Source organism: Lontra canadensis, unplaced genomic scaffold, assembly GCF_010015895.1.
Source record: "Lontra canadensis isolate GAN:19392208 unplaced genomic scaffold, GSC_riverotter_1.0 scaffold41, whole genome shotgun sequence".
Classification (NCBI taxonomy): Eukaryota; Metazoa; Chordata; class Mammalia; order Carnivora; family Mustelidae; genus Lontra; species Lontra canadensis.
Window position 1 is genome coordinate 14,489,421 of NW_022631035.1, and position 232,813 is coordinate 14,722,233.

Genomic DNA, 232,813 nt, shown 5'->3' on the forward strand with positions numbered 1-232,813 from the left:
TCCCATTGTTCTCAGGTTCCAACACATGGGGACATGAAACCTAGCCCGGCTGGAGTTGGCGCCATGGGGCCATCCTTCCAGGGGTCCCACTCTGGCTGGCTCCCCCAGGCCTCCCCTTCCACAGAACACAGCCCTGAGGCGCCTTGGTGGGCACAAGCCCCACTGCCCACTGGGGGAATCCAGCCGGGTCCCTCGGGGCCCTGCTGTAAGCATAGGCTGGTTCCTTCTTCGTTCTAGCTTGACTTCCGGCCCCTTCGATGCAGGTGCTGCCAGGCTGGGGGTGCTCTGACCTGAGGGTTTGGGTGTTTTTTCCAGCAGAATCAGAGGTGAGAGAAAAACAAAACAAAATGTCAAAAGCTACCGCTGTGTGGGTGTCGCCGGTAGGTAGTGTTGGAGTCTCAGGCGGGGGTCTGAGTCTTCTGCGAAGGCGCTACAAAAGGCCATCATGGAACTCGGGGTTTGGGATTCCCAGATTCCGTCTGTGAGGGTTCTGCCCTTTAGACGACCCTCGGGGCTGGATTCAGGGCCCGCGTCTGTGAAATTCCCAGGTGTGTCTGGCTCCCCACAGCACTCCTGGTTCCGGCACCCTCAGAATCTGCTGGGTACTCTGTCGCAAACAAAAACAAAGCAATGGCAAATCTTCTACTTGGGATACGTCAGCGGCCCCTCCAACTCAAGAGCCTTTACCTGGAAACCTAAATGACTCCGCAGAGCACAAAAATTAACCTGCGTTACATCCCAAGTTCAGAGCATAGTTTGTTAAAGCACATTTAGATGAATCCTAGTGTATTTCTTAAATTAAAAAGAAAATAATAAAGATCTCTTTCTCTCTTACCGAACCCCACTTTTTTTCGGGGCGGGAGGGCGGAGGAGGGTGGTGATGCCGGACGCCTCTGGAGGACCCGCTTAGGGCTCAGGCTCTGTAAGTCATGAGTCTGTGTAGAATATTTGTGTGTACTTGTGATCAGCATGGGCATACCGCCTTGTCTATTTTTTTCATTTAAGTTTTTTCATGCATGTGGTGCTGTGCACTGTTAGATCTTGTACTTTTTATGATTTTTTTTTTTTTTGGTACTTTAGATTCATTCTCTAAGGAGGACACAGAGACACAAGCTGGCCTCCCTGACCAAGTCTGGGGGCGGGGGGTGATATTTGCATTCTTCCCTTGGCATTTACCCCGCGTCTGCTCACTCCACCTAGCATGTGCTGGTTGAGATCCTGGCTCTGGGACTGTGCCCTCTGTCCGTTGCCCCTTCTTCCCAGGGTTTGCTCTCTCCTCTCTATCTTAGCTGTTTCCTTCATGACATTTTTCACAATGTGAAATTTCCTGGTATATTTTGCCATTACGTATGTATGTGTTTGTTCTTGTCTCTCTTCCCCTTAGCCTGTAAGCTCCAGCAGAGAAAGAACGGTGCCTTTTGTTCATCTGGGCATGCCCATCTGCCAGGTATGCTATCCAGCACGTAGAAAGAGCGACGACTACTTCTAGAACGAGCTAATGCGTGAAGAAGAGAATGAGTGAACAAATGAATAGATAAAAGGCAAGAATCCAGCCTCAAAGGGTTTACAGTCCCAGAAGGGGCATAAAATGTCCACAAATAAGCACTGAATCAGGTAAAAGGAGTCAGAGGTGATTTCCAATTAAAGGCACCAATCAGGAAAGCACCCCAGAGTTCCCACAGCTGCTGGACACACCTGGGTACTCACTACTACTTTTTCTTTCTATCTTTCTTTCTTTTTTAAGATTTTATTTATTTGAGAGAGTGAGAGAGAGAGAGCGGGGAGAGGGGCAGAGGGAGAAGCAGACTCCCTGCTGAGCAGGGAGCCCTACACGGGTCTCGATCCCAGGACCCTGGGATCATGACCTGAGCCAAAGGCAGTTGCCCAACCGACTGAGCCACCCAGGCGCCCTTTCACTACTTCTTTTTCCAGGGGACTATCTTCCTGGGGAATAATCCCCGAAGTGGACATTCATAGGGCCAGCTAGGGAGGCTATGAGGCACTCGCAGATGGTTCAGAGGTTCTCAGGGTAACCAACCCTCTTATCAGCCCACAGGAGTGCCTTCCCCTATCCTATGCCCCACCCCCCAACCCCTCCAAGGCCCTTCCTCCATGCTTGAGCCCTGTGGCAAACCCAAGGGTCCAATGAGATAAAGGAAGTGAAAACATGATGCACACTGAAACGTGCAATTCACATGTGAAGGATGATGTGATTTGGTTCATTAAATCAGGTTACATCGGGTTGTTTTTTTCTGCAGCTTTTCTTGGTGTCAGTGGACCTCATTCTGGGGTGCAGCTCTTTCCGTTCAATTCCCCCCAGCTTCACTGAACATCTTCTGACCAGGGACTTGACCCTCCTCTGTTAGCTTTGTGCTGAGGAAAGTTCTGTCCATGCACGGCAGCGCCCCTGTCTTTCCAGGACGAGGGTTCTAAAGAGTCCCATGTGGTGGGAAGATGGGAGCCTTGGACAGCTGTCACTTAGGAGCCAAGAGACTGTGGGCAAACTTCTGTATTTCTTTGAGTCTGAGTGTCCTCATCTGAAATAGGTGTCCCACTCCTATCAGCCAGGACAGAGCCTGGCACATGGTGGGCACTCAGAAATGTTGTTCTCCTTCCCCGACTCCCCTGATAAAGCCTTTGGGAACCCCCACATAATATTCTCTAGAGATCTTAACCCAATGCGGAATGATTGATGCGGTGTTGGGATTCATGCTGGAAGCAAAGAGGAAGCAGAGTTATGTCCCAGGGACAACCCCAGTGTCTGGCCTCAAGAAAAGCAGCACCGAGTTCGTAGTGGGAAATGTGGACCTCAAGTGACCAAGGTGGCGGGAGTGGAAAGAATTGCCACCAGTCCCTCTGAGGCTGTCCCTGAGGCTGCAGTAAGTATGACTCCAAGAAAAGACTCCAGACCCCATGGATTGAACCTCAGAGGGGTTCCTAAAGCCTGAAAGAGGTCACTTTCAGATCAAGAGCCGATCTGTAAGCTTCCACAATAGGTACAGAAAACCCCAGATTTCAAATCTGAAAATATGAAGGGCTTCCAAACACACTGAATTTCATGGATTCCAAGATGATGGGCAATTCATCTTGAGCCTTTTGAGGCTGACCCCAGAGATACTAATCACAGCCTCTTCCCACTGGCCACCACGCAGAGGCCATGGTTCTACATCTCTGAACCTGGAGAAGCCAGGGGTCTGGCCCCGTGGTGCCCCAAGAAAGGGTGGGTGACTCCCCAGCACTGGAGGGAAAATCTCTAGTCTACCTCCACACCCTTCCATTCTAGCTGCCACTGTGGTAACCCCAATGGGGCATCCTCAGGGTCCTCCAGAGTCCTGTGAGCCAGTCTAGTTCTGGGGTCAATGGAAGTGGGTTTGGTGAGAAGAGAAGGTCCAGTCCCCTGATCTGGCTGGTTCCATCTGTTCTTGGCAGTACCCTACCTGAGGAGAACCTTAGCCACACCTCCCTTGTACCCATCTTGTGTGGTTCTTGAGCAGTCCCCAACTTGGGCTCCTGTACCCTCACTCCTAGGGGAGGCCTGAGGCCTCACCATGGTCCACAGTTCACATACAAGTTCCCCCACAATGAGCTAGAAACTGGTCATGAAGGGTTCCACATCCATCCCCTACAAGGTAGAGGGAGCGGGGAGGCAGAAGGCTGTGTGGAGCTCGGAGAACTTCCTCCATTTTGCTCCTGGCCCCTCCTCTGTAGTAGAGCTGCAAGGAAGAGCGGAGAGCCTTCCCCATGCCCCCCTCTTCCTCAGGCCTACATCTTTAAGGACAGCCCCCTCTAGCCCTCCCTCAGCCCTGCCTAGGGAAGAGCTCTGTGCGTCCCAGTGCCTTCCCCAGCAGACAGTGAATCAGGGCACAGCTGGGCAATGATTCTGGAATGATGGGAGAAAAGGAAGCTGTATCCTAAAAGTGGGAGGTGGCAAGAGGCCAACACTTGCATCCTGGACCACGAGGGTGTGGCTTTTCAACATTGGTTGCCAACACCATAGCCAACGACCTCTAGAAGGGTTTACTGGTTCATTTGTTTATTTTCCCACAGGGCAAGAGCTAAATGTTCTTAGACTCAAGAGGTGGAAGGTGTACAGGGAGGGGAATTCCCACTCTTAGTCCTGGGGGTGATCTGATGCTGGTGGCCTGCAGAGGCCACAATGTCCCCACGCCCTGGCCTGGAGGCTGAAAGGTGACTGTCCTACCCAGCCTTCCCAACCGCCACCTTGTACGGCTACCTGGTCTCCAACATACACCCCATGTCTGGCCCAGTCTTGCGTGGGAAATGAGGGACCACAGCCTGCCTCGTGGGGGTGGACAAAGTGAAGCAAAGGGACCCTCGTGATGAGGGGCAGGATCTCCATTTTTGTTTTTGTTTTTTTAAGATTTTATTTATTCATTTGATAGAGAGAGGGAACACAAGCAGGGGGAGTGGGAGAGGGAGAAGCAGGCTTCCCTCTGAGCAGGAGCCCGAAGCGGGGTTCGATTCCAGGACCCTGGGCTCATGACCTGAGCCGAAGGCAGATGCTTAACCGACTGAGCTACCCAGACGCCCCAGGATCTCTGTTTTGAGAGACATTTAGAAGATACAATAACTGAGTGGCCCACCCAGTCTGTTCGGGAGAAAGGGTTTAGGATGATCAACAGGGGAAGAGGAAGGTTTGGGAGGTCAACTTTGGCTGAAGTAGCTGGCGAGAGCAAGCCTCTCTAAGCCTCAGTCAGCTCCTCTGTAAAATGGGGAGGCAATAATTCTGCCTTCATGAGATGGTCATGAGGGTCAAACGTGTCACAACGTGAGGAGTTCTTATACGAATATTAAAGGAAAAGAAAGACTGGGAGGTAACTGAGGTGACCGGAGAGAGCATCTTTGGGGGTGCTGTACCCGAAGTTCCAGTGTGGGGACGAGACCCAAACTCTCAAGGGCTCTTCCGAACTAGATATCCTCTGGCGGTGGCTGGGTTGGGTGGGGGGCGGCGGGGGGGGGGGAAGCCCCAGTAGCCTGGGTCTGTCCCTGGCACTTCTCTTCTTGGTTTGCATCTCTATAGCAGGTTTGAGGAGTTGGGAGGGGGGGTAACGACTCAGCCCCAGCCACCTAGAGGTGCCCCTACCTCAGGAAAACAGGGTGGGGGCAGGGGCAGACAGTGTGGGGCTGGGGCCCTCTGGAGGTCCACGTTCAGCACCATCTGCCTCAGTCCAGACCCAGTGGTCCGATGGCGGGAAAGGGTGGGGGGATGGTGACAGCAGCAGAGATGGAACCTGGGGCTGAATTGTACCCAGAAACCCCAGGATCCTGGGCTGTTCTGGGCTCCCTTTCCCCAAATACACGCTCTCCCTGGTGGGCAGAGGGCAGCTGTACAGGGAGGAGGAACAGGAACAGAGGGGGAGGTGCAGCCCTCACAGCACACCCGGCCTACATGGCCCCCCATTTGGGGACTGGTTGGGTCCTCCTCCCCTGGGCAGACCACCCCATGATGGTGCCCTACCACATCACACCTGCCACCTGCCCCTGGAAATGAGGACAGATTGGGTGGTCTCCCCAGCCGAGACCCTGTGTGTACACTCCTCAGGGCCGGTGATGGTGGAGAGGGGAAAATGTCAGGGACGGCCTGGGGGACATGACCCCAAGAAGAGTGGGAACAGGACAAGAGGGAGGAGGCTCTAAATTATCCATCAGCACAGACGGGCCACTGGCCCAATGCATAAATGTATAGAGAAAATAGGTGGGGGCAGAAGGGGAGAGAGAAGGGACCAGGGTATAAAAAGAGCCCGCAAGGGACCGATTCCAGGATCCCAGCACCCAGCTCCCCCAAGCGCTCAGGGTCCTGTGGACAGCTCACCTGGCTGCAATGGCTGCTGGTAAGTCCCCTTGGCCTTGTCATGTACTGAGGGGCAAGGCAGGGGTGGGGGGCTGCCAATGGTTGGGGGCGCTAACCCTGGGCTCTGGGGCTGCTGGAGGGGAGCAGAGACGGCTCTGCCCAGACGTTTGGCCAAGTGTTAAATGTTCTCAGCCCCTGGGGGGAGGGGAAGGGCTGGCAGGAAACGGGCATCTCGTCGTCTGGGCCCCAGCCTTGCCCTCTGTGTCCCTCTGTGTGCAGGTCCTCGGAACTCCGTGCTCCTGGTCTTTACCCTGCTCTGCTTGCCCTGGCCTCAGGAGGTGGGCGCCTTCCCCGCCATGCCCTTGTCCAGCCTGTTTGCTAACGCCGTGCTCCGGGCCCAGCACCTGCACCAGCTGGCTGCGGACACCTACAAAGACTTTGTAAGCTTCCCAGGAATGGGTGCTGGGGGTGGGGCGGGAAGGGGTGACTTTCCCCAACCCCTGGGAGGCAAGGGGAGGAAACTGAGGAGTGAAGAGGTTGTTCCCTGAGCACACACGGAGGGGGCCTCCGAGTCAGGCAGTGAGGAGCATCCTTCCTCCAGGAGCGGGCGTACATCCCCGAGGGCCAGAGGTACTCCATCCAGAACGCGCAGGCCGCCTTCTGCTTCTCGGAGACCATCCCGGCGCCCACCGGCAAGGACGAGGCCCAGCAGAGATCCGTGAGTGGCCCAGGGCGGGCCGGCCGAGGGTCACGGGCCTCCCTTCTTCCAAGAAGGGGGCCCCTGCTCTCCGCAGGAGTCGGGGCCCTGGGGCGGAGGGGGCACTGGGTGGCAGGGCGGCCGGGGGAGGCCCCCCCTTGGGGCCGAGGCCAGCCGGCCCACCGCCCCCTCTGCCCGCCGCAGGACGTGGAGCTGCTCCGCTTCTCGCTGCTGCTCATCCAGTCGTGGCTGGGGCCCGTGCAGTTCCTCAGCAGGGTCTTCACCAACAGCCTAGTGTTCGGCACCTCGGACCGAGTCTACGAGAAGCTGAAGGACCTGGAGGAAGGCATCCAAGCGCTGATGCGGGTGCGGAGGGCGCCGCGGGTCCCCTGCCCTGGGCCAGCTGGCCCCGCTGGCTCCGACGAGGGGCGGGGGGGTCTTGCAGGGGCTGGGAGACGGTGCCCCTTCCTGTAGAGCAAGCAGTCCGACCTTGACCCCCGAGAACGCTTACTCGGTTCCTTCTGGGAATCCTCCATTGCCTTCTCTGAGCCCTGGAGGGGAGGGCCGCTCGCGGGGGGGTAGGGGGTGTGGGGGGGGGGAGTCAGGGAAGGAGCATCAGGCGACCCCTGGGCCTCTCTGTCCCTCCTCCCCTTCGGCAGGAGCTGGAAGACGGCAGCCCCCGGGCCGGGCAGATCCTGAAGCAAACCTACGACAAGTTTGACACAAACCTGCGCAGCGACGACGCGCTGCTCAAGAACTATGGGCTGCTCTCCTGCTTCAAGAAGGACCTGCACAAGGCCGAGACCTATCTGCGGGTCATGAAGTGTCGCCGCTTCGTGGAAAGCAGCTGTGCCTTCTAGTTGCTGGGTTTCCCTTTCACCCCGTCCCCACAGCCTCCCCTGACCCTGGAAAGGGCCTCTCCGGTGTCCACTGTGCTTTCCTAATAAAATGAAATTGCATCACAGCGTCTGAGTGGGCGTCATGCTATCACGGGGCGGGGGGCGGGGGGGGGGCGCAAGTGACTGGTTGGGAAGACAACCTTTGGCATCCTGTGGGGTCTGCTGGGGAGGATAACTGACCCCAATCTCCCTGGGCTAAAAAGAAACTAACACGTTCACTTCTGTCCATGGCACATCAAGTCCCCTGCCCAGGCCCCAGGCCCCAGGCCCTAGCTCACTGGGCAACCATAGGTCAGGAGCACCCTCATAAATTCCCTGGAGGCGTTCTTCCCTCCCCCATGGGCACCACAACACCAAATCTAGCCCCCAAGAGCAGGAAGAAATGGAAAGCAAGGCAAGCTATTAAGTACAGAAGCAAAATGCCCCAACATGGGAGAAAACAACGAGAGAAATCAGAATTACTTTTGTGCAGAAAGTCTAAGATGAAGACACGGTTAGACCCTCCCACTCTTGGGAAGCGGAAACAATGCAAAACAGCTTTAAAATATTCGGGATCTGAATGGTGGCAAGGGAAGTAGAGGAAAGACACTAAATCAGGGTTGCAAATTAAGTACCAGCAGAGGCCAGGTAGATAATTATGAAAGTAAGGAGGGCTGGGCGTGAAGGGATAAGTCCTAACTGACACTCCACTTCCGCATCAGGGGTACAGCCCAGATCACAGGGACTGGAGCAACCTGAAGAATTTAAGCCCCAGTGAAGTTGGGGGCCTAGCCAGACTTCGCCCCCTTTAGGACCACGGGGCAAGGTTGTTAAAGCTTCTGAATTTTTTAAGACACACAGGACATACAGACTTTCACGTGAAATCTGATTTTTAAAACATTAGTGACTAATTCACATTAAAAACATTTTTTAAAATATTTTATTTATTTATTTTAGAGAGAGCGTGTGTGAATGGGGGGAGGAGTGGAGGGAGAGTCAGGGAGGGGGAAAAGATCTCAAGCAGATTGGGCACTGAGCCAGAAGCCTGACTCTGGGCTCGATCTCACAACCCTGAGATCATGACCTGAGCCGAAACCAAGAGTTGGACACTTAACTGAATGAGCCACCCAGGCGCACCCATATTGAAAACATTTTTAAGGGCAAAAATGAACCCAAACCCATTTGCTCTTCAAGCTGTCAGTAAGTAATTTGTTCTAAGGGCAGTGGATTGGGATAACTTGTGAGAGAATGAATCAGAAATATTTGGACTTGAATTTAGGCTTATGAGTAGATTCCTTAACCTCTCTAGGACCCAGTTTTCTCACCTATAAAATGAATGATAACAAATTGCCTTGCAAGGCTGTGTTAGGATTAGGTAAAATGGTGTTTCTGCGGTGTTGACACATTACAGCCCTCAAGAAATTGCCGCTCTTTTACACTGAATTTTGGAGTGTTCCATATTTTCTGATGGAATGTTTAAATACTTGTTATCAAACCAAATTCTATTTTGCTAATCGCTTCTCAACTGGTTATTTCCACATGAACTTACAAAGAATGAAGTCTTTGGTCACCCAAACACCTTCGCTAAGTAGTGACTTACAAATCAATACTTAGATGCTCAGAGGAACTCTAGTATCCAAACATGATTTTACAAAATCAATAATTCTTTTATAATACAATAGTCAGTGTCCTAATTAATCTTTATGAAAAGTTCAAATTTGTATAAGCTATGATGGATTTTCTTTAGAACAAGACCCACCTGTATTCGTTTTGGGTATTTTACATTTAGTAAGTTCTTGGGGAATGGTTGAAAGCTGGAATTATCAGAACCCCAAGCTCCACTTCTTAACTCAGAAACCATTCTTCTGCCATAGATCATTATTTTATTGTCTGGCTTAAAATCATGGACTTTGGGGGTTGGAAGGGGTTCATAGGTCACCCTAATTCATTCTAATTTAGGAACTCTTATTCCATAGCATCACTTAGAGATAGTACTCACTGTGTAGCACTAGTGTGAAGGGAGTCACTATCTCACAAGACAACTCACTCTATTAAACCGCTCTGTTTTCAGAGAAATATTTCTTACATTAAGCTGAAAAGCAATATTCGTGTATTATCCCTCATTTGATCTCATAACTATTTGGAAATCTCATATTCTTCAGAAGTTGAGGTAATGAGCATAAATATAATGACCTCTTAGCTTGCATAAGTGTTTGAGAAGGAAATGTGAACCGTCTTTAAAAAGTACAGTGTTTGTTGAATGAATGTGTCAGGAGAAGGGTGCCTATGGAAAGGGGTAAGCTACTAGTGAGAGGGTTCTAAAGTGGGGTTGTCATGACAGCAGTAGACTGCAGGGGGAGCCACAGTCCTGGCAGCGTTGGCTCAGCTGCTTCTGGGCTTCGAAGAATCCAATCCACCAACGCTTGTTGAGAGACACTAACTGATTTTGCAAAATTTTAGAATTTTAAAAAGACCTGAAATGCCATCTCCCCTAAACGTCCTGATTTGACAAATGTTATTCTGCCTTTCAGATTTCAATTAAGCAGTGGATGCCGCCCTCCATCACAAATTAGAAACACCTGAAATGTTTTCTAAACAACTCTTGCAGCAGCCTCCATTCCCTGCAATTCTGATTTAATTGGTCTGGAAGGGATGCAGAAAGGGGTGGTTTTAAAAACTGAGTCTAGGGGCACCTGGGTGGCTTAGTGGGTTAAAGCCTCTGCCTTCCACTCAGTTCATGGTCCCGGGGTCCTGGGATTGAGCCCCATATCTGGCTCTCTGCTCGGCAGGGAGCCTGCTTCCTCCTCTCTCTGCCTGCCTCTCTGCCTACTTATGATCTCTGTCAAATAAATAAATAAAATCTTTTGGGAAATAAAATAAAATAAAATAAAAACTGAGTCTAATGTGCAAGCAAAGTTGAGAACCACTGAGTTAGGGACAGCAAAGATCACATATCCAGGTCCACCCATGATGAAGACCTAGGTCAGTCGTGTTTCTCTCTGTTTCTAATTCTAAACAGTCCTCTAAACTTTTTTTAACAAGCCAGTAACAAAAAGACAACTACTATATGATTTCTCTCAGGAGGTACTTAGCATAGTTAAGTTTATAAAGACAAGAAAGTAGAATGGTTGTTTACCAGGGCTGGGGGAAGAGGGAATTTGTTGTTATTTAATGGGTGGAATATCAGTTTTGCAAAACGAGGACTTCTGGAGACTGGTTGCAGTGTCAATGTACTTGACACTACTGAACTGTACACTTAAAATGGTTAAGATGGGGGGCACCTGTCTTGCTCAGTTGGTGGGGCACCTGTCTTGCTCAGTTGGTAGAGCACCTGACTCTTGATCTTGGGGTTGTGAGTTTGAGCCCCATATTGGGTGTAGAGATTATTTAAAAATAAAATGCTTTTAAAAAATGGTTAAGGTGGGGCGCCTGGGTGGCTCAGAGGGTTAAGCCTCTGCCTTCGGCTCAGGTCATGATCCCAGTCTCCTGGGATCGAGCCCCGCATCAGGCTCTCTGCTCAGCAGGGAGCCTGCTTCCCCCTCTCTCTGCCTGCCTCTCTGTCTACTTGTGATCTCTCTCTGTCAAATAAATAAATAAAATCTTTAAAAAAAATGGTTAAGGTGGTAAATTTTATGTTATGTATATTTTACCACAACTTTAAAAATTTTTTTAAACTTCAAATGAAAAATCTTCCCAAAAGTAAGATCAGTGAGATTTCGCGAAGAAACAGTTCAACAGCCAGAGCTCAAGTAATCTGGAACTCCCCCACCCCCACGGAATAATGTTTTTCTGACTCCATGTACTCTTTTAAATTTACTCTAACCTGAATTTCTTCTGTGAAAATCAATAAAAAGAAACCTAGTTTAGAACGGAGTTGGGAGGCCAGCAGGGGGAGCTCTCGTGTCCTACCACTTGGCATTTGCAGATCCAGCAGTGAGAGATGGACCTTGCAGATACCACTTTACTATCAGGCAACCAGAGGGAAGACTTTCCTCCTCCCCCAGCAACAACCCAGCCAATGAGAGACACTCACAATTCAGCCAATGAGAAGCCACCATACTTCCAACTCTCACTTTACTCCAATGGACTTTCTGTTTACAACAGTCTTCCCAACGTCCGGTTTCCTCTATAAAAAGGCAGTCCTCTATCCTGCAGTCTTCTGTATGGGTTTGTTGTGGTGTGCTTGGATTGAATTGTTACTCTTTGTTATTCCCCTATAAACCCATTTCTGCTGATAAAAATAACAGGCATTTTATTTTTAAGGTTAACATTAATGCTTGTGAGTGGGATCCAGAGAAGCTGTAACAATTTTGAAGCTAGGGAGTAAAGTGGTGCTGGTACCCGCAGAGCCAATCGGGCTCACTGCGCCCTCTGGGACCTTGGAGTCTGAGGAGGGTTAAGTTTTCCCCCTGGATTTTGAGCTCTACTTTCTTTGTGTTTGAGTTCTCCAGGCTTTATTCAGGATCTGTTTTAAGATCTCATTTTTTCTGAGAGTGTTCGCTTGGCCTTCGGTCTCTTTTCCAGAACTGAACCGTTCCTTTAGGATTAGGCTGCTCTTCGGTCTGACTCCTGTTTGGAACCAGACTGCTCCTGGTGGAACGGTGCCTGTTGGAAGTCTGTTGGCCTTTGGTGTGACAGAGATCAGACTCACTACAGCAGAGTCTGGGGGCCGTTATCATTTGTCCATCTTGGCCTCTCTACCACCCTCTTTATGGGCAACATCTTCGGTAATACTGGCAGAATCCACAGTGCACCTTCCATCAGGATTCCAATGGATTTCTCAAAATTTCTTCTCAGGATGGATCAGTACTGAATAAAGAAGCCCTTCAAGGCATCAAGGCTATAGTAGAAGATTACAAGGCTTGGAGCCTCATTATCCCCTGCACTAGTCCCTGTAATACCACTGTTTTACCTGTGAAAAAGCCCAGTGGCTGAGGATGGAGGTTTGTCCCCGACCTCTGAGCAATAAATAACATTGTTACCACTTGGCACCTGTTGTTCCTAAGCCCCATATGCTACTGACATCCATTCCCTCTGAAGGCAGATTTTTCATTGTAATTTATCTATGCAGTGCATTTTTACCATTCCATTGATAAAGATAGCCCATGCCTTTTTGCTTTCACTTGGGAAGAATGGAAATGCTCCTGGACAGTAAGCCCCAGGGTTACACACAGTCGTTTATACTTTTCACAAACCTTAAAAACTGATTTGGGTGATAGAAAGTTTTCTGCAGGCCCTGTTTTGTTACAATTTGTATATGATTTACTTCTCTGCTCCCTTTCTCAAACCTCTTCACAGGAGACAGCATCCACCTGTTAAGACTTTTGGCCTTAAAGGGACATAAGGTCTCAAAAAAAAAAAAAAAAAAGGCCACTTGCTCAAACTCAGGTTCGACACTTAGGACATCTAATCTTGAAACAAGGACTACATTTAGACCCAGACAAAACCCTTCACAACTGCTTGACACTGACAGATTACCTTTTGACACCCGCCCTCCCCCCCCCATGGAAATATACAGGAATCACCTCTAACCAATGCTGGTTTTTCATGCTTTAGTGATATTTCTTTCTTTCCTGCTTTCTTTTTAAAGATTGATTGATTGATTGATTGATTTGACAGACAGAGATCACAAGTAGGCAGAGAAGCAGGCAGAAAGAGAGGAGGAAGCAGGCTCCCCACGGAGCAGGGAGCCCAACGCAGGGCCCAATCCCAGGACGCTGGGATTGTGACCCGAGGTGAAGGCAGACACTTTAACCCACTGAGCCACCCAGGCGCCTCATCTTTCTTTTCTTTTCTTTTTCTTTTTTTTTTTTTTTTTAAAGATTTATTTATTTTAGAGAGAGAGTACAGGTGAGGGCAAGTGTACTGGGGGGTGCAGGGGCAGAGAGAGAGAAAGTACCATGCAGACTCCACGTTGAGTGTGGAGCCCGATGTAGGGCTCAGTCCCATGATGTCAAGATCATGACCTGAGCTGAAATCATGAGTCGGATGCTTAACCAACTGCACCACCCAGGCGCCCCTTACTGATGGTTCTTATTTAAAGGATGGTAATTTTGTGCTGGGTTTGCTATAGCAGCTCCTTTTGAAGTCATTGAGACTGGAGCTTTACCTTTATAATTCAGCCTTACTCCAGCTTGTAACTTAGTTTGTTAGCATTTATACTGATAGTTGGTATGCTTTGGGGGTAGCTCATGACTTTGGAATGTTATGGGAACAGGAAGGTGTCTCTACCTCCGATGGGAATAAAATTTAAAATGGTTTCTATGTCCCCAAATTTTTAAATACTATACTTTGCTGGCTGCTCTGGCTATTACTAAGGGTCCTGGGCATTCAAGACTCAGCTTCCTGGATGCCACAGTAAACCACTTCACTTACATTTCTGCCAACAGCAGTGCTAAACTTCTGTCATGTTCCAAAGTGATGTTCTCCCAGATGATAACTTGGAAAAGTTGACCAGAGATACCCAACAGTTGGCCCCAGAGAGGGAAATCAATATTGGAAATCTAGTCATTGTTGCCTCATTAAAAAGGGGGACCTCTGGTTTGGACCAAATAACAATCCAGCCCTACCAGAAGTTCTAAATTTCCTACTCCTTAGCGCCGTATGTGCATTAAACATTGGTCTACTAGACGTAAAAGCATTCATGCAATATTGGTGGGGAAATATTAACAAGGTCACAAAAAGAACCTACCTCCCTTGTCCCATCTGTCTAAAGTATAATTCAGGGAAACCTGTGTGTACAAATGGATTTCCTGCAGCTTCCCTGTCTCGTGGGTATGTTTAAGTCATGGTTTGTATGTTTCTCACTAGTGCCATACTTTCTCTTTTAAACAAGCCAATGTTCTGTGGCTAAAATTCCATTAGAAAAAAATTATCGGGCGCCTGGGTGGCTCAGTGGGTTAAGCCTCTGCCTTCGGTTCAGGTCATGATCTCAGAGTCCTGGGATCGAGTCCTGCATCAGGCTCTCTGCTCCGCAGGGAGCCTGTTTCCCCCCCTTCTCTCTCTCTGCCTGCCTCTCTGCCTACTTGTGATCTCTGTCAAATAAATAAATAAAATCTTAAAAAAAAAAATTATCCCTGCCCGGGGAACCCAGAGAACCCATTTTGCCAGTCAGGTGCTCCAACAAGTCGGTGCTATTGGCTGGTTTCAGAACGCTTTTCATTGTTCATACCATCCTCGATCCTCCAGTCCTTGGTTGAATAGACTAATGGCACTATTAAGACTCAATTGGCAAAATTTGAAGAAATCCTTCAAATACACTGACCAAAACCACTGCCATTACACCTAAATCTCAGATCTACCCTCTCCAGAACTCAGACTCTGACCCTTTGAGGTTGTCAGGGGATGTCTGATGCACTCCGCCCCTGCCTCCTCTGACCCCCAGTAGACAAAAGAAGATACACTTAGTATTGCAGAGGCCTAACTGCTTGGTTAACATAAACATGCTTTGGTACAGCTGTCTTTTCATGGTACACTCCTGGGAGATGGTGACTTAAGCCTCATGCCCTGCAACCTAGAGATTTCATCTTCTGGAAAAGATCCCTCCAAAAAGACTTTCTTCAACATCACTGGAAAGGACTTTATCAAGAACTTCTAATCAACTCTTATGCCACCAAACTCCAGAGAATAGATTCTTGAATTCACGTGACCCTCCTAAAGAAAGCCCAAACCCTGACTGAACCCGCATGCCCTCTGGTGACCTGAAAGTAAGAGTGCCCAGAATTGAAGCAGATGACATCTAATGAGACCCCTTTTCCAAGATATCAGGGTGGGCCTGTATACATTTTTCTCACCATTGTTTCTTTTTCATGGAAGGATAATTCCCTTGTCTGCATTTTCTAAGCCTGTGCAAAAGGGGGAAACCTTTTTTGATTATGGGCTTTTAGAAACAGCCTCATGATGATCCCAGAACAAATGAATCTTACACTTGCTTTTTCTGAAGGATTAGAAGGTTCAGAATTCACAAAAGGCTTCTTTTATCTGAATTGTTAACTGAATTTAGACTCTTATCCAAATTCATGGTCTCTGCACTTCAGGGTCTCTGCAACCTTAGAGACTATTATCAGTAACACATTTGGTTCAAATAGTTCTTTTGAGATATCAGTACCGTTCTTTTTTTTTTTTTTTTAAAGATTTATTTATTTATTTATTTATTTGACAGAGATCACAAGTAGGCAGAGAGGCAGGTAGAGAGAGAGGAGGAAGCAGGCTCCCTTCTGAGCAGACAGCCCGATGCAGGGCTCGATCCGGGATCATGACCTGAGCTGAAGGCAGAGGCTTTAACCCACTGAGCCACCCAGGTGCCCCAACAGTACTGTTCTTAAACAGCTTTCAAAGTTTGCTCTTTTGCAAATAGTGCACTGTTGCTTCATGTTTATACCTGCACTGTATCTTCCCAACTGCACGGGGCTGATTCTCTCCATGTGCTCTTGTAGGAGCCACAATTCCCCTTTCATGATTGCTTTAAGTGGAGACTTTGCCTTCACCAGGAGAACCTTTCTCCCCTGAGTCTGAATGAATGCAAATAATTTCTCAGCTACTTTCAGACCTAGAGTCCTTGTTTAGAACCATTGTATGATGTGGAATTGTTAAATTCCTTTTTCTGTTTTGTATCATTATTTTTAGTTTTTGTATTTTGTTGCCTATCAGACTTTTAAAAACGATGTACACAATAAGGTGAGGCTGGCTGGCCCTTGGAGATGATCTCCAGTGCTTACAGAGGGGAAATACATGAGAGTTAGCCCTCCTAACATTCCTTGTTACCCAAAAGTGGCTTGAGTGGTTTCCAGCTGCTAGGCACTTTCCTACCAACTTAGAACATGACACCTAGGAAAGGTCCTTCGTGGTACCGAGGGACAAAATCACGAAATGTGGAGAACCTGACTCTTGACCAGTGATGCTTTCAAAGAAAGATCTTGATCATAAATGTGAAAACTAATCAAAGGAAATCTTGTTTAGAAAGGAATTGGGAGACCAGCAGGGGGAGCTCTCATACCCTACCGCTTGGCAATTGCAGACCCAACAGGAGACAGACCACGCACCTGGATATTGCTTTGCCAATCACTTAGGAGGAAGAAAGGCTTTCCTCCTCCCCCAGCAACAGCCCAGCCAATGAGAGACACTCACAACTCAGCCAATGAGAAGCCACCATACTTCCAAGTCCCACACCTCTGTTCTACAGGTTTGCCTAGGGTTTTGCTACAGCTTGTTTGTCCTGGATTGCAAATCTCTGCTATTCTCTAATAAACTCATTTTTGCTGGTAACATAACTGCCAGTTTTGTTTTTAAGGTTAACACATCAGCATTGCTGAAACATATATATTGTTTTGATCCTTTATACAGATTTGAGATCAGAACTGACCCTTTTCCCTTTCTTCACAACTCCTCAGAATGACTGGACCTGGTCTTCTGGGTCAAATAAACATGCCACTTAGCATCGCAGCTTTAATTCGGGAGGCCCCAGCAAACATGAAAAATACTTAAAGTGATAAAAGTATTATGGTCATCAACTCCTCCTGATCTGCGTATGACTACTGATTTTAGCGTCTCAGAACACCTCAGCTCAATGCAGACTGGTACAACTGGTCTTCCTACTAGTAGTCCTACATCATAGGGAACAAAAAAGGGGGAAAAGTAGAGAAAGAAAGAGGGAAAGGAATAGAAAAGGAAGAAAGAACTCACTGGAAAAGAGAAAGGAGGTGTCCATTGTGTATGTGGCTTTTGGTGGCCCTCCATGGCTGCTGCCATGGTTTTCTGACTTCTGCTTTCAGTTCAAGATGATTATGGGTACGATCACTACCAGCATTATTAGTGTAATGAGAATCGATATTGTGTACACATGTACAACATCATGCTAGTGTGTTTTATAAGTACTATGTCATTTCTTTCTAACTCTAATCCTAAAATGATAGGTAACTAGTAGTAGTATCCCTATAGTAAGAAGGCCCTTTCGAAGAATTAACTTGTTTTCTTTCAGGCCTATGCAGAAAGATACCAGGGGCACCTGATTGGCTCAGTTAAGTGTCTGCCTTTGGCTCTGGTCATGATCCCAGGGTCCTGGAATCGAGCCCTACATCGGGCTCCCTGCTCAGTGGGAAGCCTGGTTCTGGCTCTCCCATTCCCCCTGCTTGTGTTCCTTCTCTCGCTATTCTGTCAAATAAAAAAATCTTTAAAAAAGAAAGACACCAGAAAGTCACCTTCACTTTTTTTTTTTTAAGATTTTATTTATTTGAGAGAGAGACTGAGAAAGAGCACGAGAGAGAAGGTCAGAGGGAGAAACAGACTCCCTATGGAGCTGGGAGCCCAAAGAGGGGACTCTATCCTGGGATCATGACCTGAGCGGAAGGCAGGCACCCAAACAACTGAGCCATCCAGGCACCAACACCTTGACTTTCTTAAGAGGATACATTTTTGGAGTATTAAAGGTAGCTCTCTTTGCCTAAAGATAATCGGAGTAACTATAGTTAAGTGTGAGATGGTTGTTCAGGAAAGGCGTATGCAAACCTTTTTGGGGTGGGGTCCCCTGAAGGCAAGGCAGCCACCCTCAGAAGAATGGGCAGAGACCAGCTTTATTATTCTGGAAAAGAGATGTAATGAGATCTTTTGTACTTTTAAGAATTGGCTAGGAGGGGCTGCCTGCCCCCTGGTGGTGTGGATTCCTGGGGAAGGAAAGGAAGGGGACAGATGTTCCAAGTCTACACAGGGAAGGACCTACTGAAATCTGAAGAACCTTGCTAGACGGCTAATCTAAAGTGGTGAGGTCTGTAACCCTGGAAATTCACGCAAGGAATCACCCCAGCTAGACCAAGCCCCAGGAAGAGAATCGTCCTCCCTGAAAGATCCATGGCAGTGGTTGAGGTTTTATGGCCTTTGTGGGACTGTCAACAGTGACACCAAGTGGCAATGAGAGGCAAAGGCAGGAGCCTCTAGACTCTTCCTGGTGCCTCTCCTGTACCTCAGGGTATGGGGGCCTTGATGTGGGGTTTGCTCTATGGGGTAACTACAGACCTGATACAGCTGATCCCAAGACACTGAAATGGCTGGAGATTTCTGGATTAGGCTGCTCTATACTCTTGTAACTCCACTTCCTTATTTCCCTGAGTGCTGAATTCAGAAAAGTAATTTTCTCACATCATGAGAGGAATGGCTGCCGTATTTACTGGGAAAATTGAGGCTGAGGTCATTTGATGGCGGGGGTGGGGGGTGGCTGCTGTTTTGAAAGTCAAACAAGGTATTCCCAGTTTCCTCCCAGGAAGCCTCCCTTGATCCCAAGTTAGGCATTTTCATAAGGACCTGTGTTTTCCTGGTTATGGGAGTTAAGGTGCAATTGTGATTTCCTGTTGACTTGCTCTGGCTTCCCTCATTGACTAGAACCTTGTAGAAGGCAGGGACACTGCTTTGTTCACCATTATATCCCCACTGCCTTGTGTGTGTTGAAATAAAAGGGTTATCGTTATACTTAACCTGTAACCCAGATTCAGGTAAGGACTGGAAAGAATGATTTTTTTTTTTTTCACTGTGATGCCTGATGCTGTATTCTTTCTTGTAGTGTCTACAATTTGGAAGGCTGAAGACCTCTCTCTGGAGGTCTCAACTTCAGTTTTAAGGGTAGGTCAAATAGGCTGTTGCCCTGAGCTAAAGCACCACCTGCCCTGGGCTAGTTGTTTGTGCTACCGTCTTAACATTCTTTTCTTAGAAACTGTACTCAGAATGCAACCATGTGGCTTAATAAGAGTTTTCCAAAATGACACGGAAGAGAAATACTTTCAGATATCATAAAATCACTTTTATTTTTTACTGTATACAACATTTCAGATACCCATACATGACTGATTTGGAAGAAAAGACTTGGTTTTATGATTCTGCATGTCTTCTGTACCAGTGAACATATATTTTCCAAAGAACAGAGAAGGAAGCTGAATCATAAGATCATATGGTAAACATTGTCACGGGAGGAGTTGTTCTGAAGCTTAAATAGTTTGCAGACATATGAAAATATATACTGCTTTATGGAAAGGGAGAATAAATACTGGAACTCTACTGTAAGAGCCTGTATAGATTAAAAAATTAAAATGTCAAATGTGAACTCACAGATGATTACTTTATAGTGGATCATTAAAAGGAATTCAGAGATGTTTGGAGCCCATGAACTATGAGGCCAGTTTAATGGAAGAACTCTAATTTCCACTTCAGGGACAGAATATGGGGTTAGATAAGCTGCTTGTCTGACCCAATGTGGAATTTATGACTTTTACACTCCTCCAAGGCGTACAATAGATGGTTAGCGAGTTGAAGCCTAACCACCCATGACCCATAATGGTGTTATCAAATTTAGCTCTGGAAGCCAGCACTCCAAAATCCTTATATAAAATACAAGGGAGCAGGGGAATGTATAGGCAGGAATAAGCTTCTGATTCCTATCTCTTTGGTATTCACTCCCTTTGAAGTCCTGTCTGTGGACTAAGAAACTGGTTCCCATGTAGTCATAAGGAAACCATGAGAAATGAGTTGGATTTCTGAGATATTTCTGACTATCTCTTTAGTCTGATGTTTGGGAGCAAAGGACAAGACCTTTTTTTTTTTTGAGTCTAAGAGCGAGTGGACTGATTAAGCACACAGTAAAGAGCAAGAGGCCCTCCCTCTCCTTAGCTGGACACTGAGCGTGAAATTCCTAGTGACTAGAGTGACCTCAGAGGAGCTGAGCTTGTGGGTGGGTGAGATACAAGGAACATGGGGGTCCAAAACACCTGTTTTGTGGGACTGCAGAACACAAAGAGTAATGTCTCCTTTCTCCTCCCTCTTTCCTCCCTTAGGAAACCCCAGCAGTGGAGGTTGCCGTCAACCAAATAGCTGTTTCCATTTAACAATTATGTGCATTGCACTTTTCTCCTCGCTGAACAGCAAACTGGCTTTCCTCTTCGTTCTTCTCTTTCTGCCTATAGGGCAATTTCTGCCTCTCTATTTTGCACGGCTTGTAGTTCAGATACAGTGCTATGGTGACCACACCCACTCCAAGGGCGACAATAATGATGATGAAGATGGTGGAGCTGATTCCTTCATCCAGTCCTGCCCAAGTACAGAAGACAGAGTTCAGGAGGGTTACAGGGCAAAGAGAACCCCTGCCTTCCCCAGCCTACCACACCCACTTATCAGTCTCACCCTCCCTCCGCCCACTGGAATTTTTCTTTCTTCCAGGTTTGAATAAGAATCCCAAACCCCTGGGGGATTTCCATCCTGGGCCTGGCAGCAGGAGATCCACAGTCACCTTGAACAAGGACAGTAATGTCTTTGCTGACAGAGCCCAGTTGGTTAGTGGCTGTGCAGCAGTAGGTTCCCGTGTGGTTCTGGGTTGCCTTCTGTGGAACGTCAAGTTTGAAGATTACTCCATTCCAGGTACACACCAACGTTGGAGTTGGGTTTCCCTTTGGGATGCACATAAGCATCTGCTCTGTTCCTTTCACCCATGTCTGGTTGCCAGGACAATCAGATTCCTCTAACCGAGGCTTGTCTGGAAAAGACAGTCCCCCAGAGAACTGAGTTCCGTGTGCCACATTCCTTCCCCACCGAGATGCTCAGCTCCCCCTTTCCCCTAATCCAAATACTGTGTCCATTTGACCGGACAGCTTTCCTTCCCAAGGGAAGAACCACTGTTCCCTGTTTGGGGCCAGTCTTATCTTCCCTTCCCTAGGGGCAAGGAGTCTGAGATGCATGCAGCAAAGGCATTCTAATTGGTTCAGACTAAATGATCTGGGCTGTCCTATCAATGGTGGATTTCCTGCTTCCCATCTTTGCTTCTCAGTGAGTGAGGAGATGTGTAGGGGTGACCCCAGAGATGAGGGATTTTCTACTTTTCAAAATACAGATTCTTAGGTAGAAATTTCCCTCCTCAGCATAAACTCCCAACTACCACTTCCTGTGTCCTCAGCTATCAGCCATCAACTAATACCACCTGATCACCCTGTATTCTCTTTTCCATTCCCAGTTCCCCCTCATGTTTCTCCCAGCTCCCTTTCTTGGGGCTAAGTTAAGCTTGGGGAGCTTGAATTTCATTTCCTCCTTCAATTTTTTTTTAATGGGTAAAATGTAGCAACTCTAATAATGAAGTTGCTGGCCAAGACCTCTGGAAATGAGATACTAATAAAAATTCTCGTTTTAACCAGAAGAATCAGGCTTCTACTCACACAAGACATGGAGCTGCATTGCAGTGGTTTTGATCAACCGTTGACCCTGAACCTCCAAAGAGGCCTCACAGGAGAAATTTCGGCCATTATCTTCCTCCCTGGTGGTAAGTAAAAGCCAGGCAGTCTCCCCAGGGGCAGGGGCGTCTGGGGCTCCCTTCAGCCGAAGAGTAGGGCTGGGTGATGTTAATACATGTCCCGAACAGGTCACATTAATGTCTCTCCCTGCCAATGGGTATAATTCTTCCATCTCCAGGATTGGTGGAGGAAAGCCTATAAAAAGGAAAAGAGAATCAAACGTATTTCTCAAAACTCACAGCCATTCCCGTACTGTTGCTGCTAAAGGAGTGGTATCTACGCAGACAAGATGGGAGACTTTAGACAGTGTTGAATGGTGCTGAATGGCAAGAGCAATGAGATTTGGGAATTTGAAAGCCCTTCTTAAAACAGACGCAGTGTGCATACATTTGGCTATGCCTCTGTGGCAAGGATGGTAAGATGGCTTTTCATCTTACAGATTTTTCCTCTTTACCTCAAAAAGCTGTTCTAGAAACAAGCTGAAGGACCCGCAATCACTCTGTAAGTAGGTTGGCCTAAGGAAACAGGGTGAAGGCTGAATAGAATTACTGTCTCAATGCGTGCATCAGAGAAAACTCACTTGAGAGTGTACCTAGGAAAGGTTAGTGGGGATATTTGCTGTTGAATCACCAAGACTTTACTGTGGAAGATTTCAGTGGCAGAGAACCCCTGTGAGGAATGGAAGAGGCAGGTCACTTACTATAGACGTGCACTGGCTCTCTTGTTTTCTGTTCCATTGGACCCAGAGATACAAGGCAAGACAGCTCCTGATCACCAGTCTCCATGGCCCGAACAGTGGCATTGGCCCATGCTGTGTCTCCTTTCCAGGAGACAAAGGGGCTCAGCTCCTGGTCTCCCAGGAACATGTGGAACATGACCTCTCTGGCTGGGAACACCCTAGACAACTCACAGCTTACAGTCTCTGCCATCCCAATCTCCAAAAGTGGGGAGACCCAGATTTGGGGGCTCTGAGAGAATTCTGTCAAGAAATGAAAAAAAAAGGAAAGAAAGGAGAAAAGCCATGATAAATCATGTGCTATGTGGGGCCCCACAAAGTAGGAAGGGGGTGGGGCTAAAAGCACTCTGTCCCCAGGGTAAGTTTAAGACCCACGTAGAGGTAGAGCGCAATTACCTTCACAACCCCGTCTCAAACTTTGTGGGAACTTAGTCCCAAAGGCCAAGGTAAGACAAGGAAAATGAGCCTCAGGATCCTTCCACACCTGGGCTCTGACTCACCAAAGATCCGAAGTACCTTGATGGCTGAACTACTGTGAAAGAGTCCTCCACCATGTGAACTCAAGTCCAGTTCTGCACGGCATGAGAAATTACACCTGTCATCTTCCCTTTGGGCTTTGACATTGATGGTGACCTCAGCACTTTGGGAGGCCACAGCCAAGCTCATAAAGTTCTTTCTATGCAGTTCCTGGTTACCCTGGAGAAGGGTAAGGCTAAGGTTCTCCAGGGGCACCACCCTGGGCACATGGCACTTCACTGTCAAGGCTTCACCCATGGCTACCCATGAAGGCTGCAGCTCCAGGATCACCTGCTCTGGTGGCTCTGTAAGACAAAAAGGTGGGCTGGATGAGAGAAGGCTACTCACCTTTCCAGAAAGAAGTGATACAGGACAGGCTGCCTGTGACACAAGGTGACGATTACCCTTAAACCATCTGATCAACAGTGTCAGCTTTCTGCCAACTCCGCCCTACATGAAACAAGTCAGTCTTCTGACTCTTTTTCTGCCCATCAAATGTGGCTAAAGTCATAGCCCAGAAATGACTGTTGAGGGGGAAGTCCTTTGTGTTGACTGTAGCTGCCCTGCTGGGGAACTTTTATCTCTTAACAGAGGTGCTTCAGAGGCATGAGCAGCTTTTGAGGAGCTCCTTAGCATCACATAAAAACTATACCCTGGTTTACTGTGCTTTTACCCCACCGAGGTCACGCTTACTCACATGGCCCTATCTTTGCCAGTGCTATCTGCTCACCTGTAAGACCTTCCCCAGCCATCCCCAACACTTCCAATCCTTATTATTCTGCAGGAGAGATGCTCAAGAGCCTCCTTTTCCATGGAGACTTCGACTACCCCAGCCCACAAAGACCCTCCTTTCTCCAATCCCTATTTATTCTAAATAGTTGTGTCAAATAATTTAGCATTAATTGCATGCTTTTTCGGATCACGTATAAGCTAGCATTATTAGCTTATGCCTCCTGTGCTTGAACATATGCTCAAGCACAATGTCTGGATGCCCTCTACAGTCTGCTCCAAATTTAAAATCCTACACCAAAAGTAAATAGAAGTAATTGGCCCTAGAATTCCTACAGTATGACAGAAATCTCTATTAAGGTCCCTAATTCTCTCCCCTAAAAGAAATCTCTAATTTTTCCCTAAGTAAGACCTAGTCCTGTTCCCCCACTCTTCCCTTCCTCCTCAGCCCTACTCACGATACACAGTGATGCCAAGGCTTGTGTCCTTTTGGATTCCTGCACAAGAGAAGAAGCACTGCAGAACAGAATTTTCTGTGACGTCCTCCAGAAGAAACTCCTTCCACTGAGGCCCTTTGTCCACCTGGGTTTTCTTTAAGAAAGTCTCAATTCCACTGGGCCCGGGGTATGGACAGGTAGTGCTGCAGTTGACCATCAGGGACTGTCCAAGCTTTACCAGGGCCTGATCTGGCCAAACAGAAACCTCAAATATCTCTTCAGTCGCCCCTGAAATGATCAACCACATATCCCAAAGACTTTGGTGAGGACCACATGAGCCAAATAAAATACAAAGCCAATTCTATTTGATGGTTAGAAATAGGACACATACCCTGAAGAAAAAGTTACAAACTAGACAAGAAAAAGACCCTTAATGAACAAGTTAGAACCCTGATTCTACCATCATTCATTCCCTCCACTCATCATCTTTCTAGAGATCTTGATTTCTCCATTAGTGTCACCTTGGAAACTATGGAGTTCTTAAAATTCATGCCCAGGAAAGCATTCTCTTTCTGAGCTTCCAAATGTCTTGGAAGCTCCAGGATTGGCTGCTGAGGGCTCTCAAGGGGTTAAGAGGTGCTGGAGAAAAGAGCTTTGTTACTTATACCTCAAAGCGGCGTCTCTTTGAAATTATGGTCTAAAGACTGCCTTCGCCAGAATCACCTGGGGTGCTTGTAACCCTGCAGATTCTAGCTCTGCCTCTGACTGAATGATTAAGAACTTGTGAAAGTGGGACCTGGAAATAACGCAAGTGAACAGAACAAGCATTCCTGATGACCCATATGCACGCCAGATCAGGAGAACCACTAGCCTAAATACGACTCCTGGGGTCACTCATTTCCCATGGAACTTTTCCGCTCTTCTCAAAATGAGACTATTCCTCTTTGCTTTGGTACTAAGGCAACAGATATTTTTAGACGCTTAAGAGTTTAGTCTGCTAGGGAAATCTCAGGTGCAATGAGAGAGACATCAGGTAAATTTTAGATGCCTGACACAGGTGAAAGGGAGTCTCCTGAAAGTTTCCCCACAGGTCCCCTTTAGCTACTCCACGTCCACCATCTGCTTCATCTCCCAAATACCAGTCCCTTCCACAAATACACAACTCATGTAGCAATGTTACCCACTAAAGCTCCAGTTCCTTTCTTGCCATCCAGAGAACTCCCAATTTCTCACAATTGAGCTATGGGCCCTTTCCTATCAAGACCCTATTGTAGCTTTTCATTACACAAAAGGTGGCAACAATGAAGTAAAAATATTCTCAAGAGCAGGAAAACAGGACAGTCCTGGGGCAACAGGGAACCAAGGAGAAAAGGCATATTTAAAGGAGAGTTCTCTCTGGTGGTCTACTATCCTGTCCCTCAATTAGGGTTCCCCAATTATAAGCCAAAGAACCAACTATAGATTCTGTGTCCTAATGACCCCAAAATATGAACCTCTCCCTAGGGTTTGGACAAGTGAATACTCAATTTTCGCCCCACTCAGTACTTCTGAGCCTCTTTCTTATTGGTCAGCCACCTGCAGTCTGGCACACACTGACGAAAGAAAATGTCCCAAATAGCCTCACCTGGGAAAGGGATCATGGCCAGCAGGGCCCAGACACGAAATAGTAGCATTTCCATCCTTGTGAGAAGGGCCAAAAGCTGGAGAGAAAGGAGAAAACAATGCTGGAGAAAGTGACCAAAGGAAAGAAAAAGGATACAGAAAATTGTTTCTTTGATATTGTTAAAGGTCAGCCCCTTTCCTAAAACCTTGCATAGTCTGGAGAAATTGTAGCAAGAGTAACATTGGTGTGGTGTGAGTGTACTAAAAGGATGTAGGAAAATAATAGAGGACATTAGATTTAGTGAGACTCCTGTATAAGTTTGTATTGCATTTATCTGTATCTGCCTACAAATTCAAATTCATGTATTTGCCTGCATCTATTTGAGTCAACAGAAGGCTGTTAGCGTGAAAATAAAAAAATGAACTTTGGAGAGATGAGATCAGCCAATGTATATCTAGCACTGTCCAGTGGAAAGTAACCCTGAATCTAGAAAACAGGGTCTCGAGAATCCCATTCTCTGATGTAAGGGAGAAATGTTCCAACACAGCTCTCTCCTCACGACCTCTATGAAATATCCCTCAAGATAAACCGCCTCTTTCTGATCTGCCTCCACGTTCACCAAGCAACCATTGGATTATGACTCTGGCTAAGTGTAAAGTGTCCACTTCTCTTTTCTCTACCAATCCATACCAAGTTTTTCTTCTTTCAAAACCCCATTCAAGCTAATTTTTTCTAAGAAACATTCCTAACCCTGTCCCACTTCACAGTCCCTTACTTACTACACATTGTACCTCACTTTATGCCAAACATGATTTCTGAAGCTATGTATATTAAAATAAAATTCACTTTAGTGAACTATTTTTAATGATGAAATTATTACAATGCTGGAAATTCCCTGAGGACAAGAGACTATAATTTATTTATCTCGCATCTCCAGCACCTAGCACAGTGACCAGCGTGTTACAGGTATTCCATTAAATGAACAATTACCCTCTAATTCTGTATTGGAGTTTTCATGCATTGGGTTTTACACAGGTGTACCTTTACTTGTATGCTGGTCTGAAAGAGGCTGTTTTCTTGGGGAGGGGTCTTTTTTATACATTGATAAGATAACAGGCATATCAAAATTTATAATCCCAAGTGATTGTTACTCTTCAAATACTTTGGGAAACAATACATTTATTCCAATAATGACACCATTATTAAAAACTTTTTAAGAAGTGATTTAGAACTGGCTTCTAAGCTACAAAAGATATATCAGTCTTTTTCTTAAACTATTTTATTACTCTTTGAGCAAAAATGATATGATTCAGACACCTTATTCACCAGATTTAGCTCTGAGTCTCTTTCCAAGGAGGATCTTCTATTACTGAAGATACTTGAACATTACCCCAGACTGAAGTTCTAAGAGTTTTAAGTAATGACAGCTCTTTTTGAAAAAGTATAAAAGCCCTGAGTGGAATTGCTTATATTCATACATTACTTCAGCAGACAATTACTGAGCATCTACAGTATTCCAGGCTTTTAGGAAGGTGCTGAAGTTACCAAGATTTATCCAATAACAACAGGAATTCCTGGAATTTATTAAGAAAAACAAATACAAATGAAAATAACATAATGTCAAATGTTACTATAAAAATTCGGGGGGGGGGAGTAAAATGAGAATTAAATGACTTAATTTAAGCCAAGTGTTTAGCCCCATTCCTACTAAGATTTCAGTAAGGTAGTGATGATGCGGATTGTGTCACTGTTGCTGATGCTGCCAGTAATAAACAAATTGACCAAGAAGCACTGAGGAGGAACCATTACTACTCCCTGAAGGAGTTGAGGTTTCTCAGAGACACCTACTTTGAACTGGGTTTTCTGTTATGACTGGAAGTTTACTAAGGAATGAAGTGGTAAAGTGAAGAGGTCAGGACAGACTTACCTGAGAAAGTCAAGTTCGATATAGGTAGAGGGTAAGAACTGGGGGATAAAGTTAGAGAAGTAGGTTTACAGTTGTGTAGGCAGGTAGGAATTTACGGAACTTTTAAAGCATGGGAGTGAGATGATGAGCTTTATTTTTCAAGATGACAACACTGGCAGGGTGTGGAAAAAGGAAAGATGAAGAGAAGATTGATGGCCGGGAGATCTGCTGGACTACAGGAGTAATCCAAGTAATCCAAACCAGTAATCCATAAAGTGAGGTACAATCCAGGAGATGTGAGAGGGCCTGAAGGCAGTGGTGGCTGCAAAATTTCTATACATAAGGTGGTTAGGGGGTCTCAGTCTGGTTGGAAATAGACGCTAGAGGTTTGTGTTTACATAGTACACATACTGGTTTTACTTAAAGTGTATCTTACAGATGAATAAAAATATCATTCTCAATATTTTTTTCACATATTCAGAAAATATCAATTATTCACATCTAGTATTTTGAAAGTGGCAGGAAAGGGCAGAAGAAAGTGGCATTTCCACTGTTTGAAGGACATGTATAACATTCACTCAACTTTATAATTTAGGGGCACCTGGGTGGCTCAGTGGCTTAAAGCCTCTGCCTTTGGCTCGGGTCATGATCTCAGGGTCCTGGGATCGAGACCCACATCCGGCTCGCTGCTTGGTGGGGAGCCTGCTTCCTCCTGTCTCTCTGCCTGCCTCTCTGCCTAGTTGTGATCTCTGTCAAATAAATAAAATCTTTAAAAAAACTATATAATTAAAAAGAAATACCAGTCACATTAACTTGACACTGTACAATTCCTATCAACTCTTTAATTTCTTGAGGTAAAATGTTCTCTTCCTAACACCCACTCCAAGGTAGGCAACTCACTACTGATCTATATCTCACTTCAATGACTCTTTCTCAATCACATGTTGTCTAATACCATTTAATATTTAGTAACCATAGACTATGTTCCAGGCATGACACTGAGTGGTTTACTTTAGTTATCTCATAGCAGTCCTATGATTATTGCCAATTTTATAGATGAAGAGATGGAAGCTAAGAGAGGTAAAGTAAGTTACACCAAGTCACGCAACTAATTAAGAAGTAAAACCAAGAGGCACCTGGGTGGCTCAGTGGGTTGGGCCTCTGCCTTCGGCTCAGGTCATGGTCTCAGGGTCCTGGGATCAAGCCCCACATCGGGCTCTCTGATCAGTGGGGAGCCTACTCCCCCCCCCCCACCGCCTGCCTCTCTGTTTACCTGTGACCTCTCTCTCTGTGTCAAGTAAGTAAATGAAAAATTTAAAAAAAAAAAAAGAAGTAAAACCAGGATTCAAACTGAGGCATCCTGACTACAGGGCAATGCTAACTATTTCACTGTTTTTCCTCTGTTCAGTGAATCTAGATTATCTATGCTTTGATGGGGTCACAGTGCCCCCAAACAATTCTGCATAGAGGTTAATCCAAGAGCTCCTTCTATTTTAGTCATCTCTCCTTCCCTTGCTGATGTTACCTTTCTCTGCAAGCCCAGTCTTGTTGTGAATGAATCTGGGTTATATTCTGCTCCTAGAGCCTTAGATAAAAAAGACTAATCCTTCTTTGATGATTACGAGCCAGGCTAGCTGGTTTTGCCCTGTGGTTGCTACTAGCATAGCCATATAGATATAAGAGAATGGCGGGGGAGGGAGGAGCGCAATTCTTTTGTTTTATTACTCCTACACGGACCATAACTTTGTTTTGTGTTGTTTCAAGTGTTCTTGAGGTATCCCCACAGCTCTACAATTTCATCCTTGTTTTCACATGGCATGTTATGATCAGGTACTGAAACATGCCCTTTTATATTCACTCACTTAAGAACAAAGAAAGCATTCCTAAGGGGTAGTGATATTTAAATATTTTTAAAATTCCTTTGGCTTACTTGCTCTGTAGAGGATAGCCCCAAATTCAGGGATTAACGTGTCTGAAATCCTAGACCTATAATCCAGCCACTAAAGGGTTGCAGGGAGAGCGCAGCAGTTGAGGGGAGGGCCACAAACCCTGATCTACCGCTGGGATTGCTCTGTAGCCGACCTGGACTTCCAGTCCAAGTGTGGGGCTCTTCCAGCATTTCTTGCAGTATCTGGTACAGACTTGAGCCCCACCCTCCCCTGTGCTGTCTTTTCTCTCGAATTCCTCAGAGTTGGCTTCCTGCTCTGGGGATACCCCCTCCCGCCCGTTCACGATACCTTCGCGAGGGGGGGCGAGCACCACCACCCTGACTGCCTCCCACCTTCAGTGCCCAGGCTGCACCCCCACCCCCCATCTGCCGCTCTCACTCCCTTCTCAGGTCTGCCAGTCTACCTCCCCCGCCCGGATGTTCGCCACCAACCCCCCCCCAGCCTGGGAGGACAGGGCACCTCCAGCTCCGACGCACGGAGGAACGAAGCGGCTACAGCAGTTGCAAATACTTGGGGGGGGGGGGCGCTGAGCCCAGCGCTGGACACCGCGCGAGGCCCGCTGCTGCTCTGACCGAGCCTCGTGTCACGTGTGCACACAGTGTGGCTCTCCCACGCTTGGCCCGACAGGCTCGGAAGGCCTTTAAAGGAAGACGATATTTAAAACATGAAAGACATGCGGAATGAAAAACCCTGAGCCAGTGCTCCTCCGGGGTTTCTGGCCCGCTAACCGTGTGAGGAAGCGAAGCCCGCCACGCGAGGTCGACCTCGGCCCACTTGACGGAAAAGCCGGGAGGAGACACAGGCACGAACCGAAGCACACAAAACTAGACGTAAATCCTCACTGAGGGCCGCTCCTCGCCGCTCGGGTCAGTCCTCAAGGGGGGCTCGACCGCCTTGCCTGCTCTGCTGCGTCGGCTGCACCGCCCTCAGAAACCCGCCACGCGCTCAGACCGTTTGGGAGGCACGGCCAGGAGGGGGCGCGCGATAGAGCGCCTGGAGGGAGGATTTCCTGATCTGCCCAGAAACTCGTGACGTCTACGGAGCAGCTTAGCAAGGGTTGGCCGAGACAAGTGGGGCGGGCCAGGAAGCTAAAACCACAGGAGGGGGTTGCGGGGAAGATACGGGTAGAGAAGCCTGTATTTTGCTTGGTAGAGAGCGCATTTTTTGACCCAAAATAATAGCTACTCAGTGAAACAAAATGAAAACGAAAGAGGAGGGATTGTTGCAGCATGTAACGGCACTATAAGGAAAACAAAGGGTTGTGCACCCCTGTGCTTGTTCGTCATGTGGTACGGCCTGAACACGTGATGCGCCGCGCGCGGGAAAGCGCTGCGAGCAGCCGCGTTCCCGCCTCCGGCCGCTCAGCTTCTTTGGCGTCGCATCTTGGCGCCTCACTGGCTCGAAAATCTAGCGGGCGTTACTGCCGGCTCTTCGTGGGTGACCTGGGAAATGGGTTCTTTTTAACCAATATCCAAGATCTTTTTGTGCCCCGCCCCTCCCGTTTCTCCACATAACAAATAACACTCTTGAGTGAATGAGCATTCCCCCTCACCCCCCACTCCCCGCCGAGGAGCTATCAATAAGCCATCAAAATGGGGGTGAGTAGATCCTGTGTTGCATCTCTCCCCCGAGACCCTTTTCCTCCACTTACGTGCCAGACGTCTTCCGAGGCTCATTTCTCAAGAACACTGGCCTGCGTCTGAATTCGGCCATTCTCAGGGGCATCCTGCGGTGTCGCTCTCCGGTGTCGCTCTCCGTCAGGCTTGTCCGACTGTGAGCCATGGACTGAGTTCCTTTGAGGGAGGCACTACTACTAACTCCATTTTATGGAGGAAGGCTGATTTCTTTGAGATTATGAGCGGCTTCTTGTCCCAGAAGGGCAGCTGCCTTTCGTGTACCCTAGTTGTACCAATGCCTTGCCTCCTTCCATACTGAAAGTTGAGGGAGAATGTCACGAGGAATCCAAGCTTTGGGGGCAGACAAACCTGTCTATGAATTCCTCTTCCGTGTCTTACTGGCTTTGGGACTATGGGAAAATTTATATAACCTCTAGTTCCTCTTCTGTCAAAAGGAATGACATTTGGTTTATGGATATGAAAGTGCCTACCACGATTTTTGACACGAAGTAGGTGTTCAATAAATGGTAGTCTGTGTTCCTGTTGCAATCACAGAAAGACCTTTCCTGACTACCCCCCCCCCCAAAAAAAAAAACTGTCAGGGTTTATTCGAGGCTAGTTTGTAAGACCTATCATAGTCACCCCTTCAAGCTATCCTCATTTCTCTTTTATGGCTTTGAATGGGTTTTGCTCCTTAATGTTAAATATTTCTGCAGAGTGCTACCAAATCATCATTCTATTCATCCCTTGCTAGAAACCACAGTCTCTGCACTTAGCAGGATTTTTTTTCAGCTGCTTATTTTTATAAGGTCCTTTTGAATGTCGTATTCTATTTTGTTGTATGCTTATATTTTTATTGTCCTTTCGCTAAATCTTCAGGGGCATTATCAACCTTAACTTTCATTTCTTCAATTAAAATCTTAAATTTTAATATTTTAAGGCTGTAATGTAATCCCATCTAATAACATGTATGTATAAAAATAGGTCTTAAAAATTATGGTACTTTTATAAATTGGTCCATAGTGAATTGAATTTTGGCAAGTGGGCTTGCTGCATTTGACCCATTTCTTTGTGTGAATGGTACTTTCCTAGGGAAGTAGATAAATCATTCCTTCAAGTGGATAATTGCTTTGGCTGGGGGAATGGGTTATAGAAGCAATAGGTTTGAATCTTTCAAAAGCAGGGGCACAGCTAGAGGGATGTCCTCTTCTGAAGTGGCATTTCCCTTTTAACTACTTTACTTTGTTTCTGGGCTCCCCAAATCTGCTGCTTCACTGATCCTTTAAGATTTTTCTCCTTTACCTGTTTGTTTGTTTGTTTGTTTGTTTTAAATTCCTGGTGCTGTCAATGCCTGGCTCATAGGCACACTGTTTATAGAAGCTCCATGGTTGGTTAGGGTCAATGCAGTCTTCACCAGAATTAGAGGAACAGAAAATTAAGGGTTAAAATCAGGAATTAGTATTAAGTGAATCAACCTTGGCTAGCCCATCAGAGTCAAGGTGAGGATAAGATCTGGGCTAAGGAGTAAACAAAGAAAAATCCAAGAATCCAGGTGAAAGGTCACACATCAATAAAGTTTAAGAAAGCAAGAGCATAAAGCTTGAAAAAGATTTGGGTGCCAAAGTTAACTGTTACAGCTAAGCTGGTTTTAACCTTCTGCCCTGATGGGTGAGTCCTAATCAGGACTGACTTGGAACAGAGTTCTTGGTGGGGAAGTGGAGGTAACTTTTTATCAGAGCTATTTCCTGAGCAAGCATTGTTTCTGCACTGTCCTTGTCCTCCTAGAATTCATACTGGAGGGGTGTGTGACTAGAGACAGAGTCCTAAACAAAAGCCATAGCACAGTATGATGATGACTCTTACACAAATTTAGACTGAGGATTATGGAAAACAGAAAACAAATTGATGATGGCACTTGGAAGGTGGGGATAGATATTCATGGAAAATTCCAGAGGCAGTGGCATTTGAGTTGGCCTTGAAGAATAAACAGACACTTGCTTATAAGAGAACTGGGGAGGAACACTTACTCTTAATCAATATGAATTGAGTACTTAACTTGTGCCAGGACTATTATTCTAGGTAGTGGGGGCACAGCAACAAATAAAACTCCAGCCTTGGAGGATCTTACATTCTAGTGATGTCATAGGCAGAAGAATCACAGCATGTAATAGCTTGGTGTGTTCAGGGAAGGGCGAATTCAGTTGGGATGTTGGTGGAAAATAAAGCTAGAGGAGTAGAAGGAAGACAGATTAAGAGGCAATTATGCCATGCGGAAAAGTTTAGATACTCTTGTGCAGGCCCTTGCCTTTTCAGCATTTTAGAGCTATGGGAACCTTTCCACCAAAGAACCTTGCAAGGTCATCATATAAATAAAACAATAAAACCAGAATTCCTTGTTGAAGTAGGGGTGAGATGTGGGGTAGGGTGGGAGAGGATCTCTCCATGCTGCCCTCCCTTCTCACTCTCAGGTCATCACAACAGCTCTGAGAAACCAAAAGGACCACAGTGGGTTTAAAGCCCACTGCTGAGCATAATGGGGGGCACACAAATATATGAAAATGGAGAAATGTGATCATATTTGCTGCCTTGGGATAAAAATGCCAGGAAGGATGGGGTAGGGTGGCTTAGTGGAGAAAATAGTTGGGTGGATTATGGAAGGAAGAGATGTTGACGACCTGACCTATGGCAGGTAGGATAGATCCAAAAAAGATTAAGGAGGTAAAGCCAATAGAACTTGAAGACTAAGACTGAGGGGGAACAAGAGTTGGAGGAGTGAAAGATCATTTCAAGACCACAAATGGAGGTCCTTAAGGCTTTCTTTGTTCTATTCACCTCCTTTTTTTTTTTTTAAGATTTTATTTATTTGACAGAGATCACAAGTGGGCAGAGAGGCAGGCGGGCTGGGGGAGGGGAGGGGGAAGCAGGCTCCCCGCCGAGCAGAGAGCCTGACGTGGGGCTCAATCCCAGGACCCTGATATCACAACCCAAGCCGAAGGCAGAGACTTTAACCCACTGAGCCACCCAGGCGCCCCTATTTACCTCTTTGATTGCAGGTGTCCTGGGCACCTGGTTGGGTCACTCAATCTTTGGCTTTCATCTGCTTACAAGACCAGTTTGAAATGTCTCAGCAAGGCAAGGTTGGCCCTTCACCATGTCCTCATGCCCTAAGTCAGGATAGATATAGGGAGAGGAGACTGGGAGGGAGGACAATGAGATCTTGATTTTGGACAGATGGGTTTAAATGACCTATGGAGCATCCAGCAGTGAATTGGAAATACGGATCTAAACCTTAGAAGAGATGTGGTAATTGGAGTTAGAGATGTAGGCTCATCAGAAAGTAGACAGTAATTGATAGGATGGGAATAGATAAGTATGTCTGGGTAGGTCACATGTATACTGAAAAGAGCTAAGGATAGAACCCCAGAGGACAAGCACATTTTGGGACCCACTGGAGACCCTTGCCTTATCTCTCCTCTGCCTTAGTGGTCTGTTTTTCAGTTATACTGGTGGCTCTGAGTCCAAATTCAAGAGCCAGGAGGTCACCTCTGAGAGGGTTTGGAAAGTGTCCAAGAAGACTCAGACCACAGTGCCACCCAGGTCCCTGAATGTGCTATAACCCTGTACCTTGCATGGTAGAGAACAGCTATTAGCATCATGCCTTAAACCTTGGCTCCAGAGATTTCAGGGGTGTCACCTATGGACCTGAAGCTCACCTCTTGAATCCTGGTATCTACTCCCACTACTGGAAGACACTATTCTTAAGTGTTACTGCTAAACTGTGTTGACTGTGGAAATAGTGTATCAAGGACTGTGGAAATAGTGTATCGAGAACTGTGACTATGTTATGCACATAGAGGAGGAGCTTTTGTACACTTGATGATCCGGCAAAATCAATTCTGATGCTCTTCACCTTGTACTGTTTCATGCCTTGGAGCCTTATTCTGTTTTCTTTGCCTAACTCCTGCGTAGCCTTTTTTGCATAACATCCTCCAAGAAGTCTTCACTAATCCCTTTCCTTCCTTAAAGGCCCCTCCTCTGTTTCCCCACGGTACCTTATGGATATCTTTATCTTAGCAATTGTCCCATGGAGAAAGCATCTATTTCTGCATTTATCTTTACTAGAGGATGTCAGGGACTGGCACATAGAAGCTGCTCAGTAAGTGCTTCTCAAATGGTGAAGATAGCAGCTGCTCTTTGCTGTGCAGGACTTCTGCTGCTCTGACTGGGCGGGGCCCCAGGCTGGTCTCACCACCACACCCATGGGGAAGATGGATGCTTCGACTGAGTAGGGTTCCACCTAGGAGAGGCTCCTGGCACTGCCCCAGCAGTGTTGCCATTTTGGTGAACGTTCCCTACCATGACCTATCTACATCACTGCTTCTGAAATTCGAGGGCCATCATACTGAGGAGTGATCCTTTGCTGGCCTGCTCTAGGGGAAGTACTGGGCCATCTTGCTCCAAGGGCCTTTCTTCTAAGAACTCTTTGGGAGCTGTTTTGCCCACCAAACAGCTGCGGGGAGGAAGCATAGTGCCCACACTTGGAATTGTCCCTTTGGCTCAGGCTTATTAAATACTTTTAAAATACTTCAATAAATTAAATACTTTAGTTCCATTAAGTCTCTGAGTGTCTGTAGATGCCATAGGGTCAGAGGTTATAGGAAAGTCCCTCTTCTGAAACCAGAGAATGTTTCAGAATGAAATTCTGAAAAGTGGTCAGTGAGTAGAGTAAATATCAAGGGAAGAAGAGAGAAAGAGAAAAAGACATTCTAAGTCAAGGGAAAAAGGCACGGGAATGCTGCCTCTGTGACTGCAAGTTCTGTAGTTGGCTACATAATCGGGTCCTATTTCTGTGGCAGTGGGAATGGCCGCCCCTCCTACCTCTTTTGATTCTTGAGCATTAACTCAGTGTTCTCTTTTACAAGGTCTTGAATTGTCCCTAGTGATACATCAAATCCCATTTGCCTGTTGGGTGACCGCCAGTGGTATCTCCTTCAAAGCAAAATGCTCCAGAAAACCTTTTTTTTTTTCTTTTTAAGATTTTATTTATTTTATTGGGGTGGGGGGAGGAGGGACAGAGGTAGAAGGAGAGACTCTCAAGCAGACTCCCTGCTGAGTGCAGAGCCTGAAGCAGAGCTCTATCCCATGACCCTGAGATCATGACCTGAGCAGAAACCAAGAGTCAGAGGCTCAACCAACTGAGCCACCCGGTTGGTTGCCCCTCTAGGAAACTTTCCTAATTAATCTGTTTCTGCCAATTAACCTCCTTTTCTCTGGGTCCCTACAGAACTTGCTTTTCAGTTTGAAAGCTTTCTTTGCAAGTAATAACAGACCAGAGGTAATAACAGAAGTAATAGCAGTGAACGACAAGTCATATATGGTAGTTAAGTGCCTGGATTATGGATTCCAGAACCAGGTCAGGACCAGGTTTGAATCCTGGCACCATCACAGTGAGAGTAGGGGAAGTAACTGAATCGCTCTGCCTTGATTTCTAAAATAGAAGTAAAATTAGTATTTACCTCATATGCATTGTGAAGGATAAAAAAGGTAATATGCATGTAAACACTTAATAAGTGTTAGCTCTTCTTGGCTTATCTTTATCCTTTAGATAGCCCTATTTACCCCCTAACACCTTGAGGTTATTTTATCATAGTAACTAACTCAATGTTGATATTTTATTTATCATTCTCTCTCACTATACTTAAAGATCATTCACTTATTTAAACACATTTATTATGTTGTGACAATGATTGAGTGACACAATATATACCCTAAATAATTGAAAACAGGTACTCAAACACACGTACGCACACATTCACAGCAGCACTCCTTACAATAACTAAGAGAGGAGAACAACCTAAATGTCTATCAACAGATAAATGCATAAGCGAATTATGGCATATACACACAATGGAATATTATTCAGCCATAAAAAAGAAGTGAAGTAGTGGCACATGTTGCAACACACAAAGACCTTGAAAACATCATGCTGATTGAAAAAAGCCAGACACAGAAGTGACATGTTATGGGGCGCCTGGGTGGCTCAGTTGTTAGGCGTCTGGCTTTGGCTCAGGTTATGATCCCAGGGTCCTGGGATCGAGCCCTGAGTCGGGCTCCCTGCTCAACGGGAAGCTTGCGCCTCCCTCTCCCACTCCCCATGCTTGTGTTCCCTCTCTCTCTGTGTCTCTCTCTGTCAAATAAATAAACAAAATCTTTAAAAAGAAAAGTTACATGTTATATTATTACATTTATATGAAATAATCAGAAAAGATAAATCCAGAAAGATAATGCAGATTGGTGGGTACCAGGGGTTAGGAGAAGGGGTGAATGAGAAGCAATTGCTTAACAGGTATGGGATTTTCTTTTGGAGTGATGAAATGTTTTAGAACTAGGTAGAGATGGTGGTTGTACAATACTGTGAATGTACTAAATGCCAATGAATTGTTTGCTTTAAAATGCTAATTTCTCCACTATGTGAATCTCACTGCAATTTAAAAAAAAAAATAAAAAGAGAAAGAGTTCCTGCCTTAATAGAATTTGTATTTTAGCAAAGGAGCCAGACCAGACAGTAAACCAGTTCATATAAACAAGCAGTTTTATATTGTGATAATCACTTGGTGGGAAATAAAGTCAGGGGAGATAGTGGAAAAGCTAAGAAAGAGCTGGAAGTAGAGAGGCTCTCAGGTAGGAAGGGGCTTGGCAGTTTCAGAAATTGCCAGGAGAACCTCTGGACTGACTCTTAGAGAACTAGAGGCAGTGATTTTAAAATGAGCCCAAGGTGATAAGCAGAAGCCTCATCCTGCAGAAACTTACATATCATGAGAGGGAGTGTGGTATTCACTCTAAGAGCAATGGGAAGCTGGGGAGGGATTTAAGCAAGGGATAAAGAGGACCTGAATTACATTTAACTGTTTTATCTTCTTTTTAAATGCACTTATGAGCTTGTCTGTTTTCTAGAGGAAAGTATCTCTACCAGAGAGGTTGTATCAGAGTTACCTGGGGGGCTTCTTCTGTTACGTTTTTAAATTTTAAGTCTAGTATAATTAACATGCAGTGTTACATTAGTTTCAGGTGTACAATACTGGGGGGCTTATTCGTAAACTATAACACTGGAAGCCTTGTATTTTGTATGTGTGTGTTGTGCAGGGGAATAGCTGGCAGGGATATTTTGAGATAGCTCCCCAGGGGATTTGCCCCTCCTACTTCCTCTACAGCCCTAGAGTTGCTCTAGGATCTTGAACGGCTTGAAATGGATATTAATTTCATTATTATGAATTCTTTACCCACTTTTCAGGGGTGGGAAGGGGCCCTGGTTCAATGACTAATAATTCCAGTGGCCTGTTCTCAGACTGGCAGGTAACCCACTTTTAGGCAGAAAGAGGAAAGTGAGCTCCGTGAAGACCAAGAGGCAAGAAAGCAGCGGCAGGGCAGGGCTCATCACTTTTGGAAAGATACCAGGAAGTACAGTGGAGCAGAACTGATTTCTAAAAAGGGCTGGAGGACTATACTATACTATAAACAGGATCTGGGGTGCTATGGTGCAAGACTTGGTTAGGGATGAAAACAAAGCAGAGAAATTATATAGTGAAAATCAATCTTGGCTACTCAAAATTATCATCTGAGTAGCAACAACATAGCTTTGGAGCTCTAGAAGCAATTTTACTACTAGGTATTTAACTTAAGGATACAAAAATAGTGATTGGAAGGGGCACATGCACCCCAATGTTTATAGCAGCAATGTCCACAACTGCCAAAATATGGAAAGAGCCCAGATGTCCATCAAGGAATGAATGGATAAAGAAAATTTTAAAATATGTATGATATGTATCTCATATGGAATATTACTCAGCCATCAAAAAGAGTGAAATCTTGCCATTTGCAAGGATGTGGATGGAACCAGTCTAAAGTGTATTATGCTAAGTGAAGTAAGTCAGAGAAAGTCAAATGCCATATGATTTCACTCATGTGAAATTTAAGAAACAAAACAGATGAACACAGGGGGAGGGAAGGAAAAATAGGATGAAAATAGAGGCAAACCATAAAAGACTCTTAACTCTAGGGAACCAACTGAGGATTGCTGGAGGGGTGTGGGGGGATGGGGTAGTTGGGTGATGGGCATTAAGGAGGGCACTTGATAAAAGGAGCACTGGGTGTTATAAGCAACTGATGAATCACTAAACTCTACCCTGAACCTAGTAATACACTATGTGTTGACTAACTTTAAATAAATAAAAGAAATGCAGAAGCTTAAGCCCTGCTTAAGCCCAGACCTACTGAATCATAATCTGCGTTTTAAGAGCCCCAGATGTTTCTTATACTCTTTAAAGTTTAAGAAGCACTGGTCTGATGGCGAGAAAACGCCGGATGACCAGAATGTAGGCTCTGACACACCTGAAACACTTTATTTTGAATACCTTATGATACAGGACAGTGGTTTCTGAAAAGGTATTGAATTTTTTTCAATTAAGTACTATAAATCCTGGAGAAAGACCTTATTTAACTGCAGGGAGATTTCTCATAATGCAGAATTCCTCCCCCTGGAAACATTTCCTGTGGAGGAAAAAAAGTACTAGGCTTCCTTAAAGTGAGGCAGAGCCACTTCAAAAATGCGCGATAAGAACTCGGCTCTTGGCCAAGTCCGCCCTTCACACAGCTGGATTGGGTCTGGGGCAGCTAATGTCCCTTGGCAGCTCTGAGCTGCGAGGATGAGCTTTTAAACAAAGTCAAGTTGGCGGCTCTTCCCCCTCAGGGAGCTGAGTCTTTAATGCTGAAAAATGTAGAAAGGAGACTTAAGAAAACTATTTTCACAGAGCAAAGCGGGAGCCTCCGGGAGCTGGCTACAACGGGGAGAATTCAACAGCTACCCGTTCACTGCTGAAGCCCTACGTGACCTTCAACCTCTGACCCCGCGCCCTGCACAGTGTTTCCTGCGCAGCTTTCCGCCCCCGCCCCTCCGGCCGAGGGCTGGACCAAGGGGTGTAGGCGTGGCTCTAGGGCTGGCAGTTAGGGGAGGTGCCTGTTAGGGGCGGGTCTCGCGAGGGGCGGGATTTGAGGAGGCATCCCGGCATTGGACTGCTGGTTCTAGGCGGGGCCTAGCGCCGGGCTTGTTTGGGCGGGGCTGGGCGTTAGTTGCCGCCTCCGGGTAACTGGGCTCTGGCAGCCAAACCTCTGGAGGCCGCGGGCGGCCAGCGGGCCTGCAGTAGATCCCGGATCCGGAATTCCTCGGGCAGGACCGGAATCAGGATCGGCCCTGCCCCAAACCGAGTCTGCGAGGAACTCGAGAACTTGGATTGGGAAATCCCGGAACCCGGATCAACAAACCCCAGAACCCGGAATTTAGATCGGAAAGTCCCGGAGCACGGATCGCGGAGCGGACTCGACACGGAGTCCGGAGCCCGGATCGCGACAGCGCCGGACGGGACGGAGCGATGTCGGGCCGTGGCGCGGGCGGGTTCCCGCTGCCTCCGCTGAGTCCTGGTGGCGGCGCCGTTGCCGCGGCCCTGGGAGCGCCGCCTCCGCCAGCGGGACCCGGCATGCTGCCCGGACCGGCGCTTAGGGGGCCAGGGCCGGCCGGAGGCGTGGGGGGCCCCGGGGCCGCCGCCTTCCGCCCCATGGGCCCCGCGGGCCCCGCGGCGCAGTACCAGGTGAGCCGCGTGGATGGGCGGGCGGCCCCGCGAGCACGCCCGGGGCTGCGGGCGATGGGGGGCCTCGAGTGAGGGCCCCGGGGCGGCCGCCTTGACACAGGGCACAGGGGCCCAGCGTGCGGAGTGCGCGGGACTTGGTGGAGGGCAAGGCCGGGTGGCGGGGCAGTTGGGGGAGAGGGTAAGAGCGACCGTGGGATGGAGGGAGGCTCTGGAGGCTTTCTTAGAACAGGGATTCTGAGTAACTGAGAGATGGAGGAATCGGAGCCAGTGAGCTGTGAGCGAGTGGGCTGAGAAGTCTAGTGTAGATCTAGTGTAGATCTAGTGTAGTCTGGTGTAGCTTTTAGGGTAGGGGGATCAGGGAAGTGCTGAGAAAGTTTTGCAAAAGGGCCCTCACTGAGAAACAAGGGTTACCCTGCATTGGCCTTGGTCCCACTCCAAGTCTGCGCTGTTTTTTTTCTAGTTGGGAACTGGCAGAGCTCTAGCGTGTCTGAGATGGCTCCCAGCTGCCGAGGAGGAGGAAGAAGGGCCTGGCTTCCCACGGCTTGGGAGGTCGAGCCTAGAGCGAGGGGATCTCAGCCTGTGCCAGGCGGGGTCTTCTCCAGGTCAGGACCCTGGCGCGGGATGGCTCTGGGTTTGAGTAGGGGTGGTGGCCGCCAGGCCTGAGGCGGAAAGCCCAGCCCACTCTGGGCAAACTCTCTTTTTGGCTCTCCGCTGGTGTCCTAGTGTCCAGGGGTAGATCGGTCTGCAGGAGCGGAGAGGCTCCACTGAACCCTGCTGGTCTAGGGCTGGAGGAGCCTGGGAGAGTTGCTTCAAAGAGTTCTGACCCCTTTGGAGTTTGGCTTAAAGAGAGAACTTCTCAGGTTGCAGCTTCAAAGGCCATTGAGAGACAGAGACTCTATCCTTACGGCCTGACCCTGCTGGGGGAGCTCCTCAGTCGTTTCCCACCCCCCTCCAGTGCGATGTTTCTGGTTGCTCCAGAATGCTTGGGAATGGTCCCCATCCTTTTTCCCACTCTCTCTCCACCTTTATTTCATCTTTAGGTTCTAACAACGCCATAGCCCACCCAACCCATGTGCCTCAGCATGTGGCACTGGCTTCTTCGCTCATCTCCCAGGGAGGTTGGGGCTTGCTCTGCTCCCACCTCATATCTCCAGGTAGCGGCTGCACAGTGGATCCTCATAGAAGAGGGTGTGCATATCTGCCCCCCCACCCCCCGCCGGAGCTCTTGATTCCTCACTTTCTAAAGAGATGCCTAACTGGGGACAGTGATTGTCCCTTCTTGTTCCTCATTCTCCCTCCTCCCTGTAAAAACAAAAAGTGTCTGGGTATTGACGGAGATAGACCTGGTCCCAAGGACTCCATCGTTTCCATCCTGCTTTCCCATTTGGGGATTCATGGGTCCAAGGTGATGCTGAGGGGTCCTTGCATGAGTCATTCCAGCCCCTGGGCCAGCTGGCTAAGGACTGGCCTTGGATTCTCCCTGTGGGCCTTTGGCCTGAGAAGGATCTAAGGAAGAGATAGAAGCCTCTCTGGTGTCTTCTGCTCGAAACCCATGGGCCATGTGGCCTGGGAAGAGCCCGCGGAGAGAACAGGTTGCACAGTCCTATATAGGGAGTGCTCTTGGGCCAGTGGCAAGGTCCAGCCAACTGGCTAGGTGGCCCCAGGCTGCTAGGGTTGGGGACCAAGGGGAAGACACTGAGTCTCTGCTTCCACAGGCTTCCTATCCCACCAGCTTTCCTTTTCTTTTTAAGATTTTATTTATTTGAAAGAGAGCATAAGTGGGGGTGGTCAGGGGTGAGAAGCAGACTCCCCGCTGAGCAGGGAGCCTGACTTGGGGCTCAGTCCCAGGACCCTGGGATCATGACCTGAGCCAAAAGCAGTAGCTTAACCGACTGAGCCACTCAGGTGTTTTTGTCACCTCCTCCCCCTCCTCTCCCAGGGAGGTCCAGAGGGAGAGGGAGGACCCGGTTCACTCTGGCTCAGTTCGAGGAAGATGGTGCTTGGCCTCTTTGCAAGTCCAGCTGTGTGACTTCAGGAGATGGGGCGTGAGATCTGAGGAGCAAAGGGGTTTCTGTCGGGGCACATGAGCTAGAAGAGCCAGGGTTTCGGGGCCCAATTGGGCAACTAGGGGAGCCCCTGGAAAGAAGGGAAGTGATGACCCTCCTCCCTCCACATCGTGGTTCTAGCCATGTCCGTACTCAACAGAGGAGCTTAAGGAAAACAAGAAATGAAAAAAACAAAACCTGAAGAAGCACAGATTGTCGGGTTCACTCCAAAGTTCAAAATATGTTCTACTCACGGAGGGCTATGTTCTCTTCTCTCAGGCCCAGCCACCTGCCCCTGCTGTCTCGGGTGTGGAGGCAGAGGCCCACCTAGGGTGTGGGCTGGTGCCGGGCTGTGGGGAGGACGCTGTCGCACGCTTCCGAGGTTCAGGGCACTGAGCCAGGCCTGCCCAGTTCTGCTGCAGGCGGGGACTTAACAGAGCTTGGAGAGACCTGATATGTGTGTGTGTGTGTGTGTGTTTTGTTTTGTTGTCGTTTTGTTTTTCCTCTTGGGTTTTTTTATTTTGAAGAGGAGTTACTGGTGCTTCAAAGAGCAGGTGTGGAGCTTGGCAGGACCAAGCTGGGACTTTGTGAGCTGTAAGCAACCTTCCCCTGGGCCCCTTCTCTCTCTTGGGAGAAGCTGGGGGCCCTGGGCAAGCAGGAGGAGGGGGTAGCTCTGTGCCTGGGAAGTCGGGAGCCCATGTCTGGGAGGAGCCTATTCCAGGCCCTGTCTGTGCCTCCTTGACTTGGGACTTCCTGCCACAGGAGCACCTGCCCAGGAGGGATGGGTGGTGCCCGGGAGGTTTTGTGAACGCCCTAGTGAGTAGCTTCCTGCCCTAGTGAGTGGCTTCCCAGCGACCCCGGGGACCCAGGGGCAGGAGCTCGCTCTGCGCAGATCGCCCTGCTCCATTTGTTCCTCCCCTCCAGGCTCGGGGTGGGGAAAATACGGCCAGGATGTCTGGGGCCTGGGCTTACAGCTGTGGCCACACCGGGGTTTTTTTCTGTAATCTCCGGCCGTGGCTCATTAAGGCTGAGAAATAAAAAATGGGCTGTCTTTCACCTTTCAACAGCCCAGATGAATCTTTTCCTGACGAGGAGAAATTGTGGCAGGACTCCTGAGGCTCCAGAGTCCCCTGTGTTTAACTCCATTCTCCCAGATGCTTGTCCCACTGCCGCCTTTTTTCCCCTGCCCTACATCTCTGGTCAGGAGTCTGGCCCTCTGTGCTGAAAACAGGAGTTCAGGGCTAGATGAAAAAGTAGGGGAAGCATCTCCTCTCCATGATACTGGGCCAGGGGTTGGCGGGGAGGTCCTCTGATTTGGTACAAGTCCCCACCCAGCCTGGCTTGGTTGGGTAGTTGTGCTGGTTGCATAATCTGGGCCCTGGGGCCAGCCCTGAGAAGCTGCCAGGGACAGTGTGTGCAAGGCAGAGCCGCCAAACAGGCCTTGCAGGCAGCAGCTGTGGGAGGGGGGCAAGGGGCCCGGGGAACTCCCAGAAATGTTGGGGAACTGGACCTTGGTGGGAAATCCTTCTGCAGGCTTCTACAGAAGCTGTTTCTGTCACCTAGATTCCTGGTGACCCTATGCCTGATCTTGTATCCGAGGATAATCTCATCTCTGTTCTCCAGTTTAGGACCGTGTGGGCTGAATTCAGGCTCAGTTTTCCCCAGCAGCCAGGTGGTACCTGGACCCCAGACGGAGGCTCTCCCAGAGGCCACCCAGGAGCCACAGCTTTCCTCTCAGGGTCTTCTGGCTTCAGGGTGGGGAGCAGAGCAGTAGGGAGGTAGAGAGAAGGGTCCAGGTCTGGGTTGTAAGGAGGGGCCATATGGTGACCAGATGGTCTCCGGACTCTGCTGAGGCCACCCCCACCAGTCGGGACATGCTCCAAGCCATCCTGCTGGAATAGCTCACCTAGGGGGCCACTGCCTGATGGGCACGCCAGCCCCTTGGACCATCTTCCTCCCCTTGGTCACACTGCTGGGCTAGTGCTAGGAGATGGCTGTTGGGGTTTGCCTACTACTATCACACTGTACCTCTCCACCTGGCTGGGACCTGGCTTGGATGGGAGTGCTTGGTGGGGCCACATGAAGCGATCAGGAGTGCCTCCTACCCCTCTGGTCCCAGGGAGCAGGGCATCGCCTGTGGGGCGGGGGCTAGAAGGTGGGGCTGGGCCCTGAGACACTCCCACAGGCCCTTCCATCTCCTCTCAGGCGGGCTTTCGTCCCACCCCCTGGGTTCCGGCAGGCCCCATTTGCTGGCACAGATGCCAGGGCGGGGGATGGGGGCAGGGCAGGTGTGGTTTATATTTCTCCTCTCAGGCACCTGCTCCCCTTTGTTCCTGGCCCTCCACCCCAGGCTCTGTGGTGTGCTGCTTTGGGCCTGACCCGGCCCAGGAGAAGGATGGAGAGAATGGGTTACGGACCCCATGGGGCCCTACCACTGACCTATGCACCCCCATTGGCTTGCTTCCCCCAGCGGCCTGGTATGTCACCAGGGAGCCGGATGCCCATGGCTGGCTTGCAGGTGGGACCTCCCGCTGGATCCCCCTTCGGCACAGCCGCTGCACTTCGACCTGGGATGCCACCCACCATGATGGACCCGTTCCGCAAACGCCTGCTTGTGCCCCAGGCCCAGCCCCCAATGCCTGCCCAGCGCCGGGGGTAAGACCGTCCGATTTCTCCTCCCTCCACCCAGCTCAGCTACAGTGGTGACAGAGTCCTAAGAGCTCTGATCTGCCTGTTGGGCACGCCATCAGGCATGAAGTTGGGGAGGAAGACTCCTGGCTTTTCTTGAGGAGAGTCCTAGGGGCTGGAGGGATGGGTGTGGGGGAGGTGTGTTTGGATCACCGATGTCTTGAGTTTTTGTCCTCCCCAGGTTGAAGAGGAGGAAGATGGCAGATAAGGTTCTACCTCAGCGAGTGAGTATGTTGGGCAGGGGCCCAGGAAGCCTGCCCAGTAGCTGGTGGACTATGGGTGCAACCAGGCTCCCCCAATCCTGGGATGGAGGAGCAAGGAGCCGGAGATGCAGCAGAAACAAGTTGAATTCCTCCCTTCCTCCAGATTCGGGAGCTTGTCCCAGAGTCTCAGGCGTACATGGATCTCTTGGCTTTTGAGCGGAAGCTGGACCAGACCATTGCCCGAAAGCGGATGGAGATCCAAGAGGCCATCAAAAAGCCTCTGACGGTGTGTGTGCAGCCCTGGCCAGCCCTGGGCTTTCCCAGACTTCTCTGTATCTCCTTGGTCTTGTTTTCCGGGGGCCAAGTACGGGGCTGCGATTTCTCACGCTGCTGGCCGCAGCCCATTAGTGGAGCATGAACTCAGTTTAACATGATGGGACCAGGATGTTTTTAACAAAAGAGAAAAATAGAAATTATGATACTTCACAGTAGTGTAGTAATTACCATAGAAGTATCATTTAGTGACATTTTGTTTCAGATGTTTATATATGTGGATTGTGGGTCAGGATTTAAAATGTAAATGTTATCGATCATGGTCAGAAGTTTGCAGGGCAAGACTAGAGGGTAGATAGGGACAGTTCCTGTCTCCCCACCCCCGCCACCTTTTTAAAAATAATCTAGAACATTCCCCTGAGTGATGAAAGCTTCCAGAGACAAGGATACTTTGGGGCCATGATGGGTGTCTGAGTTGCATTGTGAGCTGGAGACTTCAGATTTGCCTGACAGCAAATCCTCTATGTCCCTGTCACACCACCGATCCCAGTGTTGGAATTGTTGGTCGCCCATCTGTCCCCCGCAGAACTGTGAGTTCCTTCCAGTCTGGGACCGGGATTTTTGGCTCCTGATTTCTGGTGCCTGACGGGGTGCCTGCCCATCTACACTCAGTATTGATGTTGAATGAATTCAGACAAGAAGGTTGAGTAGCATTGTTCCCAGCATGTTGTCTCACTTCTAGCTGGCTGTCTTTCTCTCTAGCAAAAACGAAAGCTGCGGATCTATATTTCCAATACGTTCAGTCCCAGCAAGGCAGAAGGTGACACTGCGGGGACCACAGGGCCCCCCGGGGGAACCCCCGCAGGGGACAAAGTGGCTTCCTGGGAACTCCGAGTGGAGGGAAAACTGCTGGATGATGTGAGTTGGGGAAAGGCGGTGTCTGGAGGGGAGGTGGCCTGTGTGGGGTAGAGACTGGGCCAGACACTGAGGCGCTTCAGGAGAAATCCTGCCTGAGGGAGAGGGCTCTGCTCGGGGTCACAGCTCCAGGCCTCTTTGAGGTTGGAGGGTGAAGATCTGTTTGGTTGTTACCAAAGTGGTTATCCTGCAGGTGGCAGTGAGGCATCTTGAGGAAGGGGGTGCCCCTTTCTAATTCAGACCCTGTTGGCTGCCAGCTGGGCTGCACCCAGAGTCCTTTCTGGGCACCCGGTCTCCTTGCTTCTTTGGGGGCCCCCGAATCTCCAGTACCCTGAGCCTGAGAGTTGAAATAGTCCTCTCGTCGAGGGCTTTACCTGGGTCAGGTCTGAGAGCCCCGCAGCACCCCCTGCTTACACCCATGACCGTTCCCCAGCCCAGCAAACAGAAGAGGAAGTTTTCTTCGTTCTTCAAGAGCCTCGTCATTGAGCTGGACAAGGAGCTGTATGGACCTGACAACCACCTGGTGGAGGTGAGAGGCCCTGGGGTGTGGGGAGCACAGGCTGACATGCTGTTGGGGGTCAGAGAAGCGGCCTTGGTCCCTTGGAGGGCCAAGCGTGTACACCCTGCCCACTCCCTTGGTGACGAGGTCTGCTCCCCTCCTCCCTGTCAGTGGCACCGGATGCCCACCACCCAGGAGACTGATGGCTTCCAGGTGAAACGACCCGGAGACCTCAACGTCAAGTGCACCCTCCTGCTCATGCTGGATCATCAGGTGACACGTGTCTGAGGCCACAGGGAGTGCTCTTGGGGAAGGGGGGCAAGTTCCTGTTGTACACCCTTCCTATCCTTCCACTTCGGTTTCTCCCACGAACACAGCCCCACCCCCTGACTCCCCTCTGTGCATCTCCAGCCTCCCCAGTACAAGTTGGACCCCCGACTGGCAAGGCTGCTGGGGGTGCACACACAGACCAGGGCGGCCATCATGCAGGCCCTATGGCTTTATATCAAACACAACCAGCTGCAGGACGGGCATGAGCGCGAGTACATCAACTGCAACCGGTACTTCCGCCAGGTGAGTGTGGACCTCCTCACGCCCTGCCCCACCCCCTGCTCCACAGCCCCTGCTGGGCAGGTTCCTGGCCACCTTCTCCACACTGACCCTGGGATGGTGCACTTCCCTCTGTGCCCTCAAAGGCATCACCGAGCCTTTGGTACTCTCTAGATCTTCAGTTGTGGCCGCCTTCGTTTCTCCGAGATTCCCATGAAGCTGGCTGGGTTGCTGCAGCATCCAGACCCCATTGTCATCAACCATGTCATTAGGTAAAAGAGCCTTCCCATCCTCCTCTTCCCATTTCAGAGCCCTTTACCTTTGGCTTGATCTAAAAGCCAAAGAGAAGTAGCATGTTTGGTTTCTTGCTTGCTGAGCGTGTGTAGGTTTGGCCCAGGTTGGTGGGATGAACATAGCTGTAAGCTTAGTCTTCCCCTCCTGTGTCCTGCCTGCAGTGTAGACCCTAACGACCAAAAGAAGACCGCATGTTATGACATCGACGTGGAGGTGGACGACCCACTGAAGGCCCAGATGAGCAATTTTCTGGCCTCTACCACCAATCAGCAGGAGATTGCTTCCCTTGATATTAAGGTGGGCCCTCAGCCCCTCCAGCCTCTGGGATCCAGGATGGGGGTGGGCCGGCTCTGTTGGGCATTTCTGCATGTGAGCACCTTGCAGTAGTATCTGAGTCCGGACTGATACACAGACTCTCTTCTCCAGATCCATGAGACCATTGAGTCCATCAACCAGCTGAAGACCCAGAGGGATTTCATGCTCAGCTTTAGCACTGACCCTCAGGACTTCATCCAGGAATGGCTCCGCTCCCAGCGCCGAGACCTCAAGGTGTGGTCCCCATCCTGAGGTTGATCCCAGGCTAGGGATGTTTACCCAAGTCACAACTTCCGCTTCTTGGGGCCAACTCGTGCAGGGGTGGGCACAGTGCTGCACGCAACTCTCCTCCTGGCTCTCTGCAGATCATCACTGATGTGATCGGGAATCCGGAGGAGGAGAGACGAGCTGCTTTCTACCATCAGCCATGGGCCCAGGAAGCAGTGGGGAGGCACATTTTTGCCAAGGTGAGGCTCTGCCCTGTGTGCCCTCTTGAGCTCCTGAGCAGCAGAGTCCTGAGCCACTCGTCTCTGCTCTCTCCCCCCAGGTGCAGCAGCGAAGGCAGGAACTGGAACAGGTGCTGGGAATCCGCTTGACCTAACTGCTCAGGGATCCCCTCCTCTGCTGGGAAGGGGACCACCCTCTGGGGTCACAGACACATAGGCTAAGGATGGGATGAGGGGTGCTTCTTGTCCCCCTCTGCTCCCCAGCTATAGTTTCATAAATGTAGTGCTAGGATTCCTTGTTGCTTGGTCCCCAAAGCCTTATACTTTTTACTTTGGCTTTAAATGGGTTCTCCAGAGGTGCCTCCTCTGCTCCCTGCAGGCAGGCCGGCCCCAGTCGGTCCGCTGGAGGCTATGCTTTGATTGACATTGTCATGGAGACCTTTCAGACCCAGGCTCGCTGGCTTTGCTTGTTTACAGACCCCCTTGGGGCCAGTGTCCGAGCTGGCTCTGGGGAGCTGGGTGAGGGAGAGGAGCACAGCTCACTCTTCCTGGCCTTTCTAAACCAAAGTTCTTTGCCATTCCTACCAGCCCAGCCTTGCTGCTGGTTTTTCCTTTTCTTTGGGTATTTGCACTATGTGGGAAGCAGGTTTTTCTATGCGGGAGCCACTTTTTTTGTACAGGGGTAAGTTGGGGTTTTCAGGGAGCCCTGTTTGGTGCCTCCTTCTGTTTTTCCTCAATCTATGCAAGCGGCTCTGGCCGCCATCATCTCCTCAGACGCCAGAGGCCTGCCAGCCCAGCTCTTGAGCCCAGGGTGGTAGAGCCACCTCGGAGGGGGCTCCAGTTCTCTGGCATGGCCTGAGGTACGGGTGTGCGTGCTTGGTGGAGGGCGGGGGGGGATGTGAGGGGGCAGGTGGGAAGGACTGTTGCTGCCCTTCAGAGCTTGGTAGAAGGGTGGACCCCAGGGCTTGGCAAGTGCCACTTCTGGCAGGTTTGGAAATTTCCAAATAAATCCTTGTTTATTGGTGGTACCCGGACCTGGTCATTCAACAGTGTGGCCACTCAGTAACAGACTAAAGTCCTTAAGGGCTTGTCCTGCAGAGCTTTATTTGAGGGATCCACAGAGAAAACAAGCACCTCACTTCCACAGCTTCTTGATAGACATATTTTTCTCACTGTCCTTCTGCATGACCTGGAGAGAGAAAGCATTCAGTTATAAATGGAATAATGAACACATGCTCTGGCCCCCCTGCTCAAAACCCCATCTGCAAGGGTAGAGAGACGGGAGGCCTCTACCTTGGCGACAGCCATCTCGAAGTCCTCCTGGGTGACGTGGACCCGCCGCTCCCGCAAGGCGTACATGCCGGCTTCGGTGCACACACCCTGAGCAAAGAAGGGAAGCCAGACACTGCTGCTGTATCCCAGAAGCCACAGCTTTCTGCCTTAGCCCCCCTTTCCTTGGGCCCTCTGGTTACCTTCACTTCAGCCCCTGATGCTCCAGGCATGAGCTCAGCGATTTTCCGCAGGTTGATCCCCCGGGTCAGGTTCATTTTCCGAGAATGAATCTTTAAGATGTCCAGCCGGGCCTAGAGAAGGGGGAGAGAGGGAAAGCCTGAGCCCTGCAGCCTACCCCCACAGCCAGAGCCACTTCCAGCTCTGCCCCTCACAGACCTCCTCATTGGGGGGTGGGAATTCAATTTTTCTGTCGATGCGCCCAGGGCGAAGCAGAGCGGAGTCCAGGATGTCAATCCTATTCGTGGCCATGATAACCTGAGTGGAGAAAGGGGGTGGTGGCGGCATTAGCTAAGCCTTTCCTCAGGCTGCACCTTGCCCAGGGCCTTCCCTTGGACGCCACCTTACCTTGATATTCTTGGTGGCCTCAAAGCCATCGAGCTGGTTGAGCAGCTCCAGCATCGTCCGCTGCACCTCACTGTCCCCTCCAGAACCCCCCTCTAGCCGTGAGGAGCCAATGGAGTCAATTTCGTCCATGAAGATGATAGACGGAGCATGTTCTCGCGCCATGACAAACAGCTCCCTCACCATCCTTGCCCCTGTGCAGAGGCCAAGCTGGCATTACGGAGGCAATGAGCTCCCTACCCTCACCTCCACCCCCTTACTTCTGCTTGGTTTTCATGTTTCTGCCCATAGTTACCTTCCCCAATGAATTTCTGTACCAATTCAGAGCCAGAAACGCGAATAAAGGTGCAGTCTGTATGATGAGCCACAGCCCGGGCCAACAGTGTCTTCCCAGTGCCTGGGGGTCCATACAGCAGCACCCCCTAGAGAGAAATAGCAGGACTCAGAGCAGAAGCCAGTCCCATTACACTAGGGAACATGTATCAAGTGTTCACTCTGGGCTATACCCTGTGCTTGATGCCACAGGTATAAAAAAATGAATGTCGAGGTCCTTCCTAGTGCTTTTCTCTGAGCTACTGCAGTACCCTGGCAGCACTCCTCCGAGCCCCTCTTCCCTGGGGAGGGCCAGCGCAAGTGGGGTCTCCTTACAGGGGAGTGACACCGCCCCTGGGGCAGGATGTGCCAGTAACAGCGTGACCCTTCCACACAACTCTCGCTTCTCACCTTGGGCTGCGCAATGCCCAGCGCTTCAAAGAGCTCAGGATGCTTGACAGGCAGCTCGATCACTTCTTTGATCTCCTTAATCTGCTTGTCCAGTCCACCGATCATCTCATAGGTTGAATCTGGCACCTTTTCCACCATCATCAGTGACACCAGTGGGTCCACCTTGTTGGGCAAGATCTTGTGCAGAGTGTAGCTGTCGTTTCTTAGAGCCACGCGGCAATTGGGTGTCACCTGGGCAAGGGGAGAGTTTCAGGAAGTGATGTGGCAAGAGCTGAGCCCAGCCTCCCACCTCACCTGCTGCACTCACGTCATTGATGTCGATGTTCTTGTCCACATCTACAACAAACTTGCCTTCTGGATGCACCTAAAGAAACGAGGGCTCATGACCTTTCCTGACAGTCACCGAACCATCCACCTTGCCCAGGAAGACCCATGAGCCTAAAATAACAAAACAGTGTCCTGGCAAGACTACACCCAGAAGCATGAGAATGCACAGGGCATTGGGCTGCTCCCTGGAGGCCATGGTGCCTTTACCTTAACCAACACTTTTTTCTTATCCATGGCCCGGACTACTTCCCCCACGTAGGAGCCCTGTTCCTGCAGCAGCTGGAGCTCTTCCCGCAGTAAGCGAACTGGATGGGAAACAGACATAATGGTCACCCAGCTTCTCTGATGTCCCCTCTCCTACGACTCAATTCAACAGGCATGAATGAAGCACTGTTCTGAAGTTTTAGAAGAACACAAAATAAGGTCAAAATTTAAGTCTCTAAAGGGATTACAATGTAGCTCGGGAGAGGCATGCATGTGAACAGCCAAGTAACAGTGCAAAGCATAGCCTCAGACTCCATGAAAAATAAGCACCGAACGTGAAGGCTCAGTTTAGGGAGATTCGAACAGTCAGACCTCGGACAGACTGTCCAAATGCAGCCTTCCCATCTTTCCCTCCTCACCTTTTGCATTAAGCTCATTCCTCTGTGCCTGCAGCCTCCGGAGATTTTGGCTCTTATCATTTACAATCAGCTATGGAGAACAAGAAACAGAGCAGAAAACACTAGGAGGTTAAGCTCTTGGCCAAGATCCTCACAGGCTGGTATGAGCTGAGTGACAAGAGCACAGGGCACCTGCACGTTCCAGATTGTCCAGTAGGATCCTAAGGACTCTGTCCTTACTTCCAAGAGTCTCTTTGGGGCCTAGGGCAGCCATCAAAAAAGGCTAGCTGTCCTAACACACTGCTCCAGGAATAATAAGCCTTAACAGAGAAAACTTAAGCTGCCTCACGTAGTCAATTTCTTGTGAGGCAATGACATGGTAGACGGGGAAGATCACTGAGTCCAAAGCCTAAGTTCTAATTCCACTGTTGCCAAATTAACAGGTAAGTAAAACTAAGGGAAGCCACTTAAAACGTCAAGATCTGTTACCAAACTGTAAGCAAATATAGCATTACCTGCCCTGCCTCTTTTCTGGACTACTGTGGAGGACAAATAACACCACATGTAAGAGCACTCAAAAAATGATAAACCTCATATGATAGCTGCAAATGTACCAGGAGTTTAGAAATTGCCCTTGTGACTTTCCTTCCTCCAATGTATGTATTTTCCTTATTGCTAGAGTCCCTGCTCCCTCTTTAGGCTGGAGCACTGCGCTGCCCAATTCCTTTTCACTAAGTCCCAAGAAATCAGCATTATACAGATTGGGCAGTTCTGTCTCCCTCCCACTCTCACCCTGCCCCAACCGAAGCGGGCTAAATCTCAAGAGAACCTTCGTGTTCCCTTACAAAACCAACTCTCACATTCAGACTACTTCTAGACGGAATTTGGCTAAGAGTACCTTTTAGGTTAAAACTTAAAGTTTTCACGATGTCTAATAAACTTCGAAGACTTTTTACCTTCAAAGGGGTGGGAGCTGAGAAAAACAAGAGACTTAACTTCATATACTTCCTATAGCTACCAGTTACTTCTTTTATTGCGCCCCCCAGTGGAACTAAATGGATTTATAGAAACACACTCCATCAATCCATCCCTCGTCTAGCTACCTGTGGACATCGAGTCCGTCCTCACCTGGAGTTCTTCAATCTTGGACAGGTAATACTGGCGGAGTCCACTGCCTGCCTTCCCCTCTTCCAGCTCCATCTGAAAACACAGTGTAATTATAAAACAGGCCAACAAATTTTCAAGGGAAAAACCCACTTGCAGCTTGGGCTTTAGAGGAATGATCTGGGTACGAATACCTCAGTCCATCTCTAACTAACTCCACTTCCCCGTGACTAAACTAAAAGCAGAATGAGAATGCCGCCTACCTCCTAAGACTTCCAGGAGAATCAAGAGACAACAATACACGGGAGCGCTTTGTAGCGATTCAAGCGCTATAAAAACCCGAGGTACCCTTGCTAGAGGTGGAGCCACCTGGAGGAACAGGGCCCTACGTCCTGCGACTCGCGGACGAGCCGGTTCCCGTCCCCATCGTTCCCCTCACTCCCTCCGCTTCCACAGGGTCTTCTTCTCCCGGCCCTGCTCTGACCCGCCGGGGGCGGCGCTGACACAGCAGATCCGGTCCCAGGCACGGCCCAGTCTGGATGGGCCCACCCACCCCCGACCCATCCAACCCACCCCCGACCCATCCAACCCACCCGACCCTGCTGCCCCGGCCGGCGGGCCACCTCAGATCACGCCTGCTTCGCATCGAGCCCCCATCCCCGCCCGGCCGCTGCAGCCGCCATACCTGCTCCGGTCCGTCAAGCGCCATCTTTCCTCTCTCACGGAGACCGCCGGCATCCGAGGCGCTTTGGCGCGCAGGCGCAAAAGCAGGGGCTTGGAGTCCGGCGACCCTAGAAGAGAAGAATTCCGGGTCAATGGGAGGGGTGTGCGTCGAGACAATTACAAAAACAGAGGCCATGATAGGAAGGTGGCTACGCGAGGTCAGTAGCTTGGAAAGGGGTGAAAAGACCACAGAACTACTAAATGTTGCTCTCTAGGAACTCGGTTTTAGTTCAGGTAACCTGCTCACCTTGTCCCACCTTCCAACTTCCAATACTTGAGAGTATAGTCAAGAATTTGCGGCCACACTCAAAATGGCGGAAACGTGGAGGCGGGGACGCAAGTGGAAGCGGACGTACGTGTGCTGTCCACATGTGCTTCTGCCAGAGTGGTGAAAAGGGCCCTGGTTCACGGTGTTTGCAGAGTTAGGTAGGGAACGGAGAGCGGAATTTAGTGGTCCAGAAGGTCCGGAACGAGACGTCCCAGTTTTTACTCTGTCCCCAGACCGAGTGACACTCCCCCCGTTTCACCATGGGCAAGAAGGGCAAGGTCGGGAAGAGCCGGCGGGACAAGTTCTATCACCTGGCGAAGGAGACCGGTGAGTTAGTGTCCTCGCCGTCTGCGAGCGAACGAGTGACCTTTTCGATTCTCTCCCCCCTTCCCAAATATTGAGTTCCTGTTCCCCAGAAGGGGTGGTGGGTTGTGAAGCTGCATAAATCACCCTGGGAAAGCGCCCCACCGAGTTTAACATTTTGTCGGGTGCCCCCAGGTTACCGCTCCCGTTCCGCTTTCAAGCTGATCCAGTTGAATCGCCGCTTTCAGTTCCTGCAGAAAGCTCGAGCCTTGCTGGACCTGTGTGCTGCGCCAGGGGGATGGTGGGTAACACCCGGCACCTGTGGCTCTTCATGGCTGCTTTCTGGGTTCCGGCGTTGGATGACTGAGGGTTGCTTTGGGGGAGGGAGGGTGGGATACAGTAATACCAGTCTCAAATTTCTCCCTAGAGGTAGGTCTCAGAAAAAAGGTCTGAAACTTGTACATTATATGCTCCAGCCACTGCACTTGGTAGCGGTTCTTAATACGGATGGTGAGAGAGCATATTGCCAACGGAGGGGGACAACAGTCCTGGATTACTTTAACTGGTATTACTTTCTTATAGGTTGCAGGTGGCTGCTAAGTTTATGCCTGTATCCAGCCTTATTGTAGGTGAGTAACAGGTGGGCCCTCCCTGACTGTGAAGGGGTTGGGAGAGTGAGGTACTAATTGCGTTCTACATTTCCTTTTTCCTTGCTTGAGGCAGCCTTTTGGAACTCTCTGACCTGATTTCTTCCAGGAGTGGACCTGGTTCCAATCAAGCCTCTTCCCAATGTGGTGACACTCCAGGAGGACATCACGACAGAACGCTGTAGGCAGGTAATAGGAATCTCTTTTCCCGTCTGCTTTATATGCAGACACTCATGTCTCTCCCTCTCACCAAATGCTCTGGAGGCAAGCTTTTTCAGTTTAACACGCCTTGAGCAGTGCCTGCATCGTCTGTATGACAAGGCCCATGACACCCTTAGGCTCCAGTGCAGGCTTTATTTAATCGGTAATAAGGTGTTTGGAATTGGAATAAGTGCAGAGATATTGTTGAAATTTTTTTCAATAGGAAAGGGCTCACTAATAGACTGTAAGCTCCGTGAAGACAGACGTGAGTTGTTGTTTTTCAATTGTTGCATCCAGTGCCTGGCACAGGATTTGGCCTGCGGTGGGCATTGAGCAAATGCCCACGTGGACAAATGGCTGAACGATAGCTGTTGCTGTGGTTGTTTTTTTTCCGTATAGGCCCTGAGAAAGGAACTGAAGACCTGGAAAGTTGATGTCGTGCTCAATGATGGGGCCCCCAACGTTGGGGCTAGCTGGGTCCATGATGCTTACTCACAAGGTGCTGAGAGTGGGGGGCATGGAGAGGAGGGTGGATGTGCGCTTGCCACTCGGGCTGCAGAGGTTCTCAAACTAATTGTCTCCCTCCCACAGCCCATTTGACACTGATGGCTCTGCGTTTGGCTTGTGATTTTCTGGCCCGTGGAGGCTGCTTCATCACAAAGGTTTTTCGTTCCCGTGACTATCAGCCTCTACTGTGGATCTTTCAGCAACTCTTCCGCCGTGTCCAGGCCACTAAGCCCCAAGCCTCTCGACATGAATCTGCAGAGATCTTTGTTGTTTGCCAAGGTGGGCATCACTTTTTCTTTCTCATGAGTTGGTTTCTTAGACACCAAAGCATACTTTCCTTTTTTTTTTTTTTTTAAGATTTTATTTATTTGACAGAGATCACAAGTAGGCAGAGAGGGGTAAGCAGGCTTCCCGCTGAGCAGAGAGCCCGACGCAGGGCTCGATCCCAGGACCCTGAGATCGTGACCTGAGTCGAAGGCAGATGCTTAACCCACTGAGCCACCCAGGTGCCCCAAAAGCATTCTTACTTATACACCCTATCATCTTAGGATTCCTGGCTCCTGACAAGGTTGACAGTAAATTCTTTGACCCCAAGTTTGCCTTCAAGGAGGTCGAAGTTCAGGCCAAGACTGTTACCGAGTTGGTGACTAAGAAGAAGCCAAAGGTGTGTTTGGGGAATGGGGCCACTCTCAGGTCTTGGAGTTCAGGGGAACTTGGGCCTGGTGCATCCTGCACACACCTTAAGAAAGGACTTCTCAACCTTCCTTCTTTCCCTCCCTAAGGCTGAGGGTTATGCTGAGGGCGATCTCACACTCTACCACCGTACTTCAGTCGCTGACTTCCTCCGGGCTGCCAACCCTGTTGACTTCCTCTCCAAAGCCAGCGAAGTGAGTCCTCAGATTGGAGGGGTGCAGGGAAGCTCCAGAAACATGTCCCTGAAATAATCCCGACTCCTTTCCTTTCACCCAAACAGATCTCACTGGATGATGAAGACTTGGCCCAGCATCCAGCTACCACCGAGGACATCCAGGCGTGTTGTCAGGATATCAAAGTGCTGGGGCGCAAGGAGCTCAGGTATGCCATGGGGTGAGCACAGGTGCCCGGAGCCCCCAAGGCAGGGAAGGGCCTTTGAAGACACAGCAGCATTTTTCTTCCTGAGGAGACGATGTGAGGAATTCACCCAGCGCTGGATATTGGGGAACAGGATGCGCTTGTGTTAGAGATTTGGGAGGGGGGCCTATAAAGGGGACGGGGCAAAGAGGGAAGCGTCAGGGTCAGTCATGGTATTTCTGGGGCAGGTCCCTCCTGAACTGGAGAACAAAGCTTCGGCGATACGTGGCTAAGAAGCTGAAGGAGCAAGCGAAGGCCCTGGACATCAGGTGCGCCGGGAATCCGCGCAGGGTGGGGGTCGGCTGGGGTCGGCGGCGTGTGTGAGGAAAGAACCAAACTGCCGGTGCTGTTCTGTCAGCCTCAGTTCCGGAGAGGAGGAGGAGGGTGAGGAGGAGTCCAAGGCTGGAACTGGGCAGCCGCTCTCTAAGGAGGACGAAGAGGAGGAACAATTAAACCAGACCCTGGCGGAGATGAAGGCGCAGGAGGTGGCAGAATTAAAGAGGTGAGAGGAGCGGGGAAGAGCTCGGGGAACGGGAACCCCCACCACAGAGTTCCTCAGGGTGTGAAGATGCGGGAAGAGGATGGAGGCACAGATGGGGAATCCTGAGAGCTAGGGCAGGTTGAATTCCTCAAATTGTCCGCTCAGGAAGAAAAAGAAGCTGCTGCGTGAGCAGAGAAAACAGCGGGAGCGTGTGGAGCTGAAGATGGATCTTCCCGGGGTTTCTATTGCGGATGAGGGGGAGACTGGCATGTTCTCCCTGCGCACCATCCGGGGTCACCAGGTGAGGCGGGCTGAGGGCAGATCGAGGAGACAGGACCGCCTGCTTGCTATGAGGATGGGGCGGGGGGTGTTGCATTGGATTTTTTTTTTTTTTATTTGACAGAGATCACAAGTAGGCAGAGCAGCAGGTGGGGGTGGGGTGGGCTGGGGAAGCAGGCTTCCCGCTGAGCAGGGAGCCCGATGCGGGGCTCGATCCCAGGACCCTGAGATCGTGACCTGAGCCGGAGGCAGAGCCTTAACCCACTGAGCCACCCAGGCGCCCCGGATTTTTTTTTGAAGTGTGCTGAGTGTTTACAGCTTGTAGTTCCTGTGTTCATCTGTGAAGGGTGACTCTTCCAGTGAGAGGAGACTGGGCAGAATAAACCTGAGTTTTGTGCCTGAAAGGCCAGGAAGAAACACACACCTGAAACAATGAGATGAGGAATATTTAGGAGTGTGCTGTGGATGTATTGTTGTGGAAGCTAGAACATTAGAACCAAGAGGCCCTCTCTGCAGGAAGCGTGGGTTCTAGCGGATGCAGCCACCAGGGTCCCGGGGATGCCGGGATGTGTGATGGAGGGTTTTCCTCAGAGGAGGGCTCAGTGGGACCAGGTTCCCCGAGACCAGGTTAGCCCCTTGCTGCTATAGGCTGCTGCTCCTGATTAAAGCAGCATCAACAAGCAAAATGAACTTCTGAGCCTCCGGCGGGAATGGGAAACCGGGTACTCTTTGTTAGGAGAACAGCAAAGAGAGCGTAGTGGTTCTGCAGTAGACCACTTGGGTCATTCTTTGCCTTAGTTTTCTCGTGTGTAGAGAATGATAGAACCTACTGACTATAGAGTTTTGGGGAGGAATTTTTAAAAAGAGGGTTTAGGTGTAATCCTTCGTAATGTGGTGAACTCTGAAGAACTACTAGGTAGCTGTTATGAGGAAGTAAATTTTGAGGCTGATAGTTTTTAAGTGAAATAATTGTTCGATGTGTATCGCCTGGATTCCTATATTCAGTGGAAACAACATTTATAGGTCCTTTATTCTCAGGTGATTTTTTTGTTGTTGTTTTCTCTCATCATGTGCTTCCTGAGAGTAATTTTTTAAAAAAAACCAATGTTTTAGACTATTTTAAGACTGGACAGTATACAGGCTTGAGGTGTTTATCTCTAAGCCTATTCTGCTACCACTGGAGAGAAGACAGCCAAGTGAGCTAGGTCAGTGACCTGGCTTTGAATGGACTTTTTGGGAAGATTTCTTCCTAAAGGGGCGCCTGAGTGGCTTAGTCAGTTAAGCCTCTGCCTTTGGCTTGAGTCATGATCCCAGATTCCTGCGATCAAGCCCTGTACTGGGCTCCCTGCTCCGCGGGGAGCCTGCCTCTCCCTCTTGCTCCCCTTGTGCTTGTGCTTGTGTGCGCTCACTTTGTAAAATCAATCTTTAAAAAAAAAAAACATTTTAGAGAGTGAGCACATGTGCACCCCACAGTGGGGGGAGGGCAGACTCTCAAGCAGACTCCCCTCTGGCAAGGAGCCCGATGTGGGGCCTGACCTCACAATCCCTAAGATCATGACCTGAGCGAACACCAAGAGTCGGACCCCGCCAGCTAAGCCAACGGTACCCCTAGAGTGGGATTTTTTTTTTTTTAATTTTTTTAAAAAATTATTTATTTATTTGCCAGAGAGAGAGATTACACACAAGCAGGCAGGGAGGCAGGCAGAGGCAAGGAAAGAAACAGGTTCCCCGCCAAGCAAGGAGCCCGATGTGGGACTTGATCCTAGGACTTTGGGATCATGACCTGAGCCGAAGGCAGAGCCACCCAGGCATCCCGGGATGTTTTATTTTTAAGTTTTTGTCAGCACAGCAGGGGGAGCAGAGGGAGAAGCAGACTTCCCACTGAGCAGGGAGCCTGATGGGGGGGCTTGATCCCAGGACCCTGGAATCATGACCTGAGCCGAAGGCAGACACTTAACCGAGCCACCCAGGCGCCCTGAATGGATGTTTCATGCACTTAGCCCATCACGTCCCTGTCTGTATTTGCCAGTGTATTTTCAAACGTTGCTAAGATAACAGATACAGGGGAAAAAGTGGTATATGCCTCCTGAGAACCCTTGACCTCTTTCGCTGTCAAATGCCAGCTGTTGGAGGCGGTCACACAAGGGGATATGAGTGCTGCAGACACATTTCTGTCCGATCTGCCAAGAGATGACATCTACGTGTCCGATGTTGAGGACGACGACGACGACGCATCTCTGGAGAGTGACCTGGATCCAGAGGAGTTGGCTGGAGTTGGAGGATCTCAGCATCTAAAGGACCAAAAGCGGTAAGTGGGGGGTCTGTGCAAGCAGAGGCCTTGACGCCTTCCGCGTGAGCCCTGAGGCAGAGCTGGGCACAGGGGTCGCCAGAGGGAGTTGGAGAGCAAGTCCCCCCGCCCCCACCCACCGTCCTTGGGTCTACAGTGTACGATTTGCTGAAGTAGAAGATGACAAAAAAGAAGAGGAAGAAGAAGAGAATCCACTGCTGATACCGCTGGAGGAAAAGACGGTAGCGCAGGAAGAACAAGCCAGTCTGTGGTTCTCTAAGGTAGGAAGAGGTTTGGGGGCCCAGACAGACAAGGAATTCGTAGGAGACCGGTGGCTGAGTCTTCCCCTCTCCCAGGATGGCTTCAGTGGGATCGAGGATGATGCTGACGAGGCGCTGGAGATCCGGCAGGCCCAGCTACTGTCTGAGAGCCGTCGGAAGGGGCGACAGCAGGGGCCACCACCACTTCCCAGTCTGAAGACCGAGAAGAAACCTCCCCAGGACCAGGAGGAAAACCCTAAGGGGCCAGAGGCTCTAGCGGCAGCCAAGACGGCCCCTGGGCCCGGCAAGGAAGGGGATGGCAGCTCGGACAGTGACAGCGACAGCAGCAGCGATGAAGAAAGGCGAGTGGCTGCAGCTGTTCTGACCCTCTCTCCGTGTTCAGGGTTTCCGTCCTTGGTTGTAGATACTTTTAAGAAAATAGTGATGATCTTGAATTAAGTGGTCTGTAGTATAGCCTGGGGGCCTTTCAGGAAGTTTCTCAAGTATGCAGTAGGAAGCGGGGTTGCCGTGAGGCAGGAGTGGGGCTGGGGACTGGCGGCACAGTGACATGGTCATCCCCCTTCTGCAGTTGGGAACCCAAGCGCAGGAAGAAGCGAAGCTGCGGGTCTAAGTCCGATGACGACGGGTTTGAAATTGTGCCTATCGAGGACCCAGGTTAGCTCAGTACCTTAGGAAATAGGAGGGGACGGCGGAAGTCTGGGTTGGAATGGAGCTTTGACTTTCCCCTTTCCTCCCTAGCGAAACATCAGGTACTAGACCCTGAAGGCCTGGCCCTAGGTGCTCTCATTGCCTCTTCCAAAAAGGCTAAGCGGGATCTCATAGATGACTCCTTCAGCCGGTAAGGGGGCCAGGAAATCCCGACAGGCGGCCCTGGAGGGGGCTGAGTCAGGGGCGTGATTTCAGGGCCGCTGTCCTCTCTATCTAGGTACGCATTTAATGAGGAGGAGGGGGAGCTTCCTGAGTGGTTTGTGCAAGAGGAAAAGCAGCACAGGTTCCGGCAGCTGCCTGTTGACAAGAAGGAGGTGGAACACTACCGCAGACGCTGGAGGGAGATCAACGCACGGCCCATCAAGAAAGTAGCCGAGGCTAAGGCCAGAAAGAAACGGAGGGTAAAGAGTGGGGCTGCCTGCTGCTCGAGTGCCGGGGCGGGAGTGGGGAGGAGTCTGCCTGACCGAGCACCCCGCCCCCCGCCCCGCCCCAGATGCTGAAGAAGCTGGAGCAAACCAAGAAGGCGGCAGAGGCTGTGGTGAACACCGTGGACATCTCAGAACGCGAGAAAGTGGCTCAGCTTCGGAGGTATAAAGGAGAGAGGGGTCACCCACAAAGGTACACGGGGCTAAAAAGGGTGGCTGGGAGCCTCTGACTGTTTCTTCCATTCACAGTCTCTACAAGAAGGCCGGGCTCGGCAAGGAGAAACGCCAAGTCACCTATGTGGTAGCCAAAAAAGGCGTGGGCCGCAAAGTGCGCCGGCCAGCTGGGGTCCGAGGCCACTTCAAGGTGGTGGACTCAAGGATGAAGAAGGACCAAAGAGCACAGCAAAGGAAAGAGCAGAAGAAAAAACACAGACGGAAGTGAGCAGAGCCACCAGGACCCCTGAGAAGACAGTGTGAGGACACGGAGGTGTGATTGCAGCCCCCCTGGTACCAGCTATAGGCTTCCTTGTGTCGGAGTCTGCTGGGAAGACAGGTGGGGTGCCTAGAACTCTCGCGGTGGTCCTGTGGGGTGAGGGAAGATGTTCCCCTGCCTGAAGGAAGGTCTTGGGCCATGTCCTGTTGATGCTGCTGTTGGCACCCCCCACCGGCCCCAAGCTCTCAGACTAGATGAACAGTCTCCTGAGGGGAAGGTCGGTGTTGGGAGTGGCAGTCACTCTTTCTGGGCAAGCTGGCCTCTCAGGCCTTCCCCATCCTCTTCTGTTATCTGAATAAAACCAGGGTAGTATATTTTCTTTTAGTTCCCAATTCCCATTAAGCGCTAACTCAAGACAGCTGGGTGTTTGCACCATGCACTGTTAAAAATCATAGTATATACTCACTGTGAAGTAGAAATGACAAACAATCCACAGGTCCCAGTAGTAAAACATTTACTAGAGCAAGCAGAAAGGAATGCACATCTTAAAGAAACCTTCACAAAGTCACAAAATTCGAAGTATGTATATTTCTTTTCCTTTTATAAACAAGATAGATAGAACAAAAAAATCATCAAAATCATTTCAGCAAAAGATTTTTCTACCATTGTGGCAAGTTAAAAAAAAAAATACAATGAAATAGAAGACACTTTAAAAGCTGTTGAGTTTTTGTTTGTTTGTTTTTTTCAATTTAGTAACACCAGACCTGGAGCAGTCTTGTTTCCAGGATCATCTTCCTCTTTGAGGGTAGAGGCTCTCTGGGTCTGGCAGGCTGCTGCTTCCTGTCTCAGGACTGGATACAAACCTGGCTGGGAAACCTGAGCACGGACTCCCACTTAGACATCTCCCTTCCCTGCAAAGTCTGGAAGCACGAAAATGCTTCCCCAAATCTCTAACAAACGCTTCAGTGGGTTGGGTTTGCAGAAAGCCAACTCCTAAAAAGCGGACTGCCTGGCCACACGGCTAAGAAAAGAAATCTTACTTGTAGATGTTTATAAGGTGACATTTTAGTAAAAAATATAACGCTACATATAATATAAACCTAGAGTGAGTTTTGTGCCCTAGAAGGCCTTTTCTTTCAGGGTATCCTCAATTGACCTTCACAACTCACCCAGAGCCCAACAGAAGGTTCCCAACTCTCGCTGCTTCCAAGGACCAAAGCAGCTTCCCAAGACATCTGAAAACTGATCCAGATGAAGGGGTCATGTCTCCAAGCTCCAGCTAGCTAATCCACTAAGGGCAGGGGGTCCTTATACCTTGGGCCCCAACCCAGCCCTGAGACACCTAGTTACCAAAAATCTTTCTAAAAATAAAATTAAAGACAACTGATTTCACACTGTGGCACATACCCTCTAACTGTCCCATCGACTTTTCTTGCGCTTGGGTGGCTCGGGGACAGCAAAACCATCAGCTGTCTTATCTGTCTTGCTGTCCACCTTGTCCATCTTGCTGTCCACCTTGGGGTCCACCTTACTCTCACGGTTACAAGCCTCTTTCCTGCTTTCACCATTCCGACCATCGTTTGCACCTCGGCTCTCTCCCGCACCTCGGCTCTCTCCGTGTCGACTGCCACCTCCTCCATGCCTGTTCTCCCCGTGACGGTGACCATCAGCATGACGGCTGCTGCTGCTGCTGCTGCTGCTGCTGCTTTCTGGGTAGCGGTATCCGTCTCCATGGCGACCACCATCTCCATGACGTGGACTGTCACCATGCCGATTGCCACTCTCTCCATGACCGTGACGGCTGCCACCCCGGTTCTCCGTGTATCTCTCTCTCTTCCCATTGCCTCCCCCAGGCCCTTCTCGGCTGTTACTCCCTGAAGCTGTACTGTTGACTCCCTGTGCTCCAGGAGAAGGGTAGGTCACTGGAGCACTGCTGAGGTTCCCAGTATTGCCAAAGCCTGGGATACCCTTGGTGGCACTGGGAATGGAGCTTTCTGGACTGTTATGGCCCTGTTGGGCTGAATTAGTTGGAACAGAATTCAAGCTCCCTGCACTAGTCCATCCACTTGCCCCAGCAGCAGAGCTTCCCGCCTTCTGGTTGCTTAAGCTGGCAGCAACAAAGTGACTCTTGTACTGTGACTAAAAGAGAGACAACAATAGCTAAGACAGTAGGTTCAAGAAACTTGGATACGTGAAGCTTGGAAATGAGAAGATACATAGAAATTCTATGCTCTCCTGGTACTGTAGGCCCCACAACCCTGTTCCTCTATTGATGAGAAAGAATAAATCTAGGGGACCTAGCTGAAATATCAGTCTGAACCCAGATAAAATGCATAAACTAAGGCTCAACCGGTTATCTAGCTAACTAGAGGTGTAAGTATAGAGGGGTTCAGCGTTCACAAGAGCTCCAGAATCAAACTTGTCTTAGCTAAAAAAAAAAAAAAGGCAATTACTCTCAACCTGATTACAAGAGCCTTGGAGGTGGGCAACACTGTTGGCAGGGAGGGAACACCAGCTCTGCTACAGTACAACAGTCCCAGGCTCTGGGATAGCTCACATCCCTGAGCCTCAGACTGCCCAGCCTCTACACCTGCAGCTCCAGGTAACCTGGCACACGAAGCGGACATTCGCAACTGAAAGCAGTGAGAAGGTCCTAAGTCTAGCAGTAAGCCTACAAGCTCAGCTCCCTCTCAGACCAGACCCCTCATCACTGTGCAAAGCTCTTTTAGCTAACTGCTTAATTTCAGACCTGGAAAGCTGCTTTCATTGCCGTCAGCCGATCTCCCATGGCTCCTGTGGAGGGCTTGTAGGCCTCGTAATTGCTCATCACGTTGTTGTTGTTGCCTCGGTCCTTAAAAAAAAAAAAAAAAATAATTAAAGAAAGAAAGAAAAAGGCACACCCATCAGGACAAAATGAGCAGGAGAGCCCACTGCCAGAACGGGCCTCATATACTGGAAACAGAAGTGGGGGCTGCGATGCGAACAGGATATTTGTATCGAATGGGAAAAGGTACAGTAATGATTTTTTAAAAATCCTAGGACGCCTGGTGGTTCTAGTTTGGGCATCTGCCTTTCGCTCAGATCACGATCTCATGACCTGCGTTGGGCTCCCTGCTCAGTGGGAAGCCTGCTTCTCCCTCTCCCTGCCACTCCCCCTGCTTGTACACACTCTTTCTCTGTCCAAGAAGGAAATCAAATTTTTAAAAAATACTTATCCTTTTTAACCCAGTAATTATGTTTTTAGGAATTAACCCTAACCCTGAAGTCAAATTATGGCCAAAGCCGATCATAAGGTTTTATTTACACACACAAGTGTGTTTACGTGATTCTGTGAAGCTTCACGCTCAGCATGAAGAGGCCACGAGGCACCAGAGAGCACATGCATATTGCCCGTAACGGGCCCAGGCTCTGAATCCACTCTTAAAAGCCCAAGTCTCCGTTTCAGCACTTACTGGAGTGTAACCTGGGGTGCCTCAGTTTCCTGACCAGCGGACCTGTGCTCCCCAGGGGATTGGCGGATGAGGCTAACACGCATGATTGCCTGCCAGCAGTAAGTCAACATTAGCTACCATAACCACCTGCGTCATGCGCATGCGCATCACCGTTACTGAGCCGGGGAGACACTGTATCAGAGACCCCAAACTGACAATAATGCTCCAGAAATACAGACTGGCAGTTTGAGTCTTTGGCTTACGAATCAAGGTGTTATGAAACAGGTGGTTAAAAAGCCAGTAAGGGGGCACTTTTGTTACCTGTTTTGTGAGAAAAGCTACCTCTCCTCTCTGATGCAATTTCCCACAGAATGTAGGAACTCTTAACTCCAGGAGTTAAGAGTTCCCAGCAGCAGACTCTAAGGCCAGTGCTAGTTGGCTTGTTAAGTTTCTGATTCACCAGGTCTAGGATGGGACACAAATATGCATTTACTGTTGCTCTAGGACCAAATCTGGGAACTGATGTGAAAAGATTTCCTGAGCATATCTAGTCACCAAGTACACACAGATGCTTCTTTAAGAGAAAGTCCCAACACTCCTCTCTAGGCCAGGTTCTGAACTCACTGAGGTAGAGGAGGGCCGTCGTAACACCCTCCAGGACTTGGAGCGGTGCAAAGGGCACAGCTACAGTTTGGCAGTCTGGCTCACCGTGTTCTCTGAGCCTAGGCCAGGCCGCTCCCTGTAGCCGAGACCGCCTCCACCAATGTTCAGCTTTTTGCCTTTTCCTCCTTTAAAGCGGGATTTCCGAAACCAGGCATTCTGCATTGAACACAATTCAAGGTTAGGTCACAGGAGGAAGTGGCGGCCAGGGAAGGAGGACATCATCAGAAACGAAGTGGGAAGGAAGAACGTAGTGGTTCATCTTTAGCCAATGCATTTATGGCAACTGCTCGCAGGAACCACAGATGAGCTGCTTTGGGGAGTGCAGTCTACCAAATTCGTCAGGGGCCGAGGCCCTTATCTGAGGCTTCCGATACTGCTGTGTCTCAGGGCCTTCAGGGAGGCAGTGAGGAGGTCAGCCTCCGATGCAGAGCACTCACTCGGGCCACTTCTAACTTCCTAGGGGAAAAGGAACTGACTTTCCATTTATTAATCTAGATGTACTACTGGACATACACGTTTGGAGCTTAAAAGAGGGTTTAGAAGTGAAAGAAAAAGACCATGTGAAGTGAGGTTCACCAGAACTGGCTCTAGGGCAGATGTCCAGGGCAATTAGCCACAAAACCCAAAGTTTTATGTACGCAAAGCCTGAAGTGTTCCTTGAACCTGACTGCTGCCAGCATATTATGAATCAGATTTATGTTCTTTTCAGAATGCAAACATCCATGGAAGACATAGCCCTTTATCTAACAGTCACATGTTACAATCTAAGAGAAATACTTAAGAGGTAGGGCTGGCTTCAGAAAGGCACTGACCAGGGAAGCTGATCACACAGTCTGAGAGCACCGGAAGCCTAAGGCACAAAAAGAGATGTAGGAAAAAGCCAAAGACCGGATATATCCTGTTGGAAAATGTAGTTTATGACGGGCTTTATGTACCTAGGAAATGGAAGGAAACATCATTTTACTCCTTCCTGCAATGCAGATCCTCTACTCCCAGAAGCCAGTGCATGGGCAGCATACCACACGGCAAGTGCAGGACGGGTTGACTATTCTGTGCGCTGACTTGGGACTCTAAAAAAGACGTAAGTCTCTACTATCAAAATGTGTATACTGAACCCATTTGTAATTTGGGGACTACATATATTAAGATGACTCAGGATTTACTTCAGTAGAATGCCTAGCTTAGTTTTAGATTGGTAATCAAAGTGGTTAAAGGTCTTAGACCTAAGTCTATGAGAAACAGTTAAATACATCATATTTTCTTAAGACATCACACATTTTTAACTCCTCAAGATGAAGACTGGGAGTAAGGACAGGAAGGGGAAAACACCCATCTTTGAGATTAAACTTATAAGTGTGGTATGGGGCAAGCAGGCAGAAATTTCAGAGAGACAGATTTTAGCACACAAAAAGGAAAAAGTTTTTTTCAAATCAATGTTGCTGAAAGAAGACAGACCAGATGAATTTTAATGTCCTACAATACGGATCTGTAGCCCCTAAGGACTCCCCTACACATGTCTGCAACTTTTCTGTCATATGTCTATGTTAGCTCCTCAGGCTTTTTTTCTGGTGTGTGTGTGTGTGTTTTAGTAGTTTTAGAACCTGGAACCATCTTTAGTATACTCTGCCACTCACCTGCATCGCCAGATCGAGGAGTTCCTTGGAAACATGCTGATTGGCTCCTTCCAAGTTCCGGACGAGGTCACCAGCAAAATTGCTGTCCTTGGGGGTCAGTAAGGTATAGGCCACACCTTTCTCACCCGCTCGTCCTGTGCGGCCAATCCTGTGAGTATGAGTATCAATGTCTCGTGCCACGTCATAGTTAATGACAGTCTTAATTGAAGGAATGTCCAGACCACGGGCTGAAATAAAAACACCCAAATTCTTTTATCCTTTAGCAGGAGTCAAAAAATCGAAGTAACCAAAAATGCTGGTCCTTTAAGAACCCACATTCCTTTTATTTAGGCAAAGTGCATGGTGTGGTGAGCTGGTAAGATCCAAGCATTTAAGTTGCCCTTCTAGAGCAAATGTCAATATCGTTGACTCTCTGACGCCAGGCTGTCTAGCTGACGGACACAGGCCTTCTGACATCAGTAACCCGCCATGGCCTCACTCTTGCACCAGGAATATGTAAAATGATGAAAGCCAGCATCAAATTGGCTTGAAGCTGAGAAATTATTTCCTTTTTGGAGAAAATACCAGTTTTTTAAAGGCAACTATTAAAACTGAGAATAAAGCCAGGGTGCCTAGGTGGCTCACTGGGTTAAAGCCTCTGCCTTCGGCTCAGGTCATGATCCCAGGGTCCTGGGATCGACCCCAACATCAGGCTCTCTGCTTGGCAGGCAGCCTGCCTCCCCACTCACTCTCTGCCTGCCTCTCTGCCTGTCAAATAAATAAAATCTTAAAAAAAAAAACAAACCCCAAACCGAGAATAAAGCCAAAAATCAACTTCAAAGAACTTTTCGGTCTTGAGTGAAGCATGCCCAGTTAATGTCAAGACGCACCACAAAGGCAGATGGTCTAGGGTCTAACCGGCTCCACAGTTTTTTCCCTGAGTATCTTCTAACTGCAGAGATTCTTTCTTCAAAGAGAAACATTAAGGGAACGTGGTACCCAGAGCTCCAGGTTTGGTCACTACCGTCTGAGCTGCTTGGGGGTGGCCAGCCAGACCAGGAGAGCACCTCTGCCAGCCTGCTCAGTGCTCTAGCTGTTGTTTTTTTAAGATTTTATTTACTTGTGAGAGAGAAGGAGTACAAGCAGAGGGAGAAGCAGCCTCCCCACTGAGCAAGGAGCCCAAAGCAGGACTCGGTCCGAGGACCTTGGGATCATGACCTGAACCAAAGGCAGGCGCTAAATGGACTGAGCCCCCGAGAAACCCCCCGTGTTCTAGCTCCTACGCGGCAAGACAGAGCACCCTTACAGCGCAGGGCCATGAGGTCACTGGGGAAAAGTTTTACTCTACCTGCAACATCTGTGGCCACCAGGACTGGGATGTCCTTTTTCTTAAAGTCTGAAATGACCTTGTTTCTTTCACTCTGATCCATGTCCCCATGAAGCAGCCCAAGATTATGACCCTCCTGCTTAAGGTTATTGGCTAGCTCCTCAGCATTGGCTTTTTTAGTAACAAACAGGAGAACACTTCCTGAAGAGGTAAATTCTACCAGACGCCGGGTAAGCCAGTTCCATTTACTAGGCCCAGAATGGAGAATTTCCACAATCTGTGTCACATCTTCATTTGCCTGAAAAGGAAGAAAGAGGACTGTGACATTTGTGCCAAAAGGCTCCCGAACAAGGACCAGACATCACTTTCCACCACCCCTCTTCTCCTCAGGCTTTCTTTCAGCAACTCAAGTGCAGCTCGAAACCTACCTCCCTTCTCAAGTCACTGTGCTCTACCCAACTATTCATGAGCCCCAATACTTTGTAATACAGTGTTACAAGAAACTCAGATTATTTATTCCTAATAAATTAAATTCCTTTTCTCTCCTTCCCACTCACTGCTCCTAATACAATTCATATACACATAGAAAACACTCAAAAATGAAAAGCAGATAATGTCGTAACACCAGCTAAATGCACAGAACTTTAATAATAAACATGGCAAAGCAACTTCAGGAACTCTCAAGGTACCCAAATTTTCCACACAGGGCATATGGAAAGGTAAATTCCACGAACTCATTTTCACGAGGCCTTTCAAGTCATCCTGCTCCTCCTACAATCACTTTAAATGTCTGTTCTAGCCTGTCTTCCAGGCAAAGCCCACTTTTTCTCCCTGCTAAAAGTTTTTAATTTTTATTACGTAAAATTTTAAACATTCCAAAAAAATGAAGTGAACATAATCACCTCCTATGTACCCATCACCCGACTTCAACAATTATCCGTATTTTTAAAATCTAGCTGTCTCATCTATGCTCCTAACCTTGTGTTTTTTAAAACAAATCTGAATTACACTGCCTCATCTATAAATACATAAGCACATAGTGTTGTGTTTTTCCTCACAATAGTGGAAAACTAATTCCATGTTTCCCAAATATGAGAAATAACCTATAATAATCTAGCCTTGCTAATTATTAGCGTTACCTCTCCAATGTCTCCCTGCACCACACGAATAGGGTCGATCAGGATGTCTCTGGCCAGTTTTTCAATCTTTTTCCGAAAAGTTGCACTGAATAAGAGAGCTAAAAGGTGAAGCAAATTCTGTTAAAGAAACAGTGACTTCGTTTTTGAAAACCCACTAAGCCTCCCACTGATACTCAGAATTAATTCAGTTTTATAAAATAAACCCACCTGAACTTTTAAAACTTAGTTTCAAAATTGATTCACTAAGGAAAAAACGATTTTCCTTTTTCCATTTTTATACATTCACAGTTAAGACAGGGACTGTCAACATGGTTCGAAAAGGCTCGGACTTCCAGTCAGCAGCCCTGCACTGTGCTTTAACTCTACACGCTGATAAACCCATGTAACTTGGGTCATTTAATTCTCAGGCTTGGATTATCATCTACAAAAACGAGTGAGTTATATCTGATGATCTCTAAGGTTCTGTGCCACTCCAACTTTTTATCTCCTCCTCTATGGTTCTCACCAGTACCCACATGATCATTTTTGCTGCCATACTGTGAATGTCTATAAAATACAGGGATGTTTATTCTGAATACAAATGTGACTTAATAAAACTGCTTCATACATACTCTGTCTGTCAGGACGGACGTGACTTGCTATGGATCGCACCTGGTACTCTGGAAAAAGTAAAACAGTAAAATTAACATTGTAACTCCATATGATGGTTTGGGATGTCTAGGAAAAAGTCATTTTAGTAAAAATATCCATATGAGGAGTTATAACTACTAAAGAAAATGTGAAACTCCTAGGCCCATCATTCAGGACGAAACCCAGAAATCCTTTCCCCTCCACCCAGCTAAGCTGGGCCCAGTAGTTTCCATCAATAAAGATGAGTTATTCAGAATTTCCACAAAGCTGGTTAAGTTGGGAGGACAGGAAAGCAAGGAGCCTAAAATGATGACATCTACTACCTAAGAACATAGACCCTGACCTCCACAATCAAAGTCATATGAATAAAAATATAAAGAAAATATTTTCCCTATACACAAAGGCACTTTCAAAATGTCTGTAACCCTGTCAAGCCTAACATACTTCCTGAGAGAATGCCTAAAAATAGTTAATGGTTTAGCTCTATCTCTATGGTCTAATCCTATACAGGAGTATTTTTAGCATCTCTCATACAAAAAGAAAATGCTAAGTCTAGAAAGACAAGAAAAAAACAAGTGAAGGCGTAGACAGAAGAAACTACCAAAGGCATACCAAATCCCATGTCAAACATGCGATCTGCTTCATCAAACACAAGGTAAGAGACTCTTTGAAGATTGGTAGCTTTCTTCTTCACATGATCAATTAGTCGTCCCTATGAGATCCAGAAAATGAATAGGAAGTATAATTAAAGGCATTTACAAGAACTTTCTAGAATTGTACTCCTGGCAAAAGTGCTAATACTCTAGCTGTCGAATGTAACAGACACTGGGTCGGACAGACTTGGGACTTTATGCACTACAGAGCTTAAAAGAACAGAAAATTAAGAAAACACAATTGTGGGAACATGGCCAGAACTATTCTGTGGGGCTTTCTAAAACAACCTAATTTAGGACCTTTCTGATAGCTTTTTATTTAGACTATAGTCTTTTAGGAACTATGACCAAACTCCAAATTGTACGGTCCAAAGATCATCTTCTTTTTGATTCCTGATGGTCTCAAGTAACCACAGATCCACTTTCTAGGAAAGCAGTAAAAAAGGCTGAAACAGGGACGCCTGGGTGGCTCAGTTGGTTGGACGACTGCCTTCAGCTCAGGTCATGATCCCGGAGTCCCGGGATCGAGTCCCACATCGGGCTCCCAGCTCCATGGGGAGTCTGCTTCTCCCTCTGACCTTCTCCTCGCTCATGCTCTCTCTCACTGTCTCGCTCTCAAATAAATAAATAAAATCTTTAAAAAAAAAAAAAAAAAAAAAAAAAAAAAAAAAAAAAAAAAAAAAAAAGGCTGAAACAGGGGAATCTATAGCTACTAACATATATGTCAGACAGTCTTAACAGACTGCTAATCTAGGCACCCAATCAAAATTAAACCAAAGCCACAAGCTGTGATTATCAGAGTATTCTCGACCCTGCTTTACCACATTTTAGGGGCCATTCCATCCAATAACCAACACCTTTCCATACCAAGAATGGCTGATAAGCCACTTGAACCCAAGACATACTTACTGGGGTACACACAACAATCTCTGCCCCCTCCTGAAGGGCCTTGGCCTGCTCCCACATGCTTCCTCCTCCATATACGGCGACTGATCGAAGATTATACGCTTTCCCAAACCGCTTACATTCTGCATGGATCTGCAAAGTTGTTGACATAATGACATGAACAAACCAGGACCCTGACCAATACCCAAAAGGGAGTTCTAAAAAAAAAACAAAAAAAAAAACAAAAAAAAAAACCCAGAGAATGTGATGTCATAGAAAATCAAAAGCTAGAAAATGCTTTAAAATCACATTTTTATTCATAAAGAAATGAACAGAGCACCAACAGGCTATCTGCAAACCTGTCTTGATTATTCTTTTTTTTCTTTTAAACTTTTCTTCCTGACCTTGTCATTGCCTTTCTACCCAAGCAAAATGAATTAACCCAGGAGGAAAACACTGGGATCTTAAAATACAAGCAATTCCCAAATATTTTTTCTCTTTCAACATTTTTAGGGAAAAATATGTGTTTGGTCATATGGAAAATACATAGGAACACAGTATTTTCCAAAAGTTTCCTGATAGTGCAACAATGTGAATGTTCTCCATACTATGGAAATGTTTACTTAAAAAATGATTAAAATGATCAATTTTATGCACATTTCACCACATTTTGAAGAAGCTTCCCAGTTAATTCTACCCTCTCGACTGACTAGTCCCTTCCTAGTTCACACACAGAAGGGGGCATTCTACACAAAGCACGCACCTGCTGGCAGAGCTCCCTAGTAGGACACACGATCACTGCAATTGGTCCATCTCCTGGTTCCAATTCCTTCTGGTCCATTATATGAATCAACATGGGCCAGATAAATGCTGCAGTTTTCCCACTGCCTGTTTTGGCAATACCAATCATGTCTCTACCACTTAATGCCACAGGCACACCCTAGAGAAAAAATAAAGTATATCCACTCTAAACTTTCACTTTGAAAGACATACTGAAGGAAATCCTAGGGAAACTAATGACATTCATTTCCAATGAAACAAAAATATCCTGATAGGTCATGCACATTAGCTATAAAATAACAAGGAATACCTGGCATTTCCATAAACTGCTTGATTTATAGCAAATAATATTATCATTCTCTACATGTGGGTCAGCCACGGTTTGCAAAATATGAACGACCATTTTGCTTGAGATACAGAAATAAAAAACTGCAATTTATAATGTAAGTGGGTAGCTAAAATCAGAAAAATTACCACTTGAGAAGGTACAGACTAGCTTACTCATCCATATACAGAAAATTCTCATATTCTGTGTAGGAATGAATAAATCCCATATATAAATGGAAAACAGAAGTTATTACTTCCAGTTATAAATGAGAATTTTCAGGTCACGGACAAAAGAATCTTAGTCACTAGCAGTGCTTGTCTACACCTAAATCTTTTTCGTTATGTTTATTTAAAAAACTGCTTTCTTCAGGTCATATTTTCAAGATATTTAGCAGATACAAAAGAATATTTCCCAGCCATTTTAGCAACATCTTAGAATGGTCAGTAATATACTTTTGTTAATTTTTTTTTTTATTCTTTAATTTTTAAATGTTTCAAAAATACTCTTGGATTTCATCTATGTTTTTTCCAAGCAAAATTTGGAGACTAAGCCACAGATGAAATATTTAGATACCTTCTATCTATGCCAATATAATTTTGGACTACATGCTGTTTTACTGCTCTGACTTGTTTGTAAAATCAGCATGGTCACTGAGTATCATCCTGCTTTGTTGTTCTTTCATTACACTTTACTTACCTGGCACTGTATTGGAGTGGGCTGTGTGTACTCAGATTTCCGAATCTGGTGCATAAGTTGTTCATCAAACCCAAAATGAGCAAAACTACTTCCCGGTCTAGGAGGCGCAGCACCAGAGACCTACAAATAAAGACAACTCCCAGGAGTGACTCCTACTTCAAAATGAGCAGCACTGGAAGTTCAACAGTGTTCACCTGCACTTTGTACTTCACTTCAGTATACACAAGAGAAAACAGAAGTCTGTGGTCAAAAGTGCATACTGTTTGAAAAGGTATAACCCAAGTAATAATAGATCTAAAGCCTTACATAAAAAATTCCATTATAAATATTCCTGAGATAACTGTCATATCATTTAAATGATTAAGTGCCTAGAAATCTCTTAAATCAGAATTTTCTTGTAAGAAATAAAAATATTGCTCAATGAATTGGAAAAAGTCATGAATACTTTTTTTTTGTCATTGTGCGTAACTATTAACCAGATGGTAGAAAAAAATAAAATATACTCTTGAAATAAAATGAAAGTGCAAATAACTCCAAACAAGACATGTCTATACCCACTGGTTACTATTTATTGTCTACATTCTCAATTCTGCCTAAAGAGCTAGTGTCCCACTTAATGATGGTCCAGCTACTGTCAAACACTGTTCAAACTATACCCAGGTGAAGAATGGGGTTTCTAACCTCCATTTTGACTCCAACAGTAGTAACTCTGCAATGCTTCTAATACTGATAATGTCTAATCAGGATTTCACTTAAAAGGTTTTGGTGGGGGGGCTGGGGGTGTAGGTTACCCGTGGAAAATAGGCAATGCATGCATATGCACACATCCTCTTTCGGAAAATAGGTTCAAACATCACACAGAAATTAGCAAGGCAGACAGAGGCCAGAAAGCTGTCTACCCTAGAGAAGATATTACTGTATTATCTGTGTGTTTCATTTAACTAACATCTAGCAATACCTGAAACAATGTGGTCAATGTGCAACCCAAACATTTTTGGCAATTAAAAACCATTATTCTGGGGTGCCTGGGTGGCTCAGGCATTAAGCGTCTGCCATAGGCTCCAGTCATGATCCTGGGGTCCAGGGATCAAGCCCTGCATTGGGTTCCCTGCTCAGTGGGAAGTCTGCTTCTCCCTCTCATTCTCCCCGTTTGTGTTACCTCTCTCGCCCTGTCTCTATCAAATAAATAAATAAATATAATCTTAAAAAAACAAAAAACTATTATTCTGAAATCAGTGCATACTTAAGGTGTTAATTTCTTCTAATTTTTTAAAAAAGTGTGCTACATATAATTTGAGATGTCTTAATTTTAAAATATTCTAAGACTTCATATATTGTTTATATCTATTAATCCTGTCTCTCCCTCCTGATGGGGACTCTTAGCCCCTTCATTACCAGCCTGCCTAACACAGTTCCTAGCACAAGGTACTCACTGCAGAAACACCTCCTGACTAATTTTAAGGTCACAATGACTTCTTATTCCAACGCAAGATACAAAATTGAACATATATATGGCATTCACATGTGTTGCATTAAAGAAAAAACAATCCTATCCTAAAAGAGCTGGAAGACTAAAACAATAAAAATCAAGACATAGGAGCCTAAAAGGATATAGTTATTACTCTATCAAAGACAGTCCAAGGACCATTAGAAAAGAAGGTTATTTTAGTTTGGATAAATGATACTACTAACCCTGGGCTAACTAATATTAATTTAAGAATATATGGCTTAGGAGAGCCTAGTGGCTCAGTTGGTTAAGCATCTGCCTTCGGCTCAGGTCACGATCCCAAGGTCCCCGGATCGAGCCCTGCATCAGGCTCCCTGCTTGGTGGGGAGTCTGCTTCTCCCTCGCCCTCTGCAGCTCCCCCTGTTTGTGTGCTCCCTCTCTTAAATAAATAGATAAAATCTTAAAAGAAAAAAAAAAAAGAATATTTGGCTTAATGATCGACTTACCCGAAGATTGAGCTTATGACGGAGATCTATTAGCTGCTGAGGGGTGAGGTTGGTTATCTCTTCATGCTCGTTGTAAAAATTTTTTTCAAATGGTGGATAGTCAATCTGCAGGTCCAATTATTCAAAGTTAGTCTAGAATTCAAGAGTCAATCCTGTAAGTTTGATTTTAATGCAAAATAACCTTTTACACATATTATGTAAGTAAAGCCTTAACCAGCAAGAGGACAAAGGAATTCACTTATTCATGACACACATCCCAAATGTACAGCCAGTATCTTTACCAATTTCCATTTTCAAAATAAACAACACCCTACTTCCTAAAGAGACTCCTAAAGGACACCGCAGATGTGAACCACCTTGATGCAGATTAAGGAATCTCTACATAGCCAAAGGCCTCAGAAGACAAGTATTTATTTTTTTTTAATCTAAATTCAATTAATTAACATATAGTGTATTATTAGTTTCAGAGGCAGAGTTCAGTGATTCATCATTCTTATATAACACCCAGTGCTCATTACATCACAGGCCCTCCTTAATGTCCATCATCCAGTTACCCCACCCCCACCCTGCCCAGCAACCCTCAGTTTGTTTCCTATGGTTTAGAGTCTCTCAAGGTTTGTCTCCCTTTCTGATTTTGTCTTAGTTTTATTTTAGAGGACAAGTGTTTTAAAGACATTCCACTTTATACATTTAAATATGCTTTGGAATAAGCTGTTCACCTAGCTCTAACATTTAAAAACATTTCTAATATTTCCTATGAGGAGACCTCTGCCTTTAGAGGGAGTTCTATTCTTTTTAAAAACATGAAAATCTTTACATAACTTTTAAAAAATGTATGGCTAAGCATTTCCGATTCCAAAGAGGAAAGAAGTCATTCCTGCTACTCTTTTTACAACTTACTGTACTGAGACTATAAAAATAAGCATATCACCACTTACTAAATTTGGTTAAATGATTCTCTTTAACCACCTAAGTGGTCTACAATAAAATTACATTAATTCTAGATATAGCCTAAAATTACCTTTCTATGGTATTATCAACAAAAAAGTAAGAACGTTTTAAAAAAGTTCTCCTTTAGCACTACAAACAGGTAGAACCTTTTATACTCCCCACCAGGCTGCACTAAACAACAACAGGATTTTCCTCAGTTCTCCTCTCTTTTTCAGAGTGGAAGCTCCCTGAGGGCAGAATTGTCTTCGTTCACAAACTGTACATACAAATGTGTTATTTTTTGTTATATATATGTATGAAATGAATAAAATAACAAATATATGAATAAATACATGAAACGAATGTGAAGAAAGCTACACAGAAGCAGAAAGGCTATCCTTTCTTTACTTCAGGTCTCTCCTGGCAGGCTGCCCGCACTACATGGGACAACTGTGCGCTACCCCAGCACGATGACGAGGTTTGACAGCTTCGTCAAGTATCTCAAACATCTTATTAGATGATTATTTCAAGTATTTGTGTTTTTTTTCTTATTAGATTTTCATCCTTTATCTTATCATGGATGCTTCCTCCCACATTAGTGTCACATTTTTAGTTTCATTTGCCACATGTAAATACCAAGGCATTATTTGGTAGCATCTGTGCAAAAGGAAACATTTAAAAGTTTGAGTATAACCCATACTCTAGTCTAGACCAGTAGTTCTACAAATGTTTTAGTCTCAGGTGCCCTTTACACTTATCAAAAACACAATGAGCTTTTGCTTATGTGGGTTTTATCTGCTGACAGTTACCATATTAAAATTAAAATTGAGAAAATTCTTTAAGATTTATTCATTTAAAAACAGTAACACACCACTATACTATAACATAAAAGCTTTACTTTAAAAAAAAGTTATTGGGGCGCCTAGGTGGTTTAGTGGGTTAAAGCCTCTGCCTTCTGCTCAGGTCATGATCCCAGGGTCCTGGGATCGAGCCCCAAGTTGGGCTCTCTGCTCAGCAGGGAGCCTGCTTCCTCCTCTCTCTCTCTGCCTGCTTCTCTGCCTACTTGTGATCTCTGTCTGTCAAATAAATACAGAAAATCTTTGAGGAAAAAAAAATAAAGTTATAACCTTGTTTTACATTTTTATATATCTCTTTATGTCTGACTTAAAAGAAATTGGTCCCGGGCGCCTGGGTGGCTCAGTGGGTTAAAGCCTCTGCCTTCGGCTCAGGTCATGATCTCAGGGTCCTGGGATCGAGTCCCGCATTGGGCTCTCTGCTCAGCGGGGAGCCTGCTTCCTCCTCTCTCTGCCTACTTGTGATCTCTCTCTCTCTGTCAAATAAATAAATAAAATCTTAAAAAAAAAAAATTGGTCCCTACTATATTCAAATTGTTGCAATATACTGCTTTGATTGAAGCCTAAGAAGAAAATCTGGCCTCACAAAGATATGTAATTAGAAAGGGAAGAGACATTTATTTTTAATAGTCTTTTCAAATTCTGGTGGATTTTTACTTCTTTGATAGTACACTGAGCCTTGACAAGTGGTCACTTCTTAAAATAGATTTTCATTGTATAATCTGACACCACATAAATTACATTCTCACATTATTATATTATAATCCATGGGTCTATCATACATTTTGAATGAAGCCTTTACTCATGCACAATCTCGTAAAATCATGCATTGTATACTTGAAAATACTGGTTCACTGAGGTAGTATGCAAATCATCCACATGGTAAAACATTTCACGATACAATAAAAAAAAATCATACTTGTTTATCACTATCAACTTCGTTACAACTTCGTTAACTTCATTAAGTATTGGAAAGCTCCGTGAATAGAAGTTTGTGAACAGAAGCTTCCCAAATTTTAATTTTCGCTTGAAAGCTTGAATTCCTATCACTGGCAATAAACATTTTCAACTGTTTCCCTTGAGAAGTCATTCATTTTCTCAAAAGAAAATGGTATTCCATGAAAAAAAAGCAGCTAGGTCAGCTTACAACTCAAAACACCTAAGTGCCTACCCTAGAGACAACTATCCTATTCTGGCATCCAACAGAAATGCTTTATTTGTACTTCTCGTTTTGTCACACAGAAGAAAAAGAACACAAGGGTCAAGATTTAATAAATCAGGGGAGCCAGGGGAGGCTCAGTGGGTTAAGCCTCTGCCTTTGGCTCAGGTCATGATCCCAGGGTCCTGGGACTGAGCCCCACATCGGGCTCTCTGCTCAGCGGGGAGCCTGCTTCCCTCTCTCTCTCTGCCTACTTGTGGTCTCTGTCAAATAAGTAAAATCTTAAAAAAAAAAAAAAAAAGATTTAATAAATCATAATTTTTACCGTTTTATCCAGGATTTTCTTTAGTGAAGCTGGCCTTTTTTTTTTTTTAAACTGTGAGGGTGTGGCAGGGAAGAGTATTACCACTACTAGACAAGCTGATAACACTGCCTTGATTCATTCGGGCTAAAGTTTCAGGAATGCGACCTACCTGTGCTTTTAACTATCGATGCAGATACTGATGTGCTGGAAGAGGCAAATTATGCTGGCATTACTATGAAAGTAATAATAATAATAGTAATTATTATTATTATAAAATTATATATATTTTCTATATTATGTAATTATAATAATAATTAATATAATAATAATTACTACTACTAATAATAATCTTTTCAGACTCCCTGAAAAGATCCTTGTAGGAGTCCTTGGACCACACTTTGAGAACCACCATTCTAGATCTAGATTAAGGTATGCAAGACCTCGTCTGATATTTAACCTGAATGAAACACTTTTTTTTTTTCAAGTGGGTATACGGATATCCTTATTCTCATTCTCTTTTTCCTGACTTAAGGAAACTATAATTCCTGGCTCCACTTTGAAGGAACAGCTGCTCATCTGCCCCAGATCTGAGAGAAACAATAAAGATTTACAGCAATTAAAAGCCAAATGCAGGCCCAAGGACCCATTCTGAAAGGTAAAATGATGGTCTGGAAAACAAGTACAATTGCTTGAAAAAAATTCTTAGCCTAAAATCAAACAGGAGCGAGCGATTCAGCTGTGTCTTGAACAACATAAGCTTCACTTCCTGACTTGACCATTTAGCAGAGATGGGAAGATCCCAAAGAACAAATACTTTCATGACATAAGGAGTATGAATCAGGATTACTGAGATATTGAGAAAATCTAGGTATTAAAGCTGAAGGCAACTATTGGCTTTTGAAATAAGAATCAAATTCAGCAAGAAACACCATACCTCTGAATGATCAATGGGAGGAAGAGGATCAATGATTTTTTTGGAAGGTGCAATGGGATTTCCATCACTGTCATATTCCAAATTATCTTCTTCTTCCTCCTGAACCACACCAGCAGTTGGGTTCTCTGCCATGTACCGAAAGTAAGCTTCCTGCAGGAAAGCACAAGAACATAATCACACCCAAATACAACTAAGAACATCTCCGCTCCTGTAATTAGTGCACACAGTGTACCAGATGACTGCACACAGTTTAAATACCTACCAAGTAAGGCAAGACTTATACTAGCAATTATTCCTTTAACAACAGCAGTATTCAGAGGGACAATCAAAAGAAATGAATGAGACAGTTAGTACTACACAATGATTTAACTTGTTTAACAAGACTTACAAAGCTGTCTATCCCGCAGCCTTCCTGGGGTGGGGTGTCTACCTACCCTGCCCAGAGCTGTGGAACACATGCTGTGGACTGACCAATCCAAGTTTGGAAGTTGACACTGATTTAGAAGGTTCACAAACCTGGAAAGGGCTACTGCTCACTCTGGTTCCCTTCTCACCATCCCACAACTGAACAATGGGGAAGAAAATTACTGAAGGACAGTCATTAAACTAATGTTCCATCTTGAAATATAAGAATCACAATCAGAACCCTTAGAAAGAGGTAAAGGTTAGATGTTGCTAGAGGCCATCAGAAGATCCCACACTACTTCTTGACTTAGAAGCATAAACATTTAATTTTGGAAAAAAAAAAAATCAAGCTGAATAAAGCTCATATTTGTTTTTGATGTCATGGCTGATGAACAGTTCCATCTTCAACATGGGGGAAAGCTATGTGAATTTTTCTATTACCAATTGGTCATACAGGTAGAAAAGGAGCAAGTCACATGACATTCCCTGCTCACTGTCAGGAATGGCCATTTCAGTGAAGGCAACCTCTAGCTTGTCCCCAATACAGACTTTGTGGGGTGAAAATAAAAGATAGAAATACTGCATAGGAACTCACTTGGTCATCTTCCTCTTCAATGTCATCTCGAATACCCCTGGAAAAACAAGCGGAGAAACAAACTTCCCTGCAAATGTTCCACATACCCAGCTCCATACTTATAGCAAGTTAGTGTTGAATTCCATACAGCACAGGAACTCTCAACACTAACAATAACAAAGCAGCAATAAGCACACTGTACACGATCCATTCAGCATGTATGTGTGCCTTCACCCTGAAAGCTGCACTTTGCACTCTTCTGAATGGGATGATATGGTACCCTAGAAACATCAATTACTAATGAGGATATAAAGAGTAAAAACCTTTGAAGATAGATACCCAAAGATCCTAGCCTTGAAAACCCCGTAAGACAAACACAGCGCAGTTGTGAAAGGCATTTTTAAAAGAAACTGCATTTTGTTAAAAAAAAAAAATTAAAAAAAGAAAAAGAAAAGGCCAAAACCCTCTATTTGGTATACACTAAAAAGACTGTCACAATTTTCTTACTGTCCCCCAGAGTTTCTAGCTCTGGAGTAACTGGATTCAGCCAAAATCCTTGCGGACAGAGAAGAACTACCTCAACTCTTTTTTAAGTTTGATACTAAAACTCCCAAGCAGTTCTTATGGAGGAGGGGGTGTCACCACTTGCAGCATCTCTCAGCTGCTACAGAGAGTATGGCTGTGTAGTTCCCACAACCATCTGTTTCTAACAGACTTTCCACCTAACCTAGAGCACTTGCTGTTCTCAAGGCAAGCAACGTCACCAGCGTAGGGCAGCTGGAAGAGGATGTAACACACAGTAAGCACCAAAGTGAGGGCTGAACCTCCATGTGGCACAGGAACCCTGGCGAGGGCCTGAGGCACTGACTGCAAGCAGAGGGTAAGTGCAACCATGCCCACCTGTGCCTGGTAAGAAGAAGCCTTAAGAGGAGTGTATTCAGCAAGGGGAAAGAGAAGAATTCGCTTTCCCAGAAAATAAGATATTTCAAGTTCTGATTTGTTGCTAAAGCATATCACTCCGTAAATAAACCAGTCTGCATTATTTATTGATAACATACTTTTTACGATATAATCACCTTACTCATAATTAATTCTGCAGGCATTAACTGACTTTGTATTAATTATGGGACAAAACTCAGAACAATAAGCCCAAACTTTAGTAATTACACTCTTTCAACTCCCACTGTAACTCACTCTTGCGTCTACTAAAAAATTACAATGAAACACTAAATATTATTCTACCAAAAACAATGTTTTTAATTACTGCAAATGCAAAGATTTTGTCATCTCTATTATAAGATACAGGGGTAATTTCAAGGCAAGACATTCGTGTATTTTAATTTTTCTCTACAAACTTTGGGGAAATAAGCTTTGTAATACTTTAGCATTTTTCATGTAACCTTTGTGAGGGAGAAGAAAACAACTTACTTTACGTTTTTTCTTTCCTTGTCCTTTTCTTCAAGCCTCTTCATGTCTCTAGCCGCCTGATCCTAGTGAAAAAAAAGGCCATATGGAATTGTTTCCACTAAACACATGAGAAGGGGAATTTTTTTTAAGTTATTTTATTTTTTATAATGTATTATTTGTTTCAGGGGTACAGTTCTGTGATTCATCCGTCTTACACAATTCACAGTGCTCACCATAGCACACATCCTCCCCAAAGTCCATCACCCAGCCACCCCACCCAGCCCCTCCACTCTAGTAACCCTCAGTTTGTTTCCTAAGAGTCTCTCTTATGGTTTGTCTCCCTCTCTGGTTTCCTCTTGTTTCATTTTTTCCTCTCCTCCCCTATGATTCTCTGCCTTGTTTCTCAAATTCCACCTATCAGTGAGAGTATATGATAACTGTCTTTTCTCTGATTGACTTATTTCGCTTACCCTCTAGTTTTATCCAGGTCATTGCAAATGGCAAGATTTCATTTTTTATGGCTGCATAATATTCCCTTGTATATCTACACCACATCTTCTTTATTCATTCATCTGTTGATGGACATCTAGGCTCTTTCCATACTTTGGCTATTATGGACATTGCTGCTATAAACATTGGGGTGCACGTGCCCCTTCGGATCACTACATTTGTATCTTTGGCTAAATATCCAGTAGTGCAATTGCTGGGTCGTAGAGTAACTCTATTTTCAACTTTCTGAGGAAACTCCATACTGTTTTCCAGAGTGCCGCACCAGCTTGCATTTCCACCAACAGTGTAGGAGGGTTCCAAAGGGGAATTTCTTTATAAAGGATTTTTAGATTTGAACAAGTGCCATCACACTTTTAGCTATGTATTTCGACAGTTACATCTTGATATAATCAAACTGTATTCTGACACTTACTTTTCCAAAGAGAAATACCTAAATGTTCTAAAAATGTGGCTATATATGGATTCCATAATTTTTAGCTACAATATTTACCAAATATGGAAGAATCAGGAAAAAATGCTTAACTAGTCACTTAAAAAATATTATGGCTATAAAAGGCCTTAAATTCTGGCAAACTAGCCTTTCTCAATGTGTAGCTTAAGACCATTAATATCAAACTATTAATGGGGCTAGTAAAATAATGGCAAATTTTTGGATCTGACTTTGGAAAGACTGTTCTCAACCCGGGGTGAATTTGTCCCTAGTGAACATCTGGCAATGTCTGGAGATGTTTCTGGTTGCTTCGGGACCGGGGGGGTGAGAGGGACCAGGGGGTTGTTACCAGTATCTAGTGTGTAAAGGCTACACATGCTGCTAAACATCCTACAGTGCACAGGACAGCCCCCAAAACAAACTATCCCCAGATGTTGACAGTCCGAGGTTGAAAAACACTTCTCTAAATCTACCAAATCAGAATTCTTGGGGGTGGAGTTAAATGCATGTATTTTCCATTTTCCAAAGGTAATTGTTATACACAGCAAATTAATAATCACTGATCTCTTTGTTTTACACATGTGAAACTCAAGGTCAGAAGAATTAAGTAATTTTTCCAAGGTAAAACACATCCTGCACTATCATTTCTTGTTATAAAGCAACATGAGTTTTTCTAATTTGATTTAAAAAAATGTCACTAACTGTAACCTGGCATGGTCAGGTGTTCTAACTAATTAAATGTTCCTGATAAAGAGGACTTACTCAAGACTACATATAAAGTGAAGATGGCATAAGCAATGTAACATAAGGAATGGGTCACAAACATTTATAGAACCTATTTTTTTAAATCTACATAAATCCTCTTTTGAAACACTGGTTTAAAATAAGTCTTCATCTTGACTTCAAACACTAGAGAAGTTTATATTTTCTAGTAAAGAATATACCTGAGATCAAGGATTAATGCAATATTGTGGCAACAACACTCTCTCCAAGATCAGACAATATCCAATCTGTCTGTCCAAAAATCAGCAAAACCCCTCTGGATATGATATCCAAAACCACCCTGAAGAATAATATTGTATCAAAAAGATTTATTCTCCTACAGTTTCAACCACTTGAAATGCGAAGCAGGAAAATCTGGGCTATTCTTGGATACTCCCACTCAAAAAGGGTTACACCAAGTTCCATTACAAAAAATTAAATCTGAATTTAAACCAGGGATTTAAACTAGGGATTGCAAGATAAAATGAAAAACAGCCCTTTGGGAAATGTCTGTATCCCAAGAGGGGTAAAAGTCCATATAAGACACCTCAAACACGACAAAACACTACCACCTTTACTTGCAGAGAGAACCATTTAACATACTGAACCAAATCACTACCATGTTGCAAAGCACATGAAAGTTCTGAATAGTTCTGGTGTTATCCCAAAAATACAGTGCTACAAAAACTTAGATATGGAATGACACAGCAGAAAGAATATGGGATTTGCACTTGAATTCTGGCTTTGCTACCTATAAAGTGCATACTCTTTAAGAAGCAGGTAATCTGAGTTAGTCTAAATCCAAGATGGGAAACAGCAACGGGTACCAATCTGGCAACGAAGGAAGTAAACCAGGATAAGAAAAGTTATTTTCTTTTGATACAGAGGTGCTTTGCTTGCACTTTAGTAAGCAGGAATAGTCTAAAGAAGCATGCTGCAGCTTTTCCTGTATCACACGGACACCTAAGCCCAGAAAAATATTTCTCCACCCTAAGAAAACTAAACACAAGTGTGAAGATAAATGGTTGTAAATGGTAGCTTCAATGTCGAGACGACAAAAGGAACTGACAGACCTAGGGTGAACAAGAAAAAGCAAGCCCTACCTATCTAAAGCAGTCAGCCATTAGCGCACAAAACTGCTTTTGTCTTGCAAGAATAAGAATGCAGGCTTAGTCTTGCCAGAGTGTCCACTTTTCAAGAGTCTGAACTTTTAGATAAAATCTTCTAATCTTCAAAATTTTGGCCCACATGTTTAAAAAGCATCTAGGCCAAAGAAAAACATCTACATTGTTTTCCTTCTTTCCCTCCTTTCTTAGAGATGAGATGTGGCTCAAGATTTTAGCTTACAAGTACCTGAGGAATCTGGAAGGACTCTTTTTCATAAACAATGAAGTGACAGTTTTTTTGAGCAAAAGGAATAACGTGACAAACAACATGCTTTAGTCTAATTACTCTGTTTCTGTACACCACACAAGTGGGAAAACAGAGAACCGAAGGTGGGAGAAAATTTACACCCAGACAAGAGTTAATCAAAGTGTAAAGCAGGCTGACTATAGTGGAAACAGAAAGGAAGAGGTGCAAAAGAGACTATAAAGATTGAGAGAACTTGGGGCGCCTGGGTGGCTCAGTGGGTTAAGCCGCTGCCTTCGGCTCAGGTCATGATCTCAGAGTCCTGGGATCGAGCCCCGCATCGGGCTCTCTGCTCAGCAGGGAGCCTGCTTCCTCCTCTCTCTCTGCCTGCCTCTCTGCCTGCTTGTGATCTCTCTCGGTCAAATAAATAAATAAAATCTTAAAAAAAAAAAAAAAAGATTGAGAGAACTTGCCATATAAGGGGAAAAGTACCAGGACATACTAGAAAGAGCTAGGTTCTCAGGACTATTAAGCCAGAAATACCCAGGTCCCAGCTCTGCCACACAGTTACCAATGTGATTTAAGGCAAGGGATTTGAATTATCACAGGGCTCAGTTTTCTTGTTATTTTTTTTTTAATTGTATTCCCATATATTTTTTTCTGCCAATTCCCCACTGTTATTCTGATGATTAAATGAAGTTAAGTTATGAACACGTTTGATCTTCTAGCATTAAGAATATAAAGGACAAAAAACCTGGTTGAGGAAGAAAAGATGCCAGGGGTACCCCACCCATGTAAAAATGGTCATGATTTAGAAAAGCAGAGCTGATACAATAGAGGCTGTGAGACTGAAGACTTGAATTAGTTACACAGAATTCAAGTGGACAAGGTCAGCAGGGAATGTAGAGAGTGAAAATAGCAAATCAATATATAGAACTATAGGAATCAATGTATTTGAGAAATTAGCAGGGGGTCATAAAAGTAACATAATAGTAAGATGAATATGTAATGAATTTTTTATTGGTACAATGATATGGTAGTTACGTTTTTTAAGCGTTATCTTACTAATGGATGACATGAGATGCCTGGGATTTACTTTAAAACAATTTAAAAGAGGGAAGAGGGGTTGGATAACACAAGATTGGCCAGAAGTTGTTAATTGATAAAGCAGGGTGAAGGATACAAGGGAGTTCATTTTATTATTCTACTTTTGTATGTATCTGAAATTTTTCATAATAAAAGGTTAAAAAAAAATACAAACGTCAAAAAGATAGGAAAAAAAGGACAAAATGCAAAATCACAAAAGCCTAGTGAGAAGAGTTTTAAGAGCAAAGTGGTTACAAGTTTCATTTCTACAGGGAGGTCAGGATGCTGATAATGTTGGTAATAAGAACAAATATTAAAAGTACAGAACACAGAATTCATAATTTTAGCAAGTTTTTAGAAGTTTAATTGCCTTTCTGAACTTTTTAGAAGTTTAACTGCCTTTAAGGCTAGACTGAAGGAGGTAATGTTCATTCCATCTAAGAATAGACAAAGAAATATTAAAACATACACATGCAAATCTTGAACTACCCTCGTCCAAGGGTCACTATTCAAACTTCAAGGCACCAATCATCTCTGAAAATACCACAAGGCATGTGGACATATGTTTAAGCAGCTACAGAGTCTGAGGGGCGCCTGGGTGGCTCAGTCGTCAAGTGTCTGTCTTCAGCTCAGGTCAAGATCCCAGGGTCCTGGGACTGAGCCCTGTGCTGGGCTCCCCGCTTGGCGGTGAGCCTGCTTCTCCCTCTACCTCCGCCTGCTGCTTCCCCTACTTGTGCTTTCCGATAAATAAATTTAAAAATTAAAAAAAAAGAAAAGAAAAAAGAAACTATAGAGTGTAAAAGCAAAATTCTCCCAAGAGAGGGCAAAAACCAAATTCTGAATGACTGAAACACTAGGTTAATTTGATCTGCTCTAACTCCTGCAGCTTAACAAACAGCCTAGAGACTTGCCTCCACTTCAGCCATGAACGCCTCCAAGGGATCGTCATCGCTGTCAGAATCTGCTGGCTTGGAATGGAACTGCTGGCGGGTAGGCGAGTTTTCAGCAGGAATGTAAGGTAAATCAACATTGCTAGAGTCTTCTTCCTCATCTTCAAAATATCTGGAAATTTAAAAATACATATATCTGAAAATTAAGAGGCATGACTGGTAAAGTGAATGTTTAATTTGGGGTCGGTGAATTCTTTAACAGAAATTATTATGCTGTATCTATGTTACTAATAAGAGATCTGAACTATACATGTTAGAGACCGCCAGGCTTTGACAAATAAACTATTGTTTAATACACGCAAAATTCTAATATTGAAGAAAAAAAAACCAAACAAGCAGTCACAGCAGATTCTCTCATTTCAACAATGTATATTCAAATCACATTTCCAGTTCTGTTAAAAGGGATGAGTTTTCAGTAAAAACTTCATATTTATTTCACTGCTGAATAGATAGAGCAAATACTAAAGAAAGTATGCTATGGAAAAAAACCACCTTTGTATATATGTATAAATATTAAAAACCTAGTTTTTTCTTTATGATCCTTTTTTTAAAAAATTTTATTTATTTGACAGACAGAAATCACAAGTAGGCAGAGAAACAGGCAGAGAGAGAGAGAAGGGGAAGTAAGCTCCCTGCTGAGCAGAGTGTCCAATGTGGGGCTTGATCCCAGGGCCCTGGGATCATGACCCAAGCTGAAGGCAGAGGCTTTAACCCACTGAGACACCCAGGCGCCCCTTTCTTTATAATCCTTAAAAAAATTTCAGCAATATATTCATAAGGCTAGGGACTTTTCTTCAGAAGTTGTGGAGGACTACTTTCTGAGGACTGACAGAAAACTTCAAGGATTAAGAATAAATACTCAATCCAGGGGTGCTTGGGTAGCTCAGTCTTTAAGCATCTGTATTCAGCTCGGGTTGTGTTCCCAGGGTCCTTGGATTGAGCCCCACATTGGGCTCCCTGCTCAGCGGGAAGCCTGCTTCTCCCTCTCCAACTCTCCCTGCTTGTGTTCCCTCTCTTGCTGTCTCTCTCTCTCTGTGTCAAATAAATGAATAAAATCTTTAAGAGAATAATTATAATAATAAATGCTCAATCCAAAATCATTCCCCACACTTCTTAAATATTCAGAAAAGACAACTTCATAGCTCTTTATAAACTAAAAATAAAAACACTATTTAGACCTTATCTCAAAATTAAATATTAACAACCAAATATTAACTAAAAAACAAACACAGCTTGAAATTTTAAAGCATTTCAGGTCTTCACGGGAATTATTTTAAAAGCTCTAACAACTGGGGTACTTGGGTGGCTCAGTGGGTTAAAGCCTCTGCCTTCGGCTCAGGTCATGATCCCAGGGTCCTAGGATGGAGCCCCGCATCGGGCTCTCCGCTCAGCGGGGAGCCTGCTTCTCCCTCTCCCTCTGCCTGCCTCTCTGCCTATTTGTGATGTCTGTCAAATAAATAAATAAAATCTTAAAAAAAAAAAAAAATAAAAGCTCTAACAACTATCATCTGCTACACATACATACATACTCATTTATATAAGTTTCATTTAGCAAAAGAAAAAGTATCCCTGAACTGCTAAACTGCTCTCTAGAATAATGATCCTTGACTTTGCTAAACCTTAAACATCTACTTCTGCATTTTAATCCCTGCAACATACAAGCCTTTAAAAATGCCACTGTGTGTCCCATCTTGAGCTCTTAATTAAAAACAAAAAACAAACAAACAAAAAACCCCACAAACAAACAAAAAAAACAACTCAACTTTTCACAACTGGGCTGGAAATAATAGCAGTCAGAGATTTCTTCACACACAGCAAAGAAATTATCATCTATAAGAATTAGAGCTCAGGGGCGCCTGGATGGCTCAGTAGGTTAAGCCTCTGCCTTCAGCTCAGGTCCTGGGATCGAGCACCCCATCGGGCCCTCTGCTCAGCGGGGAGCCTGCTTCCCCCTCTCTCTCTGCCTGCTGCTCTGCCTACTTGTGATCTCTCTCTCTGTCAAATAAATAAATAAAATCTTTAAAAAAAAAAAAGAAAAGAAAAGGAATTAGAGCTCAAACCCTCAAACCTTATCTTTGTATAACCACCACCCTATCAGATACTGAAGTTAAAAAAGGTAATTGGTAAGTTTGTTTCCTGAGAACTCTGGGAAATAACCCGAGTAGATTTTTTTTCCCCACTAGAAGATGTCACAACATAATCGTTTTAAGACCTGGCTATTGACAAACTGCGTCTCCTCCAGTTGAGAGAACTGCCTGTGTCACAAAACAACTTACATGGGGTCAGTAAAAGACTTCAGCAAAGGCCATCAAAACCTCGTACTATTTAAAATTCTTCAGTCGGGGGCGCCTGGGTGGCTCAGTGGGTTAAAGCCTCTGCCTTCTGCTCAGGTCATGATCCCAGAGTCCTGGGATCGAACCCCACATCGGGCTCTCTGCTCAGCAGGGAGCCTGCTTCCTCTCTCTCTCTGCCTGCCTCTCTGCCTTCTTGTGATCTCTGTCTGTCAAATAAATAAATAAAATCTTTAAAAATAAAATAAAATAAAATAAAACTCTTCAGTCATATTTAGGTTTCAATAGCCTCAAATCTTTTTTTGGAATAGGGAAAGAAGTAAGCACACAAGCATTATGTTCCTTACAAATGAATAAACTCAACAATTTAACTTATTAGGAATAATACAATTCAGTGAGATAAGCAATTAAAGAAGTCATATTATTATTCAGGAAACAAATGGTTTTTTTACCTCAATTTCTGTTGATAGAATGAATATCTCAAAGCCTACCCTTGGCTAAACTACCAGAATTACCACTTACGCATTTTCTTCATCAAAGTTGGCCCGTTTAGATCCAATTTTGTAGAAAGAAGGGAGCTGTGGTGGAGCTGACTTTCCAAATCCAGAAGAAGAGCTGGTTGCCCCAAAGGCACTGTGGGACTGCTGTGGGAGTTTGGGTTCCTCCTTCTTTCCAGCACTAATAGCAAAACCTCCAAAGCCAAATCCCCTTTTGGTTCCAGGGCCACCTTTATTCCAGTTCATGGTGTCAATGGCTGATCTATAAGGAAAAAAATACACTAATAATAAATTTAACTTTACAAATAGCCCACCGATTTTTTATGTCTCTTCCAACTTCTGCCTACAATTCATTTTAAACTTTTGCCTCTCAAAACTATTTAATTTGGGGGGGCACCTGGGTGGCTCAGGTGTTTTGAGTGTCCGTCTCTTAGTTTGATGATCTCAGGGTCCTGGGATTGAGTCCCACGTCGGGCTCTGTACTCAGTGCAGAGCCTGCTTGAAGACTGTCTCTCCCTCCTCCTCTGCCCTCCCCACACTTGCACGCACTCTCTCTCTAAAATAATAAATCCTAAAAAAACACTCATAAATGAAGAACTACTTAACTTTGTACTTCAGCTATGTGATATGCCAACCCCAAAAGAACAGTCAAATTTTCTTTTTTTTTTTTAAAGATTTTATTTATTTATTTGTCAGAGACAGAGGGAGAGAGAGTGAGCAAGCACAGGCAGACAGAGAGGCAGGCAGAGGCAGAGGGAGAAGCAGGCTCCCCGCCGAGCAAGGAGCCCGATGTGGGACTCGATCCCAGGATGCTGGGATCATGACCTGAGCCGAAGGCAGCCGCTTAACCAACTGAGCCACCCAGGCGTCCCAAGAACAGTCAAATTTTCTAAAAACACTAAAGAATTATTCATTTTTTAGGATCACAATCTAAACAGGAGTGTATTTAACATCATCCCCTTCAAAAGGATTTGACCGTGAATTTAACATCTTTAAGCTACCAAAAATACTCACAAGACAACAAATATTTTGAGGATCTGATATGTGCTAGGCTTCTGTCAGGCAACTAAAGATACGAAGATGAAAAGACTTAATCTCTTAATATTTATTCCCAAGAAGTTTATATTATAGTCTACCAGGAAAATAGATGACCAAACCCCCTCCCTCAAATAAAAACCTACAACTACAATATAATGTAGTGTTTGCTGTCACAAAGACTGAGGTGCTATCAGCAGAACTGTCCCAAAATGAAAGATTATCCTTTGGTAATGACACCAGAAGAATGAAAGAATCAAAATCTGAAAGATCAGTTATTTGTAGAAAGTATCTATGCACCTGCCTCTGAAGGGTACTCACAAACTGTGTGTTTATTGGAAAATGCCCACTAGAATACTAGCCAGGAAGAAAAAATGATTCACTGATATGTTGCCTAAAGTACTCAGACTATGGTTAAAAAGTGCAAAGAAATTTCCTGAGCATTGATCAAATCATTTTAAAAACAATGCTGTATTATCTTACTAGTCTTGGCCCAAAAAAACCCTTTTTAATGACACAAGCTACCTAAGTTTAATAGAAAAGCAGAAAGACCAAAGAGCAAAAACCAACAAAATTTAAAACTACTTGAAATTTCCTCTCCTAGATATTTAATTTTGGTATCTGTTATTTCTTCTAGACACTAGGTGTATACACAAATTTAAAAACAAAACTGAAACCATACTATATGTATTGTTTTAGTTACCAATTTGTTCACCTAATGATACACTATGAACATCTTTTTTTTTTTTAAAGATTGTATTTATTTATTTGACAGACAGAGATCACAAGTAGACAGAGGGGCAGGCAGAGAGAGAGAGGAGGAAGCAGGCTCCCTGTGGAGCAGAGAGCTGGATGTGGGACTCGATCCCAGAACCCTGAGATCATGACCTGAGCCGAAGGCAGAGGCTTAACCCACTGAGTCACCCAGGCGCCCTATGAACATCTTTAAATGTCAACAAATACATTTCTCCACCACTATTTTTATTTTTTAAAGGGTTTTTTTTTTCCCAAAGATTTTATTTTTTTATTTGACAGAGAAAGAGAGAGAGACAGACAGACTGGGAGGGGCAGAGGGAGAAGCAGACTCCCCGCCAAGCAGGGAGACTGATGCGGGGCTCGATTCCAGGACCCCGGGACCACGACCTGAGCCGAAAGCAGACGCCCAACCGAATGAGCCACCCAGGCGCCCCTAAAACGTTTTTTAAAAAATATTTTTGAGAGCCAGAAAGAGCACGAGTGGGGAGGTGGGCAGAGGGAGAGAGAATCTCAAGCAGACTCCATACTGAATGCGGAGCCCTACACAGGGCTTGCTCTCAGGACCCTGCGATCATGACCTGAGCCAAACTCCAAAGTCGGACACTCAACTGACTGAGATGCCCAGGCGCCCCCCTCCACTACAGTTTTATAATGTTGTGAAACATATCACATAAATGAATCTTTGCACATACCCGTAGTTACTTCTTTAGGATCAGTTTTCTTTTTATTTTTTTAAAAGATTTTATTTAAAAATATATAAAGATTCTATGTATATGAGAGCAAGTGAGAGACAAGAGTGTGTGAGGGCACAAGTAGGGCAGAGAGGCAGAGAGAGAGAGGGAGAAGGAGGCTCCTGGCTCAGCAGGGAGCCCAAGGTAGGGCTTGATAGAATCAATATGCAAAATGTAATTGCTTAACCGAAGGGACTATGCAGTCTAAGTTTTAAAATCTTAACTACTATTTCCATTTATGGAGAAGTGCCCTATACACACTAAATAAAAGGGCATAAAACAAGGTGGGTGGCATGATTCAATGTCATTCAATATAAAAGTATGGTTAGACACACAGAGCTGGAGGGCTGTTTATCAGAATGTTAATAGCAGTTCTTTCATTTTTACTTTCTTCCTTGTATTAAGGTTTACCATTAAAAAGAATATGTTTATAATGGATTCTGAAGCCAATGGGGAAAAGAGTTCCCAAAGCTGCTTTTTACACTACAACATTGTTGAAAAAACCGTGAACATGCTCTACTTTTCTGGTTCTGTGCCCCTCCCCATATATACCTTACAGGTTTTGTTTGAACTGTTATCATATAGCATTTAATTTAGTCTACTTAATACTAAAACTCATTTATGCTGAGTCAATCTCCGCCCTTAGTTACAGGTAGGGAATGTCTTTGGAGGTGGGGGAAGATGTCCTTAATCATTTTGGACCTTCCATAAAAGTTACACGTGGCTAAAGTAAGTACTTAGTAAGTACTAGTTTGCTTGAATTTAAGACCATCTCCTGCTTTCTTCAAGAATCCCTTAAAGAGAATCAACATGATTCTAATGAGGTAAGATCTAGTAAGAACATTTACAAGCAAGAAAACTCTAGCATCTGGTAGTATTGCTTAACCAATGTGTGAACCTGACTGTATAACAGCTGCTCCTAAACAACAAAAATGATGAATCTGAATTTTAACATTTTTCCTAGTGTATATGAAGTATCATGAGGGGCTAATAAATAAGCCATAGAAATCAGAAGGTAGACAAAGAACAATGGAAAAACACCCTTTAAGTTTAGGCAGATTTTAAGAATCACATGAACAATCTCCTAGCAGGAGAACTCAGTGGTTTGCTGAAAGCTTGCTGAGGACTGTCAGAGGTATTAGGAGCTGGGCATTTATATACTGAAAAATACAGTCCCATTCTGAAGGGGTTCAAGGTGTGGTTTAAAACAGCTAAAAAACCAACACAATTTGCTGTGGCAGAGGTATTGCACAGAATGTCTTCATTGGTGGCCCAGGAAAGGGGTATCCAACCCAGGATGAACTGGGAAGAAGACAGTTTTTCTGGAGATGACACAGTTCTCAGTTTTAAAATCTGAAGAGGCACTGGACCAGGACAGAAGTGTGAAAGGAGGGCATTTTTGACTGAAGATAAGTATCACCACAGAGAACTAGAAATAGCACCATGCAGCTAGAGTTCAGCAGGACATCTAGGAAAGTTCTAGAACACATGTTCAGAAAGACAGGCAGGGCCCAGATAAACAGGTTAGAACATGAGATGGAAGAGCCAAGGAAAGATGCCACAGTGGGTCTATAAGTGCAGAGAAGGGTCTGTGATGGAGCCGCAGATTTCATATAACGCACCTGCATCTGAGGTTTCTGGGGTAGATAAGCCAGCAGAGAGAGGGCATAGTGAGAAAAGGAACAAGACAAATGTTAGAGTAGGTAATCCTTAGGAATGGGCAGGGAAAGAGAAGCTCACACGGCCACCTGAGAAGGAGAGGAGGGAGGGAGAACAGTGGGGAATAGTGGCACAGAAGGTGCGAGAAGTTTTATAGGCAGAAAGAACTGTCCGATGTTAAAAACTAAAGAGATGCTGGAAGAGCAGAACTTAAACGGCTTCTGTTGGATATGCACCCAGGAAGTCATCAGGGCAAGAGTTTCAAAGGAATAGTAGGGGCAGGGTTGAGTAGTGACTGGTAAGTGGTAGACAGTAAGACTAGGTCATGAGCAGTAAAGATTACTTTCTAAGCTTTATACCAATGATAGGACCCAAAGAGTGAGATGCTGACTAGGATTTTGTTTGTTAAGAAAGAAGCCGGGCACCTGGGTGGTTCAGTCAGTCTGGTTAAGCATCTGCCTTTGGCTCAGTTCATGATCCCAGGGTCCTGGGATCAAGTCCCGCATTGGGCTCCCTCCTTAGCAGGGGAGTCTGCTTCTCCCTCTCCCTCTGCCATCCCCTCCCCCCCAAATTGTGCTCTCTGGCTCGCTCTCTGTCAAATAAATAAATAAAATCTTTAGGGGCGCCGGGCTGGCTCAGTGGGTTAAAGCCTCTGCCTTCAGCTTGGGTCATGATCCTAGGATCGAGCCCTGAATCAGGCTCTCTGCTCAGCAGGGGGCGGTTTCCTCCTCTCTGCCTGCCTGCTTGTGATCTGTCAAATAAGTAAATAAAATCTTTAAACAAACAAACAAATAAATAAATAAAATCTTTAAAAAAATAAAAAAGGAAAGAAAGAAGGAAACATAAGCATGTTTATATGCTAAAGAGGAAAAGCCAACAGAGATACAAAAACTGAAGATGTAGGATGAAAGGTAAATCCTAAGACAGAGGTCCTGAGGAGGAGACTGAAGAAAATTAGATAATGGATAGGAGAAAAGGATGGGCACAGACATAAATTAGACCTAATTAAAATCAGAGGCCTCAAATTACAAAAGCACCAAATCACATACTTGGTGTTAAAAATTCAGTTTCTGCTACAAATAGGCAGGTAGTGTGATTTTAGGCAGGTAAGAGTCAATGGCTTTCAGAGGGAACAAGATCCAAAATACACAATACCTTTTTCTTTACTCTACTGAGAAATGGGTCGACCAAAAGATCGAACACTTCAGAACCCTCGAGCCTTCACTAGTTGATCTAGAACACACTGCCCATTTTCCCTAATTTACTGCCTCTAGCCAGGCCAAACAACTGCACTTTCTATAATGCCACACTGACTAGAATGCTAGCTCCATGAGGGCAGGGCCTTTGTGTGTTCGGTCCAGCCCTGAATCCTTTGAGCCTAATGTGTGTGTAGGACTCAAACATTTTTTGTTGGATGAATAAATATCATGCATTCAGGCTTTTCAAAATTCACCCCAGTATTTGTGAAAGCCATCATCTTCCATTATTATAAACCTTGCCATCCAGCCTTCCTGATGAAATCTAAGCCTATCATCCTCAACGCACCATTAATTCTTTACTCTTGACAGTAATCCTTCCTATTGGACTATGTACGCTATACTATATATGTGCATGGCTACAGACCCTTGACCATCACAGAGGTTTGGGGGATTATAACTGATATAACAAGCAAAAGAGAGCCAACCTAATCTTTATGATTGTATGTTTAGAAGATTTTTATTCATTTATTTGTCAGTGAGAGAGAGAGTACACACAAGCAGGCAGAGTGGCAGGCAGAGGCAACAAGAGAAGCAGGCTCCTTGCTGAGCAAGGAGCCCGATGCGGGACTCGATCCCAGGACCCTGAGATCATGACCTGAGCCAAAGGCAGCAGCTTAACCAACTGAGCCACCCAGGCGTCCCTATGGTTGTATGTTTAAAAAAAAAATAAAATAAATAATAATAATAATAAGGATGACCCCCCCTCTTTAGGCTATTTAAGTTAATTTGCATTCTCTAAGCAATCATTGTTTGGAGAAGAGACATCCAGTAAACAGTTTATCAAAAAATAAATATAGTGAGCATATTAAAAAATTAGCTATATTACTGCTATTTGTGGGTCTTCTCAAAGCTCCCTTTATTTGGTCTTAGCACATGTGCGTGCTTCTAAGCCTTCTCTTAGATAATAATAATATGCCTGCTACACCCTTCCTACCAAGCTGGCAAACTCCTATCAAACAGCTCTGAAATTTCACCTCTGCCTCCACAAACACTTCTCATATTGACAAGAAAAGACGAAAACACCCACTAACTTCAGTGCCTACAGAATCACCGCATGGCTTCCACACCCAGGTGAAGTTCACAGACTTCCTGAAAAATACCAACCAACCAAAAAATCTCAAACGATCCATTTAAAAATAGGCAAAGTACCTGAACAGACATTTCTCCAAAGATATATAAATGGCCAATAAGCATATGAAAAGATGCTGGACATCACTAATCATTAGGGAAATGTAAACGAAAACTACACCTCCTTGCTCATTAGGATGACTACTAAAAAAACCCCAAAAACGAACAAAAAAACAACACAACAGAAAAAAACAAATGTTGCCAAGGACGTGGAGAACCTGGAACCCTGTAAAATGCTGGTGGGAATTTAAAATGGCTCGGCCACTATGGAAAACAGTATAGTATGGCGGGTCTTCAAAAAATTAATCACAGAACTACCATATGAGGGACACCTGGGTGGCTCAGTAGGTTAGGTGTCTGCCTTCAGCTCAGGTCATGATCTCAAGGTCCTGGGATTGAGTTCTGCACCCAGCTCCCAGCTCAACAGAGAGCCTGCTTCTCCCTCTGACTGCCATTCTCCCTACTTGTGTTCTCTGACCCAAAAAAAGAAGAAATGAAAAAGACCTACCATAGGACCCAGCAATTCCACATCTGGGTATATACCCGAAAGAACTGAAAGCAGGGAGAGCTGACCCATGATCTCAGCAGTGCTATTCACAACAGCCAAAAGATGGAAGCAACCTAAGTGTCCATGATGGATGAGTAAACTATTATACACACACACACACCAACAATATTATTCAGCCTTAAAAAGGAAGGAAATTCTGACACATGCTACAACATGAATGAAACTTGAGGGCTTCATGTTAAGGAATTAAGCCAGTCAAAAAGGACAAATAGCATACAATTCCACTTACATGAGGTAAAACAGTTAAACTCAGAGAAAGAAAGTAGAAGGCCTTGTCAAGGCCTGGGGGTGCAGAGGAATGGAGAGTTATTATTTAATGGGTACACAGGTTCAGTTTTACAAGATAAAGAATTCTGTGAACGCTACAGTGGTTATGGCAGCACAACAATGTGTACAAAATCAATGTCATTGAACTATACACTTAAAAGTTTTGTATGTATATTTTAAAAACAAAAAAATTATGAAAATTAAAGAATTAGAGCCATTGCACTGTTGTCCCACTGCTATTTCATCCACTTTATGAGGGAAGAATGATGTCTAGACCTCAGTCTCTGCTCTGAGATGCAAACATATTTGTAAAAATTCAACTACCTTTCTTCTTTAAAAGACTGCACTTTGGGGCGCCTGGGTGGCTCAGTGGATTAAAGCCTCTGCCTTCGGCTCAGGTCATGATCCCAGGTCCTGGGATCGAGCCCCGCATCGGGCTCTCTGCTCAGCAGAGAGTCTGTTTCCTCCTATCTCTCTCTGCCTGCTTCTCTGCCTACCTGTGATCTCTGTCTGTCAAATAAATAAATAAAATCTTTAAAACATTAAAAAATAAATAAATAAATAAATAAAAGACTGCATTTTAAAATTTCTAATTTGAAGAGAACTAGCTTTGTAACAGAAGCATGAACAAAATTTCGATACCATCTACTTTAAAGAGAACAACCTGTGGCACCTGGGTGGCTCAGCTGGTTAAATAACTGCCTTTGGCTCAGGTCATGATCCTGGAATCCCAAGATCGAGTCCTGCATCTGGCTCCTTGCTCGGCGGGGTGTCAGCTTCTCCCTTTGACCTCTCCCCTCTCATGTTCTTTGTCTCTCAAATAAATAAATAAATAAAATCTTAAAAAAAAAGAAAGAAAGAAAGAAAGAGAGAGAACAACCTAAGTTTGGTCTTAATAATAACGTTGTTTTGTACTGATCACTACTTTCTTAGGTGTCAACACTATGAGTGACACCTCTCCTTCCCACTTCCATTTCCACTATAGCAATAATTTCCTAACAAGTCCGCTCTCCAGCCACTATACCATTACCAGAGTGACCAATGATTCAAAATGTACTGAGTGCCTATTTTGCCAGGTACTGTTCTAGGTGCTTTGGATAGAGTAACACAATCAGACACAGCCCCAGCCCTCAGAGAGTTCAGCCTGGTCCAGGAGAAAGAAAAACCAAATCATAATTTCAGGTACTAAAAGTGCTACCAAAACAAAAGCAAAAACAGAAAAAGGCAAGCAAGAAGAGGTAAGCTATTACAGAGAGAAAGAATACAAGTAAGGCCTCTCTGAGGTGACTGGTATTTGATATTTGACATTTGACAAGTAACACTCCACCCCCTCAACTCTACTGTTTTAAGAATGCCCCCCCCCTTTAAAGATTTTATTTATCGGGGCACCTGGGTAGCTCAGTTGGTTAAGCATCTGCCTTTGGCTCAGGTCATGATCCCAGAGTCCCAGATGGAGCCCCACATCCGGCTACCTGCTCAGTGGGGAGTCGGCTTCTCCCTCTGCCCCTCACCTCATGTGAGCTCTCTCTCAAATAAATAAAATTTTTGAGAGAGCACACGCGAGTGCCAAAGCATGCATGCGCATGAGTGGGGAGGAGGAGGGAAACAGGGAGAGGCAGACTTCCTACTGGACTCAGAGATCATGACCTGAGCCAAAGGCAGATCCCTGACTGACTAAGCCACCCAGGCACCCCTAAGAATGTCTGTTTTATTGGGAAAGTCATGGTGATGTACTTCTAGAGGCTGCATCTAAAACCAGCAGATATTTCATCATCTATGAGAAGTGACTCTATGTGGTAAAGTACAAAATAATGAAGTAACAGCCAAACATAAGTAGCAAAAGAGAAAACAAATTTCCACCTCTTTTGGTTTGTTAATACTGTGGAAGTAGGGAAAGTCACACCCAAGGGTGGTGAGTGTTTGTATGCTCAGCAACAACCTTCTTCCAGGTCCTTCAGTTCCTGGCCCCAAATCTTCCTGCTGCACATTTCTCATTCTGTCATTCCCTTCAGTTCAATAGTTCTCCACTTGGTCAATCAAGCTGGAATGAGACTCTCCACTGTGCCAACACTACACACTTCACCATTGCTATCTCCCAGGGTTTCCCCACATGCATTGGTGTTTCAAGAAAACCATGCACTTTGGTAAACGCTCTTCCCATAACCTGAATTCCTTTCCCACCAATCTCACTACACTTATCTACCAAAGTCCTATCCTTGAAAGCCCAACTCCTAGAACTATGACATGAATGATCCCCCGGAGAAGTGGTAGCTCATTTCTCAAACTCCCTTTCTAGTCTTAAAACACCCAATACTTAATCATTACTATTTGTGTTCTAATTTCCTCTTTCCAACTCTAAGTTATAGGTTTCACAGGTAAAGCAGCAGACTTACTTGTTTTTTTAATCTCTTTTGTTTTCCACAGTATGTACTCATTGTTTATTCAATATGCAAGGGTCCCAAGGAGATTTATAACTTGGCCAAGAAGATAGCATAAAGTCCCACTCGGTATGGTTCTAGGTACTGAAATGCTATGATTTAGCAGAAAATCATAATAGCACAGTCAAGTATCACAGACTACGGAGCGAGGCTATGTTCAAACTCTACCTTTGCCACTAACCTGATGTGAACCCCAGGAAGTTACTTGATTTCTCTAGTGAGATGGTAAGAATGTCACCTACTTGACAGGGTGACTGTGAAAAACTGAAATTACAAAATTACACTTAGAACAAAGGTTGGCATACAGAAGTGCAAGGCACAAAGAAGTGCACAATACGTATCAGCCATCATAGTTACCATCATTATTTCTTCAGAAATCAATTTCTCCACCAGTAAATGGAGAATATCAAACTAGACTTATCTCTTTCAACTCTCGGATCCCACACATACGTGCTACATGACACTGAAGATGTCAGAGATCATGAAGAGCTGACAAGTAGGGATGGCTTTATAAGAGAACTAGAACCCCAGGCTAGGCACAGAAGATGCAAGCTGATTAGAGAAGTATGAAGGAAGAAAACATTTTAAGAAGAAAGCTATAAACAGCAAAGGCTAGGAAGAATAAGCAAAGACAGAATAAGCGTGGAACATAAGAAAGATTATTTGTCTAGAGTTTATGTTTTGGGGAATAGTAGAAAATAAGCTATGATCTTAATGCCTTTAAAAATAGTAGACTACACGGGGTGCCTGGGTGGCTCAGTGGGTTAAGCCTCTGCCTTTGGCTCAGGTCATGATCCCAGCGTCCTGGGATCGAGCCCTGCATGGGCTCTCTGCTCAGTGGGGAGCCTGCTTCCTCCTCTCTCTCTGCCTGCCTCTCTGCCTACTTGTGATCTCTGCCTGTCAAATAAATAAATAAAATCTTTAAAAAAAATAGTGGACTACAATACAACTGATGATAAAACCATGTTACTTTATCAGTTGTGTTTCTGGAATAGGAGAAAATCCTGGCGGTAGTTGATTAGCATCTATTCTATCTAATAATCTGCCTTGAGAACATCTCAGACACGACACACTGGGCAGCTCTTTAATGAGAATCTGTACACAACCGCAGAATTTCTTCATTTTCTTCTAAAGCCAAATACAAGTAAATTCTGGCTATCCTTATTTTGGAAGCATATCTTTCCTCTCTGTTAGCTTAAAGAAACTAAGATGGTTCTATGAATTTGACAAATCTAAAATAAAAACAAATGCACTCCTCCATGAATTACAAGAAATCATTACAACGTCAGTCAGATCTTCCCATTCCTCTGCTCAAAAGCCTCACGCAGAGATAAAGTGAAATCCTCCTAATAGCCTAAAAGTTCCTGGTTGTTCTGGTGTTCCTGCCACCAGGTCTTCCCTGACCTTATCTCCTACTCCTCCTCCTTTGCTCACAATGCTCCAAAGCACGCTGCTCTTCTATTCCTCTTAACAGGCCACTGTCCTCTTCAAGGTCTTTACACTTGCTGTTCCCTCTGCCTGGACCGTTCCTTTCCCCTGATACTTGGTGGGTTCACTCCCTCACCCCCTTCTAGGCTGCTTAAATATCAGCTGGTCTGTAAATACCACCCTGCCTGCCCTATTTCAAAATGCAATACCTTCCCATCCCTCTTTTTTTTTTTTTAAACCTAAGTCAGTAATCACCTCCTCACATACAGTATAATTTATTATCTCTCTTTCCCTAAAAAGAAAGTAAGTTTCAGGAGGGCAGGGGTTACAGACATAGAACGGTGCTGGGGAACAGGCACCCAGCAGACCTCGACAAAAATATTCCTCCAATGAACTGTAGATCAGACCATATAATGCCCCTTCTAGGTAAAAGAAAATACAACGTCCTTTTTTTTCCCCCATCGCTGAAATCTTAAAGTTAATTTTTGTATAAAATACCTATTGCTCACCTCCTATGTGCCATAACTGGGCTTGGCTCTGCAAAGTTAGAGCAGATTAAGACATAAACTCTGCCTTTTAGAAGCTCTAGGGTGCGCGTATGGAGAATACACACAGAAACATCATTTACAAAATACAATATACAGCCAAAGGAAATTGAATGACCACCTAAAGGAGTGAGGAACAAGGAGGGAATGCTTCACTAAGGTGATGTGGAAAGCTGTAATTCCCCAAAACTCTCAGCCAGCACAACAGCTCCTCCTTATCTTACTGGTGCGTATGCTTGCAATTCCATATAAATTATTTACCCGCATCAGATAGGCTCTTAAATAGGCCGCAAAAAAAAGTTTGTGCGACAATAGTGATGTACTCAAGGCTGCACAAAGATCACTGACTACGTTTATACCGTCTTTCGATCTGGCAACTTTTACCTATCGGGTCCCCTGATTTGGAGGCTTGCATCTGCCAAATGCTGCCGACTTCGGCCAGAACCCTCCTTGTGGATATCCCTACTCGGAGCCCGACACCCTGCAAATCCCTTTCATAGCAGGGCGGGCAGGCGCCGCCTCCGGAAAGCCGCCAACTGGGCCACAATGAGAGTTATGGGAGAAGCGGGAGTCGTGGGAGGGCGACGAGATTGGGTAGGACCCTTGGAGGCCTCTGCCTCGCACACCCACCCCTCCCGGCCCCCTGCGCCGCCCGTGCCCCGAGGCTCCGCAGGCTCTTTTGTTAAGCGAGGCCGAGGTTCCCTGGTCCTCGCTAGGCCCCGCAGTTGCCTCCATTGGCCCCAAGGGGTAGCGACCCCGAGCCCAGGCCCACGTCGCACAGACCTGCCGCTGTCGCTGCAGCGGCAGCTGATACTACCGCCGACGCGGAGAGAATCCCACGGCCAGAGTACGCGCGGTCCAGGCCGCGTCCGCCGCGTCCGCCGCGCTCCTTCCTCTCCGCCCCCTTCGCCGCCGCCGCCGCTTCTCGGCCCGTTGCTGACCGGGGGGGAGGGGAACGCAAAGCTGACATGCGCAGTGCAGAGAGCGCGGGCCGAAGGGCGGGGTCTGGGGCTACGGCTCCCGGAAGGTGCCGCAGGCTCCGGACCTTAAAGCTCCATAACGCCTCACAGACCACTCACTCAGCGGACACTGCTGTTGGGGCGTGCTCGTAGCCCAGGAGGTTGGCCTAGGGGGTGAAGAAAGCGTAGCAATGACAGCCGCCTAGAAATCCCAAGAAAGGGGCTTGGGCGGAAGCCACATATACATAAAATTGTGGGCTCCCTAATCTCTGGTCCTTTGCAAATACGACCTAGGCAACATTTCTCCGCAAGCCTCTGGCCACGCGGTCTCACAGAGCATGGCCACTTTTAGCTTCCGGAGCACCAGTTTAGAGTGATGATAACTTGACTGAACCCTAGTGGAGAGGGCTGGGATCGCTGCGGACAGTTCCGGCCTAGAGGCCAGGATTATGTAATTTTCCCAGCAGCCCCACCTTGCCTCCGCTGGGCGGGGGAGGAGGAGGTCTCGCGCGGTTCCCGAGGCCGCGGCCCGCCACCCCGCCCCCCTCCGCCGCGCGCAAGCGCGGACAGTCCGCACGCATTCTACGTAACGGATGGCGGAGACTACGTGAAGAGTGGCTCAGCGTGACTGAGCTACCTGGTCCGGCTGCGTCCTAGAGAGATCGGGGGCAGTAAAATCGCGGTGACCGCTTAGGTGGCAGCCGGTCCTAGAAGCGGCGGCTGCAGGAGCGCTGGGTCGGGTTCTAGCGCAGTTCAGGTACGAAACGGGCCATGACGCGTTAGTCGGTGGGGCCCAGCCAGGCCGAGCAGCGACTTTTAAGTTGCGTGGCCTAGCCAGGTCCCGTTTCCCACCTAGCCCCACTAAGTCAGGCCCGGGGTGACATGGATCCCGCCTTCTCACCTCTCCTGGCCTTCTTAAAAACAGAAAACAAACCTCGTCCACCCCAAGGCCCATTTTCTCTTGGTCTTCGGGGTTGGGGTGATTTTGACGTTTTTGAGAACTTGCCTGCAGAGCTACGGGCAAATGCCAGCTAGAAGGGCAAAGTTACAGGAAGCTACAGGGTGCAACAGGAAGAATGGAGTATAACCGTTAGGATGAATTGATTCTCCATGGTGGGAAAGACTAGAGCCCAGTGGCTTAACAGCAGCAACAACCTCTGGCTGGTTTTCTCTGAAGGTTTCTGACATAAGCCCGTTTGTATCCGAGGGGTGTAAGGAGACAGGGAAATGTCTACATGTTTTCCAAAAGTCTGGTAGTCTGGTAGTTGTCAGAAAGGCCTAATCTAAAATGACAAGGGGGACGCCTGGGTGGCTCAGTGTGTTAAGCGGCTGCCTTTGGCTCAGGTCAGGATCCCGGCATCCTGGGATCAAGTCCCACATTGGGCTCCTTGCTCAGCAGGGAGCTATCCCTCTGCCTCTGCCTGCCTGTGCGCTCGCTCTCTCTCTGACAAATAAATCTTTAAAAAAATAATAAAATGACAACAAGGGATGATTTCCCCCACTTATTCCTCTTCAGATTTTTAAGTACAGACCCAGTTACCCAGAGACCACCCAGTGAGCTAGGGAGATAACTAAACCAGACCTGTTAGTGCTTGTGTTCCCTGCCCCAGGACTCTCAGGACTGGGAGGCCTGGCAGGGAGTTGTGCCTTTGAAAAATGAGATGACAGGTGCAGCAGAGAGACTTCTCAGAAGGAAGGCCAAGATATAAGTGGCTTGGATAACTTTAACCCAAATAACCTTGAAGAAGCCGTGTTACAGTGCTGAGTTAGCTTAGAAATGTTTCTACGATGTGAACATTCTAACTGGAAGTTATGATTTGAAATGATGACTTTTTGGCAGTTATTCAATTGTCTGTGCCAATGTTAATCTTTATTTACTTCTATTTGAAAAAGCATAAGATTGAGATCTGGACAGGGAAGCAAGAGTTAAGTTTTTTAAATCTTAAAGGGTGTTCATAGGCACAGGGCTTGAAGGAAGTAAGGAGAAATAATATTTATTGAATGCTTTCTGTATGCCGGGCACATATCTCCTGTAATACCAGCCACAGCCTTATGAGGCAAATAGTGAATAGGTATGTGGGGAACAGGGAATTGTAAGTAATTAGTACAAGATCATATGGCTCGTAAATGGTACTGCTGATGTTTTAAACCAAATGTAAACTCAACCAAAGTATGTGCTCTTTTTCATATTTCTTCCACTTTTGACTATAATAAAAGATTATTAAAGGAACTAGAGATATTTGGAGACATATCACAAACCTCTTTAAGGTTACTGTTAACCTGGTGCTAACCTCCACGACCAGATATTGGAAAGGATATGCCGTTGGCCTGTCCTTTATGGCATTTCTCACATTATTTGTACCTTTCAAATTTTATTAATTTCATTCAATTTTAAGTATATTTCTTTCTTTCATTTTTAGATTTATTTACTTATTTGAGAGAGAGCGAGAGCATGAGCACGGGGCGGGGCAGGGGGAGAAGCAGACTCCCCACTGAGCAGGGAGCCCAGTCCCTGGGACCATGACCTGAGCAGAAGGCAGACACTTAACCAACTGAGCCACCCAGGTGCCCCTAATTTTAAGTATATTTCTTGATCAGCCATGGATTGCAAGGTATTGGGCAATAGCCTTTGATAGTGAACTGATTCCTTTAAGAGTCTACAGTATTGTAAATAGGAGATCAGAATGTTCACTATCCCAGAGCACCTTGAAAGAGTAGTGCTCACTCCCTTTACCACCCACTCACCTCACTCAACTCCCTGCATTCTGGCTTCCATCTTGACCACTTCCTTGCAGTTGCCAATAATGATTTTGTTACAAGTATTTGGAAGTTTCTGGTCCATATTTTGCTTGAACTTTCTGTAGCAATTGAAACTGAGTTCTTTTCCTTCTTAGAAATATGCTTCTCCTTTGACTTCTATAATACCACTTTGACGAGAGTCCCTTCTTTTTTTTTCTTTTTTTTTTTTGTGATGAGAACTTTTTAACATCTACTCTTTTTAAAAATTTTTTAAAAAATATTTTATTTATTTGACAGAGAGAGAGAGAGTACAAGCATACAGAGCAGCAGGCAGCGGGAGAGGGATAAGCATGCTCCCCACCAAGCAGAAACCCTGACACGGGGCTCCATCCCAGGACCCTGGGCTCATGACCTGAGCCAAAGGCAGACCCTTAACTGACTGAGCCACCCAGGTGCCCCTCTTTTTTTTTTTTTTTCTAACCATTCCTTCTTAGTTTCCCATTCCAGTTCTTCCCATTATGCCCAACTCTTAGCTGTTATGATTTGTTTCAAGAGTTTTGGTGTTTGTTTTTTAACCTAATTCTTAATACTCTCTGGGGATCTCATCTATTCTGGCATCATCTCTGTTTCCATCTTAGTTAGGCTTCTGTCCTGAACTCCAGACTTCTGTTTCAAACTGCTTCCTTTTCTCCCTCTGTAAATAGGTAATAATTCCTTTTTATAGGGAGTTTGTGAAAATCAAGAGGTAAATGTTAATCATCTAACATACTACCTGAAAACACTCCAAATTTTTCAACAGGTACTAAATTTAATTTATCCCCCCCCACAATTTTCCTCCTTTGTTCTTTATCTCAAAGATGACTTTGTTTAGTTACGAATCAAGCCAAAACTTAGAATCACCCAGATCTTCCTTTTTCACATTCCTATATCCAGTCACTTTATGCTGACCAGTATAATTCTTAGTATCTGTCAACTTGTTTTGCTGTTCATCCCCAATAGCATTGCCAGTTCAGTCTTGTTTTATCTCTTATCTAACTATCTCAGCCACTTTTATTTTTCCTGCCTCAGGTACATTCCACCTGAAGCCCAGTTCACCTTACATAAGAGCTACCAGGGTTACTTTGCAAATCTGAAAGTGCCATTCTCCTACCTAAATTCTAAGTTGATTCTAAGCACCCAAACTTCTTCGTGTGGTATTTAAGTAAGGATCACATGATCTGGCTCTTGCTTGCCTTCCTAGCCTAATTTCCCTGATTTGGGTCTATAAACCCAGTGCTCCATTTTACCAGACTTCTAAGATACCAGGGCTCTGTGCAATAGCTATCCCATAGGCTGTAGCACTTCTTCTTGAGCACAGGAACCATGCTTTTATTTTTTATTTTTAAAGATTTCATTTGGGGCGCCTGGGTGGCTCAGTGGGTTAAGCCTCTGCCTTCGGCTCAGGTCATGATATCATGTGTCCTGGATCTAGCCGCACATCGGGCTCTCTGCTCAGTGGGGAGCCTGTTTCCCCTCTCTCTCTGCCTCCCTGTCTGCCTACTTGTGATCTTTCTATCTGTCAAATAAATAAATAAAAATCTTAAAAAAGGAAAAAAAAAGATTTTATTTATGTGGGTGAGAGAGAGCGAGAGAGTGTGCACGTGCGCATAAGCAGGGGGAGTGCCAGGCAGAGGGGGAGGCAAGCTCCCCGCTGAGCAAGGAGCCAGATGTGGTACTCAATCCGAGGACTCTGGGATCATGACCTGAGCCAAAGGCAGATGCTTAACCAACTGAGTCACCCAGGTGTTCCTTATTTTTTTTAAAGAACTTTTTACAAAAACACATCATAGAAAAATTAAAAAGTAAAGGCAAAATGCCCATTATCTTACCATACAAAATAATTACTTATATGTAGATACACATCCTTCTAAACCTTTTCGTTTTTGTGTATTTGCTTCTAAAACAAGAGGGGTTCTTAATCCATTTGTAACAATTTTTAATGGACAAAAAATAAATTTGTTTTTTGTATGTACCCACAGTTTAACCCCACAGTTTCAAATTTTTTACTATCACAAGTAATACTTTCAGTAACACACCTTGAAGCTAAAGTATCATGCAAATTTACAATATTTTCCTTCTCTTGGCATAGTATTTGATGTGATGATGTGTTCAGTGAGGGTACATTTGATTAGATATAGTAGGATCATCTTATGGAAAGCAGCGAGAGCCAGAAGAGTTTATAATACTCTGTAGGAATTGGTTAGCCTTTCATGGTTATTGAATTCTTACGTAACAAAAGTTGTGTTTTAGAAAGGCAGTGTGTTTTTTTTGGGAAGAGAATTAGGGAATAGGGAGAGAATTGAGATGGGGTGACCATTTAGGATAACACTGATTCTTCAGCAGGTGTTGATAACTTGGATTGTCATGGTGGCTTTGGGAACCAAACAAGGAAACACAAGGATTTAATGTCTGATTAGATATGAAGGAGAAAAGGAAATGAGAAAGTAGATATCTTGCTCTTTTCCACAAGTAAGACTGGAAAAATGGGATTGATGTTAACGTAGAGAGAAATTTAGGTATCTGTTAATTTTGAGATGTTTGTAGTGCAGTGGTTAGCAGACTGTAGCCTGAAAGACAGACTGTCTTTGTATAGCGTATGAACTAAGAATGGTTTTTCCATTTTTAAAGAGTTGTTTTAAAAAAGAATGTGTAATGGAGAACAGTATGTTGTACACAAAGCCTAAAATATTTATTATTTGACCCCATTCAGAAAAGTGTGTAGAGCACAGAAATGGACATGTCCGTTACACAATTGGTGCTATAAGGCTGGTGTTCAGATGAGAGGGGAGGATTAGAAATACAGCCTAAATGGATTTGATGGTTTAACTCTAAGTACTCTTCAAACTCTAGATCACATGTACTCCCTTTTTTTTGGTAAAGTCTTAACTTGTTTGATATGATGATTTCATTGTCATCTATGTTTTCATATCATTTGGCACATTTTTGTCACAGATCTGATTTCATTATATTTGTTGGTTCGGAAACTTGTTTAGATCATGGAATACCTAGTGTTCTTTTCAGAAAGCTGTGAAATGCTGATGTATTTAATTCCATCATGTACACTAGGAACAATTTTGTTAGAAAAAAATTACTACTTTAAGTGATGTGAAATCACAGCACTGGCCTACAGTTGAGAAGCAGGTTGAGAAGTGGTTCACAGTAGGGATTCTGGGGGAATAACTGGGATCAAATCATAGCTCTGTGCCACTTGGTATCTGTATTACTTAGCATCTCTGTGCTTCATTTTACTTATCTGTGAATCGGAGATGTTAACGCTACTTTTCTCGGAGGGTTGTTATGAGGATTAAGTTAGTGGCTTCTTGTAAAGCCTTTAGGACAGGGCCTAGAACTTTTGTATCTTAAATGTTTGCTTTGATGATGATGATGTTCATATATCACACACAAAGTTGACCTAAGGATGAAAGGTTTTTTCTATTCACGAATGATTGCTAATAGATAAATAGTTGCATTTTGTTCTTATTTCATTATACTACTTCCCACTTTCTAAATGCTTAGGATTAATACATAGTGTTAATGGAAATCAACCTAAAGGAACATGTGGGTGGCTCAGTCGGTTAAGCATCTGCCTTCGGCTCCAGTCATGATCCCAGGATCCTGGGATCAAGTCCCACATCGGGCTCCTTGCTCCATGGGGAGCCTGCTTTTCTCTCTGCCTGTTTCTCCCCCTGCTTGTGCTCACGCTCACTCTCTCTCTCTGACAAATAAATAAAATCTTAAAAAAAAAAAATCCACAAAAAATAACAACAATAATTAAAAAAAAAGAAACCAAAGAAATTAAATGACTTGTCCAAGATTTCACAGATAACTAGTGACAGAGTCCAGACTAGAACCCAGTCCTCTTGCCCCTCACCTCATTGCTCTTTATATAATGCTATCTGAAATGAATTATATTAAATTTTTAAAAGCAGAAGGGTCACAGATTTATTTTTTAGCTATTTAGAAAATTTGATTGGTATGTATAGAAGAATGGCTGTCCATTTAGGGTTTTGGTTTATTTTTTTAACTCATTTTTAGGTGCAATGAAAGCCTTCCTTGCTTTGTGTGTTGTCCTTTTGGTGTTCGGGAGTGTCTCTGAAGCCAAGTTTGATGATTTTGAGGATGAAGAAGACATGGTAGAATATGATGATAATGACTTTGCTGAATTTGAGGATGTCACAGAAGATTCTGTTACTGAAAATCCTCAGCGGGTGATAACAACGGAAGATGATGAAGACGAGACCACTGTGGAGTTAGAAGGGCAGGATGAAAACCAAGAAGGAGATTTTGAAGATACAGATACCCAGGTGAGGTTCTTTTTCTTGATTTTGGGAAAGTGGAAGGATGGGAAGATTTGTAACTGGCACTTTCTCCAAACATTAAAAGTAACACCCAGATCTAAGGAGATTTTTACTGTCTGCTATCTTCATTTTTGTTCAGTAGGTGGAGTTCTTCTAGATATTTTGTGGTATGTTCCATCTTTTACATTGATAGAAGAATGAATTGTATTTTTCTTCTCTATGGAGACCCTGGTTGGAAGGGGTGGAGAATAGATCCTGTGTGTGGGTGGGAATTGTGTCAGTTCAAATACATGGAGAGTTACCATTTGTTACAAACATGGAATATTTCTGTGTTCTGTGCTGCTACTTACATGTTCTGTTTTCCTCTACAAATGTTGCCTACAAAAATGAGATGCAATTGCTGGGCACATTTGTAGGGGAAAACAGATTGTTCCTCCTTTTTGTAGGAGGGAGATACAGAGAGTGAGCCATATGATGATGAAGAATTCGAAGGTTATGAAGACAAACCAGATACTTCTTCTAGCAAAAATAAAGACCCAATAACAATTGTTGATGTAGGTATACCGGATTCTGAATTCCAGACTAACCAACAAGATATCTGGCTGTTATTAATCCCAGAAATATAATTAGTGACATGTAGCTGGTGTTGATGTAATAGTGAGAATTTGACATCAATTCTAAAGATAAAACTCCACACCTAGAGAAGCAACCCTTATGTTTTTTTTTCTAGTCTTCTAGTTATATTTATCAAGGAATGATGAAGAGACTAGAAACTGGGTTTATTTGGTTGGTAGGACTCAGAATCAAGTTAATAGAAAGGGCTTTCCAGCTTTTCATTCCATTTGATTGTCCTAACATTTCCTTAAAGAATCTTTCCAAAAGCTGACCAAAATGGGCGTATTTTTCAATGTATAACCATATTCAGTGACAGTTACCTAAATTATCCACTTCCCTTATTCCCCTTTATCCCATGAGTTAGACTCCATCCTTCAACCTTACCCAACATTAAGTGGAATGATTGTTCATCTTTAGGTGCCTGCACACCTCCAGAACAGTTGGGAGAGTTATTATCTAGAAATTTTGATGGTGACTGGTCTGCTCGCCTATATCATGAATTATATCATTGGGAAGAATAAAAACAGCCGTCTTGCTCAAGCCTGGTTTAATACTCATAGAGAGCTTTTGGAGAGCAACTTTACCTTAGTAGGTAAGTTAGGCTAATATAAGTCCAGCTGCATGCCTGATCACCACCTGGTAGGAACTGTTTATTCTCCTCAGTATAAGCATCTAACTGCTTTCATGCACTGCTGAAGAGGATGCTTTTTTTTTCCTCTCAGGAAGGATTCCGTTTTTATTAGGTCTCATGTACTGAATTAACTGCATCTATGAAGTAATTTCTAATTTTTCATTAATCAGTAATTGCCAGTTACAGTTATTGATTAACCTCTTCTGATTGGAATGAGATAATCAGTGCTATTAAAACAAGTTGATAGAAGTCTGCCTGGAAAAAAGGAATTTTGACATTTCAGGTAGCTTGATAAATGCTTTCATTTCATCATTTAGAAATTAGAAATCCTTGGGGCGCCTGGGTGGCTCATTGGGTTAAGCATCTGCCTTCGGCTCAGGTCATGATCTCAAGGTCCTGGGATCAAGCCCCACATCGGGCTCTCTGCTCACCGGGGAGCCTGCTTCCCCTCTCTCTCTGCCTACTTGTGATGTCTCTCTCTCTCTCTGTCAAATAAATAAATAAAATCTTAAAAAAAAAAAAAAAAAGAAATTAGAAATCCTTTAGAATTTCCTCACATTCTGGGAACTTTAGTTTTGGATCCACTGAAAAGGTATACACTGAAGGACCTTAGAGGAAGCCCTGTACTTGTGTAGTGTAGGGAGTAAGTGCCTCAGTTTGGCCTTTCACACTTTGTTTACTTTTAATAAGCAAGTATCTATCTCAGCTCTTCAGCTGACTGTTTCTGTGTTATGCTAGGTACTTTGCATACATTGTTTCTTATTTTTTTAAATTTATTTTAATAAACATACGTATTTTTATCCCCAGGGGTACAGGGTACATTTCACAGCACTCATCATAGCAAATACCCTCCCCAATGTCCATATCCCCACCACCCTCTCCCGTCCCCCCTCCCCCCAGCAACCCTCAGTCTGTTTTTTGAGATTGAGTCTTTCGATCCCATCTTCTTTCATTTTTTCTTTTCCTACTCCCCAAACCCCCCACATTGCATCTCCCACTTCCTGTGAATCGCCAGGTTTACACACTTCACAGCACTCACCATAGCACATACCCTCCCCAATGTCCATAACCCCACCCTCCCCCAACCTCCCTCCGCCATCAACCCTCAGTTTGTTTTGTGAGATGAAGAGTCACTTATGGTTTGTCTCCCTCCCAATCCCATCTTGTTTCATTTACTCTTCTCCTACCCCCGTAACCCCCCCATGTTGCATCTCCTCTCCCTCATATCAGGGAGATCATATGATAGTTGTCTTTCTCCGATTGACTTATTTTGCTAAGCATAATACCCTCTAGTTCCATCCACATTGTCACAAATGGCAAGATTTCATTTCTTTTGATGGCTGCATAGTATTCCATTGTATATATACACCACGTCTTCTTTATCCATTCATCTGTTGATGGACATCTAGATTCTTTCCATAGTTTGGCTATTGTGGACATTGCTGCTATAGACATTCAGGTGCACGTGACCCTTTAGAGCACCATGTTTGTATCTTTAGGATATATACCCAGTAGTGCAATTGCTGGGTCATAGGGTAGCTCTATTTTCAGGTTTTTGGGGAACCTCCATACTGTTTTCCAGAGTGGTTGCACCAGCTTGCATTCCCACCAACAGTGTAGGAGGGTTCCCCTCTCTCCACATCCTCGCCAGCATCTGTCATTTCTTGACTTGTTAATTTTAGCCATTCTGACTGGTGTGAGGTGGTATCTCATTGTGGTTTTGATTTGTATTTCCCTGATGCCGAGTGATGTGGAGCATTTTTTCATGTGTCTGTTGGCCATCTGGATGTCTTCTTTGCAGAAATGTCTGTTCATGTCCTCTTCCCATTTCTTGATTGGATTATTTGTTCTTTGGGTGTTGAGTTTGCTAAGCTCTTTATAGATTCTGGATACTAGCCCTTTATCTGATATGTCGTTTGCAAATATCTTCTCCCATTCTGTCAGTTGTCTTTTGGTTTTGTTAACGGTTTCCTTTGCTGTGCAAAAGCTTTTGATCTTGATAAAATCCCAATAGTTCATTTTTGCCCTTGCTTCTGTTGCCTTTGGCGATGTTCCTAGGAAGAAGTTGCTGCGGTTGAGGTCAAAGAGGTTGCTGCCTGTGTTCTCCTCAAGGATTTTGATGGATTCCTTTCTCACATTGAGGCCCTTCATCCATTTTGAGTCTATTTTCGTGTGTGGTGTAAGGAAATAGTCCAATTTCATTCTTCTGCATGTGGCTGTCCAATTTTCCCAGCACCATTTGTTGAAGATGCTGTCTTTTTTCCATTGGACATTCCTTCCTGCTTTGTCGAAGATTAGTTGACCATAGAGTTGAGGGTCTCTGGGCTCTGTATTCTGTTCCATTGATCTATGTGTCTGTTTTTGTGCCAGTACCATACTATCTTGAAGATGACAGCTTTGTAATAGAGCTTGAAGTCCGGGATTGTGATGCCACCAACTTTGGCTTTCATTTTCAATATTCCTTTGGCTATTCGAGGTCTTTTCTGGTTCCATATAAATTTTAGGATTATTTCTTCCATTTCTTTGAAAAAAATGGGGGGTTTTGATAGGGATTGCATTAACTGTGTAGATTGCTTTAGGTAGCATAGACATTTTCACAATATTTGTTCTTCCAATCCATGAGCATGGAACATTTTTCCATTTCTTTGTGTCTTCCTCAATTTCTTCCATGAGTACTTTATAGTTTTCTGAGTATAGATTCTTTGCCTCTTTGGTTAGGTTTATTCCTAGGTATCTTATGGTTTTGGATGCAATTGGAAATGGGATTGACTCCTTAATTTCTCTTTCTTCTGTCTTGTTGTTAGTGTAAAGAAATGCAAGTGATTTCTGTGCATTGACTTTATATCCTGACACTTTACTGAATTCCTATACAAGTTCTAGCAGTTTTGGAGTGGAGCCTTTTGGGTTTTCCACATATAGTATCATATCATCTGCAAAGAGTGATAGTTTGACTTCTTCTTTGCCGATTTGGATGCCTTTAATTTCTTTTTGTTGTCTGATTGCTGAGGCTAGGACTTCTAGTACTATGTGGAATAGCAGTGGTGATAATGGACATCCCTGCTGTGTTCCTGACCTTAACGGAAAAGCTGTCAGTTTTTCTCCATTGAGAATGATATTTGCAGTGGTTTTTTTCATAGATGGCTTTGATATTATTGAGGTATGTGCCCTCTATCCCTACACTTTGAAGAGTTTTAATCAGGAAGGGATGCTGCACTTTGTCAAATGCTTTTTCAGCATCTATTGAGAGTATCATATGGTTCTTGTTCTTTCTTTTATTAATGTATTGTATCACATTGATTGATTTGCGGATGTTGAACCAACCTTTCAGCCCTGGAATAAATTCCACTTGGTTGTGGTGAATAATCCTTTTGATGTACTGTTGGATCCTATTGGCCAGTATTTTGGTGAGAATTTTCGCATCTGTGTTCATCAAGGATATTGGTCTGTAGTTCTCTTTTTTGATGGGATCCTTGTTTGGTTTTGGGATCAAGGTGATGCTGGTCTCATAAAATGAGTTTGGAAGTTTTCCTTCCATTTCTATTTTTTGGAACAGTTTCAGGAGAATAGGAATTAATTCTTCTTTAAATGTTTGGTAGAATTCCCCTGGGAAGCCGTCTGGCCCTGGACTTTTGTTTGTTTGGAGATTTTTGATGACTGTTTCAGTCTCCTTACTGGTTATGGGTCTGTTCAGGTTTTCTATTTCTTCCTGGTTCAGTTGTGGTAGTTTATATGTCTCTAGAAATGTATCCATTTTTTCCAGATTGTCAAATTTATTGGTGTAGAGTTACTCATAGTATGTTCTTATAAGTGTTTGTATTTCTTTGGTGTTGGTTGTGATCTCTCCTCTTTCATTCATGATTTTATTTGGGTCCTTTCTCTTTTCTTTTTGATAAGTCTGGCCAGGGGTTTGTCAGTCTTATTAATTCTTTCAAAGAACCAGCTCCTAGTTTTGTTGATTTGTTCTATTGTTTTTTTAGTTTCTATTTCATTGATTTCTGCTCTGATCTTTATGATCTCTCTTCTCCTGCTGGGTTTAGGCTTTCTTTGTTGTTCTTTCTCCAGCTCTTTTAGGTGTAGGGTTAGGTTGTGTATTTGAGACCTTTCTTGTTGTTTCTTGAGAAAGGCTTGTACTGCTGTATATTTTCTTCTCAGGACTGCCTTTGTTGTGCCCACAGATTTTGAACTCGTGTTTTCATTATCATTTGTTTCCATGAATTTTTTCAATTCTTTTTTAATTTCCTGGTTGATCTATTCATTTTTTAGAAGGATGCTGTTTAGTCTCCATGTATTTGGGTTCTTTCCAAATTTCCTCTTGTGATTGAGTTCTAGCTTCAGAGCATTGTGGTCTGAAAATATGCAGGGAGTGATCCCAGTCTTTTGATACCGGTTGAGACCTGATTTATGACCCAGGATGTGGTCTATTTTGGAGAATGTTCCATGTGCACTAGAGAAGAATATGTATTCTGTTATTTTGGGATGAAATGTTCTGAATATATCTGTGATGTCCATTGGTCCAGGGTGTCATTTAAGGCCTTTATTTCCTTGTTGATCTTTTGCTTAGATGATCTGTCCATTTCAGTGAGGGGAGTGTTAAAGTCCCCTACTATTATTGTATTGTTGTCAATGTATTTCTTTGATTTTGTTATTAATTGGTTTATATAGTTGGCTGCTCCCATGTTAGGGGCATAGATATTTAAAATTGTTAGGTCTTCTCGTTGGACATACCCTTTGAGTATGATATAGTGTCCTTCCTTATCTCTTATGATAGTCTTTGGCTTAAAATCTAATTGATCTGATATAAGGATTGCCACCCCAGCTTTCTTCTGATGTCCATTAGCATGGTACATTGTTTTCCACCCCCTCACTTTAAATCTGGAGGTGTCTTCAGGTCTAAAATGAGTTTCTTGTAGGCAGCATATTGATGAGTTTGTTTTTTTATCCATTCTGAAACCCTGTGTTTTTTGATTGGGGCATTTAGCCCATTAACATTCAGGGTAACTATTGAGAGATATGAATTTAGTGCCATTGTATTGCCTGTAAGGTGACTGTTACTGTATATTGTCTCTGTTTCTTTCTGATCTTCTACTTTTAGGTTCTCTCTTTGTTTAGAGAACCCGTTTCAATATTTCCTGTAGAGCTGGTTTGGTGTTTGCAAAGTCTTTCAGTTTTTGTTTGTCCTGGAAGCTTTTTATCTCTCCTTCTATTTTCAATGATAGCCTAGCTGGATATAGTATTCTTGGCTGCATGTTTTTCTCGTTTAGTGCTCTGAATATATCATGCCAGCTCTTTCTGGCCTGCCAGGTCTCTGTGGATAAGTCTGCTGCCAATCTAATGTTTTTACCCTTGTATTTTACAGACTTTTTTTCCCCCAGGCTGCTTTCAGGATTTTCTCTTTGTCGCTAAGACTTGTAAATTTTACTATCAGGTGACAGGGTGTGGACCTATTTTTATTGATTTTGAGGGGCGTTCTTTGCATCTCCTGGATTTTGATGTTTGTTCCCTTTGCCATATTAGGGAAATTCTCTACAATAATTCTCTCCAATATACCTTCTGCTCCCCTCTCTTTTTCTTCTTCTTCTGGAATCCCAATTATTTTAATGTTGTGTCGTCTTATGGTGTCACTTATCTCTCGAATTCTCTCCTCCTGGTCCAGTATTTGTTTGTCTCTCTTTTGCTCAGCTTCTTTCTTCACTGTCATTTGGTCTTCTATGTCACTAATTCTTTCTTCTGCCTCATTTACCCTAGCAGTAAGAGCTTCCATTTTTGATTGCACCTCATTAATAGCTTTTTTGATTTCAACTTGGTTAGATTTTAGTTCTTTTATTTCTCCAGAAAGGGCTTTTATCTCCCCGGAGAGGGTTTCTCTAATATATTCTATGCCTTTTTCGAGCCCGGCTAGAACCTTGAGAATCGTCATTCTGAACTCTAGATCTGTCATATTACCAATGTCTGTATTGATTAGGTCCCCAGCCTTCGGTATTGCCTCTTGTTCTTTTTCTTGTGGTGAGTTTTTCCGCCTTGTCATTTTGTCCAGATAAGATTTGCTTTCTTCTCCTCTGGAATTCCGCTGTTCTCCTTGGTAGGTCAAGTTGGTCTTGGCTGGGTTTCTTGTTGATCTTCTGGGGTAGGGGCCTGTTGTAGTGATTCTCAATTGTCTTTGCCAGAGGCGGAATCGCACCGCCCTTACTAGGGGCCGGGCTGAGTAATTGCTCTGGTTCGCTTTCGGGAGCTTTTGTTCCCTGAGCGCTTTCCGTAGAGTTCTAGAGGACGGGAATGAAGATGGCGGCCTCCCAGTCTCCGGCCTGGAGGCACGGAGAGCTCAGGGTTCAGCTCCTCAGTGTGCCCTCAGAGAAGAGCGCCCAATCGTTCCCGTCTCCTTGGCCTCTGGTCGCACTTGGGAGAAAAGTGCTCAGTCACTCCGTCTCCCTGGCCTCCGGCTGTGCTCTGAGCTCACCCAGCGTGTGCCCGGTTCAAGGTAACCCCTCGCTGAGAGCTCACTCCTCGGCTTTGTCGCTATAGCCGGCTTCCCTGCTCTAATACCTGCGAGCTCTGCGATACTCAGACACGCCCGGTCCTTCTGTGATGGCGCGGGACCTGGGGTTACGCTGACCCCGCGTGGGCTCCCCCCCCCGCCCCATTTAGCCTCTGGAGCGATGTCCTTCTGTGGAGCAGACTTTTAAAAGTCCTGATTTTGTGCTCCGTTGCTCCGCCGCTTGCCGGGAGCCGGCCCCTCCCCCCGCGGATTCACTTCTCCACAGGTCCTACCTTTCAGAAAGTGATCAATTTTCTGTTTCTAGAATTGTTGCTCTTCTTCTCTTTGATTTCCCGTTGGAGTTGCAGGTGTTGCACTGGTTAGATAAGCTATCTAGCTGATCTCCTGCTACCTGATGTCGTCTCAGCCTGCTACTTCTCTGCCATCTTGACTCCTCCCCCATTGTTTCTTATTTGATCTTTGCAACAATACTCTCAGTTGGATATGTTTCTATTTTCTTAAGGAGGTACTAAAGTCCAGAAGTATTAAAATTTGTCTAAGCTATTAAATTGCAACCATAATATTATAACCTAGTCTGCCTGCTTTTAGTGTCCATGCTTGCTCTCTCCACTGTACCAAAGTATTTCAGGGTCCTTTTTGACTTGGAAATTAGGGCAAAAAATGAACAGCCTTTAATGCCTTCCACTACCCCTTATGTTTTCATTTGGTGTATTGGTCTGCTTTACCTTGTGTCATTGAACAATTTCTTTTATACACTTAATGAATTAAATGAAGGAAGAAATGATTGGTTCTCAATCTAAAATACAACTCTTAATAGCACTATTACCATGTTGCTGTTGGGAAACTAAACTTGGTTAAAGTTAATCCATAGGAGACACAGGAGGGAGCGTTGAATAGTTCTTATTAATGGTATTTTTTAATTCACTGCATAGGAGTTTTGTTTTGTCTAACGTTTGATAGAGACATTTAAACTGACTTTGCTCCATTTTGTATCTACTTTTGAGAAATTTATATTCCAAACTAATCATCATTAACAAGTAATACTAGTAGAGTCCGTGATTATTTTTTTTAAGATTACATTTTTCAATAACCTCTACAGCCAATGTGGGGCTTTAACACACAGTCGAGTTCAAGAGTCCCATGCTCTACTAACTCAACTAGCCAGGCACTCCTAGAGTCCATAGTTTCTTGATGGAGACAAAGAGTATTAAAAGGAATGATGACCATCTATTATATGTCCAAAGAAGAGTTCTGTAAGATAGTAAAGCCCCCACATTTTCAGCAGATCAAATTAAGTGGTTTTACCTCCAGGGGATGATGGAACTAACAAAGAAGCCACAAGCACAGGAAAGCTGAACCAGGAGAATGAGCATATCTATAACCTGTGGTGTTCTGGTCGAGTGTGCTGTGAAGGGATGCTTATCCAGCTGAGAGTAAGTATGGAATTTCTGGTACAATGTGTATCTTCCTTAATTGTTTTCCAGTGTGATTCCAAATCCAAATTCACTGTCTCATCTTTTCTTTTTTAGCTAAATATAAAAATCATCTTTCTACTAATTGGCAAATGTAGATTATATTTCTTAAAATATTCGATTCTCCCTTCACGGTCTTTTCTAGTAAAAAAAGTTGCAACTATTCTTTTGTTTTTTCAGTTCCTCAAGAGACAAGACTTACTGAATGTCCTGGCCCGGATGATGAGACCAGTGAGTGATCAAGTGGTATGTATTCTACCTGCTGGTTTTCTCTGCGCAGATTAAATTCTTAACTTCTTAGAGCTTATTCCATTCCTGGATGGATTCTGTTTGAATTTGAAGCAACTTGGGTCCCTTGTCGAAAATGGACCCTTTTCTGTTTAGTGGCTTATCTTCTACTTAGTGTACCAACCATGGAGAGTAGAGAACGTGTGTTTTTCTGTAGGGAAGGAGATAATACTCTATCACTAGGTAAATTCGCTGAATCAGCCTGGATGATGGAGGGGAAAATAGTTGTCACAGTTTGCTCTCACATCTTACTCTGTGCCTCATGAATGCTTTTATCTTTGACAATAAGGTGGGTTTCTTAAATATTTTTTGCTTCAAATAATACATCTTGGGCTTGAATGAGTTCAAATCATGATCTGGGGACCTTATTGTTTTGTATATCTTCTTCCATTTATTTAAATCAACATGTTAATCTGCAAATTGTATCCTTTGCCAGAAATGCCAAATCCCCCCCGCCCTTCATTCATTCAACAAATAATTGTGCTGGCTCCCACTGCTATGAGAAACCAAAATATACTGAAAAATACAGTTTCTTTTATATAAACTAGAAGAAAAGAGATGTCTGCATATATGTCAAAATACAAAGTAGTATTTGGTTAACAAATACTATATTAGTAATATAATTAGATACTTAGAAATGTCATTAGATCAAAACTCATGTTATTATTTTAAAGATCTCATTTTTAGTTGCAAATCTATATCTTTTACTTAATTTTTCTAATATGGCCACTGATGGTTGGTTTAATCCACTAATTTTTAAAGCCTCATCAGTTAAGAGTCCTGTCATTCTTTCTCCTACTAGATACAGTCTTATTAGGTAGGAAACAAGGAGATTTTGATGCCTCTTCAGCTATCCTTTTGTGGAAATTACTCTTTAGAGTGTTGTTTTAATCATTTTCAGTTCTTTCTTGAAGTAGATTTAGTATCTTTTCTTGAGTCAGCCATTGTTTTATCTCTTATTTTTTCTGCAAAGATAAACAGCCTCAACAAACATGATTCTCTGTATTTTTAGTCCTTTTTCTGGGTTTTGTTTAGGTGTTTTGTGTAATTTCTGCTCAGTGATGAAAGAGCAGAAAACCTTTCCTTTTAGAGCTGCCATCTTTCTAGGTCTTTGTTATATTTCCCTACTTTAACATTTCCCTCTATATACTGGTCATTTTTGACCCAGACATTTTAAGATCTAGTTAGGATGACAAATAGTGCTATGTTTTATCATACCAGACTCTTGAGGTTTGTAATTTTATCTCCCTGGTCCAGTGCGGTATATTAAAAACTGTTTATCTGTGGTGTTTTCCAACATGAAGAGCCAGTTCTCTGGTTGTCCAGATACCAGCTGTGTGTCCAACAATTCAGTTCAATTCACATCTGACTTGGAGTTAGGGCCAGACTGCACAGGTTAAAGTCTCAGTTCCATAAGACTGCTCACACTTCAGACGCCACCTGCAAATCCCAGGCAAGTCCTGTACTTCTGAGATTACTTGGCTATAAATCAAGAGTTCCCATGGCCCTTCTTTGGGGTCCAGTAGTTTGTTAGAATGGCTCCTAGAACTCAGGAAAACATTTTTATTGACAGGGTACAATTCAGGAATAGCCAAATGGAAGAGAGGCAAGTTATGGGAGTGGGGGTGGTATGCAGAGGGCTTCCAGGCCCTCTCTGGATACACTGCCCTCCCAGCAAGTCCAAATGTTCAGCAACTTGAATTTTGAGAGCTTGGGGTCCTCTTTTTAAGGTCATTCAGGTTGTTGACAGAAGTCAGCTCCCCATGGTTTTAAGTCCCCATTTTCTTACTATTGCCAACTGGAAACTATTCAGCTCCTAGAGACCATTCTGAAATCTTTGCCACATGGTCTCCATCCCCCACCCACCCCCATAAGCCCTTTCCCAGTTCAACTCTTTTCTTCAACTAGGGCACAGACCCTTTTGAGGGCTCACTTGATTAGGTCATTCCTAGATTAAAGTCCCTTTTGACTAACTCAGTGTCATCTGCTCAGCAGCCTTCTGCCACATGCCACAACATAATCACAGGAGTGATAGCCACCATACTCACAGGTTCCCCTCACATTCAAGGGGAGGATGTAGACACCAGGGGGTGGGACTCTCGGGGGTCATCATAGGACTCTGCCTATCACAGAACCTAATAGGTAAGTTTTGTTGTTGTTGTTTTTAAAGCAAATAAAAGTAACCATGAATGATGAAGACATGGATACCTATGTATTTGCTGTTGGCACTCGGAAAGCCTTGGTGCGACTACAGAAGGAGATGCAGGATCTGGTATGTCTCATTGTTTCAACTCAAATACATGTAGAACTGTTCCTCCTTATTTCGTAGGCATTCAGCTCTAAAGCATAGGGTAATTAATTATATCATTTGACTTGTTAAGCACCACTTTGAAATAGGTCAGCACATATTATCTTGAGGAAAAAAAGTTTGTGCATAATAAAATACCATGTCTTACCTTCAATTACTTCTTCCTCTAGAGTGAGTTTTGTAGTGACAAACCTAAGTCTGGAGCAAAGTATGGACTGCCAGATTCCTTGGCCATCCTGTCAGAGATGGGAGAAGTCACAGAGGGAATGATGGATACAAAGGTAAATGCAAGAGAAGACCTACACTGGCAGACCATAGCAATTATAGGCGCTCCCTCTAAAAGTCACACTGCATGGCGTTCTTCATTTTATGACATTGCTCCATTCCTTTCCCACACAAACATTAAAATACCTTCTTTAAGCAATAGATTAACTTGTCAAAAGAGACAGTTTGATTAGTCAAGTACTTCTCTTTGAATCGAGAGCAGTTTATTCCTAGGATTGCTAATGGCTTTCAAGTTTTTCTAAAAGGACTACAGCATTGATCCTTATCACTGTGTCATTTAGTCCATTTTTTCCTAGCTTCAATTAGTGTAGAAGAGGAGAAATGTATAGAGAACCATTTTTTTCTGTTGGTTATAGAATGGTAACAGCCAGCATATCTTAGCATCACAAAAGTACAGAGTAGCTCAAAGACAGTTCTAATGTAAGTTCAAGGTGATGTGTTTATGAAGAGTCCCCTGAAATTATTTTAGGTTTTATCTTCATGCATTCATTCTTGTTTAGAACATTATTTTGAGATATAATTTCAGCTGCTCAATAAGAAGAAATTTGATCATTGCTGTGACTAAAGGTGTTAGTTCCATCGTAGAGAGATCCCTTATCTTATTTAAATTTCATTTTTTAAAAGCTTTAACCTTAATGCTGTTGTGAAAAATCAAGGAGGATTAAGGAGTGAATATCATTATGAAAAAAGGGAAATGCATCAAACCCTACTTTAAAATTTTTTTTTTTCTTTATTTCAGATGGTTCACTTTCTTACACACTATGCTGACAAGATTGAATCCGTTCATTTTTCAGACCAGTTCTCTGGTCCAAAAATTATGCAAGAGTACGTATGAGATAAAAAATATTGAAATTAACTGTCCCCACTAGCTTTCTGTGTTGAAACACCTGCAAGGTGCTTCTGCAATTTTTCTTACCAAATGAGTGAGGGAAGTTGATGACAGGCTTTCTAAGCTTTCCTTCGCTTTGACTGCATGTGTCATGAAGGTAACTGAAAACTTACGGGGGACAAAGAGATAAGCCCCCCAGTTTGCAGTGTGTCACCACATGGATGTACCAGCCACTCAGTGAGATAGATGAGACTCTTACAGGTTGGCAGATACTAAAGAAAATGCAATTGCTAATCTCTTTGTCCTTTGTAGTCAAAGTTTTTTTTTTCCCCCTTTTTAATTTATGATACAAATCTGTGATTTTGCTTTATGTTTGACTGCACATCTCTGCATTTTATTTCATGGCCTTTTTGGCTTCCTTCTTTGAATAGTTGGGTGATTATATTCTTTTCTAGTATATTATCAGATGCTCTCAATGTGCAGAGTTTCTGGCTTTAGAGTAATATTATTTGAGTATTCATATTCAGAGCTTAAATTTGTTGCTTGAAATCACATCCTATCTCAGGAGCGCGTACTTATAAGTTTACCCTTGGTGTAGAATTGGTTCTGACCTAAATTTTCAGTTAAGGGTCTCTCTCACATAATCTGTGGAGTTAAATACAGTTAAAAGCCAATCTGGATTTTAGTTGTATGTCATAATTATTCAGGACCTTATTCCTGTGGATAGTGTTGCATCTTCCTTGCTTAATAACAACACTGCGGGCAAAGTATCACATCGTGACACATTCATGAAGCCTTTAATGTGTGAGGGGAGGAGGGAGGGGCTGAAAGTTAAAGATTACAAAGGAATCTTTGGTGAGTCAGAACTAAATTATATATGCTATAGTAGATCATTTCTAAATTTATTCGGAGCCTGACTCAAAAATAAAGATGCTTCATTATAGGGAGATAGAGGAGTTGGAAATAAAATATAAAAATCCTTCAAAATAAACAAAAATTTTTTAAAAATACAGTCATCATACTTAAATATAGGCTCATTCAGGCTCCCCAGGTGAGAGGAATATATCCTGCCTGGAGAACAGCATTGGAGGTGTTCAGATATAGGATAAAGATCACTTGGGAATGCATCCATCAGATAAGACAAGTGGACCAGGGACCTGTAAAGCTCCTTCAGGCTCTGAGATTATATGTAACTGGGGATGCCAAGCCAAATACTGTGCTGATTATCTGTAGGAATCTGTTCATCTAAATGAATTGGGTGATAGACGTGAATGGGAAGTATCTCTCTTATGTTCCTTTTAAATAGCCTTTCTTTTATGACAGGGAAGGTCAGCCTTTAAAGCTACCTGACACTAAGAGGACACTATTGTTTACATTTAATGGTAAGTGTTCTGTAGTCTTGCCTGAGTTCTTCATTTCCTGTGAGAGGATCTTAAGGACAATATTGTTCCTTTATGACAGCCATAAAAAGCTACATTAAAACGCACCCCATGCCTGCCAGCTTGTTGGTTTGGGGGGTTCTTCAATAAGAGATCCTTCTATTTATTTTAATTTCTATTTTCTGCTGCTTTTTAGCTGCCTAAGACACTTGGAGAAAGGAGTCTATTAATACCCAAAAAAAGGAGTGGGGGGGATTAGTTAATTAATTAATTTAAAAAAAGAGTTGGGTGACCCAGAAGGATTAATGCTGCCATTAACTCAATAGGAAAATGGCTTTGTTTTCCAGTGCCTGGCTCAGGTAACACTTACCCAAAGGATATGGAGGCTTTGCTACCCTTGATGAACATGGTGATTTATTCTATCGATAAAGCCAAAAAGTTCCGACTCAACAGAGAAGTAAGACCCACAGCCTGTATTTTAAGTTGGCACCTTTTATTGTTGTTTTCCCACTGGGGGAGTCAGAGAGCAATGATTTCAGCGATTTTATGTTTGCTAGTTGACCTCAAAGTGCTAAATGGGAATAGTTTTATAAAAGAATACTAAATGGGACTTGATTCTGTTTGATTGAAATGGATTTCTTACAAATCGTCTTGTTTCTTGGGGAAAAGGGCAAACAGAAAGCAGATAAAAACCGAGCTCGAGTAGAAGAAAACTTCTTGAAGCTGACACATGTGCAGAGACAGGAAGCTGCTCAGTCTCGGCGCGAGGAGAAGAAAAGAGCAGAGAAGGAGCGAATCATGAATGAGGAGGATCCTGAGAAACAGCGCAGGCTGGAGGTAAGACCCGACGTTTCTTACCCTGCTTAATGGTAAAACTAGGGTTTAGAAGGGCGCCTTCTAATTACGGTAACCATAATTACTTCTAATTATGCATCATTGATTGTAAAGGTAATTCTGTGTAGGAATGTACACAGGCTTAAAAGTTTAGCATTTTCTCTGCACTTGGGGCATTATTACTTAGTTGATAGCACTATTAAGAACAATAAATAATCCGTCTTCCTCAAACCAGGTTAGATGGAGTCTATGATCCTGGAGAATGATATAAATTATCCTTTCCCCAGCACAATCCCATTTTGAAAGTTCCACTCTCATCTTTCAAGGCAAACACTTAACTGAAAGAAATTAGGAATTTCGATAGAAACCAGCACATGTGCCCTGTGGTCCAATGCATCTTGTTTTATAAAATGTTTAATTTGACTATAGAATTAGAGAATCCTAATATTTTTTGTTTATATTTATGCACTAAAGTATTATGCTCAGGTTTAATGTCTACGCTTATAAGAAGAGATGCACCATTAATAGCCTAAACAAACAAAATCTTAAGCTTTTCTGAACTGAAGTACACATCCTTGGCAGATACATGTAAATGTTATGATGAAAGTTGGGTTAGTGTTTCCTGGGTATAGGAAAAATCAGAATAACAAAATTGCTTAAATGTAGTGTTTAGTTTCTTTCTAAGTTGAGGTTTTAGTTACCGTTACTTCACTTTAAGCTAATTTTCATTAACCAGCGTAGATATTAGCAGTTTTTATAACTGTCTTTTGGAAAGTTATCGACTTTAGACTAGGTTTTTGAATAATATAGGCAGTGTTCTAGTTTTGTTTTTTTCTATGTGTGCTTAGAGCTTAGTTTGGATTCCCTTTCTTTCTCTAGGAAGCTGCCTTGAGACGTGAGCAAAAGAAATTAGAGAAGAAGCAAATGAAAATGAAACAAATCAAAGTGAAAGCCATGTAGAATCATCATAGAGACCAGAGTCCTGATGCTACCTATAAGCTCTGAATTCATGGGAAACATAAAAAATACCAGTCCATTTCTCATCTTAAAGGCCAAACACTCCCAAGTGACTAAGAAATCCTTATTTCATCACCTATTCTGGTTTTGGTTCAGAGTTTTACAGAGGTTATAGATGCAATGGAAGGACTCTGTTTCAGTAATTCTCTTCCAGATAACCAAATTATTTTGATTACTTTATAAAAGGAATGATATATGAATCTGTGTGGTTTTAAAATACTTTTAAAATTATAACATGAATCATCAGTGCTTTTAGTGCTTTGATGTTTGAAGAAATATCATGAAATTTATAGATACATAATTAGATTGTTGCTCTTTGTTTAAACTGGGTAGTTGCAAGGCTGTAAAGACTGACTCTAAACCAAGATTCCACAAATAACTATTGGAATTGCACAATACACATTGCTTGGTGTTTTCTTCTGTGTGTACATTAACCTTGTAAAACAGTAAAATTTAGAACACTATATGTGGTATTGAAATTTCAGGGACTCAAAACATAATGTAGTTCAGTGTATGTTTTGTAGGTGGGAGGTGCTGATGACAGTGTTAATAGGGTTTAGGATATTTACACGTACATGGAAAATTCTAAGGATAGGTAGTACAGGAGCACAGTTTTTTTCCTGAGCTGATACCATGAGCTAATGACAATGTGAATGCTGTATTTAAGTGGTTGTTTGTTTTCCTTGAGTAACAAATGCATGAAAAATTAACTGCTTCACCTAGATCAGATCAGTGGTCTGTGTGAAGTTACACATGTTGTTCCTTCTTGGTTGTTGCAAACTATTGGATGTGTTCATAGAGAAGCTCTGTTCTCTGTGTTATGGCCGTGTCCCTTTGCTTTTCCTTCTGCTTTTATTTCTTCCACAGTTGAGGCTAGGTATATTGTTTCAAAGAAATAGCCATGAATATGCATAAATACACTTTTAAAAATGAGCTTTCCTAAACTATTGAGAGTTCTCTCTGCCTCTTGAGGAAGGAACTCTTGGGGGAGAGACCCATCTATCTGCACGAGCATTTAGCTTGTTCAGATCTCTGCATTTTATAAATGCTTCCTACTTAAGAAAGCATTTTTTAAGTCACTGCTTGTACCAGGTAATTTTTGCTGGGGATGGGAAAAGGTTGGGTTTTTTGGTGGGAGAGGGGTGGGTGGATATTTTTTTGTTGATGCTTTATGTGCAGGTGTGTTCTGAGGCAATAACAAGTTGCTGTGAAAGCAGTATGTGCTGCTGCCTTTGTAACTGCATGGAAACTTTTCACATGGATTTTTCTCTAAGTTAATGCAGAAATGTGTAAACTGGGAGTTGCAAATGTAATATTTTTTTTAACAGTTCATGAAATTAAGTTATTAAAATAACAAAATAACATAAGATTTAATTACTTTAGTGCTATACTATATAATTCTAGAATTAGCCTTGTTTTATGAAGTTTAAAATACATTTTAGAAATCAAAGTTGATATGCTTAGCTATCTTTTGATTATTAAAAGCTTTCTTAAAGTCCCACACATTTGGACCATGGCAGCTAATTTTGTAATTTAAGCATTCATATGAACTACCTATGGACATATATTAAACTAATTGACAAAAATCTCAGAGTGCCGCCTTTACTTTCCTGGGGTTGCCCTTCAAGAGTATAAGCCCAAAGGAACGTTCTTTCTGTTCAAAAGAAGTCAGCGCTGAAATGCTTTTCCTTCAAAGGAGTTGACCTTGATAATAATCCTTTAATTTGCTACCAGTTATTTTCAGAATGTTTTGTATTTTTAGAGGTTTATATATTATTAACGGGCTCCTCCCCAAAGTCTGCCTCCTTAGTTAAGACACCATTATCTCTCCCGTGAATGAGAGGAGAATATTGTTGACTGTCACACATTGGAAAACCACCAAGCCCTCCTTTTCTGCATTGCATGGGCCCTTAGTAAGGACAAAACAGGCACTGGACTGGAAGATAAAGACCTGGCTGTAGTGCCAGCAAAGTCAATACTAAGCCCTTGACTTTGGGCAAGTCACTAAACGCTTTGACTCTCTGTTCTGTTCTTCCTACAAAGTAAGGATAGTAACTGTTTTCTTCCTACCTCACAGGTAGGTTAGCACGAAGAGATATATAATATGTGTGAAATTCTTTCATAAACTACAGTACTTTAAACATGTGAGGTATCATCTGGAACTGTTCTCCAAGTGGTGCATTTTTGCTTTATTCTCTTTTGTTTTCCTTTCTCTCAGTGGAAACCAAGTAGATCCTTTCAGGGTTCTCTTAACTTTATCTGCAAAATGTGACAGGGTACTTTGGAATGTGGGTTGGGGGAACAGTGATACCTGTTTCCTTAGTAATAGAACCTTTTCCTGTCATGCACTAGAAGTTGAAACTTCTTTAGATGAGACTTAGACCAAAGAAAAACACTGATTAGTATTCTCACTCCCCCATACAATAGGAATAGGCACATGAAAATTATTTAGAGCAGTGTTATACAAAGGATCTGTTGGTTTTGGTGGGATGGGTGAAATACTGAACTTTATCATCTCAGATTCCTTATCCTTATTGTTCGTGTTTCTACTTATTTTGAATGATTTGAAAGGATATAAAAGGGAAGAGGCAGTTACACCCAACAGGAGTGGCTGCTAAAACAATAGTGAAGAGTATGATGTTCCTTATTTTCTAGAGTTTGGTGATCAGCAAAAGATTTATTTGTATTTGAAAGAAAGTGTAATGTTTTAATCCTTAGACAAGTTGAATGCTATCTTCTCAACTCCATTAACTGAGAATACCAACTTCAGAATAAAACAGACTTTTTTCTTCTGAAAGGCAGAAACGTACATCTACTATACCACTTTTTTTTTTTTTAAGATTTTATTTATTTATTTATTTGACGGACAGGGATCACAAGTAGGCAGACAGGCAGGCAGAAAGAGGGAGAAGCAGGCTCCCTGCTGAGCAGAGAGCCTGATGCGGGGCTTGATCCCAGGACCTGAGATCATGACCTGAGCCAAAGGCAGAGGCTTTATTTAACCCACTGAGCCACCCAGGCGTCCCTACTATACCACTTTTAATGGATATTTTGTTCTTTCCTTCATCTTTTAAAATTAACTACCAAATAAAATTAACTGCCTTTTAAAATTTCACCTCTTTGGTTTTATCCAAATAGGGTGACTTTTATTTAAGACACCCAGGCCTTTTTAAGTAATTAGTTCCTATCACATTTTGAACATAAATGCTTATATCACTTTTTTCTGCATCTTTTTTTTTTTTTTTTTTTTTTAATGTAACTATCACTTAGAAAGTTTGTAGCAAAGCTAGAAGCTAAAAGCCAGTTTTCTGCTTTAGGAAAGAGCCCTGGGTTTGTAGCAGAGACCCTGGTGCTGTCCTAGTGCTGGAACAAGTCTGTTCCCTCCTCTGTGAGGGAGCATTCGCCGCTCTTCCTTCTCGTGATCTAACAGACAACATGTATAATGCACTTTGACAACCAAAACGTTCTACAAATTAAATAATCCTGCCCATGTTACTAAACCAAACATAAGCATTTCCCTCACTTGAGTATTCTAGGCAATTTTACCTTACCTTTCTGACAATTTATATGGTATCTTGAAGAGGCCAGTGAATTTAGTTTAAACTGGATGCTTTGAGTTGAAAGCAAAACTTGCTCATCACAAGTCAAAAGGAAAGCAGGGAGTCTGTAAACTCTGAAAGTTGACCTTTCATTACACTGGTTTTCTAAGTTATCTGGATTTAGGAGGTCCATTTGCAAGGAAAACTAAAGTGAATGGAAATTTGCTTCTAGAAATAGTCCCAACAGAAGCTGGGCCAAAGGTTTCTCTAACCAGCATTTGTGGGCAATCATGAAGATGGCGAGACCTTTCAGCCACCTTGACGGATTAACATCCAGTTAGAGAATGACATGGCAGCTGGGCCAGTGGGCTGGGAAGAGCCTCCATGTTTAAATTCCCCATAGCAGTGGCTGCATCATTTGGCATCTTTTCTAGCACTGACCTTTCTGGCACCCTCAATTCCAAAGACCACGTGTGAAGAAGGTCTTTTTTTCTAAAGAACATCGCCAAGAATTTTACTTCCATTTTTACCATCTTGCTGTTGTCAGTTTACCGTTTGCTGCGCAGAGGGGCCACTTATTTTGAAAACGAGAGAAAAGTGTGGGTCCTGCTTTGGAAACTTAAAGCACTAGATAAGATCAAAGTGATGTACGTGAAACTGAATAAGGTCCTGAGTCACTGGCAAAGTTTACGTTCACAGTCACATATTTCTGCCCGTTTGCACGCAGCTGAACTTCTCTCCCATCTTGGAAGTTGGGACACTATAAATCTGTGTCACCAGATCTCTCCAACTTTGGACACACGCCCCAGCCCGACACGCAGGGAAAGACGCAGGCCCACACAAGGGAGCTTCTCTCAATTGCCATCTTCTCTCGAGCCCAGCGCGAACTCGGCTCAGGCTTGCAGCACAGGCCTCTCAGACTTGTGCACGAGGAAGGATCCAGGGACAGAAAGATCCAGAAGTGGGGGGAAAAGTTCCTGTTGGCTGTTTTACTCCTTTTACAGCTAAAGAAACTGAAGCCCGGAGAGTGGGTTTTCCCTTCGCAGCTTGTCGGTCTGGTGCTGGAGGGGCGTTTGGGAGGCCTTCAAAGAGCAGCGCGAGACAGCTTTTTTCACTAAAGTCCTACCACACAAAATAGGAAAAAAATATATATTTTTTTGAAGTAGCCAAGTCATCCGCCAGTGTGTGGTTGCCTTCCTCTAGTCCCCCCTGACTCTTCACTATTGAAATCCTCCTACTTCCTTCCTGCTGCGGGGGCGGGGAGGCTCCTGGGAGCCCTTGTCGGACCCCGCAGGCCCCGCTAGCCAAGCTACGCCTTCGGCTTCCGCACACTTGGGGAAAAGGACGTCTTCGGTTAGAGACCGCGTGCCCTCCCTCAGGAACGCGCTGCGCGGACCCAGTTAACTTAGAACCGAAGAAGCGCTCCCCGCGCGGCCGGTGCCAGGAGGTTGCGGGGGCAGGAGGGGGTGCCAGAGCCCCCGACGCGACGCGGGACGCACTGGGAAGCAGCCCCACCCCCGGCGCTGAGGGAGCCGGGCGGGGAACCGAGGACCGCGCTTCCTCACCCGCTCCGCGGAGGAGCCGGGGCGGGGCGGGGCGGGGCGGGGCGGGGCTCTCCTCCATCAGCCCTACCCCGGCCCCGCTACTGCGCATGGCACGTTGCGTACCTCCCCTCACCCCCAGCAACCGGCCAGGCGGCGCGGCCCTAAACTAAGGAGGCGGAGCTGAGACGGGGTCGGGACTGCTTGCTAACTCCAGGACCAGGTACCGGGCTGGCGGGGCCGCCTGGTGCGCTCCAGGGACCAGTCCCTTCCCGCCCTGACGCCGATTCCATCTCCTCAGGGGCGGGCCTTCGTCAGATCGGCCATCCCGCCCCCCCCCCCTCGCCCTCCACGGGTCCCTTTTCACCCCGTCCTCCTCGATTCCCGCAATGAGAGGGGCTGCAGCCTGAGAGCAGGATAGGCTTGGGCCTGCCCGGGAGACGCCGGAGCGGAGTTGCCGGGCGAGAGAGGCGAGCGCCTGCTTTCCGTACCCATCTTTCCCCCTGACTCCTAGGTGGGGAACTTGGGGCCCAGGTGTCAGTCTGCCCTTCCCAAAGAGGTGGCCGATGCTGTGCTGACCCCCACACCCCCATCCCACAACCCCAATTCCCATCCATCCCAGTCTGGACAGGCAGCGAATCAAGCTTAAGAAGAGAGATTTAGGTGACTCCTTGAATCAGCAAAAACAAAGAGCTTCTAATCGTCCTGTTGTTTTCCAAGAATGTTTCAGTGCCCACTGTAGATTTGGGGTGGCGATGGCGGTGGGGGTAGGGAAGTGAGCGCGAGGGAAGGGGAGTGGTTAAATAAAATTGTTCAAGTTTCCAGGAAATGGGGGACTAATTTTTCTGCCCAGCCTTCTGTTAAGATAACCGAGCATATTCTAACTCGACTTTCCCCGAAGAGGAAAAGCCGTTCGAACTGGTCCTTTTCTTACTGTATAATACCTGTTGAAGTACAACCGTAATTCAGTATGTATTTGAGGCTTGAGGACAGTGCTCCATTGACTGATTCATACTGTCTAAAGACACCCAAGACTGTTTCTTATTCTTGAGAATTGAAGAAACCGAGTCTTACCGGTTACCTGCCTTAGGCCAGGAACCTACTCAGCTATGAGTGCTGAATGGTAAAGTCTGTTCCCCCACCCTTCAGCCAGGTTTCTTAGAGTATGGTAACTCAAATGCAGTGTTTGTAGTTGTAACCCCAGACATAGAAGACGTTTAGGAAAACAGGGACAGAAACAGGGGAAAAGGAAAAAAAGAAATAGAGCAAGGTAAACAAGTTCTTTTCTGTTCTGTTTGGCATCTGGTCAGCCACACTGTCAAATCGGGCCATGTCTTCTTGGTCAGTCGTCATTGTATCTTTGCAGACACTGTCTTGACACTTCTCCCTAGACTTCTCCGTAATCACTCTGGTTTCTAGAGCACAAGCATTGGAACACATCTACCTGGTCCTCTACCAGTTACCTGTGTCATTCTGGGCATTTAACCTCTCTAAGCTTTAAGCGGCTGATCTGTAAAATGAGGAAGATACTACTTACTGTGAGCCGATCTCTGTGAAGCATTTACCATATAGTAAGTTCACCTTAAGTGGGTGCTGCTTTTATTATTTTTGCTATTAACAATATAACAGATAAAGAAGTGCCCATCTGATGTGTTGGGCACCGCAGCCCCTGGGAATGCAATAGCGTATAAGATGCACTTAGCAGTTGACATTGCGGTAGGTGTAAGGGTTGAATACAGAGGCTGAACACCTAACAGAGGTGCGGGTGGGGGGTGGAGGAGAATGGTGGCCAGGGAGGACTTCTGTAGCACAGGGTACATGAGATGAGTAGTAAGGAATGACAGGTCAAAGTTAATCAGGTTGGGGGAGTGCAAGTGGTCCAAGAGGGGAAGCAGAATCTTTAAAGTTCTTCCTTTGAACTCCATTTCCTACCTCCCTTCAAGCATGATGTCTGACATATGGACTTATCCCAAGGCTTGTTTCCCAGCCTTCTCCTTTTTTCTCCCCATTTTCTCCTTGAGTGCATTTGTCACTGTATAGCTTTGGCTGCTAACTCCCAGGTCCACATAGCCATCTCTAACATCTCTCTGAAGCATCAGTCTTACTTTTCTGACTGCTATTTCTTCTCACTTGGATATATAACTATTTTCTCAACTTCAACATGATTTAAAAACTCGAACTCATCTTCCCACCAGAACCACTTCCACCTCTGAGTTTCCTGTTTTGTTGCTGACACACTACTCTTTCCCAGTTACTTGGGCACAAAAAAAATCAGAGTCATCAGAGTTGTCCACAAGTAGAATGGGTTCCGTGATAAGGCAGTGAGTCTCTGGCAGGGGAAGTTTTCAAGCAGAGGCTAAATTAACCTTACATCCTAGGGTTTGTAAAATCTCTTCCCCTAAAGGGTGGAGGATGGGCTAGATGATTTATGGTGTCTTAACTAACTAAATATAATTTCTTTATTTTCCCTTCATCCCCTACCCATCTACTTCTTTTTTGTTGTTGTTGTTTTATTTTATTTTTAAAGATTTTATTTATTTATTGGACAGAGATCACAAACAGGCACAGAGGCAGGCAGAGAGAGAGGAAGGGAAGCAGGCTCCCTGCCAAGCAGAGAGCCTGATGCAGGGCTAGATCCCAGGACCCTGGGACCATGACCTGAGCCGAAAGCAGAGGCTTTAACCCACTGAGCCACCCAGGCGCCCCTACCCATCTATTTCTTAACATTCCCTCTGCCACAAGCTCTTATCACCCCAAATATGGTCCGCTGTAATTGTGTTCTAACTGGCATTCCTTCCTCTGGGGATTTTTCACCTCCCATTCTTCCATCCGTTTGCAGATTAATATTCCTTAGAATGTTTCTTAGAACAAGGCTTCTCAAACATTAGTCAATATAATGGTCCACAGACCAGCAGTGTTACCATCAGCTGGGAGTTTGTTAGAAGTATTAGGCCCACTCCAGACCTTCTAAATCAACATCTGCACTTTTAACAAGATCCTCAAATTTTGTGAATGCACTATAAAGTTTGAGGGACACTATCTTAGACCACTGTTTTGCATTTGTCACTTTTCTGTTTAAAACCTACAGTGGCTCCCTATATGCCTATAAATGCATCCTCTAGCATGCACATAAGGCCTCTTCATTGTTCTCATATATCTGGAGTTGTGCTTCTATAACTGGTTATGCAAAGGGCTGACATAACTTCTCGGTATATTTGGTCAGTCAGTCAACATCACTGAGTTCCTACTACATGATACGCACTAGTCTAGAAACTGGGAGATACACGTGTGGACAAAACAAAGTAAGCACTAAAAATGAGCACCTAATACTATTTCATGCTTGGAATTCCCATTTTCTTTAAGTCCTCTTTGACACTGACACCCAGGTCTGTCCCAGGTTATAGTAGCTGTCTTTCCCTTTGCTGAACACCGCAAGGATTTGCCCATTTCTATGTATGCTTTCTCCAAACCTGCTGAATTAAAAATTTTGAAGGTGGGAGTTTGAGCACCCATAGGTTTTTATAACTACATGACTTAATTTGAAACACATCCTGGTTGGGATCCCATGTTCAGAAAATTAATGAAGCTGTTGGTGTGGTAGTCTAGGAGCAGTTCTTAGGTTTTATTAATTCATAGTGTTTGGAGACTGACTTTACTTTCTATTTCCAGTATTTTCCCAGAGCATAAAAAGTTCCTTCTGCAGATAAAAATCATCTTTTTAATCTACATTAATATTCTATTTTCTTTCTGTTGTAGACTACATATGGATATGGACCCTGCTTCCTCTTAAATTTCTTTTGCACGATGCTTGTGTTTAATGTTATTAAATAATGTGCTCTCTAATAATCTTTTTTTTTTTTAAGTCAGTCAATATTTTTACTATTTCATGCCAGGATAAATGATTCTCAACATGGTGATGATCTTCTATAAGAAGATTAGGATGGGGTGAGGATAAATGCAATTTGATAAAAATATATAGATGATTTTAAAAGGTCTCCTCTTGCCCCTGGATTGAAAACCATTGCTTTGATTTCTCTGAAGCAGTTTCAAGGATTCCAAGAACTCTGTGTATCTGATTAAGTTCCCACTCCCGTTGCTATACCGTATACCCACAAAACCCCAACCCACCTCAAAAAAAAAAAAAAAAAAAGGAAACATGGCAAGGATTTTTTTTCTAGGTTCTTCAAAAGTGTTTCTGATTATTTAGTCATTTTACTTTTAAAGTCATTTTTGTTGAGATACAATTTACCTACAATAAAATATGCCTACATGAAGTATATGGTTTGTTGAATTTCAACAGATAAACTTGTGTAACTATAATGCAATCAAACTACAAAACATTTTCAGCACCCAAAAAGTTCTTGTGTGTCTCTTTGAATTTGGTCCGAGGCAACCAATGACCTGCTTTCTGTCATAGTATTTTCACTTTTTCTAGAATTTCACGTATATGAATACATAGATTTACGTCTGACTTTCACTTAACAGGATAATGTATGTATCCGTACTTTGTTCCTTTTTATTCCTGAGTAGTATTCCACTTGTGAATATACCATGTATTGTTTTTTCACTTACCAGTTGATAGACATTTGGATTGTTTCTGATTTGGGGCCATGGTGAATAACGCTGTTATGAACATTCATGTACAAGTCTATGTGAACATATGTTTCCATTTCTCTTGAGTAGACTACCTAGAGCAGACTTAGTGGGTCACAGGAAGCTACTAAACTATTTTCCAAAGTGGCTGTTACAGTAGTTTGCATCCCCATCAGCAGTGAATGAGAGTTTCTGTTGGTCAGTATCCTTGTCAACGGTTGGTATTGTCAGTTTTTATTTTTAGCCATTTCCGTAGGTGTATAGTGGTATCTTATTGTGGCTTTATATACATTTCCCTGATGACAAGTGATGTTGAGCATCATTTCTTGTGCTAAGTGGCCATTCCTGTTCTTCTGTTCAAATCTTTTGCCCATTTTTTAAAATGAGTTGTCTTATTGAGTTGTGCAAGTTCTTTAAATATTCTGTTTATAAAATGTTTTTTGTACACACACACACACACACAAACACACACACACACACTTCTCTCCCAACTTGTTTATTTTCTTGGTGGTGTCTTTCAAAGGCAGAATTTTTTCATTTTCATAAAGTTTATATTTTTCTTTTTATTTCATGCTCATGGTATTCTTTTTTAAATTATTTTTTCTTATCCCAACATCATGAAGATTTTTCTCCTGTTTTACTTAGTAGTTTCAACTTTTTCTTTACTTCTTTGATCCATTTCAAGTTAATTTTTGTGTATCATATAAGGTAAGGGTGAAAGTTCATTTTTTCTATATGTCTGTTAAGTTGTATCTAGGTTATTTTCCCCCATGGAATTACTCTGGCCCCTCTCTTGAAAATTAATTGCCCATACATGCATGGATCTATTTCTGGATTCTCTGTTCTGTTTCATTGATCCATTTGTCTATGCTAGACCAAAGTACACTGTCTTGATTACTGTAGCATTAAAGTAAGTCTGGAGGGGCGCCTGGGTGGCTCAGTGGGTTAAAGCCTCTGCCTTCAGCTCAGGTCATGATCCCAGGGTTCTGGGATCGAACCCTGCATCGGGGCTTTCCGCTCAGCAGGGACCCTGCTTCCCCTTTTCTCTCTCTGCCTGCCTCTCTGCCTACTTGTGATCTCTGTCTGTCAAATAAATAATAATAAATAAATAAATAAATAAAGTCTGGAAATCAGATAATATAAGTCTTCTAACTTTGTTCTTTTTCAAAATAATTGTGGCTATTTTAGGTCCCTTATATTTCCATATAAATTTGAAGATCAGTTTAGCAACTTCTCTTTAAAAGTCTGCTGGGATTTTGATTGGGATTATACTGAATCCATACATCAATTTGGAGGGAGTTGACATCCTCACAATACTGAGTCTTCTAATCTATGAACATAGTGTATCTCTTATTTAGCTTATCTTTAATATCTCTTAGCCATGTTTTATAATTTTAAACATACAGGTTCTTATTCATAATTTTAAAAAGTTATTCCTAATTATTTTATGTTTTTGTTTGTATTATAGATAGTTTCATTTTTTAAAATTTCATTTTCTAATTGTTCTTCACCAGTATATAGAAATACAATTGGGTTTTGTTATTGAGCTTCTTTCTAAATTCATTTTTTTAGATCTAATAATTTTTTTTGTATAATTCTTAGAATTTTCTACATACACAATCATGTTGTCTATGAATAAAGAGTTTTACACCTTCTTTTCCAATCTGTCTGCCTTTTGTTTCTTTTTTTTTTCCTTTTTGCTTTGGCCAAGACCACTAGTACAATGATGTACAGAAGTGATAGGAGCAGACATTCTTGTTTCGCTTCTGTTCTTAGAGTCAAGTCACTAATTCTTTTTACTACTAAGTATGATGTTACCTTATACATTTTTCCTACATATTTTATCATTTTTAAATAATGTATTTATTAAGTTGAGGGAGAGCACGCATGCACGCTCTCTTGGAGCGCTCCCTCCAAGAGAGGAGGGAGAGGGAGAAGCAGACTCCACACTGAGTGCGGAGCCTGATGGCAGAGCTTGCTCTCAACCCTGAGATTGTGACCTGAGCCGAATCAAGAGTCTGATGTCTAACTGACTGAGCCACCCAGGCTCCCCTTTCATATATATTTTTTACCAAGTTGACTTGGTAAATTCTATTTCTATTCTATTCCTATTTGACTATTCCTATTTGACTGAATTGTTAAATCAAGAATTGGTATTGAATTTTTTCAGATGATTTTTCCCTATCAAGATTTTTTTTTTCTTGTTTACTCAGTTACTCTGGTAAAATTACATTGATTCTTTCTTTTTTTTTTTTTTTTTAAACTAAGCTCTAACGCCCAGTGTGGGGCTTGAACTCATGAACATAAGATCGAGTCACATGCTCTACCAAATTCATTTTTTTCCTGCTCACCCTACCATTTCTTTTAACTCCTTAAAATTGTTTTTAATTTGCATACAACTTTGGACAAAAACAGTTTGGTATATATTGATTCATTTTTTAGTATTAAAACAGTCTTCAGTTCCTGAGATTAACCCCACTTGGTCATGATGCATTATGCTTTTAGTCACTCTAGATATAATTTTTTAAGATTTTTATTTATTTACTTGAGAGAGAGAGAGATCACAGAGGAAGAGGGAGAGGGAGAAGCAGACTTGCTGCTGAGCAGGAAGTGGGGCTTGATCCCAGGACCCTGAAATCATGACCTGAGCTGAACGCAGATACCCAACCGACAGCCACCCAGGAGCCCCTCCAGATATAATTCTTAACTATAAATTAACCAAACATAAAACAAGATCAGGATGATATGAAAAAAGAAACATCTGAGAAATGGCAAAAGTTCTTGGAAATGTATAAACTTTAAAAATTAGTAGAAGGGCTAGAAAATAAAATTGAAGAAATATCTTGGAAAGTAGAGTTTAAAATAGGAACAAAATAAGTATAAGTTAATTCTAGAAGTATGTTTTTATTAGGAATTCTGTAACATAAAAACAGAGAAAGTGGAGGAGACAAAATTATCAAAGAAATAATACAAGAGGGATGCCTGGGTGGCTCAGTTGGTTAAGCGGCTGCCTTCGGCTCAGGTCATGATCCCAGCATCCTGGGATCGAGTCCCACATCAGGCTCCTTGCTTGGCAGGGAGCCTGCTTCTCCTTCTGCCTCTGCCTATCACTCTCTCTGCTTGTGCTCACTCTCGCTCCTCTCTCTCTCTGACAAATAAATAAATAAAATCTTAAAAAAAAAAAATACAAGAATATTTCCCAGCATTGGAAGATCAAAATTTCCACACTAAAAAGGCTATAGTAGGAGAGCCTGGCTGGCTCAGTCCGTGGAGCATGCAACTCTTGATCTTAGAGTCGTGAGTTTGAGCTCCACGTTGGGTGTAGAGATTACTTAAAAAAAATAAAATCTTAAAAAAAAAAAAAAAGGCTAAATGCAGCTAGCCTAGAAAGCAACTAGTCTAGATTGTAGCATGGGGATGGAGAGCCTTAGAAAAGCAATCTTTAGGGAAAAATTGGAATGGATGAGTTCGAATGTATGGTAAAATATATTGATAAGACAAATAGCAGAGATGTACTTTGAAAAAGTCAGTTAATAGATATGTGGAAAACCAAACAAGTAAAAAAAAAAAAAAAAACAAGAGCCATTATCAACTCTAGGAAAACAAATAGTGTACAAGAAAACAGATGTGGTCATCTTTGCCTTAGCTCTGAACCATGTTTCCACAGTCATAACAATGTAAATGTGGACTATTGATGTAATCAAATGGTACACCAGAATTGTGTTAAGAATGAAAGCAAGAAAGTAGGGTGCAGGAAGGTGATGTGGGAGAGTTTAGTCTTCATCTACCACAGTAGAAATTTAGTAGATATATATCTAAAATGGCCATATAAACATTTTTTAAGAATGCTAATAAAAAGCAGGATAAGCAGCCAAAAGAAGTGAAGCTCATTACTTCTGGGAAAGGATCAGTGGGGAATTGGGTCAAGAGAAATTTAAAAATTAAAGAAGAAAACCACATAATAACAAACCTGTCTTTTCTTATAGAGATTGTGGTATTTCCAAATGTAGTGGCTAGAGTACATCCAGTTTTATTGTCTCTGCAAGTTTCTCTAAACCAGTCTTCAGAATCTAGAAATTTATAGGTCTGGTACAGTGCTCTGAGTGGTAGACTCATAGGAGGTTTTTGTTCATCCAAAGGCATTTCTAGGGGCGCCTGGGTGGCTCAGTGGGTTAAAGCCTCTGCCTTCAGCTCAGGTCATGATTTCAGGGTCCTGGGATCGAGCCCCGCATCGGGCTCTCTGCTCAGCGGGAAGCCTGCTTCCTCCTCTCTCTCTCTGTCTGCCTCTCTGTCTACTTGTGATTTCTGTCTGTCAAATAAATAAATAAAATCTTTAAAAAAAAAAAAAGGCATTTCTATAAAAGGAGATTTGACTAACCTGTTTCTATTTTCCTTTTAGGCTTAAATTTTTGAAATTGAAGTAGGTCTACACATTAGGAACTCATGTCTTTTCTTGTAAGTAAACCAGAGCGAATTAGGGTGAGTGTTTCTATTCTTCCGGCTTTACTATTTTTATTATCTGTAAAGCAATGTGTTTTGGCAGATATTGTAGGTTGTTTTTATGTGATGCTCGGAATCCTCTGGAAGGGAGGAATGTGGGAAGTAAAGCAGATATTACAGCCTCCATTCCTGAGAAAAGAGCTTCAAGGTAGAGGCTGACCAGAGACACCAAATACACCCACCAGTTCATCTGATAGAGAAGGAATGGTGGCTTATTTTATGAATATCACTCATACAAAATTAAATGAATAAATGTCCCTTTTCACTATAGATATGTAATTGCTAATAAGCTGCCTATTTCCTATGTATTTTCAGCGAGTTTGTGTGTTTTAAAAATCAGTATCAAATTGTCATTATTGGAACACTTTTTCTAAGTATAATCATGGGTTTTAACTGAAGACTCTTTAAATGTGAAAAATGTTATTACAACTGAAAACTTCACCAGCTAAAATGACCTCAAGAACAAATACTGGATTTATAGCTTGTTTGTAAGCTTCCTTGACTTCATAAAAGAGCATTATATTTTATTTATTATCAAGTATTTAATTTCTAAATGCAGTAGTAATTATTTTAAAATTCTGTAACAAGGAAGAAGTGCTATATGACACATGAACATACCACTTTCTTTAAATATTAAAGTATATGTTATATTTTGTGATACAGTATACATTATTTTTTATACCAAGTTTTTTTATTATTATTATTTTGGGTGTTCATTTTTTTAATTTAGAAAAAAACTGATATAGAGGAGGACAGAGAATGATGTTATAGTTCCAATTCAAAACCCATCTTATACAGCTTATTTCTGAATGTTACTTAATCTTCTCTTTTCTTGTGTTTGTGTATATAAGAATAATTTATACTGGAAAGAGTAAACTTCACTGTTAAGAGGAAAAACAGAATCTCTCCTTAGCCTGAACTCTGTCTGGTGGAAAGAATGCCCCTAAGCCAACCTTGAACACTATTTCTTAAGTGAAATTCAACCTTGATTTCCATTACTTTTACATATGAGCTTTTTCTCTGTGTCAACCTTGCCTGATTCATGTGAAACCAGACCACTGATGAGTATTAAGGAAATCCAACACTCATTTGAAATAGGATAATAAAGTGAACCATGATTGGGGAATTAAGTGTGGTCTTTGTAAACCTGGTAGAAAATGTAAGTGGTGACGTCTTTAGAAATCCTAGTGGATGAGAGAATATTCAACTTACTGTTTTCTTTTACAAATTAACAGAGGTTGTGAAAAACTGATCTCTATTTTCCATATTATGAATTCCAGTAGCATTTTTCACATTGGTATTCATGATCCAAAGCATCTGTAATAGACAGCCATTGAGAGTGTCAGATGGAATCAGAAGGTAGTTTTATGTATAGGAAGGACAAAAAAACCTTCTTCGTTATTAGGGCCAATACTACATGTTTCACAACTATCTGTCAGATTTGAAGATTATTTATCAAATTAGGGCAAAGAAGAATAGAGAAAGGAGTTAACCTATTGTTTTCTATTGACTTAAATCCAGGATTCTTTTAAAATTTTTCCATAGAAATGCATCTTAACTGTATGGCATGATTCTGTTTTTGTAGTTTATGTTTGTCTAATGGCTGATAGCTAATTTTTTGTGGCTTGGAAGAAATACTAATTCTTTTTGGGGTTTTCTTCTTTAGCGGTGGGTCTCGGAAAAGTTCATTGTTGAGGGCTTAAGAGATTTGGAGCTATTTGGAGGTAAGTACAGTATGGCATTTTGCCATCACTTCAGGGTAATGTCACTTTGTTGTGATTTGTTGACTAAGTCAATTGTAAGGGCAAGTATAAACGAAAGCTCTTCTATTCATTTGGCTCCATTTTGAATCCATGGTTTCCCAAAGTTTTGAGGACTCATCTGGCAGTTGACCTTGGCCTGTCTTGATTGTTAGAAAGTCAGTATTTACTTGAAATCATATTTATTTCTTCTAAGTATTCATCCAGTTGAAAGACATATTCTTAAAGGAAAAAAAACTAAGCATTTAAAAGCTTCTAACCTTGAAGATTTTAAAAATAAAATTATTAGAACGAAGGTAGCAATGATATAAAAGTTTTGGTTTACTGATCAATCTAGTTGACTCATCTTTTCATAGTAGAAATTATGAGACTTAAGAGAACTAAGGAAAAAAAAATCTGTCAGGACAAAAATATTAACTGACTTCCTGTTGTAAAATCCACATACTGATTTCGGAAGTTGTAACCTTGCAATTTTGAGGTTTAATAGGGCCAGGCATTTGCCTTTGATTCTTTTCAAATTTTCGAGAACCGTGATCTTAATTTTAGGCAAAGAAAATTCTTTTCTACACAAGTAATAGTAGTAGAGCCCCATTCTTTGTGTCTGGATACCAAGACACTCTTTGGCTAAAGAAGCAAGTTATTAGATTGAGAGCATCGGTTGACTGATCCCCAAAAAAATACCCTCAGATAGATTTCAGTCACTGAGAACTGAAACTTGTTAGTTACTAGGTGATACTTGTTCATTTATTTTCCCTCATGTCACTCAAAAGACCTTCCAGAGGAGTATTATTTGTGAACTCTGTCAAAGTATTCTGTTTTAGACAAATGAGAGTTTAGAAAAATGATGAGTTATTTTTGTTTTAGTTCTGAAGATTAAAAATGAGCTGCACAGTAAAGGAAAAGCTAAATGGGAAGAAAAATATTATATTCTGGTCCTGTTGTCATTTTCTTCTAATCATAAATGGAAATACCATGGTTTAAAAGTAGACATTGGCACTGATGAAAATGGAGTTGGAAGTCCAGTTTACAATTAATTAGTTAAAAATATTCCAGTATATGTGAACTGAATTAAGGATTTTGGTTTCAGCATCTTGAGTGTAGGATCTCTGGCAGACTTTTGACAATTCCCTTGTCTCTCATCTGAGGAGAGTGAAGGGATTGGTCTGTATATTGTTTACAGCTTGATGAAGTATGTATTATGAGGTTTTATACAACTTGGAATTTGCCTTCTACTCTGTAAGATTGGACTTGATTTCCTTTAATCTATTCACTTGGCTTTAACAGACTGTCTTAAGCAAATGTACCTGCCACTTGTATACCAGAAAACTGATGTCCAAAGCAAAAAAAAAAAAAAAAAAAAATCTTATTTTGATGAATTGAGGCTAATTTATCTGTGGCCACTCTCTTCTAACAATACAGTTGGATGCTTTGATTTCTAACTTAAGCTACTTGGAAATATGTGATCATTCCAGTACTTTCCAGTTAAAAATCAACTTTGATGATTTTTCTCACTTTCATAGAATGATAAAAATAAAAAGTACAGATACAGAATTTGTCTGATTTAAGGGAAGGATGTTATTTGAGTTGTCCTTTGCTTTATTTCACCTAGAGTAGCAGAGGGCCAAAAAGCCCTTGCTTTATCTGTATTCAGAATAGAATGCATGTAACTGAAGAATCTAAGTGGGTAACAGTCCCATGTATCCATGTTGCCGTATTAAAACATTTTTGCCTTTTTTTTTTTTTTTTGAAAGCCTGTTTTCTGGTCCCTGCACTTTCTGGGAAATAGCCACATATCTCTGCAACTTTATATTGAATGTTTTGTTCACAATATAAGACCCTGAAACCAGCCTATTGAAAGTAACATTGTGTGCTGATGGACAGTACATGTAAGACTAGAATTACAGCAGCTGAGTTATACTTGCCAAAGAATATGCAGAGAATAATAGCCTTGCCATCTTTTGAAGACCCAGAGATTCATGTTTAAAACGTCATCTTTGTGTAATGTTTTGACTGTGGGTCTCTCTGTGTGTTAGCTAGTGTTTGTGTGCATGTGTATGTGTTTATACCTAACCCTGTGGGCACTTTTTACCATAATGACTCTTAAGTGGTTCCATAAATAAATGTTGTCCTAAGTGTAATCATTGCTATTGTGAATGTGGATGTGTCTTCTGCTAAAAAACAAAATGCCAACAACCAATTTCTCTACTCCAGAACAGCCTCCGGGTGACACTCGGAGAAAAGTAAGTGACTTTCTAGGTTCTAGCATGATGGCTGTTGCATGGGGATGACTTCTTGTGGAAATTTGTGGTTTTGGTTGGCTTATCATTTTGTGTTTCTGCTTATCTCAATGAGTTGTATTTGTAGTGTGGAAATTCAGGTTTCACCCTGGAAAGATTTCAGTGTGTACTTTGGAAGCTGAAAAAGTCTCAGGCACTTTTTGTCTCTGTCTTGGGGATTAAGGTCTCCTCCCCTTCCCGACCCTACCAGTCCCCCACCACCCCTCCAAAGCAAAGAAAGTTTCAACAATCTAAGATGTGGTTATCTTTTAGTGCCTGGTGGTGCTACATTTTCCATCCAATTAGGTCTATTGCTAATTGATTTCAGTCCACAGAGATCATACAGAGCTCTACCTCAATTATAGGCCGTACCTCAAATCTACCTTAAAAACAAAACCCCACATTAAAAAGTACAAAACAGAGGTGCATTTTTTTTTATTGGTAAAAGTTGAAAGACTTTTGTCCTTCCTACTCTTGTAGTTCATTTCACCAATGTAACACCAGATGTGCATAGTGTACCAAGCTATTTTTGATAACATAAATCAGTGTCTTATAAAGAGAGAGGAAAAGAACCTCCGGGGTTCTTTCCTCTGTACCCCCCCTTCCCCAAAAGACTTCTTGGTCTTTTCAGGTGACAGACTTCTGCACATTTTGCGGGGAGCCCCACAGTTGAAGGATGGTGATGTTGACTAGGAATTTCTGAGCAAAGCTTTGGCAGATTGAAATATGTTCTAGCCAGGAGACCAAAAAACATTCCCTGTACCATCAGTTAAATATTTTTCCAGAACAGAATGCCCATTATATATAATTTTTATGTTTTCACAGCTGCTGGCATTATGCTAAGAGTTATCCTGTGTGAAACCTGGTGGTGGTGGGGGGTGGATATAGCATTTCACAAATATTGTCTTTGTGTGCTCCATTGTACTTCATCTTAAACTCTTTAAACAAAGTTATTTAATGGTCATTTCTGGCTATCAGTAGCTTATGTATTGTCCAAATGCTTCAAAATGAATAAAATGGTTTTCATGGCAGGGGGAACTAAGAAGCTTTGCTAGAATTAGTTTCTCTAGATAATTTGAGATTATACTTCATGCTAATACAACTATGCCATGCTGTGTTTAAAGAGAATTTCATCCTTTTCATCTGAATTTTGGCCTTTTCTAACTCTGAAACAGTATACTGGACTAACCCCCCCTTCTTGTGGCAATATCAGACCCGACCTCTTCCTTTTAAAATACTGTCTTTGTTTGCTTGTTTTCCTAAATAAAGGTTGGTTTCTCTCTGAGTTCAGACCTATAGAACATCCACAAACTAGAACTCGCCCATTTTAGGATCACTGCCAGTGAGATGGGAACAGCAGCCACTAGACTAGTTTATCTCATGCAATTCCCGAGTGCCAAGAATTCACATTCCCAATTACCTAAAGAATTTTATTTCCTAAAATGAACACTTTTGAGTCGTTTTCTGTAGTCAGCAAAGATAGTAGAAATACTTGCCAAGTTACTACCTAATCATACCAGTAGTTTACTACATCGTTTCCTACCTAGGCTCAACAGGGGCGTGTCCCTAGTGTGTAGCCTACTAGACAGTACGTCTTCTATGCACTTGCAGCATGGAAGAGGGACATAGGTCATAAAAAAGTATCTACCAGTTTTTCCCAAGGGAGTTATTTAAAATGCATTTAATAAATACTTTCATCTCACAACTCCAGCTGTCCATCTTTGTCTCTATTTCAAATTACAGAAATATTAAGGAGTTTTCCTAGAAATCGGAGGAGAGAAGACCTTCAAATATATAGTAGCTTTAGATTTGTTCTCATTGGGACTATATTGCTACTTGCTAAAAAATGCAGTACTTCCTTACAGAACAGATTCTGTTCTATAAAGCACCCCTAGTAACAAGGGATCTAGTGAGTGTGTCACATGACAGCAGGTGTTTTCAGTCTGGGTCAATATGTTGAACTCTGTCTCTGGTGGAACTGGCTGGTACATGTCCCCAAGCCTCTTCAGCTCATGGCAATGACAAGGTCATGGTCAGGAGACCTTCCCAGTTCAAACTTGACCCATGCAAACCTGTTCTCATGGGTCAAGTATAGCAAGTTGGGGACGTGGTAAGGGATGTCATTAGAAGTAGGCAGGGGCCGAGTCACATCGATCCTCATAGATCAGAGCAGGGACTTAGGGTCTGCAAGCCACCCCCTGAGTTTTATGTTAACTGATGACACTGATGTTATTGAGGAGTAGATTAATACTTCAGAAAACAGGATCCAAAGAAGAACAATATGTACGGATAGTGAGAGGTAGGAAGTTAAGAAGATGGGACTCAAGACTAACTTAGCTTGCAGCTTGTCAGTTCTAAACAAATGGTAGGGGGCGCCTGGGTGGCTCAGTGGGTTAAGCCTCTGCCTTTAGCTCGGGTCGTGATCTCAGGGTCTTGGGATCGAGCTCCACATCGGGCTCTCTACTCAGCAAGAAGTCTGCTTCCCCCTTCTCTCTGCCTGCCTCTCTGCCTACTTGTGATCTCTCTGTCGAATAAATAAATAAAATCTTAAAAACAAACAAACAAAACAAATGGTAAGCTGCCATTTCAGAGCTCCTGGTTTGGGCTTTTTTTTTTTTTTTAAGATTTTATTTATTTGACAGACAGGCAAATAAAAAAAGATTTTATTTATTTGACAGGCAGAGAGAGAGAGAGAGAGGAGGAGGACGCAGGCCTCCCACAGAGCAGAGAACCCGATGCGGGGCTTGATCCCATGACCCTGGGATCATGACCTGAGCTGAAGGCAGAGGCTTATAACACACTGAGCCACCCAGGCACCCCTGGTTTGGGCTTTTTGGTCACATTTTGTCCCTTGGTTGTGTATCTCTCACCTGTCTGAGGCACTTGGGAGGTATCTTAGCATTATTCTGAAGACCAGACAGTGTCAAGAAGCTATAATGGCTATCAGTGATCCTAGAGTTTGTTTTCAGAGCATTGGAAAATACAGGTAACTATAAAAACTAAAATCAAACCAACCTTAATCATTTATCAAGCTCTTCTTAGGATTCTCCGTTTTCTTCGTTTTCTCTGTTCCATCTTATTTGTCGAACAGGAGAGTGACCAAACAGTAGGCAGTAAAAGAGGGAGGAGAAGAACAAAATACATATTAATTGAATACCTATGAGACACCAGGTAGCGCTAAGCTCTTTCCATATTTCATCTCATTTCATTGTCACAACAGCCCTATGAACTGGGAATTTATTCCACTAATGAGATAATAGAGACCCTAAGAGTTTAGAGTGACTTACCCAGGGTCACAGAGCAAGTGATAGACCTGAGTTCAAGTTCTGTCTCTCTCTGGTTCCTGATCCTATAGTCTTTGTATTGTACCATTTATCTTTTCCAAAATTTAACAAAAAGTTCTCTGGATAAGTAGATTTGGGAAATGCTAGGTCAAACAAAGTTAAACAAGTTTCCTTACTATAAAACTTCTCAAAACGAGCATCCCTTATGATTCTTCACGAGGAAGAAAATGCTGCCTTTTCTCATTTAACTGAACATGGAAACTGTTTCTGTGTGTTAACTGCCAAGATCAGTGTTTCAGGGGGCCTACTTGGGGGAAAATCTTGCATTAAAACAACCCAGTAGAAGAATGGACAAGAGAAACAAAGAGGCAGTTTCACCTGGGAGAAACACACATAGCCTACAAATACATGAAAAGATGTTCAACCTCGTTAGTAATCAAGGAAATGTAAATCAAACCACAATGACATTGGCAACAATTAAGTCTGATTAAGTGATGGAGGAAAATAGACCAAGGAAAACATGCATATAATGCTGGAGGGAGTGTAGATGGGTATAACCTTTTTGGAAAACAATTTTGCATTAGTTTGTAAAATTGATCATTCATTTGCTCTGTAACATACCAATTCCATTTCTAGGCCTAAGCTTTAGCATAGCTCTCGTATACACGCATCAGGGGTTTCCGATAGCACAGTTCATAACAGCAGAACCGAAAACAACCCAAAAAGCCCATTGACGCTGGAATGGATAAACTGAGGTAGAGTCTGAGGTAGAACTGCTAAACACAACAATATGGATGAATCTTAAGATACAGAAAAACTGAATTAGAAATTTGCTGACCAGACTCTCTTCCTTGACGAGATTCCTCTTACTGTCGTAGTAAGCGGTGCAAGAGGAAGAGCCCCACGTGGTTTCTTTCCCCAGTGGCAGCATGAACTCTTGAAACCAGATGTGCTTGAAACATCAGGGACCCCCTGCCAGGTGGTACCACCAAGCCAGAACATTCTCGACTTACTCTCTTCTGGCTAGCGCCAAGTCTGGGGCCTTTCGTGTGTTCACAAAGACCTTTTCCTAACTAGCGCTCAGGTTTAGGAACACAGCATATGGAATTTGAGCTGGCCTAAGGTTCTCCATTTCCGTAGGACACACGTCTGAAGAAAGATGATCCAAAAGAAAGAAAAACATGGCCCCGAAATCATGTAAATAAATTTAGGTCTGGAAGAAGGAAACAGCGTTTTGAGCTGGAAAAGCTGTTGGTCTGCCATCGATTTTGATGGGCTCTCTTCTTCTGGACCTCGAAGGCCAGAGGTGTGATGCCCCACATCCTAACTGGCAGAAGTCCCGCTTCACATGTGGCAAGAAGAAGGACGCGGATCACTTCCGCCGCCTGGGATGATGGCTGAGACCCGACAGTACTGTCCCTTGCCTGCAGTCATGTGTGCTGGCTGATTTTTTTTTTTTTTTTTTTTTTTGCTTTCCTTGGAAATGTCAGGGAATAATTGGTCTGGGCTCTTGGTTTGCTAAAGAGTAGATTTCTTATGGCCACATTTTCCCTATACCAAGATTCAGCACGTGACCTTTGCAATCTTGCGGTCAGGACCATAAAATAGGAACCCCTCCCCCACCTCTCCATCCTGCATCTCTTTTATAAACATGGTTTTCTCCAGACATCCTGCCCCCAGATAAGAATTTCACAGTTTTTAGCAAATAAGCCAGTTGTTGGAATGGACAAGCAAATCAATAGTCGACTGAAACTGGGCCTGTCCCCCACCCCCATTCCTATATAGTACTCACATTTACTGGCTCTGATATTAGAGCTGGTGACTACATTGAGCACTGGTGTTTTACATTTCTCATTGAATAGTGCTGGAACAATTTCTTTGCCCCAGAGTCAGAATTTGTGTGGTTAGATGCCAGTCTCCTCGTGGGTCTGAATTGCCACCTCCCACTCCCATCCCACACCCAATTTTCTCTTATTAACCTATTTTTCTTTTTCTTTAGACCAATGAAGCGAGCTCAGAGTCGATAGCATCCCTCTCTAAACAGGAGATCATGAGTAGCTTCCTGCCGGAGGGAGGGCGCTACGAGCTACTCACCATCATAGGTAAAGTCCAGGGACTGCCACTCTCAGGCTCCAGGGTCTCCTCTGTGCCCCCCCTTCCCCAAAATGAATGTGTGCCAGAAGCTGTGAGCTAGTTAGCAGGACTCAGGGTGACAAATTTGGGGGTCTCCTTTGCTTTTGTCTTCCAAGTATGGGAAAAGAGCTCTTGGTACCAGGAGAGAAACTCTTTTGCAGTTTTTTCCTTTTTGGCTTGTACACTTCTGACGTCCTGCGCTGTAGTCAGTTCGAATGGTTGGTGGAGGAGGAACTGAAAGGAGACAAATCAAGAAATGTCAGTCATGAGGGTAACAGTGACGGTTTTAACTTGAATCTCTTTTTTAGATCAGGTCTCTTTAAGGCAACCTTTGTTGCTCTTGTCCTTGTTTATGGCCATTCCCCTTTTCTTTTAGGCAAAGGATTTGAGGACCTGATGACCGTGAACCTAGCAAGGTACAAACCAACAGGAGAGTATGTGACGGTACGAAGGATTAACCTGGAAGCCTGTTCCAATGAGATGGTGACATTCTTGCAGGTAATAAAACGTGAATGGGACACTGGAAGGGTGGGCTCTTAGTTCCAGTAGTAATCACAGGACATCTCTTACATGTGTCTTCTGAAAGTAGCTGGAAGAAAACAAAGGTGGACTAAACCGAGACGTTACAGACACTCTTAATGAAGAGTCCTGGGATTTTGGCACTAAGGCTTCTATAAAGCTGCTCAGGCCAATTTATAGTCCCCTCCTCTTCTCCAAAGAGTGCTTTGTGGCTCATTTATTCACTTGTTTACTATTCAGAGAGGCTAAGTAACTTGCCGGTGGTCACACACGCTTGTATGTGGTTGAGCCGGGATTCAAACCCGGGCAGTCTTGTTGCAGATTCAGGGCAGCCTGCTCTGCAACGACAGCCGTGTCCCAGCTCTCATCACCCTGTTGGCCCAGGGTTCCTTTCTGTTGGAGAAGCGAGTAGCTGCCCTCTTGTTAAACAGGACCACAGATCTGGTAGCTGGCCGGGGGCTAGACTCTCCTTCGCTGACGCAGGCCTGCACTGAGAACCCCTGAGATCCAGGGCCTGGGTCGGTGTATTTTCAGCAGTGGACGTGCAGCCTGTCCTCCTACTTCATTCATAACGTGTCTCTGAATTCATGCTCATCTGATGGTGCTCTAATACCCACCCATTTGTGTGGTCGGAGCAGTTTTGTGGGTCTGAGGATGGAACTGAAAGTCAGTCCCAACTTAGTTATTTGGGAAGAAAGATATTTGAGTTTATTCTAGAGCATGTTGCACTTTAGGATTCTTTTTTAATTTTCTGGAGCAGTGGACAGGTAGAAGGTATAGCTTCTTTGACCTTAGCTCATATCCCATCTCAGGACCCTGGAGTGTCTGTAATTCTTTCGTCCAAATTTATTTTAAAATCCCATAGGTCTGGGGCACCTGGGTGGCTCCGTCGTTAAGCATCTGCCTTCAGCTCAGGTCATGATCCCAGGGTCCTGGGATTGAGCCCCACATGGGGCTCCCTGCTCAGCGGGAGGCCTGCTTCTCCCTCTCCCACTCACCCTCTTGTGTTCCCTCTCTCACTGTGTCTCTCTCTGTCAAATAAATAAATAAAATCTTTTTTTTAAAAAATCCCATAGGTCTGACACTTTCCGTAACCGCTCTCCCACCCGGGTTGCTGGAGAAGCCCCTTCTGATATCTAGTAGTTATCATTTGCTCTCTGGTGCTTTGTTTGCTTGTTCTGTCCATTACAGCATTTTCCTTTACAATGGGAAAACATTCTTTGTTTTCTTACCTTAAAGAGGAGTTCTGTGCCTTGGCCCTTGAAGTCGAGCTAAGCTCTAAGCTCATGACTTCCTAAGTCTTCAGTCAGCAGTTGGTTCTCGATTCTGAGGTGGCGAGCTGGGACCCTTGATTGTGCTGTTGGCAGTTTCCCTGCAGGCGGGGAACTTTTCTTGAGGCTTTTAAGATCGGCTGGCGGAGCCAGACTCAGGCAGAAGCTGGCAGAGCAGTGCTGGGCTCCGTGTGGAGACCGCAGAGCCTGGCCTGTCTCCTCTGGCTGGCCTCTGGCGCAGGCTGCTCCCAGGACTCTGAGAAGAGCTCCGGAAGTACTAGGTCGCCATGTTATTCATGGCGTCCAGTGCGCTTGATTCTGACTTACCATTGCTTTCAGGGGGAGCTTCATGTCTCTAAGCTCTTCAGCCATCCCAACATCCTGCCATATCGAGCCACCTTTATTGCAGACAATGAGCTGTGGGTTGTCACATCATTCATGGCGTACGGTGAGTGGGACATGGGTCCTGGCAGAGAGGTGTTCTGGGAGCTCTGTTGTCAGCCGGCTCACGTGCAGTTTCCCTTCTCTGTTACCCTTTCCCCGGCCCCCACGACTGTTTTCTTCAGGTTCTGCCAAGGATCTCATCTGCACACACTTCATGGACGGCATGAATGAACTGGCGATTGCTTACATCCTGCAGGGGGTGCTCAAGGCCTTGGACTACATCCACCACATGGGATACGTACACAGGTGCAGTCTCGGGCACAACCGCCCCTTCCGAGAGCGCATGAGCCCTCGAGGAAACGGTGGGAGGTTGAAGTTAGTGATGTCAGAGTTTAAACCAAGGCTCAGCATCCTGTTCTCGCCTCTGACTTGGTAGACAGAGCATTTGGTCTGTCAGTTCTAACTTTCTCTTTACTGAGTGGCTTGGTCCTGAGAAGAACATCTGTCACGGACCTCTGCACCCCCACCCCTTGGAGCACCCAAACTGGTGTATGTGCCCCAAAGTCAGCCCTATGCCGAGAGGCCGGGGGGAAGGTAGGTTGCTTAGTAGACGGTATCAGGACAAGCAGCTCATGAAGATAATGAAAGGGAAGATAATGAAACTGGACCCCTACCTAAGTCCACATACAAAGGAGCAGTTCAGATGGCCTCAGTGTCCGATGTGAAACTACAGACTTAGATAGAAGGAAATGCTTTTGTGACCTGAGGCATCGAAGACTTCTAGATATTTTAGAAGTACAAAACATAAGACAAATTGACGGATTTGATTATATCACGATTAAAGATCTCTCTCCAATGAAGGACATCAGGAACAAAATTAAGAAATGGGTGACAGGGTGCAAGATGTAAGCTTTGTGTAAAACACACAGGAGATGTGTAACAAAGAAATCCTGTGCATCAACAAGAAAAGGATGGCAAAGCAATAGAAAAAAGAGCAAATGGTTTGAAGTTTATAAAAGAGGAAACCCAAAGGACTAACTGTTGTATGAAAAGATGCTCAAAGCTGGCAATAATCAGAAAAGCAAATTAAGGGGCGCCTGGATGGCTCAGTAGTTTAAGGCTCTGCCTTCAGCTCAGGTCATGATCTCAGGGTCCTGGGATTGAGCCCCACGTTGGGCTCTCCGCTCGGCGGGGAGCCTGTTTCCTCCCGCCGCTCTCTGCCTGCCTCTCTGCCTACTTGTGATCTCTCTCTCTCGGTCAAATGGATAAATGAAATCTTAAAAAAAAAAAAAAAGAAAGAAAGAAAAGCAAATTAAAACAGGATGTCACCCTGTACACATGAGATGGGTGTAAGGTGGAGGCTGGAGGAGGCCCAAGGCAGTGAGGAGATGGGGTCTCCTGTCCACACAGTGGAAGATGCCCTGACGGCTGGGGTCGCTCGGGACTGGGACCATCAGTGCTGTTCCAGGTGGACACCCCAAAGAAACCCTCAGGGGACAGGTGTGGGTGTCATCGTTCCCATTCATGTGGAGTTAGAGGCAGCGTGAGTGCTCCTCCCTGGGAGAGCGGATGAGTAAGTGTTAGAACCTGGCCCAGAGTATGGGCAACAGTTAGGAGCAAAGCTTAGGTGTACGTAGGGGGCGATACAGAGGGATCTTATAAACAGCACTGAGAGGTGAAGGGAGAATGGGAGGGGTAGCACAGCACCATCAGATAAATTGAAAATATATGCATACAAAACCATGCTACACTTTATAAGAATACCTACAAACAGAAAAGTATAGATTGAAGGCAGTAGATGTCAGGGGAAGCAGTGGTCTGGGAGCATAAAAGAGAACTTTAGCAAAATATAAGTAAGTTTTAAAATCTGGTGATATGTAAATTGGGTCATGCTACTTTCTCTTTTCTCACATATGTGTTATATACATATAAATATGTGTTTATGTATAAATGGCATAAATATATACATGTGTAAGACACACAGCCAGACGCTGCTAGGGAGAGAGCTGACTGGAGCTAGTAGGTGACGATCAAAGGTTTGCGGTGTGAGGGGCTCCGGCTGCCCCGTGACACCCTCTCCCCACCCTCCCAGGAGTGTCAAAGCCAGCCACATCCTGATCTCGTCCGACGGGAAGGTCTACCTCTCTGGTTTACGCAGCAACCTCAGCATGATCAGCCACGGGCAGCGGCAGCGTGTGGTCCACGACTTTCCCAAGTACAGTGTCAAGGTTCTGCCTTGGCTCAGCCCAGAGGTCCTCCAGCAGGTCTGTGCACTGAGTCCTGAGGAGCCCCCATCCCTCACCGACTCAGTGTCCCAAGGGAGCCTTCAGGAATTTTCCGGGATGGGGGTGCTTCACTTCTGGGTGGAGTGAGGGGTTCTAGAGGGAGGGGTTCCCTGTTGGCAGGTGGACCTGGGAGGCTTCTCAGCGTGGGTGTTGGGCGCCCATTGCAGACGGTTTGTTTCCCCTCTGTGGGGTCCCAAACTGGGCCGAATACTATTTCAGTCCCCATCAGAGGCCTTCCCATCTTATAGGGGAGCCTTTTGGAAATAGTTGGTGCTCTCCACACCCCTCCACTAAGCAGGAGCATAGGGCCCCACATTTCTTAGTTCTTGTTACACAGCATCAAACATTCCTTCCTTTAAAATATCAGCTACTCTTCGGTGGTAAGGAAGAGGAAGGCAAGGAAAGTGCGCTGGATTGGAGACAGGCATTCTGTTCCTCTCCCCCATGCCCTTCTCAGGCTATAGATGGAGTGATTTGTGGGTTTTTTTTTCTCCTGATTTAGAATCTTCAGGGTTACGATGCCAAGTCTGACATCTACAGTGTGGGAATCACAGCCTGTGAGTTGGCCAATGGCCACGTCCCCTTTAAGGATATGCCTGCCACCCAGGTAAGCCTGCAGCCTGGTTTCCTTCTTGCCTGCCCTCCTGCATGCCTTTCCCTGCTGTGGAAGGGGACCCCAGGGGAGGAGAGCTCAGGAGCAGGCCCACTGCTCACTTCTATAGGGCCTGGAGCACAAACGGAGGCCCACGTGTCATGTGTCTGTTTAGATGTATAAATCAAGCTAGCACATTTTTTATAAATTTATAAAATATATGCTATCCTCCTACTTTGATAAATATACCTGGAAGGTCTGTTTCTAAATTATAGTTCTCAGACTCCTCAGGTTCTGTGCTACCTGCTACCACATTTTGGCCAATACCTTTGGAACCTTTGGCTTACAAGTTCAATTTCTTTTCATGCCCCTTACAACAACTGCCCTTTGGTCACTCCTTGGCACGCACAGCCAGTAGCATCGTGTACCTTTGGGAGACAGCCTGGGGGAGAGGCTTATCCAGGCCTTATCAAGTCCAGGAAGCAGACTTGGGATAGCTGGGCAAGGATTACCTGAGTCCCAAGTACCCTGGAGCATGATCTAGAACTGGGAGGGGGGTTTGGCTCTGAGTGAGCCTGTCCTTAAGCCCACAGAATGCCCTATGGGAAAAGGGGCACTTAGAGAATGGCCAGAGGGGAGCTCTGTAGAGCAGGGGTCCCAGGGAGGCTTCTAGGAGGAGATGACATTTGAGCCTTGAAGGCAGATATGTGAAGAATGGGAAGTAGAAGGAAACTCTTGGCTAGAGGGAACAGCATGTGCAAAGATCCAGAGTCAAGAAAGGATAGGATCTGGGGAATGGCAATAGTTACAAATAGCTTAAGTACAAGGCACTTCCCGGGGGCTGCTGGGTGATGTGGCTGGAGAAGGAAGCCAGAGCAGATGCTGAAGGACTTTGTGTGCCATGCCAGGGCATTTGGTTCCTGGCCCAAAGCATGTGGAGAACTGCTGGTGGCTTCTGAGCCCAGAAGCGATAGCCTCAGATGCATTTTGTTAGATCACTACAGCAGGTAGATTAGACCTAGCAGACTAGTTAGGAGGGTTATGGAAACATACCTAAGGAATCCAGAAAAATCTAAGACCATCGCAGAAAGGAGCTCTGGGAAAGTGAAAGGCTATGCGAGGTGAACAAGAGGTATGGACCCAGAAACAGCATGGTCCAGTAGCACTTTCTGCGATTGTGGGAATTCCTTATCTGTGCTGCCCAGTACGGTGGCCACTTACAGTGTGGCCAGTGAGATGGAGGAACTGAATTATCAGCCCAATTTAAATTCACTTAAGTATATACAGCTGCCTGTGACTGGTGGCGGCTGTATTAGGCAGCACAGCTCTAGAGAACCTTCCAGGTTTCCGGCCCCACACTTCACAAGGGCAACCCTAAGGTCGGCAGTCCCTGAGGTGGGGCTGGTTTTGCTCGTGTAGAGCCCGAGGACTTCGGCCCCGCTGCCCTAGCGGAGCCTGCCCCCGGGCTCCTGTGCAGCCTGCTACAGGGACAGCCCGGGGCAGGGTGGGACGGGCGCCACGTAACGCACCCCTTTGGAACCAGAGGGGCACCACAAATTGGGAGCCAGGCTCCAAACAAAATGACCTGATGGCCGCCTTCACTCTAGGGTGGGGGCTCTACGGTTGGAAGGCTGTGATCACAGTGTCTTATAAACGGGAGAGGAGACTAGAAGCCCCTTCCTTGCAGCCGTAGTCGGGGGGTGCATTTCTGTAGGCCCTCTCCTTGGCACTTTGGCCTAGCTAAGGGATGGCTGCTGAGCCTGCGACCCGCATTGCTTTTGAAAAATCAGACTTACCCCACTTCTCTTTTCTCTACTCCCCCAAGCCAAATTTGTATTTTGGGAGAAGTGTATTTGTAAGGAAACACTATAGATCTCCCAGGGGCCCCCCGTTCAGCCCGGGTCCCGGCTCTGTCCTCCTCAGATGCTGCTGGAGAAGCTGAACGGCACAGTGCCCTGCCTGCTGGACACCAGCACCATCCCCGCTGAGGAGCTGACCATGAGCACATCTCGCTCAGCAGCCAACTCGGGCCTGAGTGAGAGCCTGGCCCCCAGCACCCCCAGGACCTCCAATGGCGACTCGCCATCCCACCCCTATCACCGCACCTTTTCCCCTCACTTCCACCACTTCGTGGAGCAGTGCCTTCAGCGCAACCCAGACGTAAGGTATCCTCTCCGGGCTGAGAGTGGTCTTTCGGGGGAACATGGAGGATTGGGGGGGGGTGTCGAAGGCCGAGTTCGAGAGGACGCATCTGTCCCGGAAAGGGCTGGGTTCCTGGAGGAGTCCCGAGCCCCTGTGGCCAGAGGGATGAGCACAAGGGTTTACTAAGAAGCCAGCCTGGGTGACTCTGGCTGTCGTGTTTCTGGGGGCTGAGGGAAGAAGTAGAGGTTGCCTGAGGATAAGGTGTAAGCAGCAGGGCTTGGGAAGTCTGGGGCACAGGGATGATGCTGGTCTCTCTTCCAATTTCTCTACAGACCAAGTGCCAGCACCCTCCTGAACCATTCTTTCTTCAAGCAGGTACAAGAGCGCTTTCCCGAGGCTCCCTGGGGTGGTTTTTCCCTTGCCTGTGCTTGCAACCACCCTGCACCACCTTTGCTTTGGGATCCTTAGTGTGTATTCTCTCCTCCTCCCTTTGAGTCAGAGCAATGGCCCTGTTTCCGAAGCCCCTTAGAGGCGCCGCTCCTTCCTCTCCTAGAGATTTTGGGCTCTAACAGGCCAACTGTCATGGGGCCACTTGGCCCCATGGTGTCCCGGGAACCAGAGCAACGGGATCCACCCCAACTGTCTCTCCTCCCTCAGATCAAGCGACGCGCCTCAGAGGCCTTGCCTGAGTTACTTCGCCCCGTCACCCCCATCACCAATTTTGAGGGCAGCCAGCCTCAGGATCACAGCGGGATCTTTGGCCTGGTAACAAACCTGGAAGAGCTAGAGGTGGACGACTGGGAGTTCTGAGCCTCTGAAGAACGTTCACATTCTCCGTCCCGGGTCGCATGAGCCCCGGGGGCCCTTCCCGAGGGCTGGCCACATTCCCACCCTCCTGGGTGCAGATTGGGTAGAAAGGACATTTCTGCCACCAGAGTTGGCCGCTTACTCACTGGGAGAGAAATTCCCAAAGAGAAACCTTCTTTACTGCTCTGAGACTTCTGAGACACAAGGGAATCCCAGCAACCAGTGATCAGAGAGGCCGGGAAGCTGACATTCCATCCTGGGAGCTCAGGCGACCTCTTCAGAAGGAAGAGATGCTATTCTGGCCCCAGAGGGCTGAAGGCCAAGCCCAGGGTTTGACTCTTTGATCCAGGGGACTGTGGGACTTCCTCTTCTCACTCTTGCTGTCCTACCAGGCTGTTCCATTCTCTTCCTCTGCTCTCAGATCCTATAGGTCCATGGAGGGGCAAGCAATAAGCAATCTGCCTCCGATCCTATCCCCCAGACCGCGCCCTAATGATTGGAACGAAAGGAAGGGCATTTTTTTCTTGTTAAGCACCATGTGAAGGGAATAGTCCCTCCTTATCCCTCTCATTGCTTGGGCTGCAACATCTAGAACTTTCCCATAGTTCATTGTGTGGTTCATCCCTTCCCCACCAAGAGTCCATCTTACTGCCTTCTGCTGGCTGCCTTGAGGCTTTCTCCAAGGCCACAATGTCTTGCCTAGCCTGAGGATTTAAGTCCTTATGCCGCTTTAGTTTCATCACCAGAACAAATTAAAATTTTTGGAGAATCCACTGGAGAGTGGCATTGCTGTGTGCTGGCTATACAGTCACTCAGTCCCACATTCTCTGTCCCAGAGCGGTCCCAGGAGCGCACACAGAAGCATGGCTGTAACCACTTTCATTAAGAAAGCCTCACAACAGACACAGAGCTGTCTCCTCACACCCAGAAATGTGAGGCTATTCATTTTAGCCTGCGGCCATCCGTCAAACCACTTTGGGGCTGGAAATGTCTAGGTGCCGAAGACTAGCCCTTCCGCAGGCCCCACTTCGAGGCCACTAGGAGTGGAGGCAAAAGAGGCTCATCTTTGGCAGGGGGGGGTTTTGTTCTGTAACATGACTTGCAGTGTCTCCTTACCCCTGGAACTAATACCCAAAGAGCAGGTAACCTAAGACCCAGATCTGTCCCCTCTCTGTCATCCTGGCTGGTGGCCAATGAGGCTGGGCAAGGGGGTGATTCCACCCTCCGTCTCCATGGTGCTTCCCAGCCTGCATGGGCACCTTCCCCCCTGCCGGTCCCTTAGGGGTGAGGCACCCTTCTCTGGCTCAGGCACTAAAAATGTCAGATTAAGGAAGTGCCCCTCCCTCTTCTCTAAAGCTGCTTTGAACCCTCAAATGCTCTCAATTTCCCTTCCCTCAGAAATTTTAGTACCAGTTTAAAAACGATCAATAAAATCCCTCTTCCTTTGGGCAGTCAAAGGGTTGAGGTAGAGGGAATGGATACCCACAGTGAGGCCGAGTGGGGAGGCCAGGTCACCTTTGTTTCCAGCCTTCCTCCTAACCCCTGCCCAGATCATCTTCTCTTTAGACCTCAAGTTCCCTTTTCTCAACACCATTATCAGCCTGTTTTCTTTCCTTCTGAGCTGCTTCACCTGTGGTCAGCTCATACTCCGGGCCCAAGCTGCTGCTTCTGTGGGGGCTGCGCAGCTGCCCCTGCAGACTCGTCCTGGGCAGGGGAGGGGGCCAGGCTGCCTGCTGCTCCCGATGCTCTCGGTGCTCCCAGTGCCGGGGAGGGCCGCACCTTCTGCATCAGGGCAGCCGCCTTGGAGAATCTGGTGGCCGCTGTGCACACTGCCAGGAAAGATGCACATAAACACAATTTCAGAAGTGTCACACGCGCACACACACACCCCAGCCGGGGAGTCCTGGGCTTGCATCTCCACCCCTACGTAAATCTTCCTCCAGGGAGGGGCAGGAGGCTGGGGAGGAAAAGCTGAGCGCCGCCTGCGAGCCCTGAGGGGCCCTGCGGGAGCCGAGGGAACGGACTCGGGGCTGGGGAAGCCTGCCACCTCCCCGGCCTCGCCCGCCGGGCACGGGGGCGCTGAGTTGTTCCGTTCCCTGGCGCGCGTGTGGGCCGTGCTCTGGAGCCACTAGTTCTATTCCTGCCACAGTGTGGGAACAAGCTATGTTTAGGGCTGTTTGGGAACAGCTTCCAGCCAGACGGCAGGCAGAGCCCGCCAGTCCCTGGGGCGAACGAGACCCGGGTCTCCGCAGAGATCCCTCCAGGAAGCCGCTGCCCCACGTGCACAGCACGGCCGAGCGCTACCCCCACCAGTGGGTGCCGGTCACCTGCCTCCTGGGCGCCTCCGACCTGTCGGGGGGTGGGGGGTGCTGGGGCCGCGGCCGCCGCCGGGCAGAGGGGCAGGGAGTAGGGAGCCAGGGGCGGGGGGCGCGGCTTCTGGCGCCAGCCCTGCTGCTCTCGCTTTGTTCCTTGGAACCAGGCACTTCGGATGCTCAGGCCTCTCCCTTGTGTTAAGTGGGGTTAGGGTGCGCCGAGATTCGCTTGTCTGAAGGATGGAAATCTCTGTCCCCGGAGGGAGTGCCCTCTCGCAGGCCACCGCGCCCGCCCGCAGGAACCGGGGGTTCCTACGGCCGCAAAAACCCGCCACAGAAACGCTTCAGGACGGCGGGCCTTGGAGCCTCCCGGGGCCCTTGTCTATGGGGTCGCAGGAGAAAGCGCTGAGGGGTGGTGGTCCCGCCGGACCCCTCGTGTAGCCTGGGGGCAGAGCACGCGGACGCCGGGCCTCGCAGCCTCGCGTGGCGTGACCGCGTGCCGGCCGCCGCTACCTTCTTGCCCCCGCGGCCGAGTGGGGGCGGCCTCTGGCGGCGGGAGGACTGAGCGGCGGGAGGGGGCGTGGGATCCCGGACGGGGCCGCCCCCGCGGGGTCTGTCAAACCGCAGGGCCCACGGAGCGCCGGGCCCGCACGAGGGCCAACCGGGGGAAACTGAGGCAGCGAAAGGCCCTGGAGCGCCCCAGTGATCCTTTCCCGCCGCAGGGGCGTCGCCGGGAGCGCCGTTCGTCCCGGGACCCCAGGCGTCTCAACCTGAACTCGTCGTCGCCCTGAGGCGTGTGATACACTCCCGCTCCGGGCCTTGCCTGGGTCCGGAGCGGGCCGACGGGGCTGCCGGCTTCTCGAGGCCGGCGAGCGCGGGGCCCGCGGGGACGGTGCGAGTGCCCGGAGCGCGGGGTCGGGGCGGGGGGCAGACAAAGGCAGGGGACGGAGAGCGAGGGAAAGACAAAGCACAGAGGGGGTCGGCGGCGGCGCCGGGGCCCCGGAGGCGGCTCCGGGCGCGGCGGAGCCAATGGGCGGGCGCGGGGCGGGGGCCGGCGGGGGCGGCGCCGCGATAAGGCGGTGGCGGCGGCGGCCGCTCGGGGACCACTGGCAGCGGCGGCAGCTCGCGCCCGCGCCCTCCTCGCACCCGAGGCGCCCCCCGGAGACAGACCCCCCCCGCCCCGCGGCCCAGGCCGGGGCCCCGGTGAGACCCGCGGGCGGGCCGGGGAGGGGGCCTGAATCCGTCTCGCAAACCCGGGTGCCGAGGTGGGGGTGCGGGCGCAAGGACCGACGCTCGCGGGGTCCCGACGCCCAGCGCCCCCGCCCGTCGCTCTCGCCCGGGACCCCGAGGCCAGCGGCCGCCCTCCCGGGCGGGCCTCCGAGCGAGGACGCAGCCGAATCCCTCTGGCTGCGTCCGCGGGGGTCCCGGGTTTGGGGTCCGGTCCTCGCGGGCCCGGGGGCGAGAAGCGGGGCGCGCGGGCGACGGGTGTGCGGGGCGGGGCGGGCGCGCAGCCCCGGGAGCGCTGTCCAGGGGCTGGGCCGGCCGAGCGGGGGGCACCGGCGGCCTCGGCAGCGTTGGGCCGGGGTCAGGCCGGGCCAGCGGATTCTCACCGAAGCCCCGCCCGGCCCGCCTGCCCCTGACCTCCCCTAGTCCAGGCGGGGTCCCGAGCCACAGGGCACCCACGGCGGCTGCGCGGCGCCCCCTCCCCCGGCCGCTCCCGGCTAACTCTGTTCTTCCCCCGACACATGGTTCCACTCAGGGATCTCTGTCCCTTGGGGAGCAGCGTGGGGGGCGGGCTGGCGAAAGGGGGAGGTGGGTGAGGGGCGGAAGTGGCAAGACCCAGAGCAACAGGAAATGACTTAGGGAAAGTCCCAACCGCAGCCCCCCAGCCCCCTGCCTGTAAACACTCCCACCCCACCCTGCAGGCTAGGGAAGGGCTTGTGGGGCCCGACCGACCGACTTCCCCTTGCAGAACCCAGCGGGTGCCGCGTCTCCACCTGGGGCCTCCATCACCCCCACCGAGCCATGTTCCAGGCTGCAGAAGCCGCCCAGGCCACCCCCTCTCATGTAGGTGATCAGCGGGGCGGGAGGGCTCCTCTCCTTCAGACGTCTGGCCTGGGGTGAAGGGGTGAGGGGCGGCAGGTTTGTCACCCTTTGCCCCGACCCTCCACCCCCATCCCGCCAAGTGCCTGGGTTCCGAGTTGGTTACCGCAGCCACGGTCTGGGGCATCCCTCCGACCTGGCCCTGACTGGCCTTCTCCCTTAGGAAGCCAAAGGCAGCGGTGCCGGCAGCACTGTCCAGCGCTCCAAGGTAGGGGCCCTGAGAGTGGAGTGTTGGGGGGGAAGAAGGACTGGGCATGGGTCAGGCCCCTCCCTGGCTGACTCTGTCCCCGCAACAGTCCTTCAGCCTTCGGGCCCAGGTGAAGGAGAGCTGTGCCGCCTGCCAGAAGACCGTGTACCCCATGGAGCGGCTGGTGGCCGACAAGCTCATTTTCCACAACTCTTGCTTCTGTTGCAAGCACTGTCACACCAAGCTGAGGTGCGCCCTTGCCCTGCCCCTGCCCTCGCCTGCCAGCCCTGACCTGACCTGACCACGGTTGTTCTGCTTCTGCAGCCTGGGCAGCTACGCCGCACTGCACGGGGAGTTTTACTGCAAACCCCACTTTCAGCAGCTGTTTAAGAGCAAAGGCAACTACGATGAGGGCTTCGGCCGGAAGCAGCATAAGGAGCTTTGGGCCCACAAGGAGGTGGACTCAGGCACCAAGACGGCCTGAGGCCCCTCTGCCATCCACTGTCTCTGTAGAAGAGGGCCTGGAGAGGGGCAGTGGGAAGGGTGGGAAAGAGATTGGACCTGGGCTTGGGTTGGGGGGCAGGGTGGGATGGGGATAAAGCCATCTTGCTCAGGCAGAGGGTTGGGGGGCAGGGCTCAGCTCCAGGGTTCCTTCATTCTCCCTGGGGCCAGGGTGGGGGGTCGTTTGGGAACCAGGATTGGGTTTTGCTCACCACCCTGCTTCTGACTTCTTTCAGTCTACCCCACCTCACCCCTGGCCCCCTGGGAGGCCCCCAGGCCCAGCTTCCCTTTCTAGGTGCCTTTTCTCCAGCAAGGAGTCACCATGCCCCCTCAGGGTCCCAAGCTCCCTCACTGCCACCTGGGGCCCTCTGGGGCCCCCATGTCTCCCCATCTACCTCTGCCCTTAGCCTGGTTCTGAGCCATGGAGACGGGAGGAAGGAGAGCCAGCGTGCCCTGGCTGGGCCTCACAGAATGCCCACGAGGGCCCTGGGGGTAGGGTGGGGAGGGGGAAGTGGATTATCCCCGCCCTCCCCTGATGGAAGAGGCGGGGCATGCCCAGTGGGGCTTGGGACCCATCTTGCACCATCGGAGTCAAGAAGCAGAAGCTAAAGCACCTGCCATGCTGAGAGCCACAGAGACTGGCTGGGGTCTGGCATGGGCCACGCTCCTCTCCTCTTGTCCCTCGTTGCTGCCGGTTCTGACTGTTGTGATCAACCCTGTTTTAAACATGTTTTAACAGATTCTGACTCTGTATTATGTGGCCTGATGGGGCAGTGGGTGGGGGTGGGGGCTTTGTGGCAGGAAGGATGCAGACTTATGCAGAAGTGACCGGGACATGGTCAGCCCAGAGCACTCCTGGCCTTGATTGGGGTGGGGGGTGGGGCTTGTGATGGGTGTGAAGGAAATGATGCCAGCCTGAGAAAAAGAGGGGGTGCTCTTTTTTTCAACAGCCAGGCCTCCGTGTTGTCATAACCAGAGTGGTTTTAGAACGGAAATTCCACTTTGCTTCTCAGCCTTGGGTCGGTTACAAGAGGGTCAGGACAGCTGGCTCAGTCGGTAGAGGATACAACTCTTGATCTCAGGGTTATGAGTTCGAGCCCTGCACCGAGTGTGGAACTTACTTTAAAAAGAAAAAAAAAGGGGCGCCTGGGTGGCTCAGTGGGTTAAGCCGCTGCCTTCGGCTGAGGTCATGATCTCGGAGTCTTGGGATCGAGCCCCACATCGGGCTCCCTGCTCAGCGGGGAGCCTGCTTCCTCCTCTCTCTCTGCCTGCCTCTCTGCCTGCTTGTGATCTCTCTATCAAATAAATAAATAAAATCTTTAAAAAAAAAAAAAAAAAAAAAAAAGAGGGTCAGGCCATCAGTAGGTGATGGGGCATGGCCTCACTGCCTTTCAGTATACTATAAGGCAGAACCCTTCTGCTGAGTCCTTGTCTGGAACCCCTTTGCCCTGGAAATCAGCAAAGGATGGTAGAAACCAGCAGATTCAGCAAGTACTGTTGAAAGTTCTCTAGCTCACTGTGTCCTTCCCCATCTGTCATCTTCCCCTTGCTTTTTCAAGCTCTGGAGTAGGACAGCCACAGTCACCATCTCAGGTAGTCCAAGGAGAAAACAGCTTATGTGCTACTCTGAGGGACAAGTTTACAGCAGGGCAAGCAAAGCCAACCTGGAGGCCCTGAGACACCCCTACCCTGAGCGGATTATATGCGGGAAGTCCGGGATGTCTGTCCCAGACCCATCTGTTCTGATTTCCCCAAACTGTCCGTGGGCTACATGAACTGGTGGAGCCAGAGGGCTGACTCCTGGGGGACAAGCTGCCACTGCACCCGATAGAAGACCGTAAGTTCCTAAGTGATGCCATGCCCATAGGTCAGGGTAGGGAGTCGGTACTCAAACTGGTGGCAGATGGGCCACTGTGCTGTGTGAAGTAGACGTCGCCCCTTGCAGCAGAGCTGCTTCTCAGCAGAGATGGCCCTGGGTCTTCAGCATGAGGGGCACCGAGAGGCTCATTCAAAGCTGGCCCAAATTCTGCACCAGAGGCCTCAGATGGGGACAAGTGCAGTCTCTCCTTGCTCTGAGCAAGGCCAGGGGAAGGTAACAGAGACCTGGCTCGTGGAGATGACTGAGCCCTGCCCTGCAGAACAAGGCTCAGGGGAGGACGTCCCTGCACTGAGAAGACTCCTAGATGCCATGAAGTTCTAGAACCCAGCCACTGGGGACACTTGGGTCAGGGGTGGCTGACAGTACCAGCCTGATCCTGACAGAAGCACCCTCAGCAGAGCTGAAAGTGGGGAGAGAAGGGAACCACCTCTGAGCTAGCAGAGGTATCAACCCAGTCATCCCTGCCTAGGACCCTGCTTGGAGTCATTTCAAGTTCTCTGCTGAGGGACCCAAGCTGGCTACCAGGCACCATACCTGCTCCTCCTGGGAAAACACCTACTCTCTCCACTCCCCACCTGGAAGCATTGCCACAGGACCCCTTGGGTATAAATGATCCCTTTTATTGTAAGTAATGCGCGACACTGGCCTGGCTTTGCACTGCAAGCCCTCGGTCGAGATATAGTCCAGTAACTATGGCTGCAGGTTCTTCTGCACGATCCACAATTCAGACACAGACACAGAGCTGAGGTGGGCAGGAGGGGCAGGAAGGCGGCGGAGTGTGGACTGTCCCCAGCCCTGGCCTCTCCACGTAGGTCTGGCCGAGGCTGACATAGCCCGTGGAATGCTGAGCAAATGGCAGCGCGGCCCTTCTCACAGCAAGCCTGGGGCTGCCAGGGGACTGCCTTTTAGAATCTTCGGGCCCAGGCTGTCCTAGGCCCACAACTTGTTATCTGGGTTATTTAATATAAAGACAATAAATTAAAATTAAGCAACAGCTTGGTCCTGAGGATGCTGAGCCAGCATGTCCACAGTTTTTGGCACACAAAAAAAAATCAGGGTCTTTCGTTTTTTTGGAGTGCAGCGTTTGTTGGCCTGTTTGCAAATTCACTTTGAAAACCCATTCCCTGTGAGGTAAGACCCCAGGAGGTGGGGCTCTGTGAGAGCCTGAAGCTGGGACACACAGAGTCGTCTTGTCGCATCCGCACCGTGCTGTTTCCTCTTGGGGAACAGGGACTGGGGACGGGGGTGTGGGCCCAAGAAGAGTGCTACAGCCATCAGGATGGAGTCGTGGAGAGGCCGAGCTGCCACGTGGCGGCTTTGGTCAAGTTGAGGGGCCAGTCCCCACCCTGGGCCAGGGCTGAGGTGGAGACAGGAGCACATGCTCACTGTCTTCAGAGGGCTGAGCTGGGGTGCCTGACAGAGGCCCCTGGGGGAAAAGGATGGAAACAGAGGGGCTCAGGCCCAGCTGGCACCGTGCAACACACATTCCTGCAAAACCAGCTGCTTTCATTTTCTCTTCTCTCTCTTGAGGCGTCCATCACCTGTAACAATCTAGAATTGATATATATAAAAACCATCAAATATGATCTGAGATATAAATTAACAAGTACAAGGCCTCACATTACATGATGTGAAAAGGCTAAAAACAGCGATAGAAACTACATTCATAAAAGTGCATCGTCAACATACAACGAAGGCTTTGGCTTGTTCTGGTGCCCATGGGGAAGTGGGCATGGCTGGCAATGAGCTGCCTGGTGCTAATCCCAAGCTCCCCAGAGAGGCCCATCCCTGGGCACTGGCGTTGTTATTGTTGTTGTTGTTGTTCCTTTAATGACAACTCCCAAGGAAACTGGGTGTTGGGAGGGAGGAGCTCTAGCAATAGGCACATTTTGGAGGGGAGGGGCCGGAAGAAAAGACCAGCGCCCAGGCTGAGGTAAATAAGGCCAACTCTAAGCTGCTTGGAGATACTGGCTCCCCGACCCCTGCTACCATTCCTCCTCTAAGAAGGGAAAGAGGTGAGACCTCACGGGGATGGGTGAGGCTGGCCAAGGAGGAACAGAGATGGTAGTTTGGGACAGAGTTGGTGACATCTTACGGGCTCTCCCTTCTACCAGGCAGAGAGGGCTCTGGCCTAGCAGGGTCACGACTCACAGACAGCCTGATCCGACTTCCCTGGCTATCCAGAAGAGCCTGCCCAGGGCTCAGGGCAGCCAGCTGGGTCAGATCCCCTCACCATGATGTCCATCTTCCTTTCTGCTCCAGTGGGGGAAAAGGTGCCAGGTCAGGAATACAAAGGCCATTACCTTCAGCTCTTTCCAATCCAGCCCAAGGCCCAAGCCCACAACAGGGATACTTAGAGCCCGAGGGCACACAGTCTCCAGTTTAGAAACTGGATACAGCATAAGAGTGACTCTAACTTGTAAAACAGAGACAATTGCATTGACAAAACTGGGTCTCCCCGCCCCCCCAAGTGGGGGCAGTTCCACAACTAAAGCCCCTGCTGGGGGAGGGGGGGTGTGGAGTCATGGGGGCAGGCAGGATGGGCTCCTCCTTCCCTGAATAAGGCAGCATAACATTTGCTTCATTCATCTTTGGTAAAGGACAGGGACTGGCGAAGCTGACCTGGGGGCTCCGGGGAGAGCACAGCCCCAGCCTCTGCCTTCCATTGGCTGTGGGATGCTGGGCTTTACCTCAGGCTTGGGTGGGCTTATCCAGCCCAGAGATGCCCTGGTGGTCTCCAGACATGGAGGAGAAACACAATAACACTCTGAATGAAAGTAACACTATTCAGACCCTCATGTCCGTCCTGGGCCCCCAGACCCGTGGGGCTTTGGTGCTGACTGCGGCATCAACACATAGCCCTGAGGGGAAGACCCTCAGCGCTTTGCACACTGTTCTGAGCCCCTTTCCCTCCACGTGGAGCTTAGGATGCCAGAGCTCTCAGGTCTGGCAGGCTGGGGGCTCCCAGTCCTTGAGGCTGCAGCCACCCCGCCGTGGCTCTGAGCCCCAGTGGTGGGAGGGGCGCAGACAAACGCTGGTTGGACTGGAGCTCCATGGTCCACAGCATTGCCTGGGAGAAGCAGCAACTTCGCGGAGCCCCTCGGTAGCCCCTTGCCCCGCAGCAGGGGCAGCTGGCAACAGTGTGCCTTGCGAGCTCAGTACACGAGCTGTGCAAAGTGGTGTGTGAGTAGCTCCTCAGCCGAAGGTCTCTGGCGGGCCTCCACAAATATGCGCCTCAGGAAGTCCCGGCCGTGCTCAGAGATGTGGGAGGGCAGCTGAGGATTGGTGGGCTGGGTGGCGATCTTGAAAATGGCAGCCATGGCTTCATACTCTGCCCAAGGTGGTTTCTCTGTCAGCATCTCTACCACAGTGCAGCCAAGGCTCCTGGAGAGAGAGAGAATCCCATGTCATCCCAGGCTCCCTGACCTGCCACCATCATGAAAGGAGGTACCTTTCTCAGAACACCCTGAGGCAGGACTGGGCAAGCTGAGGGTTGACACCTCTGTAGGGGTCCCCAAGGCCTCATCTACAAGGGCTTCATTGACCTACACCCACTTGGGTGAATCTTTAGATTGGGGAAGAGACCCCTTGGCATGGACAGAAAGAGCTCTGAGATAATCGTGTTAGTTTCCTATTGCCACTGTAACAAATTACCATGAGCATAAGACATAACAAAAATGTATTCTGGAGATCAGAAGTCTAGAGCTAGTCTCATTGGGCTAAAGTCAATGGGTCAGCAGGGCTTGTTCCTTCTGGAGGCTCTGCTTCTAGCGGCTGCCAGCACTCCTTGCTTCATGGCCCCTCCTTATACCACTCCAGTCTCTTGCTTCCACTGTCCCCTCTCTTGCTATCTACTCTCACCTGCTGCCTCCCTTTTGTAAGGACTCCAATTATCCTGAGCCACCCTAGATAATCCAGGATAAGCTCCCCATCTCAAAATCCTTAAATTAAGCATATCTGCAAAGGCCTTGCTGACACATAAGGAAACATTAACAGGGCGTGGATTACTACATGGGCATCTTTGGGGAACCATTACTCAGCCCACCACAATACCATTCTGAGGGGAAGAGATGCTCTCACAACTTCCAGGCCCTTTCAGAGGATGCACAAGAAGGAAGATAGATAGAAGATAGAGCAAACACAAGCCATCTGAATGCTAGGAAAGAAAGAATCCTGCTACAATTCAGAGACTGACCCAGGCCTTCAGACTGGTGCTGCTTCTGTTAGGAATTTAGCAAACACTAGGGATGTTTTCCATGGCCCAAGTTCTCATCAATAGCAGATAGGCGCTATTTGGGGTTAAAAGGCAACGCACTTGCCGTATGTGCTGGGGCGGGCACCAACGTTCCTGCACTCATGGAGCCTGCCTCCTGGCCTGGCTACTGAGAGGTGAGTCTCCTCTTCCTCCCACCACACCGCACAGCCCCCACAGCTCATTTCCAAGTTAGGGTCATGACAGCCCAGATGTGGAGAGGCCATCCCCACATGTCCTCAGCACTCACCACACATCTGCCTTCCTTCCGTAGCCCTCACCACTGATCACCTCGGGGCTCATCCAGTAGGGCGTGCCGGTGACCGAGCGCATGCCTGTGCCTGACATGCAGATGGTCTGCAGGCGCTTGCTGGCCCCGAAGTCCCCCAGCTTCACGTTCCCGGCAGAATCTCGGAGGATGTTGGCTCCTAAGGCATGAAAGGGCAGAGGCTACAACTCTGGGCCCTAGAGCATTTTCTACCATCCACCCTCTTCCCCTCCCCACCAGGTCACGGGGCTGCAGGCAAGGATGGAGACTACCATGAATGAGACATGACATGCACGGAGTGCCACTGGCTCCGCCCTATAGCACAAAAAGATCACCACCATGGCCGACATCTGCACAGCACTCTACAAGTGGCTTCCCCAATTACCCAATCAATCCATACCAACATCCCGAGGAAGCAATTAGGGTCTCACTTTTCAGAAAATTCAGAATGGTTAAGTGACCAAGTCTCAGACACCCCACAGCCCGTGCCTGCTCACCCTTGATGTCTCGGTGAACGATCATGTTGCTATGCAGGTAGGACATGCCCTCTAGGATCTGCCGGGTGTACTTGCGGGTCACACTCTCTGTCAGAGCTCCGTAGGCCTTCAGCTGGTCTTTCACTGAGCCCTGCAGCCACAGGAGTCAGAGGGAGTCAGCTCAGAAAAGGGTAGGGAGGGGGGCACGGCTATTTCCAGCCCCCAGCATTGCAACAAAGGAGTGATTCAGGCAATCCTGAGCGATGCCCCTGGCTTTGCTGGGGGGTAGCCAGGCAGAGTAACCAGAACGGTCCCCTTAAGCAACGTATGACCGAAATCCAGGAGGGAGGCCCCTCCGCTCCAGATACAGGCGGTCCTTACTGGACAGTGCAACCACCCTATAAGCCTCAGGTCAGGGTGGCCTCTTTTGTGGGTGTCCCACATGCATGGAGGAGCACGTACCCCCGGCATGTACTCCATGAAGATGGTCAGAGTCTTCTCGGCGCGGTCCCGCAGGCAGCCGTAGTACTGCACTATGCGCTCATGCTGCAGGTTCTTCAGCAGCTGGATCTCACACTCCAGAGCACTCACCTCCTAGAGGAGGGACCCGGGGGTTATCCTGGCTTGCAGGGTCCCGCTCCTGCCTGCCTGGAATCAGCTCCGGTTGCCCTAATAAGTGACCTCGGAGCGGTCTGTCTGCCTCCGGTGGGGTGGGAGAAAGGGTGTAGGTACTGAGTTAAGGTAACTGCGGCATTTGTTCACTGAGATTGGAGTGTAGGCCACACTCGAAGCTGAACTCCAAAGCTAAGCTCCTTCCTGGATGAGGGTTGAGAGGCCTCCCTTGGGGAGGGTGGGCAGGTACTGCTCTTTGTGGCGCTGGCCACTGCCTCTCAGAGCGGGTGGTTTGTTACTTTGGCATCAACTCAGCTCCTTATACCTAATCCCTCCCCCAGGGGGTCTGATGCTTCTTCGGACCACAGTCTCTTCGCCCCGTGGCCATGGCCAGGGTGGAGAGCAAGGGAACTTGAAGAATGATGGAGCTGTAGCTTTTTGAGCAGTTAATCTACACAGTGAGACAGGAATTTCTGTTAAGGGGGAAACTGGAAGCCAGACCATGGGGAAGGCAGTACCTTGCTTGTCTCAGGGCTGTCTGGATCAAACTGGACCTGTTTGGAAGCAAGTTCACGTCCTGTGTCCACATCATAGCACAGATAGACCCTGCCAAAGGCACCCTGGCCCAGGAGCTTCCCACGACGCCAATTGATGGGGGCACTAGGAGCTATAGGAGAATGGAAGGAAAGAGCATTAGCTCAGGTACATTACTTACTGAGATCTTCTGTTAGTCTCCAGAGGCTCTGTGTTGGGACCTCCGGCTCAAGACCCTGCTCACCCAGCACCCTCCCATCTCTCAGCCCAGAATCTCCACCCCCATCCGGAGTAGGCTCAGTGCCCTCCCTGATCAGTGGGACCACTGAGTCCGAGTCCTGAGAGACAGACGACTGGCTACCATCATGGTTAAACACTCCTCTGAATTGATCAGATACCTTTACTTCCTAAGTCCCTAAACATCTGAATATGGCAAAGACTGAGGAGTCCATTTAAACACAGAGAGACTAAAGACCAGAGAGGGGGAGTGGCATGCCACACCACAGCGGAGCGAGGCCTAAGGTCCAGGGGATCTGCCGCCGACCCACAGGCTCTTCCAGTGTGGTGAGGCTGGGCCACAGCAGCCTCCTGCTGAGCTGAACAGCCCCAGGGGACCTCTGGCCTCCTGCCCTGCCGCCTGTCTGAGCACCCCCTGGGCAGTCCCTTCTGGCCAGGACCCATTCCTCACACTTGGTCGGCACATTCCTCTCCTGCACGGAGAGGGCATTCTCGCTGTCCGCACTCCGCAGGCGCCCTCTGGGGTCCAGGTATTGCACTGCCAGACCCATGTTCTCGCCATTTGTGCTCAGGGAGCGGCTGGACGGCACCAGGGTAAAGAGGTTGCCTTGATGACGCCGTATTCGTGGAAACGTTCTTCTGCCTGAAGGGATGCAGGAGCCAGGGTAGAGCAAGTCAGACCCCTGGCCACGGGGCTAAATGTGCAAACCACATCATCCCATCTGCCCTTTTACTTTATCCATGACAGAATGGCTAATGTCCCAAGCACCCTGAGAATCAGGACAAAAGCAGGAAATTTTAGGAAGCAGCCACGGATGGTTCAGGAAGCTCTGGCCAAAGGGAAGGCACAGGGCTAACCCTCCGGCACCACATCACTCACAAGGCCAATCCACTGCTGCAGTTTGTCTTCCTAAGCCTAAACCTTTGCGGAAGCTCCATTCTATCTGCTGCCATGGGGCAGAAGAGGGCGCTGGAGAGCGAGCACCATGGGGCACACTAGGGATTCAGGCCAAGGACAGTGTTTCCAGGGGCAGCATCTTGGTTTCCAAATACCGCCCTTCCACCCATCTCCCCTCTGTCTCTAGTGCCTCAAGTGTGGCCACAGCTCCTCAGGAATAAAGAAAACATTTGGTCTGGAGGGCCTGGGCCCTGCCGCTGGCAGTGGATTTTGGAGGGCAAAGCTCTACCCATGTCCATTCTGAGGCAGCCAGCAGGGGGCAGGGTAGAGGCATTACTCACCCTCATTGTAGTCCTTGTGGTGCACAGACACGTGGTAGCGCCGGGGGTAGGTTCCACCTTTGACCCCTTTGTCATACAGCTGAGTTTCCCGATCTGAGTAAGACAGAGGAGATGAGGAATGGCTGGTTTGGGGCAACTCAGTGTGAGTGAGCCATTTAAGCCCCTATGTCACCTGAGACCTCAGAGCAGCAGGCCAGAGGAGAGTTAAAATACAGTTCTGGCTTCCCAACTTGGCTACTAAAAGCAGAATGGCTGCTGTTTCAACCAGATACCCCGTGGTGCTCTTCCAGGATCTGGGGAACTCACCCGAGAACTCCTGTCTGTTGTCTGGGAAGCTCTGGGCTCGGGACATTCTTGATTTGCGGAAGGATGGGCTGGAAAAAAACAAAACAAAATCACAATGTAGACTTCAGCCTACTTCAAAAAGCTTCCCATGAGGGCAGAAGACAGGATCTCCAGATAGATTCTCTTTTCTGACTCCCTCCCGCATCATTACATGGGATAGAAAAACCAGAAAACAAAATATCCAGACTGCCTAGCTTATCACAATGCCTGCTTGGTGTGTAATCTTTCCTCACAGTTTGGGAGGGAAACAGAGTTTGAGAGAAACAGCCCTTTTCTGAGTTCGGCCTACTGCTTTCTCTTTAAGAGTCTGAGGTCCAAATCTGACAGGACCTGGAAGAATCAATTCATCCAGCCCTCGAAAACTCCACCTTGGAATCTGGCGCACCACTTTGCCTTCTCGCTTTTTCCTCCCACCTTGGTAACAGGGGATGAGTTGCAAAACATCTCTTGCCCAAGGCAGTAATAAAAATAACACCACCAAATATCTTCCTTTCAGACTAAGCACCACCCCACTTTAGAGATAGGGAAACTGAGGAATGGAGAGGTTAAGGGAAGCTATTTGACTTATATTTGATGGGGAGCTGGGGTCTATGTGGCTCCAGATCCTGTAAGGAGGAGAGGAAAGCCCTATGCTCAAGTGAGGCCAGGCCTCAAAGGAGTAAGTCCAGGTCACTGGGTTTTACTCCCAAGGAAATGAAAACAGCATTGGAGGGACGGAGGCAAAACCCAAGGATCAAGCGGGTACACTCAGCTATCTTTCCTAGAATTTACTGGAATGGTCCTCTACCTTCCATGTGAGACTGCCTTTTGAGAGGGCCCCGGGTCAGAAACGGTCAAGGCAATGACATGGGGGCTGCCTCCTACTTCACAACTATTAGACCTTCCACGGTCTTGTTCTGCGGCCCACCGCACCTCCCAGCCCTGCTTGGCCATAAAGCTTAGGAGATAATCCAAAATCGGAGTCGGTCCCTATCCTGGCAGTCTTCGGTTTGTGGAAGCAGCTCCTGGCACTTTTACCTGGGCCTCCTTGCTCCCCTGGGTGAAGAGCAAGCCCCAAGCAATGCTATGAACTGGGCACCAACAAGTAACTATGACTGTACTCTATGACGTCTAGAGGGAAGACAGTGTTCATCGGTTTGCAGATCTGTTAGGAAAGACAAAGTACAAATTTGGCCAGTACCCATGTGAACAATTTACCAGTTACACAAAGGAAAAAAAAAAACCCCAAACTTGGTCCAGCCCTAAGCCCAGCCAGCCATGATCAAATATGCTATTGGGCATAACAAGGTCAAGGTGAGAGACTGGCTGGATCAGTGCCAAAGCCAACTCTAAACATACCCCCGCTGATGGTAAACCGGCTCTACAGAACCATTTGGTATGTAAAAGACAGCACTTGTTCCCTCCTAAAGTGTGAGAACAAGATTACACACCAAGCAGATACTGTGGTAAGCTAGGCAGTCTGGATATTTCGTTTTCTGGTTTTTCTCTCCCAGTTTCTTACTCCATCAGAAACACTTGGAGGGAAAAAAAAAAAAAAAAAGAAAAAAAGAAAGTAAACACACAGGTAAGAATTCAATATTTGCCCCAAAACATTGAAGGTTCACTACTTCTCAGGCCAGATCACAGCAATGAGGCCAAGGGCACAAGAGCAGCATGTATTACACAGAAACTAAAAACAAGTAAAGCGCTTGGGATAACAGAGCAAACATTTAATGCATGTGACTTGCTCTTTTGAGCTACTGTTACACTCACCTAATTACACAAACATAACATTCTCACGGTACTTGAAAAATTAAGGAGAAGGCTAGGCATCCCATAAAGAGGTTTCTTCCCCAGAAGCATGATGTTTTAACCGTGGACCTGCAGATTGCCATCTAGATCAGAGACATACTAGCTAACTCTGTTTCCTCAGCCCATCAGTCCCAAACATGCCTATGCACTAGCCCCCAAAGCAGTCACAGTCCCATACCTGTCTGCTGACCTGTCCAAGGATTGGCAGCTTCCTGACAAGGAATTTTCAGCACTGCTCAGGGGATCCAGTATCTGCAAGGCAAGTCACACAATAAAACCCCAGCCCCAGCTCCAGTCCCAGCTAGGTAACTCAGGGCCCACTGACCTAGCCAAGGCCAGCAAATAGTCCTTTTTGTCAAAATATGAAAGTACCCTTTCTCTGCCTGTGCAGTGGGAAGAATGGTTAGGAAGGTACCATTCTCCCCTGTAGTTTGAAAGGCAACTTCCCAGGAGGGAGAAAAATGCCTGGCCAGCATCCCAAGGAGCTCTGCCAAAAGAGCAAAGCAGAGACGGTACTTCTCGTGTTGGCATTTTGTTGGCTCATGAACACTGGGAGCCCAGCACGGAAGCTGGTACTACCCCACGGAGGCTTCCATGGCATATGGGTGGGACTGTAATGTTTCTGTTTACACTTCATAATTTTAAAATTTACAGAGGCAAGTATTACCCTTGTTTCATAGACAGGCCACTGCAGGTCTAGGAAGGTTAGGAGAATTGTTTCAAGTCACGAAACTAGCATTATGCAGCTGATACAGATGAAAAATGTTCCTGGTTCTCAAAAGGAGGCAGTAAGTATCTACGTAAGTTAAAATGTTTCTCTAGCCCTTGGTCAATGAGGTGACAAAAAGCCTTCAGGTTAGCTTTGTCTCCAACTCATGTCCCTTCATTTTGCCTGGGTGGATTCCTTATCAGAGTATTCATGGTCTGAGATCCAAAGTTAAACATTACAGAGGGAAGCAAAAATCAGAATTATGAGAATTCACTAACAACATTCATAAAATTAGTTTCCAACTCAAATTACCCCTTCCTATTTAATACTAGGGTTCATCTTGCCCATAATTTAAAAGTGAGACCAGTTAACAGAAGAATGTGCAAATACAGTAACATGAAAGGCATGTTAGGAAGGAGGAAGAACACCAAAGATTCAAGAGAGGCCTTTGGAAAATCCACTGAATCCTATGAAGCCTTCTGTAAAAAAGGGCCCTCTTTTTAACAGTGTCGCAGCAGTCAAAGGGGAAGTAAAGGAGGTTACATTGTGCCAGCAAAATTTTTGTTAGAAAAATTAAGCCAAAAAACTTAACATGAATCATGCTTTTGTTCATTCTAAGAATTAGCAAACAGATGCAACTACTACCTTAATCTGATGAAAGAAAAAACAAAATAAACCTATCTTAGTTTCACTTTTCAAGAAAGTCCCAGTTGAATATTCTTTCACTATACTACACTGTTTTGGTCTCTGTTAAGTGGATTTATCTTGAATTGCTGGTTACCAGGAACAATTCACTTTAGCTAAGGGGAAGGACCGAGGCATTTCTTCTTTGGCCTCTGTCTAAAAATCTGTCCTCACTAGGAGTCCAATACTTCCATACCTTCCAAGGGTAGCCAGGTAAAGCAAAGATGTAAAGGGACCAGGATATAGGTCCATGGGGAAGGACAGAGACAAAAGCAATGAACTCATTCACAATCTCAGATTTTACACCCAAGTCACCTCTAACACAGCTGATGGCCAGAAGTGCTCTGGCTAGAGAAAACAGAAAGGATGGTCAGTAAAATACCCAATAAGGGAATCCTTAACTAAAAGCACCCCAGGTCACTGCTCTAAACATAAATTTATCTGGAAAGCAGGAATTACAGAAATAAAAGCAGCAGTGTAAAGGGCTTCTCACAGTCTATGTACTTTGGATAATGCTTTATAGAAGTTAGCTATCACTGGGAAAGAAAAGTTTTAAGAATGAGTTTTAGGGGAAAGAAAAGTTATAAGCATCAGTTCTCTGTAAACCCCCTCATGTGGTGGTGCTGGCCCTTGTATTGGATGCTTTTCTCTTAAGAAATTTACCTTTCCCAGACCAAATCCTAAACATTTTTAAGAGCGGATCTTTCTCTTATGCAATCAAAGCAAGCTTATCGAAAAGACTTCACAATGAAGCCCAAGATCTCACTCTTGCTGAGTTCACAAAGCCAAAATGCCATTTTCATCAAGTGAGCCACTAGTTAAAAAGTTAGCCCTTAAAATGGGTGAGCCATTGGGGTGGGCATACCCTAAGGGTGGCTGCCACAGTGAGTCACAGTCTTGTATAAACCCCTCCCCTAAAGTAAGGGTAGAACTGATTGTTTCTAGTCAAGACTACAGCAAAGAGGGTGACATATTCACTCCCATGATTACGTTACAGTTGACGGCTCCATCTTTATTACAGACCGAAGTAAGAGATTCTCCTCTGGCCTTGAAAAAGCTGCCACATTGTGAGAGAGCCATGTAGCAAGGAACTGAAAGTGGCTTCTAGGAGCTCAGAGTGGCCCCTGGCCAACAGATAGCAAGAAGAAGTAACCCTGAATGGAGGACCCCGTTAAATCATGCCTAGGTTCCTTATCCAAGGAAATTATAAAATAATAACTGTATGGTGTTTTTAAACTGCTAAGTTTGTGGTAGTCTGTTGTGTAAGAACAGACGACTAACACAGCTACCATCATAAAAACTCACCCAAAGTAAGCATTTCTATAGTGTAATTTGGATATGGTACACCCCCCACCTCTCATCAAGAAATAGTAAAACTAAAACATGGCTGACGAACAGCAAAATCTGTCCGTTTAGGATTGGCCATAGGTTAAACTCTGCTGCTTTCACAGGCAGTTGTAAGGAAGTGTTGCAATAGCAGAGTGGGGTTCTGCAGGAAGCCCACTGAGGGCAGCTCAGCAGAGGAAATATCTGTCAAATGCTCATCCAACACCAAGGTGGCTGGTAGTTTACACACTGTTCGCGGTAGGATTGAACAGTTGGCCCCTAAAAAGAATCATCCGTATCTGGGAAGGCCTAGTTTACAAAGGAGCTACTGGATGGGGTTCAGATCTCTCAGTTCTGTCCATTCCCACGGAGAAGCCCCATTACAACCTTGGTTGGACACATGCCAAGGCGCACCCCGAGCCCTATACTCACACACTGCTCGCTGGTCTCCGGGATGAACTCCCCCTCACTGTTGATGCTGGTGTAGGATCCCTGCCGGGCAATGCGTTGCTGTCGCTCAGGCACGTAGCCAGGGGGAGGCGAGCTTCGGCCAGGGTTCTGGGAGCCTAGAGCACAGAAACAAGACCTTTGACAACAGAGCCCAGAATGTGTGGCGGAGAGCAGCAGAGAGGGGGGTGAGGTCAGACCAAACACCTGGTGCAGAGGCTGGTACCAGGTAGGAACTCGGCAGAATTCCATTTATTTCCTTCACTCTATGAGGCAGATAGAAATGGGTTAGACTCAAGATCCATTCTACTGGGGCACCTGGGTGGCTCAGTCATTAAGCATTAAGCATCTGCCTTCAGCTCAGGTCATAATCCCAGGATCCTGGGACTGAGCCCCGAGTCAGCAGGGAGCTTGCTTCTCCCTCTCCCACTCCCCCTGCTTGTGTTCCCTCTCTTGCTATCTCTCTGTCAAATAAATGAAATCTTAAAAAGAAAAAAAAAGATCCATTCTAACTTTCTAGTATGCCTTCCTGTATTTCAGAAGTTAATCAGCTAAAAGCTATTATTCCTAAGACCCCCTAAGGTCCAGCCAATCAGATGTGCTTGGGTGAGATTTAGTTGGCTGCCTGCGGCTCCCACTGCTCCTGGGCACAGTCGCAGAAGCCCTGGTTTGTAAGCGACGGCGTTAGCAGAGGTCCCGCAGCTGGAGTCCAGTTTTCCTGACATCAAGACACAGATGCAGTCCTTCCTATGTACGCGCTGCGGACCAGAGCAGAGGGGCACAGTGCTTCTGAATCTGGTAGCTTCCTGGTTACAGAAGAGGGAGGAGCCCTGTGGCTTCTTAACCTAGAATCTGTTTCTTTCTCTACAATCACTTTGTAAACCAGGATGTGCGCTAAGTTTCTTCTTCCCAAAACTAGTTAGAATGGATTCTACCCTGTGCACCTGAACCCTGACCAATACACTCTGGAGTGAAAAGGTATTACACATTTGACAGAGAATGAACCAAAAGTATCTCTTGTAAGAGACTGATTAGAGAGGAAGAAAAACTTACTTACTGATGAAGTCCCAGACAGTGGTCCAAAGGATCCCCAGACAGGATGAACTGCCCTCAGTCTGTTACAGGGATTCTCTAGGTGAAGCCTCCCTGGGATAAAATATCCAAGACCCTGGACACCCATTCTCTCCTTTACCAGTTGCCACCGAACTCTCCCCTGGTTTTACAGGTAGGATGGGACTGGCTTGCATGAGGCCAGACCTACAGACCCAGGAGGGGCTGGGGGAAAATAGCAAAGGTTTTCTGAGCTTTTATTTCCAGCCAGAGACTTTCACTTTTTCCAGTACACACCGCTGCCTGCAGAGAGCCAGCCTTGCTATCTGATGGGCAGTGGGCCAGGGGCTATTGTGCACAGGCCCACAGCTTGGGGCAGGAAAGGGAAGTCTCCCCAAACCAATGGCTATCAGAGGAAGCAAATGGAAAAACCAGGAGTTGGCAGAACTGCTCCAGAGCATTTTCAGTTTTGTTTTTATCTTCAATTCAGAAATTGGGGGCTAATGAGACACACAACAGCCGTCAAGAAGAAATGAGACAGGGACCTTAACGGGTCAGGATGCCGGGCTGCGAGACTCACCGATGCACCCATTATTAACAAAGACATGTTGTAACATATTAACAAAGACAGCAGTGGAATAGATAGTACAACCACAGTACTATGCAGGACAACTCACTCTAGGCCTTGGAAGGCAGGTGTGGTGGGGATGGCAAGGTCTCTGGGATGCCCTTCCCTAGCATTCCAGACGGATCTTGCTCTGTTCTCATGAGGCTGTTTGTGTCAAGGGGGCCCCATCAGCAGCAGCTGAAGCAACAAAGCAGAGTCATCGTCCTGTGTGCAGAGCAGCCCACAGCTCTGCACCAAGGTGTTCTACACAGAAGGAGAAAGCCAGGGCTTGAAGCTGCTGACCAGCTGTAGTTCTCCCAGGGCACGCCAGCCCTCACTGGCTCCTTAACCCATAGTGCAAAGTCCGAGCTAAACTCTCACGGAAAGCTGAAAGACTGGCTCTCCGATTCTAGCCCTTCCATAGGAGACTCGGTCGGGAAGCTGATGCAGTCAGGAAGTTCCCTCCGCAGGGAGTTTTAGGGTTTGGGGTCAGTGTTAACGTGCAGGACATTGCAAGTACAAAGAGAGCTGTTTTGGCCATCAACTATTTTCTCGAAATCCTGCTGTCTCTTGCTGGGCAGATGAGACTGGGGGAGGAATCAACTCTGGGAAATCCTGAGCAGTATTTTTCGGTGTGCTCCCACTGGACCAGGCTGTGCAGAACAGAGCTTCTCAACATTTCATCCCATAAGACCCTGAGAACATCCTGGATGTTTCAACTTCCAAAATTCCCATCTGATTTTGAAGTTGCCACCACTACTAAATAGTTTCTGGTCTCATCCGGCATCACAGAAGAGTTTAAGGCAAGGAGGAAAACCCGGTGGAGGTGAAAGAAGCTGACCTGTGTGATGGGGGGCTCCGCTCTTCAAACTGCACCAGGGCAGGAGGTCTGCGCCGCGCACGGCTCTGTAACCAGCTGCTGCCAGAGGCTCCCTGCAAGTCACTTTTCTTTTCTTTTCTTTTTTAAAGATTTTATTTATTTATTTGACAGAGATCACAAGTAGGCAGAGAGGCAGGCAGAGAGAGAGAGAGAAAAGAGGAAGCAGGCTCCCTGCTAAGCAGAGAGCCCAATGCGGGGCTCGATCCCAGGACTCTGGGATCATGACCTGAGCCGAAGGCAGAGGCTTTAACCCACTGAGCCACCCAGGTGCCCCTCACCTCATCTTTTCAACACTCTCTCCTCCTCTGCCTGAATTTTTTCCTCCTCCTCCCCTCCCCGTTACCAAGGCATCAGGCACCCTCTACCTGCACTCCCCATGTCACCTGCAGGAGTCACCTTGGCACCTGCGTCATTCCCCTTTTCAGCTGACTCTGAGCCTCCCTTCTTCGGTGAGCATGCTCAGATCTCTAATTTATAGCCTTGACCTTCCTTCTTGCCTCTCCTGTAAGCCACTAACCGACCTCTGTTTCTGTTTCTCTTTCACAGCCAAACTCCTTGAAAGAACTGATGGCCTCCACTCCCCCGCTGCCCTTTTTTTAGGGGCTGCAATCTGGCTTGCTTCACTGTGGGACTGCGGTGGCATGACAAGGAGCAAGATGGAGTAGGACCAGAGACAAAGGCACTTAAGGAGATGCATTAGACCCAGTGGAAGTCAGAATGTGGCAGGGACAAGTCCTGTATTTAAGGCTTGGCTGCGTGGCTTAAGGGCACCACTCAACATATTATGGAAAAAAATGGTGCTTGAGCTCAGCTTCAAAGGTGGGCAGAATTTCTACAGGCAAAGATATAAGGAAGTGCATTGTCACCTAGGGAAATTCCACCTGCCTTGTCTGAAGGGGTCTTTTGGGTTAACTCATTACCTAGTTGTTGTTTTTGTTTGTTGCTTGTTTTTGTCTTTCAGCATGAACTAGTTTAATAGACTAATTGGTTTGAAAAAAAAATTAAATTCAAGGTATGTATATTATGATGGGGCAAACAAAATACAAACATGACAGCTGGTTTCGAACAGTTAAAACCTGTCATATGAAAGATGTTATTTTTATATCTGTGTTGCTCAAGAGAGCAGTACCAGAGTCACTGGGTAAAGTGAGGGAAGGCAGATTTTCAATTCAGTATAAGGAAGAAGTTCAAAGAAATAGCACGGATTGGGCTACCCTGCACTTTCCCATCACTGAAAATGGTGCCGTGGGGGCTGAATGACCCTCATGTTGCCATTTCTCACTAAATACTCATAGGCTTCTTCATGCTGGGGGAGGGAGGAAGGCAAAGGCCCCTTGCTCTTGCTGCTTGGGGGTTGAATCGCTAAGGCTTCTCTTTTAACCCCGTTTCTACTGCAAGGACTTCTCATGCCTGATACTTAAAAAACTGACTCTCCCCTCTTCCTGTTTTCTTCTACTTCCACAAGGCCTTACACTGCCCAGCACAGCAAGCACTCAGACAACTGTGGATGAAAACAACAAGTTGTGTCTCTTACCCTTTCCAGCCTGGCTGGTACCATGTAAGGCCTCCTCCCACCCTCTCCTGTTTCTCTGTTCACTACTATTCTGTGTCCTTTGCAGGTTCATCCTCCTCTAGTTGGCCACTAAGTGTCCTGGGTTCCTAAGGCTCAGCTCTCGGCTTCTTCTTACTCTGCAGTCTTTGCCTAGGGCCTCTCATCTGGACCTGTGGCTTCACCTGGACAATTTCTGATTTTTTTTTCTCATCCTGATTTCCTCTCCTTTGAGGTAGAGACCTATATATCTACCTGTTCATTTGATAGTTCCTCTTAGCTGTCTCAAAGCCACCTCCAATTCAACTGATCTAAAACATCAGGTCTGCCTCTTCTCAGCATGGGAAACCAGGCTCTCATCTCTCGTTACTGTCTTAGTGAAAGGCAGGGCCATTTATCCAGATCCATAAACCAGTAACTTAACTTCCTGCTCTTGCAACATTCACAAAGTCAATCCAATACCACAGTGGTTCTTAAACCTCTTAAAACCCTTTTATACTTTAAAAATCAAGAACAGGGGCGCCTGGGTGGCTCAGTGGGTTAAGCCTCTGCCTTCGGCTCAGGTCATGACTCAGGGTCCTGGGATCAAGCACCACTCTGCTCAGTGGAGAACCTGCTTCCCCCTTCTCTGCCTACTTGTGATCTCTCTCTCTCTGTCAAATAAATAATTTAAAAATTTAAAAAAAAAATCAAGAACATTCAAGAGCTTTTATTAGTGGGTTATTCAACTAATATTCGCTATATTAGAAATTAAAGCTCAGGTGCGCCTGTGTGGCTCAGTGGGTTAAAGCCTCTGACTTTGGCTCAGGTCAATGATCTCAGGGTCCTGGGATCGAGCCCCGCATCGGGCTCTCTGCTCAGCAGGGAGCCTGCTACCCCCCCCCCCTCTGCCTGCCTCTCTGCCTACTTGTGATCTCTGTCTGTCAAATAAATAAATAAAATCTTAAAAAAAAAAACAAAGAAATTAAAGCTCAAACATTTTGAAAACACACTAAGACACAAGCACACATTCCATTAGCCATCAGAGCAATGACATCACCTCAGTCGGGTGACCTATGGAAAACTCCACTCATACTCATGAGAGAATGGAGTAAAGAGGCAAATCATAGACTTCCTGAAATGATCTCAGGGACCGCCCCCACCCCAAGTTCCCAGACCACACTTTGAGAACCAAGCAACACCATGTTCTGTTGGCTTTACCTTCTCAATGTCTCAAATCCATCTGTGCCTTCCTCTCTCCACTGCTGTCACTAGCCTAATCCAAACTTCTGTCTTCTTCGCCTGGACCAGACTACATTAGCTTAACACGGTCCCCTCTGCTCTGTTCTGGCTCCCCTGGCAATCTGTTCTCCACACTGTGTCTAATCCGAGTATGTCATACCACCTATTCCTGTTCACCTTAAAAGCCAGAGAGTGGATTTTTACTGCTTTCAACATTAAGGACCAAAAATCTTCATCATGGACCACAAGCTTCTGCCTCCCTCCCCAGCCTCAGTCCATTCCTCTGCCTCGTTGTTCTTGGGGCCTCCACATGTGTAGCTCTCCCTGCCTGGCACTCTCTTCCCTACTTCCCCTTTGCATCATTCATACTCCGGATCATAGGCTAAGGCTTTCCTGGCTCCAGAATTAGGATACATGCTCCTGGCACCATACTCCTTTCAGTCACAGCCTATAAATTACACAACAGTCTCATCATGACAAGTGTTTGTCTTCCCATGCAGCTATAAGAGCCACAGGGGCAGGAGCCAGGTCTTTTTTGCTTCCCATGTTTCCTGAACACAGCTGATACTTGGCCAATTAAATCCTAAGTGAATACATGAATAAACAAAAATGGAGTTTGAGAGGGAGAGAAAAGAGAGTAAGATAATATGATGAGCGCTGTAACAGAGATGGGCATAAGGGACCAACATTTGGTCCCTTGGTTAATGGCTTCCCACTGCCCACCAAACAAGCCCAAGGGCAGTTCAGGCTCCTTAGGGGTGGCCCACGGATCCTTTCTCAGCTTCTTTATTCTCCTTTAAATCAGCCAGGCTGAAGGCCAAGTGAAATCTCCACAGACAGCTGAAAAGCTTTCCCCCTTCATCCTTATCTACTGAAATCCCCTACCATCTCTAAAGATCCAGTTCAAATAGCTCCTCCACAGAATGCCTGTCCCTAGTCATTCCAGTTAGAAATAACCTAGGCCATTTCTCGGCTCTATGGAAAGGCTGGCAGTTTCCACCCACTTCTTCCCTCACATCCTCCATACTCCATGCCAGTCATGGTTCTCCCAACCCACCACCTTCTTTTGTGATAGTGTCTGGCAGGTGCCCCGTCCTGTGCCAGGAATATCTCTATGCTCAGTAAATCTTTCCTTCGTGTGACAGCTCTGATGTTTTCTTTCTTTCTTTTTTTTTTTTTTTAAGATTTTATTTATTCATCTGAGACAGAGACAGAGATGGAGAATTAGAGCACAAGCAGGGGGAGAGGCAGAAGGAGGGGGAAAAGCAGACCCTCCATTGAACTGGGAGCCCGACCTGTGGCTCAATCCCAGGACCTGGAGATCATGACCTGAGCTGAAGGCAGATACTTAACCATCTGAGCCACCCAGGCGCCCCGATGTTTCCTCTTCTGTGGAAGCGCTTCTCCATAGTCCTGGGCTGAGTCGGTTATGCCTCCTCCCACCCCACCCTGTAGCCCCCATCGTACATGCCTCCACTGTAGCCCTTACCCTAGCTCAAGGGCTGGTACACACTGCTTACTGAACGACAGAACCCTGGATCTACGTGTGCCAGGAGGCTACGGTGGCCGTTCTCTAGATACACAGGAATTACTTCATAGAAATCCTATTCCTCAGCATTCTCAGACAAGGAAATTCCACATATGGCTCCTCACAACAATGGCCCAGCATTTGGCTCTTGCCTCTACACACAAATCACAGGCTCTTGCTCAGAAGCAGGCCCAATCACCACCCCATGTCAACCCTCATTGCTTACTGTACAAAGGAACAATGCTGCCTTCCTCCAGCCCCTCAATCTCTCCGAGGACTCTGGAACAGAGGCCAAGCTGGCAGAGTTTCCTAGGCTTCAGGGCACCTGGATTCCAGAGCCAGAGATGTTCCAGATAGGGCCTCCTTGCTGGGGGGTTGGCGCTCTCTCTCCTCTACCAGCTTATTGAAAACATAGCCACCAATTATCCACAATGCTAGAGAAATATGAAACTCATACACAGATCTTCAGCTTGGCAACACTTAATACCATGTTTGCTCAAGTTCCAAAAATCACTCAGCAAGGCAAAGTCAGTGCCTCAGTAACACATTCTTCCTGCTACCCTCTCAGGAGGCTTCTCACTCACAGACAGGCTCAGCGTGATGTTCAGAACTCCCCAAGCTCAGCTCAAGATCTTCAGAGAGCAGCTCCGTTCGATGCAACTCTACCTGTGTGGACAGAACTTGTCTTCCTAGCAGCAGCGGGGGTCTCAGCCACATTAGGGCAGTAGGTTCAACACAAATGTTTGATAAGGCCAGGCTTGCCTCTTGATACAAATTCCACAATTCGGGACATGGGCTTTCTCCTCAGACTCTGGAAAATGGGATCCAGAGCGATACTAGGTTATCCGGTATAATCCACAGAACTGACTTGGATTTCTTTCCTGGGGAGGCCTGGGGGCAGCTACATAGCTTTCTTCCCAGTTAGCCGATCCTATATACTATGTCAACAGTCTCCCGTCCTTCCCAGACAACCTGGTTTAATTCTCCAAGAGTTTTATTGATCAACATCTTCGCCAAAGCATAAGGACTCCTCGGGAATCAGAAGCAAGAGGTCTGAGGTCAAAACTCAAAGTTGGGCCTTATTCCTAACCTCAGGTCTCCAGTTCTTTGATGAGACAATGGTCACAAATGAGAGTGGACTGTTCTTTGCCAGAGGTCTTCAGCAGATCTTTGAGGGAATCACTTTTTCAGACATGTTTGAAAAGGAACTTGGTCGTGCCATCACACTGTTACACTGTAAGCTCTCTGAGCATCAGGATACCACCCCAGCCACTTCTCTACCCCTTCCCCGCCCCGCCCCAATAAAGGCCTAGAGGATGATCTTACACGGAGTAATAGTCTATTAATGTTTGATGGTGTTTTTTTAAATTAATAAATACTTGATTTTTAAAAAGCATGGGCAGATAAATTAGATAAAAAGGAAAAAAGCGGTGAAATACTCACTGACAGAGAGGTGCCTGCTTCTGGGCTCGGGGGGCTGGTAGATGGTATTGACATCTCCTGCAGACTGGGAAGCTTTGATCCGCACCTGCCTGGACACCCCAGAATGGGGAGAGGGACTGGTCTGTAAGATAAGAGCAAAAAGGCTGAGCCATCTTTAGGCAGACAGGCCAAGAAAGGCCTGCTTGCCCTTCCCTAGGACTCCTCGTGCTCTTAGTTGCCTTCCCACTTTTTAAAAAAAATATTCATCTATTTGAGAGAGAGAGAGAGAACACAAGCAGGGAGGAAGGGCAGAGGGAGAGGGAGAAGTAGACACCCCCCGACCCTGCTGAGCAGAGAACCCAATGCAGGGCTTCCTCCCAGGTCCCCGGGGATCATGGCCTGAGCCAAAGGCAGAGGCTTAGCTGACTGAGCCACCTAGGTGCCCCTGCCATCACACTTTCAATAGACGAGGTATCTAGCCTCCCTCCAAATCTCACTCCTCAGTCTGTCTTGAGTGGCAAACCACTATTTCCTCATTGTAGCTTTTTTTTTTAAAAGATTTTATTTATTTATTTGACAGAGATCACAAGTAGGCAGAGAGGCAGGCAGAGAGAGAGAGAGAGAGAGAGGAGGAAGCAGGCTCCCCGCTGAGCAGAGAGCCCAATGCGGGGCTCGATCCCGGGACCCTGGGATCATGACCTGAGCCAAAAGCAGAGGCTTTAACCCACTGAGCCACCCAGGCGCCCCTCCTCATTGTAGTTTTATAGCTTCAGTGATGAGCACTGAGACCCACTGCACCAGTTTAAGAGGTAATGACCCAGGCATGGAAGAATAACAGGTTTTTCCTATAATAACATGTCAAACAGAAAAGCGAGTTGTAAATACCCTCTCATAAAATCTCCAGAGAGAGCGAGCTTGGGAAAAAATGGCAGGAAATTATTTCAGCAGCGAGATCACCTGCCGAGTTGGGGGGTGGTCAGAATAGAGAATGACCACAACCTCCCTGCCCAACAGAATTCTGGTCAGTAAACATGTATTTCTAAAAGTAGCTTGATGTGCTGCTTCTCCCCAACCACAATCACTCCCCCCAAATCACAGCAAAATCTCAGCTGCTTAGTACCACCAGGGTTTCCATGAGAAACCACCTCACGCTTGTGTTCATCTGGGAAAGGCTATCACAGGTGCCATTTTTGCCAGAGGTCAAGGACCCCAGAATAGGGTCAGCAACCTCACCACATGCACCCTCACTTCTGCACTGTTCTAGTCAAACCACCAAGTGAGCCCTAGGGAAAAAAAAAAAAAAAAAAAAACCAAAGCAACGCAAGGGGCCCTCACAATGAGAAAGCAGAAAACCGAAGGTGGGCAGTGAACAAGTGATGTGGGGGTGCGATTACAAGCACGTGGAGCACTGCCAAGAGTGGGAATGGGGGTCAGGAGTGCTAAATAACTTGAGGCAAAGTTTCAACCTGCTTCTCGAGCTCTTCTACCTCACATAAGAAAAAAAAAAAAAAAGTCCAACCTAAACAAACTATATCCTGTCCTCCAGGAAAAAGGCTTCCCGCTCTCGCTCTCGGGGGTGAATTCAGCTGCCAAGCAGCCTCCTCTGGTCTCTCCACGCCAGACTTTATCACATGCAGGGCTGTCTTTACAAACTGTCTTGCTCTAACGGGAAGTCAGAACCAAGGGGAAGTGGAATGTTCTTGCTGAAGCCTCCGATGTGCAATAGCTTTCTGCTGAGAGTCAGAAAGGAAAAAACAGTCAAAGCCACACACTGGGGAAGCAGGCCAGTGAAGGGCAAGGAAAGGCCACAGCCCTGCAGTCGGAAAGAGAAGAGCCCCGTGATGACCCCCCTGAGGACACCTGCTTGCACACAGGGCCTTGCACGGAGTGAGAATTCCATAAATTGCAGCGACGTGAATTTGAAATGCACCGAAGAACATACACTCTAAATTCAATTTTAAACTCTAAGAGCTGAGACAGGAAAGTAGGTTCCGCAGTCAGCACAAGCATCAGTTTTTAGAAGAAAAGGCTGAAGTTATAGCAACAGGCTGGAAAACAGATGAAGGGAATCAGTGGAGGCTTCAAAGCAGGGATTTTTTTTTTTTTACTTATTTATTTATTTATTTGACATAAGAGAGAGAGATCACAATCGGGCAGAGAGGCAGGGAAAGAGGTTGGTGGGGGTGGGTGGGGAAGCAGGATCCCCGCTGAGCAGAGAGACTGATGCGCGCCTGGATCCCAGGACCCTGAGATCATGACCTGAACTGAAGACAGAGACTTAACCCACTGAGCCACCCAGGCGCCCGAAGGCAGGGATTCTTACCCCTTAATGTGCACAAATCACCTAGGGCCTTGTTAAAACACAGGTTCTGACTCTGTAGGTCTGGGATGGGGTAAAAAATTTGTGTTTTGTTTTTTTTTTTTCCAGATTTTATTTATTTATTTGACAGTGGGAGAGAGAGCAAGGGAACGTACAAGCAAGGGGAGCAGCAGAGGGAGAAGGAGAAGCAGACTCCCCACTGAGTAGGGAGCCCGATACAGGGCTCAATCCCAGGACCCCAGAATCATGGCTTAAGTTGAAGGCAGACGCTTAACCGACTGAGCCACCCAGGCACCCCTAAGATTTTAATTTTAAGGTCATCTCTACACCCAATGTGGGATTTGCACTTAACAACCCCAAGACCAAGAGTCACATGCTCTACCTGACTGAGCGTACCAGCCAGATGCCCTGAGCATCTGCATTTTTTTTTAAAGATTTTTATTTATTTACTTGACAAAGAGAAAGAGATCACAAGTAGTCAGATCACACGTAGGCAGGTGGGGGGAGGGGGAAGCAGGCTCCCTGCTGAGCAGAGAGCCCTATGCGAGGCTTGTTCCCAGGACCCTGAGATCATGACCTGAGCTGAAGGCAGAGGCTTTAACCCACTGAGCCACCCAGGCGCCCCGAGAATCTGCATTTCTAACAAGCTTCCAGGTATGCTGACGCTGCTGGTCCATGGACCATACTTTGAGCAGCAAGGTCTTAGGAGGAGAGTCATACTTCAATTAAAGGTCTTGGGTCTCGACCCTAGCCACCCACTAGAGCTGCCTATGGGGCTTCAGACACCTCACACCACCTACAACAGAATTTCTGGGGATGGTGGCCAAGGACTGGTATTTTTTAAATCTCCTCAAGTATTTGTAATATTCAGTCAAGTCTGAAAACCCTGATTTAAGGGGATAAAAGAGAACTGCATGGTAAACAAAAATGAGGTTCATGCAAGGATTCAGGGAACTTTGAGCACAACTCAGAAGTGGAAAAGAGAGAGGATGCCTGGGTGGTGTAGTTGGTTAAGCATCTCTGCCTTCAGCTCAGGTCATGATCCCTGGGTCCTGGGATCGAGTCCTGCATCGGGATCCTTGCTTGGTGGGGTCTGCTTCTCCCTCTGCCTGCCGCTGCCCCTGCTTGTTTTCTCTCTCTCTCTCTCTCTCTCTCTCTCTCGTTCTCTCTGGCAAATAAATAAGTAAAATCTTAAAAAAAAAAAAAAAGAAGAAGTGGGAAAGAGGAAGGAGGGGCTAGGAAAAACAAAAGGGGACTGTAGTGGAGTGAAAGGAGAGCCCACAAGTATAAAGCGTGGCCAACAGAATGTTGTAATCACAGCAAACAGAAGGTGGCATTTGACTACTCAGTGTAAACCTCACCAAAGGACCTGTAGGTAGCAGTGTATATAGCTGACACAAACAACATGAGAAATTACCAGGGAACCACATCCATAAAGACTGCAGTGACTGGAAACTAGGAGATCAGCAGAAAAAGTGGTCACAAGAGTAGGATCACAGATTATCTTGATAAAAGATTTGGTGGTAGAGACAAAATGAACAAGTGGATTCAACTCTGCAGGGGGTAAAGGGGTGTGTGTGTGTGTGTGTGTGTGTGTGCACGCATGTGTGTCTGTGTGTTTGTTTCAGTTTGGTTCATAGGAACACAGGTGAGAAATGGCCCCCGGGATCTCACCAGTCCTCTGCTTCAAGGGTGGCACCAAGAGACTTTGCACAGAAGACTACAATAGTTATGACAGTTGTATTTTCTTCTTCTAAGATAACCCCCAATATCTTTTTTTAAGATTTTATTTATTTATTTGTTTATTAATAAATATTTTATTTATTTGACAGAGACAGACACAGTGAGAGAGGGAACACAAGCAGGGAGAGTGGGAGAGGGAGAAGCAGGCTTCCCGCCAAGCCGGCAACCCGATTCGGGGCTCGATCCCAGGATACTGGTATCATGACCTGAGCTGAAGGCAGACACTTAATGACTGAGCCACCCAGACACCCTGATAACACCCAGTATTTTAAAGGTTCATCCAGGGGCGCCTGGGTGGCTCAGTGGGTTGGGGCCTCTGCCTTCGGCTCAGGTCACGATCCCGGGGTCCTGGGATTGAGCCCCGCATCAGGCTCTCTGCTCAGCAAGGAGCCTGCTTCCCTCTCTCTCTCTCTGCCTGCCTCTCTGCCTGCTTGTGAACTCTGTCAAATAAATAAATAAAATCTTAAAAAAAAAAAATAAAGGGTTCATCCAAATTGAGATAAGGTGACTAAATCTGTGTTTTCATTATCTGCACTCTCCAAGGCTTCCTAGACTTTGACTGCTTATATGTGATTAGGGTGCCTTTCTGCACTAAACGCGACCACATACAATCCCTGCAAACGCTGTCCTCCCTTGGACCTTCTTCCAGCTTGGTTACCCTCTGAGCTGTGGGAAAGAGAATGACACAACATCTCACAGCTTCTCCCCATGGGCAACATTATACTTTCTGTTCTGCTTCTGATAAACTGTGGAGGAACCTGGGGGAGATCTTCCAAGGGTTACAAGAACTCTAAGACCCCTTTCCAGGAGGGTAACTGATAGGTACTGAACTGTAAGTCAGAAGATCTGGATTCTAGACCAGCTCTGTCACCACTGGCTGCTTCACCATGGGCAAGTGACCCTAAGTCTTGGTTTCCCCAGGTATAGACTGGCGAGTACATATGCTTGCCATGGACCTCTAAAAGTTGCAAGAGTCAAATGACAGACAAAAGCACTTATACATGTGAGATGTTAGGTTTAAACAGGGGCCAGACTGAAGCTATTGTACTCAACAACTTTGGTCCTATCTTCCTGCACTTGCCCCTTACTTTAATAAGACTGAAAAGAATTACTATTTAGATTATCCTTGATATTTTGAACTTAAATAGTAGACAAGATAGCATCAAACTCATTGTTGGGATATTTGGGAAGTGGGCAACATCTGGATGAGAAGATCAGAAGTTTACTTTTGTCAGGGAGAATCTAAGATAACAAAACAAAATGCCATCATCAGTTTAAGGTAGCTGGGACAGATAGAAGTGACAAAAGAATGTAAGCTTGAGATTATTTTAAGATAGTAGAAAATCTGAGTCTAGGAAGTTATAAGGTCAAGAGTGAAAAGTTAAACACAAACATGGTTAGAGAAGAAGTCTGTAATTGGAATAAATTAAGAGTTAATGGTCCAGGGGCGCCTGGCGTCCAGGCTCAGTGGGTTAAGCCTCTATCTTTGGCTCAGGTCATGATCTTGGGGTCCTGGGATTGAGCCCCGCATCTGCTGAGCAGAGAGCCTGCTTCCCCCTCTCTCTCTGCCTGCCTCTCTGCCTACTTGTGATCTCTCTCTCTGTCAAATAAATAAATAAAATCTTAGGAAAAAAAGAGTTAATGGTCCAGGGCACAGGCCTAAGGGAGCAAGAACTACTGAAGGAGATGATGAAGTACTTTAAAATGGCAGGAGAAAGCAAGGCTAGAGAGGGGCTCTTCAGACTAAAGGGAGGCTCTGTGATGACCAGACTCCAGGAGTTCTCAGGTAAGAACAATGCAATACTGAAGCCTGCAACATGGCCTTGGCCAGGTGAGGTAGGAGAGGTAAATACAAAGGGAAGATTAGAAGTTGTCATAGAAGGATCAGTAGAAAAGGAATTCAGAAAGAAAAACTGCACATTTAAAGACAGGAATAAAAAAAAAATAAAAATAAAGACAGGAATAAGAAGGGAAGTGAAGGTGTAAGTGGTAACAAAAGGTGTATGAGGCAACAGATTGCTAAAAATGGAAGAAACTCAGTAGAGAAACTAAGTGACTGTCAGTTAGTAGCTGGAGGTAAAGCAGGGCTCTGTGTTGTCCTGGAGCAGGGTGCTCAAGCGTGCTCTGTGTGGCTGGGACCCGGCGACAGCCGATGGTGTAATAATCCTCAACAAGATAGTACAGAAACGGAAAATAACTCTTTACAAACCTTTACGGCAATTTAGCAGAGTGACTTTCTGCCTACCAGCTCTAGCAATAAGAACTAGGGTCTTGTATTGTGTATGTCCCTCATTTATTTTTCCATTTCATTTTCCAGTTTTTTGTGTTTTAAAAAGAATTGGTCCATAACAGACTGGAAATTAAAAGAATAAAACTAGTATTTCATCACAGAGGGTTAGAGAAGCACTGTTCTCGAGGTGGGACTCCTGAGCACACAGCAAGTCCAGTTCCTGACACTTGTGTTTATTAAGCCTGAAGTGGGGCACCTGGGTGGCTCAGTCAGTTAAGTGTACCTGAGGTCATGATCTCAGGGTCCTGGGATTGAGCCCCACATCAGGCTCCCTGCTCAGTGGGGAGTCTGCTTCTTCCTCAGCCCCCTCCATATTCTCCCCCCAACAAATAAATAAATAAAATCTTTTTTTTTTTAAAGATTTTTTAAAAAATGTATTTATTTGATGAGAGAGAGAGATCACAAGTAGGCAGAGAGGTAGGCAGAGAGAGAGGGGGCTCCCTGCTGAGCAGAGAGCCCGATGCGGGGCTCGATCCCAGGACCCTGAGACCATGACCTGAGCCGAAGGCAGAGGTTTTAACCCACTGAGCCACCCAGGCACCCCTAAATAAAATCTTTTTATTAAAAAAACCCTGAAGTATAGTTGAGGAAGTTCTCAGCTCATCACCACCATTACCACTAATAGTCTTAAATGTAAATCTTTACAAATGCAAAAAGTTGGAGCAGGTTAAGTGACCTGACAGTAACAAAAATGGTTATTTAATTAAATTACGGTATATCAACTCAAGGGATTTATGCATCTTTATAAATTATAATTATGAAGATTACAAATTATCTTAGAAAAATGTGCATGACAATGTTAAGTGAAAAAATTAATTAGAAAATTGTATGACCACATGACAACATTTAAAGTATGTATACATATGGACAAAACTGCAGGGGCACATGTAAATATCAATAAGTGTGTTACAGTGATAGGTTTACATAGGATAATTCCCTTTTTTTTAAAGATTTATTTATTTAATTGAGAGAGTGTGTAAGCGGTGAGGAGGGGCAGAGGGAGAGGGGGAGGGAGACAGAATCCCAAGCAGACTCCCCGAGGAGCGTGGAGCCCCAAGCAGGGCTTGATCTCACAACCCTGAGATCACGCCTAAGCCAAAACCAAGAGTCAAATGCTTAACAGATTGTGCAACCGACACCCCAATAATTGTCTTTTTCAACTTTATAAAAGGTTAAACTGACATTACAGCAATTTTTAAAAATATAAGTCCTTAGAAAGAGAGGCATCAATGTGGCATTTATTTCATGCGCCATCTAATGCAATGTCATAGGCATCAGAGATCGGGTGGTCATCTTTCAAACAGCCTGGGTGTTGCAGCAGTATCTGCAGCCGTGTGCACCCCTTAAAGGATGAGAAAGTGGATGTAAAGAACCACTTGTCTATACCTTCTCATCAAGGGAATGACGGGATCATAATCAAGGGTGCTGGCTCCCAATCAAGCAATTACTCCATTAAACCAAACCCCAATTCTAGCTGCTTCTGTTTAGAAAGGGTTTGCTGAATATGATCTCCGCTTGACTTCTGCCGAATAATCAAGACGCATTCACTGTGTTTTCTTAAGAAGATGGGTGGGGTAGGGTCCCAAAACAATTAGTCACAGCTCCTGCTCTTGAGGAGCTTAATAATCTTTTGGGGTAAAACTTATAAATATGCAACAACTAGAGGGCAATTACCAAGCAACCTATAAACTAGTAGGCACATTTTATCCAATGACTAAAGGAACAGGGAATAATCAAGATGGCCTCTGTGAAAAACAATGAAAACACTGTAGCAGGTAAATCAAGCTACATCCTGAAAACAAGGTGACAGCCATGGCAGAGGGTAAGGAAGAACTGCAGAATGGGGGAGTGTGCTGAACAATGTGGAAAGATGAAACTGGGGAGCTGGAAAGCAGGGTAGTTGGTGATAAACCCTGGATGTTAGGCTACATTTAGATCCTCTACAGTAGGCAATAAAGAAAGACTATAAGGAGTAAGTGAGTAACTTGAACAGAGAAATAAAATAATAAAGTCTATACTTTATTTCAGAATACTTCCCAAAACATATCCAGAAAAGAGATACATCTGGGACAGAGGAGAACAATCCTCAGTCACAAGGACACTTTTGTAATATTAGAAAAAGTCTTCTTTATTCTAAGGCCCCCAACTGCATTCTCCTGTGCCTCCCTTTCATCATTACGACAGCCCGATCCCAATACGTTTCCTTAAAAATAAAAGGTCAGGGGGCGCCTGGGTGGCTCAGTTGGTTAACCATCTGCCTTCAGCTCAGGTCATGCTCTGAGTCCTGGGATAGAGCCTGGTGTTGCGCTTCCTGCTCAGTGGGGAGTCTGCTTCTCCCCTCTCTCTGTCTCTGCCCCTCACTCGTGCTTGTGATTGCTCTCAAAAAAAAAAAAAAAAAAAGACAGACTCAGACTGCAATCACTTGTAAAATGTAGGCCTTCAGAGACCTTTTAGGAGAAGCAGCTACATAAGGGATAATTTCCCACTTCTGCCGGCCCCTGCAGACTGCCTGCCATTTGGTAAGGCAGCAACTGATAAACTACAAGAGGCCCTCCATTCCATGGCCTCTTTTCCATTGAACAGAAAGAAAAGTTTGTTTCCTACATGTGTCACAAGCCACAGGCATGGTTGCTGAGGAGTTGCTGAGAGATTTACATGACAGCGTCGAATCCTTGGCAATCTTTGCTAATCAGCATCTCCACCCTAATCAAAACTCTCTTGTTGGGGTCCAAATTAAATTGAAATAACATAAGTACAGAGAAAAAGAACTTTCTCTTTTATCATATATGTCTTCCTTATTCCCATGCCACCAGCCAAGTAACCTTTAGCTGCAACTTTAACATAGATTTGACTTTGCAGTGAAATCCCATGCAAAATGCTATCTGGCCAATGACACGGTGGGCTGAGCTGCACTTAAGTGCTTGCTTCATTTTTTTAATTTTTAATTTTTTTTTTAAGAGAGAAGTGGGGGTGCAGAGGGAGAGAGAGAATCCCAAGCAGACACCCTGAGCATGGAGCCTGTTGTCCCAGTGCCCCAAGATCATGACCTGAACTGAAATCAAGAGTCGGATGCCCAACTGACTGAGCCACCCAGGCGCACCCCCCTCCCTTGTGTGCTTGCTTTAATAGCAGCTGAGAAGCACAAAATTCTGTCCAGGCAGCCAGGTAAACCCCTGAAGGAGAGCAAGTTCCGTTTTCAGCTGCCAGGCCATCATAGGCGCTACTTACATGATTTCTGTCCTGGGACAGCAGCAATATCCTAAGGCTTTTCATGCTTGAGCTTCTGTCTAATATGTCAATTGCTTTATCAAGATCATCTTGGTTCTTCAGCAGGATGGAGAGCTGTGACACAGGACACAGAAAAACAATCATATAAAAGAAAAGTTGTTCGTTTCTAAAAAATAAGCAAAATACACAAGAAAAAAGTAAGATTGAAGGAAAACAATCCCATTGGATACTAGGGGGTCTTAAAACTAATTGAAACCATCTAGATATTTCCCTTTTCTTTTCCTTAAGTGTACAATTCAATAATTTTTAATAAATTTACAGAGCTGTACAACCATCACCATAATTCCATTTTAAAACATTCCCAGTTTTCCAAAAAGATCTTGTGCCCATTTGCAGTCATTCCCTCTTCCCACCTGTAGACCCTTAGGCAACCACTAATGTACTTTCTGTCTCTATAAATTTGCCTCTTTTGGGGGCACCTGGGTGGCTCAGTAGGTTAAGTGCCTGCCTTGGGCTCAGGTCATGATCACAGGCTCCTGGGATTGAACCCCACATTGGGCTCCCTGCTCTGTGGGGAGCCTGCTTCTCCTTCTCCCCCTCCCCACCACTCATGCTCGCTATCTCTTGTCTCTCTCTCTCTCTCTCTCACTCTGTCTCAAATAAATAAAATCTTTATTTTTTAATAATATTTTATCCATTCATTTGACAGAGAGAGAAATCACAAGTAGGGAGAGCAGCAGGCAGAGAGAGAGAGGGGGAAGGAGGCTCCCCACTGAGCAGAGAGCCCAATGCAGGGCTTGATCCCAGGACTCCAAGATTATGACCCAAACCGAAGGCAGATGCTTAAACCCAATGAGCCACCCAGGTGCCCCTATTTTTAAATTATTGTTTAAAGAATTTATTTCTTTAAAATAAAAGAAGTAGGCTTTAAAAAAATAATAAAATAAAGGAAGGAGGCTTTAGCTTAAACAAACTACAATTTTTTAAACATATGGTATGGGTCTAGATATCCAGAATATACAAAGAACTCTTACAACTCAACAGTAAGAGGACAAATAATCCAATTCTTTTTTATTTTTAAATATTTTATTTATTTATTTATTTGAGAGAGAGAGAGAGAGAGACAGTGAGAGAGAGCATGAGCAAGGAGAAGGTCAGAGGGAGAAGCAGACTCCCTGTGGAGCTGGGAGCCCGATGCAGGACTCGATCCCCGGACTCCAGGATCATGACCTGAGCTGAAGGCAGTCGCCTAGCCAACTGAGCCACCCAGGCACCCAATAATCCAATTCTTTTAAAGGGCAAAGGATTTGAACAGACATTACCCAAAGACGATAGACAAAAGGCTAATAAGCCCTAAAAAGATGCTCTATGCCATAGGCATTAGGGAAATGCAAATTAGCTGGCTTACTCTAGCCTCACTTTCTTTTTTTTTTTTTATGGTTTTTTAAAATTTATTTATTTGACAGTCAGAGATCACAAGTAGGCAGAGAGGCAGGCAGAGGCAGAGAGAGAAGGGGAAGCAGGCTCCCCTCCGAGCAGAGAGCCCGACGAGGGGCTCGATCTCAGGACTCCAGGACCACGACCCGAGCTGTAGGCAGAGGCTTTAACCCACTGAGCCACCCAGGCACCCCTAGCCTGACTTTCTTAGTAACTGAAGCTTGAGGTGCAATTTTTTTTTTTTTTAAAGATTTTATTTATTTATTTATTTGACAGAGAGAGAGAGAGAGCACAAGTAGACAGAGAGGCAGGCAGAGAGAGGGGGAAGCAGGCTCACTGCCGAGCAGAGAACCCGATGCGGGGCTCGATCCCAGGACCCTGAGATCATGACCTGAGCCGAAGGCAGAGGCTTAACCCACTGAGCCACCCAGGTGCCCCTGAGGTGCAATTTTTTAAAGTTCTATGCATTTGACATTTATATCTTTTGGGTTCTCTTATCTTGGTTTTTTTGGTTTTTTTTTTTTTTTTTTTGAGAGAGGGAGCGAGCATGTGCTATTGCGGGGAAGGGGGAAGAGAGGGAGAGCAAGAATCTTAAGCAGGCTCCACACCCAGAGTGGAGACTGATGCAGGACTCTATCTTACATCCCTGAGATCATGACCTGAGCCAAAATCAAGAGTCAAACACTTAATCCACTGAGCCACCCAGGCGCCCCTCATATCCTGTATTTCAAATGTTTTAGTTTACATACTTTAAAATACTTACATCTGCATTACTTATTAACTATAGAGTTAGTGGTTTATTTTCCAAATTTGTTGTATTTCTAAAATTCGTCCAAAACACAAAAGATCAGACGGTCTTGTTTTTGTTAGCTATTTAGCAATATACCCAATTGTAATTATACATTTTGTATAAAGGGGACCAGGGAGTTTTTAGCCAACAAATCACAGCTTCTATAGATTTCAGCCCCCAAACTATGGAAGAAATGCCTTTTTTAATTCCCCTCGAGCTGAAGGGTTTGTTTGTTTTATTAAATATAGTTGACATGTGTCACATTAGTTTTAGGCATGTAACACAGTGATTCAACAAGTCCATACCTTATGCTAGGCTGACCATAAGTGTAGCCCCCATCTGTTGCCATACCACTGACTATATTCCTTATGCTGTACCTTTTATCCCCACGATTCATTCATTCCATAATTGGAAGCTTGTATTTCCCACTTCCCTTCACCCATTCTGCCCATCCCCCACCCCTCTGCTAATCATTAGTTTGTTCTCTGTATTTATGGGTCGGTTTCTGCTTTTTATTTACTCTCTTGTTTTCTGTTTTAAATTCTATATACAATTGAAATCAAATGTTATTTGTCTTTCTCTGTCTGACTTATTTCACTTAACATAGTACCCTCTAGGTCTATTTATGTTGTTGCACATTTTTTTACAGCTGAGTAATATTCCATTGTATATACACACCACAGCTTCTTTATCCATTCATCTATTAATGGACACTTGGGTTGCTTTATGGAGGTGATTCTTAACTCTTCAACCAATAAAACAAAACTACACAGTAAGGACCAGTTTCTCAAAGAGACAGGATGTTGCCTGGGTTTCCTGTCTTGCCCTCCAACTCAGTTCCCTCAAGATGCACACTCTTTACTAGGCATCAACACACTGCCTCTCACACTAATGCAAAGCACCAGCCCAAGCAGACTGTAGCCTCTTGTACCTTTCCTGGAGCTGAGAAAGCAGCCAAGTAATTGACATTCAAAAGAATTCCATCCTGGGTGATATTCAAAGTATGAAAAAATAAGGACTAGAGGAGTGGAGGACAGGAGAAGGAAGAGTTAAAGAAATCACTCAGGCAGGTGCTAACTTTGGAAACAAGCTACAGTTGGTAGTTAAACTCTGAGAGAAGAATCCAGCATTTATGACCGTCAATGAAGGAGCTACCCACCAGTTTTCCACACCTCTCCAGCCCCTCCTAAACCTCTGCTTCTTGTTAAGCCTGCACTAGAAAGAAAAAGATAAGCTACAAAACATCAAGGAGACGATATAAGCCCTGGTCCTGGTACCATAGCTGATTCCACTGTGGAGTATTAGAGCTACTGGCACTGAATGAGCAGGAGAATGGAAACAGCTATGTCATCTCCCATGTAGTAAAAACCACAAATCTCAGAATGACTGGAATTAAGAAAAGAGGCTCCAGAAAATGAAAACCTGCAGATGACACTAGAGGAACAAACTAAAAAGATCCTCAGTGAAGCAGGAAGATAAAGGTAGTCAGCTGTCACCCTTCCTTGTTCCTACACCATCCATCTAGTCTCTTACCTCATTGTTCATGTAATGCAGATCAAGAGGCTGCCCAAACACTGTTGTCACCTTGTGTTCCACATCTTCGTATCTCACAGGCCGGCTGAACGGTATAATTCTGAAGAGAAATAGGAAGCGTGGTTAATTGTATATTTTAAAAGTCAGATATGGAAAGCTAGGACTCGTGAGTGATATCTTCCTGTTCTTTTAAACACAGAATTCTCTTTTTCTCCTTCACACAGCTTGCCTTTCTGTTTCTTTACTTCTCCTAACCATCTTATTTTTTTCACCCTTCTTCTGAGCATCACAAGCACTGTTCAATCCCAATTGTTATGCTTTCACTTCAGTTCAGATCTGTCAATGACAGTTCAGTATCAAAGCAGGACACCCGGATTTAAAAACAAGGTTCCAAATACTCCTGTTAGGAAGAAAACCTGGAGATTGGAGCAGCGTTCCTGAAAACATGGTCTTAACTCCAAAATGACTCAACTCCAGGACTTGAAAGGTCTTTTCCATTGCTGATGCCAGAGGAATCTCAATGCTAATTATCCTCGGAATTGAGATTTCCTACCTCAGAGTCAAAGGAATTACCTTTGATTTGGTTATATGCCCAAGTTTTCTTAACTAGTGACACATATGATCATAGAAGTAGTGTTGATACTGACACTTTTCTAGAGAGACTCATTAGGTCAGTTCAAAGAACTATTTCTATAAATAGAGATTAGAGCAAGAACTTGTTCAAAGAGGTGTTAAAATGATTTGTCAATTAAACATCACAGCAAAATGTAAAAGTGGGGATAGATGATATATACAAAATGAATGAAACACAGAAGAATGAAATAAACAAAAAATTGGCAAAATGTTGATAATGTTGAAGCTGTATTACAAGTTAGAAGGATTTAGTGTGATATTCTCCCTACTTTTGTATGTATTTGAAATTTTCAGAATAAAAAGTTTTAATGAATATGTTAGGTTGAACTACATGATATGGCTGGTAGTTAACAAATTTTGATACAACAGTGGCAATTTCATACGGTTCCAACCCAATACTTTAAAACTTAAATCCTTAAGTTTAAGGATTTAAAATAAGCAAAAATAAGCAAAGAGATAAATGAAACAAAAGAGTATTAGAAAGAAACTCATATATATATATATATATATATATATTCATATATATATTCCATATATACAGAAGAAAGTATAGGATTAAAAAAACACTGGAGTGGGGAAGGACTTCCTAAGCATTACATAAATACAGAAAAGAAGACAGCTTTGACAACAAAAATTTGAAGATTTATTTATTTATTTGAGAGAGAGAGAGAGAGAGAGAGAAAGAGAGAGAAAGAGAGCATGCACATGCCAGCAGGGGGAGAGGCAGAGGGAGAGGAAGAAAGTCCTCAAGCAGATTCCCCACTGAGCAAAGAGCCCGACACAGGGCTCCATTCCAAGACCCTGAGATCACAACCTGAGCCAAGATTAAGAGTGGGACACTCAACAGACTGAGCCACCCAGGTGTCCCTGACAAGAAAACTTTAAACTTCTGATAGCAAAATGAGCCATCAACAAAGTTGAAAAACAAATATCAAGTTTGGGGGAAAAGAAATCCTTGCAAAATCAGGAAGATAAAAATAAACAACCCAATAGAAACATGGGCAAAGGACATGCTGACAAAATTCAAAGAATTATGAATGGCTAATAAACACGTGAAGTTATGTTTAATATGATGGGGGAAATGCAGAGCAAAACCACCTTCATCTCTTGGCAGCCTGGACTGGATGAAATCGGACTAGTGCTGGGCAGCAGAGCAGCACTCATACCTGGGGCCTCTACAGTCCGTGCCCTCCTTGATGCTGAGAAGTGCATGGTTCTTTTACATCTTCTCTGCTCCCCCTGAGTGGGAAGTGTTATAACCAGAGGAAGGAGCAATAAGCCACAGGAGAGAGGATCTAAGCCACTGGATTTTAATGGAATCTGACCAGGTAATTTCTTTAACGCTCTTCTGTGCCGGGCTGGCACAAATAAGTGGGCAGCAAATAAATTTCATCATCCAGAACTGTGCTCTTCAAATATGTGGCTAGTTCAAATCAGACTAATTAAAATTACCTGTTAGATTGGTTCCTCAGTCCTACTCAGCACAGTGCAAGTGCTCGCTAGCCATATGTGACCAGTGGCCATCGTACTGGGCAACACAGGTATATAACATGTACAATATAGCATAAAGTTCTTTTCACATTGATATCAACCGTAGTCTATCTTATCCTTCTCACAAAGCCTAACATCTCAGATAATTTCTCCATAACTTTTCCTTTCTTCATCACCACCTTTCATTTTTGTAAATTATTCTGCTGAATACAGTAGTTTATATCCCACCTGAAAATCCACCCATATTGTAATCCTTGTATGCTTTTTTCCCCTCAAATCAACTGTTCCAGGGAGTGATACTGTTAGATTCTATCTAGGTATGGGTTACATAGACATAGGCATTTTCTGGAGTCTTTTAAGAGAATGGCTTCCCATTAATTCCTAATAGCAAATCATAACCCCTTCATCAAGACCCCAGCAACAGTCTTTCTGAACAAAATACCAGAAGACCTTTTGGATGTCCCTAGCACACTGCTAGAAAAGGATCAGGCTCAGATAAGTTCTCCTGCATTTGGTCTGGCGATGAGGCATTCAAAACCTCCAGAAGCAGCCCCAAGGTCAAGATCAGAAACCAGGACTCTCAGGTTTGGTAAACTGCTGCCATCACAAGAATAACAGGCATTTTTAGTGCTTCAAAGAGGGGCCAAACACCTACGACAATCACCCCCACCACTGTCCAGACAGGAAGATTTTCAAAGGGACGAAGTTTGAATCTATAGTCCTCCTCTTCTGTCCTCCTGGGGCTAAAAGGGAAAAGCATTAGGAACCTGGTTCCTACCCTTCCAAAGTAAAGAGAAACAGAATGGATACCTGTCATAGATGAATGGAAAAAGTCACTATTTCTTTTCTCTTTTCTATACATCCTAATTCTATAAGGGCCTACTACATTTAGATAGATACTATCCATATTCCCTTGCAAAAAGTAAAGAAAGCCCACAATAATATTCTCTACAAAAATCCCAAGACTTGAAACACATGAAACCAGAGCTATCTGGCACAGGGCAGTACTTTATAAGGTCCTCAATTCCACACACAGTACACAAACAGTGAAATGCCATGGCTCCTGAAAACAGCTTCGTAGAAAGAGAATGCAGTTTTTAAAATCTTGATACCAACACTCTGCTCCTCAAGGCCATTCCTGCCTGACCACCTTAAATATTTGTGGTTTCGATCTGGCAGCTTCTCTGAAACTAAACACATACACTTTCTCAGTGTAAGTCTGCTCACTAACACTGCATACCACTTTAGGAACAGGAATTCAGGAGAGGGTAACTGCATAATTAACTCCAACACAACTGAGCTTTTGATTTTGTATCTACTTCTGAAAACTCTCTGCTGCTCTGAGTTTGGCAACCCCTCCAAAGCCCCGTCATTCCAGAAGAGTGTAAAGCAGCAACAATGAAGTGACAATTTAACTTCCCTGCTACTGGCAGGACACAGGATGAGCAGCTGGAGACAGAGCTCAGAAGACTTTCCTCCCTCTAGGCCTGAAACAGCCCCAGAATCCACATGTCAGCAGCACAACTAAGGCTCCGCAGATCACAGTGTTTCCACCCTGCAACCTCTGACAACCTTGCAGGCTCGTGAATATACCTTTTTAAGGGAGAACAGAAGCCGTATATCTGGACCCATGCTAAGATGTTTGGAGGCGCTAAGGTCCTCTGGTGGGACTTACATAGTTCAAGAAGCTTATTCTCATGGGTATGCTCTTCACATTTCCAAATGCTCAAAGGGAAAAGGAGGATATCAATGGGAGAGAAGTGCACAGCAGGGAGCAGATACCTAAAAGCACACTTAGGCACATATATGCCACATGCATGCACACACGGGACTCTAATTATCCATGATCAGAGTTCTGTATGCTTCTTGAAGTTTTTCCTTGGGATGACTGGGTGGCACAGTCAGTTAAACGTCTGACTCTTGGTTTTGGCTCAGGGGTCCTGGGATCAAGCCCTGCATCAGGCTCTGTACTCGGCATGAAGTTTGCTTGGGATTCTCTCTCTCCCTCTGCCCTGCTTGCTTGTGCTGCCTCTTTCTCTCTCTCTCAAATAAATAAACAAAATCTTAGGGGAAAAAAAAAATAAGTTTTTCTCAAGAGGTGCCTGGCTGGTTCAGTTGGTGGAGCATGTAACTCTTGATTTCGGGGTTATGAATTCGAGCCTCATGTTGGGTGTAGAGATTACTTAAAAATAAAATCTTTAAAAAAATAAATTTTTTCTTAAATAATGTGAGAAATTAAGTGGAGTCTTATTTTTCTCCACTGAGAACTTCTACCTTGACTTCCTACAAAAAAACAAACACTAACAATGGAGGAAAGGACAGAGGGTTTCGTAACATTACTTTCACTTCCTTAACAAGGTAAGATACTGAATATAGACTGAAAAACTCCCTCTTTCTATATCCTCAAATGATCTGAAATCTTTTACAACTGACAGACTTGATGCAGTTTTCCCACCCAGACACATTCTAAAGAAACTTCCAATTCACTAACCTGGCCCTGCTGTGGACAAAGCCAGGGCCATTCTGTTGGGCTAGGAATAGCATCACATCACAGGAGAATCCCAGTCTCTTTCTGATGCTCATAAATGGCACAGTGTCAGTGTGTTTGGAAGCCATAACTCTGAGTAGAGCTGGAGTCCTGACTTCCTTCCCTAGCAAAGTGGTAGACCCCACAGGGGTAGAATAAGAGAAGGGCAAAACACCAGCTGTTGAAATGGCTTCCAATTCTGAGACCAGAAATAAAATTCAATTGGCAAGTCAAATAAAAGATGGAAATTACTCTTCTTTGCCCAATCAACCCCATCACCCAGCCAGTGACTCCAAAGGGATCACTCCAGGGAACACAGCTTTCATAAGTTCAATGCTTTCTGAGAGCTGCAGCACACGCAAACACAACCACCGATCAGAAGGAAGACTTACCGCCTCTCCCCGTTGTGCTCAAACTTGATTCTGACGTCACTCTGCCAAAGGAATGATAGACAGGTTAGCGGGTTCTCTGTGTTATCTGTGGCATGTGTTAGCCTGCCATTCCCAGGTAAGCTCCAGGTAGTCCTTTAGCAACGTTAGACAAACATCCTTGATGCCTCCTGTTCCAGCTTCTCTACCTCATATGCATTCCTTTCCAATGAGTTGGGAGCCTTCCAGTTCTAACCTCAGGAGCAAGAAAGCTCTTGGGACAAGATCCCCAAGTAGCGGCCCCAGATCAGCTGCAATGCTCTGACGGGTCATTTCTAAGTTCTACACTCATTTCCACAACAGACACTGGAGTATCTCTCACCACATCACCTCCTGGCCCGGATACCTTTCCTTCTTGGCTGATATGACTGAACAGAAAGAGAATCTTGGGATGGATACTTCCTAGCTATGGGTCCACAAACAAGTTACTTATCTGTAGTTTTCCAGTGTACAGTGGGGCTAAACATACCTAATTTGCAGAGCTGCTATGAGAACTAAACAACATAATGTAAATAAAACACCAGGTACAAAGTAGACATGTGATAAATGGTTGCTACTGCTACTACAGATTTCTGAGTTCCTTTATGGGTTTTTTTTTTAAGATTTTATTTATTTATTTAACAGACAGAGATCACAAGTAGGCAGAGAGGCAGGCAGAGAGAGAGGAGGAAGCAGGCTCCCCGCTGAGCAGAGAACCTGATGCAGGGCTTGATCCCAGGACCCTGGGATCATGACCTGAGCCGAAGGCAGAGGCTTTAACCCGCTGAGCCACCCAGGCGCCCCCCGAGTTCCTTTCAATACTACTCCCAGTAGGGTAAAGTGGGATCCTGGACAAGTTACTGCAGAACTGTTCCCAGATTTGTCCTAAATGACCATCATGGATAACCTGTAAGGTGCAAGAGAACATGAACTGCATCTATCTTGTTTCTGTACCCCCAGTGAAAAGCAAGGGGACTGGTATATAATACCTGAGCTTACTGTTTATCTAAATGGATTAACTGGGTAAAGAACAGAATTGTGTAAAGAGTGTAAATATCAGAAATAGGAGGAAGTTGAAGCATCAGAATGTTAAGAAATAAATCAAGGAGGAAAAGATATTGTAAAGGGAAAACAAATGACTCAAAGGAGTTTAAAATGGCGGGAAAAGGGAAGAGATATTATAGAAGAAAAGAACAGGTATACAGAAAAAAAGAAAAGTTAAAACTGTCAGGAAACCAACAAATAATAGAGATGGAGGAGAGAAAGAGTACATAATCAGTGAATAAGAAGTATACTGAGAATAAAGAGAAATTAATAGACTGTGGCTTGCAAGAAAGAAGAAGGTTCTAGAGTATCTTTAGATGAGAAGCACTAAGCAGAGAGAGAAGACGACAGAATGGGACGGAATGTCAAAGGTAGGGTGGATACATAAAGGACTTCCTTTACCCAAGAGATTAGAAGGCTAGAATTCTCCTCCAGTCCACTGGCCTGGACGGGTGGTTCTAATTTACACTCTAAAAATGACTGAGGACCTCAAAAAGCTTTTGTTTACATAGATTGCATCTACTGAGATTTGCTATATGAGAAATTAAAACAGAAAATTAAATTTTATATACTTTAAAAATATTACATGTTAACATAAACACATTGTTATAAAAATAACTATTTTTAGAGTTTAGTGAGAGAACACAAATTTCTTTAATGCATAGCTTAATAGGAGACAGCTGGGTTCTCATGTCAGCTTCTGGTTTTAATCTGTTGTGATAACACATATCATGTAGCTTCTGGAAAACTCTACCGTACATTCTTAAGAGAATGAAGGTAAAAAGGGCAAGTAACATTTTAGTATTCATATGAAAATAGTTTTGACCTCAGGGACCCCCTATAAAGTTCTTGGGAATTTCCTAGGTATTCCTAGCCCACTGCTTGAGAATCACTGAATCAAAATATAAGAATGCACTCTTCTAACCCCATTATTTCATTTTATTTTTTTAAAAATTGATTTATTTATTCATTTATTTGACACAGATTGAGAGAGAGACATAAAGAGAGGGAACACAAGCAGGGGGAGTGGGGAAGGAAGAAGCAAGCTTCCCGCTGAGCAGGGAGCTGGATGTGGGGCTTGATCCCAAGACCCTGGGATCATGACCAGAGCCAAAGGAAGTAGCTTAACAACTGAGCCACCCAGATGCCCCCCATTATTTTAAAGATAAGGTGTAGTTGGGGCTCAAAGAGCTTCATATCCCTGAAAAGTTCACATGCTAAACAGTGGACAACAAAGCTCCCCTGACCTGCAATGTGATAACTCTTCAAAACAGTCCTGATCTTGCCCTCTCATCTGTTTTTTTTAAGATTTTATTTATTTTTTTGACAGACAGCGATCACAAGTAGGCAGAGAGGCAGGCAGAAAGGAAGGGAAGCAGGCTCCCTGCCCAGCAGAGAGCCCAATGTGGGGCTCGATCCCAGGACCCTGGGATCATGACCTGAGCCGAAGGCAGAGGCTTAACCCACTGAGCCACCCAGGCGCCCCGACCTCTCATCTTTTAATGTAACATACAGACCACTTTATCCACTAACAGTATATAAAAATAGCTAATGTTTATTGAACATTTGCTGTGTACTAAGCCTCGTTCTAAACATGTTCCATTTATCAGTTAAACAAACCCTCACAACAGATACTGTTACTGTCCTGTTTTACAGGAGAAACTGAGTTACAATGAAGTTAAATAAGTCCCCTCAGTGTCACCATGCTTTAAAGAGTGAGCCAGGATTCAAACCCTGGAAGCCCAGCCCTTGACCACCATCCTAGCTACAACTTCAGTGTCTCAGAGGCATAGGAGATTTTACTCACAGATGCAGGGCTTCAATTGAAGAAACTATCAAAGGATCTTTTGTGACCTTACTTTTTGGAACTCATGGTGGAGATGGCAGAATAATGCAGTCAGAACCAAGAGACTGAGGTAGCAGTCATGTAACAAGCTATAGGTACAGGGCCTGGAAAACCAGCAGTGGAGGCTTTGGCTGAGGTTGTGAGTAGACAGGGATGAAGGAGGTAGAATGGGAAGGTCAGTGTCTGCATCCGGTCTGCACTTGCGTGTGCGTGCTACCGTGTGTACGTGTGTGGGTGTGTTTGGGCATGCGTGCATGCCTGAGCAGCAAGGCGGGGCAGAGAAAGTTGTTGTGTGGATTTAAGGTTTATGCAAGTGACAGCAGTATTTGGTCTTCTTCTCCTTCCCTGAAATGCTGAGCAGTTAGCACGTCCAGGGCTCCCCACGGCACAGTGCCTATGACAGGGTGCTGTGCACCGACATGCCACCTCCAGCTGCCTACACGCTCTAGTCCCCCAGCCAGCTCTGGAGTTATGTGGACGCTCACCTCAGTGCGCAGCCCTGTCTGCCCCTGCAGGTCGGTTACCATAGCCCTGCACCTCCTGCTGCTCGCAGCCCAGCACACCTTGGTATAGCACTCATTATTACTATTTTTTATTAATAGATTTTATTTTTTTAAAGATTTTATTTATTTATTTGACAGACAGAGATCACAAGTAGGCAGAGAGGCAGGCAGAGAGAGAGAGAGGAGGAAGCAGGCTCCCTGCTGAGCAGAGAGCCCAATGTGGGGCTCAATCCCAGGATCCTAGAATCATGACCCGAGCCAAAAGCAGAGGCTTTAACCCACTGAGCCACCCAGGTGCCCCTGGATTTTATTTTTAGAACTGTTTTTGATTTTCAGAAAAATTGAGCAGATAGAGCCCACACACTCTTTTCCCCACCAGTCTCCTCTATTGACATCATACATTAGCACGGTACATTTGTTTTTGTTACAATCAATTAACCAATACCAATGTATTACCTAAGGTTCATAGTTTTTTCAGATTCCCTTAGGGTTTATTTCTTTCTGTTGATTAAAAAAAAAAAATTGTAGGGCATGCCTGGGTGGCTCAGTCAGTTGGGCTTCTGACTCTTGATTTTGGCTCAGGGCATGATCTCAGGACCGTGAAATCGAGCCCCAGGTTAGACTCTGTGCTCAGCACAGTCTGCTTAAGATTCTCTCTCTCCCTTTGACTCTGCCCCTCTCTTCCCTGGCTGGCACATTCTCTCTCCCTCTCACGCGCTCTCTCTTCCCCTCTTCAAAATAAATAAATAAACAAATCTTGACTTTTCTCTAACTTTTTATAGCAGTAAAAAAGCATATAGCAATACCTCTTAAACTGGGACATTATACTTTGATGCATTTATAAAGGAATCTCCTCTGTCCCTTTGTGGGACTGAAGGAACTAAATTTATTTAATCTCAGTCATAATTCAAGCACTATTCTATGTGAATTCAGTTAGAAAGGGAATTCAACTTTTGCTTTAAACCATAAATCACTCCTACTCAAGACTAACCAGGCCTGTAATTAGTAAGCAGTGTAAACAAAGACGCCCCATGCTCTGAATCCCTTCTGATGTGGTGACAGCCTTTCCCGAGCAGGATGCCTGCAGGTACCCCATGGGTGCCCACATCTGCCAAGCTCCTAAATCTGAGTTCCCCCTGTCAGGCTGACCAGAATAAGCCATGGATAAGGAAAGTTCAGATAAAGATAACTTTATTCAGCTCCTCCTGCCAACCATCCTCCTTGCCTCTCTGAGATATTTCACACTGGTGGCCAAATCCTCTTTAATGAGGTTCTCTCCTCCCTTTGCCTTCCGTGACTCTATCCCAGCCCAGACAACCTGCCACCACTCTAACCACTTCTGCTTCTTTGCTGGTTCCTCTTCCTCATGCCTTCTCCCACCCCTCCTCCAACATGTGATGTTCCTTGATGTATGGACTTTCCGCCTCTCGATTTCTCCCCCTTCACATCTTCTCTTCAGTAGGAATAAAAAATAGGCAACTTATAAACAGAAAATCCCCAAATCTCTGACCAGCCCCAATCTCTCACGTGACACTTCCTCTGTCTGCCATGTAACTGAGGCAGGTAAGTCACTGGTCAGAATGCAGCATTAGAGTCAATCCATCTGGCTTCAACTCCTGGCTCTACGACCTCCTAACTACATGATCTTGAATTTGACTAACCTGTGACTCAGTTTCCGCATCTGTAAAGTGCAAACAGCAACAATATTTATCTCATGGAATTATCAGAATTAAATAAAATATTTAGGTAACGATATGAGAATAGTGCCTGGGACAAAGCAAGTGCTCAATAAATGTTAACGCGAGTCCATGAGCCTTTAGCCAAAACCCGTGGGACCAAATGCATGTCAGGGTGCACGCTGTAGACACAGGGAGGCAGTATACATGTTCCATGTATGATGTAATGCCTCCCCCCAGGGGAGGGTGTCTCGGGCAACACTTCCATGCCACAGGCAGAATACGAAAAGGTATTCCCCATGCTTCTCTGCATCACTTAGCCTCTCCTGAAGTTAGTTTGGAGCTTTTTGACTAGTTCTCACCAAGAGCTGGAAACATCACTGAGTTCTATACTCCCTTCCCTGGCAGCCATGTCCCAGGTCAGTGTGGCCACCCTCAACCAGGGTCCTGACTGTGGGGAACACTGTCTTTCCCTTGCCCATGCTGGGGATATTGTGTTAAGTCACCTAAGATCTAGGGTTTTTCTAGTAACATAGTACAAGCTAGTTTTTGTAGTGAAAAGTATGAATGCTCACAATAAGTAGAATAAATAAAGACTATAAATAGCCCTGCATCCACTCAAGCCAGGTTTTGCTGCCAAACGAGTTTGCCACAAATTGAAAAAAGGAAAAAAAGGAAAAAAAGCCTTTTCAGTTTCTAGTACTCTTTGGATTTCAGAATTGCAGATAAGTGATGGTGGACCTGCAAAAAATCACATGCACACACACACACACACACACACACACACACACACACACAATCTGAGTTTTTTTCAGTATGACCTCAAACTCAACCTGGCTCCATGTATGTCTGCACCAATTGCCCTCCTACACTGGTCCCCTTCTCAGCACTGCCACTTGTCACATTGGTACCACAGCTCCCTTGGCTACAGACTCAAACCTCTGAGTTCTGCTTGATCCTCTCCGTCCCCTCCCTTCCAATTCTCCCTTCAAAGGCCTCTGTTATAGCACCCCACTTCTCATTCTCTCTGTCCTTTCTCTCACTGAGCCCCTTTCCCGTCACCCCTGGATTCCTAAGGGAGCCTCTGTACTTCTCAGCTCCCTTTTCCAACACATTCTACATTCCTCTGTAGAGCTGAACATTTTAATCATGGCTTTCGCCAAGTCCCTTCCTTGTTCGAAAAGCAATCAGTGACACTCCTGACCTATGGAATAAAGTCTAAATTCTCAGCTGTCATTCAAAGCCCTTCAAATTTACTCTCACTCAGTTTACCTACACATCTCACGCTGTTCTCAGCAGGAATGCTCTCTGCGGCCCAATCATCCTGAAATAAGCCATGTTCATTCTTTCCCCTAGGCCTTTAACCAGCTTCCCGATTTGGAGTGCCACCCTTCCTCCCTGCCACCTAACTAAACGTTCACACATCTTCACAGTTCAAGTGCTACCTCCTCCAGAAATGGGTCTGTAACTCCTTTGGCTCAAGTTCACCTTTCACTTTCCTGGTCTTCTAAAGCACTCACTGTTTGTACCATACATTTAGGCACAGTTGCATCCCATCAGTTTCTTTTAAATTTTTATTTATTTATTTGAGAGAAAGAGAGAGAGAGAGCACAGGGTGGGGGAGCAGAGGGAGAAAGAGAATCCCAAGCAGACTCCCCACTGAGCACAGAGCCCAATGCAGGGCTCGATCTCACGACCCTGAGACCACAGCCAATCTTAACCGACTGCAGCATCCAGGAACCCCACCTCAGTTTCTTTTTTTCATGTATTTCTCATTTCCCAATAAGACTGTATGATTTTCAGAGTACAGGGAACATATTTCATTGTATGTCTAAGGCTGGACTATAGGCATACTGAACTGAAGGAGAGGGGCCATCTTGCTAAGGAAAAGAATTCCAGTACAAAAATTCAGATCTAGGCAAGTTCAAGTTCCCTGCCCACCATAGCCAATCCAGTAACAGTGAGGGCCATGGCCAGGAGGATAGTGAAAGCTGAACTACAGATTTGGCAACTTAGCAGGCATGACAGGAGTAACCAACAATGATACCAAGCTTTTTTTTTAAAAAGATTTTATTTATTTATTTGTCAGAGAGAGCGGGAGAGTACAAGCATGGGGAGTGGCAGGCAGAGGGAGAGGCAGGCTCCCTGCCAAGCGAGGAGCTCGACGTGGGACTCGATCCCAGAAACCTGGGATCATAGCCTGAGCTGAAGGCAGGCGCCCAACCTACTGAGCCATGCAGGCATCCTAATGATACCAAACTTAAGTAGAAATAACCTTCTCTAATCTAAACTCAAAAACTGAACATGCAACACAAGTGAGTTCCCAGGAATCCCTGTAAAAATCAGAATTTATTAAACAAGGCTTGTTAAACAATTTGAATTGACAAAGTCCTTAGTTAGCCATTGTTCTGAGTGCCCTCTCTGATGCTGTAGACCTCTTTTCCCTGTATTTGCTAGGTATCACTGATGACTCCCCCATCTTTGGTACTGGAGTCCTTATTTTGCCAAAGATAGTAAATAAATGAGAAGAAAAAAAAAGGACAACAAAAATAATTTTGTGTGACTCTGGAAAGTCCTAAGAGATCAATGGAAGAGACGATTATAAGGCACCCTTCTCTGCCCTAGTTCTTTCTATATCCTCAGTCCTTGCATTTTATCTGGCATGCAGGAGCAGTTCAGTTGAGTGTCTGAATGAATCAGTGATTAAATGGCTTATTACTTATCTGTGGCTGCCTAATAAATCACCACATATAAATAAATAAATTTATATTTTATAAACATATATAAATAATACAAAAAAACATTATATAAACACATAAATGTAAACATACATATATGTATATAAAATATATGTAAAGCAATCTTCTTATAAAATGTCAGACCTATATATTGCTTTATGTTTTATTTCCAAACTAGCCAGACTATCTTATCAACAACCTTTGAAAGAGAAAGGAAGTCCTGAAGAGCCAGGTCTATCACAGTAAAAGCAAAGACCGTCTGCTCAATCACTGACCTTGCTGGAAGAACAGCCCCTAGAATTCTCCTCCTTTAGAACTGAGAGCCAAGAGCTCTGCCCTGCTCGTGCCTGCAGTGAGGAAAGCAATTTTTCCATTCTGAGGCTCCTACTAGTGAACATCTGCAAGGTCAGACCCAGCAGAGCCTGAGTTCTGTTCAAGCCTTACCAGTTTGGTAAGATTTGAGAAAAACTGGAATTAAAGATTCTATTTTGGGCAGTGGGGTGGCTCGGCTGGTTAAGCATCTGTCTTCGGCTCAGGCCATGATCCCGGGGTCCAGGGATTGAGTTCTGGGGTGAGCTCCCTGCTCAGCAGGCAGTCTGGTTCTCCCTCTCCCCTTTGCCCCTCCTACCCGCTCACGCTCTCCCTCTCTCTCTCAAATAAATAAATAAAATCTTTAATAAATAGAGTATCTATTTCTTCCCCTACTGGGATTTTTAGAAGTTAGGCTAGCCTCAGAGGTTTGCAAAGGGCTATCTGGTAACAATCCAGTAAGGGCAAAAAACCTTAACCCTTTCAGAGTTCCATGACAGTATACAGAGTTCTGATTAGAAGCTTCCGTCAGAGCTCATACTGCAATGCCAGAACAGAAGTGATGTAATCACTACCACTTTACATCTGTGCATTTGTTTCATAATGCACAAGATGCTTTACATTCTACAATCTTACAACAACTTTTAAGAGGTAGACACAGTGGATATTATTATGTCTATATATCCGATGGAAAAACTGAGGTTTAGAAAGATTAGACTTAGACACAGTAAAATTTACTGTGACCAGGAGTCAGAAGATAGGACTCCTGAGTTTGCGTCCTAGCTCTACTCAATACCTTTGTGTAAGCACTTTGCAAACTCTAAAGTATTATACACGTACTATGGTTGTTGTTATTATTGTTAACTGTTGTTGTTGAAAGTACTATGTACACTGTAAAATCCTAGGTTAATGGATCAGTAACAATGACTTCCAAGCCAGCGCTCTTCTCACTCTACTAAGCCATCAGCTTCACGGAGACATTGCACCTGCTGATACAGCACTGAGTTAAGACCAGGAAAGGGATGCTGCTCATCGAGGTCTGCAAAACTGTCCACATGGCCCAGGCCACCTGGGATGGAACACACATTTAAGAATGTTCAGTCAGCTCTAATCAGGCTGTAGGCTTCCAGGGATCTAATGTACAGGAGGAAGAAGAGAGCACAGATCCTGCCTCCTAGCAAACAGTTCATAGCTAAGCACCGCACTGCCCATGTACTTCCACAGCTGCTCAGAATGCTTAGTTGTTGCCAAATGCCTTCTGTTCTTCAATTAGTTATACCTACTTTATTCACTTAGGGAAGAGGACGTCTGAAGTCCTACCAGCAGAGATAGTAGGTTAGGTTTTTCCAGTTCTTCCAGGCCTCAGCCCCCCACCCCCAATATTTCTGTCAATGAACCCACAGCTCTTCTGGCTTTCCTTTCCTGTGTCCAGCTTGAGCTCCAGGAGGCAATGCCAATCTCAGCTCTGCCCAGCGCCAACACTGCCCTTCTCACGCTCAAGTAAGCACTCTTTGCCTGTGCTGGCGCCATCACCTGCCTGAATAGGCAACTTTTCCTGCTGGCCAAAATACTTAGTTACTTTCAGCTGGAACTCTGCAATTTGAATCTTTAGTCCTATTTAACATCTCCTAGCTAATTTGGCATCTCTTAGCCATTTAAATTAGGTTTTAATCTTTCATTCTTCTCTCCCAAGTATAGACCTCCTGGCAGAAGAACTGGTAATGGAGAAAATGGTTTAATCCTATCCTAAGCCCAAACAAACAAAAACAATAATATTAATAAATACGGATTCAGTCTATAAAATGTCAAGTCCTAGGTTAACAGATTATTAACATCACCAGACTCTTAGGCCAGGTTCTTTTCATTACACTAAGCTGTAAACACATCTCCCTCCAAGGTTCCCTCTACCCCCACTTCACCCCCTCCTTCCTAGTCTTCACTAAGACTTTTTTCCCAAGTTTCCGCTTTTGGATTTTGCTGAAGAATACCCCTCCTGGTCAGAAGCTGAACATCTGCTACAGTTCCCAGGAGACACCATTCTACAACCTTGACTTTATTAAGGGAAAAAGTGATCTTGACATTGTCATTGCCTTTTACCCAATATTAGCATAAACTTTGAGCTTCCATTTCTAAACAGCCATACTAGTTCCACAGCTCCATGTTTCCCCCAGACCCCCTGCCTCCTGGAACAGAATCTTAGCTACGCTTCCCAATGATGAGCTTATCACAATGTGTAGAAACACGTGATGGGTGTGGAGGAATGAACATCCCAATGAGTCGCTAAACACCTCAAGCGTGCACTTATTTTCTTGCCCAGCAAGCCAAGAGTCCCTTATGTAATATATAAAGTTGTGCTGTCCAAGCCAGTAGCCACTAGCCACATATGCCTATTTAAATTAAAGTTAATTAAAATTAAATAAAATCTAAAATTCACTGCTTCAGTGGCTCAATAGCTACGTGTGGCTAGTGGCTACTACACTGGACAGCACAGATACAGAACCCTTCTATCATCACACAGAGTATACTGGACAGCACTTACAGACGCTGCTTATGAACAATACTGTTCTGTGACATGGTGACTAAAAGCACAGAACATAGGTAATGAGTAACCAGTGCTCCCTACAAATCCACGAAAATGACTTGCCTAGGAAATGAACTCCACACTTTTCCTGTACTTGGATCAGATCTGAAAGCACATTTTAGCTTTATGAGTAATTTGGTTCCTTACCAAAAATTTCTTTTCCTCACCGGCCCCTGCACATGAGCTTGTTGTTAGTGTGGGGCTCTTCAGAAGGGCTGAGCTGCCGCTGTTGTGTTTTTTCTTTAAAAACAAACAGACTGAGGTTAATAATTTGTATCCTCCATGCAACAGAAAAAAATTGATGATATTCAAGTAAATTGTAGGTATTCAGACCCACTACCTCTTAAGATTACTTCTTAACCAACAGGCAATCCTTTTTTACAGCCTTCTCCCTTCATAACCACGGACTTGACTTTAATAACACAGCAGCTGGCACAGGACAAGATCAGGACTTTTCTTACAATAGCTTTTAGGTTTTAATCAAAAGGATCTCTAAAAGGTAATCTCCCTTCAAGGAATGGATCAGGGACCACCACGCTACCCTCCTCTTCCCAGCCTGGTTCCTTTGGGTCTTCCAACTCAAGAAAGCTTCCCCTTTTCACCTAACTGATATCCACACTAATAGCCCCATTTGGAGAAAGATCAGCTGACTGGAGCAGCACACTCCACCATAGGAAGACAGGAAGGAAAGTGAGGTCATTAAGCTCAAGCCTGGGGGAGGGGACTCACTTCTGGTAAAATGCTCCTTCCAAAAGCAGCTTTGAATAGAAGAGAGTTACCACAAGGCAGAACCCACACAATTAGACAGAATAATGTATGAAAATAGTGTAAGAATGGGCCCTATTCTGCTGTTCCCCCAGTTCTGTAAGGTAGCCATAAAAATGAAAGCAGCTTTCTAAGCTAATCCTTCTGTTAAATCATGAAACAAAAGGACTCAGGATCCCTAGTTTTCCTAAAGGCAGGAAATACTCTGGGAGGCTATATCTAGCAGACCTTAGACAGTAAAAGTTTTAGGGCCTTACTTTTTCTCTAGGAACCAAGGATTCTTTGGAACAATTGGTAAATAAGGTGCAAATCAGGAAAGAGGTTAGTCGATAATGAAGAGACACACAAGGAAAAATGGCAAGGACAAATTTTCATCAAACACACCAAACATAGCCATCTGATACAGCACTAGAACCCATTAGGGAGGAAAGCTCTCCATCATTCACTCCTCTCTGCAGGCCAAAGAACCCAGGAATCAGGGAGTTTGTAAATGACACTGGAGGCCAGAAGGTGGTTCTCAACAGTGCACGAGTTTAAATGTTAATAAAAATAGGAACTGTTTTCCTAAAGAAGCACACAACTGTCAATAAAACAGGCACCCTCAACTACCTGAGTTACTATGAGGGGAAACAACTGAAAAACAATAGATATTATTGTTTCCTTTAGAATATATTGTATGATATTTTATTAAATAAATTTTCCTTAATTATATTTTAGATAAGCTAATACAAAAATTATTAATTTTTCCTAAGCATATACTGTAAGGTAGTTAAAAACCTTCTGAGTTAGAGATTATGAATCTGGATTAAACATTTGCCAAATCATCAGTAAAGGAACAGTTATATGAATCCTGTCTCTACAAATGAAGGAATTACTCTTATTCTCTACAGTTAAACAGTAGGCACAAGGTCAGATACACAAGGCTTTGGGACTCCAGATCATGACCCATACCTGACTGGGTTATATCATTACTATTTAACAGACTGTGAAAGAAAGAGGCCAATAGCATTCAAGCCTAGTAGTAGAGTATCCTTGGTTTCTCAAATATTTCCCATTTGAAAACCCCTCCCCAGCAATTTAGTTGGGTTTGCCATGGCCACACACACACCTGCCTATTTGGGTGACCCGTGTCTTTGTTCTTCATGGTCTCATATCCAGGCACCCGGGGACGTCGGCTCATCTGGAGGGCCACCAGATCCTTCATGATTGAGTTCAATGCCTCCTGTTCATCTGTAACGAAAGAGAGCACATGGGTTAAGATACTTTAATAGGGACCATAGTTAAGTGTTGAATCACTAAATTGTACACATGAAACTAATATTATACTGTATGTTAACTAACTGGAATTTAAATAAAAACTTAAAAATACAGGCCAGCAAATTACTATAAAACATTATATGACTGGGCACCTGGGTGGCTCAGTGGGTTAAAGCCTCTGCCTTTGGCTCAGGTCATGATCCCAGGGTCCTGGGATCGAGCCCCGCATCGCGCTCTCTGCTCAGCAGGGAGCCTGCTTCCTCCTCTCTCTCTGCCTGCTTCTTCACCTACTTGTGATCTCTGTCTATCAAATAAATAACTAAAATCTTTAAAAAAAAAAAGAAAGAAAAAATTATATGACTAATAGGGAGTTCTGCCCAGGTGAAATGACAGACCCTGTAACTATAATCACATGAATCTGATGTCTGAAGAATAGATAAATGAGGTCAGACTATGGCCACTTAAATTTTAATTGATTCTTAACAAATCTCCAATAAGATTTCTGGCAGCAATATTTACCAGTTCACTGGTGGCAAGGGAGGTGCTCAAACAGGGCAATTCTTCCAGTGCCAGAGAAACTCAACCAGGAAAAACAGATAAAAAGTTGGAGCGAACAACAACATAGCACAGTGTAGTAACGTAGCGAGTGAAAAGATGAATTCTCGGAGAGCTGATTATGGGTCAGAGTCACACACAGACTTATTCTTAGAGCATCCCATGTAGAAGAGCACATTCTAAAAGGTACCAAACAAGGACCTCTGCTTGAACAGAAGTTATTTTACAAGCCTACTCTTTGAATGCCCCCTCCCAACTCTTTACAAGTTTATAGGCCTTCTGCTTCCCATAGGGAAGCCAAAAGGCAGCTCTATTGTTTTTCTTCCCTAACCGACCAAGCAATGCATTGTCTCTGCCTTACTGGTATTACTTTTAATCCCCTTTTCTTGAACTAGCATAGAGTACTAGAATTCTCACGCACCGAAGACAACTGGACAAAAAACCCAGAACCCAAACCAGCCCAATTCCATGTTTTGCAAAATTCTCCCAGGTCCTTGAGGAGAGCATTTGGGAGTTGAAAATAAATCTGTTGATCTGGAAAAGAATATGAAAGATGAGTTGTTACACGTTTTGGTGACAAGTGAGTCACTTGGGGACCTGGAGCACACATTAAAAGAAGTAAGTACAAGAGACTCCACCCAGAGAGTACCTGTTTTTTGTCTTTCGTCATTGTGCCTTGGAAATGTTCTAACACCCTGTGAAAAGAACAGCATTTAGTGTAGGAAGTAAAACTGTGCTATTTGCCTCTTCCCTCTTTCTAGATCAAATGTGCTCAACTGCCAACACGCCCTCTGAGGAGGTTCGGGAAAGGAAGGAGAAGGGCACCCATGTGAAGGTTTTTGCCTGCTCATAAAAGTAAAATTAGACTTAAAATGTGCAGAGAAAACACCACTAGAGCAGCTTTCCATCCAATTCCATTTCAAAATATGTACCAAAGTGTATATGAAAGTTGATGTATAAATGGGATAGTGAATGTAAAGGAAGTAGGTATCTACAGAAAAACATGTCAAAATTTAAACACATACATCCCAAGATAAAACAGTCACAGTGAAAAACAAACAAAGAAACAAACACATAAACGTCCTATCAATTGTTTTATATTTTCTACCAGTTTCCCTATAAGCTCCTTAAAGAAAGGAAACTTGTATGATATTTTGTTCTGTTTTTTAACCTCCCAACCAAGACTTAAAAATTAGAGCATAACCTCTAAGCTCGGAAGACTGGCTTATATATATATAATATGTATAGGCTTACATATTAAGCTAGTTTATATACTATTTAATATATGTGTATACAATTTTCAGGCCAACTGTAGCAGTAAATTGGGATCACTATAAAGAGAATTATGACTGGTAGGTGTTTTCTGAGGCACATCCAGTGATATTCCAAACAGGGAAATACATGGAGTTTTCAGTATCAAGGGAACCACCCTGAGAATTGGTAATTTCAGAGATGCACAACACACACGCTTTTCAAGTCAAATCCACGACAAGTAGAACTACAGAATCATTTCTAATTCTGTATAAGACGATGCTATTATAAGAGCTGGTTTATCAGGTTGACAAATTTGGTTTCCAGGAAGCTAACCAATTCCTGGCATTACTTCATGGATAAACTTGTTTGGTAGTTCCAGGGCTGAGAACACACTAGAGGAATGGTTTGGCACTATCTCTTAAAACCCAGGATAACTGACAAAATGGACACAGGAATATAGAATCTGATTTTTGTCAAAGCCAAAAACACTGCTAAAGGCAGACAGCTTCTTAAATGGATACTTCAAACTGAGGATGTGGATAAAGACAGGAAGTAAATCAAGTGGCTCTTTTAGGCATTTCTTCCTGGATTGAGATTTTTAACTGAATTATCAGCACTCTAGTATGATATTCCTCAAAAACAAAACCAAACAAACAAAACTTTTAAAAACAAAGAGCAGCTTTCTTAGAGTACAGCAATCATTTACATGCACTTTGTAGTCAGAAAGACCTGGGTTTAAGGAGGCTTTCAACAGAGCACTGATTCCCTTTAAGCCTCAGTTTCCTCATCTGTAAAATGGAGATAATAAAAGTATCATCTCACAGAGCTGCTGTAAGAGCTAAAGGAAAAAGAACTTACAAATTATTCCTCATGGTACCTAACTAACACTTAGTAATGCTAAAAAAATGCTGGCTATTTATCGTCAATGGGAAAAAGGTCAGTGGAAAAAGACTGGGCACTATTTAACCCTAATGCTTAATTTTTCCTGGATATTTATTAGTCATTAACAACAGCCATTTACTGAGTACCAATATATATTATACATTAGGTAGTGCCAAGTTCTTATACATTAGATAGTTCCAAGCTGTTCAAACTCTAGGGATAAAAGAATGAATGAGACCCAAATACAAGCTTACACAAATAAAGCGATGGACTTAGACAATATACAGACCAGAGTACATAAACACACACATGTAAAAAAAATTTTTACAGTGAGTAGCAAGAGGTTTTATAGATGATTTTACATAATTATTAACAGAATAAGGATTCTTTCAATAAAGCAAGCTGTTCCAGCTAAACAGGAGAGCTTAAAAAATGAACTGAAGACGAGAAAGAACCTAAAAGCAAGTGAGGGGACTGAGGGGAAGAAAAGCGTGTCAGGGACTGATCCTCAATGAGAACTAATCCTTATCGAGTAGAGTAGGAAGAAAGTATGCTGGCAAAGAAACCTTTAAGAGGACTGGGGAAAAAAAAAAAAAAAAAAAACACCACAACAACGAGAGTGACACCAGAGCAGTCAGGACCAAAGAAGGACAGTGGCAGGCATAGGCCAGGCAGGTCCAATAGAGCGGCAGAGGCAGAAACAAAATTTTAAAGGGAATCAAGAAGCTGGAGATTAAAAGGAAACTGGAAGTAGTAGAAATCAACAATTCATTTGTGAGCTTTACACATGAGCAACTTGAGGCTGGGGTAATAGTTAGTGTGCTATAACCTTGAAAAGATTTCCTGAGGATGGAGGTGGTTTGACACACTTAAACGCTACCAGGAAGAAGCAGAGAGGAAGAAGTTCGTTCTAGAGGTTAAGAGGCTATGACTACAGAGAGAAGGAGTATTCATAGAAAAGAGAAAAGAAGGGATCTATGAAAAAAGGATTAGCATTCAGGCTTAAAAAGTGGAAACTCTCAAGCAGTCTTAAGCAGACAGCTATCCATAATAATCCAGCAGCACGGACTTTTTCTTCTCTGGATACACTGACCTATGGTCTGGGGGCTGCCAGGCAACACATTCCTTTCTCCTTACCTCCAGCACGAAGTCAATCTTGCAGAGTGAACTATTACTTCCATCTAAAAGTAGGGTTTTAAGGCACTCCCATTTATGAATTCCCTTGGCTAAAAACACAGAAAAATTTCTAGTAGCACATTGTCCTTCAGTAAACATCGGTGTCCTTATGGTATCTGTGTACTATGTCAGACACTCTCCCTTTTCCATATATACAAATCTCCAAATAATGTTTTAATTGTTGTTTTCACTTAACTAACGTTATTTCTTCGCGTGGCCAGCGCTCTACTCAGCAGTGCCAGACTGTCCAATCACGCTGCTCACCCAGGAGATGCTGTTTTCAGTGTCCCTGAGTCAGATTTTATTACCTTCTCCCCCCTTTCTTTAAAGATTTTATTTATTTGACAGACAGAGAGAGAGGATGAGTGAGCATAAGCAGGGGGAGCGGAAGACAGAGGGAGAGGGAGAAACGTATTCTCCACTGAGCAGGAAACCCCACATGGGGCTTGATCCCAGGACCCTGGGATCATGACCTGAGCTGAGGGCAGACACTTAACCAACTGAGCCACCCACGCACCCCCAGATTTTACTATCTTGATCTTCATGACAGTTCACATATTCCCACTGCCTTCACCTTGTCAGAACCTGGGCAAACATTATTTTATAGTGGCAAACATTATCTTTTAGTAAGCACAAACAAAAAGGCCTGAGCTTCAATTCACAAGAAACTTTTTTCCTTCATAGACATGGTTGAACCTTTGCTAGATCTCAAAGTCAAATTCTGGTGTTTATTTTTCTGTTTCTGGGATATAACAGCCCTTCCAAAGAAACTAACCGCTAAAAATTTATTTTTTATTTTTAAAGTTTTTCTTTATTTATTTGAGAGTGAAAGGGAGCAAGAGTGAGAGAGTCACTGAGGACAGCTGGGGAAAGGCAGAGGGAGAGGGAGAAGCAATGTTCGCGCTAAGCAGGACGCCTGACATAGGATTCGATCCCAGGACCCCAAGATCATGACCTGAGCCAAAGGCAGACACTTAACTGACTGAGCCACCCAGGCACCCCCAAAATTTAAAAATACATATTACAAAGTAAGCTGTTGCTTCCTCATAAGAATCAACATATCACCACTATTTTTATTTTAATGTTTAATGAAATTAACCTAAAGGTCTGGAAACTATAAAATTATGTAGATCAATCCCAAAACTATAGAATTGATCTCTCGTTCCCATGCATCTTTACACGGTTTGGACAAAGTACCTACAATACCCCTTGTACTCACTTGTTTACATGTTTCAGCTTCAACTTATCTTTTTAAGGTAACTTGTTAAGGCAGGATAAATACAGATATAGGGTCTAGTACTGCTCCCAACACATAAGAGCCAATAAATAAATGAATAAAGATTAAACGAATAGCTTATATAGACAGAACCAAGAAAACTGCTTCTTATCCTTTGTGTATTCCCCGGTTGGATACTTACTTTTTATAAATGCCTAAAATTTAGTTTTAAAATCCAACTGTTAGGGGCACCTGGGTGGCTCAGTAGGTTAAACGTCTGCCTTCAACTGAGGTCATGATCCCAGGGTCCTGGGACTAAGCCCTGCGGGACTCCCTGCTCAATGGGGAGTCTACCCCTCCCTTTCCTTCTACCCCTTCCCTCACCCCACTCCTGCTTTCTCTCAAATAAATAAATTATTTTAAAAAAATGAAATCCAACTATCATTTAAAAAATATCAGAAATCTAGTTGACACACAGCCATGTTGACTCATCAAATTTCAATTAAAACAGTTGTTGGTCAGAGTCTAGATTGTCAGGTTGTCAGATTCTAGACAAGCTGAACTGACAATGGTCTTACTGAGAGCTAATAACAGCCCTGGAACCTTAGAGACCCAAGTTGTCTGTAAATCACAATGATTCTGACTTCCAACCAAGCTATCAAAGCAGAACCAACCCATCCTTAATCCTGTACTCAGTTCACTAAAGTTTCCCACAACATTTCCAAGTTGTTACATGTTTTTCAGTAACATTTCCCACTAAGTTTCAGATTGCATTTATAAAAAGTCCAAATACACACAAGTGAATTAGTCTCAAGTGTTATTAACAGCATTTGCCACTATAATTACTAAAACTGGGAGAGAATTCTAGTGTGACCAAGAAAAATGAGCAGTCAATCCCAATTTTTTAAAATAACAACATAGTATCAAAGCCAAAAGAAAAAAAAAAGAAGAAGAAGAAGAAGCCTATCTCCATGTTTCCTATTATTTACAAGGTTAAATGTACTACAGGGATAAATGTAGTTCCCACTGGGCATTTACTGAGGCTAACAGCCAATATAAAATCTAACCTGTTTTTATTACCAACCCAAGTTGTCAAACAAGCTTGAGTCTGGGGCTTTGAACAGCTCAGGAAAATATGACTGTTAACCAAAGAACCTGCAGGGCAGAGACTCCAATTAGTTTTGGTCTTTTCCTCACTAAGCTGAAGTTTAACAAGTATCATGAAAATATTAATGAGTCTGTATGTCTCTCTTATCAACCTCTTGCTGTATCATAATACATTTAGAACCACAGCAACTAAAGCAAACTAATCTGGGAATCTAAGTTTTCATCTGATGAAAATTCTTAAATACTGGAAGTCAGTATTTAAGAGACACTCTCCGTGTGTGTGTGTGTGTGTGTGTGTGTGTGTGTGTATACATATCCTTGCTGAACCTTTTATATAATAAATTAAAGATCCAGGCTCTGGAAGAACTCAGTATTAGCTCTAATTGCATATTAAGGTCATCTACCAAAAAAAAAAAAAAGAGAGAGAATGGTATGAGGGGAACCTGATGGAGAAAGCTAGGCAGTGGCTCTTAAACCAGCTTGCCTAATACATGGCAGCCAAGAGGCAAGTTAGTTCCCCTCTCACTGCCTCAGTTGCTTTATGTAAAACAGACATGGGGACAAATGAAAAGCAGAGTTCCTGGTCCTTTTTTCTTTGCGGTTCTGGCCACTACCTATATAGTTCCTTTCCTCCCCATCATTGTCTCTCCATAAACTCATACACTTAAAATAGTTCTTAAAAATGTCCGGAAATGTGAAAACAGGCTGACATCTATTTTCATGTTGGACATGCAAATGTAATCAATAAATCTGGGCACTTTTACTAATTTAGCAGTCAAGAAAGTGGGGAGTGGGAGTCTGCCCATCCTCAAGTATTACATACTCCCTTTCGGTACTTAAGACCTCCCTCATGAGACAAAGAGGAAAGACTATCACAAACACTGGTTCACAAACCAACTCAAGGATTGAGTTCAATCATCAAATTCCAAAACACGAGATAAATGTCTGAAGCTTGGGGAGGACAAGAAGAATCATGTACCCCACTTATAGTAAATGTTTGTAAGTATTTGTTGAATTATGTATTTAAATATCAAGCCTTAATGGGTTCCTTTTTCTGCTTGCTGTCACAGGAGACTACTCCAGAAGAGCAAGCGCTTTTGAAGCAAAGCATGGGAAGGAAACAGTAAACCCAGCAAATGAACAAACCCATCCTTTACTGTACAGGGGAAGTGTGGAATAGAACAAGGCAATTCATTCAAAGGCACAGTGTAGAGAAAGGCAGCAAAACAGTATCTGCTCAATGTGACATAGCATACACAGCATACACTTAACCTTCTACGAAAATGACTTGACCTTGCTATAGGGCAAAGCAAATATTAACATTCCCTCTTCACGTGCATGGCACTTCACAGATACAATGAATGCCTTTGCAAAAGATCCTCTCACTGAAGTTTACTCCTTGGTTATTTAGGACAATACCAAATACTTTGCAAAACTTGTGATTATGGACAACAGTATCACAATAACTGATCCAAGAAGAGAAGCAAAGTACATCTAAAATGTTACTTACTTCTTAACCTAGTCCACTAATCATTTGCTAAATTACCAAAAAGGACACCGAAATATAATTCGGTTCAAATGCCGCGTGTAGAAGACATTAAAAGCGTTTCTTAGATTACATCTTCACAACTGAAATTGCAAGTATTGATGAAAAGGAAATGATTTCACAGATTCTTTTGTGCAGCGAACGCTTCTTTTAAAAAAGTTACATAATCTCAGCGATACCGCTAAATTAAAATAATGGCTGTAAAACACTGCAACAGGATTTTTCAAAAAAGTAGGATGTGAATTTTAACTGGCAGTCCCGGACCAATTCCTAACCTCCAGCAATCTGCGGGCGGCTCGCATTTCTCAACCGCGCTGTTGATAACAGTGATTGCCGTTTTAATCACCTCCCAGCCTATCTCCCCGCACGCCCTCCCCCCTGCGCTGGGGCGCGCACAGGGCTTGAGAGCAAGCCCCGGGAACTCTCGCTGGCCGGCCTGTGTGAGCAAAGGGAAGGAAATGACACAGGCAGGAAAAAAAAGCAAATCAAGGAAAAGACACAACAGCAGCTGGGCCTGCACCAGCCTCCAGCCCGGGCCCCACACTGAGCTCCAGCTCCCCCGCCCTCGGGCTCGCGGTCCGGCTCGCTCGGGCCGGAGTGGGCTGCCCCACCAAGCACGGGCCCTCGATCCAGCCACCGCCTCCTCGGGATGCGCCCGCCGCGCGGCCCGGAAGAAGGCTGCCCAGTGGGCTCCGCGGTCCGGGACCGCCCCAGCGGCCCGGGGGAAACCGAACCCTCCCCCATCCCCCCGGCCGCCGAGCTGCGACCGCGGCGGGCGGGCGCCGGCGTTCCGCAGCCCCGGCCCGGCGGGCTGTCCATGCCTGTCAGGCGGCGGCCCAGGGTCCTCCTCCCCTCAGCCCGGGGCGGGGCGAGGCGAAGCAGCGCGGACACAGGCCGGGGCGGTGGCGACACTCACCCATGGTGGCGATGGCGGCGGCGGCGGCTCGGGCCAGAGTGTCACCTCCGCAGCCGGAGCTGCATGCCGGGGGCCCGGGCGGCGGGGACGGCAGCGGGCCTGGCTCCGCGCGGGGGGCGCGGGCTGCGCTCGGGCCCCCCGCCGCCTCCCCAGGCTCCGGCTCCGGCTCCGCCCGCGGCCGGGCGCTGTGGCATGGGCAGGGTGGCCCGCTACATCCCCGGCGCTCCTCGGCTCGGCCCAGCCCGGCCTCGGCGGCGCCGCTCGGCCCGCCCGCCCGCCAGTCTCTCAGTCCCGCAGTCGCTCCGTCCGGCCACCGTTCTCCACCTCAGGAACGCTCCGAAAAACAAACCGCTGGTCGCGCAGCTCGCCCCCTTGCCTGTCACTCACCGCAGCGCCCTCCAATCCCAGGCAGTCGCTGGACCTTCATACCACCCCCACTCACTTCACCAGCCAATAACAGGGAGGAAGTCGCTGCCCGAGTCGCCCCCCAACTCCGCTCTCTCCCCAACACCCTAACTCTCAGTCGCCAGCTAATCATCAGCACCACACGATGAACCAATCCCGCCTACTCTCGTAGGTTGCCAATGGGCGAAGCCAAGGCCTTTTCCGAGGGCTGTCTACTGCCTGCCAATCATCGAATCAGCCCCGGTTCACTCTCTGCTAGCCAATCACGCAGAGGGCTCTGAGCACCCGCCTCTACGCATCCCTGGCCGTCTCGCCCGCCCTCTCTCCCCGGGAGGTGTTGGTTGCTCCAATCACAGCTCGCTCGTGAGGCTCCGCCCACATTCCCACCTCCCGTCGGTCACTGATGGCTCGGCGGGCGCGCGGGCTGGCGCTGTTTTCCCCCCCGCCCCCCCCGCCGCTACTTTGGGGCTGGAGTTTGGGAAAGCGGCTGGAGGGGCAGCCAGCCTCCCGGTCTCCCTGTTCTCGGAGGCCCGGGCGGCCCCTGAGGCCGGCGTCCTGCCCCTTCTTGTTCCCGCACCGGGCGCAGAGAAAGCGGAGAGGGTTCTGGCTCTGAGCGCTTCCCGGCGTGTGGCCATCTCTGCCGCCCGATCCCCTGACAAGTCCTCCGGTCCGGACGCTGCGCTTGCGGGGAGGCAGGGGCGGCCTCACCACTACCCGCCTTTTCCTGGGTCTCCTACCTCCGGGGCCACACCCTCCGAGGGGCTGGGGTAGTACTGGAATGTGGGTCTGGGAGTTCCGCTGCTGGCCAGGGCCGACACCAGTAAGTGGCGAGGTCAGAGACGTTCTTTCGGATAAAAGTTTTTTTTTTTTTTTCCTTTGGTTATGAAAGCAATACAAGCTATTCGAATTAAAACCGAAAAAAAAAAAATCCACCCCAGGGATAATTTAATCTCTTTCCTACCAAGATATACAACGTTAGACAAAAATGGCTTCGTATTGTTTTGTAGTGTGCTTACATTTTATTATGTGTTTTCCCGTGCCACTGAAATATTGTTCCAAAACAATTGTACTGGCTGCATGATATTTCAAAATAGAGAATGACCATAATTAATTTCCCCAACCCTCATTGTTCAGTATTTTATACACCCAGGTCTTCAGATGCCAAATCCATCACAATTAATATGGGCTCCCTTCCTCTCTTGCTGTTCCGCTGTGGTACAAGTCAGACGCCAGAGTAATCTTCCTCTGATGCCATTTTCAACCGTCACTAAGAATCTTTAGTGGTGGCTTTGCCTTGGGTGTCAAATCCCTCAAGAATTACCTTGGACTCCCCTCTTTCTTTACACTCTCTCCCTCCTCCCCCCAATATTTAATCAGGCCCCTTATCCTATTTTCTTTTTTCTTTCCAACAAGCTTTTAAGTCGGTTTTTCTCCCACTTGATTAGATCCCTATCCAGTTTATTGTAGTTCTTAACTATAAAAATCTCTTTTCTGGGAAGGGGAGAAAGTGAAAGGGATAGGGGCACCTGGGTGGCTCAGTCGTTAAGCCTCTGCCTTCCGCTCATGTCATGATCCCAGGGTCCTGGAATGGAGACCCACATCAGGATCCCCGCTCTGCGTGGAAGCCCACTTTTCCCCCTTCCCTCTCCCCCTGCTTGTGTTCCCTCTCTTGCTGTGTCTCTCTGTCAAATAAATAAATAAAATCTTTTAAAAAGTTTCAAAAAAGAGTAAAAAGAAAAGAAAATTAATAATTATTCGTTGTTTATTATATGCCAGGCCCATCATCTTATTTAATCTTTTCAATAACGGAGGTGAGTAATACTATTGGCATTTGAATGAGGAAATGGAAGCTCAAACAAGTTAAGGACCATGTCCAAGTGGTAAAGCCAGGATTCATACCAGGTCTACCTGCCACCCAAAGGTCATGCTCTTGTACCAGGCCAGTGTTTCTCAACTGCTTTTTCATTGTCACCTTCCCCTTGCCCCCACCCAGGAGAACATTCTGAATTACTTAATTAAATGTAAATTTTAATGAGAGAAATTAAATACTAAGGAATAAGATTTGGTCAAGTAGGGTTGAGCTTTGAAGGCCACATACCACTGTATTATCTAAGATTTTTTTTTTCACCCCTTAATCATTTTTCCCTTCATGGGGTATCACCCTGGTGAGAATGTGTGTAACAAGCCAGGGCTGGAGGTCTCAATCTACCAATCTGAGGCTCACATCTGACCCTAAATTTTATTGACCTGTGAGATAAATATTAAAAAAAGACATAACTATGCAAGTGGAAATCTAGTACTCACTCCATAGCCTGTATTGGAAGGTTTATTCAGCAATTTTTTTGGAATGTCTGAAACACATCGCCCAATTTCACAAGTTTCACCCTGAACTCTTTATCCTTTCCCCCTCCCCCCAAAACACCCAACTCCTCTATTTTCCCATTGTGTTTGTTAAAATACAAGCCTAGAAGTCTTCCTTGGTTTTGCTCTTTGCCTAACACCCCTATATCTAATCCTTCAGCAGGTCTTCTTGCCTCTGGTTTCAAAATATATCTGAATCCAACCACTTCTCACCGCTATCAGCCTGGTCCAAGCTGCTACCCTCTCCTGGATGACTGCCCTAGCTTCCTAACCCATCCCCCTGTTTCCTCTGTGGCCACTTGAAAAATGATTCTCTGCACAGCAGCCAGAGCGATCCTTATACAGCGTAATTCAGGTCATGCCATCACCCTGCTGTTAAGCCTCCAATGGCTTCCCCCTGCACTTAGAATAACACCCAAGAAGTCTTTGTCATGGCCTTTCAGGCTCAGTAGGAGCTGGCCCTGCCATCCTCTCCCACCTCATCTCTAACTCTCTCCCATGATCACTCTTCCAGCCACACTGCTGTCTTACCACATTCTGAACCTATCAATCTCAAGATCTTTGCACTTGCCATTTGTTCTACCTGGAATGCTCTTCCCCCAAAATGTTCCCATGGCTAACTCCTGCATTTTATTCAGGTATTTGCTCAAACATCAACTCTCTTGAGTTTGTAAGCACCCTTTCCAAAAGAGCCCCTCTCCTCTCCTTCATTCTTTATTCTGCCTTATTTTTCTTCATAGTGACTAAAATTGTATGTTTGTTAGTCTTTCCTCTAACTATCATGAACATAAGCTGTGTGGCAGCGGGGATTTTTGTCCCATTCGCTGCCTTATCCTATCACCAGCACTTAGAATAGTGCCTTGCACATAGGAGAGAACTGCAGTATAACCACATACGTTTTTAGCTGAAAAGAGCCTTGTGACTTTCTTTCCTTCTAGCAACTGCTTTGAGGGCTTCCTTTCCATTGTCTGTCCCTTAGCAGCCATCTCAAACATTCCCATGCTGAAGTTACCATACTAGACCTTCCTCTGAGCTTCCAAGGCCTCATCCTCTAGCCTCCCATAGGCATCTCAGATTCTACAGGTCCGAACTGAATTCATCATTTTCCTCCATAGTTCTGTATTTCCTCTGTGATCTTCAGTTTCCCAGGTTTGCCCTGTGAATTCTCTACCTTGGAGAACACTTCCTCTCCATTTCTCTCCTCCCACAGCTAACCTTGACCATGTCACCAATCTGTCCATTCCTCTCCCAATCTCAGCTCCACCATCCTAGTTCAAACCCAGTATAAGAGTGTCTGCTTACATCACAGAGTGATCTTCCTAAAATGGATCCTGATCCCGTCGTGCTCTGCTTAAAAACTTTATAGTTTCCTATCGCCCTTAGGATAAATCAAGTATGTGGATATAGATAAGAAGGCCCTGCCAGACTCAGGCTATGCCTCTTCAGCCACAAGCTTTTCCATTCCCCACCTCTGCTAACCCTGTCATTCAAATTCTATGTTCTGGCCACAAAGAACCACTGTAGTTCGTCTCGCCTCTATACCTCTGCATCTGCTATTTTGTTTTGTTTTGAATACTCTTTTCCTCCACTCTTTCCCCCATCTTTATTCTTTCAGGAAAAAACTAAGCCTGAACATCACTCCCTCCAAGAAACCCTTCCAGACAAATACAATTCTGGGTACCAGAGCGCCTAATACTTTCTTCACCAAAGCACCCGTCCCACTCTTTTGTAACTGCCTTTAAGGAAGTAAGCATAGAGACAGAAGCTGTCATTCAAATCGGTATGCCTAGCATCTTTCACGGTACATTTAAAAAAAATTTTTTTTTTTAGTAAGTGAACCTTAACTGGGGATGTTAGTAGTTGAATGTAATTTCAACAAGTGTGCCCTTTTAGTTATTTTTTCTCTTTCTATATTGTTTCTCTCCTCACTCTTCATTTTCCCCATGTGAAGACTCCCATCTGGGTCATGCCTTCTCAAGTCTGTTCCCATGGTGCCACAGAGTAGATGCCCCTGGTTAAGTACCTGAGCCATACCTGATCCCAATGCTTAGGGCGTCAGACAGTCTGATATGCCAACTGAACACTCTCCTTTTTTTTCTTTCAAGAGCATAGAGACACTCGGACATGAGATAGGGAATAATAAAGATGAATGAATTCTTTTCAGGGATAGCTCAATGAATTTGGTATTAAGAGAGAAAACAAGGGGTGCTTGGGTGGCTCAGTTGGTTAAGGGTTGGACTCAATTTTGGCTCAGGTCATGATTTCAGGGTCAAGACTGAGCCGTGCATCAGGATCCAAGCTGGGTGTGGAGCCTTAAGATTGTCTCTCTCTCTCTTTCTCTCTCTCTCTCTGCTCCCCAACCCCTGCTTATGTGCATTCTCTCTAAAAAGAGAAAAGAAAAAGAATGCCAACAAAGCTACCCCTTGATTTGATGAAAATTCTTAAAAAAAAAAAAAAAAGCTTTATTTATTTATTTGAGGGAAGAGAGTGAGCATGAATGAGGGGTGGGGGCAGAGGGAGAAACAGACTCCCCACTGAGCAGGGAACCCTATGTAGGCCTCAATCCCAGGACCCCAGGATCATGACTTGAGTGGAAGGCAGATGCTTAACCAACTGAACCACCCAGGTGCCCCTATTGAAAGTTTTTTCAATTCAGAGGTAAAGAATATATTCAGATCAGTAGTTCAACCAGTTATTTTATCTGCATTTGTTAAGAAATGATGTCTACCTCGGAAAAGATTTTAAAAACATTGATATTTTATATATTATTGACACTAACCAATAGGGGAAAAGTGCTTTTCATTTAGAAATTCCACTTCTATAAATTTATCCTAGGGAACACTCTTTAAGTGAGCAAAGGTAAGTAATGGTCACTAAGCATCCAGGATACACTGTGAAGTGAAAAAAACAACTTATAAAGCAGAAATGTAGAGGGTGATCACATTTCAGCTTTTAAAAATGTTCATTCATACTGAGTTGGGGGGAGAAGGCCAACATTTATTGAGCACTTACTATTGCCAGGCACTGTTTTAAGTGCTTAGCATTTGTTAACTCAATTCTCAAAATAGCCCTATGAGATAGGTACTATTGTCCTCTTTCTATAGATGAAGAAATAGGTGCTAGGAGGTTAAGTTCTTGTCCAAGGTTCCTGGCAATTGGCAGAGTTGAAATCTATTCCCCAGCAGACTGGTTCCAAGGAGTAGAATAATACAGAGTAGATTAACGGTGGTTATATCTTAGAAGGAACGGGGTAGGGAATCCCCCATTTGAGGTTCACTTATTCATTCAAAAACCACAGCTGTGACCCCTTTCACATTGCTAAAAGAAAGACAAAAAGAGAAAAAGCAAAAACTACTATCGTGTTCAGTGTCTGAGGAGGGCATAAGGAGAGAAAGTGGTTCCAGTCTAGACTAGTGTAGTATCTATCATCACTCCCTCTTGCCAGACTTACTGGCTCATTTATTTCCTCTTCAGAATGGCTCCAGAGGAGTCCCCAGGGATTCAAATCGAAGTCTACAAGTTGGGGTTTCTTCAAGTGTGAAGTTTTATTGACTGTTGTGCTGTAAGTTTCAGAGAGTAAAACAAAGCAAAACAAAAAAAACAAAAGAGTAACTCCGACCATGGCTGAATTTCCATTGTGGACTGGAAGCAGAGCCTTCATGGTTCCTGTTCGATTCAGCTGAGGC

The 232,813-nt window shown here is 45.2% G+C and overlaps 10 protein-coding genes across 27 annotated transcripts; 6 read left to right on the forward strand and 4 right to left on the reverse strand.

Moving 5' to 3' along the window:
* The first annotated feature begins 5,611 nt into the window (after positions 1 to 5,611).
* On the forward strand, positions 5,612 to 7,473 carry LOC116875497 (somatotropin). 2 transcript variants are annotated; one of them, XM_032871058.1, is made up of 5 exons: positions 5,612 to 5,852; positions 6,092 to 6,252; positions 6,414 to 6,530; positions 6,714 to 6,875; positions 7,169 to 7,473. In XM_032871058.1, the coding sequence occupies exons 1-5, from the start codon at positions 5,843 to 5,845 to the stop codon at positions 7,367 to 7,369; spliced, it is 651 nt and encodes a 216-aa protein (XP_032726949.1). In that variant the 5' UTR covers positions 5,612 to 5,842; the 3' UTR covers positions 7,370 to 7,473. The 2 variants fall into 2 exon arrangements, with proteins under 2 accessions (XP_032726949.1, XP_032726948.1); XM_032871057.1 differs by lacking the exon at positions 5,612 to 5,852 and having other exon boundaries at positions 5,945 to 6,252.
* An 11,683-nt stretch (positions 7,474 to 19,156) lies between these two features.
* LOC116875399 (intercellular adhesion molecule 5) lies at positions 19,157 to 30,426 on the reverse strand. 7 transcript variants are annotated; one of them, XM_032870851.1, is made up of 8 exons: positions 30,329 to 30,426; positions 25,685 to 25,760; positions 24,082 to 24,348; positions 22,879 to 23,199; positions 22,343 to 22,621; positions 21,568 to 21,837; positions 20,652 to 20,894; positions 19,157 to 20,452 (listed from the first exon to the last, which is right to left on the reverse strand). In XM_032870851.1, the coding sequence occupies exons 2-8, from the start codon at positions 25,737 to 25,739 to the stop codon at positions 20,247 to 20,249; spliced, it is 1,641 nt and encodes a 546-aa protein (XP_032726742.1). In that variant the 5' UTR covers positions 25,740 to 25,760; positions 30,329 to 30,426; the 3' UTR covers positions 19,157 to 20,246. The 7 variants fall into 7 exon arrangements, with proteins under 7 accessions (XP_032726742.1, XP_032726741.1, XP_032726740.1 ...); XM_032870850.1 differs by having other exon boundaries at positions 30,283 to 30,426; XM_032870849.1 differs by having other exon boundaries at positions 30,247 to 30,426.
* Positions 30,427 to 40,301: 9,875 nt separating this feature from the next.
* Positions 40,302 to 50,028, forward strand: SMARCD2 (SWI/SNF related, matrix associated, actin dependent regulator of chromatin, subfamily d, member 2). Its single transcript, XM_032870861.1, has 13 exons — positions 40,302 to 40,775; positions 45,291 to 45,475; positions 45,690 to 45,732; positions 45,875 to 45,997; positions 46,747 to 46,902; positions 47,333 to 47,428; positions 47,570 to 47,671; positions 47,810 to 47,971; positions 48,122 to 48,219; positions 48,403 to 48,538; positions 48,668 to 48,790; positions 48,922 to 49,023; positions 49,104 to 50,028. Exons 1-13 carry the CDS (start codon positions 40,560 to 40,562, stop codon positions 49,155 to 49,157), a joined length of 1,596 nt encoding a protein of 531 aa, XP_032726752.1. The 5' UTR covers positions 40,302 to 40,559; the 3' UTR covers positions 49,158 to 50,028.
* A 53-nt stretch (positions 50,029 to 50,081) lies between these two features.
* Positions 50,082 to 54,415, reverse strand: PSMC5 (proteasome 26S subunit, ATPase 5). Of its 2 annotated transcripts, none has more exons than XM_032870863.1 (12): positions 54,298 to 54,415; positions 53,637 to 53,708; positions 52,530 to 52,599; positions 52,114 to 52,211; positions 51,887 to 51,943; positions 51,580 to 51,810; positions 51,152 to 51,278; positions 50,860 to 51,050; positions 50,671 to 50,769; positions 50,475 to 50,585; positions 50,296 to 50,382; positions 50,082 to 50,191 (listed from the first exon to the last, which is right to left on the reverse strand). In XM_032870863.1, exons 1-12 carry the CDS (start codon positions 54,319 to 54,321, stop codon positions 50,138 to 50,140), a joined length of 1,221 nt encoding a protein of 406 aa, XP_032726754.1. In that variant the 5' UTR covers positions 54,322 to 54,415; the 3' UTR covers positions 50,082 to 50,137. The 2 variants fall into 2 exon arrangements, with proteins under 2 accessions (XP_032726754.1, XP_032726755.1); XM_032870864.1 differs by lacking the exon at positions 54,298 to 54,415 and adding an exon at positions 53,876 to 53,979.
* A 264-nt stretch (positions 54,416 to 54,679) lies between these two features.
* On the forward strand, positions 54,680 to 62,506 carry FTSJ3 (FtsJ RNA 2'-O-methyltransferase 3). Its single transcript, XM_032870860.1, has 20 exons — positions 54,680 to 54,930; positions 55,102 to 55,207; positions 55,489 to 55,535; positions 55,663 to 55,742; positions 56,154 to 56,253; positions 56,346 to 56,540; positions 56,810 to 56,925; positions 57,044 to 57,148; positions 57,235 to 57,335; positions 57,560 to 57,640; positions 57,730 to 57,873; positions 58,018 to 58,153; positions 60,255 to 60,439; positions 60,576 to 60,699; positions 60,775 to 61,040; positions 61,268 to 61,353; positions 61,438 to 61,537; positions 61,625 to 61,808; positions 61,901 to 61,995; positions 62,082 to 62,506. Exons 1-20 carry the CDS (start codon positions 54,864 to 54,866, stop codon positions 62,272 to 62,274), a joined length of 2,511 nt encoding a protein of 836 aa, XP_032726751.1. The 5' UTR covers positions 54,680 to 54,863; the 3' UTR covers positions 62,275 to 62,506.
* On the reverse strand, positions 61,278 to 103,494 carry DDX42 (DEAD-box helicase 42). Of its 4 annotated transcripts, XR_004384184.1 has the most exons (20): positions 103,404 to 103,494; positions 90,832 to 91,068; positions 87,980 to 88,130; positions 82,952 to 83,013; positions 81,545 to 81,581; positions 80,545 to 80,694; positions 76,364 to 76,468; positions 74,411 to 74,530; positions 73,370 to 73,546; positions 72,631 to 72,759; positions 71,681 to 71,780; positions 71,050 to 71,097; positions 70,439 to 70,536; positions 69,321 to 69,597; positions 67,994 to 68,220; positions 66,405 to 66,515; positions 65,015 to 65,116; positions 63,673 to 64,404; positions 62,732 to 62,782; positions 61,278 to 61,366 (listed from the first exon to the last, which is right to left on the reverse strand). XR_004384184.1 is itself a non-coding variant. In XM_032870857.1 (19 exons), exons 2-18 carry the CDS (start codon positions 91,050 to 91,052, stop codon positions 63,676 to 63,678), a joined length of 2,844 nt encoding a protein of 947 aa, XP_032726748.1. In that variant the 5' UTR covers positions 91,053 to 91,068; positions 103,404 to 103,494; the 3' UTR covers positions 62,650 to 62,782; positions 63,673 to 63,675. The 4 variants fall into 4 exon arrangements, 3 of the variants coding, with proteins under 3 accessions (XP_032726748.1, XP_032726747.1, XP_032726750.1); XM_032870857.1 differs by lacking the exon at positions 61,278 to 61,366 and having other exon boundaries at positions 62,650 to 62,782; XM_032870856.1 differs by lacking the exon at positions 61,278 to 61,366 and having other exon boundaries at positions 62,763 to 63,507.
* A 648-nt stretch (positions 103,495 to 104,142) lies between these two features.
* On the forward strand, positions 104,143 to 128,392 carry CCDC47 (coiled-coil domain containing 47). The gene is made up of 13 exons (XM_032870862.1): positions 104,143 to 104,336; positions 110,393 to 110,661; positions 111,102 to 111,209; positions 111,688 to 111,862; positions 119,706 to 119,827; positions 120,047 to 120,112; positions 122,325 to 122,426; positions 122,633 to 122,743; positions 123,487 to 123,572; positions 124,900 to 124,958; positions 125,303 to 125,412; positions 125,625 to 125,792; positions 126,669 to 128,392. The coding sequence occupies exons 2-13, from the start codon at positions 110,398 to 110,400 to the stop codon at positions 126,747 to 126,749; spliced, it is 1,452 nt and encodes a 483-aa protein (XP_032726753.1). The 5' UTR covers positions 104,143 to 104,336; positions 110,393 to 110,397; the 3' UTR covers positions 126,750 to 128,392.
* Positions 128,393 to 131,807: 3,415 nt separating this feature from the next.
* On the forward strand, positions 131,808 to 159,218 carry STRADA (STE20 related adaptor alpha). 6 transcript variants are annotated; one of them, XM_032870865.1, is made up of 13 exons: positions 131,808 to 132,109; positions 140,879 to 140,958; positions 142,646 to 142,703; positions 144,951 to 144,979; positions 150,299 to 150,401; positions 150,809 to 150,930; positions 152,562 to 152,670; positions 152,789 to 152,912; positions 154,699 to 154,870; positions 155,394 to 155,498; positions 157,407 to 157,648; positions 157,958 to 158,000; positions 158,283 to 159,218. In XM_032870865.1, the coding sequence occupies exons 2-13, from the start codon at positions 140,923 to 140,925 to the stop codon at positions 158,433 to 158,435; spliced, it is 1,296 nt and encodes a 431-aa protein (XP_032726756.1). In that variant the 5' UTR covers positions 131,808 to 132,109; positions 140,879 to 140,922; the 3' UTR covers positions 158,436 to 159,218. The 6 variants fall into 6 exon arrangements, with proteins under 6 accessions (XP_032726756.1, XP_032726757.1, XP_032726759.1 ...); XM_032870866.1 differs by having other exon boundaries at positions 140,879 to 140,934; positions 158,283 to 158,435; XM_032870868.1 differs by lacking the exon at positions 144,951 to 144,979 and having other exon boundaries at positions 158,283 to 158,435.
* Positions 159,219 to 161,841: 2,623 nt separating this feature from the next.
* On the forward strand, positions 161,842 to 163,546 carry LIMD2 (LIM domain containing 2). Its single transcript, XM_032870872.1, has 5 exons — positions 161,842 to 161,947; positions 162,717 to 162,811; positions 163,011 to 163,055; positions 163,144 to 163,283; positions 163,359 to 163,546. Exons 2-5 carry the CDS (start codon positions 162,770 to 162,772, stop codon positions 163,516 to 163,518), a joined length of 387 nt encoding a protein of 128 aa, XP_032726763.1. The 5' UTR covers positions 161,842 to 161,947; positions 162,717 to 162,769; the 3' UTR covers positions 163,519 to 163,546.
* A 2,467-nt stretch (positions 163,547 to 166,013) lies between these two features.
* MAP3K3 (mitogen-activated protein kinase kinase kinase 3) lies at positions 166,014 to 226,860 on the reverse strand. 2 transcript variants are annotated; one of them, XM_032870873.1, is made up of 17 exons: positions 226,362 to 226,860; positions 217,561 to 217,682; positions 215,835 to 215,927; positions 204,976 to 205,016; positions 199,933 to 200,032; positions 196,173 to 196,286; positions 186,613 to 186,733; positions 178,320 to 178,453; positions 175,347 to 175,420; positions 173,339 to 173,406; positions 173,033 to 173,125; positions 172,245 to 172,436; positions 171,541 to 171,689; positions 170,873 to 171,004; positions 170,432 to 170,561; positions 169,917 to 170,094; positions 166,014 to 168,798 (listed from the first exon to the last, which is right to left on the reverse strand). In XM_032870873.1, the coding sequence occupies exons 1-17, from the start codon at positions 226,363 to 226,365 to the stop codon at positions 168,570 to 168,572; spliced, it is 1,974 nt and encodes a 657-aa protein (XP_032726764.1). In that variant the 5' UTR covers positions 226,366 to 226,860; the 3' UTR covers positions 166,014 to 168,569. The 2 variants fall into 2 exon arrangements, with proteins under 2 accessions (XP_032726764.1, XP_032726765.1); XM_032870874.1 differs by lacking the exon at positions 215,835 to 215,927 and having other exon boundaries at positions 226,362 to 226,858.
* Between the last annotated feature and the right edge of the window lie 5,953 nt (positions 226,861 to 232,813).

Excerpts from the sequence above, each read along its gene's own strand:
- LOC116875497 (XM_032871057.1), top strand. The coding sequence starts at position 5,995 with ATGTTCTCAGCCCCTGGGGGGAGGGGAAGGGCTGGCAGGAAACGGGCA. Across the intron at positions 6,531-6,713 it reads ACGAGGCCCAGCAGAGATCC|GACGTGGAGCTGCTCCGCTT; the intron begins GTGAGTGGCCCA and ends TGCCCGCCGCAG. Across the intron at positions 6,876-7,168 it reads GCATCCAAGCGCTGATGCGG|GAGCTGGAAGACGGCAGCCC; the intron begins GTGCGGAGGGCG and ends CCCCTTCGGCAG.
- LOC116875399 (XM_032870851.1), bottom strand. The coding sequence starts at position 25,739 with ATGGAAATGCTACTATTTCGTGTCTGGGCCCTGCTGGCCATGATCCCT. Across the intron at positions 22,622-22,878 it reads CAAGGTACTTCGGATCTTTG|AATTCTCTCAGAGCCCCCAA; the intron begins GTGAGTCAGAGC and ends ATTTCTTGACAG. Across the intron at positions 20,453-20,651 it reads CATTACTGTCCTTGTTCAAG|GACTGGATGAAGGAATCAGC; the intron begins GTGACTGTGGAT and ends GTACTTGGGCAG.
- SMARCD2 (XM_032870861.1), top strand. The coding sequence starts at position 40,560 with ATGTCGGGCCGTGGCGCGGGCGGGTTCCCGCTGCCTCCGCTGAGTCCT. Across the intron at positions 45,733-45,874 it reads ATAAGGTTCTACCTCAGCGA|ATTCGGGAGCTTGTCCCAGA; the intron begins GTGAGTATGTTG and ends CCCTTCCTCCAG. Across the intron at positions 47,429-47,569 it reads CTGACAACCACCTGGTGGAG|TGGCACCGGATGCCCACCAC; the intron begins GTGAGAGGCCCT and ends CCTCCCTGTCAG.
- PSMC5 (XM_032870863.1), bottom strand. The coding sequence starts at position 54,321 with ATGGCGCTTGACGGACCGGAGCAG. Across the intron at positions 53,709-54,297 it reads CGCTTGACGGACCGGAGCAG|ATGGAGCTGGAAGAGGGGAA; the intron begins GTATGGCGGCTG and ends CTGTGTTTTCAG. Across the intron at positions 50,586-50,670 it reads TCCCACCCCCCAATGAGGAG|GCCCGGCTGGACATCTTAAA; the intron begins GTCTGTGAGGGG and ends CCCCTTCTCTAG.
- FTSJ3 (XM_032870860.1), top strand. The coding sequence starts at position 54,864 with ATGGGCAAGAAGGGCAAGGTCGGGAAGAGCCGGCGGGACAAGTTCTAT. Across the intron at positions 57,149-57,234 it reads TCCTCTCCAAAGCCAGCGAA|ATCTCACTGGATGATGAAGA; the intron begins GTGAGTCCTCAG and ends TCACCCAAACAG. Across the intron at positions 57,874-58,017 it reads GAGGTGGCAGAATTAAAGAG|GAAGAAAAAGAAGCTGCTGC; the intron begins GTGAGAGGAGCG and ends TTGTCCGCTCAG.
- DDX42 (XM_032870857.1), bottom strand. The coding sequence starts at position 91,052 with ATGAACTGGAATAAAGGTGGCCCTGGAACCAAAAGGGGATTTGGCTTT. Across the intron at positions 72,760-73,369 it reads CTAGGGAGCTCTGCCAGCAG|ATCCATGCAGAATGTAAGCG; the intron begins GTGCGTGCTTTG and ends ACAACTTTGCAG. Across the intron at positions 68,221-69,320 it reads GGTGGCCACAGATGTTGCAG|CCCGTGGTCTGGACATTCCT; the intron begins GTAGAGTAAAAC and ends TTTTTATTTCAG.
- CCDC47 (XM_032870862.1), top strand. The coding sequence starts at position 110,398 with ATGAAAGCCTTCCTTGCTTTGTGTGTTGTCCTTTTGGTGTTCGGGAGT. Across the intron at positions 110,662-111,101 it reads TTGAAGATACAGATACCCAG|GAGGGAGATACAGAGAGTGA; the intron begins GTGAGGTTCTTT and ends TCCTTTTTGTAG. Across the intron at positions 122,427-122,632 it reads AGAAGGAGATGCAGGATCTG|AGTGAGTTTTGTAGTGACAA; the intron begins GTATGTCTCATT and ends TTCTTCCTCTAG.
- STRADA (XM_032870865.1), top strand. The coding sequence starts at position 140,923 with ATGTCTTTTCTTGTAAGTAAACCAGAGCGAATTAGG. Across the intron at positions 155,499-157,406 it reads AGGATATGCCTGCCACCCAG|ATGCTGCTGGAGAAGCTGAA; the intron begins GTAAGCCTGCAG and ends TGTCCTCCTCAG. Across the intron at positions 158,001-158,282 it reads ACCATTCTTTCTTCAAGCAG|ATCAAGCGACGCGCCTCAGA; the intron begins GTACAAGAGCGC and ends CTCCTCCCTCAG.
- LIMD2 (XM_032870872.1), top strand. The coding sequence starts at position 162,770 with ATGTTCCAGGCTGCAGAAGCCGCCCAGGCCACCCCCTCTCAT. Across the intron at positions 162,812-163,010 it reads CCCAGGCCACCCCCTCTCAT|GAAGCCAAAGGCAGCGGTGC; the intron begins GTAGGTGATCAG and ends CTTCTCCCTTAG. Across the intron at positions 163,056-163,143 it reads GCACTGTCCAGCGCTCCAAG|TCCTTCAGCCTTCGGGCCCA; the intron begins GTAGGGGCCCTG and ends TCCCCGCAACAG.
- MAP3K3 (XM_032870873.1), bottom strand. Across the intron at positions 173,407-175,346 it reads TTGGACAGGTCAGCAGACAG|CCCATCCTTCCGCAAATCAA; the intron begins GTATGGGACTGT and ends GTTTTTTTCCAG. Across the intron at positions 170,562-170,872 it reads TCATGGAGTACATGCCGGGG|GGCTCAGTGAAAGACCAGCT; the intron begins GTACGTGCTCCT and ends CTGTGGCTGCAG.